Source organism: Pituophis catenifer, unplaced genomic scaffold, assembly GCF_029215685.1.
Source record: "Pituophis catenifer annectens isolate HBS135680 unplaced genomic scaffold, rPitCat1.0.hap2 SCAF_1, whole genome shotgun sequence".
NCBI lineage: Eukaryota > Metazoa > Chordata > Lepidosauria > Squamata > Colubridae > Pituophis > Pituophis catenifer.
In genome coordinates this window covers 168,541,659-168,830,016 of record NW_027256881.1, presented here as the reverse complement: position 1 = coordinate 168,830,016, position 288,358 = coordinate 168,541,659, and the positions used below count along the sequence as shown (strand labels likewise).

Genomic DNA, 288,358 nt, shown 5'->3' with positions numbered 1-288,358 from the left:
ATCCAAAGAAAAAGATGACTTCCAGGGCTGACAGTTAAAATTAAGATTTTGTCTTTAAGAGTTTCACATTAACAAACAACACAATAAATTATTGGAATATCCTAAAATTGGGAAACTACATTCCTCATTAGCACAACAAAAGAAAAGAGGCATGATTTTATATATTAAAGAAACAACAAAAGCAAGACATTTTTGCAGATGAAGAGGAGAGTATTGATGGTGGAGGTAACAATGAACTATAAATCAATACTTTTGGTAGCAATATATGCACCAAATTATAAACAAGAAAATTTTTATGAAAAATTGCATAAGAAAATTACTGCATTGAAATATGAAAATATCTGTGTGGTAGGAGATTTTAATGTGATTGTAGATGCAGAATTGGACTACAAAAGCAGTAAAATAAGTAAAGCTAGAAAAACACTTCCAAAAACATTTTTTAAAATGGCGGAAGAAATAGGTATTCAAGATGAATGGAGAGAAATAAATCCTAAAATAAATCAATACTCATTTTATTCAAATAGACATGTCCTGGTCAAGAATAGATATCCTATGGATGTCATCGGAATTAAAGTCAAATATGCAAGTAATAGAATTTGAAGCAAGCACTTGGGCAGATCATAATCCAATTGGAGTTAAGTGGAAAGGACAAAAGAGAAAATGGAGCTGGACATTGAATCAATCAATATTAAAAGACAAGGAATTTATACAAAGTATGGAAAAAGAAATGGACTTTTTTTTTCAAAGAGAACAGAAAAAAAGAAACTTCATTACAAAATGTATGGGACACTGCTAAGGCATACATTCGGGAACTAGCTTAACATACACGGGGGGGGGGGAAGAAAAAACAAAAACCAAAAGATGTTAGCAGAAGAACACAAGAGATTGGAATTAGAACTACAGAAAGAACCAAACAAGAAGAGTCTAAAAAAATCAAATGGAACTAATAAAACATAAAATAAATCTACTCAAGAAAAATTGGCACAAAAAATGAAAAATGGTAAACATAACTTTTTTGAAAACGCAAATAAATCAGGAATATGGTTGGCATATAAATTGAAAACTGAGAAAGAGAAGAAATTGATACATAGGCTGATAGATGAGAAAGGAACTTTATATTACCAAAATGAGGATAAAAAATAATAATTAAAGATTATTATGAAAAGTTGTATGAGCAAGAAAAAGTTTTAGAAGAGAAAATTAAAGAATATTTGGAAAAAGTGGAACTACCTAAAGTACCAGAAAAAGTAAACGCTATGTTAAATGAATCAGTGATGGAATTATCAGAAGTGATTAAGAAACAAAAGAGCAATAAAACACAAGGACCAGATGGACTGCCAGCAGAATTTTACAAATGTTTACAAGATACTCTACGCCAGTGTTGGTGAACCTTTTCGGCACTCCTGTTACTGAGTGCCGTAACGGGAGCACACACGCATGCTGAAGCCGGAAGAGCAGCTGACTGGTGCGCATGCGCATGCTGGGAAGGTGCTCTTCCGGTTTCCAGCACACGCATGTGCACCGACCACCTGATCTTCCAGTTTCTGCGGTGCATGCATGTGCAAAGACCAGCTGGCCAGTGCACATGCATGCATTGGAAACCGGAAGAGCAGCCACCTGGTGCGCATGATCTTCTGTTTTCTACTGCACGCATGCGCACCGGCCAGCTGGTCTTCGCACCAGAAACAGAAGACCAGGCACGCACATGCGCACTGGGCAGCTGCTCTTCTGGTTTCTGGTGCCCCCACGCACGTGAAGACCAGCTAGCCGGCACACCAGAACCTGGAAGAGCAACAGATGATGGCTTGCATGCCTGGAGAGATGGCTCTGCGTGCCACTTCCGGCACGCGTGGCATAGGTTCTCTATCACAGCTCTAGGCCCATCAATGTTGGAAGTATAGGATTCGATACTTACTTGAGTCAGGGATGGGTTTCAAAACCCGTTGCTACAGGTTCGCTCATGGGCACGCTCGTGCACGCAACACTTTTGCGCATGCACAGAACCATCCGGGTGGGTGGGTGGAGCCTCCTGCTGCTGCCGCCGCTACCAGTTCACCTGATCCGGGGCGAACTGGTAGCAACCCGCCACTGACTTGGGTGAATGAATGGATTGGCTTGAGGAATAAAAGACTATTGACCTTGGAGGGTTGTTCTTGATCTTGAACTAGGTTGACATGCTTTTTTTATGGTATGGAAAAAGCAAATACATAGCTATTTCCAAAGGCACTATATTAGGAATGCATTATTATTAGTATGGGAGAAAATTAAATAACAACACAATTTGAAAATACTGATGTGGCTTTCCACAATGGAGGTACTGATTTAGCCAAATGTTATTGATATAGAGAATGTTACCAGATATAAAGATATTTTAAATGAAAAGAGGGAATTTAAAACTAAACAGGAATTGAGATAACTTGGTAGTCATACGTGCAGATACAATCTAGATACGAGAAGGATGTTAAAGTGTATGGTTTAAATAAAAAATTAACAGAAGTAGATCAGATATTAATATGGACAGATGAAAAATTAATAAAGAAAATATATAGCTATTTGGTAAGTATTAAGATAGAAGATGAACAAGTAAAAGAGTAAATGATAGCATGGACTAAAATTTTTGGCTATTCGATTGAGTTAGATCAATGGCAGAAATTATGGGATAGAAATTATAAATTAACAATATCTACTGCATACAAAGAAAATCTTTATAAAATGTCTCAAGGTTAGCAAAGATGTTTAAGGATAAATCTGCAAAATGTTGGAAATGTCACCAAATACCTGGTTCATACGTGGTGGACATGTCAAAAAGCGAAAAAATATTGGACAAAAATACATACATGGCTTGAAAAAATGATAAAGCAACACATAGATTTGAAACCAGAGGCATTTTGTTGGGCACTTTACCAGACAAATATAACAAGGGGATTTTACATGTATTGACTGCAGTAGTATTTGCACAACAATGGAAAAGTGAAGAGATCCCAATAGATGGATGTGATTAGAAAAATATTACAATGTGTAGAAATGGATAAGCTAACACTTACAATTAAGGAAAAGAAAGAAACTGAATATTTTTTGACTTGGGACTTACTTTATCAATGGCTAGCTGACAAAAACAGGAGCTAGAAACCGGGAAATATATGAAAGGATTCACTAATACAAGGAAGAAACATTAACTTGGTTAAACAAATAGTATTACTATTACTGTTATTAATATTAATATCATTGATATTAATATAATGAATATTGTTGTAAATACTGTGATTATTATTTCCTAAAATGATTTGTACCTGACAACACAGTTTAACTGAAATTGGAATTTTTGTACACTATAAAATAAAAGAACTTATTACAAAAAAAATAAATAAAGAAAAAAAATATATTCTCACAAATTCACGTGTTCAGTCCTTCATTCAGTGCAGTAGCCACGAAGGGCAGATACCCAGAGAGAAAGGTGAACTACTTAATACCTTCTTTGCCTCTGTATAAATGCAAAGAGAAAAAATACTCTGACCTACCGAAAGCAGCACAGTGGAAAACAGAACAGGAATGTAGGTCAAAATAGACAGGAAAATGGTAAAAAAAAACACCTATCCACTCTACATGAGTTCAAATCACCAAGACCAGATGGTTTACATCCCAGGATTCCGAAGAACCTGGCAGATGTGATCTCAGAAGCACTGAGCAAAATCTTTCACAGCTCCTGGTGCACAGCTAGATGACTGAAAAAGCTGATGTGGTTCCTGTGTACAAAAAAGGGGATCAAGGAGTCTACAGACCAATTAGCTTGACATTAATACTTACAGAAATCCTGGAAAAGATGAGCAGGTTTGTGAACATCTAGAAATGAACAAAGAAATTAAAAGAAAGCAACATGGATTTGTTAAAACATACCATGCCAGATAAACCTTATTATACTATAGTATATCCATATCACTCCTTTGATAGACTAATTTAGTCACTTTATCAAAGGAGGCAATAACAGAATAATGGAAGGGACTTTGGAGATCTTCTAGTTCAACCCCCTGCTCAAGCAGGAGACCCTATACTATTTCAGACAAACGGCTGTTCAATCTCTTCTTAAAAACCTCCAGTTTTAATATTGTCTCCCCAGCTTTGCATCATCTGCAAATATGATGAGCATTCTTTTAAACCCTTCATCTAGGTCAGTGATGACTAACCTTTTTTCCATCGCATGCCAGGAGAGGGGGGGGCGGGGGAGGGTTGCGCGCGCACGTGCCCACACACATGCGTGCGCAACCTCCTCCCCCCCCGCTCCTGGCACATGATGGCCTGGTAGGCCCGTTTTTCTTTCTTACCTAGCTCCAGATCCTCTCTGTGTATCTAGGAAGGGCGAAAACAGCCTTTCCCACTCCCTTGGAGGCCCTACGGAGGCTGAAAGGGCCCATTTCCCCACTCCCGGTGGGACAGGAAGTGACGTTTTTTGCTGTCCCCAGCCTCCAGAACCTCTCTAGGAGTCTCTAGGAGCCTCTCTAGGAGTCTCTGGAGGCTGGGAACAGGAAAAAACGTCACTTCCTGTCCCACCGGCAGTGGGGAAATGGGCCCTTTCAGCCTCCGTAGGGCCTCTAAGGGAGTGGGAAAGGCTGTTTTCGCCTTTCCTAGATACACAGAGAGGATCTGGAGCCAGGTAAGAAAGAAAAACGGACCTTCCCCACCCCCCCAGGCCCTCCAGAGGCAGGAAACAGCCTGTTTCCCTACTTCTGGTGGGCCCAGAAGGCCCGAAAATCAGCTGGCCGGTGCGCGCATTCGCCCCACAGCTGAGCTGGTGTGCCCACTAATATGGCTCCGCATGCCACCTGTGGCACGCGTGCCATAGGTTCGCCATCACGGATCTAGGTTGTTTATGAAGATGTTCAAGAGCACTGGGCCCAAGGAGAACCTTAAGGTACCCACCTGCACCCTTCCCTCCATATAGTTGTAGTTCGATTGAGGGCCACACTCTAATTGTGATTGTTCAGCTAATTGCAGAGCTATTAGTAATGATACTGTCTATCTGGAATTGTTTTATCTTACTACACTGTGGTCTACTTTATCAAATACCTTACCAAAATTTATATTCACAGCATTTCCTTGATCCTAGTCTTTTTATCAAAGGACGCAATAAAGTTGGTTTTGCATGGTCTGTTCTTACAAACCCACACTTGCTTCTGTTAATCACCTTGATCATTTGTAGATGCTCACAAATCTGCTGCTTGATTACATTTTACAGAATTTTCCCAGGTATCTATGTCAAGCTGGCTGGTCTGTAGTTTCCTGGATCCACCACCATCCCCCCCCCTTTTTTTTAAGATTGGAAGCACATCACCTCTTTTCCAGTCCTCTGGCAGTTTCCCTGTGCTATGGGAGGTCTCAGAGATTTCATTCAGTAGTTCTGAGATCACAACTGCCATTTCTTCAGTATCTTGGGGTGTAAACCATCCAATCCTACATCCTACAACATCTTGAATCTCCAAAGACCTATGCAAGGGTCCACTTTGTAGACTTTAGTTCAGCATTCAGTACCATCATACTGGACATTCTACTAACTAAACTAAATCAGCTAGCGGTACCTGAACACACTTGTAAGTCGATCACAAGCTTCCTAACAGACAGAAAGCAGCAGGTGAAGCTAGGCAAAATTACATCAGATACCTGCACAATTAGCACAGGAACCCCCCAGAGCTGTGTGTTCTCTCCACTTCTCTCTATATACCAAAGACTGCATCTCAAACAATCCATCCGTTAAACTACTGAAGTTTGCAGATGATACAACAGTGGTTGGTCTCATTCGAGACAATGATGAATCCGCATTCAGAAGGGAGGTTGAACAACTAGCCTTGTGGTGCGACCAGAACAACGTTGAAGTGAACACACACAAAACCATAGAAATAGTGGTGGACTTTAGGAGAAACCCATACTACCCCCTCTTACAATACTAGACAACACAGTATCAACAGTAGAGACCTTCAAATTTCTAGGTTCTATCATATCGCAAGACCTAAAAGGGTCCCCCTCGTTGAAATGTGCCCACCTGGTTTTCGCGCATTTCATCAGCCAAGGTCATGGGAGGGGTGGCGGGGGTGGTGGTTGTCATTAAAGAAGGTCTTGGTCCGAGGGAGGCCACTGTTCCTTAGACAGCCGGATGTGATTCCCTCCTTGTGAAGTGGGGTCATGGGGTGCAGATGGGCTTGCTGGTTACGTACCTGGCTCCCTGCCACGTGGCGGCGGCCCTGCCCAAGCTGCTCAGCGTTATAGCCGCCGTGATGGTTGATACCCCCAGGTTTATGGTCATGGGGGATTTTAACCTGCCATCCATCAGTGAGGCATCTGAGGTGGCTCGGGAGTTCATGGCTTCCATGACGGCCATGGACCTGACCCAGTTAGTTCATGGCCCAACTCACACGGGAGGAAACACGCTGGACTTGGTTTTTGTCTCTGGTCAGTGGCTGAGTGATCTTGAGATAGGGGATATAGCGATCGAGCCCTTGTCATGGTCGGATCACTCCCTCCTTAGCTTTTTTTTTTTTTTTTTTTTTATTTATATGCCGCCCTTCTCCGGAGACTGAGGGTGGTTTACAATGTGTTAAGCAATAGCCTTCATACTTTTGTATATTTATACAAAGTCAGTTTATTGCCCCCATAATCTGGGTCCTCATTTTACCTACCTTAGAAAGGATGGAAGGCTGAGTCAACCTTGAGCCTAGTGAGATTTGAACTTGCAGTAATTGCAAGCAGCAGATGTAAGTGGATGTTAATAACAGTGCTTTAGTCTGCTGAGCCACCAGAGCTCCTCCTCCTTTGACCTTCAAACCGCCACACCCCACCGCAGGGAAGCAGAACCGATGAGGTGGTTCCGCCCCAGGCGCCTGATGGATCCAGATAGGTTCCAGATGGAGCTTGGGCCATTCCCTGAGGCTGTGGCTCATGGCTCGACTGAAGACCTACTGGCCACCTGGGATAGGGCGGCCGCTGGAGCTTTGGACCGGGTCGTGCCTTTGCGGCCTCCAACCCGGCACCAGTCTCACCTGGCTCCTTGGTTCACTGCTGAGGGAGATGAAGCGCCGGAAAAGACGCCTGGAGAGCAGTTGGAGGGCCAGCTGTTCTGAATCCGACCGAACACTGGTGTAGTCTCATATTAAGACCTACCTAGTGGTGATAAAAGCGGCAAAATGCAATTATTTTGCTGCTCTTATTGCGTCATCCGATAATCGCCCGGCCGCCCTGTTTAGGGTGACCTGCTCCCTGCTCCACCAGGGAGCGCGGGAGGACCCCTTGGAGGGTAGAGCCGAGGACTTTGTACAGTATCTGTATGACAAAATCGCTCAGATTCGGGAACACCTGGACTCTGACTGGGTAGATTCAGGAGGGATGATGGAGGCAGGTCTTGAGAATATTATCTGGGAAGGGTTTGATCCTGTGACTCCCGAAGATGTGGACAGGATACTGGACAGACTGAGCGCGGCCACATGTTTATTGGACCTGTGTCCCTCCTGGTTGGTGCTGGCCTCCCGGGAGGTTACATGAGGGGATTATTAATCCAGAGGATTATTAATGCTTCCTTGAGTGAGGGTGTCTTCCCTGCCACCTTGAAGAAGGCGGTGGTGAGGCCTCTCCTCAAGAAGCCTTCCCTGGACCCGGCAATGTTGGCTAATTATCGTCCAGTCTCCAACCTTCGCTTTGTTGCAAAGGTTGTTGAGAGTGTGGTAGCACAACAGCTTCCTCAGTACCTGGATGAATCAGCTTATCTAGATCCATTCCAGTCAGGCTTCAGGCCTGGATACAGCATGGAAATGGCATTGGTCGCATTGGTTGATACTCTTAAGAACTTAATGATCCAGAATGATAGAAAAGTAGATGGGATCTCTAGAAAGTGGTAGCGAAATCCCAATTCCCTACGATCTTTTGGCATAAGATAGCCGGTATATTAAAACAACATTCCCCATTTATGGACACTGATATATCAGCAGTAAAATGGGAGAAGCACTATCTTGCTTTATTTGATGGTAACAATACAACAAATGTCTTGCAATTGGATATCCTCCAGCAAGAATTAAGGAAATGTCCGGAATGGACACCAGTTACCCCTACCGAAGTTAAGCATATAATTCAATCCTTAAAGGCCGGGAAGGCCCCTGGAGAGGACTTGTTGCCTCCTGAACTCTTTAGGTCCAACATTGACTTTTGGGTACCGGTGCTGGTAGCACTGTTTACTTATATCGATAAAGTAGGGATAATCCCTGAAGGGTGGAGGTTAGCTATAGTTTTTCCAATTTTTAAGAAAGGTGACAGAGCTGCCCCATCCAACTACCGACCCATCAGTCTTCTTAATATAATTTCAAAGATGTATACGAAACATCTCCTAAATAAAATAGAGGACTGGTGCTTGGATAAGGAAATTCTGGCAAATGAGCAGGCAGGTTTTAGATCAGGTAGGTCTACCATAGACAATTGTTTTGTCCTTTCCCACTTAATTAATAAATACAAGACCCAGGGGAAAAAGCTGTATACCGCCTTTATTGACCTTACTGCTGCTTTTGATTCTATAGATAGGAACCACTTGTGGAGGAAACTACAAGTTATGGGGATGGACCCCAGACTTATTTTGTTGATCAGGATTCTCTATACTAATACGGCAATTAGAGTCAGATATGCAGCAAATGGGGCCTCAACAAACAGCATACCGACAACTAGAGGAGTGAGGCAGGGCTGCCTGCTGGGCCCTACTCTTTTTAACCTTTATATAAATGATATCCCAGCGCAGCTGGATGATCTTCTGATGCACAGCCCCCAAATAGGCTCTAGATTTATTAATGTATTAATGTATGCCGATGACTTAGTGTTGTTTTCTAGAACCCAAATAGGAATGAGGAGACTTCTTCACAAGCTCACACATTACTGTACTGCAAACCACTTGACTATAAATGTAGCTAAATCAAAAGTTTACAGAGGCCCCCATATTAGAGAGAACTCAAAATAATTTGTTAAGGAGGATGCTTGGGGTAAACAATTCCACTTCAGCTGCAGCCGTCAGAGCTGAATTGGGACATTTCTCACTGTGCACCTATACAATCACTAGGGCGATAGCCTACTGGCTAAAAATGACCCAGATGGATGCCAGCAGACTCCCTAAAATATGTCTAGAGGAACAGCAGATTTCAAATCCTCAAAGGTATTCCTGGCTAACCCGGCTGTCAGAAATATTGAACTGATATGGCGTAGGGTTCCCGTTGTGTGACACACTGAACCAAGTTAAACAACGGATTAAAGATATACATGGGCAAATGGACATGGCAACCCTTTCAACTAATCATTCCCTTAAACTGCTGACAGCAGTTAAAGCAACTTTCACTCTGGAAAAGTATTTACATTTAGAAATGCCATCAGTGGAGAGACAGTTATTTGTTAAGTTTAGATTCGAACTTCTAGATACTAACGTTAGATTCGGCCGCTATCGGAAAATCCCGTATGACAAAAGAATATGCATATGTGGGGTAAACGTCGTGGAGGACACGGCACATATAATATTCGAATGTAGTCTCTATCAAGAAGTAAGAAAACAATATCTGTCCCCAATTATAAATAAATTTCCCCACTGGAATATAAGCCAAAAATTAGCATTTCTGTTGAGGGCTGACTCTCCTCCCCTGGTAAGAGCGATCACTCGATACCTTAAAAGAATGACGGCAATACGAGCCAGTTATATCAAAAAACATTTTATCGATTGTAAGGAAGAGGAGCTCAGTTAGAGAGGAGCTATCCTATTTGGGTTATCTAGTCTTGGCAATTTAGCTATTGAAATTTGATACTGTAAAATTTTAATGTCATCTATCATATATTTTTAGATTGCTATTTTTGTAACTGTTTTATCTTTTTCCCTTTTTCTTTTCTGTTTTGTTTGAAAAGGCCTTCGGGCTATTCAATAAACTATACTATACTGTTAGAACTTTTTTTACATTGGTTGATGATCTCTGGAGGGCCCGGGACAGGGGTTGCTCCTCTGTCCTGGTCCTATTAGACCTCTCAGCGGCTTTTGATACCATCGACCATGTTATCATGCTGCACCAGTTGGAAGAATTAGGGGTGGGGGGCACCGTGTTGTGGTGGTTCTCCTCCTTTCTCTCCAACCGGTCGCAGTCTGTGTTGACAGGGGGGCAGAGGTCAACCCCGAGGCCCCTTGTATGTGGGGTGCCACAGAGGTCAGTCCTCTCGCCCCTTCTGTTCAACATTTATGTGAAGCCGCTGGGTGAGATAGTCCGTGGTTTCGGGGTAAAGTACCATCAGTACACTGATGACACTCAGATGTACATCTCCACCCCAGATCACCCCAATAATGCCCTTGAAGTGATGTCCCGGTGCCTGGAGGCTGTATGGATCTGGATGGGGAGAAACAGGCTCAGCCTCAACCCATCCAAGACTTCTTTGAGTGAGGGTGTCTTGCCGTCCGCCTTGAAAGAGGCGGTGGTGAGGCCCCTCCTCAAGAAGCCCTCTCTGGATCCAGTTGTTTTGGCTAACTATCGTCCGGTCTCCAATCTTCGCTTTGTGGCGAAGATTGTTGAGAGTGTGGTGGCACGACAGCTTCCTCGGTACCTGGAGGAAGCTGCCTATCTAGATCCGCTCCAGTCCGGCTTCAGGCCTGGGCACAGCACGGAAACATCATTGGTCGTGTTGGTGGATGATCTCTGGAGGGCTCGGGATAGGGGTTGTTCCTCTATCCTAGTCCTGTTAGATCTCTCAGCGGCTTTTGATACCATCGACCATGGTATCATGCGCCGGTTAGAGGGGTTGGGGTGGGGGGCACCGTCCTACGGTGGTTCTCCTCCTATCTCTCTGACCAGTCGCAGTCAGTGTTGGCAGGGGGGCAGAGGTCGACCCCGAGGAGCCTTGTATGTGGGGTGCCACAGGGCTCGGTTCTCTCACCCCTTCTGTTCAACTTTTATGTGAAGCTGCTGGGTGAGATCATCCGTGGTTTTGGGGTGGAGTTCCATCAGTACGCTGATGATACTCAGCTGTACATCTCCACCCCAGGCCATCCCAACGATGCCCTTGAAGTGATGTCCCGGTGTCTGGAGGCCGTGCGGGTCTCGATGGGGAGAAACAGGCTTCGACTCAACCCTTCCAAGACTGAGTGGCTGTGGCTTCCGGCGTCCCAATATGGCCAGATGGTGCCATCGCTGGCTATTGGGGGTGAGTTACTGGCCCCCTCGGAGAGGGCTCACAACTTGGGCATCCTCCTGGATGCACGGCTGTCTTTAGAAGAGCATATGACGGCCGTGGCCAGGGAGGCTTTTCATCAGGTTCGCCTGATTCGCCAGTTGCGTCCTTTTCTGGATCGGGACTCCTTACGCACAGTCACTCAGGCTCTCGTCACTTCCCGCCAGGACTACTGCAATGCTCTCTACATGGGGCTCCCCTTGAGGAGCACCCGGAGACTCCAACTGGTGCAGAATGCAGCCGTGCGGGGGATTATGGGAGCGATGGGCCACTCCCATGTGACACTCCTCCTGCGCGAGCTGCATTGGCTCCCGGTGGTCGTCCGGGTGCGCTTCAAGGTGTTGGTTACCACCTTTAAAGCGCTCCATGGCACAGGGCCTGGGTACTTACAGGACTGCCTTCTGCCACCGATAGCCTCCCACCGGCCAGTTCGCTCCCACAGAGAGGGACTCCTCAGGGTGCCGTCAGCCAGGCAATGTCAGCTGGCGACCCCCAGAGGGAGGGCCTTCTCTGTGGCAGCACCTGCCCTCTGGAATGACTTGCCCCCGGAGATACGTAGGATACCAGATCTCCGTGCTTTTCGCCGTGCCCTCAAAACTTTTCTATTTCACCAAGCCGGGCTGGTGTAACACCCCCCCCTTAGATATTTTAATTGTAACGGATTTTAGTTGGGATGTTTTAAATCTGGGCCAAAATTTGTTCAATTCTTAAATTTTGTATTGGATGTTTTTTATTCTTGGCTGTTCACCGCCCTGAGTCCAGCAGGAGAAGGGCGGTATAAGAATTTAATAAAATTAAAAATAAATAAATAAATAATGTTCTGTACTATTTCAGGATACTTGAACTCATTCAGATAAGCTAGGTGTTCTCTTACCAATTCCTCACCTATTTAGTTAGGATCAACACCCAGAAAGAGGTTGCATGGGAGCAATAAAAATAACAGATTTCTTTGCAATCTATTCTGGTATGCTTTGCAATCTCTGAGAGTATACTCAATATTTTACTCAATACTTTATTTTTAATTATTATTGTAAGGTGAAGAAATCGGTGAAGAGTGGTTTGACGCTACAGAGAACCCAACAACACTTGAGTCATCAGTTTTGTGTGCCAACCCTCTAGAGAGGTCTCCAACAGGTCAGTACTGATTTTGCATTAGTTTGAATAATGCAGATAATGCTGCAACTTTGGATTGCTTTTTTCCTGGAAGTATAGTCTTTGGGCAGTCCTGTGCGTAGATCTGTCCCTGTAATAAGTATTTCTAAAGATTTTATTCTAGAGTTAATGCCTATGTCTTCTCTCAAGGGAAAAAGTGTGTATTAATTTATACATTGAGAAATATTGTATTCTCCTATAAGAGGAACTAAAAAGGAAAGTAAAAGTAAGTACAAAATCTATCCATTCATTGTTTCTTTTTTATTTGTTAGCTTACTGCACCATTCTCGATTTATATTTCTTTAGGTGTAAAAACTGCCATCATACACTAAGCTTTGCATTTGCTATCCGCTAGTCAGCCATGGACATGGGAGGAGAGAGCTGAATGAGAGGGGGGGAAGTAACTACTCATTATGCCTTGCAGAAACACTGTCTCAAGGTCAAAGCTATGGGAATGGAATGCAATGGCTAACCATCCAGCCCACTGTTGAAGTAACAGTTACCAAAATAATCTATTCAAATATAATTGGACAATAAGGGACTATCAAGGGGCAGGATAGAGAACGTTAACTGAGAAAATTTGGCACACAAATCTTTAGTTCTGGCTTTGCTATGCTGTAATCCACGTGGCTTTTAGTAAAAGTATACCTTTCACTACAAATGGAATCGAGGATCTTTCTTTCTTAAGGGACCAGGTTGGGACAAGCCTGACATGAGGTTAATTTCTCATTTCATTATATAAATCATTTTTTTCATATAAATGTGCTCAAACAGTGTTCAAAACAAGAATAAAAAAATGTATAAAAGTTAACATTGTTTACTTTATTTGTAGTGTTAATTTTCCAAAATGTTCAGTTCTGTTGTGCTAATATTATTTTAAAACTTCATTTCACAACTGATGGTATGGGTTACCAATACAAACTGACAATTAGTATTATTAATTTGTAAAATAAATAGTTTCATGTTATCTTTGTCAATTAACCTTTCTCATTTGTTCTTATGTTTGGATATAACAATAGCACCTTAGACTTATGTACTGCTTTACAGTACTTTACAGCCTTCTCTAAACTGTTTACAGAGTCAGCATATTGCCCCCAAAATTTGGGTTCTCATTTTACCTACCTTGGAAGGATGGAAGGCTGAGTCAACCTTGAGCCTGGTGAGATTTGAACTGCCAAATTGCAGTCAGCCGGCAGTCAGCAAAAGTAGCCTGCAGTACTGCACTTTAACCACTGTGCCACCATGGCTCATCTATCATTATTGTTATAGGTATTTGCAATTTCAGAAGATTTGAAGAGTGGAATTGGGTCCTTAAACATTGAAAAATTGTATGTCCTAAATTCTGCCAAAGCCCTCCAAAATACAAAACACAATTTCTTTGGTCCTACCTAGAAGGATACAAACTATTCAAAAGAAACAGACCCTAACCCTAACAAAAGAGGAGGTGAAGTTGTATTATAGGTTTGAGACGGGTGAAATGCTACTGGTTCAAACCAGTTCGGGTGAACCGGTAATAATAAAAGCTATTGGTTCGGGAGAACTGGGAGTAAAACAAAGCTACCGGTTCGTCTGAATCCTGCTTTCTAGCGAATCTAAATCGCGTGGCACATCTGTTCCCTCCCTCGCTATTCTGCTTACCTTCAAAAAGCTTCTTTTTCCTCACGAAGCATGTTTTTGGTGCGCACTGCACATACGCCGCACGCACCATGTGTTTGGGTCGCCTTGAATTTTAAAAGCCTCTCTAGCAACTAAATGAATTGAGAGTTCAATTAATGATTAATTAAGGTTTAGTTATTGTTAAAAATATTTGAATATTGAGCACAAAAGCAGGAGGAATAGCCAAATGATTAAGTATGTATTATCTACTAGTGTTTGTTATTGGCTTTTTAAAAAAATTCTTAGGGCTAAAGGATTATATGTTATTTTGTGTTTAAAGGGAGGTTGATGAATAATCTGTAGAAGAGGAGTTAAGGGGTCTAGGGAGTTTTAATGTCTTGCATTAACTTAGCATATTTTAGCGTATGTTTGGTAAAATCTATACCCTGTTTTTCTTCTGGGAAATCGGGGGAGGGGGAGGGAAGGGGGGGTTGCACAAATGTTTAAATAGATAAGTGATTTGTTTGATTTGTTTGAATTTTAAAAAACAATAAAAAAATTTGTTCAAAAAAAAAAAAGCCTCTCTAGCTTTAAAGCTTTAAAGCTAATTAACTATTGGCAATGTGTTTTCTAAAGTATCCATCCACTCCTTAAGTGAGGGGATAGTGGGTCCTTCTGTGGGTAGTTCAGGCATGGTCTGAAATCCTGGCCTGTTATTACTCTAAACTGGGTAAAACCAGTACTTGAGTGTACAGAGTTATTAAATGCAACTTCAGCAAAAGGCAAAAGTTCAGTCCAGTTATCCTGTTGACAATTAATAAAACATCTTAAATATTGTTCTAGCACTGAGTTCATCCTCTCACAATTTCCATTAGTACACATGTGATGCGATGAGCTCAACCCCTGGGAGGTGCCAAGTAAGCTCAAAAATGCCCTCCAAAATTTGGAGGTGAATTGAACCCCTCTGTTGGAGATGATTCTTTTTGGAGCTCCATGAAACCGATAAATGTGTATTAGGAATAATTTGGCTAAACTTTTAGCAGTTGGGATCTTTTGGCAAGGTATAAAATGTGCCTATTTTGAAAACAGGTCTGTCACTGCCCAAATGACAGTATTCCCTGCACTTTCTGGCAGTTCTACAATAAAATCTCCAGGGCGCTGAAGGTTCGGCTACTTTCTGTAAGAGTCCTGGGGTTTTCCCCTGACGTCTTTTTGCTGCTGCACAAATGGGGCAGCTAGCTACATAGCTTTCTATGTCCTTTTTTAGTGATGGCCACCAAAATTGTCTTTTAATTAGGTGTAAAGTTTTCACAAAACCTAATGTGGTGTCATGACACCTTGCCATTAAATGCACTCTTTGGCTGGCTGGAACATACAAATTCCCTCCCACCCAAGCTAAATCATCTTTCATCAGACAGCTGGATTTGTGGTTCAAAAACTATTTATCGGTGGCCAATGTTTGTTTAAATGTTTGGGTGGTGTCACTGTCCCTCAATGTTTCTTGTTTTGCCTGGGATATGGTGATTACTTTAGCAGCCAGTTGATTGTTTTGTACTATGGGTATGATTACGTCTGATTTTGCACTATCGTATTGCAGTTTTCTGGATAGTGCATCTGCCAGAAATTTTTTTCCCGGGGAGGTATTTGAGAGTAAAATCAAATCATTTAAAGTACTGAGCCCATCATACTTGTTTTGGGGAGAGTTTCCTTGGGGACTTTAGGGCTTCTAAATTTTTGTGATCAATCCAGACTTCAAAAGGGATCTTACTCTCTTCTAGGAAATGCCTCTAGGTTAAAAGTGCCCAACGAACTGCATAAGTCTCTTTCTCTCAAATGGTCCACCTTTGCTCAGTCTCATTCAACTTTTTGAATGTGTAAGCACATGGTTGTAATTGGTCTTGCTCATTTTTCTGAAGCAGGATCGCTCCTATTGCCACATCGCTGGCATCTGCTTGTATGATGAATGTGTCCGGGTGTTTTAGAATTGGTTCTGCCGAGAACAGCCGTTTAAGTTTTTCAAATGCCGCTTGGCATTCCATAGTCCAGTTCAAAGGCTGCTTTGGTTTAGAGTTGCCCTCCCCCTTCGTTTTTAAGAGCTTGCTATTGGGGAGGGCAATCTGAGCAAAAGCGGGGATAAACCGGCGGTAAAATTTTGGAAAACCCAGGAAGCTTTGTAACTGTTTACGTGTGCGGGGTGGTTCCCAATCAAGTACAGCCTGCACTTTTTGAGGGTCCATTTCTATACCCTGGTGTGAAATACGGTACCCCAAATAGTCAATTTTTTTGTGGTGGAATTCACATTTAGAGAGTTTAGCATAAAGTTTGGCAGAACGGAATTTGTTTAAAATCACCCTGACTAGTTTTACATGTTCTGCTTTGGTCTCGATATATATTAAAATGTCGTCCAAGTAGACCAGAATTCCCTTATATTCCCTCATGTAGCACTTCATTTATTAATTGCATAAACACTGCAGGGGCCCCTTGTAACCCAAAGGGGAGCACTTTGAATTGGTAGCACCCAAGGGGGGGGGGGTATTAAATGCTGTTTTCCACTCGTCCCCCTCCTTAATTCTGACACGGTAGTAAGCCTCCCCTAAGTCCAGCTTTGAAAAAATTCTCCCTTTAATGAGGTGTGCTAGCTTATCTTTCATAAGGGGGAGGGGATACATGTTCTCCACACTGATTGTATTTAAATTTCTAAAATCCACACAGAGACGTTTTGAGCTATCTTTCTTTTCTCTAAATAACACTGAGGCTGCAATTTTTGGTCGGGTTGGCTCAATGAAACCCCTTACTAGGTTTTTCTCAATAAAAGCTCTCAGTTCTTCCAGTGTTGTGGCCCATCAGTGGCCTGTGCAGCTAGTAGCTGATTCCGACAGCGAGGAGGCTGGTGTGGTGCTGCGCGAGCAGCCTGTGCAGCTGGCACTCGAGTCAGACAATGTGGAGGCTGGAGAAGATGTGGTGCCAGAGGCAGGGATTCACCAGGGTCTTCAGAACCTCTAGAAGCTCCTATAAATGAAAAAGAAGAAGAGGAGGAGCCTCTTCTCGATGCACAGGTGCGCAGAGCTGCCAAAAGGCAGGAATGGTTCTTCAGGAGAAGGTCTCCTTGAGAGTAAGGCTTGGGGCTAATTGACCACTCCCTTAGCCTATTTAAGGAAGGACGACGACTGAGGCAATTTTCAGGGAACAACTTCGTTCACGTTCCTTCGTCTTGATTTTAGTTCTCTTATCATCTTCCTGCAAATTGCTTCTGGGCTTTCTGCCAACCATAGTAAGATTATGATTATTTATTCTATGGATTCTTGTAGGCTGTTAAGAAAGTTAATTAACAGCCTTTGTTTGAAAAAGACTGATTTAATTTAATAAACTAAGGTTTGTACAGACTTTGTGCTGCGTTCTTTGGGGTCCGTAGCTGGGGCAGAACATCCAGCTCCCTCAGGGATATGCTGTACATCTTGGATTTAGGGAATTTGGCGCTGTGTAAAATTTCTATTGCGCAGTGGGGGGGGAAACTCGTCTGAGTTTTTTTCGCTAAAAACTTAAGCCAAATCTTTGTATTCTATGGGTATGTCCTCAGTTGGCATGGTGTGACCAGGCATGGCTATTTCTCGGTGCTCTGCCCCTCAGTGTCTTTATGTGGATTCTCGGCAAAAGTCACATGCATCTGAAATTGTATGATGCCTTGCTTCCAATTTTGGGGTTCCATTTTTTCAGCCATGCAAGGCCCAAGACTAATGGCCATTCCATGCCAGGTGCCACTATAAATGTATTTCCTTGTGGCTCCCGATGCCTATTTGTAGAGGCTCGGTGGCAAAAGACTCTGGCCCCCCCTCTGCTATTGACTGATCTAGTTGGGAAAAAGCGATGGGTGTTTTCAGTTTTCTTAACATTAATCCTCAACTTCCCTGCTAGGGTTGGGTTGATCAAGCAGCAGGTGCACCCTGAGTCCACTAACGCAGAGATATTTGTCTCCCTGTCCTGGTTCGGGATAAATAGTCTTAAGGGGTGGGTAAGCGGTTTAATTGGTTTGCTTACCAGTGGTTCATCCTCTGGATTGCTTCCGAATGAGTGTGATTCCTCCTGCTGTGATGCCGGAGTTTCCTCTCCAAAGGGGAAGGAATGGAAACTATGATCTCCCTGCTCCTCAGGGCAGTCTCCTTCCCGCACTGACCAGGTTTCACAAGTTTCCCCCACGGCGTGCATTCTGGTTTCTGGGTGGGTGTTTGAGAACAACACTCTGCAGCTCAGTGTCCCTCCTTTCCACACTTGAAACAGGCTGAGGATTTCAGAGAAAATGCAGTTTGTGGTTTGAGGGGCTCTTGCTTTCATTGGGGGTGGGGATTTCTTCCACACTCACCCCGCTCGGTACTGTTTTTTTGCCATATCAATCTCGGCTTCTTCTGCGGTGAGATATCACTCATGTAGGTGATTCGGTGAGCTTCAGGCCACACAGACATTGTATAGATCATCACTCAGCCCATCCTTGAAACAGCTTACCAAAATGTCCTCTGGCCAGTTCACTGAACACACGAGGTCCAGGAATTCTTCAGTATACTCTGCCACTGGCCGTTGCCCCTGCTTCACCAACGTAATGTGGTCATGTGCTTTGCGATCTGCGAGGGGGTCCTCGAAATGTCATCGCAGGGCCATCATGAAACAGTCGAAGTCCCGCAGTTCTGGTGCGTTGGCATTATGCAGAGTCACCATGGGTTTGGAAATCATGCCCGTTCTCTTGCATGTAGGTGAGCACGTGTGCCGCAAAGAATCCTAATTGTTGTGGATCCCCATCAAACTTCACCCCAAGGGAGGGAGTTTTTCTTTCCAGTTGTGGGGCTCAGGGCTGGTTGGGAATGGGCGCCAGTGCGCATGCTGCTCAGGGGAGGGTTTGCTGGGTCCTCTGCTGCTGCACCATCTGCTTGATAGGCGGGCTCCAGAGGGGGGGTCCCCCCCAGTATCATCTGCGGCTGCTGCCCTTTCAGTGCTCCTTGGCTGTCGTTCTGGCTCCCCTCGGATGTTGAGATTTTCCAAAGTTTCCATCACCAATTGGTTATATGCCTCTTCAACCGATCCTCTCAGCAGTGCTTCAGTTAGTTCCCCCTGATCAGAGAGGGCTTCTAGCTCCAGTTTCCACCCCGGTTTTCGATTACCGCGTCTGAGGGTGACTCCTCTGGTTCTCCCATCCCAGCTGTCTTTCTTCCCAATGCCAATTGACCAGTGAGGCTTTTCAGGATCCTCCAGGGTTACCTCTTCCTCTCCGATGGGGTGCAAGAAGCAGGCATCGGGCTGGGTGATGGTTGATGTCTCCCCTCAACATTCGGCTTCTCCCTGATCCTGTTTTATTTGGACATGGTTTGCAGGGTCCCCTCATTAGAGCGAAGTTTGCTTCTCTGGGTTTATCGTTTTTCAGTCGTTGCTTTCTGTAAGAACTGCCTCTCCCTCTAGCTTAAGAAAGTGAAAACTCTTGAAACGGAGTATTTCAAAAGGAACCTTTTATTAAGCAGAAGTGACAGCAATGGATTCAAAGCAACATCAGGCAAAACAAGTAGGATTAAAGCAGTAGAGACCCCTCCCATTAGCCAGAATATGGATTTTAGCCAATATACAAGTGTGAAGATGTTTTCTTTACCAGCTGCCCTGAGAACCGGATAAGCATTCCTTCCCATTGCTATCCTCCATTATTCTTTAAAGTGAAACAACCCATGTGGCCATCATAAGCATTCCCCAAAGGTAAGGAATTCTCGGGGTGCTTCGGCACCAGGATATAGGTTGTAAAATATCTGTTGACACAGGCAATGCTAATAAATCAAATCCAGCCCTCCCCCCTCCTAATTGAATGGCAGTATCACTTTTAGGGATCTGACAGTACCTCTTGAATCAGTAAGAACTATCAGGGAAAAAAATCCACAGGAATTTGTTTTTCTGAATACTTTTCCCTGCATTGAAAACACTGTTTATCTATGTGACATTTGTTTTCATTTAAGAGTAAATAAATATCTGAATTATATGCTTTGTATATTTTTAGAAACACAGACAATAGAAGGGAGGAAAAAAGACTTGAAAAACAATTATTTTGTCCATGTTGATGGTCTGAATCCTTCAGTATCAGAAGTAAATTAAGATTACAATATAATGTTTGTTTCACTTGATGCTATTCTGAAAGTACCGGTACATTTATCTTCTTGATTATTTCAGGTTGACCTTTGGCTTCATTTCCAGAAGTATAATGTTTCTGAGATTTTGGTTTGTGAGTATTCTGAAAATTACAGGTATGTGTGTTGTACTGTCACGTCTGTGGCTGCTGCTATTGGGATGTCTGAACCAAGCATTTAGGGATATACATTATATACATTATGAATTAACATCTTTTAGAAGTGAGTTAGTAATTTATTGAAATAGTAAGTTCTGTCATAGTCCTTACTGTTACCGGTAGTACTATGTCTGTTGGTAGTTTATGGCAGTAACTATCCTTTAATCAATTCAGTAGAAATGTATATACTGTGTGCACAATTATTAGGAAAGTTGTATTTTGGATGATTAATTTTATTATTGAACAACTACAGTGTGCTTGGTCAATCCAAAATGTTTTTTTAATAGTCTTTATTCAACCTTTTTTAGTTTTAAAAACACATTTCCATTTTTACAGCTTTCAATTATCGGTATCAATTTAAATTTCATAATTCCAATTTATGGCCTATTATTCTATACATTATGTACACCTTTAAATACATAATATATTTTACTATACTCTACATTTGTTCTTCTTTAACATCAATTTAGTTATATATATATATACTTACATATTCCATTTACCCTTTAACATGTTTTATCGTATTCATAAATATATACAATTTTCTATTTAACATACTTTCTAGTTTCTAGCCAGTGATATCACATATACCAACTTTCGTAATGTTTCCTTTCTATCTTTTAACTCCATAGTTAATTTATCCATTTCTGCACAATCGAGCACCTTTTTTATTATCATTGCGTTTGATGGCATGTTTTCCTGTATCCAATTCTGGGCAAATGTAATTCTTGCTACTGTTATAATATGAAGTATAATATATTGAATCTTTTTACTTATATTTCCTTTTATAATACCCAATAAAAATAACTCTGGCTTCATCTCAATTTTTTGTTCTGTAATTTCTTCTAACCATTTTTTGATTTTCATCCAATAGTTCTGGGCTTTCGGGCAAGTCCACCACACGTGATAGAATGTCCCTTGCTCATGGTTCAACAATTTGGCAATCTATTGGGGTACATTTTGGCCAGCCTTGCCGGTGGTAAATGCCAACGATAAAACATTTTATAGATGTTTTTCTTATATGATGCAGACATCATTAATTTATAGTTTTTCTCCCGTATTTTTTCCCAATGTTCCAAATCAATATATCCGAAATTTTTGGCCCAGGTTATCATAGTCTCTTTTACTGTTTCCTGCTCCATTTTAAATTTTAAAAGACAATTGTAAGTTTTAGTTATCATTTTTTCCTCTGTCCCTAATAATATTTTGTCCAGTTCTTCTTGTTCTCTTAGGAAGCCATAGTTTTGTAAATCTTTTTTATACCTTGTTTGAATTTGTAAATATGGCCACCAATCTATTTCTAGTCCTTGGGATTTTAAGTCTTGATTAGATTTTAATATTCCTTGTCCATCCAATAGCTCATTATATGTCACCACCTTATTTCAATCTAAGACGTTGGGGTATATCATGGCTTCCATGGTTGATAGCCACCTTGGGATTTTTGTATAATGATTTCTCTTTATTTTCCCCCAGACGTCTAGTAAAGCATCTCTTACCTCATGTCTCTGAAAATACATATGGGATTTATTTTTCCCCTCCCAGATGAATGCATGCCAGCCAAGCTGTAGATTGTGGTCTTCTATCGTTAGTATCCTCTTATTTTTAAGAGTTATCCACTCCTTAAGCTATGTTACAACTGCTGCTTGATGATAGAGTTCCCAATCTGGGAGTCCAAAACCTCTCTTACTTCTACTATCTTGTAAGAGTTTCATTCGCGCTTTCTTCCCTAATCAAATCAATTTTAAGATTGTTTTATTTAATTCTACAAAAAAAAAAAATTCCCAGGTTTTATTGGTACTGTTTGAAATAAAAATAAGATTTTAGGTAAAATATTCATCTTTATTGTCGCAATTCTTCCAATTAATGATAACTGTAGTTTCGCCCAATTTTCCAAATCCTTTTGTATTTGTTGTAACAATTTTGTGTAATTGTCCTCTTTTATCGAAGAGCATTTCGCTGTCAACCAAATTCTAAGATATTTTGCTTTCTTTACTATTTGAATTCCCAATTTCCCTTCCAATTTCTAGTTTTGATTATCTGTAAGATTTTTAGTTAATATCTTTGTTTTCTCTTTGTTTATTCTTAGTCCTGCTACTTTACCAAAATCCTCTATTTCCTGCATTAATCCAGTTCCTGTTTTTAACAGTTCTTCTATGAAAAAGACCATGTCATCTGCAAACACCTGTGTTTTATATTCTTTTTAAATTTTTAGTCCTTTTATTTCCTGTTTCTGTCTACTTGTGTTAGCAACACTTCTAACGATAAGATAAAAAGTAGGGGGGATAGTGGACATCCTTGTCTAACCCCTTTATATTAATTTTCTCTGTTAGGTCCCCATTTACTATTATTTTAGCAGTTTGATCGGAATATATCGCCTTAATCATCCCTACACATTTTTCTCCAGAGTTCATACTAATTAATTGGGTAATGAGGATCTTCCAATTTAGATTATCAAAAGCTTTTTGTGCATCCACAAAAATTAACACTATCTGTTTTTCAGGATGAGCGTCATAATATTCTAATATGTTCATGACCATTCTTGTGTTATTTCTTAATTGTCTTTTTGGGAGGAACCCATTTTGGTCAGGATGGATAATTTCATTCAATATTTTTTAAAATCTTTCCACTATGATCATAGCAAATATTTTATTTATTTATTTGTTTCCATTTCTATACCGCCCTTCTCCAAATAGGACTCAGGGCGGTGAACAGCCAAAGTAAAAAGCAGAGCATACAAAATTTAAAAAACAGTATTAAACTAATTAAATATTTTGGCCATAAATTAAAACAACCCAATTTAAAATCAATTTAAAATTTAACTCAAGCCAGCCCAGCTAGTTGAAATAAATAAGTTTTCAGGGCCTGACGAAAAATCCGGAGGTCTGTTATTGTACGTAACTCTGGGGGGAGGTTGTTCCAGAGGGTGGGCGCCATCACAGAGAAGGCTCTCCCCCTGGGGGTCACCAGCCGACATTGTCTGGCGGACGGCACCCTGAGGAGGCCCACTCTGTGCGAGCGTACTGGCCGGTGGGAGGCTATTGGTGGCAGAAGGCGGTCTCGTAAGTACCCCGGCCCTAAGCCATGGAGCGCTTTAAAGGTGGTCACCAACACCTTGAAGCGCACCCGGAAGACCACCGGGAGCCAGTGCAGCTCGCGCAGGAGAGGTGTCACATGGGAGCGCCTCGTCACCCCCATAATCCCCCACGCGGCCGCGTTCTGGACCAGCTGGAGCCTCCGGGTGCACCCCAGGGGGAGCCCCTTGTAGAGAGCGTTGCAATAGTCCAGGCGGGAAGTGACTAGTGCCTGAGTGACTGTGAGTAGAGAGTCCCGATCTAGAAAGGGGCGCAACTGGCGTATCAGGCGAACCTGATAAAAAGCCTCCCTGGCCACGGCCATCAAATGATCTTCTAAAGACAGCCGGGCATCCAGGAGGACGCCCAAGTTACAAGCCCTCTCCGTGGGGGCGAGTGATTCGCCCCCAATAGCCAGCGATGGCGTCAGCTGGCTATATCGGGACGCTGGAAGCCACAGCCACTCGGTCTTGGAGGGGTTGAGTCGGAGCCTGTTTCTCCCCATCCAGGCCCGCACGGCCTCCAGGCACTGGGACATCACTTCAAGGGCATCGTTGGGGTGGCCTGGGGTGGAGATGTACAGCTGGGTGTCATCAGCGTACTGATGGAACTCCACCCCAAAGCCACTATTTTATAGTTGGCATTTAACAATGAAATTGGTCTATAATTTTTAATCTGTTTGGTATCAGTATCTTCTTTGGGTATTAGTGTTATAAATGCCTCAGTCCATGAATTTGGTAATTTAGATCGTTCTAACACTTCATTATACAATTCTAGCATTATTCCCTCCAATGACTCCTGAAATTTTTTGTATATCTCTGCCGGAATCCCATCTGGTCCTGGTGTTTTATTATTTTTTTGTTTCTTGATCGCCTCCTTCATCTTCATTAGAGTTATCTTACTGTTTAGCATTTTCCTAGTTTCCTCCGGTATTGTCAGTAGGTCCCTCATTTCTAAATATTGTCTAATGCTTTCTTCTGGAATATTCTCCTGACTATATAAATTATTAAAGAAATTTTGAATAATACTTTTTCCCCCTCTGATCGGTAATGGAGATTCCCGTCCTCATCCTGTAATTGTTGTATTAATTTTTTCGTTCTCTCTTTCTTAAATTTATTTGACAACCATCTCATTGTTTGCATATTCAAAAAAGTTTTGTTTTATTGTTTTAAGGTTGTATATCATTTCTTCTTGTAATGCTAAATTAAGTTTATGTTTCACTAAATCTCTTTCTTCTTTGATTTTATTATTCTGTGGTTCTTTTTCCAATGCACATTCCAATTCTTTTAACTTTTTCCTGAAGCATCTTTTGTTGTTTTTTCTTTTCCTTATTTCTTCTTGCCATATAGGCTATTGTTAAACCTTGAATATGCGCTTTTGTTGTGTCCCATAAATTTTGTAGTTTTGTTCTTTCCAGTTTTCTGTAAAGAAAAATCCAAGTTCTTTTTCCATCATTTGCATGAATGTTTTCTCTTTTAGTATCCTCTGATTTAACGTCCATCTCGCTTTTTTCCTTTGTCCCTTCCATTCTATTGTTAATGGATTGTGATCAGCCCATGTATTTGGTAGTATCTCTATGTCTTTAATATCACTAACCAATTCCGCATTTATCCATGCCATATCAATTCTCGACCAAGAGTTGTGTGGATTAGAGAAAAAAGTATATTGTTTCTTCCTTGGATTTAATTCTCTCCATATGTCTCGGAGGTTTAGCTCTTACATCATTTCTGAGAATGTGTTTGGTAATTGTCTTCTTTTCTTCTTGCTTGTTTTTTTGCTCATATAGTCTCTCTTATTGTCCACTACCACGTTGAAATCACCTATTACGGATAAATTATCCCATTCTAATTCTATTATTTTCTGATATAGTTTGTGATAAAATTTCTTCTGGTTTCTGTTTGGTGCGTATATTACCGTTAAGAGCATTCGTTTTTGAGTTGTTGTTATTTCTATTACTAAAATTCTTCCATCTTCATCCGCATAAATTTGTTTCGGGTTTAACCATTCTTTTATGTATTCTGCTATTCCTCTTTTCTTTTTTGATGCCAGTGCCAGATGAAGTTTTCCTAATTTAGGGGATCCTAGAATACTGCCGTGTTTTTTCTTAATATGGACCTCCTGCAAACAAATATCCATATTTTGTCTTTGAAATTTTGACATTGTTTATTTTTGTTTAGCCGGAGAATTCATGCCATTGATGTTAAGTGATAATATCTGAATTCCTTCTTCCATCTTACTGTTTGTCAGTAGATTTTGGTCCTTTCTTTGATCTTGTGTTCTTGTCCTGGCTCATAACACTCTGTTCCCTTTCATAACACTCTGTTTCCATCCTTTCTCTTATGTCTTGTTTGGTTATTTTCTCTTCTGATACCTGATCATCTTGACTTTTATTTTCTAATTCCTCTCTACTATCTTGTTCTTCTTCTCCAATTATATAGTGGTCATAGAACTCTTGTGCCTTGTCCAAGGTATCTATTTGGAGTTTCTTGTCTTGCCACATAATTAAAATACCCTCAAATATGAGCCATCTGAATACTACTTTGTATTTAACTAGTTGTGAAGATAGAAAGTGATAGTTCCTTCTTTGTTCCCTTACTCTTCTTGGTACTTGCTTCAAAGTTAGAATTTCTTTCCCCTTATAGATTAATGGTTCATCTCTTGTCTTATTGTAAACCTCATCTCTAATTGTTTTCCGTAAATCTTATATGGACTTCCGTAGGCAGTTTGTGGCGCTGTGCGTAATTGGTATGATTCCTGTATGCTTCATCTATATAGTTTTGAATTTCTTGCACACTTTTCTGCAATGGATCGGCTAGTAGTTCTGCCATCAGTTTTGGGAGATCTTCCTCTTTGCTTTCAACTATATTTTGAAATCTTAGGAAAAATGCTGATTTCTCCAATTCCAAGTATACTATTGCCTCCTCCAGATTTCTATTTACCACCATCAATTTAGCTTCTGTCTCCTCCAATTTCTTCTCCGTTTGTTCTGTTCTAGCTTCCACTGTCTTTATCTTCTGTTAATTTCATATATCGTCTCCTGCATTGTACCAATTTTGTCATCTAATTTGTGGATGTCTCCTTTCACGTCTCCCATTTCGTTCTTTATTCATGGTTTCTCGTGATTGTCTCTTGCGCTTTCATCATTGTTTCTTGAGTCATCAGCAATGTTGACTGCACACTTTGTAGATTCAATAAAGAACCTGATTTCTCACCGCCCAGCATGCTTTCCACTGAGTGCTGTCCCAATGGGGAGGCTGTCATCAAAGTTGTTTTTTTCCCTATTTTCGTGACCGTTATCATAGTCATCATTTTTAATGTTTTTAAAAATTGTTTTCCACAATACCATATTGTCAGGTATGCCTCCTTTCAGTACTCAAGAAAGAAAAACTCTGACTCCATTTTCATAAAGAAAGGTACTTTTACTGAGTATGAACTGAATGCAACCAAAGAAAAGCAAGGTCTGAGGCAATAGGCATGAAAATCACATATAGAAAGCATCCTAAAAACCCTCTCCCCAATGGTCCAGTCAGAATTATCCAATCCACATCCCCCCAAGGGGTCATGTGGGGTGCAGCTTCCGATGGCTCCATCCTCCTGGTATGCCACGATGGTTGACCTTGACTGATTATCAGCGCACCTCCCAGCTGCAGAGAAACGCTGAGGAAACCTTTCTCCAATTTACTCTACCAGCTCACTTCCCCCCCCTCCCAAATTTCCAGACAGCTCCCCCCTCCCCCCGTTACAATGGCAGCCGAGCAAGCAAGTAATATAAAGGCGGTGGCTGACATTCAGTCCGCCTGCAGAAGAGACGTTAATACTAGAAGAAGAACAGAATAAGGGAAAATAGAAAATTACATAAACAGGTAACATATGTACAGGTCCAGAACTAAGGTTTATCAGGATATTTGGAATAAAACAATTGCAGTTGCTTTGGAGCCCTAACATCTCATTCATTTACCCATTCAGACTGAGCTAAAGGGAAATGTTTCCAGGCCTCCAAGTACTGCACCTTACCATGATGTTTCCTCGAATCCAATATTTCTTTGACCTCAAAATGCTGTTCCCTTTCAATGAGTATGGGGACAGGAGGAGGTTCTTGGTCTGGACGCAAGGGGAACGTACGCTCAGGTTTCAGCAAACTAACATGAAACACCAGATGAATCCTCTGCAAGGTTTTAGGCAGCTCTAATTGCACCGTAACTGGGTTAACTATGCGTACAAAAGGGAAAGGACCCACGTATTTGGGCCCAAGTTTTTTCTACTTTTGGGTAGTTTGCAAGTACTTGGTGGAAAGGAAAACCCTATCTCCTACCTTATAATCCCTACCCTGAATTCTTTTCTTATCAGCTTGGGTTTTATAAGCTTGATGAGCCTCGTCCAGGGCCTTACGTTTTACAGACCAGGTACCACATAGCTGTTCAATCCAGTCAGCCAAAGAAGGTATCTGTGGGTTTTCCTGAAGCAATTCTGGGATGGACACAAAGTCTTCGCCGGAGGCTACCTTAAATGGGGTAAAACCAGTACTGCTGTGTATAGAGTTATTATAGGCGACTTCCGCAAACGGCAACAAGTCCACCCAGTTATCTTGCTGATAATTTATGTAACATCTAAGGTATTGTTCCAACACCGAGTTAGTTCTTTCACAAGCCCCATTGGTCTGAGGGTGGTGGGGGGAGCTTAACCCCTGTGCGGAGCCTAACAACCCCAGGAACTCCTTCCAAAAGTGGGAGGTGAACTGGACCCCTCTGTCCGAGATTATTCTCTCTGGATCCCCGTGTAATCTATACACATGTTGGACAAACAATTTAGCCAGAGTTTTAGCTGAAGGGATCTTGGAACATGGGACAAAATGCACTTGTTTAGAAAACAAATCAGTGACCACCCAAATGACTGTATTTCCTCCACTTTCGGGCAACTCAACAATAAAATCTATGGAGATCTTCCATGGGGCTCCCGTCTTGGCTACACTCAGAAGTAACCCAGGGGTTTTCCCAGGAGGCTTCTTTGCTGAAGCACATACGGGGCAGCTCGCCACGTAGGCTTCTATGTCTTCAGTGCCGACCACCAGAATTGTCGTTTAACTAAATGTAATGTCTTCACAAACCAAAATGCCCAGCGATTTTAGCATAATGGGCGTATTGTAATACTGCCCCCCTCAGGCTGGCGGGGACATACAGTTTCGCTCCCACCCAGGTGAGACCCTCCCAAAGCGTACACTCATTGGAGTGGGCTAAAAACCACTCATCAGTTTTTAGTGCTTCTTTTAACTGCTTACTCAAGTCGCCGGACAAGGTTAGGTCCCCTTTTACCTGGGCTCTGGTAATCACTGGTGCCGCCAGCTGTTTCGAGGAGATAACCGGACGAATCACTTCCTCATGAACACTATTGTATTGAGGCAGTCTCGAAAGGGCATCTGTTATAAAGTTCTTCCCTCCAGGAAGGTAGCGCAGAGAGAAATTAAATCGGTTAAAGTGTTGGGCCCAGCAGACTTGCTTAGGCGACAATTTTCGTGGCGTTTTTAAGGCCTCTTAAGTTTTTGTGATCAGTCCACACCTCAAAGGGGTGTTTCACCCCTTCCAGGATGTTAACAGCGCCCAACGAACAGCAAAAGCCTCCTTCTCCCAGATGGTCCATCTCCTCTTTGTCTCAGATAATTTTCGAGAGGTATTAGGCACAGAGTTGCAAATTCCCCTCAGCATTGGCTTGAAGTAACACCGCCCTGATGGCCACATCGCTGGCGTCGGCCTGAACAACAAACAAGGCCTCCATGTCAGGATGTTTATGGACCGGTTCGGCGGCAAACAGTCATTTCAGTTTCTCAAAAGCCGCCTGACATTCCCAAAAGCTGGAGACATTCCGGCTTGAGAGGCCGGGAGGGTTTTGGCCTTGCCTCTCCTTTTGTTTTCAGGTTAGTAATTGGTAAGGCAATTTTTGTGAACGAGGGGATCAACTGTTGATAGAAGTTAGCAAAACCCAGGAAGTTTTGTAGTTGTTTGCGGGTACGTGGGGGAGCCCATTCCAACACTGCCCGGACCTTTTCTGGATCCATTTCTATCCTCATGCAAAATGCGGTACCCCAGATAGTCAATTTTAGTCTGGTGGAATTCGCATTTTGACAGCATAGCATATAGCTCAGCAGCTCTAAGTTTTTTCAGGACGGCTCTCCCAGTTTTACGTGGTCGTCCATGGTCTCGGTGTAAATAAGAATGTCATCAAGGTAGACCAGAACCCCCTTGTAAAGGTGTTCATGCAGTACTTCATTGATCAGCTGCATGAACACTGCAGGTCCTCCTTGCAGTCCAAAAGGGAGCACCCTAAACTGGAAACATCCCAGCGGGCAGTTGAAAGCAGTTTTCCATTCATCACTTTCCTTAATTCGAACTCTATAATACGCCTCCCGCAAATCCAGCTTAGTAAAAATCTTTCCTTTGGCCAGGTGGGCTAGCATGTCCTTCATGAGGGCAGTGGGTAGATGTTTTCCACGCAAATAGCGTTCAAGTTCTTATAATCAATCACTAGGCGGTAAGGCCCATCCTTCTTCTCCCAAAATAGCACCAGGGTGGCTACACGCGGCCTAGCCGGTTGGATGAAGCCACATTTTAGGTTTTTATCAATAAAGTCTCGTAGTTCCCCTAACTCCTGGCGGGTCATGGGGTAGATGTTTGGTTTAGGGAGCTTTACCCCAGGAAGGATTTCTATACTACAGTCTGTAGGCCAGTGAGGGGGCAGCACATCTGACGCCTTCTCACTAAACACCTCCCGGAGGTCCCGGGACTCTTGGGATCTTTTCTTCCCCCACAATGTGTTCCGTTGCAGTTGCCGCCCCCTCGCTCGCCACTTTGGCCACGCAATAGGGGTTCTCCCCTTTCTTCCCTTGCTGGTTAGAGCAGATGCGCAACACATCCGTCTTCCAATTTATGTGCGGGTTCCATTTTCGGAGCCAGGGCAGCCCAAGTACGAGGGGTCGTTCCATGCCAGGGGCCACAATAAAGCTCAGAGTTTCTAGGTGATCCCCCATCCTCATCTCAATCGGTTCAATTACAAAATGGGCTAGCCCCCCCCCCAGCTCCCGACCTGTCTAGCTGACAGAATGCAATGGGCCTTTTCATTGTTTTTAGTCTTAGACCCATCTCTTCCACAATCTCAGGGCTGATGACACACCTGGTGCATCCCGAATCTAGAAGGGCTAACATCTTCCTGTGGGCCCTGGTGGATGGTACTTTTAGTTCTACTGGGATGGTCATAGATTCCCCATTCTGACTTACCAGGAGGTCCTCGTCGGAATCGGTTTCAGTTTCGCTGTCATTGGCGAGGGTCGGAGTTCCCAACTCACCCTGTTTCAGGGGAGCGAATTCAATGACTTCTACCCCTTTTAGGGTGGTTTTGCGGGGTTTTGCGGGCGTTTTGTCGGCTCTCTTCCCTCCACTAAGGTCACCTTGGGTCCAGGCTTAGAGAAACACTCAGCCTCTCAGTGCCCCTCCTTTCCACATCTGAAGCACGAGATGGACTTCGGCTTGGAGCCTGCAGGTCCCACTGCGGCCTTTGGAGCCCCCTTGTGGGATGAGAAGGGTGGTTGGCTCCAGGTACGCCCACCGTGGAACCGATCTCTGGCCAAGTTGATCTTCACATCAGCAGACAGCACATACCAACTTTGCAGATCCCTAGGGGCCCCTCAGGAGCAGCAATCCTTGTAGACATCCTCATTAAGGCCATCCTTATAGCTTTCCAGCAGGGCTTCTTCTGACCACCCTCTCATGTAGGGCACCAGCTCGCGGAAGTCCTGGGTGTACTCCGCTACCGTTCTCCACCCCTGATGTATGGACTTCATTCTGATTCTCACCCTTCGCTCAGCTAACGGGTCCTCAAAGTGCGTTCTGAGGGCTGCCATGAACGGGTCATAATTTCTCATCAGAGGGGAATCTTCATTATGGAGTCCCATCATCCACTCAGCTGCCACCCCCTTCAGGGCCCTGGTAACGCACCTCACACGTGCTGCATCTGAGGAGAAAATGGAACCAGCAGCTCCCATATCCTCCTGGTTGCTGTCTTGGTTAGACATTCTTTGCTCAGCCCCCACGGTAGTTTTCCAGGATGGCTGTTAATTGGAGACCTTGCTTAATGTCAGGTATGCCTCCTTTCAGTACTCAAGAAAGAAAAACCCCGACTCCATTTTCAGAGAGAAAGGTACTTTTACTGAGTATGAACTGAATGCAACCAAAGAAAAGCAAGATCTGAGGCAATAGGCGCGAAAATGACATATAGAAAACATCCTTAAAACCCTCCCCCCAATTATCCAATTATCCAATCCACATCCCCCCAAGGGGTCATGTGGAGTGCAGTTTCTGATGGCCATCCTCCTGGTATGCCAGGACGGTTGATCTTGACTGATTATCAGCATGCCTCCCAGCTGCAGAGAAACGCTGAGGAAACTTTCTCCAATTTACTCCACCAGCTCACTTCCCCCCTCCCAAATATCCAGACAGTTCCCCCCTCCCCCCGTTACAATTGCAATCGAGCAAGCAAGTAATATAAAGGCGGAGGTTGACACATATAGTAGTTTAATTTGTTTCCATTCCTTTTATCTCCATCACTAATCTACCTTCTCATTCTAAATCTATTTATTCTAATTTATTGTAAAGGAGTAAATAGCGATAATTTAAATATAGAGGTATTCTACAAACAAAGATATTTACTTTGAATCTTATAAATTATAGGATTTTAAATGACATAAAGAATCAAAACTTAGATATAACTGGAATTTATCTATAGTTCTATGACTGAGTTATTAGTCTCTAAACATTTAATTAATTAATAGTTTGTAACTAAATTCATATATTTCTACACAATCTGTTATGGATATTTATCAAATATATTTAGAATTTCCTTAAGTTGCTTCTCTATATTGCATATATAAAACTATAAATATATCAAGATCTTCATCTAATTCTATTTATACTATTGAATATACATAAATATAACAATACAATAGAGTAAAAATAGATCCAATAATATAACATTTGTATCAGTTAATATATGGATGGATATAAATATGTAGATATAAATATAAGCATAAATATCAAGTATATATAACCACTGTTCACTGATCTTCCTTCTAGGTTTACTGTTAATAAATATAGTCTGCTTTCAGTTTATGTCTTATTTGTAAGCAAGTTCTCTTCTAGAGTTCCTGGTGTGTACAGTCACCACTGAAAAAGTCCATCTTTGTTAATGCCAAATTTACTAACTGTCTCTTTAAATCCAAGATGTCTCCCTTCTATTTAGCCCAGTCACTGTTATTTCTCCAGCCAGCTTTCTCTTTCCAAACCTCGTATTTTATCTCAATCCTGGTCCAAGCTTGTTGTCTATTAAAACTCTTCAGAAGATGCTCCTTCAAAGCTTTTCCTTCACACCTTCCACGCAATCTGTCTTTTTCGATATTGTTCACCGCCTTGTCTTCGCTCCCACCACTAAATTGCCGCTTTTCCACCTTCTCAGAGACTCACTCAGCAGCTGATGTAATACATTTACTGAAAGTCACTGAGAGTCTTCCCAGTTTCAGTCTCTTTTTCGTCCCTCCTCACCGATATTTCAGGCTGCTTTATCTCTTTTTTCTTCCTACTCCATTCGAACAGTATTTTGGCTTCTCAGCTAAAAAGACTGAGTCTGTTAGGATATGGTTTGAGCCTAACTATGTTGTCCAGGCAATATAAGTGTACTGTAACTTTAATCTGTAAATGTATTATGTTACTTTAAAGGTATTCATTGTAATGCTGAGTCATGCTGTAATTAGGTAATGACTGGTTGTGAGAGTATTTAAGCAAGGTATTGTAACGTATTCAGTTTGATGATGAAGCTGCTATGATAAGCTACCATTGAGAGGAGTTGCTATCTGCTAATCATCGTTTGATGGATCTGCTACCATCGTGGTTTGTGAACCAGAGTGAGTTTGTTATTCTAACCAACTACTGTTTGTTTGGTAAGAAGATATCTGTAACTACTGGACTGATTTACTGGCAAAGACTTGGAATTTGTTTAAAGACTATGAGACTGTTTTTTCTACTATAAAGTAAACTTTTCATAAACCAGTTTGCATATCTCTTATTCATTGCTCTCAGCAACGTTTCCTTGTGTATTTACTCTGCTGGTTGGTAACACAACACCAATATCCTTAACATAGTCTATAGGGGGATTTCAAAAGAATTAAGAATTCATGATAAGGATATTCTCATTTGCTTAAATGTTCATTGTTTTAAGTTTTTCAAAACTTTAGGCTTTGACATTAATATCTTGGAAAATCCTAGAAAAGAATCAAGCAGAGGATTTATGAGCACCTAGAAATTAACAAGGTGATTACTAGAAGCCAGCATGAGTTTGTTAAAAACAGATCATGCCAAACAAACTTTACCCTCTTCTTTGATAAAGTGATTAAATTATTGGATCAAGAAAATCCTGCGGCTATAGCATACTTAGACAGTGAGGCATTTGACAAAGCAGACCTCAGTCTACTTCTTAGTAACAGAACAATGTGATAGATAGTACCATCACCAGATAGATTTGCAGTTGTCTGATCAACCTCATTCAGCAAACAGCCCTCATTGGAATTACATCTATAAGGAGAGAAGCATGTAGTAGAGTACTTCATGGTTCTGTCTTGATCCCAGTGCTCTTCCACATCTTCATAAATGATCTAGATGAGGGGATAGAAAGGGAGCTCATCAAATTTGTAGACAACACCATGCTAGGGGGAATTGTTAACACTTTGGAAGAGAAGTTTAAAATTCAGAAGGATCTTGACTGACTAAAGGAATTGGCCTTATCCAGTAAGATGTAGTACAGGGGTGGGAAAAGTATGGTCCTGCACTTAGGGAGGAACAATCAAATGCACAGATATAGAATAGGCAGCATGTGGATCAACAGTTATAACTGAGAGGGATCTAGGTGTCCTGGTGGACTATTGTTTAAGTATGAGTCAGCGATGTGCTGCAGCTACCAAAAAGCCAATGTCGTCCTAGGCTGCATTAACACTGATAGCATCAAGCTGATGAGAAGAGATAGTACTGCTCTATATTGCACTAGTGAGGCCAACTTGGAGTACTGCATACAGTTCTGGTCACTACAATACATAAAAGATGCTATGTAGTAAAGAGTGCAGAGAACAGCAAACAGCAACCAAGATGACAAGAGGTCTGGAGGCCAAACTATCATATTTTTCGGAGTATAAGATGCACTCCCCCCCCCACCAAAAGAGGCTGAAAATTTGGGTGCATCTTATACTCTGAATGTAGCTTTTTCGAAGCTTTTTTTCAGCCCTAATGAGGCGCTAGTGAGTGAAGTGATTTTTCGGACAATCTCTGACAATCAGCTGTGTAGAAGCTGTTTTTCAGCCCTAACAAGGCGATAGCGAGTGAAGCGATCTTATGTGTTTCACCTACTTTTCTCATTGCTTCTCTCTCCGACGATCAGCTATGCTTTAGAAGCTAGTTTTTATCCCCTACCATGCGTCTGTGAGTGTAGTGAGCTTGTGCACGCTCAAAACCAGCGAACTAATGTGCTGAAGCTGACCAGACTAAGGATGCTAGCCAGATGAATACCTTGTAGGCAGATTTTGTTCCCCTAATTTCCTCCCCAAAAACTAAGGTGCATCTTACACTCCGATGCGTATTATACTCTGAAAAATACGGTATATGATGAACAGTTAAGGGAACTAGATACAGTACATCTTGCTAACAAAGAGAAGTATTAGGGGTGACACAATAGCTATCTTCTAGTACTTGAGGAGCAGTCACAGAAAAGAGAGGGCTGCTTATTCTCCAAAGCACCTGAGGGCAGGACAAGAAGTGATGGGTGAAATCTCATTAAAGAGACATCCAACCTGGAACTAAGGGGGATTAGAATTAGAATTAGGGCAGGGGTTTGGATTAGTATATCTCCAAGGTCCCTTGCAGCCCTATGATTCTAAGCTTATTTTTAAAGTTTTTCTTCTTCCAAGGAAGAAAGAATTAATCTTTACTTGGCAGCATCCATCTTTATTGGCCAAAAAAAAATTTCTAAAAGGCCAAATAAATGTAATGAATATAACTCAATGTATTAGTCATCTCCTATATTTAATTAATGAAATGTACATAAAGTTTTTTTTAAATTCTGCATATATTTTACATTTTAGGTATGCATCTCTTACTTTTAAAACAGCCTGTGATGCAAAGCTGGCTGTACAAGAAATGAATGGGAGAGAAATAAAAGGAAAAGCAATGAAAGTTCATCTTAAAAGGACAATTAAGGAAAAAGGAATCCAAGAGAATCAAAACTCCATGAAACAAAAGTGTGAAAATCAAGGGCCACTTTCTAAAATGAGAAACAAATATCAGAAAAACTCTGAACTGATTTTGAGAGTTCCTGCTCTAATCTCAGCTACATTCATACTGCCTCCAGATGATCCTTTCACTTTAAAAATGTCTGATGTCTCCAAAGATGATTTGAAGTCACCGTTGCCTGCTTTGCCATTGGCAAATGTTTTCAGATCTGCCTCAGGTTCTTCAGAAGTGCTCCTTTGTGCTTCAGGCTCTTCCAAAGTGCCCAATTCTGACATATTTTCTAAATCTTCAAACCCATCCTTTGAAGTAGATCAAGAGGTAACTTTTATGGGATTACATATCAGAACATAAAGGTATATCTGTCTATCTATTTGTAAGGTTTAATACAGATAAGCTTGCTTAACTGATAAGTGCTGGTCTTCCGAGGTCATCATTTCTCTTAATGCATTAAACAATGATTGGCTTCAACATTAATTTTTATTAACACTTAAGTCATCTATATATGACTTAAACTCTTGAGTCTGTCTGCTGGTAACCTTCAATTGGACAGAACGGTGCATTGTAGGGCAATAATTTTTGAACCAAGGTATCTCAAATGGGTTAACTTACAGAATGTGTCAAAATCCATTAATCCTATGGATTTTAAATTTGGTAAAGTTGTGGCTACTTCAGCAATGCCCTGTTCAGTCTTGCTCACGTGATCATCATTTTCAACATTCCCTGGCAGCTTTCCACAAGTCAGTGGGGAAGCCAGCCGGAAGTCTAAACTTGATTGGGACTGCTATTGCTCTCTGCCATTTTCTCACAAGCAAATAGAAACTAGATAACCGAGCAAAGTCAGTGAGGAAGTCAGCAGGAAGTTGCAAGTACAAGGTCAACAGGCAGGTAAGTAGTTGCTGCCAGGTGGGAGAGGAAACAAAGGTGAGAGGTGCAGCAAGGGTTAGGGAGGATGTGGGATTATGAGAGCCACAGGGAGGGGATGTAAGAGTGCAGTGTGGATCAGGGAGGGTGTATAGGGTGTCAGGGTTCCGAGGAACACCCCCAACAAAATAAAGCTCTGAGGCCTGAGGTTCCTCAAAGTTCCAATTTATTAGAGATGTCATGTTGGCACATCTGGGAAAACCCAAATCTGAAACTTCCAGGTTTTCCCCACCCAGCGAAGAGTTCACAGCCCTGCCCCACACCCACAAGTTCATCACATTGTCCAATCAACTCTTCACACTCCACCGGATACAATCTTCAGTCAGTCTCCATCAGATGCAGGCAAAAGTCCTTGAGTATGGAATGTTGTTATGACTAACTTTCTCTCCCCTCCCAACTTCCCCAGCTTAAATATGTGGCAGTTTATAAGCAAAAAGAAAATTGTCTTCCAAAACTGACAGGCTTCCCCCCCTCAGGAAGGGAACGCATCCTGGGACAAGACTGAAGTCAGGGTTTTACACAATTAGCACATTAACCACCTCTCCTCCCCACCCCAGGAAAACCCTTAGGCTTATCAGGGAATTTATCATGAAATTGCCTAACTAAGGTGACTGCCTGAACATCCCAACTCTTCACCCACGTGGCTTCAGACAAGGGGTACCCCTTCCAATGAACCAAATATTGCAAACGCCCCTCTGCAATCTAGAGTCCAAAATCATCTTCACCTCATGAGTCTCACCCTGCACCACAATCGGCTTTGGGGGAGCAGCAGGTTGAGTCTCAATTTAGATCCCACAGCAGGCTTTAACAGGCTGCAATGGAAAACAGGATGAATTTTTCCCAGTATGTGGGGGAGATTTAACTGTACAGTCAACTGGGTTAATCACTTTCACTATGGGGAAGGGACCTAAATATTTCGGTCCTAACTTCTTACTCTTCAACCTCAAACGTAAGTATTTGGTGGAAAGATACATGTGATCTCCCACCCGAAAGGGGGTTTGGAGAGATCGGTGTTTGTCTGCTTGCTTTTTGTATGCTTCAGCTGCTTCATTCAGGGCTTTTTTGGTATTCTCCCAGCCTTTCTTTAATGACTCCATCCATCCATCCATTCATTCAGAGTCATGGAAGAAGGCTGTTCTCTCGGCAGTTCTGGCATAGGGACGAATTCCATGCCGCTTGTAATCTGAAAAGCATCAGTCCCATACTACTATGCACCGCATTATTGTAAGCCTCTTCTGCGAAAGGAAGCAAGTCAGCCCAATTATCTTGCTGGTAATCCACATAACATCTGATGTACTGTTCCACCATGGCATTAGTATGTTCCGCGGCTCCGTTCGTACTCAGATGGAAAGCCGAGCTAAGCCCCTGAGATGACCTAGTGGACCTCAGGAACTCCCTCCAGAACTTAGCAGTGAACTGAACTCCTCGATCAGAGATCACCCATCGCAGAACTCCATGCAGCCGGTAGATCTGTTTGACAAACATCTTGGCTAATCTCTTAGCTGAGGGAAGTCCAGAACAAGGAATAAAATGGGCCTGTTTGGAGAACAGGTCTATCACAATCCATATTACAGTATTTCCGCCACTTTCCAGGAGTTCTACTATAAAGTCCACAGCTATTTCTTCCCATGGGCAGCTGGACTCTGCTACCTGTTGAAGCAAACCGGGAGGCTTCCCCAGTCTTGTCTTATGGCTGGCACATGTGGCATAACTTTTTACATAGTCCTCCACATCAGCTTTCATCTTTGGCCACCAAAACTGCAGTCTAATCAGATGAAAGGTCTTTAGAAATCCAAAGTGACCAGCCAATTGAGAATCATGGCTACGTTGGAGCACCAGGAGTCTCATGCTGTTGGGGATGTAAATTTTCGAACCTTTCCAAGCTAGTCCATCACGGGTCGTCAAAGTGTCTCAATTGTCAGCTAGCCGTGGATCAGTAGATAGTGCTGCCTTCAAGTCAGCAGTTAGCTTCCCATTGATGGGATCAGTCCGCCTGCTGGCCTGACTCTGGGTAGTGACTTGTGCCGCACTCTGCATGTCTGGGATGATGGCATGGATGACGTCCTCCCTCTGGCTGTCATATTGGGGTTTCCTTGAGAGGGTGTCTGCAAGCAAGTTCTTCCCCCCTGGGATGTATTTCAGCTTGAAATCAAACCGTTTGAAATACTGTGCCCAGTGGACTGGTTTGGGGGGAAAGCCTTCATGGGGTCTTTAAGGCTTCGAGGTTTTTATGGTCTGACCATACCTCAAAGGGGTTCTTGGCTCCCTCTAGGAAGTGCTGCCATGATAGAAGAGCCCAACGAACAGCAAAGGCTTCCTTCTCCCATACTGCCCATCTCCATTCGGTGTCTGTGAATTTTTTGGACACATATGCACAAGGAAGCAGCCGTCCTTGGGGGGGTCTTCCTGGAGGAGCACTGTTGCCACTGCAACGTTGGCGTCAGCCTGGACAATGAACTGCCTATCTGGGTCCGGGTGCTGAAGGATGGGCTCCTCTGCAAATAGCCGTTTCAAGGTTTCAAACACTTTTTGACAGCTTAGCGTCCAGGCTAACAGCTGCATTGGCCGTGGCTTTGAAGGAGAGGGTCCTGTCTTTAGCAGTTCGGTAAGCGGCAGTGCCGCTTCCACGAAGGCTGGGATGAATTGCCGGTAGAAGTTAGCAAACACCAGGAAATTTTGCAGCTGTTTCCTGGTGTGAGGGGGCTGCCAGTCAAGTATGGCTCACACTTTCCCGGGATCTATCTCTATGCCTTCATTCGACACTCAGTAGCCCAGGTAGTCCAGAGAAGTTTTGTGAAACTCACATTTGGATAACTTTGCATAAAGTTTTGCAGCTAACAGTTTCTTTAGTACTTGTCTCACATGTTCTTCTAATGTCTCACTGAATATGAGAATGTCGTCCAAGTAGACTAGAAGCCCCTTGTATAAGTGTTCTTGCAGCACTTCATTAATCAATTCTATGAATACAGCAGGGGCTCCTTGGAGACCAAAGGGCATGACTTTGAAATGGGCAGTTGAAAACAATCTTCCATTCATCCCCTTCCTTTATGCGTACTCTGTAGTAGGCTTCTCTCAAGTCAAGTTTAGTAAGCACTTTGCCTTTTGAAAGATAGTTCAGTAGGTCTTTCATCAGGGGAAAGGGGTAGGTGTTTCCCACACATACCGCATTTATTCCACGAAAATCCAGGACAGTCTCATCCCCCCATCTTTCTTTTCCTTAAACAGCACCAGGGCAGCTACTCTGGATTTTGCAGGTTGGATGAACCCTCGGGCTAGATTAGTATTGATGTACTTCCTCAGCTCAGCCATCTCTTTTGGAGTCATTTTGTTTTTTGAAAAAAATTATTTTTTAAACAAAACATAAAACAAATCCATCATCCATTACAAATACAAACAGTGTGTCAGTCGGTTACAAATCTTTTGTGCATCATCTTCCTATTCAAAATTTACTAATTATCTAGTTTCTCATATTGTCAAACAAATCAACATCCTCATTTATCATTTATTTAATTATTGCATTGTTGCTTCAAAAAGTTTATTTTCAAATATTATATTTATAACATTCATGCTTCATATTTCATTTCCATGTTTTATTATCTAACCATTGATAAAATAAGTCCCATATCTTGTAATATTGTTTATCTTCTTGTTCTCTAATTTCAAATGTCAATTTACTCATTTCAGCACATTCCATGATTTTCTTAATAATTTCATCTTGCGTTGGTATTTTCTCATTTTTCCAGTTTTTAGCAAATACAATTCTAGCAGCTGTTAAAACATTCACAATCAAATATCTCGATTCTCTATTGTATGTTTCTGGCACAATCCCTAATAAAAATATCTCTGGCTTAAAGTCTATGTGTTTTTTTTGTCATTTTTTCCAACCATGTGTGGATTTTAGTCCAATACCTTTTCGCTTCCACACATATGTCCACCACATATGGTAGTATGAGCCTGGTATCTGATGACATTTCCAACACTTCTCAGATTTGTTCTTGAACATTCTCGCTATTCTTGTCGGGGGTAGATGCCACCTGTAAAACATCTTATACAAATTCTCCTTATATGCTGTTGACATTGTCATTTTATAATTTTGCATCCACAATTTTTGCCATTTCTCTAAATCAATACCATAACCAAAAAATTTTCCCTCATGCAATCATTGTTTCCTTAACTTGTTCTTCCAATTTTACCTCTAACAAGTAACCATACAATTTTTTAATTATATAGTCATCCGAACCTATTAAAATTTTATCTAAATTAGTCAAATTACTGTAAAAACTCTCTGTCTTAGAATCTTTATCATATCTAGAATGTATTTGTATATACAAAAACCAGTCCATTTTTATATCCTGTTCTAATTCTTGCTTCGATTTAAGTTCACCCTTTTCATTCAATAATTCACTATATCTAACAATTTGTTCCTTTCTAAATGTTATTGAATATGATAATGCTTCAATAATAGATAACCAGACTGGAATTTTTAAATAATGTTGTCTTTTAATCTTCTCCCAATTTAATATTAAAGACTCTCAAATAACTTCAAATATCTTCTAAAATACCCCTGTGTTTTTGTGCCCTTGTACCATAAGAAAGCCTGCCAGCCCAACAACAAGTCATGTCCTTCTAAAGTCAACAACCGAGTATTTCTTAAGGTTATCCATTCTTTAATCCACATCAAATTTGTTGCTTGATAATATAATTCCCAATCGGGGCTTCCGGTTCCGGTCGCTGTCGTCACCAGACGGTCTTTTATGACCGCCAGCCCCGCTGCCTGTAAAGAGCCGCCCTCACAGCTGAGAGGCAGCTCGAAAAAACTCCGCTTCTTTGAAGAAACGTGAGGAGAACCGGCAAGAGCAGGTAGAGCCCCTGTGAAGTCCCCAGAGTGTTTTTTTTTTTGCCTCTGGGGAGGAAGCAGGATGAGGCTCCCTATCCAGCTCGCCGAGGCTCCGGACGACGGGGGAACTCTGCTTATTGCAGAGCAAGACAGCGCAACCAACGTAATTAGTGAAAGTTAAAGGAAAATAAACAGCGTGAAATCCAGATTTGGAATCTAAAACTGCAAGTATATATATTACCCCTGTGATTGGATTTAAGATTGAAGAAAGAATGAAGGTTTAAAATGGCGTCCGGCTTTAGCCGCTTGAAAGGAAAAAAAAATAAAAAAGCTGAAAGCGAAAGTGGATTTGCCTGAATGCTTCAGTATGCTATAAAGTATCTAAAATAACAGTGCTGGTTAGAGGAGAAGGAAAAAGTTTTTTTTTTCCAAACTGTTTTTATGCTCTATCTCCCTTAGAGGCTTGATTAATTCTGAGAGGATTTTGTGCTGGTGAGAAGGGAGAGAAGATTTCCTCCTTAAAAAAGAGTCTGTCTGTGTGACAGAATGGCTTTAATGCCAGAAAACAAAGCTGTATGGGGGGGTTCCCCTACTTATAAGTTACAAGAGCAGTTTCTAAGCACTGATTTTAAAGACTTCAAGGAATTTATTATTGTGCTTATGGACCAGAAGTTTGAGAAATTTCAACAGGAAACTAAGAAACTGGTGCAAGAAAGGTATGATAAGATGAGGCGAGATTTTTTGACAGTTCTGACTGGCTTCTCAGAAATAATTCTTCAGATTGATAAAAGAATCGAAGAAACCAATTTAGAAGTAGAGTCTAAAATGAAGGAAGCTGATTATAAGATCTATAATGTGGATAATAAAATGCAAAGGATTGAAAATGAAGTTACAATGATGCAATTCAAATTTATGGAATTTGCTGTAAGACTGAGGGGGATAAAGGAAAATAACAGAGATTTGAGAAGGATCTGTGCTGATGCTTTGGCTGTGATGTTATAGGTCAGCTCTGAAGAGATTTTATCCAAAATTGATAAGATTCACAGAGTGAATTCTTGGGTAGCAAGACAAAGGCAATTGCCCAGAGATGTAGTGATATATTTTACAGATAAAAGAATAAGAAATGACATCTTGCAAAAGTCTTTTGTTTCTACCCTACAAGTGGATGGAAGGCAGATTGGGATTTACAAAGAGTTGCCGCCTAAGATGTTAAAAGACAGAAAAGATTTTGGATTTTTGATGATTGAACTAAAGAAACAACAGATTCCATACAGATGGGATGTCCCAGTTGGCATAAGATTGACGTATCAAGGAGAAAGATTAAACACTGTTGAAAAAGCGGAAGAATTTTATTGCAATGTTTTTAAAATTGGCCCAACATCTCCACGTATATTGTCAGTGCCAGGAATACAGGAGGGAGATAAAGAAAAGCAAATTGAACAAAAGACCAAAGTCCAGTAGAAGCAGATGGAGGTGGAGCCAATGGAAAAACAAGGAAATACAGGGGGCTCTTTGGATGACTCGCGCTTGGATTATCCTTTGAAGGTTCTAGCTGGACCACTTAAAAACATAAGAGAAGCGGCTATGGATCTTGATCTAATGTCCTGCACAGTTAAAGATCAGCATACAACTCAAACAGCATATAAACAAATTCCAGAAAAGCAACGACAGCAGAGCTTCAAGCCACCACAAGGCAAGAAAAAAAGCAGGTTCCACAAAACTAGAAAGTTTTAGACCAATATTTTTTTTGAATATGGATTATAAAATTTTTGTAAATCTATTATCCAACATATCAATGCCAGTTATCTAAGAACCGATTTACGTTTATGTAGGACTTATAGAAGGCAGATATATGAAAGATAATGTGAGGCAAATTATAGGCTTAGTGGACTATCTTGAGAAGAATAAACAGATCCCTGCAGTGCTGGTGTTTAAGCATGTGGAGAAGGCCTGTAATTGAGTGAATTGGAACTTTCTATCATAGATTTTAAGAACGATGGATTATGTGTACATTGAAGGGAATAATTATGAGGCAAGAGGACTACGGAATAAGGGCATTTGCAGTTGATCTGGTTGTTACCCTAACACGACTGATGGAATTAATAATCTAGATGGAAGACTTTGCGAAGATATTATATGGAATATAAATATAAAGTCACTCGGGGGGGGTTATACATAAAAGTATTTTTTAATGATGTGGGCAGATGGCAACTAAAGACACTAAATACTTTGTTGGAAGAAGGATCTGATGTGATTGTTTAGATTTTATAAATAATTATATATTGCGGACCTGCGGGAAAGTGGGTGAAACAAAACTGATAGGGTATATGGTGATAGATTAGGTTATATTGCAAAAGGGATGTTATTGAAGATTGGACTCTGAAGCTGGCTAGTTTTGTAGAAATGGTGAAGTTATTAACATATATAAAAGACCGGACACAAGAGATTTATGTAAGGGAGTGGAGGATAGGGATAGATTATGTATAGAATAAATACTAAACTAAGAAGTATTAGATAATTTTTAGATAAATGTTGTCTAGAAATGTATAGTTTACAGGGGATAGTATACTAGAATGTCAGGAAGAAATGTATAATTGGATTTCATTCTAGGGAAGCCATGGGGGGGGGGAGGGCAAGGGGGGGTTAGGGAGGGAAGGGGGGGGAAGGGGGAAAATTTGTATTTGTAAAACTTTTTCAATAAAAAAAAATATATATAATTCCCAATCCAGCAATCCAAAACCTCCTCTTATTCTAGCATCTTGCAACAATTTTAATTTTATCCTCGCCTTTTTACCCTGCCAAATATACTTTAACACTATTTTATTTAATTCTTCAAAATAATCTTTTCCCAACCTAATTGGAATTGTCTGGAACAGATATAAAATTCTAGGCAATATATTCATCTTAATAATTGATATCCTTCCTATCAATGATAATTGCAAATTCTCCCATTTAGCCAAATCTGTCACTATCTGTTGTTTAAGCTTGTAATTATTTTCCTTGAGTGTACTACATCTTGCTGTCAAATATATCCCCAAATACTTGACCTTGTTCGTGACCTGCATCTTTGATACTTCCGCCAGTTCTTCTTTTTGTTTTTATAATATATTTTTTGTCAAAATCTTCATTTTATTTTTATTTATTTTCAAACCTGCTACCTTTCCAAATTCTCCTATTTTGTTTATTTCAGTTAATTTATTGATTCAAATGGATCTTCCAGAATAAACACCAGGTCATCTGCGAATGCTTGCAATTTATATTCTTCATTTTGAATTTTCATTCCTTTTATTTCTTTTTTATCTCTAATATTTCTGTTTAATACTTCTAATGTTAGCACGAACAACAGTGGTGATAGTGGGCAGCCTTGTCTCATTCCTTTTTGTATTTTAATAGATTCTGTCAATTCTCCATTTATCATTACTTTTGCTGTTTGTTTATGATATATGGCTTCTATGGCTTGGATAAATTTCCTCCCAAAGCCCATCTGTTTCAGCTGTAATAACATAAATTGCCAATTCACATTGTCAAAGGCTTTCTGTGAATCTAAAAACATCAAAGCCACTTGCTTTTCAGGATGTGCCTGATAGTATTCCAAAATGTCCATAATTATCCTCAAATTGTCTCTGATCTGCCTTTTTGGCAGAAATCCATTTTGATCTGAATGTATAAAATTATTTAAATATCTTTTAAGTCTTTCTGCCAATATTATAGCGAAGATTTTATAATCTGAATTTAGCAGGGATATAGGCCTATAATTCTTGACTTGTTGTGGGTCAGCATCCTCCTTTGGGATAAGTGTAATATATGCTTCCAACCATGATTTGGGTATTTTCATCTTTAACATTACTTCATTCATAACTTCTAACAATGGAAGACTCAATGATTCCTGTAAAGTCTTATAATATTCCGCAGGCAATCCATCTGGGCCTGGCGCCTTCCCAATCTTTTGTTTTTTAAGTGCTTCAGTCAATTCCATCATTGTTATATTTCCTTCTAGCATCATCTCAGTATCTTTTGAAATCTGCAGTAGATTCGCCTTGTATAAATATTGTTTAACACTTTTCTCCTCTATATTTTCTTTTTCATATAATGTTTTGTAGTAATCTTGTATAATATTTTTTTTCTCTTCATTCCCAAATCTAATTTGTCCTTGTTCATCTACTAATTGTGTTATTTTCCTTCATTCTCTCTCTTTTTTCAATTTATATGCTAGCCATCTACCTGGTTTATTAGCATCTTCAAAATAGTTCTGTTTAGCAGTTCTAATTTTTTGTGCTAGATCTTCTTTTTCTATTAATCCTATTTTATGTTTAGTTGTATCCATTTTCATTTTAATATCATTTTTTGTGGGAATTTCTGTAGTTCTTTTTCAAGTTCATCCTCTAATTTATTTATTTATTTATTTTATTTTTAATTTGATTTATATGCTGCCCTTCTCTGGAGACTCAGGGCGGCTTACAGTGCGTTAAGCAATAGCCTTCATACTTTTGTATATTTTATACAAAGTCAGCTTATTGCCCCCACAAACTGGTCCTCAATTTACCTACCTTAGAAAGGATGGAAGGCTGAGTCAACCTTGAGCCTGGCAAGATTCGAACTTACTTTAATTGCAGACAGCTGGTGTTAAATTACAGTCCTTTAGTCTGCAGAGCTATCCAGGCTCCTGTTTTGTAAACTTGCCTTTTCCTTGTATAGTCAATTATCAGGCCTCTGGCATAAACTTTCATAGTATCCCACAGATTTTGCATTGATGTATCCTCTTTTCTATTTTCTTTGAAGAAAAAAGCCAATTCTTTCTCCATTTTCTGTACAAAATCCTTTTCTTTTAATACTGTAGTGTTTAAAGTCCATCTAGACCTTCTCCTTTGTCCTTTCCATCTCACTGTCATTGGATTATGGTCTGCCCAGGTATTAGCTTCTATATCAATTTCTTCTATATTAGAAGTCAATTCCATTGTCATCCATATCATATCTATTCTAGACCATGATAAATGTCTGTTAGAATAAAAAGTATATTGTCTATTTTTTATGTTTCTCCATACATCTTTTAAATTTATTTCCTCTATCATCTTAAAAAAAGATTTCGGCAAAATTCTTCTACTTTGTTTTGTTGCCTTCTGTGTGTTATAGTCCAGTTTCCCATCCACTATGCCATTAAAATCTCCCATCATACAAATATTTTCATAGTCCAGTTCAATTAGTTTCATATGTAATTTTCTATAGAAATCTTCTTGATTGTCATTTGGAGCATATATTGCTATTAATAGTATTTTCCTGTTATTATCTATCATTTCCACCATCAAAATTCTTCCCTCTTCATCTGCATAATTTTTTCCCGCTGATATTGTATCTCTAATATATAAAACCACTCCTCTTTTCTTACATTGCAGCAATGAAGCAAATAATTTCCCTAATTTTGGCTGTTCCAAAAGTTGTTCATTTTGTTTTTTAATATGCATTTCTTGTAGACAAATTATATCCAACTTTAATTTCTCTAATTTATGAAATACCTTTCTTATTCTAGTTGTCCATTAAGTCCATTTATGTTCATTTTAATCAATTTTTTCTCTTCCATATTCATACTTTATATGAAGGGTTTGTTGCGTTAGTAGATCTCAGTTCACATTATTCTTTATATTCTACAAAGCCCCCTACTGCACCTTCTTCCTTTTCAATCATTGCTAGATCTTCCTCTTGTAATTGGAATTGGAGTGATAACTCTTCTCTTCTTAACTCTACTTCCTTCTCTCTTTATCAATTGAATCTATTTTAAATCTTTGTAGTTGCCATGTAAACACCAAACCTTCTGGTATCAGCCATCTATAGTTCACATCTTTCTGGAGCAATATTTTCATCAGGAATTGATATTCTCTTCTCATCTCTCTCACTCTTCTCGGTATTTGCTTCAGAACCATAATTTCCTTGCCCTTGTATTTCAGTGTTTTCTCTTTTGTAATCTGCATTATTTGCGTTTTAATTGATTTCTTAGTAAATCTTATATGAATTTCTCTTAGTAATTTATTTCTCATTGCATATCTTGTATATACTTGAAATATCTCATCTATGCCATCCATCATATTTTCTTTAGTGATTTCTAATGCTTCTGCTAAAATTTCTATCATTTTTTCTGCCAAATTTTCTCCCTTTTCTTCTTCAATATTTTGAAATCTTAAATAAAATTCTGATTTTCCATCTCCCATCCTATTCCACTCTTATCACGTTCAACCTCATCTAATTTGCTATCCATATCTCTATTGTTTTCTCTCTTTGTTCTTCCTTTTCTTCAATTTTTTAAAGCCTGTCCTTGTATTTCTTCATCATTTATTGTATGTTCTCCATTTTTTCATCTGTTTTTCCTGTTCTTTGTTCAATCTTTTCTGCTCTCTGTTCAATGCTCACTATTTTTGATTGTATGTCTTGTATTCCTTGCAAAATCATCTGCATTGTGGCATCCTTTTCCTTCTCACGTTCCCTCTCTTTTTCTTTTTCCTGTTGCAACATCGCCTGTATTGATCGTTGTCCTCCTGATGGTGAAGAGGAGGGAGTCGATGCAGAAGAACTAATAGCTGCTGCCTTTTTACTCATGTCTATAGAATAGTTACAAACTATTCAAACAGTCAAAAAATCTTCAGGTTCTTCTATACCGTAATCCGTTTTTATACAAGACAGATATTATCCCAAATAACAATAAGCAAAAGGAAGATCCAAAGAAAACAAAATCTTCAGGCTCTTGTGTGCCCTAATCCAATTGAATAGAAAGATAAAAACCAAATTAGCCCTCTCCAATCAAAAAAAGAAAAGGTAAAATAAAAAAACAAAAAGTAATTTCTTCAGGCTCTTGTATGCCTTAATCCAATTAAATAAAAGGGTATTGAACACATTAATAATCTCCCATCAAAGAGGAAGAAAAATATATATCAAAAATTTAAAAATATTAAAGGTCTTCTAAAAGCAAAACACAATCCAATTAAAAATAATTAAAAGAGAGAGAAGTGGAATAATAAAAAAAATAATACCCAGAAAAGGGAAATTAAAAAAAAGATTTTCTATCTAGAAGAAGAATCCACAACTGTGTAGTATCCAAAAGCTCTTTTATAAGTCTCACCAAGTTTTGCAGCTCTCTTTCCAGAGTCACTGCAATCTTCTTTCAAGTCTCAGCCGCCTGTTAATAATGGTTTCCCAGAAGAGCACCTGAATAAACAATCCTGTAACCAGTCTTATGCTCTTCTAACTAACTTATCTATGAGCAGGCTCAAAGTCTTCGGAATGTAACACAGTTGCTACTTTCTTTTCAATAATAATAGTTTCAATCCACTAGATGGCAGTGTTTCTTGTTCCTTCCACTTCCCCTCTATGTCCAATAGACAATAAAACAAAAATAAAAATGTAGAGAAAAGAAAAAATAGCAAGACTTAAAAATAATATAGAACTAAAAAGGCACAAGAAATTTAATAATTAAGCAGATAAAAAAGAAATCACCAATCCAATCCAGTCCAGTCAAATTTAAAAATAAAATCCTCCATAGGCATCCACAAATAAAAATAAATTGCAATGTAGGAAAAGCTAACTTAAACTCAGGCTCAATTCCGCCACTTAACTTCTTCTTTCTTCAATTTTAATTATCTTTTCACCCCAGGGTGTTCTTAATTAATCTACTTTAAAAGTCTCTCACCAAGCCGACACACTTTCACTCATTCTCTTCTGTTCCGGAGCTGTCCCAACTTCAGCAGCTTAATGGCTGCCTCTTCACCGCCTAAAAAGAGGGCTGCTCCTGGATCAACCAGGGACTTTGCTGTGTCCCTGGGATCGGCAGGATGTGCCCTCCTCTATCACTGTCTCTACGGGACAGTGAGGTCCAGTTTGGACCATCCAGCGGCGGAGATATCGACGACAGTCTCGGAGTACCAAAAACTTCCGTCATCTCATTGTGACATCAGCTCCGCCCCCTCTTTTGGAGTCATTGAGTACATCTTTTGTTTAGGGAGTTTGGCTTCGGGCTCAATCTCAATCGCAGTCAGTGTGGCGATGGGGGGGGAAGAATGTTGCATTCCTCCTCACTGAATGCTTCAGCCAGGTCCCTGTATTCCTTGGGGACCTGGGGAGTCCCAGATAGGACTTCGATGGCCGTTGTGGCCGCCTCTTGTTGGTGGGACCCCTGAGGGCTTGTCTCAGTGAGTTCGGCTTCAGGAGGGATGGGCAGCAAGGGCCCCACCCCTATCATGACTTTTCTGTAGCCATCCTCCCATTTGATTGTAGGGGCCCATTTGTCTTGCCAGGCGAGTCCCAGGATGATTGACTCTGCCATTTTTGGGGCTACTACGAATTGAATGAGTTCTGCGTGGATCCCTAGTTCCAATCTGACAAGCTCAGTGACCTGTGTAGCAGGGGTGCCACCTATTAAGGTCCCGTCTACTTGCTGAAAGCATATGGGGTAGCTTAAGAGGTGTGTCTATGCCTAGTTGCTCAACAATGGAGAAGCTAATTAAGCAATGGGTGCAGCCTGTGTCTATTATTGCTGCTACCTCTCCATGCACCCCTGTCTCTGGCACTGTCAGCTTGACGTTGACCGCAAATGGGTGGATGGTCCCACTTACCATCGGGTCGTCTTCGCTGTTGCTACTGCTGGCCAGCCCGGGCAGCAGGTCTCTTTGGTCGAGGGGGAGGGGAAGCCTTGACTACCTGCCGGGCAATTCTGCTGGCATCCGGGTTCTTTCATGGGTCCCTTCTGCCTTGGGCTGACGTGGCGGGGCACAATTGTGGAACCAGCACAGGTGCCAGACACTCCGCAGCTCGATGACCCACTTGTCTGCAATAGTAGCATTTGATTACCGCTGTAGATTGAGCAGGAGGGGTTTCAGTAGGGTTTGTCGGAGGATGTCTAGCCAAAGTTCTCCCTGGGGGCCTCTCAGCTGAGGGGTTGTGGCATGGGTGAACTTCTCTATCAAGAGCTGTTGACATGGTATACCAGTCTTGCAGTCACTCTGGCACCCCCCGGATTCCACAGGCGGTTCTGACTTCTTGGTCAATGGCTTCTTTAAAATAATGTAGAAGTATTCTGTCCGGCCAATGTCCAAGGTTCCCCGCGACCTGTCTAAAGTCCCATACAAAGTCCTTTATGGGTCGATTTCCTTGACTCATCACCTTTATCTCGGCTTCACTCTCGTTGATTCGGTCTCAGTCTTCGAATCTGGCCCAGAGCAGCTCAACAAAACCTTCCGCATCATTTAATTCACCAACCCCCTCATTATGCAGCTGGGCAGCATCTCCCTCATTCATCCCCTCTGCAGATACCAAGTCACGATCTGTTTCGTATTGCTTTCCATACTGATCTATATGAGCCCATACTCGGCTGAGGAAATAGGCCAGTTTGGTAGGCTTACGGTCAAACGTTGCTCTAAACTGTGGTGGCAGGGCCCTTGCTGGTGGAATCGCCACAGCGACTGGCGGTGGGGTGAATGCCGGCGGCTGAATTGGAACCTGCAGCGGCAGCGCTGCTGGCTGCTGGATCTGACCCCACGGCAGTGCTGGGATTGTTGGGGCAAATTGGGCCCATGATGATCCCATAAGAGGGGGAACAGCAGGCGCTGGCATCCACTGGCACTGGACCCACCCCTGGCTGGGATAGAATCCCCAGCCTGGGGTGATAAATTCTGCAGGGGGTAGCATGAAGGCAGGTTGACGATACAGGACGACATCCAGGCAATCATTCTTTCTGTCCCATCTCTGGAGTTGGATCATGCTGGCAACTTTTTCCAGAATCCATCTCCCTGGACCGAGCTCCTAGGCTTTGCATCTGCATCTGCATCTTCAAGGGCTCATATCACGCCTTCAGAAGGAGAATACCGGGCCTCGATAAACCTTCCGGTATGTGCTCCCATGGCTCCCTCTGCAATCTTCTCTCTCCCTTCCATCTTCACTGAGTCTTTGCACCACCCAAGCTTTAGGTTGGTGCTGGGGCTCAGCACCCCATTCAGCCCCCTTTTGGGGTACTGCTTAGTTATTTAGGAGATTCGGGTTAATGTCAGGGTTCCAAGGAACACCCCCAACAAAATAAAGCTCTGAGGCCTGAGGTTCCTCAAAGTTCCAATTTATTAGAGATGTCATGTTGGCACATCTGGGAAAACCCAAATCTGAAGCTTCCAGGTTTTCCCCACCCAGCGAAGAGTTCACAGCCCTGCCCCATACCCACAAGTTCATCACATTGTCCAATCAACTCTTCACACTCCACTGGATACAATCTTCAGTCAGTCTCCATCAGACGCAGGCAAAAGTCCTTGAGTACGGAATGTTGTTATGACTAACTTTCTCCCCCCTCCCAACTTCCCCAGCTAAAATATGTGGCATGGGGGCATGATATGTCCTGGCAAGTGTTTTGTAGGTCAAAGAGGGTGTGTGCGGGTGTACAAGTGGTCAGTGCAAGCATAGAGGGATTAGAGAAGGAAACTTACTCAAGCAACTTGCAACCTTCCTTGCTGACTTCCCAATTGACTTCTTTTTTTTTTTTTTTTGCAATCTTCCTACAAGCAAAATCAGTAGAGAAGCCAGCAGGAAGTTGGAAATCGCTTCTATTCCAAGTGCTTTTTTGCTCACCCATGGTCATTCTGTGACACAACTGAAATGATGGCCCAATGGGTCTCGGTTATCTAGCTTCTGTTAAAGTTGGTAACAGAGGTCCAGTGATAAAACAATATTGTTAATTTTAACTGCAGGCAAGGACCTACCCCAGCTGGTCCCTCAGGAAAGCAAAAACTCTTTTGACTCCTTTAGGTTGAATCAAAAGAACTTTTACTGAGAGAAAGTTATTGCAAACCTCCTGACCAGTACACCAGCAGCCAATGTGATCCCCCAAGGTTGTTTTGGGAACACTGAGGTGCTAGGCAGATAACAGTTCACTCTTGGGGCACAACGGCCTTGGAATCAGGCTGGAACCAGCTGGGAGGGAGTCTGCTCCAGCTCCGAAAACAATCTGCCTCCCTAATTCCCAAGCAGTTACAGCAAAAGCAAAAGCATTCAAAAAATGCCAGCAAACTGTCCCCACCTCCAACAGAATGACAAGTCACAATAGTAGAGCTGACATGCTGCCCCTCCCTGAACAGAGAAGCTAGTCCTATAGAACAAAACAAATGGAGAGAAGAATTTGGGTTTGTCAGGATACTGATTATGGAAGTGTTTTAAAAGTTTAGGGGCCCTAACATGGTAATGGTCAACCCATTCATTCTGAGGTGATGGGAATTTTTTCCAGGCCACTAAGTACTGAAGGGTCCCCCATGCTTACAGGAATCTAGGATTTCTTGGATTTCAAAATGCTGCTCCCCTTCTATCATTAATGGCTCTGGTTGGTGGAAGTTTAGGTCAAAGGGAAGAAGCAGATAATAACAGATTAACAGAAGGGATTTTATAGGTCATCTAGTCCAATCCCCCGCTCAAGCAGGAGACCTTACACCATTTCTGACAAATGGCAGTCCAATCTTTTCTTGAAAGTCTCAAGTGATGAAGCTCCCACAACTTCCGAAGGCAAGCTGTTCTATCGATTGATTGTTCTCACTGTCAGACAGTTCCTCCTCATTTCTAAGTTGAATCTCCCCTTGGTCAGTTTCCATCCATTATTCCTTTATAGAGTGGTATTAGTACCTCACTTGATCTTGATTGTATCCTTCCAGTAATGCAATTTAGGGTTGGGTTGGCTTTTTTAGCTGCCGCTGCACACTGCTGGCTCATATTTAGCTAATTGTCCATTAAGACTCCAAGATCCCTCTCACAGTCACTGCTATTAAGCCTGGTTTCCCCCAGTTTATATGTTTTTCTTGCCTAAGTGTAAGACTTTACTTTTCTCTACATTGAATTTCATTTTGTTAGATAGGGCCCATTGTTCAAGTCTGTCAAGATCCCTCTGGACCTTGAGCCTATATTCTAGGGTGTTAGCTATTCCTTCCAGCTTATTATCATCTGCAAATTTGGTGAGTTCCCCTTCTACTCCCTCATCTAGGTCGTTTATGAAGATATTGAAGAGTACTGGGCCTAAGACGGAACCTTGTGGCACCCCACTGCTTACTTCTCTCCATATAGACTTAGACCCATTAAGGACTACTAGTTGAATATGGTTTGTCAGCCAGTTGTGAATCCATCTGGTGGTGAAGCTATCTATCCCACTTTTCTCTAGCTTACAAAGAAGTAGGTTGTGGTCTACTTTGTCAAATGCCTTGCTGAAGTCTAAGTATATTATGTCCACAGTATTTCACTGGTCTACTAATTTATTCACAGTTGAAGAATGAAATAAGATTGGTTTGGCATGATCTGTTTTTAACAAACCCATGCTGACTGCTAGTTATTACTTCACTCATTTCTAGGTGTTGACAGATCTGTTTTTTTATTATCTTTTCCAGTATCTTCCCAGGTATTGATGTTAGACTTATTGGTCTGTAGTTTCCTGGGTCTGTTTATTTTCCTTTTTTGAAGATGGGAAGTGACTTCAAATTTCAATAAGCTGCAGTGAAACACAGGATGAACCCGCCAAAGGGACTTGGGCAAGCTCTACAGTTACTGGGTTGATGATGTGTTTGATTGGGAAGGGCACCAGAAACTTGGGTCCTAGTTTCTTTGAAGGCTGTAGAGAGTGGAGAAATAAACTCAGTCACCAATCGTGAGTGGTTTGGGTTCCTCATACTTCTTGTCAGCTTGCTTATAAGCCTCATGTGCGTCCACCAGAGTCTTTCTTACCACCGCCCTCATATTTCACAGTTAGGCAATCTATTCTTTCAATGACAATATTGGAAGAACACTGAGGGGTTGTTCAGGAATTGGGTCCTGTAGCCTCTGTGCATAGCTTCTACTATGCACAGAATTATTATACGCTACTTTAGCAAAAGGCAACAAATCAGTCCAGTTATCTTGCTGATAATTGATATAACACCTGAGAGACCGTTCCAATATGGAGTTTGTACATTCACACACACCCCATTAGTTTGGGGGTGGTGACTTGAACTAAGTCCCTGATCAATCCCAAACAGATTAAGAAAAGGCCTCCAAAACGTAAAGGTGAATTACACCCCTCTGTCTGAAATAATACATTGGGGTGGTTCATGTAACCTGTACACATGGTGCAGAAATAGTTTGGCTAAACCTCGTGCTGAAGGAATCTTCTGATGGGACAAAATGCACTTGCTTGAAAATAAATCAGTTATCACCCATATAACTATTTCCTGAGCTTTCTGGAAGTTCCACAATAAAATCCATGAAGATTTCTCTCCAGGCTGCTGAAGGCTCTGCCACAGGTTGGAGGAGTCCTGGGGTTTTTCTTGCTGTCACTTGGCAGAAGCGCAGACAGGGCAACTTGCCACATAGCTTTCAATATGTTTTTTCAGAGACGGCTACCAAAACTGCCTTTTGATTAAATACAAAGTTTTACAAAACCAAAATGTCCAGCAGACTTGGAATCTTCCCCAAGACTATCAGCCTCTGGCTCTCTGGCACATATATCTTATCCCCCACACAGGCTAATTCATCTTGGAGTGAGCAAATATTGCCATGATTTTGAAACCATTTGTCAGCTTTCAGAGTGGCTTTTAAGTATGGCTGTCACCTCGTCAATTTGTCATTTCTCTTTCGCTTGAGCTCAGTGGTAACTTGGCCAGCCAGTTGACTGGATGGGAGCAGAAGTTTTACTACTTCTCCCTTAGGGTAATTTTAAGAAATTCTTACACCCCCCCCCCCGGAGGTAGCACAACATGAAGTTAAAGCGGTTAAAATATTACCCCTGCATTGCAGCTGCTTACGAGATAGCCTCCATAGAGTTTTTAATGTCTCTAGGTTCTTGTGGTCAGTCCACACTTGAAATGGCACTTTGTTCCCTTCAAGAAAATGCCTCCAGGTTAGAAGTGCCCAGCGCACCATGTAAGCTTCCTTCTCCCATATTGCCCATCTTTGCTCAGTCCCTGATAGTTTTCTAGAAGTGTAAGTGCAAGGCTGCTAATTCAGATGCACAGATTGCTGAAAAAAATGATGTTAAAATCTGTAGGGAGTTCTGCAGCTGAACCCAAAACACGTCCTCATCGGTGTTCCTTATATTTCTGGGAATTTTAAGATCCTCAATTATTACTGTTGCTTGAAGACCTTTTTGTTTTTTTAGTAAACTTTCAAAGGAGATCACCACTCCACTCTAACATGCTGTAAAGATTGCCTCTCCTTCCAACTTAAGAAAGTAAAAATTCTTGAAACGTGGTTTTTCAAAAGAGACCTTTTATTAAGCAGAAGTGATAGCCACCCAGTTAAAGCAAGATCTGAATATCCTTAGGCAAGACACGTAGGATTAAAGCAGTAGAGACCCCTCCCTTTAAGTCAGAATGCAGATTTTAACCAATACACAAGTGTGAAGATGCTTTCTTTACTAGTTTCCCTGAGAACACGAACAACCATGCATTCACACCATTATCCTTTAAAGTGAAACAACCCACATGGCTATCATAAAAATTCCTCCATGTAAAGAGGATCTCAGGGCTCTTTGGCGCTAGGATATAGGTTGTAAAATATCTGTTGACACAGGCAATGCTAGTAAATCGAATCCAAGTCTCCCCCTTCTTCCAATTGAATGGCAGTATCACTTTTAGGGATCTGACACAGAACCTACTACAGAACTTCAGTGTCACTATTTTATTCTGTGCATTTTTTTCTTCTTGCTTCTTGAAGACTGCGGTGACAACATGAATAGCTTTTACATATTTGATAACTTCTTTAGCTCTTCTATAAATCCTTTGAAAGGTGTCCAGTTTCATGAAGTCACTAAGTTAAATTTATGAGTTGCACATCCTATTGCAGTAATCTGTGGATACTTGTCCATTATGATTTCCCATGCAGCTTTCATAGTACTTACTTGTCAGTCAGCAAAGCAAATCCTTTAACCACTCTCAATTTTCTCTAAAACTGAACATATTTCACTGCTGATATTCTTGCAGTATGTCTGTTCTCCCTTCTGTTATAGAAGTTTCAATGCTTCTATAAAAGACTGAGGTTGAGGTGTTATCAGAAAGTTGATGATTCCTTCTCCAACTGCAAGTACTGCAAGACATAGTGCTTCATTGATTTTTCCTTGTACAGATTCCATCACAGGCTCATACTCTGACTCCAAAAGAGGCTTGCTCAAGGAATGTCTGCTTGGCAAATGGTATAATGATAGTAATAATTTAAAAGCTTCCTGCCAATATGCATTTTCAGTTATTGACAATGCTGATCCAGAAGCATATATTGCTCTTCCAAGAGAATGATCAATTTTCTCCTGATTTTCAGGTGTCGTTTTATCTATAAATGAAAGTATTGTGTATTTTTGTGAGGCAGTAGTTTGCAACACTTCCTTATTTGAAGATGCTGCTGGTTAAGAAACACTTTGAGATGATCCAGAAGCAGCAGAAAAAGTGTTTCTGGAATTAGAAGTAGTAGAAAGCTATTTGCACTTTCATTCTGCTCCTTATCATTTAATTCCGTAAAATATTTTTTAAAGTCTTTAGGGCACTTCTGGCATGCAAGAATGTGTTTTGTCATCCTTGTAGCATTTGGAAAAGAATTCTTACAATATTTGCAACTTGCAGCTTTGCTCTCAGCAGAAATTGTACTGTGGAAATGTTTCCAAACTCTAGATGTTGTCTCACCATTTTACTGAGAGGAGGAAAAGAAAAACCAAAACCAATTTACTGACCAGGCTATAGATAAACATTATGCTGTGATGATGGAGAACATTAATAGGAATCATTTAAGGCTTACAAAAGAGAAATTTGTCAGACAAATGTACCCTCTTACCTGTCAGTTAAGGCCTGAGAGGAAGACAGAAAGTATAATCTACTGTATACCAACAGTTACTCAACTGTAGGAGGTCCCAGGTACACAAGCAAACTAAACTGGAGCCTTTTCCCTGCAGTGCCCCCTAGTGGCATAAATCCATATCTCCTGTTTGAGAACTGCATTGAGCAAGTACAGTGTTATGTGAATTGTATTCCAGGATTTGTTTGTCTTCAGCTGAGAGAACTTGCAATAATTTAAGATTTTACCAAAAAAAAAATATCTCAGAAATCTTTCATTAAGGTCTTCATTTTACATAGTTTGAATATTATGTCATAAATATATTATTTATCATTGGAAAAGAACATATTCCACAGTCCTTCCCCCACTCCCAAAAACAAAACTTTTTTTCCCAATTTTTCAGGGGTTTTTTTTCTAGGCCTTCCTATTTCTAGTCTTCACGCAAAGAAGAAACTGTAGCCAACCTACCAAAAACCTAAATGTAAAAGACAGACAAGAAATAAAAATTAAAATAAGAAAATGTTAGATAACACCTATCTGATCTTGATGAATATAAATCACCGAGATCTGATGGTTTACATCCCAGAGTTCTGAAAGAGTTGGCAGATGTTATCTCAGAACCATTGTACCATATCTTTCAAAAATCCTGGAACACCGCAGAATTACTTGAGGATTAGAATTAAAGTTGAAATGGTTCCAATCTTCATAAAAGGAAAAAAAAAACAGACCCAGGAAACTACAATCAGCCTAACATCAATACCTGGGAAAATACTGGAAAAGATAATCAAAAAGCAGATCTGCGAACATCTAGAAACCAAGTTATAACTAAAAGCCAGCATGGTTTTGTTAAAAACATAATGCCAAACTAACCTTATTTCATTCTTTGACAAAATGACTAAATTAGTAGATCAGCGAAATGCCGTGGACATAGTATATGTAGACTTCAGCAAGGCATTTGACGAAGTAGACTACAACCTACTTCTAAGTTAGAAAACTGTGGGATAGATAGCATCAGTGGTGGGTTGCTCCCGGTTTTGTCCGGTTCTTCCGAACTGGTAGTAAAAGCGGCGGGAGGCTCTGCCCACCTGCCCCGGACATCATAATGGACGATCTGTGCATGCGCAGAAGCATCTGCACGTGCGCTCTCTCATTGCGAACCGGTAGTAAAGGTAAGTAGAACCCACCCCTGGATAGCATCACCACCAGATGGATTCGTAACTGTCTGACAAACCGTACTCAACAAGTAGTCCTTAATAGTACTACATCTGCATGGAAAGAAGTAAGCAGTGGGGTATCACAAGATTCCATCTTAGGACCAGTATTCTTCAATATCTTTATAAATGACTTGGATGAGGGAATAGAAGGGGAACTCATCAAATTTGCAGATGACACTAAGCTGGCAGGAATAGCCAACACCCCAGAAGACCAGCTCAGGATCCAAACAGATCTTGACAAACTTGAACAATAAGCTCTATACAACAACATGAAATTTAATGTGGAGAAAAGTAAAGTTTTACACCTAGGCAGGAAAAACAAAAGGTACAAGTACAGATTAGGCGAACCCTGGTTCAAAAACTAACTATAAGAGGGAGTCCTAGTGGACAATCACTTAAATATGAGCCAGCAGTGTGTGGCAGCAGGCAGAAAAGGTAATACAATGCCTGATTATATAAACAGGCATAGAAGCAAAACCATGTGAAGTATTAGTACCGCTTTATAAAAACTTAGTAGGCCATACCTGGAATCTAGTTGTGGTCACCACATTAGAAAAAATATGTAGATACTTTGGGAAAAAGTACAAAGAAGAGCAACTGATATGATTAAAGGCCTGGAAACTAAAACAAATGGTTGCAGGATTTGGGTTTGGCTAGTCTAGAAAAAAGAAGGACTGGGGTGACATGATAGCAGTATTCCAGTATTTCCAATGTTGTCAGAAAATGAAGAGGGTCAATTTATTTACCAAAGTAGGCAGGACAAGAAACAATAGCTGGAAACTAAAGCAACCTGGATATAATGAGAAACTTCTTAATATTGAGGACAATGAACCAGTGGAATGGCTTGCCTTCAGAAGTTGTAGGTGCTTCATCAATGGAGGTTTTTAAGAAGAGACTGGACAGTCACTTGTCTGAAATGGTATAAGGTCTCCTGCTTGAGAGGGTTGGACTAGAAGGTCCAAGGTCCTTTCCAACTCAGATTAGCTGATTCTACTGTAACAATTGTTATGGTTATGCTATTGAAGAAATTTCTAGATTGAATGGAATTTAATTGAAAGGGGACATTTTAGATAATTCAATTAACCTTTTAAAACTGCCATGTCTGTAAAGCACGTGAAAAACAATCAGTTTGGTTGTATTGAATACATAAGAGAAGGTCTTATTTCTGAAAACGTCAATTATGTTCTTTCTAATGCTACAGCATTGTTTAAATGTTAATTTCCATAATGAGAGCATTAATATTGTAATCTTGAGTAAAACTACAGTTTTTGTTTATTTTGTATCTAGGATATAGCAGACAGCTTCTTGCCATTTGGCTCAGTACAGTTTACTCCAAATCCATCATCTACTTTTATAACTCCAAATACATTAAACTTAAGGAGTTTTCGCAAAGTAGTAAAGAAACTTGAAGAGTTACATCCACAGATTACTAGGTAAGTGTGTTATTCAGAGGTGATATTTGTAAGAATATATTAAGCTGATCTTGGAAGTTCTCATTTATTTTATTTTAGAGAGAATATTTTGGCTGCTTTGGTAGAGATTAAAAAAAGCAAGAGTCGACTTAGCGGTTTGCCCTTAAGCACAATTGTTCAAATGACATCATCTCTCCTGAATAAAAAAATTGCATCTCAATCAGAAAAAAAGTAATCTGAGAAATAAACAAGTGAGTACCTTGAAAATGCATTGAAATGGATGTTTTAGAAATCTGAGTTGTAATGAATTTCTTCCCCTGCTGCATTTTACATTTATATCTTAATACTAAGCATTTTTGGAAATAAATGTCTAATTAATTCAAGTGTTTTTTATTACTTAGCATCAGGGCATAAAACTATAGTTTTTCTATATGCTGCTGTTTTTTTGGAATTTTTAATTAAAAGCCAAAGATCTTGAAATTCAAAGATGTGAAATTCATACTAAGTAGCCACCATGCTATGGGAAAATGAGAAGAAAAGAAATAGGAAAAATCAAGCGACAAAACTATTTCAGGCAACAGTAGATATGAAAAGATGTAGGTGTCTTGGTGGATCAAAAACTGAACATGACCCAACTGGGTGGTACAGCTGTGGAAAAAAACCAATCCTAGTCTGCATCAGGATCAAGAGAAGTCACCTAGACAATTACATCTAGTTCTGGAATATGTATTCTTTAATTAAAATAAATGGAGACAACTAATAAAATATTGTTATTAGTGTCTACTAGGATTAATAGGAAACTTTAATTAGTCACATTCCAGAGAGGCACTCAGCCAAGCATGGTCTTCCTAAGAGATGTTTCATTTTTAGTGCTGACAACTTTCTCCTTCGGATGATAGAGAAAGGTATCAGCAATTTATTTGCTATTACTGACAGTGAATATTAGTCACTTAAGTGACTTAAGAAACTGGGCAATGTATATCTTAAAAATAGCAGGGTAAGAGGAATATTGGGAAAAGTGACTATGTAATGTTGAAGAGCCTAATCAAGGAATCTAAAGCTAGGTAAAAAGCTCAGAAAAGTTTTAATACAATAAAGGAATATAGTGTAAGAAATGGAAAGATAAAGTAGTTCACCAAGGAAGACTATAGATCAGTGTTGGCGAACCTTTTTGTTGTTGTGTGCCAAAAGTATATATGTGTGCCCGCGACAGCATGTGCGTGTGCTGGCACCCATAATGAAATGTGCGCCTGCTTCCGCGCACGACCCTCCCATGCTCCCCTGTGCATGTGCGCATCCCTGTGCAAGTGCACATGCACAACCCCTTGCGCCCCGTTTTGGGCCTGGAAATCCTCCTGCACCAAACTTTGCCAGCACCGAGCCTCTGCCAGGGAGGGAGGGAGGGAAGCCTCAGCCCGCTGCTCCTGCTGCCACCAGGGAAGCAGCAGTGCGAGAATCGCTGGGGCGAGGGGGCACGCTTCCCTCCCTCCCCACCCAAGCAGGCTTCTTCTGTGGCCCCAAGCCTCTGCTGGGGAGGGAAGCCCTAGCCCGCTGCTCCTGCCGCTGCTGGGGAAGCAGCAGTGCGAGAATTGTCGGGGTGAGGGGGCATGTTTCCCTCCCTCCCTGCCCGAGCGGGCTTCTTGCGGAGCCATAAGCCTCTCCCAGGGAGGGAGGGAAGTCCCAGCCCGCATGTCCTTGCCACCCCCCTCGTCCCTGGTGGTGGCGGTTCTCTCACTGCCACTTCCCTGGCAGTGGCATGATCAGCCGGTGGGGCAGAGAGGGCAGCGGCGGGCTGTTTGCACTGGCTAAGAGGCAGCAGCGGCTTCTCCTCCTCCTGCCAGCCTTGCGCTCTGGCCCTGGCCTCCCCCTGTGGCAGCCCATGTGGATCCCAGGCAGCACAGCTTCGGGGCCTTTCCTCACAGTGGTGGTGGCGGTGATCAGGCAGGCGGGTGGGTGGGCACAGGGGAGTGACTGGTGGCAGCACTCCTGGCTGGCAAGGGGGTGGATGTCCCGGGGCTGCATGCGGGCATTGACAGCATGGCTGGTGTGCACGCGCCCTAAGAGGAGCTGCCCAGTGCATGCTGGGAAATGGATAATCAGCTGGCCAGCTGATCTTCCAGTTTCTGGCACTGTCGCACGCATGAAGGCCAGCTGATTGTCGCATGCGTATGCGCACCAGTAACCAAAAGACTATCTAGCCGGTGTGCATGTGTGCACCAGAAACCCGGAAGAGGAATGGGCAACGCCACGCGTGCCAGGCAACATGGCTCTGCTGCCACTTCCGGCACACATGCCATAGGTTCGCCATCATGGCTATAGATAGTCCTCCATTGACAATAGTTCATTTAGTGACTGTTCAAAGTTCAACGGCACTGAGAAAAGTGACTTATGACAGCTTTTCATATGTCCATTGTAGCATCCCCATGGTCATGTGATCAAAATTCAGATGTTTGGCAACTGACTCATATTTATGATGATTGCAGTATCCCAGTGTCATGTGATCACCTTTGCGACCTTGTGACAAGCAAAATCAATGGGGAAGCCAGATTCACTTAACAACTGTGTTACTAACTTAACAACTGCACTGATTCACTTAACAATTATCACTCTTACAACTACGATAATTAGTTTAGCAACCAAAATTTTGGGATCTATCTTTGTTGTAAGTCAAGGACTACTTGTATAGACTTGCTTCCTATGATCTGGATTTTGTGCACCACAAAATGATGATGTTGGCAATGATGATAATGCACCTCAAGAAAGCATTTGTAGTAGCTGTATGATACGGATAGTCCTCAACATACAACCATTTGTTCAGTGACCATTCAAAATTGTGACGGCATTTAATGAAAGGAATTATGGCCTGTGCCAAATTATGGTTGTTACAGTGCCCCATAGTCATGTGATCAAAATTCAGTTGCTTGGCAGCTGGTCCACCCTTAGGACTACAGGATGCTGCAACTTCCTCCATCCACCTATTTCCCACCACTCAGCTGGCCACCTGGCCTATCAATATCTGTAAATTGCATAGATTGGAGAAGGAAGCTTTTGAAGGATTATGAGAGCAGGCTCCATTCTCGCAGTACTTTGGAAGCTTTTTCAAATCATATTATTTGGATAAGGTGGCTTCGAAATGATCCTGAGAATGGAACCTACTTGGAAAATAATGCAAAACAATCTCCATTAAGAAAACTGGTTGCTCCTGTCCGCAGCTGGAGAAAACTGTAAAGGTAAATACGGTCTTTGTACGCATATGTGAATGAAAAAATAGTTAACAAGTTAAACAACAGCAAAGTTAAAATTCAAAGCACCCTGTTATTGTAATTTACTCATAGAAAATCTACATGGTTTCCTATTTACCACAAATCACCACAATCATGATCACTGAGTCCAGGATCAAATACCTTCATTTGGTTCTTAATAGTGAAATGTTTCCTTAGGGTTTTAATTGGGAACATAAGTCTCTGTTGTAAAAATCCATTGTTGAATAATTATCCTTGACAACACTGCATTCCTCTTATCAAGAAAGTCCAGTCCATACTTTGTCATATCCATTATCTTGGAATTTCTTTTATTCATATTCTTTCAACCTTTTCTGGCAAGCCAAACCCTTTCTTCACATCTGACTTCAACAGATCAAATTCCAATTCCTCAAATTGCAAATCAGGTCCAACTGTTATTTCCTCCCTTTGGATATCATCTTGGGTTTGCAGAACTGTTATTGAGCCAACATTTTTTTAAATTTATATTTTCAAATAAAACCTGTAAGATGGACAGCATTCTTTTTTTCAATTGTCTCCCCAAACAATTTATCTCTTTTCAAAGATATGAGAAACACTTTTTTTTCTCTTCAAGAAGAGAAGCAAATGAGTAAAAGCTTCCACAGGAAAAGGGGTTACCCCCCAAAAGGGTTAAAGAAAGGGGGATTTTTCCCATCAAAAATTAAGAGATAAATATCAAGGCTCTTTTTAAATAAGAAAAAAAAAGCTAGAAAGAGCAATATTTATAGTATATAAATGTAAGCCCAATCCTTATGGTTAAAAAAATAATAATTTTGTATTTAATGGTAAACAATGAAAGAGCAGAAAAAAAGAAGTTGTAAAAGTCCACCAAGGGGTTATAATATAATCAAAAGTCAACTAGTCATAAATCTTGATTGTAAAGCTTCAAAAATGCAATTAAAACCCAGGCATGCTTAAGAAAGATGGGTAGCTGAAGGGAAAAAATGTTGAGACCAGACCTTCCGATTGCTCCTTACTGAGAATTGCAGATGTCCAGCTCCTTTCTTCTCCATCTATGCACAGTCGTCCACCGGTCATCTTGGGTCCTTCCTAGTCTCCCCTTCAAAAACCAGGAAGCAAAGCCACCAAATAAGCAGTTCTATATAGTAATCATCTTAGAACTAGCTGAATCAGTTGTCATATGTCCATGGGTTGAAATATGTATCCTATTCAACTGGATTGATTCTAGATTACATTTATCTTCATGATCTCCTGTAAATTAGTGTTATTGTTAAGTCCCATAGATCCCTATTGTGACACTGCCATTCTGGTGGGAGGGGGCCCTGGATACTCTTTTACAACCCCTTTCCTGTTTCTGGCTTTCCTGTCACTTTGATGTACCTGCTTGGGAAAGGGAGGGGGGAGGGAATTACTTGGGGCCATCTGTTTTGTCTCGGCTCCGAGCCTGAAAACAATTAACACCTTTCTCTGCTCAAGTTCTCATAACAACTTTGCACCTGTGGATTGGCTCAGCTCAGATTGGACATATGGGAGGGTTTCCTTTTGAAATAATGTGTCAAGCCTGAATTTGATTGGGGTGTGGGATTGTTTATATCCTTGGTTACTCTTAACATGAATTCAGTTTGACACAGTTTGGAGCTGAAGGGGGGAGAGCTGAGGAGGATGGAGTCTTCAGCCAAAACAACATAGCTAGCCGATGAGTCGGGTACATTCCAACAGCTAGCTAGCCAGAGAAGGAGAGAAGTCACCAAGCAACCAGCTCTCATCCCGGTTGGACAATGTGACAGATTGTTTTGAAAAATTGAGAAACTCTTACTTATACTGAGGTGGAAAGCGTGGGTACTTTCAGTACTGGCTTTCTATCAGTTCATGCCAAGATGATGTATCTAAATAAATTTGTTCTTTGAGGAAATTAAATGCCTTGGAGTTCGATTTGTGATAGGTGCATTACTTGGAACCTGACATAATGCTTGTTTCAAGAGTTCTGCTTTCTTGAGGAGAGAGGAAAGGCAAGCCTTACAGTTACTCTTGACACTTGGCTGGATTCACATGAAGCAGAGAATTCTCTTGCATTGTAACCATGGAGTGAGATTGGATTTACTGGTCTATTTTTTTTACTAGTATTTCACATGACAGAATGTTGTGCTCCGTAAGTTCAGTGACCAACTAGGCTTTAGGTTAACTCCTAATTTGTTCTGGACAAGGTGTAATCTTTCTGTATTTGTGGTTCTACATTCACTGTTTAAATTTAGTAAAATGGATATAAAAATTATATTAGTGTTTTAGAAGTAAATGATGATATTTAAAATATTTCCCAGTAAACGATTATTCAATTTCTTGCAGACATTTGTGAATTTCTGATACATCTTCACAGTTTATAGTCATTTTACTTTATCTCTAAAGAAGCCACATTTGCAGAATTGAAACTATCACTTGAAGAGTATTGAAAACCATGAGCTTTCTGCAACATTTGAATTTAAATAAGAATAAAACCTAAAAAATTTTTTTTTCTTCCTAAAAAAAATTTAGGAAGACCATGAGTTGATAAAAATACTTCTGTTTTCACTGTTTATATTGTAGTTTATAAGAACTAGGAACTGTAAGAAATGACCTAATGTTTAATCCTTGCTTCAAACTCAAAATATTAACTCATTCTTTTTTATCATGTTATTAACTAAATATTCATAAATATGAATGTTTGATTAAAATGTTTAATTGCAATTTAAATAGTTCTATTGTATATGGTTTATTAATTGAATTAAAACATTTCTTACTGAAGTGATGAATTCCACTTTTTAAAAAATGTATTCATATGAAATAAACTGGTTATTTTCAACAAGTATATGATTTTTTTCCCTAACTCATTGGACAAAATCAGTCAAAATGTAGCATATTTAAATGTATTTCATAGAAGAAGTATTCAGTGTATTTTAGATTTTCAGTTCACAGGTTTAAAAGTTCATTTTGATAAGATCATTTCCAGCTGCTGCTTTTAAGGTAGATCTGTAATAGGGCCTTGTTCAGTTGGGAACTCTGTCAATGAGGGAGCCAAGATAGCATGTATCACTGAGATCTGGCTGGGTCCAAAAGGTAGGTATGCATGGTCATTTCAGAGATAAGCCCAGCTGGTTTCCAGGTATGCATTGCTAGAGATCACAGGACGGGATGATGGTGTAGCAGTTGCCATCTAGGAATCCCTTATGGATTTCAGGTGTGCTGTTCTACAGATCACTGGATGTAAGACCTTTTTCATTAAATTGGGCTTTAGGGAGCAGTTTGGATTGTTGATGTTGAATTCATTTTTCGGTTGATAGTAGAGTTCCCCAGACTTATGGTCTTGGGGGATCTCAAGCTATCTACTTTAGGAATGGAGCTGAGGAGAGTTTATGGCCACAGATCTATCGCAGATCATCCAGAGCCCAACATAGGACAGTGATCATACTCCTAATTGGGTGGCATTATCAAGCATTGGGTATGTGAGCCAATATTGGGGAAACTGAGTATCTCAGCATGGCCAGATCATGCCCTGATTACTATGGAATTCTGTAGCACTGCTGTCCACTGTGGGTATGTTGGACCAATTTGATTGGTCCACCATCCATTGATGGACCCAAATGGGTTTCAGAGGCAACTGGGGTCTGTTCCTGATGGTCTGCTGCATAGTCCATCTGAAGTCCTGGTTGTTGCTTGGAATAGGGTGGCAGTGGAAGCTTTCTCAACCACATCCTCGATTTTTGCTCCAGGGGAGCCAACATACCTCCCTAGTTTGTATGTCTGGTCTGCAGATGGCTGGTTCTGTTCCTTTGAGAATAGAATCTCCTATCACCAACACTCACCTGTCACCTTCCTTTTTTAGAGCGTGCAATCTGGGGTGCTTTTCTGTTTATCCCAGGTGAGTTTGTTGAAGTGACTTTTTTAGGGATATTGGATGATGTCTCTTTTCTAAGTGTTTGCATGTTTTCTTTGAGGGGGAGGTTGTGGGTATTTTCACCTGGGGGAGAAATGGTTGCTCAGTTTTAATGGGGCTGCTTCTGATTGGGTTAGATTGAGCAGCAGGGGTTTGTTAGATGTGTGCTGCTTCTTTCTTTGATTATTGTGTTTCCTTTTATGTGAGACATACCTTCATTTGTCTTCCTCCAAGAGTTTATCAGCAGGGTCAAATCCTCTGGGAGTTATTTGTTCATTATTTGGTTCAATTTGGGCATAGCTTTCTTGCGTAGCTTGGAGTTTGGCTAAGGCTGCCTCTAGATCCCTTGGTTTTTCCTCTAGTAGTTCACATAACTTACATTTAATACATGTGTAATTTGGATGTTCTTTGGGCATAAGCACATACATGGAACATATATTGCATACCACAATAGTATGAGTCACCTGTTCCATGAGTTTGTTTCTTTTTGCTGGTTCTTTTAAGGATATAAAGTTTTGTATCTTTTTTTTCTTTTTTCCTTTTTTCCTTTTTGTACTTGTTTTTATACCTTGTTATTTATTTTACTTGCTTACTATTATGTTATCTCTTTCTTCCCTATATTTTTTTTTAAAAAATTGAGCTCCAGTTCCCTCCTATCTTAATTATTTAAGATTTGCCTTATTTGATTGATCTTTATTAATCCTATTCTTCCTTTATTTCTAATTTTCCACTCTTGTCCTTATTATTTGCCTATTTATTTATCTTTCATTTTCTGTCCTGTATTTATTTTTATTCTCTACCGGGCTCTTCCCTCCCTGCCTATTGGAACGCATTGTAAGCCGCCCTGAGTCTCCGGAGAAGAGCGGCATATAAATCAAATTAAAAAAAAAAAAAAAACCTTCAGGCTTAATTTGTTGCCTTCACTTCCCTCCTTTGCTGGTCCGGCCTTTTGTTGTTTTCTCTGCCAGCTCCCTTCTGTCCTTCAGTGCTCTGGTCTTTTCAGCCTCGTCCCCTGTTCTGGTCAGCTCTCTCGGCCTACCATGCAGCTTTCCAGTCAGCTCAGCTCTGCTGTTTGGTCTGCTCCACTCAGCCCTCCACTCAGCTCCACCATCACTTTCCCAGTTGCTCTCTGCGGTACTCTCAGGCTCTAGCTCACACACTGCCCTGTGCTGCTGCTGGCACTCTCTCCTCCCTGGTGCTCTGCTGCTGCTTTTTGCTCTGGAGCCATGTGGCTCCTGTTTGCTGTCTGTCGTGCTGGGGATGCTACTTCCACCAGCAAACATGACTGCCTGGATGGTCCTCATCAAGTTTCGTCTCTCTTCCCTTCCCTTCCTCCCTGCTCTGTTCTCTCATTGATGATCCACAGCAAGTTCTCCTCTCCTCTTTTCTCCTCTTCCCTGCTTTGCTCTCTCACCAGCTCACCTTTTTGTTCATTGCCCTCTGTCGTCTGGCCTCTCCACCCCACAGCTGATTTTCCTTCCTGCTTCACAGCTGGTCCCACTTGCTCATTGGCTCACCTCTTTATTCTCGGTTGGCTTTGCTGCCTGCAGTCAGTTTGCCTCTCTGCTCACCTCATTTTGATGGGCCTCTGGTCTCTTGGGTTGGCCTTAGGTGCAGTTGGGCTTCTCTCAGGCCTCTCGGGTGCAGCTGGGCTGCTCTCTCTTTTAATTTTTCCAATCTTCCTCTCCTTTTCCTTTCCCCAGTCTTTTTTTCTTTTTCTATGACTTATCTTTCCATCTCCACCTCTCCTCCTACCATTTTATTTTATTTTAGTAGCAAGCAGGTATATACAAAAGTATGAAGGCTATTGCTTAATGCATTGTAAGCCGCCCTGAGTCTCCGGAGAAGGGTGGCATATAAATCAATCAATCAATCAAACAAACAAACAAACAAATAAATAAATTTTTCTGCCCTCAATTTTAGTCCAGTATCTAATCTCTTTCTGTGAAAGGTAGTTGAGAAGATGGCCATGCAGTAGCTTCTGAGAACCTTGGATGAAGTAGATTATCTAGATCCCTTTTAGTTGGATATGAGACAGAAACTTTCTCATCACACTTTTGGATGATCTCTGGCAAGGGCAGGATGAGGGTTGTGCATCCATCCTTGTCCTACTTGATCTACTGTGTCATCTCACCTCATTCCTTCCTAAGAAACTGCAACTTCACTGCAGACTGGCTTTCAATACCATCAGATCATGGCTTCCTTCTGGATTGCCTATAGGGATTGGGATTGAGTGGCACTGTATCGTGGGAGTTCATCTCCCAGGGTCAGTTTCAGTTGGTGATGATTGGGGAGGAGCTCCCTTACCCAGCCTCTACTATGTGAGGTGCCATGGAATTTGTTGCTCACTATGTTTCTATTCAACATCTATGTGAGGCTCCTGGGTAAGATCACCATGGGTACGATATTGTCTGCCTTCCTAGGTAGACCACAGGAAATGGACCAGATGAACTGATTCTACATTACCTTATTATAAAAGTATATTAGCAGAAACTTTAAAGTCTGAAAGTTCAGATCTCCTTTTACAGCCTAATAAACTAGGGCAGATCCTTTTTAAGTTTCTTTCTCTGTCTGTTAAGCAGTTGTGGGATCTCCATCCCTCAACAATTTTATCTGATTATTCCCTAGACAACATCTCTTCTCATGTCTCAAAGTCATTCCCACATATCATTCCAATTGTTCCTAATTATTCATTCCTAATTATACATTTCTGTCCAGGTTAATTAAGTGATGCTGTGGGCATCTTATCCCAGTGTCTGGAGTTTCTGAGCCAGGGGTGAAATGCTCCCGGCTCAGACCGGATCGCCCAATCCGGTAGCGATAGCGGCGGGTGGTTCAGAGAACCGGTAGCAAAAATCCCTGCACCCACCCCCCACCATGCCTAGCTGAGCCGCACGATCATCAGAGGCTTTTTTTTTTTACTTTTAAAAGCATTTTTTTCTACAACTTCTTCCGCAGAAAAAATGCTTTTAAATCCTTCCTTTTTTTTCCTGTTTGCATCTATATTTATTATTAAAATATATCTGTTAGGGTGTGTGTAAAAAGTATTTGTTGCTTGTGCAACGAGCAGAGCAGAAACACACAGGGAAGGAGATAAACGTGCAGCTCGTGTGAGAAAAATACTTTATATACAAGATAATAAGCAGTCTCGGTGTAAGTAAAACAGTCCACGGTCATAAACAGTAATATCAGTCCAGTAAGTATCTTCCCTTACCAAAGCAAACAGACTTTAGTAACTCTCGGTATACAGTACCATATAACAATCCAGTCTAACACCAATCAGCAGAAAGACGCAGGAAGCAACAGGAACAGGAACAATCAGGAAACAAAGAACGCTTCTCTGCGCTGCTTATTTATGCACTGTAGCCTAATTACAGGGTTCAGCAAACCCTGATTACGTAGCTCAGTTGTTTCTTAAAGAAACAGATATATTGCCTGACCAACAAGTTAGGAGTAAGCTACAAGCTGAACCTAACAATATCAGAATGCCTCTCATATATGCTTTGCTTCCATCCCAAACCATTTCCATAGATGTACTCTTATGCATATTTATAATAAAAAAATTCTTTCATAAATTTTTTACATTCTTTTACATTTTCCTCATATATAAACAGATTTTCATTTAACCTCCAAGACCTCTTAGATCCCCTTCCATACTCTAATTCCATCCAGACTGGACTATGATCTGTTAAAACTCTTGGACAAATCTTCGTCTTCTTCACTCTGGAAAAGAAATCATTTGTAATTAATATAAAATCAATCCTTGAGAAAGATTGATGTCTATCAGAAAAAAAGGTAAAGTCTTTTTCTTCGGGGTTTCTCTCTCGCCAGATATCTCTCAGTTCCATATCCTCCATCATTTCAAAAACCGATTTTGGCAATCTGGCACACGTTGAAATGTTCTGCAAGAGCCCCTTTTTATCTTTTTTAGTGTCCAAAACTCCATTCCAATCACCCAATAAAATACATGATTTATAGTCCCATTGTAATAACTTGGAATGTAAAAGCTTGTAAAATTTTTCCTGTTGTTGGTTCGCTGCGTAGACTCCAATTAAAAGTATTTTTTCTCCTTTTATTAAAAGTTCAATTGCTATAAATCTTCCTTGATCATCTGCTTCAATTAATTTGGCAATTAAGTCTTTTTTTAGGTATATAACTATACCATTCTCCTTCTCAGGAGCAGATGCAACAAAATATATACCTAACCTTGCATTTATTAAGTATTTTTGATCTTTACTTCTAATATGAGTCTCTTGTAAACAAATTACATCATTTTAAAACTGTTTCAAATAATGAAATATTTTTCTCCTCTTTTGTAGTGAATTTAGGCTGTTAACATTCCAGGTCAAAAATCTAGTTGCCATTCTTGGCCCTCTGAAGCACTTGGAGCATCTGCTGGAAATCTCCATGCATTTTACTTTTTGGCCTTGCTCCTCCCACTGCTTCTCTTTTTGTAGTGTCTTGAATCATTTGAAGTTGCTGCACTCTTAATTCTTCTTGACGCTTAGCTGCCGCTCGAGTCTGTCTTTGATCCTTAGGTTCTTCTATCTCCAGAGCTTGAACAGTAGTCGAAAATTGTATTAATTCTTTTTGAATAATCAAATCACCCTTTTGGGCCTGTGCCAACAATTCTTCTTTCTTCCCCTTTCTTGCCCCCTCTATTTCCGTCTTCCTTCTAGCTTCCTGGGGCTGAGGGCATCCAGCCTTTAATACATTGGTATAGAAATTTCTTGCCTTCCACACTGAATTGAGATGGTATCTTTCTCCTGAATAATTCACCACTAGACCAGCTGGAACTGGTCTAGTGGACCTGGACTATCTTCGAGCGGTGGTGCGCTCCGACCCTCCAAGTTCTATCCAACCTCCTGGGGGTTTGAGGGATTGGGCCCCTGGGCTTAGGCTGGTCTATTTTAATGCTAGGTCTGTGGTCAATAAAGCTCCCCTTATTCGTGATTTGATTGAGGAGGAAACCGCAGACCTGGCATGCATTACGGAAACCTGGTTGGGCTCAGAGGGGGGTGTCCCTCTGACTGAATTGTGCCCACCAGGTTTCCGGGTGCTGCACCAGCCAAGAGCCCAGGGTAGGGGAAGGGGGGTGGCGGTGGTTATTAGGGAGGTCCTTAGTCCGCGGGAGGTCACTGCTCCTAAGATTGATGGATGTGAGGCCCTCCTCATGAGGTGGGGCCAGTTGGGCTTGTTGATTGCGCACCTGTCTCCCAGCTGTGTATCAACAGCCCTGCCCGGGCTGCTTGACGCCCTCTCGGGGCTGGTGGTGGAGTTTATTTATTTATTTATTTATTCGAATTTCTATACCGCCCTTCTCCTTTCGGACTCAGGGCGGTGAACAGCCAGATAAAAAACATCTATACAAACATCACAGTTAAAAAATAAAGTTAAAATAATTTATAAATTTGGCCCATAATTTAAAACTTGTCAATTAAAATAAATATTAAAATTTTTAAAACTAACCCTAAAATCAGGACAGACCGGCTAGCTGAAAAAAATAAGTTTTTAGGGCCCGACGAAAAATCCGGAGGTCGGAGATCACTCGTATCTCTGGGGGTAGATTGTTCCATAGGGTAGGTGCCACCACAGAGAAGGCTCTCCTCCTGGGGGTCGTCAGCCGGCATTGTCTGGCCGACAGCACCCTGAGGAGGCCCTCTCTGTGGGAGCGAACCGGCCGGTGGGAGGCTATTGGTGGCAGAAGGCGGTCCCGTAAGTACCCTGGCCCTAAGCCATGGAGCGCTTTAAAGGTGATCACCAACACCTTGAAGCGCACCCGGAAGTCCACCGGAAGCCAATGCAGCTCGCGCAGGAGAGGAGTCACATGGGAGCGCCCCGTCGCTCCCATAATCCCCCGCGCAGCCGCATTCTGCACCAGTTGGAGCCTCCGGGTGTACCCCAAGGGGAGCCCCATGTAGAGAGCGTTACAATAGTCCAGACGAGAAGTGACGAGTGCTTGAGTGACCGTGCGTAGGGAGTCCCGGTCCAGAAAGGGGCGCAACTGGCGTATCAGACGAACCTGACAAAAAGCCCCCCTGGCCACGGCTGTCATATGCCCTTCTAAAGACAGCCGCGCATCCAGGAGGACACCCAAGTTGCGGGCCCTCTCCGTGGGGGCCAATGATTCGCCCCCAATAACCAGCGATGGCGTCAGCTGGCTATACCGGGACGCTGGCAGCCACAGCCACTCGGTCTTGGAAGGGTTGAGTCGAAGCCTGTTTCTCCCCATCCAGACCCGCACGGCCTCCAGGCACTGGGACATCACTTCCAAGGCATCATTGGGATGGTCTGGGGTGGAAATGTACAGCTGAGTATCATCAGCGTACTGATGGAACTCCACCCCAAAACCATGGATGATCTCACCCAGTGGCTTCACATAAATGTTGAACAGGAGGGGCGAGAGGACCGACCCTTGCGGCACCCCACAAACAAGGCGCCTTGGGGTCGACCGCTGCCCCCCTGTCAACACAGATTGCGACCGGTTGGAGAGATAGGAGGAGAACCACCGCAGAACGGTGCCCCCCACTCCCAGTCCCTCCAGCCGGCGCAACATGATACCATGGTCGATGGTATCAAAAGCCGCTGAGAGGTCTAATAGGACCAGGATAGAGGAATAACCCCTATCCCGGGCCCTCCAGAGATCATCCACCAACGCGACCAATGCCGTTTCCGTGCTGTACTCAAGTCTGAAGCCCGACTGGAGCGGATCCAGATAGACAGCTTCATCCAGGTACTGGGGAAGCTGTCGCGCCACCACACTCTCAACAACCTTCGCAATAAAGCGAAGGTTGGAGACTGGACGATAGTTAGCCAAAATAGCCGGATCCAGGGATGGCCTCTTGAGGAGAGGCCTCACCACCGCCTCTTTCAAGGCGGCCGGCAGGACACCCTCGCTCAAAGAAGCGTTAATAATCCCCTGGAGCCAGCCTCGTGTAACCTCCCGGAAAGCCAGCACCAACCAGGAGGGACACGGGTCCAATAAACATGTGGTTGCGTTCAGTCGTCCCAAGATCCTGTCCACGTCCTCGGGAGCCACAGGATCGAACTCCTCCCAGATAACACTCTCAAGGCCTGCCTCAGTCATCTCGTCTGAACTAACCCAGTTGGCAGCCAAGTCTTCCCGAATCTGAGTTATTTTATCATCCAGATACTGTACAAAATCCTCAGCACGGCCCTGCAAGGGGTCCTCCCGCGCTCCCAGATGGAGGAGGGAGCGGGTCACCCTAAACAGGGCGGCTGGGCGGTTATCTGATGACGCGATAAGAGCGGCAAAATAGCTAGATTTCGCCGCTTTTATCGCCACTAGGTAGGTCTTAATATGAGACCTTACCAGTGTCAAGTCAGACTCGGAACGACTGGTCCTCCAACCGCTCTCTAGGCGTCTTTTCCGGCGCTTCATCTCCCTCAGCTCCTCGGAAAACCAAGGGGCTAAGTGAGTTCGGCGCCGGGTCAGAGGCCGCAAAGGCACGACCCGGTCCAAAGCCCCGGCAGCCGCCCTATCCCAGGCGGCCACCAGGTCATCAGCCGAGTCATGAGCTAGAGTCTCAGGAAATGGCCCAAGCTCCATCTGGAACCTATCAGGGTCCATCAGGCGCCTGGGGCGGAACCACCTGGTCGGTTCCGCCTCCCTGCGATGGGGTACGGCGGTCAGAAAGTCAAGTCGAAGGAGCGAGTGGTCAGACCATGACAACGGTTCAATATCTACATCCCCTATATCAAGGCCACTCAACCACTGACCAGAGATAAAAACTAAGTCCAGAGTGTGTCCCCCCATATGAGTTTCCCAGACTTATTGTTCTGGGGGACTTCAATCTGCCGTCCCTAGGTGTGGCGTCGGGTGTGGCTCGGGAGTTCATGGCTTCCATGGCAGCTATGGACCTGACTCAGATTATCCAGGGCCCGACTCATGGGGGGGGCACACACCTGATCTGGTTTTTGTCTCGGAGCAGTGGCGAGATGAGTTCGGTGGGGGATCCCCTACTATTTATCCCTTGTCATGGACTGACCATTATCTCCTTCGGCTAGGCTTCCATTACACCGCCCCTCCTCGCTGGGAGGCGGAACCGACCATCTGGTTCTGTCCCAGGCGCCTGATGGACCCTGAGAGGTTCCAGAAGGAGCTTGGGATGATCCCTCTCTCTCTCTCTCCCACCCCCCGGTCACAACCCTGGTGGAGGCCTGGGAAGAGGCTGCTACTGGGGCTCTGGACCGGGTCGTTCCTTTGCGGCCTCTGACTCGTCGCAGATCCCGGCCAGCTCCCTGATTTACCACGGAGCTCCGGGAGATAAAGCAGCATAGACAAGGCCTAGAGAGCTGTTAGAGAGCAAGCCGTTCCGAATCCGACCGATTTCAATTAAGGTTGGCTACACGGGCCTACCTGGTGGAGTTGGTGGCGGCAAAGCACCGCTACTTCACCGATGTCATCGCGTCAGCAGAGAATCGCCCGGCTGCCCTGTTCAGGGTGTCCCGCTCCCTCTTAAATCAGAGGGTGAGGAAAGATCCTTTACAGGGATGAGCCAAGGAGTTTGGTCAGCACCTGTCGGACAAAATCGTTCGGATTCGGGACGGCTTGGACTCTGACTGGACAGAGTCAGACGGGGGTGAGACAGCGGGTCCTGTGTTTTGGGAAGAGTTCGATTGTTACCCCAGAGGAAGTGGACAGGATCATGGGGAAGCTGAGTGCGACCACCTGTGTGTTGGACCCGTGTCCCTCCTGGCTGGTTTATTCGGCCCGGGAGGTGACACGAGGCTGGATCCAGGCGGTGATAGCGGCTTCTTTGAGGGAGGGAAACTTCCCGACCGCCTTGAAGGAGGCGGTGGTGAGGCCCCTCCTCAAGAAGCCGGCCTTGGACCCAGCTGTATTAAATCATTTTCGTCCAGTCTCCAACCTTCGCTTTTTTGACCCGTACCAATCGGGTTTCAGGCCCGGGTACAGCATGGAGACAGCATTGGTCGCACTGGTGGATGATCTCTGGAGGGCCCGGGATAGAGGTCATTCCTCTGTTCTGGTCCTTCTGGATCTTTCGGCGGCATTTGATACTGTCGACCACGGTATTTTGCTGCGTCGCCTCGAGGGGTTGGGAGTGGGAGGCACTGTTTTACGGTGGTTCTCCTCCTACCTCTCGGGTCGAACGCAAGCGGTGTTGGCGGGGGGGCAGAGATCGACCTTGAGGCCCCTCACCTGTGGGGTGCCTCAGGGGTCGGTTCTCTCACCTCTCCTGTTCAACATCTATATGAAACCGCTAGGGGAGATCATCCGTGGTTTTGGGGTGAGGTATCATCAGTACGCTGATGATACTCAGCTTTATATTTCCACCCCGAACCAACCCAGTGATGCCCTTGATGTGATGGCCCGGTGCCTGGAAGCGGTACGGGTCTGGATGGGTAGAAACAAATTGCAACTCAACCCGGCCAAGACCGAGTGGCTGTGGGTACCGGCATCTCAGTTCAGGGGAGAGGTGCCATCGCTGACTATAGGGGGTGAAGTTTTGCCTCCTGTACACAGGGTGCACAACTTGGGTGTCCTTCTGGATTCACGGTTGAGCTTAGAAGACCAGATAACGACCATGACCAGGGGGGCATTCGCCCAGATACGTCTGGTGCGCCAGTTGCGTCCCTACTTGGACCGAGATGCCCTATGCACAGTTACGCATGCGCTGGTCACCTCACGGATTGACTAGTGCAATGCTCTCTACATGGGGCTGCCCTTGAGGACCACTCGGAGGCTTCAGCTGGTGCAGAATGCAGCCGCGTGGGTTGTGATGGGAGAATCCCGATACTCCCATGTTACACCCCTCCTGCGCGGTTTGAATTGGCTACCGGTTGCCCTCCGGGTGAGATTCAAGGTACTGGTGTTGACCTATAAAGCCCTACATGGCTTAGGACCAGGATATTTGGCGGACCACCTACAGCCAGCAACACCATCCCATCGCCCGGTTCGCGCCCATAGAGAGGGCCGACGGGCTAGACAGTGGCGGCTGGCGGCCCCCAGGGGTAGAGCCTTCTCGGTTGGGGCGCCCACCCTCTGGAATCAACTCCCCTTGGAGCTCCGACTAGCACCTGACCTTCGCACCTTCCGCCGGGAATTAAAAACTTGGCTTTTCAAATCCCTTGACCTGGTCTGATGATGGGGTTTTAAGGGTTTTAATGGGTTAATTTTAAATTTTTTAGATGTTAGTCTTTATTTTTATTGTGGCTTGTGTTTTATTGTTGTGAGCCGCCCTGAGTCCATTGTGAGATAGGGCGGCATATAAGCCGAATAAAATAAATAAATAAATAAATAACTTCCCATCTATACTGTATCTGATGGTATCTCAGTTCTTCCACCAGAAAGGCATAATCCTTTCTGTCTCTCAACATTTTGGGGGGAATTTCTTTCAGTGCCCCTGCACTTGAAGTTTATTTTTAAAAGTGACTTGTAGGATTTCATTGCGTAATCTCCTTGTTGTAAAATAAACTACAATGTCTCATGGTAGATGTTTCTGTCTGGCCACCCATGAATTGACATGATAAATTTTGTCAATCTGCCATTCAAAATTTGCTTTTTGATCTTCCATTATCTGTGCAAATGCTTCTGAAAAGATCTCTCTCAAATTCTCTTGCTTATTTTCCTTGTGGCCTTTTATTCTCAGAGCAAATTCCATGTCTCTATATGGTATCATTATCACATCCGCCTCTGCTCTTTCCATCTTGTCCTGGACTTCCCCCATTTTATTTTCCAAGTTCTCATTAGACAGCTTAATTTCTTCCACTTTATCATCTATTGCTTCAATGTGTCCTGCCAATCCTTGTACTGCCATAATAATATATTCTCTAATTTCTTGGTTTCGTTTTTGAATAGTCTCTTTGATCTGAGCTATTTCTTCAGCAACTTCTCGAGTTTGCTCCTGAAACATTGAAGCAATTTTTTTTTCTGTAACAGAGGCTTGTGTTTTGAGGGCTTCCTGCAATATTTCAAATGTTAATATTGTTGGTTCCGTTGGAACAGAGAGAGATTGCAATCTGGACGTTTGAGCTGGCGAAGTCCCAGCACTTTTGGGGACAATAGCCTTAATTTGTTTTGAAGCCATTTTTAGTTTCCAATTTAAATTTAATCAGCTGCCAGAACAATAGATCCACCAAATCCAGAAATCAGTCTTTAAATAATATCAATCCTTTTTTTAAAAATCTCTGCTGTAATGTTTGATCTTCTTTTTTTTTTTTTAAAACACAAATCTCTAATTTTGAACAGGGGTTGCCAACACTAAAAGAAACTTTCCTTTTTAACTTTCACTTTCACGCCCCATTAAAGCTCAATCGCCATCTTGGTTTCACTTTCTCCCCTTAATAAGTCAGAAGGAAGTAATACACATTTGGAGTTAAAGTTCAGTACTTGTAGATCTGATCTCTCCTGAGTTTGCTCAGCCTGCTTCCGAATGATGTTTATTCCAAGCGTTGTTTGGAGGGGTGGCATGGTGTCTTCTTCTGCTTGAAGCAGAAACGTCCCGGATCCGGAGCTCTGTTGGGCTTCCAGGGAGCTCTCACCCTTCGAGCCCCAGAATTGTTCCTGGGGCTCCTTGGGGAGCTCTACCTATGCCCGTCTGCTCTCTTCCTCCCCTTTTCCCGGGGAGAAAGTTTTCAAGCCACTAGATAGCTGATTTGCGCTGTTCTAGCGGCTTTACGAGATCGCGGGGCTGGCGCTCAGGAAAAGAGCGTCCTTGGCACCTGCGGTGCCACCGGAAGTTCGATTTAGAAGAGGAAATCAGAAAAAAAGAACAAGCTTTGATATTGAATCCAGCAGATAAGAAAATAAAAGAGGCAATTAATTTATTGCGAGGGCAATATAATATGTTAATGGCAGATCAGGACGCAACTAATTTGCAATATGCTAAACATAATACTTTTTGTAATGCTAATAAACCAGGGAGGTGGTTAGCATATTTGTTAAGGAAAAAACAAAAGTCACGGACCATAGAGAAAATAGAATATAAAGGTAAAGAGGTTTATCAGCAAAATATGATTAAAAAAGCATTTTTAGAATTTTATACGAGGTTGTATGCTGGTGATAAAATTCAAGGTACAGATATAGATAGATATCTACAGAAAGAGTATATTTCTACAATTACAAAAGAGCAAAGGGAGGGTTTAAATCAACCAATAACCACTGAGGAGATTATGTCTGCAATTAAGCAGTTGAAAGTGGGTAAAGCTCCTGGGACGGATGGCTTGACAGCTGCTTATTATAAACATTTGCAGTTAGAAATGGTGGGACCACTTAAAGAATTATTTACTAATATACAATCTGGAGGAGATGTACCCCCATCTTGGAGGACAGTTTATATTTCTCTGATTCCAAAGGAGGAGCAAGACCACACCCAGCCAAAAAATTATAGGCCCATATCACTCTTAAATACAGATTACAAGATTTTTGCTAAAATATTAGCAAATAGGTTAATGACAGTCATGCAACAAATGATTCATAATGATCAAACTGGTTTTATAAATGGTAGACAAATGAAGAGTAATGTAAGGCAAGTTGTTAACCTATTGGAGAATTTGGGGAAGAACAACCAAATCCCTGCGGTGCTGATATTTCTTGATGCAGAGAAAACATTTGATTGATTGAATTGGCAATTTTTATTGAAAATAATAGAAAAGATGCAGTTTGGGGAACATTTCACAAAATCTATTAAGGCAATATATCAGAAACAAACAGCACAAATAATAATTAATGGTAGTTTAACAGATACTTTTAATATAGAAAAAGGAACAAGACAAGGATGTCCTTTGTCTCCATTATTGTTTATTTTGATTTTGGAATTTTTGTTAAGTAAGATACGTGAGTTGGACAAAATAAGTGGAATTAAGATTAGGCAGTATGACTATAGATTACGAGCATTCACAGACGACTTGGTTGTTACTTTAACCCAACCATTACAGTCGGTTGTAGGTCTAATGGATATAATTAATCAATATGGACAAGTATCTGGATTTAAATTAAATGCAGGGAAAACGAAGATAATAACTAAAAATATGACTATAAATCAAAAAGAAGAATTAGAAAGACTAACAGGATTTGAAATTGTAAAAAAAGTTAAGTATTTAGGGGTCTATATTATGATATCAAATGCGAAATTATTTAAGTATAATTATGATCCGTTGTGGCAAAAAATACAGAGAGAGATGGAAAACTGGAAAAAATTACAATTATCCTTGCTAGGAAGAATAGCAGCAGTAAAAATGAATGTTTTGCCTAAGTTTTTGTTTCTTTTTCAAATGATACCAATACTTAAAAAAGATGAGAATTTGAAGATATGGCAGAAGGGTATTAATAATTTTGTTTGGGCAGGGAAGAGACCGAGAATAAAACAAAAAATAATGCAGGATACACGTGAAAGAGGAGGTCTCAAAATGCCTAACTTAAGACTTTATTATGAGGCAGCTGTTCTATCAGCAATGAGTGATTGGATGAATTTAACAGAAGAAAGAATATTGAATATTGAGGGATATGATTTGGTTTACGGGTGGCATGCTTATTTATTATATGATAAGAAAGTGGACAAGACTTTTAAAAGTCATATATTAAGGAATGCTCTATTGCGTGTCTGGAAAAAGTACAAGTATAAACTAAACGAGAAGTTACCATTGTGGGCAATACCCAGACACTCGATAGAGAATATAAGTGTGGAGCAAAGGCAGGATGTGATTACATAGCTTCTTAACAAGGAAAGAGGTATACTACAATTAAAATTTTTGAATCAACTAAGAGAAGAAAGGACAATTCGAACATGGTTTCAATATGTACAGTTGCAAGCTAAATGGAGAGAAGATCAGAAAATTGGTTTTCTCCAAAATAAGGAGACCTTGGTAAAACAGATTAGAGATCAAAGTCAAATGCATATAAAAAGGTTGTATAATGCGTTGCTAGAAATAAATTCAGAAACAGAGTTAGTTAAGGACTGTATGATAAAGTGGGCACAAAATATTGAAGAACCAATAATGATGGAAACGTGGGAAAAAATATGGGTTAGAAATGTGAAGTTCACGCAAGCCCAAAACTTAAGAGAGAATTTTTATAAAATGTTTTATAGATGGCATCTGGATCCTAAAAAGCTAGCCTGTATGTATCAAGTGTGCAACCTAAGTGTTGGAGATGTGAATGTGATGATGCCACGTATTATCATATATGGTGGACATGTAAAAAAATTAAGGCATTTTGGATAAAAATATGGTGGATTATTCAAAATATTCTCAAAAAGAAGATAAAATTTACTCCACAGTTCTTTTTGTTAGGCATAATTACAGATTGTACTGTTATAGAGACTAAGTTGATTTTAAATTTAATAACAGCAGCCAGACTCTTGGTGGCACAGTACTGGAAGAAGGAAGACTTGCCTACTATTGAAGAATGGACAGTAAAAGTAGTGAATTTAGCAGAGATGGCCAAAATTTCAGCGTATTTGAAGGACCATTCAAATGAAAGATATATATCGGAATGGAGAAGATGGATTGACTATATTCAAAACAAATATTGGACTAAAAAGTTTCAAATAGCTTATGAATGAAATCTATATTTCCTTTTTGAATATGTTTAGTTAGTTGAAAGGGGAGTTAAAGAGCAAGGGGGAGTTTGGAGACCACAGAAAGTTAGCTTATTTTAGCTTATGTTTGTTATGCTATACCCTGTTTTTGCTCTGGGAAGTCCGGGGTGGGGGGGTGGGGGGGGTGTCGGAGGGGGGGGGGATGGGAGGGGGGGAAATTGTTGTAATGATTGTTAAAACTTTTTAAATAAAAAAAAAGAAAAAATGCTTTTAAAAGTAAAAAAAAAGCCTCTGATGATCGCGCAGCTCAGCTGGCATCTCAGAGGCTTTTCAAAGCATTTTTTTCTGCAAACTCTTCCGGGGAAGAGGTGGTTTAAAAAATGCTTTGAAAAGACTCTGACCATCAGGCAACCCAGCTGGGATCATCAGAGAGACTTTTAAAGCGTTGTTTTCTGCAACCTCTTCAGCCAAAGAGGTGGTAAAAAAAATGCTTTGAAAAGGCTCTGATGATCCCAGCTGTGTTCCTGATCGGCAGAGGTTTTTCAAAGCATTTTTTTGCATTTGCAGAAAAAATGCTTTGAAAAGTTAAAATAAAAAAAAAAGTTGGCCACGACCACCCAGTCACATTAACCCCCCCCACCAAGCCACGCCCACAGAACCGGTAGTAACAAATTTTACCTTTCACCCCTGTTCTGAGCATTTCAATGGGAATAACAAATTTCAGGTGAACCCAGGTCCGGTAATGGAGAAGATGGCAAGGAAGTGATGGGCAGCAGAGAGAAGGCAGAGCTGCTTAATTCTTTCCTTGCATCTGTCTTCATACAAAAAAAGAAAAGAAAAAAAGCCCAACCTAACAAAAACATAGCTGTAAAACAGACTAGGAATTCAAATTAAAATAGGCAAGAAAATAGTAAGAGAACACCTATCCATTCTAGACTAGTTCAAATCACTAGGACCTGATCGATTACATCCCAGAGGCTGGAAAGCCATTTATTTAGAGATGCTCAAGTAGATATGCTTCTAGCATTAATCAGGACACTTAGAAATCTTGGATAGCGTATTTTCAAAGGTATACAATTTTGTCTGAATGGGTAGAATATATTTTTTTAACTGCACAATGTTGCGTGTTTTATTAAAGGGTTTTATTAAACCAAGAATAGTTTAAAAACCCTATTTGCCTTCAGAAAAATAAGAAACTGCTCTTTTCTCCATCGCGGGGGGCGGGGGAGTACTGTATCAGAGATAAAGACACAAAACTGTCAAGGTGGCTTTCCCGTTCCTCGCCGAGAAACGGCCCGTCATACTATTCCCGGTCATACAACACTGGCGGCTGGATAACATTAGAGTTTATTGTCTTTTGCTTTCGACTCTTGGCGACTCTCCGCACTCCCCTCTTTCAACTTTGATCTTTTGAATGAATAATAAAACACGGAAGTCGTGAGCCTTGGTTAATCCATCTTCAGGCAGTCTCAGAAGTAGAACCCACAGGACAAAAAAACTACGGTTCCTCCAGCACAACTCAGTTTATTTTAAATATTCCTGTTACGCATGTTGCTTACGCTCGCGACGGAGTCTGGTACAAGCTCCCCCTCGTAGCAACAGCACGGCACTGGAGGAAGAAGGAAAACAAACATTATTCCTTCGCTGTTCCTCTGCCCTCCCCGAAACGATCCAATCAGAGCTCCCTCCCTTTCCACGTGCCCTTCGTGACAGTTAGCGATCCTTCCTCGAAGAAGAGCGAAGGGACGGCTCGTGGGCTCGTTTGCTACAGTTCGTATCTTAGTGGAGACTTTTCACGAGGTTGAATTGATTGCATTTGGTCCTCCCCTTGACGTCTGCAGCGCCGTCTTTCTTTGGAATGATTTGTTCGTCAAAGATTCCTGTTGCTTAAAATAAAGTCCCTTGGCGTCGACAGTCTTCATTCCTCTACTGGAGCCGTGGCTTTGGGAATGGTCCCCCTACTGAAACGTTGCTTGTTGCTTGGCCTTGGTGAGTGCTGCTTCGTGCCACTTTAGAATATGGCTATTTAGAGGCGAGAACAGAGAGGTGGGCAGGCCAAACACGACCGAGGTCATCCACGCGTTGAGATGATATAGGCTAAAATCTGAATGGGAAATTTAGTACGTCTGTGTTTCCGTGTACATATTTTGTGTGTGTTGACACCCAGGTATACATATATTGTCCATATATTATTGTCAATCTGCCTTTTGATGATGATACTTATGATGGTAACTGGTGATGATGATCAATGGCAATACAAAACAATTTACCAAATTCCCACAAAATAACTTTTGCTTTGAATCAACAGACAAACCTAATTTTCTAACAATATCAACTTTCAGCTGCAGTGGAATTGTACAGTGCTTTCTGCATTTACAAATACAATTTGCACAAATTACTTTTGAGTTTGTATTCTGCTTCTGTTTTATCAACTTATGTTTTGCCAATCAGTGTATGAGATGCTTTGAGGTCAATAAGAACTCAATTCTACCTTCATTCTACAGATGTATTGCATTTCAAGTCTTGTCATCTTTGCTAACCATTTGGTAAACACCATGCAGGGCATTCACTGTCTTAGCCTTCAAGTTGATAGACTTAAAATCTGTCATATTCTAAATCAGGATAGGATGGAAATAGATATGATCCAGCTATAAGATTGAATTTCAAAGAAAGAAATGACAAAATCACGTGAGGTATTAATACCACTCTATAAATCCTTAGTAAGACCACAACTAGAATACTGCATCCAGGTTTGGTCACCACACTATAAAAAAGATGTTGAGACACTAGAGCAGGGGTGTCAAACTGACCACCCACAGGTCGGATGCAGGCCACACCCACTCCAGCCCTCCAGAGGCTGGAAACAGCCCGTTAGGCAACTTCCGGTGGGGCCTGTTTTTTTTTTGCTCTCCCCAGGCTCCAGAGCCTTTCTGGAGTTTAGCATTAGATCCCAGAATGGATTTTGGAGCCTAAAATGGATCCTACGTTGGCAGGAAAAGTAAGCAAGCATTCATAAAATCATAATCTTCTAATTAAGAAAATCAAAATTACCCAACTCAAGAAATAAAAACTCATGTAAAAAAGATAACGTCATATGTGAAAAACTAAGTATACTTTATCATTAAATAGCTTATAGAATCAGTTTAGCAGCATTAACATGAAGTAATCATTTTCTGTATGACTTCATCACTCTCACATCATTGTGGAGACTTTTGGCCCACTTTTGTTTACAACATTCAATTCATTGAGGTTTGTGGGCGTTTATACACACTTCTCTTGAGGTCCCGTCACAGCACATCATTCAATCTGGATGATGTCTGGATTTTGACTTTGCAACTCCTTGATTCTTTTTTCAACCATTCTGTTTCAGATTTGCTAGTATCATTGTCCTGTTGCAATGCATGATCCAATGTTGTCTAAGCTTTAGCTGTCAGACAGATGGCCTCACATTTGTCTCTAGAATACTTTGATATACAGAGGAGTTCATGGTTGACTCAACGACCACAAGATGCCCAGGTCCTGTGGCTGCAAAACAAGCCCAAATCATCACCCCCTCCATCATTGTGCTTGATCGTTGATGTGAGATGTTTCTGTTGATATGTTGTGTTTGGTTTTTGCCAAACGTAGCACTGTGCATTATGGCTAAACATCTCCAGTTTGGTCTCATCTGTCCAAAGGACAGTATTCCAGAAGTCTTGATTTGTTCAGCTGCAACTTTGCAAACCTGACCCATACTGCCATGTTCTTTTTACAGAGAAAAGGCTTTTTCCTGGCAACCCTTCCAAACAAACCATACTTGTTTAGTTTTTTTCTTTTTAAATATATATATATATATATATATATATATATATATATATATATATATATATATATATATGTATGTATGTATATATATATGTATATGTATGTATATATATGTATATGTATATGTATATATATATATATATATATATATGTATATATAATATATAATTATTATTTTTTAAATATACATCCATATTGTGTGTGGACAGAGTTGGTTCTGGGTATCATTCATATTAATCCAATTCGCAGTAACAATATTAATAATCTCTATCACATTCATCAAATTTAAGTAATCCTCATTATATTGTTTAAACATACATAAACAAAAAAATGCCTAATTCCGCATCTTTACCTCTACTTTCATCTATATGTTTCTTGTTCAATCTAAACACTTCTCTATTATGTATAGGCAAAGTTGTTTCTGTGTATCATTCATATTAATCCAATTCACACTAACAATGTTAGTAATCTCTATCACATTTATCAAATTTAAGTAATCCTTATATTATTTAAACCAGTGGTGAAATCTAAAATTTGTTACTACCAGTTATGTGGGCGTGGCTTGGTGGGGGTAATGTGACTGGGTGGGCATGGCCATTTTTTTTTTTTTTACTTTTAAAACCATTTTTTCTACAACCTCTTTAGCGAAGAGGTTGTAAAAAAATGTTTTCAAAAGGTTCTGACGATCCCAGCTGAGTTGCCTGATTGACAGAGACTTTTTTTCTTTTAAATGCTTCTGCCAATCAAGCAACTCAGCTTGGATCGTCAGAGGCATTTAAAAGAAAAAACCCCTTTTTTTCTTTTAAATGCCTTTGACGATCCAAGCTGAGTTGCCTGATCGTTAGAGGCATTTAAAAGAAAAAAAGTCTCTGCCGATCAAACAACTCCGCTTGGATCGTCAGAGGCATTTAAAAGAAAAAAAGGGTTTTTTTCTTTTAAAAGTCTTTGACGATCCCAGCTGAGCTGCGCGATCATCGGAGGCTTTTTTTTTTTTTTACTTTTAAAAGCATTTTTTCGGCCGAAGAGGTTGTGGAAAAAATACTTTTAAAAGTAAAAAAAAAGCCTCTGATGATTGTGCAGCTCAGCTGGGCATGGGGGAGGCAGGGATTTTTGCTACCGGTTCTCCGAACCATCCGCCTCCATCGCTACCGGATCGGGCGATCCGGTCCAAACCGGGAGCATTTCACCCCTGATTTAAACATACATTAAAAAATGCCTAAAGTGTAAATTTCTAATCTTTCTATTATTTTTATTCATTCTATAAAAATTTATATTCTAATATTTTCCCTATCTAATTTTATTTCTGCCTCTTTCAGCTTACAATCAGGCTACTTTAATATTTAAAGGACAATTCTTCGTATCCATCATCTCTTCTCCTCTTTAGTGCTTCAATTCTTATCCATTTTTTAATTCGCCACCCACACTCCTCATCTTCGTCTCTAGCTTCATCTATATCTTTCTTGTTTGATCTAAAACTTTCTCCCAGTACAACCTTATACTGCCAATTCTCCCAGATGTCTGCCCGTGTCCCAATCTCCTTATCAAAAAGGTATCTTCCTGTCCCTCCAGTTGTCTATTTGTCTGTTTTATTTTCTTCGGTCTTTCTCCCTTCATCAGCTGGTTTGTCAGACTTATTTTTTGCTTTAGTCCTTGATTTATTTGTTGATGTGACCAATCCATCTGTTCTCTTCACTCCTTTTGCTTGCCATTTATCTTCCTCTTTGTCAAGCTGTTGCTTCATTTGCTAGTTTTTCTGATCCATATTTTTTCCTGTTCCTGTTCAGTTTGCTGGCTTGAGTAATCCATTTCATCTAGACTTTCTGTTGCTTTCACCAGTTCATGGGCAGTTTGATCTTTGTTCGTTGTTCTTTGCAGAATGTTTTCCATTTTCTCACCTATACCATCAATTGAATCAGTGGTGAAATTCAATTTTTTTTACTACTGGTTCTGTGGGCGTGGCTTGGTGGGTGTGGCTTGATGGGCATGGCAGGGGAAGGATACTGCAAAATCTCCATTCCCTCCCCACTCCTGGGGGAAGGATATTGCAAAATCTCCACTCCCACCCTACTCTGGGACTGGCCAGAGGTGGTATTTGCCAGTTCTCTGAACTACTCAAAATTTCTACTACTGGTTCTCCAGAACCTGCTGGATTTCACCCCTGAATTGAATCCATAATATTTTGGAACAACGAAGTCATCTCATTAAAAAGTCCTCTCAGGACTTCTGATGGTGACGTCACTGTGGAGTGGAGCAAGGGAATGGGGCTCTGTTCCCATTGCCTAAATTTTTCTGTTGGGAGGCCCTAAAAAGGGCACAGTTAATCCCAGTGGGATCAACAGGACAGAGGGGAAACTTGGAGGATGTCGGAGAGAAGAGCGATCTTCCAAATGGACAGGAGAACCCCTTTGAGACTGACAGAAAAGAAATCAGCCATCTTGGCTGATTCAGAATTGTGACAGCTGCAGAGCAGGAAGAGAATATAGAAAGGCAACACAACGTAATTGATGAGAGAAGATATCTCTAAAGTGCAGTAAAAATTTATTGTCTAACAGTGTAGCTGTAGAATTGAGACTCTAAAGAGTCAGGCAGGATTTCCGCCCCAAAGACAGTGGCGACTAAGAGATCGGAGCAGCTGAATTTATCTAATAACCAGTGACAGTGCAGGGAGGAGAAGACAGACAGATGGGAAAAAAGAAAAAGAAACTCCGGATTTATACTTAAATGGACATTGACTGTGATATATGATATGTTTTGCGATGGATTGGATATGTGACTATACTAAACTGGTGATTATAAAAACCCTACAACTTTATAAACTTTACGAACTTTAAAAATGGAAAAAAACCTGTAAACTACAAGGAGAACAAGAGTGCCATATAGGGATTAGAGGAACTATAGAACAAATTCAAACGGTTTCATTAAGAAATTTAAAGAAAGTTGGAAAATATAAAGATATAGAAGATAATAGGCATCAGGTGATTGAGACTGAATGAATTACCAATGAGGACGATTTGGTATTCATTCTAGAAGAACCACTAGAAACAGGACCCAAATTAGTTCAAAAAATAGAAGAACTCGGCAAAGTAGTAGGACTTAAAATTAATAAGAACAAAACAAAGATAATAACAAAAAATCTTATTAAAAAATAGGAAAGAGAATTGGAAGAAAGAATGGGCATGCAAGTGACCAAGAAGGTAAAATATCTGGGAATTTGGTTATCAGCAAAATGTTTATCATTTAAAGAAGACAACTGTAGCAAAATAATATAACAAATAAAAAAGGATCTGGAAAACTGGAAAAAATTACAACTGTCACTTATCGGAAGGATAGCTTCCATTAAAATGAATATACTATCAAGAATACTGTTTCTATTTCAAGTAGTACCAATAAATATAGGGAAATTTTTTTTTGAAGACTTAAATAAATAAACAACAAAATACATTTGGCTGGGGAAACCACGGATTAAATTAAAATTATTACAAAAAGTATTTGTTTAGTCTGTATTTATAAATAAAAAAACTTTTGAAAAAAAAATAAAATTATTACAGGAGAAGCAGAGAGAAAGGAGACTTCAGGCTCCCAGATTGGGAGATGTATTACCAGGCAACACCGCTTACATGGATTAAGGATTAGATAGACAAAAACAAAAGGATTTTGACATTAGAAGAACACAATTTACTAATTGGCTCGCATGCATTCATATGGGATGGGAAAAACAAATCACACAGTTATTTTCAGAAACATTATTACAAATATGGCAAAAAACCAAAAAGAATCACTACAACAAAACATCAAATTGGTTATCAACAATGGAAGCGTTAATCTACCCAAATGCATTAGATATAGACAAAATAATACAATATAAAGACCTGTTAAATGACCAGGGGAAACTAAAAACAAAACAAGAACTAAAATATCAGGGTATAGACATTGATTGGTGGCCATTTATGCAGATTCAAATCAGATACAAGAAAGACTCAGAACTATACGGATTCTACAAAGAGCCACAAGAATTGGATAAGATTGCTCTCGAAAACTTCTAAATCCTAAAGGATTGAAGAAGAGAGATCGCAGGGCACAGGTTGAGCCCCTGTAACCCCCCAGGGAAGTTTCTGGGGAGAGAACAGGCGTGGCTCCCTTCCAGCCTGCTGAAACTCCGAGCGACGTGGGACGATTCTGCTTTTGCAGAACAAGCCGGCTGCAGGAAACTTAAAGTGAAAGAACCGGATTCAATAAACAGCGAAACTACCTGAATCCTGAAATTTGGAAACGCAAGTATCAGCACTTTATTGACTTTCAATTTGAGAAATGCGAGTGAGTGAAAGTGCTTTGAAAAAACATGGCGCCTAGCCTCAGAGTTAACGAGCCAGCGAATGTGGATTGGTGAAGTTATCTTGTTTTGTTATAAAGTTTCCAAGTTGCTACAAAGTTGCCTTGTTTGTTATAAGAGAAACAACAATTTCTCCCCTTTTAATACTGGACCTTGCTTTATTTTAACCCTTATTTGACTAAATCTGGGGGACTTTTTTAGAAGTCTTTGTGCAGGAGGGAAAGGAAAAGGAACTTCCCTCTTTAGAAAAACCAGATCACGAGCCAGGATGGCTTCAAAGAAGCAGGAAGGGAAGGCATCAGGGGGGGGATCCCCCACACACAAACATGAAACGCAACTTCCCCCTGCTCAACAGCTACAAACTCAGAAAAAAGAATTTGATGTGGGAGATTTAAAAGAATTTATTTCTAAAACTTTGGATGATAAATTTCAAAAATCTCAACAGGAGATAGATGATAAACTTCAAAAATCACATCAGGAATTTATGCAGGAAATTAATGAAGTCAAAGACATGGTGAATCAGAATCAAAAAAAGGTGACCAAAAAAATATCAGAAGTGGCGTCTGGCCTGGTAGGATTTATTGGGAAAGTTGATTTTAAAGTTGAAGAATTTAAATCAGAAGTTAATGTTAAGATGAAAGACAATGATTATAAAATTGATGAAGTTGACAATAAAATGCAGAGAATTGAAGATGAGATTGTTATGATACAATTCCGGGCGATGGAATTTGCCATACGGCTTCGGGGAATTCGAGAGGAGGAGAGACAGGATCTGAGACAAGTTTGCTCTGAAGCCTTGGCTAAGATTTTACAAGCTAATCCTGATTTGGTATTTCATAAAATAGATAAAATTTACAGAGTGAACTCTTGGGTGGCCAGACAAAGACAACTGCCCAGAGATGTGGTCATATATTTTACTGATAGAGAAATTAGAAATGATATCCTGCAAAAATCTTTTCATACTTCTGTACAAGTGGGGGGTTCACGACTTGAAATTTTTAAAGAATTACCTCCTAAAATGCTGAAAGCCAGAAAAGAATTTGGTTTTCTTGTTAAGGAATTGAAAAATTTACAGATACCCTTCCGGTGGGACGCACCAGCTGGGATAATTTTTAGATATAAGGGAGAAGGATATCGGCTGAATACCGTGGAGAAGGCACAACACTTTTATAGTACTATTCTTAAGGAAAGAACACCATCTCCACGTACATCTACGGTTTTGGAGATTAAGGAGAGTGAAGAGAGGCAACTGAAAGAACAGTCTAAGCAGGAATTAGAAACAGTGCAAGGTGCAGAAGGAGGTTTTCTGAGTGAGCCCTTGCTGGACTCTTCTCCAATTTTGGATTTGATTCAGTTGGCTGAAGTTAAAGATCAACGTATAACTAGAGCTCAATCCAAGCTACTTAAACAAAAGCAACAACAACAACAGGAAAGACAAGACAAGAAGGCAGTTAAGACTACCGTACAAGAGAGTGGCGTTATGGGAGGAGCGAGATCGAAGCTCTCGGATGAACTTCAAATATTTTGCTCTGCGCTCCAGAAAGAGGCTGATGACCTTTAAGTGTTTATCTTGGAATGTCAATGGGTTGAATTCAGCACAGAAAAGGAAGAAATTATTTACATATTTGAAACAATTTCATAATGATATAATATGTTTACAAGAAACGCATATCACAACTCAAGATCAAAAATATTTGATAAATTCAAAACTAGGAGCACATTTTATATCTTCAACTTCGCAGAAAAAGAATGGTGTGGTTATTTATGTAAATAAAAAATTAACAGCGAAAGTTATAGAAGTAGATCAAGATGGTAGGTTTGTAGCAATTGAATTGCTTACAGCAAATGGCCAAATTCTTCTGATTGGAATTTATGCTCCCAACCAACAACAGGACTATTTTTATAAGATGTTACATACTAAAATATTGCAATGGGACTATAGATCTATTTTAATTATGGGAGATTGGAATGGAGTAATTGATTCTAAACTAGACAAAAAGAGCTTGGCAAAGTCTAGAATTAGACTACCACAGACTTTTTTTGATATGAAAGAAGATATGGAACTAAAAGATGTTTGGAGAATACATAATTTAAATGAATTGGATTACACTTTTTTCTCTGATAGACATAGATCCTTTTCTAGGATTGATTTTATCCTGTTGTCAAATGATCTACTTGTCAAGACAAAAAGAACAAAGATTTTTCCAAGAACTTTGACTGACCATAGCCCTGTATGGATAGAAATTGAGATGGACAAGGTTGAGAGACGCTCTTGGAGATTAAATGAGAACTTGTTTAGATATGAAAAAAATATAATAGAACTTAAAAAGCATCTGAAAGAATTTTTTGAAATAAATTTGAATAAAGGTACTCCAATTGAAATTGTTTGGGACGCAAGTAAAGCTTATATGAGAGGGGTACTTATCTATATGAATTCTAAACATAGACTGTTCCGACAAAAGAAAAGACTTGAGTTGGAAATGGAGATAAAGAATAAAGAACAGTTACTTATTAAAAACCCAACAGATGAAAGAATTCGAAGTGCTATAAAACTTTTGAAAGACCAATTTCAAATGCTTATGGCGGAACAAGTTGCAACAAGTCTACAATATGCGAAGCATAATACATTTTGCAACGCTAACAAACCGGGCAGATGGTTGGCTTACACATTGAGGAAAAAACAAAGTATACGGACTATCGATAGTATTGATATTGGAGGGAAAGAAATTTTTCAACAAAAATTAATTAAAGAAGCTTTTGTGGACTATTATACTAAACTATATGCTAAAGAAGAGGTGCAGAATGGACTTATAGAAAAATATTTAAATGATAAGAGAGTTATAAAAATTACTGATCAACAAAAGGAAAGAATGAATTATCCTATAACAGAGGAGGAGATAACAGTAGCAATTAAACAGTTAAAAACAGCCAAAGCTCCTGGCACGGATGGTTTGACTGCAGTGTATTACAAAACTTTACAAGCTGAAATGGTGGGACAACTTCGAGACTTATTTTGTAATATTCAACAAGGGGGTAAAATACCCCCATCTTGGACAACTGCTTATATATCTTTGATACCAAAAGAACAAGTTGGTCCTAAAAAACCAGAGAATTATAGACCAATATCTCTTTTGAACACAGACTATAAAATTTATGCGAAGGTATTAGCCAACAGGTTGATGCCAGTAATCCAAAAGGTGATTCATGAGGACCAAGCGGGATTTATTGAAGGCAGATATATGAAGGACAATGTAAGGCAAGTAATAGATTTATTGGAATATCTTGATAAGAATAAACAGATTCCTGCAGTGCTGGCTTTTTTGGATGCAGAGAAGGCCTTTGATAGAGTGGATTGGAATTTTCTACTAAAGACTTTAAAAAAGATGGACTTTGGGGACCAATTTATACAGGCGATCTCAGCAATTTATCAAGAGCAAAAGGCACAGATTATTATTAATGGAAGTTTGACGACAGAGTTTAAAATTGAAAAAGGAACAAGACAGGGATGTCCGTTGTCCCCACTTTTATTTATTTTAACATTGGAAGTCTTGCTAAATACAATACGGGACTCTAAAATTTTGAAAGGCATAATGATAAGGCAAGAGGATTACAGAATAAAGGCATTTGCAGATGATCTGGTTGTTACCCTATCACAACCAATGGAATCAATAATCTTGATGAACGACATTATACAAGATTATGGTAGAGTTTCAGGCTTTAGACTGAATTCAAAAAAGACTAAAATGATAGTAAAAAATATGACACAAGATCGTAAACATGAGCTTGAAAGGAGGGCAGGTTTTGAAATTGTACCTAAGGTAAAATATCTTGGAGTTCAGGTTGCAGAATCAAATATGAAATTGTTTCAAAATAATTATGAGGTGTTGTGGCGAGAGGTCCAGAAAGATATGGAGACTTGGAAAAAGCTGCAACTGTCTTTACTTGGAAGAATAGCAGCAGTTAAGATGAACATTTTGCCAAGATTTCTGTTTTTGTTTCAAATGATTCCGGTACTTAAAAATGATAAACAACTGAAAGTTTGGCAGTCTGGTGTGAATAAGTTTGTCTGGAACGAGAAGAAGCCGAGAGTGAAACTGAAAATTATGCAAGATGTTCCAGAAAGAGGAGGCCTTAAACTTCCAAACCTACAGTTATATTATGATGCAGCAGCTTTAACTTTAACAAGTGATTGGTTTGGAAGTAAAAAGACTGGAATACTGAATGCAGAAAGTTTTGATCTTGAATTTGGATGGCATGCTTATTTATTTTATGACGACAAAGCAGATAAAGTATTTAAAAGTCATATACTTAGAGATTCTTTGATGAGAGTTTGGAAGAAGCACCGACTCAAATGGAATTATAAAATACCGTTATGGCTGGATCTTGGTCATACTATGTGGAATACAAATATAATGTCACTCGGGGGGTTTTTATATAAAGAGGTTCTTTTTACAGATGCGGGCAGATGGCAGCTGAAGACATTACAGACACTGTTGGATGAAGGAATTAACTTAACTTGGTTACAATATAATCAACTACAATTGAGATGGAAAGAGGACCAAAAAACTGGTATTATGTTGCATGAGGAAGAATTGGTTAGACATATAAGAGAGAAAGGTCCAATGCATATTAAAAGGTTTTATAATGTTTTGCTAGAAAGGGATTCAGAAACTGAATTAGTTAAAGATTGTATGATTAAGTGGGCACAAAATTTTGAAGAACCAGTGATGTTGGAAACATGGGAAAAAATTTGGGTTCAGAATGTTAAATTTACACAGTCGCAGAACCTGAGGGAAAATTTTTATAAAATGTTTTATAGATGGCATTTAGATCCCAAAAAGTTGTCATGTATGTACCCTAATGTTCAGCCAAAATGTTGGAGATGTGAATGTTTGGATGCTACGTATTATCATGTTTGGTGGACCTGTAGGAAAGTTAAGGCTTTTTGGATAAAAATTTGGTGGGTCATGCAGAATGTTTTGAAGAAAAAAATTCAATTTTCTCCACAATTGTTTTTATTGGGTATAGTTAAGGGTTTTACACGGGGTGAAATAAAACTAATATTGTATATGATAACAGCAGCAAGATTGTTGATAGGTAAATATTGGAAGAATGAAGCTTTGCCTACTATCGAGGAATGGACTTTGAAGATGGCTAGTTTTGCAGAGATGGCGAAGATTTCGGCGTATTTAAAAGATTGTTCACAAGAGACTTATGAATGGGAATGGAAAAGGTGGATAGAATATGTTCAGAACAAATACCAAACTAGAAAGTATCAAATAGCTTTTATTTGAAAATAATGTATTAGAAATATTTTAATGTAAAGAGACAAAGAGGAAAAATTATATAGGGGGAGGGATGGGTTCCGGTTTATATATTAGTGTTATGAGTATGTAATAGGGAAGTCTGGGGGGGGGAGGGTTAGGGAGGGCTAGGGAGGATGGGAAGTTTGGGGAGGGAGGTGGGGGGATGAAAAAAGGGGTGAAAATGTAATTGTAAAACTTTTGCAATAAAAAAAAAAAAAGAATTGGATAAGATTTTACAAGGCACAGAAGAAAAATTGATCATGAAAATATACAATTACTTATTGCAATATAGAATGGAGGAGGAGGTAGTCAAAGAAACTATGATAACCTGGCCAAAAATTTTGAATTAGAGAAATTCAAGAATTCAAGAATAGAATTAGAGAAATGGGAGAAATCCTGGGGAAAAAAATTACAAATTGACCATGTCAACAGCTTATAAGGAAAACCTGTATAAAATGTTTTACAGATGGCACCTTCCACCAGCGAGATTGACCAAAATGTCCCTGAACACAGCACCAGATTGCTGGAAATGCAGACAAACTCAGGGAACATATTACCATATGTGGTGGAAGTATGCCATAGCAAAAAAATATTGGATTAGAATAAGAAAGTGGCTCGAGGAGATAATTAAACAGCAAATAGAACTGAAACCGGAATTATTCCTATTAGGCATACTTACAGGAAATTATGATAAAAAAACACAATACTTAATATTACATGTAATAACCACAGCCAGAATTGTGTATGCACAAAACTGGAAAAATAATACTATACCATCAGGGGAAAGTGTGATAAGAAAAGTGCTGGAATGGATAGACTGACAAAAGAAATAAAAGATAAAGAAGAAACGGAATACTATTTGGTATGGAATGTATGGTACTAATGGTTAGAGGATAGATGTAAAAGTTAAGAAAATATCAAAGAAGATTTAGGAGTCAGAAAATAGTAATAAATCTTATAAATATATACGACATAAAATGTATGTTTATAAATCAGTAAATTTAATATGTATAAAGGACAATGGACCCATATGTACAAAAACAGAAACATAGCGGATGTATAACGATGTTGCAAAGAGGAAAATTGTTAAAAACTTTTTAAAACTGTTTAATAATTTTTTTTAAAAAAAGTCCTCTTATTTCCACAGCTGTTTGTTCAACTCCAGCCATAATAGCAATAAAGGTGAAATAAACAATAAAGCCACAATCTAATTCAGAAAGAGTCCACGTTTCAAATCATTAGTAAATGGGGCTCTTCTCTCAAATTTCCATGCTGCCTTTTTTCCAGCAGGTATTTATTTCACTCAAAATCCATTTCTTTCAAAACAAACTCAATTATTTAAATGAGCCAGTTCCAGCATTTACTCAATTCTCTGATAGTCCAACGTATTTTCCAAGTTCTTTAAGTCTGCTCTGTGGTTTTTGTCTTTTATTCTAGCTTCCCAGAGTCTCTTTTATAAAATGTCTTATTTTCACCTCTGATAAGCATAAGGCAATATTGTTTAGTTTTTTTCTAATTGCACTGTCATGACCTTTAACATTTAACTGAGGCCTGTAGAGTCTGAAATGTAACTCCTGGATTTTTTGCAATTTCTCTGAGCATTGCACAGTCTGACGTTGGGGTGAATTTGCTAGGACGTCCACTCCTGGGATGACTGGCAACTGTCTTGAATGTTTTCTACTTGTGAATAATCTTCCTCACTGTAGAATGATGGACTTCAAATTGTTTGGAAATGGCCTTATAAGCCTTCCCAGATTGATGGGCAGCAACAATTGCTTCTCTAAGATTATCGCTGATATCTTTCCTCTTTGACATTGTGTTAACACACACCTCAGTGCTGGAGACAATTAAATTCCTAAAACGTTAGTTTTTCTAAAAGTAGTCACATTTGCTGAGGATCAATTGATCAAGGGCACCTTACTAGCAGAACCTAGCTGCTACTTAGCTTCTTCATACCTATGGAAGTATTAAGGGTATACTTAGCTTTTCATACATGGTGTCAACTTCAAACTGAACCTGGCAGAAGCCATTTTGTTGGTTCTCAGTTGCCACACAATGAAACATATTTACCGATTGCATGGAATCCCAAAGAGAATCATATCAGATCAAGGAATTCAATTTACGGCCAAGTTCTGGAGGGAATTTATTAAGCTAATGAGTCTTCCCAGGGTTTAATTCAGTTTTGCATCCAAGTACAAATAGGGCAGAGGAACATGCAAATGCAATGGTAGAGCAGTACTTGAGGTGCTATGTCAATTACCAGCAAATTAACTGGCACAACCTACTGCCATTTGCTGAGGAGACGTACAGCAATGCTGTGCACAGCAGCACAGGGCTCACTCTATTTAAGGTAGCTACAGGGGTAGAATTTGTTCCCATGCCTGAATACCCACAGGAACCCACTTCATCAGTGAGTCTGACAGAATGGGTAGATTCACTGCAGTGTGTGTTGGGAAATGTGAAATGAGCATAAACTAAGGCCGCAGAAACACAAAAAGAGCAAGCAGACAAAAAACGAGCCCCCCAGAGACTGTTTTACATAGAAGAGAAAGTCTACCTCTCCCCCAAATACCTGAAACTGAAGTTACCTTGCAAAAAACTGGGACCTAAATTTATATGACTTTCCCCATCGTAAAAATCATCCACCCGGTCAAAGTAGTGCTGAAACTCCCATGTTTGCTAGGGAAAGTGCATCTGGTTTTTCACAGTTGCTTATTGAAGCCGGTAATAGGATCGGAGTTGAGTCTAGTAGCTCAGGTAGCCCCAGGTCCTATCATAGTGGAAAGGGAAAATCATTACAAAGTACAAAGCTACAATACCCAGTGCAGTGGAAGGCTTACCCTCTGTCAGAAGCTACATGAGTAAAGAGTAAGGACATAAAAGCAAATAAGTTAATCAAGAAGTTCCATGATTAAAAAAAAAGGAATAACCTGGTGATGGGAGGGGTGGCAAATGTCAATATATAAGAATTTATAAACTGGAATAGCCATAACAACAAGTCAGCCAATGGGAACTGTTTGGTGACTGAGAGCCATGTCAAGACAGCTTGGAGCCTGGGCATGGCTTAGCTTAACTGTTCTGTGTATATAAGCTTGCTTCTAGTTCTTGTCCTTGCTTTTACTTCTACTTCTACTTCTTGTCCTTGTACTTACTACCATGTTGCAAGAGCTGCATGGGTATTATATACATGTATCATGTTTTATATTATTGTATATAAAGAAGCTTCTTCTATAAATGAATCCTGCTGAATTATTTACTTGTGTGCTCGCTGGCTAGCTACAGACTCTAACAGCTAATAGGGACTTAATCTGTCTGTACTTGATGTTTTCCAGGTACTTCTAACTCACTAGGGGAGATCTGATTGTCAACTTCAAACCGAACCTGGCAAAAGCCATTTTGTTGGTTCTCAGTTGCCACACAGTATGGGAGGGGGGAAGGAGGTTGGAATGCACTTCCACAACACCCCTCTATCTTGTGAGAACCAAAGTCATATCAACAAGTGTCAGATGAGAATGGAGAGTAGTGCCTAGAGAGCCCACCAATGAACCTAATTGGACAATGTGACCTGTGACACTTGGAGAGGAGACTATTTACTATTATAACTATAATGAAATCACGGAAAATATTCAGAGTTGGTTTTACATTTAATCATGCTGATATGATGTGCCCAATAAAGAAGTTCTTTGAGAGAGATCTGAATCTCGGAGTTCTGATTTGCTTGGGCTCATTAGTTAGGAACCTTGACATATGTCTTCTCCATTTTGGCTTTCTTTCTCTAAAATAAATGATGATGGGGTGTAACGTGTTGTTGTTCATCTGAGGTTGTATTTACATACTTTTAAGAGCTCCTAAGTGTAAGGATCACCTCTCCTTCCAACTTAAGAAAGTACGAACTCTTGAAACGTAGTTGTTCAAAAGGATTCTTTTATTAAGCAGAAGTGAAAACCATCCAGCTAAAGCACAATCTGAATGCCCTTAGGCAAAGCAGTAGGATTAAAGTGGTAGAGACCCCTCCCTTTAAATCAGAATGCAGATTTCAGCCAATATACAAGTGTGAAGATGTTTTCTTTACTATTTCCTTTGAGAACCCGAACAAACATGCATTCCCACCACTACCCTTTAAAGTGAGACAACCCACATGGCTATCATAAAAATTCCTGCAGGTAAAGGGAATCTCAGGTTTCCTTGGCGCCAGGATATAGGTTGTAAAATATCTGATGACACAGGCCATGCTAGTAAATCGAATCCAAGTCCCCCCTTCCTCCACTTGAATGGCAGTATCACTTTTAGGGATCTGACATGCTACCCTCCTTAGAAAACAAAAGGGTCCACCTGTAAAAAAACAAACAAACCCAAATATACACAAGATTTCATGATAGTAGATCAACAAGGTTTGTTAGGGTATTGGGAGTGAAATTTTCTCAGTAAGATTGGAGCCCTAACGTGGTGTTTAGCGACCCATTCATTGTGTGCTAATGGTAAATGTTTCCAAGCAACTAACTATTGGACTTTCCCTCTGTGGATCCTAGAATCAAGGATTTCCTTGATTTCAAAGTGTTGTTCACCTTCAATCATGATGGGAACAGGTGGTGTAGATGCAGGTAGTCTGAGGGATGAGATTACTTCTTGTTTGAGTAAACTGATATGGAATACTGGGTGGATCTGCCTGAGTGTCTTTGGAAGAAGTAATTCAACTGCTACTGGATTGATGATTCTAGTGATGGGGAAAGGTCCAATGAACTTTGGCCCTAGTTTCTTTGATGGTTGTAATGATTTCAAGAATTTTGTAGATAAATATACTCAGTCTCCAATATGAAAAGGTTTGGGTTCCATCCTTTTCTTGTCAGCTTGAATCTTAAAAGCTTCTCTAGCTTCCTGTAAGGCTAATCTAACCACTGGCCACGTGTTTTGCAAATTATCCATCCACTCCTTAAGTGAGGGGATGGTGGGTTCTTCTGTGGGTAGTTCAGGCATGGGGCTGAAATCCTGGCCTGTTGCTATTCTAAAAGGGGTAAAACCAGTGCTTGAATGTACAGCATTATTAAACGCAACTTCAGCAAAAGGCAAAAGTTCCATCCAGTTATCCTGTTGAAAATTAATGAAACATCTTAAATATTGTTCTAGTACCGAGTTCAAAATTTCAGAATTACCATTAGTACAAGGATGAAAAGATGTGCTCAACCCCTGGCCAGTACCAAGTAAGCCCAAAAACGCCCTCCAAAAGTTGGAGGTGAATTGAGCCCCTCTGTTGGAGATGATCCTTTGTGGAGCACCATGAAGTCGATAAATGTGTATTAGGAATAATTTAGCTAAACTTTTAGCAGTTGGGATCTTTTGGCAGGGTATAAAATGTGCCTGTTTTGAAAATAGGTCTGTCACAACCCAAATAACAGTATTTCCCTCACTGTTTGGCAATTCCACGATGAAATCCATAGCGATCTCTCTCCAAGGTGCTGAAGGTTCAGCTACCTTCTGCAATAGACCTGGGGATTTCCCCGGCGTCTTTTTGCTGCTGCACAAATGGGGCAGCTAGCTACATAGCTTTCTATGTCCTTTTTTAGTGATGGCCACCAAAATTGTCTTTTAATCAGGTGTAAAGTTTTCACAAACCCAAAATGTCCAGCTAATTTGGAGTCATGGCACCGTACCATTAAGCATAGTCTTTGGCTTGCAGGGACATACAACTTCCCCCCACCCACCCACCCAAGCCAAGTCTTCTTTCATCAGACAGCTGGATTTGTTGTTCAAAAACCATTCATCAGTGGCCAATGCTTGTTTAAAATTTTGGGTGATGTCATTGTCCGTCACTGTTTCTTGTTTTTCCTGGGATCTGGTGACTACTTTAGCAGCTAGTTGATTGTTTGTACTATAGGTTTGATTACGTCTGACTTTGCACTAATGTATTGCGGTTTTCTGGATAGCGCATCGCCAGAAAGTCCCCCCCCCGGGAGGTATTTTAGAGTAAAATCAAACCGTTTAAAGTACTGAGCCCATTGTACTTGTTTTGGGGAGAGTTTCCTTGGGGTCTTTAGGGCTTCTAGATTTTTATGATCAGTCCAGACTTCAAAAGGGGTCTTACTGCCTTCTAGGAAGTGCCGCCAGGTTAACAATGCCCAACGAACTGCATACGCCTCTTTCTCCCAAATAACCCACTTTTGCTCAGTCTCATTCAGCTTTTTGGATGTGTAAGCACAGGGTTGTAGTTGGTCATGCTCATTCTTCTGAAGCAGGACCGCTCCTATTGCCACATCGCTGGCATCTGCTTGTATGACAAATGGTTTCTCCGTGTCCGGGTGTTGTAGAATTGGTTCTGCTGAGAACAGCAGTTTAAGTTTTTCAAATGCTGCCTGGTACTCCATAGTCCAGTTCAATGGTTGCTTTGGTTTAGGGTTGTCCTCCCCCTTCGTTTTTAAGAGCTTGGTGATGGGGAGGGCAATCTGAGCGAACGCAGGGATAAACTGGCGGTAAAAGTTGGCAAGCCCCAGGAAGCTCTGTAACTGTTTACGTGTGCGTGGAGGGCCCCAATCAAGTACAGCCTGCACTTTTAGAGGATCCATCTCAACCCCCCAGTGTGAAATGTGGTATCCCAAATAGTCAATCTTCTCTTGATGGAATTCACATTTGGAAAGTTTGGCATAAAGTTTGGCAGCGCGGAGTTTGTTTAAAACTGCTCTGACTAGTTTTACATGTTCTGCTTTGGTCTCGGTATAGATTAAAATGTCGTCCAAATAGACCAGAACCCCCTTATATAAATGCTGATGCAGTACTTCATTTATTAACTGCATAAACACTGGAGGAGCTCCTTGCAACCCAAAGGGGAGCACCTTGAATTGGTAGCAGCCAAGGGGGGTGTTAAATGCCGTTTTCCACTCATCCCCTTCCTTAATTCTGACATGGTAGTAAGCCTCCCTTAAGTCCAGCTTTGAAAAATTTTTCCCTTTAGCGAGGTGTGCTAACATATCTTTCATAAGGGGGAGAGGATACATGTTCTGCACACTGATAGTATTCAGGTTTCAAAAGTCAACACATAGGCGTTTTGAGCCATCTTTTTTTCTCTCTAAACAACACTGGAGCTGCAATTTTTGGTCAGGCTGGCTCAATGAAACCCCTTGCTAGGTTTTTCTCAATGAATGTTCTCAGCTCTTCCAACTCCCTCGGTGACATGCTGTACATCTTGGGTTTAGGGAGTTTCGCGCCGGGTAAGATTTCTATTGCACAGTCAGTGGCGCGGTGGGGGGGGAGCTCATCTGAGGCTTTTTCACTAAAAACCTCAGCTAAATCCTTGTATTCTATGGGTATGCCCTCAGTTGGTGTGGCGTGACCAGGCATGGCTGTTTCTCAATTCTCTGCCCCCTCAAGTCCTTTATGTGGATACTCAGCAAAAGTCACCTTCCTCTGAAATTTTATGATGCCTTGTTTCCAATTGATTCGTGGGTTCCATCTTTTTAGCCACGCAAGGCCCAGAACCAACTGCCATTCCATGCCAGGTGCCACTATAAATGTAAGCCTTTCCTCGTGGCTTCCGATGCCTATATGTAGAGGCTCTATAGCAAAAGAAGCTGGCTCCCCTCCTGCTATTGACCCATCTAGTTGGCAGAAAGCAATAGGGGTTTTCAGCTTTCTTACGTTAATCCCTAACTTCCCTACTAAGGTTGGGCTGATCAAACAACGGGTGCACCCTGAATCCACTAGGGTGGGGATACTTATCTCCCTGTCCTGGTTTGGGATAAATAGTCTTAAGGGGAGGGTAAGCAGTTTAATTGGTTTGCTTACCAGTGGCTCATCATCTGGATCGCTTCAGAACGAGTGTGATTCCTCCTGTTCAGATGCCAGGGTTTCTTCCCCAAAGAGGGGAGGGGATGGGACTTCTACGGTCTCCCTGCTCCTCAGAGCAGTCTCCTTCCCACGCCGACCCGGTTTTTCAGGACCCTCCCCCGGTGGGTGGTTCCGGGTGGGTGTTTGCGAACGACACTCTGCAGCTCGGTGCCCTTCTTTTCCACACTTGAAACAGGCTGAAGATCTCAGGGAGAATGCGGTTTGTGGTTTGTGGGGCTCCTGCTTCCATTGGGGTGAGGATTTCTTCCATGCTCGCCCCGCTCGATACTGGTTTCTGGCCATATTGATCTCAGCTTCTTTGGCGGTGACATACCATTCATGTAGGTCATTCGGTGCCCCTCAGGCCACACAGGCATTGTATAGGTCATCACTCAGTCCATCCTTGAAACAGCTCACCAAAATATCTTCCGGCCAGTGCACACGACACGCGAGGTCCCGGAATTCTTCAGTATACTCTGTACTGGCCGTCGTCCCTGCCTCACCACCTTAATGCGGTCGCGTGCTTTGCGATCTGCCAGTGGGTCCTCAAACTGATGTCGCAGGGCCATCATGAAATGGTCAAAATTCTGCAGTTCTGGTGCGTTGGCGTTATGTAGGGTCACCATCTATTTGGCTGCGGCACCCTCTAAGGCTAGGGTCACAACTTGCACTCGGGAGCCTTGGGTTTGGAAATCACGCCCATACTCTTGCATGTAGGTGAGCACATGTGCCACAAAGAATCCTAATTGTTGTGGATTCCCATCAAACTTCACCCCAAGGGGGGGAGTTTCTCTTTTCAGTTGAGGAGCCCGGGGTTGGTTGGCAATGGGCACCGGTGTTGGCAATGCTGCCTGGGGGGGAGGGTTTGCTGGGTCTTCTCCCACTGCTGCTGCACCATCTGCTTGATAGGCGGGCTCCAGGAGGGGGGTGCCTCTCCTGGCATCATCCACGACTGCTGCCCTTTCAGTGCTCTTTGGTTGTTGTCCTGGCTCCCTTCGGATGTTAAGATTTTCCGAAGTCTCCATCACCAATTGGGTTATATGCCTCTTCAGATAGTCCTCCCTCAGGGGTGCTTCGGTCAGTCCCCCCTGGTCAGTAAGAGCTTCTAGTTCCAGTTTCCACCCCGGTTTTCGGTTGCCACGGTTGAGGGTGACTCCTCTGGTTCTCTCATCTCAGCCATCTTTCTTCCCAATGCCAATCGACCAGCGGGGGTTTTCCAGATTCCCCAGGGTTACCTCATCCTCTCCGATGGGTTGCACGAGACAGGCATCCAACTGGTTGGCGGTTGCTGTCTCTCCCCAGCAATCGGTTTCTCCCAGCTCTCTGCTTTGTTCAGACATGGTTTGCAAGGTCCCCTCAGTAGAGCAAAGATTGCTTCTCTGGGTTGACCGTTTTGCAGATTGAGCTTTCTGTAAGGTTCGCCTCTCCTTCCAACTTAAGAAAGTACGAACTCTAGAGCTTCCGGTTGGTACCGCCGGCGTCACGGACGGTCTTCTTGGACCGCCAGCCCCGCGATTCCGTTGGAGCCGTTCTGACAGCGCTAATCAGCTGTCAGATGGCTTAAAAACCTCTCCTGCGGGAGAAGAAGGAGAGGAGAGCCAGTGGGCGAGGGTAGAGCTCCCCGGGAGCCCCTGGATTAATTCCAGGGGCTTGGAGGGTGAGAGCTCCCCGTTCAGCCCACTGAAGCTCTGGATCCGTGGCGACTCCGTTTAAACGGAGCCAGACCCCGGCGACCAACTCTGCTTTCAAGAAGAAGATTAATTGATTTCAAAAAGCAGACAGAACGGAAGCAGGAGAACAAGCTTTTGCAAGTATATGCTTAACTCCTGGGATACATTGTTTCTATTTGATTTTGCTGAGCTGGAGCTGGAAATGGTGTCTTCGTTGTGGGTGTGAAAGTGAAAGCAGGAAATGAAAGTGCTTGTTAATAGACTTGTGCTTAGAGACTGGATTTAAACTGTTGGATTTGAGAGCTGGATCTAGAAAAAACTATCTTGCTTGATAAACTACAAATAAATCTGAGAAAGCTGCTTGAGAGACTTTATGGCTGTGAAAAGAAAAATTCTTTTAAAATAATATGGCTTCCAAGGAAGGAGTTTCTGAAAGTGGAGGCTCTTTAATGGCGTTAGAAATGACACAGAGAACTGAAACACAGAGCCAGGAGGTTTTTTTTTAGAGACCTTGCAGAATTTATAAAGGAAGCCATGAATAACCAAATTGAAATTATTAATAACTTTACAGCAATCATGGAACAAAAATTTACAGAATTGGTGGAGGATAAAAAAGCAACTGAGGATGTTTTTGAAGGAAAGCATAATGACAATGTAGGAGACATTTTGATCAAGACAGAAAAGCTGGAACTGGCTGATCCTCAAGAATCTTCAAACCCTCTTCCTGTCCTTTTGGAATTAACTGACAGAACTTTTCAAAAATATAATTTGGAGCAGAAAGAAGAAGGAACTGATCAGCTCTACGAGGTTTCAGATAAAGATGATTTGGCAGAGGCTTTCGCACAATTAATTGAAATGCAGTAACTGGATTTTTTTTTGCAAACTGATCGAGTTAATTCTTTGTTCTATGAACTGACTGTCTATACAAGCAAGAAGAGTTGATATGGGGGCTCTAAATCAGAGGAAATGGTTCCGAGAAAGGGACAAGTCTTAAAGATACATCAACCCCCACTTAAAATTCAAAACCTCCTCAAAATAAAAGAAGGAGAGAGGAAGAAAGATTGGAAAAAATACAGAAAGAAAGGAAGAAGATTAATTTTTTCTGGTCTAACTATTGATGTATTAATGATTAACTACAATGATTAACTAAATGAATTGAGAGTTCAATTAATGATTAATTAAGGTTTAGTTATTGTTAAAAATATTTGAATATTGAGCACAAAAGCAGGAGGAATAGCCAAATGATTAAGTATGTATTATCTACTAGTGTTTGTTATTGGTTTTTAAAAAATTCTTAGGGCTAAAGGATTATATGTTATTTTGTGTTTAAAGGGAGGTTGATGAATAATCTGTAGAAGGGGAGTTAAGGGGTCTAGGGAGTTTTAATGTCTTGCATTAACTTAGCATATTTTAGCGTATGTTTGGTAAAATCTATACCCTGTTTTTCTTCTGGGAAGTCGGGGGAGGGGGAAGGGAAGGGGGGGTTGCACAAATGTTTAAATAGGTAAGTGATTTGTTTGATTTGTTTGAATTTTAAAAAACAATAAAAAAAATTTGTTGTAAAGAAAGTACGAACTCTTGAAACGTAGTTATTCAAAAGGATTCTTTTATTAAGCAGAAGTGAAAACCATCCAGCTAAAGCACAATCTGAATGCCCTTAGGCAAAGCAGTAGGATTAAAGTGGTAGAGACCCCTCCCTTTAAGTCAGAATGCAGATTTCAGCCAATACACAAGTGTGAAGATGTTTTCTTTACTATTTCCTTTGAGAACCCAAACAAACATGCATTCCCACCACTACCCTTTAAAGTGAGACAACCCACATGGCTATCATAAAAATTCCTGCAGGTAAAGGGAATCTCAGGCTTCCTTGGCACCAGGATATAGGTTGTAAAATATCTGATGACACAGGCCATGCTAGTAAATCGAATCCAAGTCCCCCCTTCCTCCACTTGAATGGCAGTATCACTTTTAGGGATCTGACATGCTACCCTCCTTAGAAAACAAAAGGGTCCACCTGTAAAAAAACAAACAAACCCAAATATACACAAGATTTCAAGATTCAAGTCCAACCCCCCCGCCCAAGCAGAAAACCGTACACCATTTCTGAGAGATGGCAGTCCAAACTCTTCTTGAAAGCCTCCAGTGATGAAGCTCCCACAACTTCTGAAGGCAAGCTGTTCCACTGGTTGATTGTTCTCACTGTCAGAAAATTCTCCTTATTTCTAAGTTGAATCTCTCCTTGGTCAGTTTCCATCCATTATTCCTTGTCTGCCCTTCAGGTGCTTTGGAAAACAACTTGACCACCCTCCTCTCTGTGGCAGCCCCTCAAGTATTGGAAGACGGCTATCATGTCTCCCCTGGTCCTTCTGTTCACTAGACTAGCCATGCCCAGTTCATGTAACGGTTCTTCGTATGTTTTAGCCTCCAGTCCCCTAATCATCCTGGTTGGCTCTCCTCTGCACTTTTTCTAGAGTCTCAACATCTTTTTTATAGTGTGGTGACCAAAACTGGCTGCAGTATTCTAGGTGTGGTCTTACTAAGGCTTTATAGAGTGATATTGAGGCTAAGTGAATGATACTAAGGCTCTTAATTGGGATTTTAAATTTTATAGACTTGGGGGTTTTAAATTGGGAAGCCAATGATTTAATTCTTTTTAATTATCTTAACTTTTGTATTGTATGTTTTTTAATTTTGGCTGTTCACCGCCGTAAGTCCCTTCTGGGAGAAGGGCGGTATACTAAATAAATAAATAAATAAATAAATAAATAAATAAATAAATAAATAAAAAATAATATTAGTACCTCCCTTGATATTGGTTGTATTCCTCTGTTAATGTAATTTTGAATTGCATTGGCTTTTTTAGCTCCTGCTGCACACTGCTGGCTAATATTTAATTGATTGCCCACTTAGACTCCAAGATCCCTCTCACAGTTACTGCTATTAAAGCCTGGTTTCACCCAGTCTATATGTGTACTTTTGGTTTTTCTTGCCTTAGTGTAAGACTTTACTTTTCTTTACATTGAATTTCACTTTGTTAGATAGGGCCCAGTGTCTGTCAAGATCCATCTGGATATTGAGTCTATCATCTAGGGTGTTAGCTATTCCTGCCAGCTTAGTATCATCTGCAAATTTGATAAATTCCCCTCCTATTCCCTCATCTAAGTCATTTATGAAGATATTTAAGAGTACTGGGCCTAAGACGGAACCTTGTGATACCCCATTGCTTACTTCCCTCCATGTAGATGTAGTGTCTGGTTCTAAACAGAAGAAAATAAAAGAAAAACCTGGATGGCTGCTACCTTAGTTTAATCACTTCTTGGCACTCACTGACAATCACAGATGAAAATCTTGTTAGGGCTACTGCCCTGTGCTTCCCACCACCATTTATCCATTAGTTATCACCATCCACCCAATCACGCACGCTGCTCCCTCCCATGCGACCCGGAAGTTGGCTTATGTTTCATTCTTGAATATTTACAACCAGCATCTAAACAGTTAATTTACTTGAGTATTTACAACCAGCATCTAAACAGTTAATCCATTTGTTATTTCTGGCTGGCCATGATGATGTCAGCCCCCAGCTATTCCCTCTCGTCAATCCTATCAATTCCTGGGAGGCTCGACAAAGCAGATGCTGGGCTGAAATGAGGTTTGTGCATTCCTCCCCCCAAGAATGGCAGGTCCATGCTGACAGCGCGCTGGAGCTGACATACGGCCCCTCTACCATGGAGACGGCTTCTGAAATGGAAATGCACATTAAGTAATATGTTGTGGATCCCCAGGTCCACCCGGCTTCCCTGGGTATTTCCTGTGAAACCTATCAATCAATCGGGGACCTTGTATATCGTGTTCAGGTACCCAGGAGGCCTCTGACAGAGGATATCCCTTCCATAAGAGAAGGTATTGGAGCTTACCCCTATGCCATCGGGTATCCAGCACCTTCTTTACTTCGTACTGCTGTTCCCTATCCACCATCAGTGGTGGAAGTGGTTGCAACAGAGTCTCCTTGAGTGTAGATCCCGCGTCAATTCAGTGATGCGGTGGATGTGATGTGCTGGTCCCTGGAGGCTGTGAGGGTCTGGATGGGAGTCAACAGGCTCAGACTTAACCCAGACAAGACCAAATGGCTGTGGGTATTGCCTCCTAAAGACTATATTGACTGTCCATCCTTGGTTCTTGGGGGGGGAAGAAATTGTCCCCCTCAGAACGGGCTTGCAATTTGGGTGTCCTCCTAGACTCACAGCTAAGATTAGAGCAACATCTGACAGCTGGGCTAGGGGGACCTTTGCACAGGTTTGCCTAGTGCACCAATTGCAATCCTACTTGGATCAGGAGGCTCTCCTCACGGTCACTTATGCCCTTGTCACCTCATGGTTAGATTATTGCAACGCGCGCTACATGGGGCTACCCTTGAAAAGCGTTCGGAGACTACATTTGGTCCAGAATGCAGCTGCGCGAGCTGTCGTGGGTGCACCTAGGTACACCCACATTACACCAATTCTCCGTGAGCTGCACTGGCTCCATATTGGTCTCCGGTCACAATTCAAGGTGTTGGTTATTACCTTTAAAGCCCTACATGGCTCAGGGCCAGGTTATCTTTGAGACCGCCTTCTACCGCATAACTCCCAGCGACCGGTAAGATCCCACAGAGTTGGTCTCCTCCGGGTCTCGTCAGCTAAACAATGCTGGCTGGCGGGCCCACGGGGGAGGGCCTTCTCTGTGGCTGCCCCAGCTCTCTGGAACCAGTTACCTCCTGAGGTCCAGACTATCCCCACCCTATTGGCCTTCCGAAAAGCAGTGAAAATCTGGCTTTTCTGGCAGGCCTGGGGCCGTTGATCTCACTCTTGCGATCCGGCGAGATCCCGCCATGAATGGTATGAATGAGTTTTAATGTTTTTAATTTTTAAATGTTTTTTATTAGGATTTTAAATGTATTGTGAGCCGCCCTGAGTCTTCGGAGAGGGGCGGCATATAAATTGAATTAAATTGAAAATTGAAAAAATAGATAAGTGGGCTGGGCACAGCAGACTGCAGTGGAGCACTGGGTGCGTTTTTCCCAACAGCCTGGGCAATTGGAGTTGTACAGTTACGGTGTTAATCACCCACACCACTAGGAAGGGCCCAATATATTTGGGACCTAACTTCCTATTCAGGAGGCGTAGGTTCAGATACTTTGTAGACAGGAATACTTGCTGGCCTACATGAAAGGGTGGCAATGGCCATCTGGCTTTATTGGCCTGATGTTTGTAATTATCCGACTCCTTCTGTAAGGCTTTTTTGGTGATTTGCCACACTTGTTCTACTTGGGCTAACCACTCTTGTACATCGGTATCCACTGTAGTATTTGATGGACATTCAGATATGGGCATAAACTCTCTGCCTGTAGCTATTTTGAATGGGGTGAAGCCTGTACTATTGTGTACTGTGTTGTTGTATGCAACCTCCGCGAATGGAAGGAGTTCAGTCCAATTAGTCTGCTGGTGATTCACGTAACAACGCAGATATCTTTCTATCATCGCATTTGCCCATTCAGCTGCCCCACTGGTAGTGGGATGAAATGCTGACCTCAATCCTTGCTTGCTACCCACCGTTTCTAGAAATTTCCGCCAAAACTTGGCAGTGAATTGTACGCCCCTGTCCAATATTATTTGCTGAGGAATGCCATGCAGCCTATATACATGTGTAATAAATAATTTCGCCAGTCTCCTAGCTGACGGTAGGCCGGGGAAGGTGATGAAATGTGTCTGCTTAGTGAAGAAGTCGATAACCATCCATATTACGGTGTTTCCCTGACTCTCCAGCAACTGGACTATGAAATCCATGGCTATTTGTTGCCAGGGTTGGGTTGGATTAGCCACTGGCTGTAACAGCCCCGGTAGTTTCCCTGGTCTGGCCTTCATAGTATTACACATGACGCAACTACGGACATATTCCTCGATATCCTTCCACATCTTCGGCCACCAGAACTGTCTATTCACTAAATGGAAGGTTTTTAGGAATCTGAAGTATCCAGCTGTCCGGACATCATGCACCGTTTTAATATGGTCAGGCATACTCTTTAGGGACATATATCTTGGACCCTTTCCAAGCCAATCCCTCTCGTTTCGTTAGCTACGATTGGTTATCCTTAAACCATGTATCCGTGTGTAGTGCTTCCCGTATGGTTTGCGATACGTCCCCTCCGGCACAACTCAGCACAGATGTGGTGGTTGGCTGGAGTGCTCATACCAGGAGTATCGCTTGTACTACTGCTTCCTTGTTGCTCTCGTACTGTGGCTTCCTAGATAACGCATCTGCCAAAAAATTATTTCCACCTGGAATGTACTTCAAGGTGAAATTAAACCTACGGAAATACAAGGGTCACCAAACTTGTTTGGGGGATAGTCTTTGTGGGGACTGTAGAGCCTCTAGATTTTTATGGTCCGTCCAGACCTCGAAAGGGATACTACGCCCTTCCAACAGGTGCCTCCACATTAAGAGAGCCCACCGAACCGTGAACGCCTCTTTTTCCCAAATGGGCCAATTGCATTTGGTGTCGTTCAACTTTCGAGATGTATATGCACACGGTTGGAGTGCCCCTTCCTCATTGGCCTGGAGGAGCACTGCCCCAACCGCCACATCGCTAGCATCTGCCTGGACCACAAAAGGTTTGGAAAGATTCGGATATTTTAGAACTGGCTCTCTTGCAAACAATGATTTTAAACGTTTGAAAGCCTCCTGACACTTGATCGTCCATATAAGCAGATAGTTTGGGTGTGGGGTTTTATTCAGATGTTTTGTCCGTAGTAAATCAGTAAGGGGGAGGGCTACCTGTGCAAACGAGGGTATAAATTGGCAATAGAAATTAGTAATCCCCAGAAAAAACTGCAACTGTTTTCTGGTTTTCGGGGCTTGCCAATCTAAGACCGCTTTGACCTTATTGGGGTCCATCTCTACTCCTTGTGATGATATCCTAAATCCCAGTTAGTCAAGGGTCGTCCGGTGAAAGTCACACTTGGAGAGCTTGACATATAAATGGGCGTTTAACAATTTCCTGAGCACTTGGCGAACTAACTTGACGTGTTCTTCCATTGTCTGAGTATATATAAGGATGTTGTCCAAATAGACAAGCACGCCCTTATACAAGTGTTCATGCAGCACCTCGTTTATGAGCTGCATGAACACTGCCAGTGCCCCTTGAAGCCCAAACGGCATTACACAGAACTGGTAACTGCCCAGGGGACAGTTGAATGCTGTTTTCCATTCATCCCCTGCTTTAATCCTGACCCTATAATAAACCTCGCAGAGGTCTAATTTCGTGAAGTAATGACTCTCCGAAAGCCTGGCCATCATGTCTTTTATCAGGGGGAGAGGATATAAATGCTCCACACAAACTGCGTTGATATCCCTGAAGTCAACACACAAGCGCAACCCACCATCCTCCTATATCCCTGAAGTCAACACACAAGCGCAACCCACCATCCTCCTTTTCCCAGAATAGGACAGGGGCTGCTATCTGGGACCTAGCAGGCTGAATAAATCCCCTCTTAAGGTTCTTTTCGATGTAGGATCTCATTTCTGCCAACTCCTTTGGGGTCATAGAGTACATTTTAGGTTTTGGTAAAGATGACCTCGGGATAATCTCAATACTACAATCAGTGGGGCGATGAGGTGGTAGAACATCACACTCCTTTTCACTGAAAATGTCTTTTAAGTCAGTGTACTCCAAAGGGAAAGCCAACCCCTCTCCCCCCTTACACGAGGTCCTATGCTCCTCACTACCACCTGGGCCCCCGGTGTGTGGGTGGTTTTCATGTGGGGGTGGATCAGGACCTAGCCCTATCTGTAGATGCCAACAACCACCTCCCCACCATATGGTGGGGCCCCACTTATCCAATCAAGCCAAACTGAGGACTATCTCCTCGGTGATTCTGGGTACTACAATGAAGCGTATTTCCTCCCTATGTTGACCTACAGTGGGGCAAAAAAGTATTTAGTCAGCCACCAATTGTGCAAGTTCTCCCACTTAAAAAGATGAGAGAGGCCTGTAATTGTCATCATAGGTAGACCTCAACTATGAGAGACAAAATGAGAAAACAGGAGCCTGGATAGCTCTGCAGACAAAGCACTGTAATTTAACACCAGCTGTCTGCAATTAAAGTAAGTTCGAATCTTGCCAGGCTCAAGGTTGACTCAGCCTTCCATCCTTTCTAAGGTAGGTAAATTGAGGACCCAGTTTGTGGGAGCAATAAGCTGACTTTGTATAAAATATACAAAAGTATGAAGGCTATTGCTTAACGCACTGTAAGCCGCCCTGAGTCTCTGGAGAAGGGCGGCATATAAATCAAATTAAAAAAAAAACAAACCCAAATCCAGACAATCACATTGTCTGATTTGGAAAGTATTTATTTGCAAATTATGGTGGAAAATAAGTATTTGGTCAATATCAAAAGTTCATCTCAATACTTTGTTATATATCCTTTGTTGGCAATGACAGAGGTCAAACGTTTTCTGTAAGTCTTCACAAGGTTGGCACACACTGTTGCTGGTATGTTGGCCCATTCCTCCATGCAGATCTCCTCTAGAGCAGTAATATTTTGGGGCTATCGCTGGGCAACACGGACTTTCAACTCCTTCCAAAGGTTTTCTATGGGGTTGAGATCTGGAGACTGGCTAGGCCACTCCAGGACCTTGAAATGCTTCTTACGAAGCCACTCCTTCGTTGCCCGGGCGGTGTGTTTGGGATCATTGTCATGCTGAAAGACCCAGCCACGTTTCATCTTCAATGCCCTTGCTGAGGGAAGGAGGTTTGCACTCAAAATCTCATGATACATGGCCCCATTCATTCTTTCCTGTACACGGATCAGTCGTCCTGGTCCCTTTGCAGAGAAACAGCCCCAAAGCATGATGTTGCCACCCCCATGCTTCACAGTAGGTATGGTGTTCTTTGGATGCAACGCAGCATTCTCTCTCCTCCAAACACGACGAGTTGTGTTTCTACCAAACAGTTCTACTTTGGTTTCATCTGACCATATGACATTCTCCCAATCCTCTTCTGGTTCATCCAAATGCTCTCTAGCAAACTTCAGACAGGCCCGGACATGTACTGGCTTAAGCAGGGGGACACGTCTGGCACTGCAGGATCTGAGTCCCTGGCGGCGTAGTGTGTTACTGATGGTAGCCTTTGTTACGTTGGTCCCAGCTCTCTGCAGGTCATTCACTAGGTCCCCCCGTGTGGTTCTGGGATTTTTGCTCACCATTCTCGTGATCATTTTGACCCCACGGGGTGAGATCTTGCGTGGAGCCCCAGATCGAGGGAGATTATCAGCGGTCTTGTATGTCTTCTATTTTCTAATTATTGCTCCCACAGTTGATTTCTTCACACCAAGCTGCTTGCCTATTGCAGATTCAGTCTTCCCAGCCTGGTGCAGGTCTACAATTTTGTTTCTGGTGTCCTTCGACAGCTCTTTGGTCTTCACCATAGTGGAGTTTGGAGTGTGACTGTTTGAGGTTGTGGACAGGTGTCTTATATACTGATAACAAGTTCAAACAGGTGCCATTAATACAGATAATGAGTGGAGGACAAAGGAGCCTCTTAAAGAAGAAGTTACAAGTGAGAGCCAGAAATCTTGCTTGTTTGTAGATGACCAAATACTTATTTTCCACCATAATTTGCAAATAAATTCTTTCCAAATCAGACAATGTGATTGTCTGGATTTGTTTTCTCATTTTGTCTCTCATAGTTGAGGTCTACCTATGATGACAATTACAGGCCTCTCTCATCTTTTTAAGTGGGAGAACTTGCACAATTGGTGGCTGACTAAATACTTTTTTGCCCCACTATATTTCCATTATCATTTTGCTGGTGACATGCGTTGCTGGTTGATCCCCCAACAAAGACCCATTCATCTGTTCAAAATGGATGGGCTGACCTAATCGATGTAATCTGACTCCTAGATCAGCAGCCACCCCCATGCTTATTAGACACAATGTGCAACCTGAGTCAATGAGGGCTGCACATCTTCTTTTTTTTTTTATTGAAAAAGTTTTAAAGCAAACACAATTTCCCCACAACCCTCCCACCCAACCCCCCCTCCCCCTCCCTGACTTCCCAGAGCAGAACACAAGGTATTTCTATTGACTTTTAACAATAAACTAAATTGCTTAACCAATTATTAAACTAATACCCCCTAAAAAAAATTCTTAACCCCCCATGTATAAAATCCTGCTTCTTTAATTTAATTTAATTTAATTTAATTTATTTAATTTAATTTAATTTAATTTAATTTAATTTAATTTAATTTAATTTAATTTAATTTAATTTAATTTAATTTAATTTAATTTAATTTAATTTAATTTAATAATTTAATTTAATTTAATTTAATTTAATTTAATTTCGAATTTATATACCGCCCTTCTCCCTGAGGACTCAGGGCGGTGTACAGCCAAGATAAGAAACATAGAATACAAATATTAAAACATTTAAAAATATATATAAAATTTGGCCCAAAAAATTAAAAATCGCAGACTAATTAAAAGGATTTAAAAATCTTAAAAATTTCTTCTTAAGCCAACCCGGCTTGCTGAAAAAGATAGGTTTTCAGGGAACGACGGAAGGCATTGAGGTCCTGGATTCTTCTTATCTCCGGGGGCAACTGATTCCAGAGGGTGGGAGCCCCCACAGAGAAAGCCCTCCCCCTGGGGGCCACCAGCCTACATTGTTTGGCTGATGGCACCCTGAGGAGGCCCTCTCTGTGGGAGCGCACGGGTCGATGGGAGGTCATCGGTAGCAGCAGGCGGTCTCGGAGATAGCTAGGCCCTATGCCATGGAGCGCTTTAAAGGTGATAACCAACACCTTGAAGCGCACCCGGAAGACCACCGGGAGCCAGTGCAGCTCGCGCAGGAGTGGTGTTACATGGGAGCGCCATGTTGCTCCCATCACTACCCGCGCTGCTGCATTCTGGACCAGCTGGAGCCTCCGGGTGCTCTTCAAGGGGAGCCCCATGTAGAGAGCGTTACAGTAGTCAAGGCGAGAGGTGACGAGGGCGTGAGTGACTGTGCACAGGGAATCCCGATCAAGATCAAGAAAGGGCCGCAACTGGCGAATCAGGCGAACCTGATAAAAGGTCCCCCTGGTAACAGCCGTCAGATGTTCCTCCAAAGACAGCTGCCTATCCAGGAGGACTCCCAGATTGCGAGCCCTTTCAGTGGGGGCCAAAGACTCGCCCCCAATAGTCAGTGATGGAGTCAACTGACTATATCGGGATGCCGGGAGCCACAGCCACTCAGTCTTGGAAGGGTTGAGCCTGAGCCTGTTCCTCCCCATCCAGATCCGCACAGCCTCCAGGCACTGGGACATCACTTCAAGGGCATCGTTGGGGTGGCCTGGGGTGGAGATGTACAGCTGGGTGTCATCAGCGTACTGGTGGTATCTCACCCCAAAGCCACGGATGATCTCACCCAGTGGCTTCACATAAATGTTGAACAGAAGGGGCGAGAGGACCGATCCCTGCGGCACTCCACAAATGAGAGGCCTCGAGGTCGACCTCTGCCCCCCTGCCAACACAAACTGCGACCGGTCGGAGAGAAAGGAGGAGAACCACCGTAACACGGTGCCTCCCACCCCCAACTCTTCCAGCTGGTGCAGCATGATACCATGGTCGATGGTATCAAAAGCCGCTGAGAGATCTAATAGGACCAGAACAGAGGAACAACCCCTGTCCCGAGCCCTCCAGAGATCATCAACCAGCGCGACCAATGCCGTTTCCGTGCTGTGCCCAGACCTGAAACCTGACTGGAACGGATCCAGATAGGATGTTTCCTCCAGGAATTGTGGAAACTGCTTCTTAGACATAAAACTTCTAATATCACTTATATAGTGCTTATACAGATAAAAGAAATCATTCATAAGCTATTTGATATTTTTTGGTCTGATATTTATTTTGTATATAATCAATCCATCTTCTCCAGTCCTGTATATACCTTTCTTGTGTGTGATCCTTCAAATATGCTGAAATTTTAGCCATTTCAGCTAAATTAGTTACTTTCAATATCCAGTCATCAATAGTAGGCAAAAAGTCCTTCTTCCAATGTTGTGCTACCAACAATCTTGCTGTTGTTATCAAGTTCAAAATCAGTTTAGTCTCTGCAACTGTACAGTCCGTAGTTATACCCAATAAGAACAACTGTGGAGTAAATTTCAGTCTCTTTTTAAGAATATTCTGCATCACCCACCAAATCTTTATCCAAAATGCTTTGATTTTTCTACAAGTCCACCATATATGATAATAAGTTGCATCATCACAGTCACATCTCCAACATTTAGCTTGCACATTAGGATACATACATGATAATTTTTTGGGATCTAAGTGCCATCTATAAAACATTTTATAAAAGTTTTCTCTTAAATTTTGTGCTTGTGTAAATTTCACATTTCTAATCCAAATCTTTTCCCAAGTCTCCATCATTACTGGCTCTTGAAAGTTTTGTGCCCATTTAATCATACAGTCTTTAACCAGTTCCGTCTCAGAGTCTATTTCCAATAAAGCATTATACAACCTTTTAATATGCATTTGTTTTTGATCTCTGATTTGTTTTACCAAATTCTCCTCATTTTGCACAAAGCCAGTTTTTTGATCTTCCTTCCATCTAGCTTGAAGTTGACCGTACTGAAACCATGTATAAATTATACCTTCTTCTCTCAATGTATCTAAAGATTTCAAATACATTACCCCCCTTTCCATAATAAGAAGCTCTTTATAGGTAATCACCTCCTGTTTTTGTTCTATACTTATATTTTCTATTGCATGTCTAGGATTTGCCCATACAGGTATCTTATAATTTAACTTATATTGATATTTTTTCTAAACCCTCAACAAAGCATTTCTAAGTATATGAGCCTTAAATACTTTATCCACTTTTTTGTCATATAACAAATAGGCATGCCATCCATATAACAAATCATAACCTTCTAGATTCAAAATTCTCTGCTCAGTTAAGTTAAACCAGTCACTAATTTGTGATAAGACCGCTGCTTCATAATATAGTCTTAAATTAGGCATTTTGAGACCCCCTCTTTCACGTGTATCTTGTATAATTTTCATTTTTATTCTGGGTTTTTTCCCAGCCCAAATAAAAGTATTAACACCTTTCTGCCATTCTCTTTCTTCTGCCATTTTCATCTTTCTTAAGCATAGGTATCATTTGGAACAAAAATAAAAATCTAGGTAACACATTCATTTTAATTGCTGCAATTCTTCCCAATAAAGACAACTGTAATTTTTTCCAATTCTCCATATCCTTCTGTACCTTCTGCCAAAGAACCTCATAGTTATTTTTGTATAATTTTGTATTTGTATACTCCTAGATATTTAACCTTTTTAACTATTTCAAAATCTGTTAATCTTTCTAGTTTATCTCTTTCAAGTATAGGCATATTTTTAACTATCATCTTTGTCTTATGTGAATTAACTTTAAATCCTGATACTTTCCCGTATTGATCAATTATATCCAATATATATGGAGCCGACTCTATAGGTTGGGATAAGGTAACAACCAAGTCATCTGCAAATGCTCTTAATCTATAATCTTGATGTCTAATTACAATACCCTTCAATTTTTCTGAGTCACGTATCTTATTCAATAGTACTTCCAAAGTCAAAATAAACAATAATGGGGACAGAGGACACCCCTGCCTTGTTCCTTTCTCAATTCTAAAAACCTCTGTTAAACCTCCATTGACTATAATTTGTGCTGTTTGCTGCTGGTATATCGCTCTAATTGATTGTGTAAAATATTCCCCAAAGTGCATTTTCTCTATTATTTTAAACAAAAATTGCCAGTTCAAACGATCAAATGCCTTCTCTGCATCCAAAAATATAAACGCTGCAGGGACTTGATTATTTTTTTCCAAATATTCCAGTAAGTTTACAATATGTCTAACATTATATCTCATTTGTCTCCCTTTTATAAACCCTGATTGGTCATTATGAATTATTTGTTGCATAACTGGCATTAATCTATTAGCTAGTATCTTAGCAAAAATCTTATAATCAGTATTCAGAAGTGAAATTGGCCTAAAATTCTCAGGTTTGATGGAATTTTGATCCTCCTTTGGAATTAGTGAGACAAAGGCTGTTTTCCAGGAAGGTGGTACTCTCCTCCTACTTGTATTTTATTAAATAAGATTTTAAGTGGTTCTAACATTTCAGATTGTAAATGTTTATAATAAACAGCTGTTAGTCCATCTGTTCCCGGAGCCTTACCTATTTTTAATTGTGTAATTGCCCCAACAATTTCCTCGGAAGTTATTGGCTGATTCAATCTCTCTCTCTGTTCCAGCGTTAATTCAGGAATCTCCATCTTTAAATATCTATCAATATCAACATCTTGAATTACATCTTTAGCATATAACTTTGTATAGAACTCCAAAAAAGCCTTTTTTATTAAATTCTGTTGATAAATCTCCTTACCTCTAAATTCTATCTTGTCTATAACACGTGATTTTTGTTTTTTTTCTCATCGTGTAGGCCAACCATCTCCCAGGTTTATTAGCATTACAAAATGTGTTATGTCTGGCATATTGTATGCTGGTTGCTACTTGCCCAGCCATTAACATATTAAATTGCTCTCTTAAGATATTAATCATATCTTTTGCCTTTTTATCTCCCGGGTTAATTATAAGCAATTGTTCTTTCTTTTTAATTTCCTCCTCTATCTCTTTCCGTCTGTTTTGTTGTTTTAGTCTATATTTATTGTTCAAGAAAATTAATGTTCCTCTTATATATGCCTTACTCGCATCCCATACCATCTCCATCGAGGTTCCTTTATTCATATTGTTAACAAAAAATTCTTTCATTTGTTTTTTAAGTTCACTCAGGTTATCTTCATATCTAAATAAATTCTCATTTAACCTCCAAGACCTCCTTTCCCCTCTTTCCTGCTCTAGTTCCACCCAAACCGGGCTATGATCAGTTAAAGTTCTTGGACATATCTTCGTATTCTTCACCCTAGAAAAAAGATCGTTTGTGGTTAATATAAAATCAATCCTAGAAAAAGATTGATGTCTATCTGAAAAAAAAGTAAAATCACTTTCCAATACGTTCCTTTCTCTCCAAATGTCTCTGAGCTCCATATCCTCCAAAATATCAAAAAAAGATTTAGGCAATTTAGCACGCATGGGTATCTTGGAAAGAGTTTTTTTATCTTTCTGGGTATTTATTACCCCATTCCAATCACCCATTAGAAGTAAAGATCTATAATCCCATTGTAGTATTTTAGTATGTAAAAGTTTATAAAATTTGTCTTGTTGTTGATTAGGTGCATATACTCCAATTACAAGCAGCTTCCCATTCTGTGTTGTTAATTCAATTGCAATATATCTACCTTGAGTGTCAGCCTCAATTAAATTGGCCAATAAGCCTCTTTTAACATATATAAATAGGCCATTTTTCTTCTCTGGGGCTGATGCCACAAAATGTGTACCTAATTTCGAATTTATCAAGTACTTTTGATCTGAGGATTTAATATACGTTTCTTGCAAACAAATAACATCATTCTGAAATTGCTTCAAGTAATGAAATATTTTCTTTCTTTTTTGTGGAGAATTTAAACCGTTGACATTCCAAGATAAGAATTTATTTGCCATCTCTGGGCCCTCCAAGCTTTGAGAGCATCATCTGAACCTCCTCCGCCATTTTAGACTTCGGCCTAGCTCCTCCCACTGCTTGTGTTTTTTGGACTTGTTGGGTTGAATCTTGAGGCTGTCGTGCCAGATGTTGTTTGTAAGTAGCTCTTGTCAATCGTTGATCTTTTGGCAGCTCTATCATCTTTAATGGCTCAAGGGTTGGTGGTGGACCCGCACTCAACAGTAAATCTTCTTCCAAATTATGCTTGAGCATAAGTTTGTGGTTGTGGTTGCCCTCCATCTTTCTCTTGTTGTATCATTTCCAATTGCTTTCTAGCACCCTCTGGTGAGGGTGGCCTTCCAGCCTTTAAAACATTGACGTAAAAATCTTTTGCCTTTCCAACTGTATTTAAGCGATGTCTTTGCCCAGCGTATGTCACTATTATCCCAAATGGGACATCCCATCTGTACTGGAGCTGCTGGTTTCTTAGTTCATTCACCAAAAAACCAAACTGCTTTCTGTCTCTTAACATTTTAGGAGGAAGCTCTTTCAGGACCACCAGCTCTTGTCCATCCACTTTAATCTTGTTTCTATAAGAAGCTTGCAGAATGTCATTTCTAATTCTCCTTGTTGTGAAATAAATCACCACATCTCTTGGTAGCTGCTTTTGTTTTGCCAGCCAGGAGTTAACCCTGTAGATTTTATCCATTTGAATTGCCACATCTTCTGGCCTTTCTGAAATCAGCTCTGCTAAAGCATTGGAACAAATATCTTTTAAATTTTCACCACTCTTTTCTTTCAAACCTCTCAGCCTCAGGGCAAATTCCATTGATCTGTATTGTAACATAACCATTTCGTCATCCACTTTCTCTGTTTGTATCATAACCTCTCCTAATTTAGTTGCAAGCTCCAAATTAGCATCATCAATTTCCCGTACTCTCTCCTCAATCTTTAACATATGATTAGCCAGTCCTGAAACTGCAAAAACAATGTCATCTCTTATTTCATCATGTTTTTCCTCCACCACACCTTTAATTTTCTTTAACTCCTCTGAAAATTCTTTCATCATTTCTGCCTGATTGTTCAGGGCACCCATTATAAATTCTTTAAGGTCTTGTGACTGTGTATCAGCCGGAAGTTGTTGTTTTTGAGTCACTACAGGGGAAACTCCTCCCCCTTTAGAAGTTGGTGGCTTTAGTTGTTTAGCAGCCATTTTATTTTAAAAAGAGTTTTTTTTCCTTTTGCAGCCACAAAGTCTTATAAACAGTCTTACAAAGTATATTTCAGAGTTTTTTCAAAATAAACAGTCCTCTCTTCAAACTATGCTCAATCCCCAGCAGTTTTCTCTTCAGGCAGAGGGCTCTTAACAAGCAGTTTCCCTTTAACTTTCACTTTCCCTTCCACCCATAACAAGGGCTTCCTCTCCAGCCTCCAGCTCAAGAGAACTCCGTTTGCAACAATGTATTCACGGAGTTAAGTTCTGTTTCTTTTAAAAAGCTTGCACTCTTGCTTCCGCTCTGTCTGCCTTGTTAGAAATCATTAAAACTCACTGTTTGCCGGCAGAATTGGACGCAGACGTCTTGCTCTGATTAACAGAGGCACCAGCGATCCGGAGCAATGGGAGGGGTGAACTGGGGAGCTCTCACCCTCCGAGTCCCTGGAATTAATCCAGGGACTTTCGGGGAGCTCTACCCACCCCCTCCGACTCTCCTCTCCTTCTTTGCCCGAAGGAGAGTTTTTTCAAACCGCCGGACAGCAGTTTAACGCTGTCAGGGCGGTTTTTACAGATCGGGTGGCTGGCGGTCTATGGAGACCGTCCTCGTCGTCCGCGGAGCCACTGGAAGTCCACAGGGCTGCACACCTTCTACGTCAGTGGTCCCCAACCTTTTTATCGCCGCGGACCAATCAGCCTTTGATAATTTTACCGTGGCCCGCTGAGCGCGCGCAGGAGCTTTTGCGCACGGCCCAGGAGCCTTTGCGCTGCAGCGTTCATGTCCCCCGGCCGCTGCGCGGCCCGGTGCCAGGTACTCCACGGCCCGGCACCGGTCCGCAGACCGGGGGTTGGGGACCACTGTTCTACGTCACTCAGCCTTTAAGATGACAGGCACCACAAATGGTTTTATGGCCATACGCACCATTGGATTGATGTCACCCTCACTATCACTAGTCTCCAAGTCCTCGGTGGGAGGGGACCTCTCCTCCAACAGGGTTACTGGGATCTTCAGTACCTGTTGTGTTCCTCGGGACCGTTATGGTGTGGGTTGGATGGTTTTCAGTTCATACTCAGTAAAAGTCCCTTTCTCTATGAAAATGGAATTGGAGGTTTTCTTTCTTGAGTACTGAAAGGAGGCATACCTGACAGTGAGAGGAATCTTGGAGTCCTAGTGGACAATCACTTAAATATGAGCCAGCAGATTGCTGTAGCTACCAAAAAAGCTAACGCGGTCCTAGGCTGCATTAATAGAAAGATAGAATCAGGATCACGTGAAGTGTTAATACCATTTTCTTATGCCTTGGTATGATCACACTTGGAATACTGCATCCAGTTTTGGTTGCCGCAATGTAAAAAAAAAGATGTTGAGACTCCAGAAAGCATGCAGAGAACAACAAAGTTGATTAGGTTACTGGAGGCTAAAACATAAAGAATGCTTGCTGGAATTGGGTGTATCTAGTTTAATGAAAAGAAGGACTAGGGGTGACATAATAGCAGTATTCCAATATCTAAGGGGTTGCCATAAAGAAGAGAGAGTCAACCTATTCTTCAAAGCACATGAAGGTAGGACAAGAAGCAATGGATGGAAACTGATCAAGGGGAGAAGCAACCTAGAACTAAGGAGAAATTTCCTGACTGAACTGACAAAATCAGTGGAACAACTTGCTTCCAGAAGTTGTGAATGCTGCAATACTGGAAGTTTTTAAGAAGAGATTGGAGAACCATTTGTCTGAAATGGCATAGGGCAGGGGTGTCAAACTCAAGGCCCATGGGCCGCATCTGGCCCGCAATGTCAGATCTGACCTGTGGGGCCATCCTGCAAAATGTAAGGGTCCAGCCTACATCGCTTCGGCCTGGTCTACCCATTGTGAAGAGGAAACATGCCATCAGATGGGGGAGTGGCATCAAGCTGGCCACACCCACCCAGCTGGCCATGCCCACCCAGTTGGCCACGCCTGCCCGGCGCCCCAAGGTCAACCACAGCCCTGATGTGGCCCTCAATGAAATTGAGTTTGACACCCCTGGTGTAGGGGGTTCCTGCCTGAGCAGGTTGTTGGACTAAAAGACCTCCAAGGTCCCTTCCAATTCTGTTATTCATAGCCCTGTCTCTATTTAGTGCCACGATTAAACTTACTGTTTCCATATGGGGTCCAATTTTCATCTCCATGGGTTCTGTTACAAATCTAGCAAGAGCCCCTCCCAACAAGGAGTTGTCTAACTGTATGAATGCCACTGGCACTTTTAGCCTATGGAGTTGCATTCCAAACCCCTCTGGGGCTTATAAGACAATGGGTACACCCAGAGTCTAGCAAGGCCTCTGCTTTCCGATCCAAAGAGGCTACTGTTAGTTGCACCCTCACTGGCATCAGTTTCTAGTCACCACTCACCAGTGGATTGTCGTCATTGCTGCTTTCTGCTTCTTGTTGATATCTCTTCCTCCTCGCTGGAAAGAAAGGAAAACTCTTTGACTTCTTGGGAAGTGGTCTTGGGTTGGGCAGTTGCTTTCTCTCATTTCAGTGGGGGGTGCTGGGTTCAATGGGGGGTGCTGGGTCCCCAGTTGTGGACTTGAGCAATCAGCTATCAGATGACCTCTGCCGCATCAGACAGACCCTTAGGGGCTGGTTGGGATTGGATTTTCCCTTGCCTGTGTTTGCAGAGCCCTTCCTCTCGGGTGCTCTAGCTGCTTGCAGTCCTCTCTCTGTGGTCTCATGAATGATGGCAAGGTCAATCTGCACTTCACCAGCCAGGACGTACCATTCCCGCAGGAAAAATGGGCCAAGAGTTCCACAAACATTTCATCAAGGAATTCAAGCCTCCGGTCAATGGTCACGTTGTGAGCCTCCTTCTGGCCTTGCCACAGATCATGCCGTTCCCCTGGGTGATGTCTGGTTCTGGATCCTCTGGTGATGGTTGTCCCTGATGCAGGCTCTTCTGTCTTCCAAGGCCAAGAGACCATTGAGGCCAATCCCTTGCATCCATCTCTCGGGGGACCAGGGCAGTAGTGTCTGCTTCCACACAGTTGTCTTAGGGCAGTGCTGTGTTCAGCCGCGATTCACTGAGTTCTCCAGGTCAGTAGAATCTCTGGCTCCTCTTCCAGGTTGGGGCTTTCACAGCTGCCTTCAAGCCATGCCTTGAATTTCTCCCTGCTTTCCAGCTCCATTTATTTTCTACCAGATCCAGCCATAGTTCTAACAGTTGCAAAATCCCCATGGCAGGTGGATTAAAAACTGCAATTCTGGCTGTCAGGCTGCCCACAACTTCTGAATAGAAACGATTCTTGCCTCCATTTGTTGAGAAAGGTATAGTTTTATTCAGTTGAATTACAGTATTGCATAGCAAGAACCAAGAACTGTGTGCCAAAATCCCTCAGTACTACTTCCCCCTCTCCCTTAACTTTTCCTCACTGCCCACCCACTGTAACCAATCAAATCCATGCAAGATGTTTTCATAATCCAAGCGCAGCTTGTTATGTGGCTCCCTTCTTCTAGATCAGGGGTGTCAAACTGAGGGCCACATCAGGATTGGGTTTGATCTTGGAGGGCCGGTTGGGGGTGGGGGTGGGCATGGTGGGTGTGGCCATGGTTGGTGTGACACAGAACCGCACCTCCACAGACATGGTTTTATAAACTTATAAAAATAGGGAGGCATACATTTCTATGATTTGGTTTTTTTAATACTTACTTGAACTACTTGATCACCTTATGAAAGAGAGACCAGATCAAGAAAATGACTCCATAGGAAAACTAGAGTTATAAATTATTGACATAGCTAGTAGCAGAATCCTGCAAGCCTGAAAGGTAAAATATTTTACTTTTCCCTCCCTCTCCGCCGTAGGCCTGGGGCTGTGCAAGAAGCCCGCTCGGGCGAGGAGACAGGGAAGCCCCGGCCTGCCTGTCCTTGCCGCTGCCACCCCTCACCCCCAGCAGTGGCGGTTCTTGCACTGCTGCTTCCCCGCTGGCGGCAGGAGCAGCGGGCCAGGGCTTCCCTCCCTCCCCACCAGAGTCCTGGGGCCGCACAAGAAGGCCGCTTGGATGGGGAGACAGGGAAGCCCTGGCCTGCTCGGCCTTGCCACAACCACCCCCTTGCCCCTGGCAGTGGTGGTTCTCACATTGCCGCTTCCCTGGCAGTGGCAGGAGCAGCCGGCGTGGCAGAGAAGGCTGTGGTAGGCTGCTGTGGCAGGCCGTTCACACTGGCTAAGAGGCAGCAGCGGCTCCTCCTCCTGTCAGCCTCATACTCCAGGCAGCATCCAGCCAGCCATGCCTGGCTTCCCCCTGCAGCAGCCCACATGGAGCACAGCTTTGTGGCCTTTCCTGGTGGCAGTGACCAGGCAGGCGAGCACATGGGAGCGACTGGCAGCGGTGCTCCTGGCTGGCAAGGTGGATGTCCCGGGGTTGCATGCAGGCGTCGACGGCATGGCCGGTGTGCATGCGTGCTAAGAGGAGCTGCCCAATGGGCATGCATGCACTGGAAAGTGAACTTCTGGTTTCCGGCACATGCATATTCACTAGCCAGTTAGTCTTCTGGTTACTGGCGTGCATGCTTGCGCAACGATCTGCTGGCCGGCTGATCTTCCGGTTTTTGACACTGCTGCACATGTGAAGGCCAGGTAATGTTGCATGTGCATGCACATCAGTAACCAGAAGACTAGCTGGCTATGTGCATGTGTGCATCAGAAGGTACTTAAGACTTGGTTCTGGTAGCTGGCCTATCTTTACAGCCATTTGCAACATTCCACAGTTACATTACTGTATTTTATGATTTTTTGCTGAAAAGCACCATTTACTTACAGTTTTCAGCAAAATCAGCCTTAAACACTTAAATATTCATTTAATTTGGCATTTGCTTAACTACCATCTCAAAAAAAGGCAATAAATTGCCCTCTATCCTGAGGGTGACCCATTTTATGACTCATGATTTATGATTGTAATGGGTATCATGGTCATAAGTCAAGGACTATATGTGTCAGGCTTCAAGTAATACACCCATTACAAATTGAACTCTGAGGCATTGCTTTTCCTCAAAGAACAAATTTAGCCAGTACTGAAGTTCTTGGGCTTTTCACCCCAATATGAGTTTCAGTTTCTCAAGTTCCCAAAACAAACTGTCACATTGTCCAACCAAGATGGGAGCTGATTGCTTGGCAACTTCTCTCCTCCTCTGGTCAAACAGCCGTTGGAATGTGGTTGACTCGTCGGCTAGGAATTATGTTTATCCTCCTTCAGCTCAAACTGTGTCAAACTGAATTCGTGTCGGAATACACAATGATACAAACAATCCAACCCGCCAATCAAATTCAGGCTTGACAATATGTAGGCAGTCTAGTATTTAGAGAGGCTAAACATACAGAATAGACCAAAACAAAAGAGAAAGTAAAAACAAAAAACAAATGGAAAAAGCAAAGGTGGCATCAGCAACTAAGTTGAAATTCTGCTCCTTCAGAGCAGAATTCAATCAGCTATTATCTGCTATTGAAAACACACTGTTTCTAGGGACATAAGTGAGTAAACATTACAGTTGACAGGCAATTCACACCAAGTCAGATCCAGCTCTAGGTATCAGACATTTGGAGAATAAATCACAGAAATGATGTCTGTTTAGTGATAAATAACTAGCCAAGATTCAGCCACAGTCTTTAAAAAATGAACATTGAAAAATGAACAACAGGGCTAGCCCTATCTACTTAGATGTTTGCATAGAGTATTATGGTGGGAATCAGTGTGGCAGACATTCTCAGAGGACAGCAAAAAGTTAGAGAAATCTCTTAGTTTTTCCCTACAATTTAGTGGCCATCTAGATTTTTGCAATCCGGATTTGATTGCATGACTGTTGTACTTCTGAGAGAATGCAATTTATCTTGATATTTTCACTGATGAGAAATTATTTTGACTTTGTTGCTAAAACATATGAACAATAAGTTTCTTGCTTTGTACATATTTATTCCTTTCTTTGATATGTACTAAACTATATGCAGCTAGTCCTCAACTTACAACCACAATTGAGCCCAAAGTTTATGTTGCTAAGTGAGACATTTGTTAAGTGAGTTTTGCCCCATTTTACAACTTTTCTTGCTACAGTTGTTAAGTGAATTATTGCAGTTATTAAGTTAGTAATCTGGTCGTTAAGTGAATCTGGCTTCTCCATTGACTTCGCTTGTCAAAAGGTCACCAAAACTGATCAAATGACCCTGGGACACTGTGATCATCCTAAATATGAAGCCGTTGCCAAGCATCTGAATTTTGATCAGATGAAATGAGGATGTTGCAATGGTCATAAGTGTGAAAAATAGTCATAAATCACTTTTTTCAGTGCTACTGTAACTTTGAATGGTCACTAAATGAACCGTTGTAAGTCGAGGACTACCTGTATACTAAACCTGAATTTGGTAGGAATTCAGTTCTTTATTTAGATACTGCTATTATTTTGTAAAATACCTCCCTTCAAAATTTGATACTTTTTTATTCTATTGAATATGGAAGAAAGTTTCTTTTTGACTAAAAGAAACTTATAAAGAAGCTATGTATTATATGTGAGGTTCTTTTAGGATTATATACCAGTTCTGTAAAATCTTAGATTAAGACCAAATAATTGAAGACAGTAGGAATATCTATCAAAACCTGTACATGTTAATATACTTTACATAAATGACCTTTGTGATTATATTAAAAGCAACTGTGTTCTCTTCGCTGATGATGTTTTTTTTTTTTTTTAATTTGATTTATATGCCGCCCTTCTCCGAAGACTCAGGGCGGCTTACAATGTGCTCAGCAATATGTTAAACTATTCAACACCACCGACAATGCAACTACCCTTCAAAAAGACCTTGACTATGTGTCAGATTGCTCTAACAAGTAGCAACTTCAAATCTCAACCAACAAATGCTCTGTCTTACACATTGGCAAAAAAAATCAAAACGTAAAATACAAATTAGATGGACATGACCTTGTAGATGACCCTCACTCTGTCAAGGACCTTGGAGTACTCATTTCTAAAGATCTAAGTGCCCGAGCCCACTGTAACAACATTGCCAAAAAGGCATTAAGAGTTGTTAACCTAATCTTGCGTAGCTTCTTCTCTGATAATGTTGTACTACTAACTAGAGCATACAAAACATTTGCTAGACCAATTCTTGAATACAGTTCATCTGTGTGGAACCCGCACTGCATATCGGACATAAATACAATCGAGAGAGTCCAGAGATATTTTACGAGAAGAGTCCTCCATTCCTCTAGCCGCAATAAAATACCTTATGCCACCAAACTCCAAATTTTGGGCTTAGACAACTTAGAACTACACCGACTTCAGTCTGACCTAAGCATAATATATAAAATTATCTGCCACAATGTCCTTCCTATCAATGACTACTTCAGCTTCAACCACAACAATACATGAGCAAATAATAGATACAAACTCAAGGTAAACCGTTCCAAACTCGATTGCAGAAAATATGACTTCAGTAACAGAATGGTCAATGCCTGGAATGCATTACCTGACTCTGTAGTTTCTTCCCCAAACCCCCAAAACGTTAACCTTAAACTGTCTACTGTTGACCTCACCCCATTCCTAAGAGGTCTATAAGGGGCGTGCATAAGTGCATTAGCGTGCCTACCGTCCCTGTCCTAATATTCCTTTTTACTTACTATTTTCATGTATTCAAATTATGATTATAGTTTTACCTGTTATCTTATATATGCTTGACAAATAAACTTATGATTATGATTATGAAAAAAAAATGTCTCCACATTTCCCCAATTATTTCCTTTGTCTCATCCAATTGCTTGCATAAATCTCCCTTCCAAATCTATTTAAAGCCTAGCCAGCTCTAGTTCCACAAGGATTATTACAGATATTACAGTATTATGTCAATATATTTTGATTGTAGAAAAAAATGAAGCATTAATTTCTCAAAATTGGGCATTTTACAGGTAAAACTTACTCATCTAGCTTGATTGCTGGTGACTTCATCAATCTGTCCGTGCTGTTTTCTTGGCAGCAGTATAAATGTGCCTTTTTATGGGAAAACCTCCTTTTTATGGGATGTTTTTCAATTTATCAGTGCAACCTACAGACTTGGTGTTTTCTGATTATCTTCCAGTCAGCTTATCTTAAAGTCAGCTAGGGCTACATACAAATTTAAAATAAAGTGATCTTCAGATATCAAATGTGGCTGTATAATGGCCCTGCAACCTGAATTAGTTTATCATAAAAAAGCAGATGCTGTCTCTAAAATTGTTATATTGCCTCTCTTCATAAAACACTGCTGTGAGTTTTCAGAGGCTTCCCAGGCAAAGACCCTGAAGAATTTGACCACAACAAATGGTAAAACATGGTAAATGCTCATTGCAATGTTAAAGGGCAAAGTCACTGTAATATTAAAATACAAATTTTAATTCAATTAAGAGATTTGCTATATGAAAACATTAGTTGCTTTTAGGAAGTATCCCCTGATTTAAAGTACTTTTTTACACAAAGCCCAGCAAACAACAAAACCTCACACCTTCCATTGACATACTGGAAGACTGGAGAAGAGCAAACCCATTTCCAATACAGTATTCAAAATGGGAACAGGCAGGAGCTAGGAAGCTGTACACCTATTGGTATCTGTACTTGAGTTTATTTCCTTATGTATATTTACATTTATACTTTATTGTATGCAATATTTATTGCATATTATATCTGTGAGCAATAATAAAAAAAATGCTATTGTTACCAAGAACCACCCTGTGTTTGTCAGGAACAAGTCATTTCAATTTAACTCATATATTTTTATGGCAGTTTAATAGAATAAGAAAATGTTGTGTAGTGTCCCTTACTTCAATAAAGTACTGGATATAACAAAATATTTCATGATACTTTGTAAACAAGTTGGATAAATATGGGCTAGAGAGCTAGTGAGCTAGTACTGTGTTGTGACCATACTGGTTAAACAAATGCATCTAAAAGGTGATTTTTAATGGTTTTGTATGTAACTGATTAATCCTTTCAACCCAGAAGTGCCTTAAAAGGGTGCCTCTGAATTGAACGGGAACCTGGGAGAAATTAATAAGTGGAATCCCAGAGATTCCATCTTCACCAGTTCTCTCTGTCTCATTTCTCTTTTTCCTCTCTTTCTCTCCCTCCATTTTCCCCTTTTCTCTCTCTCATCTCTCTATCTCTCTTCCCACCATCTCTCCCCCCCCCTCATGTGTGTGTGTGTGTGTGTGTTCCTCTTGAACCATTTCCAAAAACAGGCGAGAGTTGGGTTTTGTTTTGCTTTTTTGCTGATGTTCTTTCTTCTTCTTTGGGTGCTTTTTACCATATTATTTAAACCAGTCATTTCATTTCCCAGATAAATGAAGCTCTGTCGCCCCCCCTGCTGTGGCTCTTTGCCGGCTGGCTGGCCCAGCCCCTTGCCCTCCCCTCCCAGTCACTCCTTGCGTGGCCTGAGAAGGTAATGGTGACGGCGGGCATGGAGACTTGCTCCATATTCCAGAGTGGAAAGGCCCCTGTACTTGCCTCTCATCTTGTGGACACTTCTTCCAGCGCTTCTTGGTGCTGCACGCACCTTGGTCACTCAGGGAGCCATGCGACTTTCTCTCCACCCCGGGACACTGGCCCAGCCGATGCTTCGCATCGTAATGGGCTCCAGGAGGAGGAGGGAACGCCGTCTCCCCCATTGTGAAGCACGCTAAATTTAACTGTGCTGCACAAGGTGCTGCAAGAGCAGCGAGCAGGCCATGGAGGCGGTGAGAGCAGCGGCTCTCAACTTGCAACTTGCTCTTGCTGCCTCCATGGCCAGTGAAAATGGAGCTCCATTTTCAGTGGCAGAGGGCCGCAGGAAGCCGTCATGGCTGAAAACAGCCTGGGACAGCCGCACACAACCCTCCCAAGCTCCATTTTAACTGGCACAGCCACCGTGGGCCAGTCATTTGCTTCACTGTTTTGACAAGAATTCCTAAAACTTTTGGGGACTACTCAGAGGCTTAGCTCCTTGCATCACCCAGAAATGAATGGGGTGTGCGAATGTGCAAGTTGGATCCTGGAACAGGTGCTACATAAATGATTAATGAGATAATTGAGCAGACCTCCTTTTGCGGAAGTTGCATACAACAATTCAGTGCACAGTGCAAAGCCTCTTCTTTTAAAGTGGCCATCTGGCAGGCCTTTGTATCTATTCCTGAATTGCCTCAGGCCATCCCGTTGACCACCTTTCTAAAGGAGTTCCAACCACAAAATATTGTCCGGTAGTAAGAAAAACTTTGGAGGAGGCAAGAGAAGCATACAAGAAACAAGCTGACAAAAAGCGCACAAAGCCAAAATACTTCAAAGTTGAGGACAAGGTCTATTTGTCTACCACATACTTGCAGTCCAGATAACCCTCTCAAGAAATTGGGGCTGAAATACTTTGGCTTTTTCTCATAAAAAGAATTATTACCCAGTTGACTGTCGAACTCTAACTTCTAAAGACACTTAGATCAGAGGTGGGATTCAACTGGTTCTGTCCGGTTCAGGTGAACCGGTAGTGGCGACTGCGGGAGGCTCCACCCACCTGCCAGGACATAATGCGTGAGACTTTTATAAGATACCCTACTGTTGACTATATCCCCCTGGTTTATGAGATATGTACAGCATATTAGTAGAGATAGGAAACTTACAAATAATTTTTATTTTGTTTTGTTTTATGAAATTTAGAGGCTGCCCAACTGCAGAATACTAAAATTAGAAAATAAGCCACTTATACCATTTATTCCAGATTATATAATATTCCGTATCTTCCTTTTCTTTGAGCTCTTTTGTTAATTTGTCCATCTCAGCACGTTCTAGGATTTTTTTTATCAATTTTTCTTCTGTTGGTGTGTTTTCCCTTTTCCAATTTTGTGCGTATGATATGCGTGCAGCTGTTATAATATGTAAAATCAAATATTTTATTTCTTTGGTGTATTTTTCAGTAAATATTCCTAATAAGAATGTCTCTGGTTTTCCATCCATCGGTTGCTTTATTATTTTTTCTAACCATTTCTTAATCTTAGCCCAGAATTTTTTTGCAGCCGGACATGTCCACCAAAGATGGTAATATGTTCCGTAGCTCTTATTATATTTCCAACATACTGGAAATTTATTCAGAAACATCTTCGCAAGTCTAGCTGGAGTCTATGCCATCTATAAAACATCTTCAACTGGTTTTCCTTGTTTGCCACGGATATGATGAATTTATTTGCCACATTGTTTCCCATCTCTCCAAACCTATTGTATGATTAAAATTTTTTGCCCATTTGATCATTGTATTTTTAACCATTTCCTCTTCCATCTTAGTATCGCAGTAAAAAATTGTATATCCTACTAATTAATTTCTCCTCTGTCCCTTGTATAATTTTATCCAATTCATGTTGTTCGTTCTGTACTTCATATAATTTTGTATCTTCTTTATATTTCGACTGAATTTGCATGTATGTCCACCAATCAATTGCTTTATTTAGATCATGTTCCAATTCCTGTTTTGTTTTCAAATTTCCTTGTTCTTTTAGTATATCTCTATATCTTATTATCTTATCCCATTCAGTTAAATTTGGATGTTTTAATGCTTCTATAGGTGAGATCTAAATTGGTATTTTTGTGTAGTTCTGTTTTTTTATTTTTAACCAAATTAGTAGTAATGCATTCCTTAGTATATGTCTTCTAATATAGTTGTGTGTTTTATATTTTTCATCCCAAAGGAATGCATGCCATCCCGCTTGTAAATCATGTCCTTCAATTGCTAATGTTCTTTTATCCTTAACTCAATCCACTCTTTTAGCTAAGTCATGCAAGAGGCTTGATAATATATTTCCCATTCTGGGAGTGCTACTCCTCCTTTATCTTTTGTATCTTGTAGAAATTTAAGTCTAATTCTCGGTCTTTTTCCCTGCCATATAAATTTGGTAACTATTTTATTTAAGGCTTCAAAATAAATTTCTCTAATTTTACTGGTATAACTTGGAATAGAAATAGCATTTTGGGCTAAATATTCATTTTAATCATGACGATCCTCCCCATTAGTGAGATCTGTAAGTTTTTCCAATTTTCTAAATCTTTTTTGATTTGCTGTAGCAATTTATCATATTTATCATAGAAATAATGGATAATAAAAATAGGGGTGAATTTGAAAATGGAAAGAATGAATATGATAATGTATAGAATGCATAAAATCAATATGATTGTTAAGAAGTATAATGTAATTAAAAGAGAAAGGGACAAAAAGAAAATGAAATAGTATAAAGGGAATCAGGGGAGAATGTAAATATTAGAAGATGACCATCATGAAATAACTGTAAAAAAAGAGAATATATATATATATATATATATATATATATATATATATATATATATATATATATATATGTTTTTCTTCTAGCCAGGTTTTCCCTACGTAGCCAAGGTTTTTTTGTAGCTCCAGCTCAATATATATATTGTGTTTGGTGTTTGTCATATTGTGTTATAATAAAAATTAAGAAAAATTAAATAAAATAATATAATTAGAAAATAAGAATAAAGAAAAATCTATGCATTGAGACCAATTTACACTCTATAAAAGAAAATTCTACCCCAAGGCCTGAGAAAACAGCCTGGTTTTTAAAGATTTCCAGAAAATCAATGGGGTGGGAAAGAAACATATCTCTAGTACTAAAACTCAATAGCTACAAATCAGCATTTATTTCAATATAAACCAAAAGTTATCTAGATTTTAATCATGTGCATTACATGCAATCCTAACATTCTTTAGGAAGAAATCTCTGAAGTTGTTAATACTGATAAGGCATTATTGTTCTGTAGGGAGAGACAAAACTTCTAAGGAATTAACGTACACGTCTGTAATTAACTATGTCAGATTGGGTATGTGTCAAGAGTGATTTGGTCTTTCACTTAGTTACTTCTTCACTCTCAGCTTGACAACAATCGGGAGGGGGGTGGTTGGAATGTCTGGGATGCGAATGAAATGCCAAGACTCCATGTGCAGTGAGACCCTGCTGCCACCCCCAAGATCATGCTGCACACGTGTTTGAACGATCCGGGCCGTTCTCATAACAAAAGAAGCAGATGTAATTGAACAATGCAATGAATTGAGGGGGATGGCCAAAGGGAAAACAAGTTTAACTATGTGGGCATTTGCACAGGAAACCCAGAGCTGGTTTCCCTTCTTCTGTGCCAATGTAGTGTATTCAATAAAGCTTTACTTTTGGGAAGCACAATGTCCCCTGAGTTCTCTTTTTGGATTTGCTAACTGGACAGCTGACAGCTGTTTCTAGCCTTTCCAAAAATGCCCTTTATAGGAATGTTCCTTGTACTAGATTTTTGAACAATTCTAAGATTTGTTTACTGATTTATTACATTCTTTAGCCTCAGACTAACTACTATATTTCCATACAGTGGAAAAATTGTGATGATGTTTTCAGCTGCCACGTTATAACTTACATTTATTAAAACTGTTTGATGGCTGAAGAGGTCTACCTGTAATGTTTCGTTTCTCTGAAATGATTATTTACTCAAGAATAAACAACAATGTTTAGATGACAGAAAGAGATTTATTTGGGATTATTCTTCCACTGGTAATTTCTATACTGACATGAATCAAGCAATTTCATTCTAACTCTTTCTATTTTAGCCCATCATTTTATTATGGTCTCTGCATGCCATGAATCTTATGGAGAATTAATTGAGGATTTTTGTCTCAGCAAATTTAAATCTGACATGGAAACTCTCAGGAAGACGCTATGGTGTGATTGGGATAAGACTTTGGAGTAAGTATCAAATAATCAAAAGTATTTTTTTACTTATTTCTTCAAGGGAGGCCAGATGTAGTCAAGATAAGTAACTGGGGCCAGACAGGGCACAGAAGGATCTTCTTCACCTCACTGTGAAGAAACATTGCCAGCTGCTGACCTACTATTTTTTCCCCTGTCTACAACTCCACCTCGTTTTCCACCGATTTGCTCCATTGAGAAAGTGATCCTTCCCCAGATACCAGAATCCCAGGAAAGAATTATCGCAAAGGTCTGGGGGGGGGGGGGTGACTGGATGGGTGGGAGGGAAGGGAGAGGAGAAAAATGACCTAAGTCTTAAGGGGTACAAAATGGAAAATGAAAGAGAGTGGTATGAGAGTGTTGTGGGGGGGGGGACGACTTATAGTGTTCTGCCCCAGCTATAGACCCCAAAGAACACAGCACACCCAAAGTCTGTACAAAGCTTAGTTTACTAAAATAAAATCAGTTTTTTCTTCAAACAAAGGCTGTTAATTAACTTTCTTAAGAGCCTGCAAGAATCCAAAGAATAAATAATCTTACTCTTACTATGGTTGGCAGAAAGCCCAGAAGCAATTTGCAAAGAACTAAGATCAAGGCACGAAGGGATGTGAACTAAGTTATTCCCTGCAAATTGCTTGTTAGCTTTCTTCCTTAAATAGGCTAAGGGAGTGGCCAATTAGCCCCAAGCCTTACTCTCGAGGAGACCTCCTCCTGAGGAGCTACTCCTGCCTTTTGGCAGCTCTGCATGCCCGTGCATCGAGAAGAGGCTCCTCCTCTTTTTCCTCTTCACTTAAGAGAGCTTCTGGAGGTTCTGAAGACCCTGGCTGAATCCCTGCCTCTGGCACCACATCTTCTCCAGTCTCCTCATTGTCCGACTCGAGTGCCAGCTGCACAGGCTGCTGGCGCAGCACCACACCAGCCTCTTCGCTGTCTGAATCAGCTACTAGCTGCACAGGCCGCGTACGGGCCATAACATATAGGAAGACTTTTGGCCAGGAAGAGAAGTAGCTACAACCTGAACTCGGATCCCTCGCTCCCTCCGCTGAAGTGTCAAGAAATGGGAATGTAAGGCATAATTTCAAAGGTGCAAAGAAATGGGAGAAACAGGAAATCTGTGGAATCATTCCCTCCAAAAGCCCTTCCAGGACTTTAAGGCACACCGGAGGAATGCAGGCAGACCATTGACCTGCCTGTCTACTATTGGTTGGAGCCACTGATTGGCAGTGGACTTTTGGGCAGGAATTTTCTTTCCTCCTTCCCTCGTGCCGGCAGCTCCATTTCCCATTTTTCCATTGCAGCACAGCACCATGCTGTGGAGCTTGCCCCACCCACCATTGCCCAGATGCCCTCACTTCCGCCAAGCATTTCTTTATTAACCTAATTTCCAGCTCTGTCATGTTACTTCATTGCATTTCTTGCCGTCATGTGCAGGGAAAGTTTGTGGGACTAAAAAAAAAGTTCAATCAATCAATTCCAACCTTGTGACATTTTTTTATTGTGAGAAGTTGGAATTGATTGATTGAACTTTTTTTTTTAGTCCTACAAACTTTTGTTTTCCTGCACACGATGGCGAGAAACATGACAGAGAAATGTGACGGAGCTGGAAATCAGGTTAGCAAAGAAATGCTTGGCGGAAGCGAGGGCATCTGGCACCAGGCACTGAAATGGGCCCATCTCTCTCCAGCAGCTGCCCAGGCCCACTGGAGGGAAGGCCAGCATCTACCGGCACTTAAACATATCAGCATTCCAGCTCTGGCCGGGAAGGGGCAGCCGGCATAGGCACTTCAGGCAGGATGTTTATTTCAGCACCCTCCCCAACCAAAAGGTGCTCCTCCGGCACTTATGCACAGGCTTCCTGCCCCCGCTGCCTCCTGTAAAGTAAGACAGTTTTCGCCTGGGTGACATAATCAAATGTGCCGCATCTCCATTTGGTTTCCGTCGCTCGTCTCTTGGATTTTTGGGGAGGGTTTTTTTCTCCCTGCCTGGAAGTTGAACGAAAACCAGACATTTTCCAGAAAACATATTTATCATAACCGGTTCACCAAACTCAACAAAAAATTAGGTATTGGTTCTGCCGAACAGGTGCGAACCAGCTGAATCCCACCACTGCTTATGCCTAATTTCAAGAACTTTCTCCAGTAGATATTCTTTGAGCTCACTCGAAATTATTACTTTTCTTTTTGAGTTGTGGTCCTTGGAATGGGACATAGTATCTTAAGTAGGATTTGACCAAGACAAAATAAAGTAGAATAATTACTTCTCATGATCTAGACTCTATGTTCTGGTTAATGTGAGCCAAGAGAGTGTTTTTCTTTTTAGCATTTGCCTCTTTAAGTTGTATTCAAAAAGACTACTCAAATCCTTTTCACAAAGGAAGATCTCTAATATCTTACAGTTGTGTTCTTCATTTTACTACCCTGATGGAAAATTTTACACTTCTTCCTGTCAAATTCCAATTTGTTCAATATGTAGGCATTTTATTGAATCCTGCCTATATCTTTTTGCATCTTCTCTTTCATTTATAGTATAAATCACTCCTCCCAGTTCTGTTTTCTGTAGATGCCCTTGGTAGCATAAGGCCTACAATACAGCCTATGGCACTTCACATGATCTTTTTTTCATTTGTTGTTCTATGTTTAATGAGTCAGTGATAAATCATATAATGCTTAAGATTAAGTTTCAATTTTTATTTTTTTACATTTTAAAAATTAAATTAAATCAAATTAAATTTAAATGATATTACTTCAGCTACATATATTGAATATGGAATGTTCTCTAAAACATATGAAACACATATACAGTGCTGAGAGCAGGATAGAGAAAATCTGGAAATTATCAGTCTCTCAAACGAAACACTGAAAATAAAGTACAGTAATACCATACCCATAATAAGAGATTCTATGTAGATAATTTATGATGATTCCAATTAAATTAATTTTCAGGTTTTGAATTTTACCAAGATTTACACTCTGGAAATACTGATAGTGAGTAATGACCAAATGATTATTGTTTTTAAGTGAAATAAATCTAAAAATCTTGGTTGCATAGTTGAGAGGTTAAGCTGTATCCCTAACATAACAGCAAATTTATCATACTGTTAACATAATGAAATCTGGAAAGCCTTCAGGGCCAGATGAAGTAACTGTACATGATTAAAAAAAAAATTGAGATAGCAGCTTTATATTGTTGGAAATATATTAGGAGTCACATGACAAAAAGGCCCTTTCAGCCTCCCACAGGTAGTCCTCGACTTGCAAAAGTTCACTAAGTGCAGGTGTATCAAACTTGATTTCATTGAGGGCTTCATCAGGCTTATGGTTGACCTTGGGGTGGGGGGGCGTGGCCGTGTGTGTGTGTGGGCATGACCAGGGAGCATGACCAGCTCGACATTGCTCATGGCCAGGGGCACCTGTGATGGCCCTGGGGGGGGGGGGCTGTTGGGATCCATTGTCTACAGCAGAGGAAGGTGAGACCAGGGTGAACGCCAAACCCTTGTCCACCAGAGGAGCCTTGCCATCCCACTCAGGCCAAGCGCAGGACGCCCAGACAGCGGCACAGGCTACCTGAAGCCCTGGCCAGTGGAGGGCAAGTGCCCAGCCCTCTCCAGTCGCCTGGCTGAGCTTAACTCCTCCTCGAGGCTGCTGCTGTTGTGCTCACTGTCCTTGGCCAGGTTGCTCATGGTGTGCGGGGGGGGGGGGCAAAGTGTGTGGATCAGAGGGATACCCACTCCCTCTCCATGCGAGGAGACCCGGCTTTGTAACCAAAGTATCCTCAACAGTAAGATGGGAGACCACCAGCAGGACTGCTGATGGCCAAGTGCTAAGGAAGGACTTTCCTCAGACCCTCCCTCCCTCTCATAATTTCCTTCCCTTCTTCCTTGTTCCCTCCCTCCCTCCCTTCCTCCCTTTTCTTCTTTTTCCTTTCCTCTTCATTCTCCTTTCTTTCTTCTTCCTTTCCTCTTTCCTTCTTTTACCTTCCTTGCTTGCTTTTCCTCTTTCCTTCTTTTTTCTTTGTCTTTCCTCTTTCCCTTTCTCCTTTCCTGTCCCTTCTTGATGCTCAAATGCAAAAGGGGAAACATTTGTTGATGCCTCCTTGCTGTGATCAAATGCCACTTTTGCTAGTAGTTTGTGGCCATTTAAAAGACAAAGAACAAGGCAGGGTCAATTTATCCCATGCTTGCATTTAGTGGAGGTGTCTACAGACAACAGTACAGCAAAACTGTCAAAATGGTGGCTGTGATAGTTGATCAGAGCTCTTCTGTTTTTTATGTGCAACAGCTTTAGCATTTAGGAACAGAGCTAAGTTACCTGCTTTTCTATTAATAAATAATTCTTAAAATGACTCCTGTAGGGACCCTGCATTATTATATTATTATTATTATTATTATTATTATTATTATTATTATTATTATTATTATTATTATTATTATTATTATTCAGAGGTCAGAGAGAGAGAGAGAGAGAGCGCCTGGGAAAGAGGCACAGACAGAAGTGGTAAATTAAATAGTGGGTGAGTCATGCAAGAACTGAAATAAGTGTGGGATTCTGATTTAAGGATTGCCACCAGATGATCTTGCTCCAGAGGAAAATCAGAATAAACACACAGAGAAGACTTCACTAGAAAGGGCTTTCTTTTGCTCCAGGAAAAAATCAGAATAAAGGCATGGAAAAGCCTTCACAGGAAGAGGCTTTTTTGTTCTGCCTTGGAAGAAAATTAGAAGACACAGAGAAATCTTCACTGGAAGAGGCTCTCTGCTTTTGCTCCAGAGGAAACCCCCAATCAAAGACCAGGGGAAGCAGAAAGAGGCTGAATTATCACCACTTGCACTTTTTAATTACAGTGAATCCCTTCCAGATTAGACCTGTGACTTTCTGCTTCTAAGAAAGTGGGAAGGAAGGTGGGGGAGAAGAGATAATTCTAACTCACTCTTCCAGCAAAACAAACCAAAAATCCAGCATCTTGAGGAAGTTCAAAAGAGAGGGGGAGGGAGAGAAGGGAGAGGGAGAGACGGAGAGAAATAGAGAGACAGACTGACAGAGAAAGAGACAGACCAAACCAACTCGGTCAGCAGTCTTGGAAAAGGTGCAAACGAGAATTATTCCCTTGGAGAGACTGTTTAAGAGAGGAAAGGTAGTTTCTCCCTTCCCCCATTCCAAGCCTGATTGCAGCAGGCTTACAAACTTGGAAAGCTGCACGAAGAAAGGAGCTGCATGAAGAAAGGAGCATGGGACAACAGGGTCCCATTCCTCCCCTGGCACAGCAAGCTTGGGCAAGCTGGATGTGGGTGCGAGGGCTTCATTTAGTGGAAGGTTTGTTCCTGCCCTTAAACAGTAAGGGCGCACATGTGAAGCCCTCTTGCCCAGTGCAAAGGTCCTCCGGTGGCTGTGCTTGCAACACCTGAGTTCCATGTCCTTCCTCCTCTTGCTCCTTCTGCTATGCCTGCTTCTGCCTCCTCCTCCTCCTCCTCCTCTTCCTGGTACTGCTTCCTCTTCCTCCTGCAACCTCTTCTTCCTGGCACTACAATTGGGCTCGTGTTCCCTTCACGCACCTCTCTAAGTTTGCAAGACAAACATGCAGCAGCCAACCAGGAGCCTGCCTGGGTGCAAGTGGGGCGTCTGCATGCAGATGAGGTACTTTGAAAAGGAGTGATCTTTGAGGGCAATCCCGCTGCTGTGCCTCCACTTTCTTCAGCTCAGATAGAGCCAGGCACCCAAGCTGCTGGTGACAGAAACCATGAGCAGCCATGATACCCGCTTGACCTAGTCCCCTCCTGGCTAGCTGGCTGTTACAAACCATCACTGATCTTCTCCCCCGCTCAAGCGACAGTGGACTCCGTGGAACAATGGCTCTCATTCGTCCCCTGACATGGTGAACTCTGGTGGGCTGGATATGGGTGCGAGGGCTTCACTCAGTTGAAGGCTTTGTTCCTGCCCTCAAATGGTAAGGCCGGCGCACGCGGGCAAACAGCCCACCTGCGCCACAGATGGCATTGGTTTCTGCCCCTGGGCCTTAGCTCCAACCTGTGAGGCTGCCTGTGAGGCAACATGGTCCCTGGGGACGCCAGGCCCCTCTTGGGCATTCACACAAGGAGTGAGGCGAAGGTGGCCCCCTGCTGGCTCCAGGGCGGTGCCATGAATCTAAAGCTGGACGTGTATCGGCCTGGATGGTCACCACCACATTGCAGATTGGTGCCCGGTCGGCTTCTGCTGGGCTGAGGCGCCATAGGCCAGTCCTTCACTTTCCAGGGCAGCCTTGCAGGCCAGATCAAACCATTTTGTGGGCCAAATCTGGCCCGCGGGTCTTGAGTTTGACATTCCTGACTTAGTGACTGTTCAAAATTACAATGGCACTGAAAAAAGTGACTTATGACCATTTTTCACACTTATGACCATTGCAGCATCCCCATGGTCATGTGATCAAAATTCAGATGCTTGGCAACTGATTCATATTTATGACAGTTGCAGTAACCTGGGTTCATGTAATCACCTTTTATAACCTTTTGACAAGCAAAGTCAATGGGGAAACCAGATTCACTTAGCAACTGTGTTATTAACTTAGCAATTGCAATGATTCGCTTAACAAAAGAGCCTGAGTGGCGTAGGAGGCTAATGCCTCCTACTAAGGCAGCATTTAACATCCAGCTGCCTGCAATTACTGCGAGTTCAATTCTCACCAGGCTCAAGGTCGACTCAGCCTTCCATCCTTTCTAAGGTGGGTAAATTGAGGACCCAGTTTGTGGGGGCAATAAGCTGACTTTGTATAAATATACAAAAGTATGAAGGCTATTGCTTAACGCATTGTAAGCCGCTCTTGAGTCTCCGGAGAAGGGTGGCATATAAATCAAATTAAAAAAACAAAAACAAAAACAAATGTGGCAAGAAAAGTTGTAAAATGGGGCAAACTCATTGAACAAATTTCTCACTTAGCAACATAAATTTTGGGCTCAATTGTGGTCATAAGTTGAGGACTACCTGTATTCTGAAGCTTATGTAACTATAATTGAAAGTTGTTTAGGACCCAATAAATTATACAAGCTATTGTTTAATATTTTAGTAAATGCTGAAAGTAAGATTTTAACATTCACCTAAGATTACAGGAAGTGTGTGTGTGTATACATACACATACACATACACACACACACACACACACACACACACACACACACATACACACACACACACACACACACATATCTTGTGTTTCCCTGAAAATAAGACCCGGTCTTATTTTTTTAAAACCCCGAAATAAGCACTTGGGGCGTCTTTATTTTTTTCACGTACAGGAGGCAGCAAGCCCACCGGCCCCACCCTCTCTGTCCCACCATATGCTTGCCTGCAGCCACAATGGACCAAGCTCTCAGCGCGCACTGGCCTCCGCCTGCCCTGCTTGCTGGCCCTGCTCCTGCCAATGTAATTTTGATAACTGAATAGTTTGCTAATATAATTTCTCTTACACTGGTTTTCATTATTTTTCCTTTTTCTCTTTTTCCTTAATTTTATTTATTTCTTTTGAATGTTTCTTTTTTATCTTTTTTCTTAGCTTTTTCAATTAGCTTAATTTAGACTTTTTTCTTGTTTTTATGCTTTATTTAACTAATAGTTTTATGATTCTTCATAAATATTATTGAGATAGTTATTAAATATATAGTTATTAATTTGCTTTTAAAAGAAAATGAAAGTTTAAAATTTAAACAAATGAAAATGTATATTTTATTAATTTATAATTTTGAAAGTTTGCCCATGCAGATCACAAGATTTTGAAAAGGAGAATTCATCATGCACATAGTTGTCATCTTGAATTTAATACCAACTCTATGATATCCTTGAATTTCACTTTTAATAATAGGTTTATTTTTATTTTTTCTATTTTTAAAATGTCTAAACCAGCCATCAAGTTCGCAATAAAATTTCATAATATTGGTCTTGCATTGAGATCTCTGATTTTGTTACTAAATATATTTAAAAATAATTTCATTTATGACCACTTTTATATCCCACCCTTCTCCAAGATGTCAATATATATGAGGTTAAGAAGAATCACACAAATCCTTTTTCTGACTGCAGAATGAAGAAAATTTCAAAGGACTGGGCCACAATTTGGCTGATGAGGAGAAATGAGAAAGTAGATTCTGTAGTAGAAAGAGACAATAACCAGAATCAATTGTTGTTGAAGATACGCTACACTACTCCAAATCAAATTCATTTTCAGGCCCTTGTTCGCACTGAGCAAAGGAAGGAAAAAAGACATGGCGCAATAGCTTGAAGAGAACTCCAACTATCCATTGAATTAGAAAGGTGTGAGAAAATTCCCTACGGCACTCATCTCTTAAAGACTGGATTGCTGTTTATTGCTACCATGTTTCCCTGAAAATAAGATTCAACACGAAAATAAGACCTAGCCTGATTTTTTGGGGGTGGGCCCAATATAAGTCTTACACCAAAAATAAGCCCAAGGGGATGGGTTTGGCCAGCACAAGAGGCAAGGAGTGTGTGGGGGCCAACGGTGTCCAGCAGCTGTTGCAGGCCGCCAGTCCCTTGGCGCAGTGCAGATTGAGGGCAAAGAGGGGAGACAGGCAATCCAGACATGCTGCATGGCTGCCTGGTTCACGGGAGGCTTGCGTGGCGGCACCAGCAGCAGGAGGAGGCAGAAGCACAGGGAGGAGGTAGGAGATCCAATGCCCTGTGTGGGGGCCTGACTTGGCATGGCCGCAGGCAAACTGAGAGACGATAGGACAGAGCAGGTGGCGTATTGGGATTGGCTGTCTTCCCCCCTGTGCCTCTGCCTCTTCCTGGCTCCACCATGCACTTTTCACCCAGAGGGAGATGAAGCTTCATCTGCTTGCAAATGGGGCACTTTGAAACAGAGCTAATCGCTCCGTTTCAAAGCACCCTGTTTGCAAGTAAACATGTCATTTCTCCATCTGGGCAAAAAGCCTAGGAAGGCCTAGGAAGCTCTGTAAGCCATTGTGGCCACGGGCAAGCAGATGGTGGAAGGGAGCAGGCGGGCAACCACAAAATAAGACATCCCCCCAAAATAAGACTTAATGGGACTTTTGGTCCCAAAAAACCTATAAGACCCAGTATTATTTTCGGGGAAACACAGTATCTGCTGTGTAAATATGGCTTTATTTTTGTCGATAATATAGAAGCTAATGTAGCCATGTAGTATCGGTGAGCCTTCTGTCAAAAAGCCAGATCATGAATATGGGTGTAACGGCTTGGTGAGCTGAGATTTACTGCTGAGGGTCAGAATCCCTGATGGAGAAAAATAATACAATTGTGTGTCTACAACAATACAAGAAAAGCCATTGTCAGCACTGGAGGCTATCTTTTACTTTAGATCTTCAGGGCTGCCACACTTAGTGGGTGGATGGAGTTGGAGGGAGATATATAGCCATAACAACATCCTTTTCTCTGGGAGTCAAGGACACTCAGCCTGTACCTGGAGAGGCGTGACTAGGAGACATCTCCAGTTGGGACAGTGATTTGATCGGATGATGTGATAGACATGTAGGTGCAGGGGAAGGGGCTCTGACTTTCCTTTGGATGGGGAAAACCCAGGGGACTTCCAAATTTGGGTTTTCCCAGATGTGCCAATATGACATATCTAATAAAATGGAACTTTGAAGAAAATGCATGCCTCAGAGTTTTACTTCTATTGGGGATATACTTGGAACCCTGAGAGCCATGGGACTCAGGGATTCACTACTACTAGGAACTGAAATTATCTCTTCCTGCTGAAATGTGGGGACATGAAATGATGCTACAAATAATAGTTGGAACTGTCTACAGCCGTGATGGTGAACCTATGGCATGGGTGCCACAGGTGGCACATGGAGCCATTTTAGTGGGCACGCAAGTGTTGCCCTAGCTCAGCTCCAGTGCGCATGCACGCACCGGCCAACTGATTTTCAGGCCTTCCAGTCCCACTGGAGGTTGGGAAACTGGCTGTTTCCAGCCTCCGGAAGACCTCCGGGGGGATGGGGAAGTCTGCTTTTGCCCTCCCCAGGCTCCTAGAAAGCCTCTGGAGCCTGGGGAGGGGGAAAAAGGGGCCTACCGGGCCCACCGGGCCATCACGTGCCAAAAGCAGGGGGAAATGTGGGGGAGGTCACGTGTGCATCCGTGGGAGAGCGGGGCGCATTGAATTATGGATGTGGGCACACGCACCCGCGACTCCCCCTGCTTTTGGCACGCGACGGCAAAAAAGTTAGCCATCACTTGTCTACAGGCTTTGTAAATTGCAAAAGGAAGTTTAAAACCAAATTTTCTCATCCAATCTTCCAGAATCTATTTTCCATTTCCTTTATATGATCTTGTTTTCAGCTCTTTATCAAATGTTCTGTTTAGCCATATTAGCCGCTTCTGCTGTCCTCTTTAATTGTATGTTTGGGAGTGTCAGGGTTTTTTTTAAATGCCCTTTTTCAATTCTCATCCTTCTTGAGCTCTTTTCCAACCAACTTTTTCTGCTTATTGCTCTGAGTTTATTAACATTTGTTTTTTTGAAGAAAATCTATAAACTTTTTTTATTTCTATATTGGATGATTTATTGGCTTTTACTTCTTTTAATAAAGGTCAATGGGTAAAGGGATCCCTGCAAATTTTAGTCCACTAGTTATTGCTGACTATAGGAGGCAGTGCTCATCTTCATTTCAAGGCCATTGAAGTGAGGCAAGGCAAACAACAGGCACAAGTCAAAGCCGGGGGAGTTTAAGCCAAAACAATTGTTCCTGGCAAAGACTAATTTACCACAGCTTCTCCCCTCCAGGTGTTCTTTATGAGGAAGGGGTGACCTTTTCCCAAATAGCCCTGCAGCCCTTCTCTGGGCTTCCCTATGTTCCACTCTCCTGGCCCTTGGATTGAGTGGGATAGACAGCTGTTCCTCATCAGAGGAGATTGGCTGCCTATCACAGCAGGTCAGCAGCCGATCTTCCCCTGTGTCTGTGCAGACAGGCACCTCTCCATCTGGTTGACCACCTCCCCTAATGCCTGAGGGACTCAGGACAGCACCATCCTAAGCCACTGGCATGCCTTCCCTGTTGGACAGTCCCAATTCCAACTCCTCTTCCTCCTCTGAACCAGGCTCTGAGGGGGCCATTACAGAACTTTTTTATTCTATTATATCTTAATTTTTTTCTCTCTTAAGTTTGAGGGGAAATGCAAATGAGAAGATTATTTCTATTCACAGCTATTTAAAAGTTAATGGTCTATTGACCTTTGAGAGCTACACAGTGGCTCAGCAGTTAGGAAGCTGGCCTTGTCGGCTGGAAAACCAGCAGCCCAAGTTCAAGACCCAAGCACCACACTATGGGGCAAGTTATCTGTCCTCCCCTCAGCTCCTGCCAACGTAACAGTTTGAAAGCTGCAAATGCGAATAGATAAATAGGTACCACTTCGGTTTGAAGGTAACAGCGATTTGAGACATCATGCTGGCCACATGACCACAGAAATGCTTTTGGATAGCGTTGGCTCAATGGCCTTGAAATGAAGATGAGCACTGGCTCCCTATAGTCGGCAGTGACTAGTCGGCAATAACAAACATCTTTAGCAATATAATAATGGGTTGGGTGAATCGTTAAATTGGATCTTGTTGGAAATTTATAACGAGGCATTAAAAGAGGCAAGGCTACCAGACTCATGGAGGGAAGCATATATCTCCCTAATCCCGAAAGAAGGAGCAGATACAACACAGATAAAAAACTACAGACCGATTTCCTTACTAAATTCTGACTATAAAATCTTCATGAACATTATGGCAAATAGAGTTAAAAAAATACTGAACTGCAGAATACACTTAGACCAAAACTGATTCCTACCAACAAGAGAAATAAAAACAACATAAGAACTGTAATTAACGTAATTGAATATTATAAGGTGCATCTAGAGAAACAGGTAGCCCTGATATTTCTGGATGCAGAAAAAGCTTTCGATCGGGTTAATTGGCGATTTATGATATAACAAAAAATATGAAATTTGGGGAGAAATTTGAAAAAATGATAGCCTCAATATGCACAAAACAAAGAGCGAGCATATTAGTTAACGGGGATCTTACAAATTCCTTTGAAATAAATAGAGTACGGCAAGGATGTCCACTTTCACCACTACTTTTTATTTTAACACTGGAAAACTTATTCATAAGAATTAGATCAAATAAACACATAAAAGGATTAAAGGTAAAAGGAGAAGAATACAAGGTCCAAGCATTTGCGGACGACCTTGTATTCTTCATAGAAGGCCCATTAGAAACAGAATCAGTACTAATAAAGGAGATAGAGAAATTCAGCAAAGTAGCAGGTTTAAAAATTAACAAAGATAAGACTAAAATGCTAATCAAAAATTTAACAGATAAACAAATAGGAGAATTAGAAAATCAATCAGGACTACAGGCAGTTAAAAAGGTGAAATATTTAGGTATCGACAGTTAGAAATGTGGCTATAAAGGACAACAATTACGGAGTTTTAGTACAACAAGTTAAAAAAGACCTAGAAAAATGGGGGAAATTAAAATTATCACTGTTGGGAAGAATTGCGGCGATAAAGATGAACGTGCTGCCGAGACTCCTCTATTTGTTTCAAACCATTCCAGTAAAATTAGAGAAGGATTTTTTTACAAACTTGAATAAAATAATCTCAAAATTTGTATGGGAGGGGAAAAAGCCAAGGATAAAATTAAGTATTTTACAACGATAAAACCAGAGGAGGATTCGGATTACCAATGTGGGAAAAATATTACAAAGCGGCGAGCTTAACATGGTTCAGAGAATGAGTTAGGTTGGAAAACCAAAGATTATTAAAATTAGAAGGACACTATCTATTGAAGGGGTGGCACGCCTTCATATGGAAAGCAGGAAATATAACATATAAACATTTTAAAAATCATATAAGAGACTCACTAATTGGCACTTGGCAAGAAATCAAAAACAAACACTATATGAAAATTCCCAGTTGGATATCTACATTGGAGGCGACAGTGCATCCCAACACATTGACAGTACAGAAAATAATAAGATATAAGGAATTATTAGACCCCCAGGGTCTAATAAACGGATTATTAAAAACCCAACAAGAGCTTAGAGATCAAGGTATTGAAATGGACTGGTGGTCTTACTTGCAAATACAAACAAGGTATAAAAAAGACCAAGAAGATTAGATAAACTAAATTAATTTCAAAAATTTATAAATATCTATTAGAATTCGGTTTGGCAGAAGATATAGTAAAAGGGCAAATGATAGCCTGGGTGAGAAATATTGGAAATAATATACAATTAGAAGATTGGGAAAGGGTGTGGGAAACCAACCAGAGCATGACAAGGTCTGTAGTTTATAAAGAAAATCAGTACAAAATGTGGTACAGTTGGTATCTGGCCCCGTCGAGTTGGCGAAGATGTATCCCAACCTCAGCCCAATCTGCTGGAAATGTAAACAGGTACATGGGACTTTCTTCCACGTCTGGTGGCTTTGCCCAAAAACCAAAAAATAGTGGGGAAAAATTAAAATTTGGTTAATGGAAATAACAGCAGAAGAAATAGAACTTAAGACAGAAATTTTTTTATTGGGTATGATTAGAGAAAATATTAAGAAAGAATTAGAGCCTTGATAGTACAGTGGTCTAAGACACCCTGTTATTAAGCTGGTTATTAAGACCAGCTGCCTGCAATTACTGCAGGTTCGAATCTCGCCAAGGCTCAAGGTTGACTCAGCCTCCCATCCTTTCTAAGGTAGGTAAATTGAGGACCCATACTGTGGGGGAAATAAGCTGACTTTGTATAAATATACAAAAGGATGAAGGCTATTGCTGAGCACATTGTAAGCCGCCCTGAGTCTCCTGAGAAGGGCGGCATATAAATCAAATTAAAAAAAAAAAAATTAAAATATTTAATATTGCATATAATTACGGCAGCCAGGCTGGCATTCGCTCAGCTTTGGAAAACGGACCAAATTCCAACAGAACAATTAGTAATTCAAAAAATTTACAATTGCATTGAAATGGACAGGCTAACACTGGAATTAAAGGATAAGGTAGACTTGAAATATTATATGGTATGGAACAAATGGCATGAATGGATAAATCAAAAACAAAGTTCGTAAGATAACAAAATTAACAACTAGACACCATCAATAACATATACATACACACACACACACACACACACACACACACACACATATATATATATAGTTGTATTATTATATTGTGTGTATTTTCTATTTTTCTATTTTCTCTTTTTTGCTTTCTTTTGTGTGTGTCTCCCTTTTTTATGTCTTTCTTTTTCTTTTCTGTTCTTATTGTTCTTTTATCTTTCTTTATTTCATATTTTATAATATATGTAGTTAATGTGATATTTTATCTTTTTATACTTAATAAAGATTGTTTTTTAAAATATATATATATATAAATATATTGAAGGTCTGACATTCACAGCTGGCCTGTATACATACATTCCTTCTGGAGGCTACAGACATTCCCAGGAGACTTTATCTCAAGAGAAAAATGGCTCTTATAGAAACAATTGCCCCAGGCCTCCCAAAACCAGTTGTTTTAAAAACAATTCAGTAATTAATTTAGATTTATCCTTTTTTTTTAAAGTACAAACAAACATACAGACGACAATAAAACATACAAAACAAACATAAATCAAATCTTTACATCTTCTTTTTAGACTTATCGCATCAGTAGTCTGTATTTATATTTATACCTTTTTTCTATCTTTTTCTAATATAGCTTTTGTATCTATGTTCCTAATACATCGTCTCTTTGTGTTTTCTTAATCTACATATTTAATTTACTATGTTCCTTAATTGGTACTTAAGTTTTTATCTGTAATTTTTATCTTCTCATTTGTATCCCTATCCTTGTTTTCCTTTCTTCTTCTCCAACCAGTTATACCATTTCTGCCATACTATCCCATCCATTCCTGGATTTCCTTTGTAAGTTTGTCCATTTCTGCACATTCCATAATTTTACTAATTATTTTATCTTCTATTGATATATCCTCATTCTTCCAATTCGGGGCAAAAACTATTCGTGCTGCCGTTAATATATGAATAATTAGGTATTTTATTTCTTTTTTGTATTGTCCTGTAATTATTCCTAATAAAAAGGTTTCTGGCCTCATTTCTATTTTCTGGTGTATAATTTCCTCTATTTGTATCTTGATTGCTTGCCAAAATTGTTTTGCTTTCTGACAGGACCACCACATGTGGTAGTAGGTTCCTTTTTGAAGTTTGCGTTTCCAACATATTGGGGAGGTGTTCAGAAACATTCTTGCCAGTCGGGCGGGTGGGAGGTGCCACCTATAGAACATTTTGTACATATTCTCTTTGTAGGATACAGACATTGTTAGTTTATAATTTACATTCCATAATTTTTCCCATTTTTCCAATTCAATGTTATATCCGAAATTTTTCGCCCAAATTATCATATTTTCTTTGACCACTTCTTCTAATTTATATCTTAATAAATAATTATAAGTTTTGGTTATCAATTTATCATCTGTCCCTTGTAAAATTTTATCTAATTCATATGGCTCTTTTTGGAATCCAAATTGTACCGAATCTGTTTTATACCTACATTTTATTTGTAAGTATGGCCACCAATCAATCTGTACCCTGTTCTTTCAGTTCTTGTCTTGATCTTAATTCCCCTTGGCTGTTTAACAAATCTTTATAGGTTTTCATTTTATCAATATCCATAGCATTGGGGTAGATCTGTGCCTCCATGGTCGATACCCATTCTGGAATTTTTATTTATTTATTTTATTTTATTTCAAATTTATATACCGCACCTTCTCCCAAAGGACTCAGGGCCGTGTACAGCCAGATAAAAACATACAATACAAACATTAAGAACAATTAAAAGAATATATATTAATTTTATCATAATGTACTTTTTTTTATCTCCTGCCAGGTTTGCTTCTCTAATAATATGTTGTTGGAAATATCCGTGTTGTTTCTGTTTTCCCTCCCACAGAAATGCATGCCAGCCTCTTTGTAAATCAAAATCTTCTAATGTCAGTATTCTTTTATTTTTGAGTTCTATCCAGTCCTTAATCCAAATCAGGGATGCTGCTTTGTAGTACGTTTCCCAATCCGGTAATCCTAATCCTCCTCTCTCTCTTGTATCTTGTAAGTGTTTTATTTTGATCCTTGCTTTCTTCCCCTGCCAGATGTAATTTGCAATCATTTTGTTAAAATCTTTAAAGAAATCCTTCCCCGGTTTTATCGGAATTACTTGAAACAAATAAAGGATTCTGGGTAATAGGTTCATTTTAATCGAGGCGATCTTTCCCAGGAATGATAATTGTAACTTACTCCACATTTCTAAATCCTTTTTTATCTGTCTTGTCAATTTATTATAATTGTCCTCTCTAATTGATGAGCCTTTGTTAGTAAGCCAGATTCCTAAATATTTTATCTTTTTTGACATTTGTATTCCCAATTTATCTTCTAATTCTTTCTCTTGTTGGTTTGTAAGGTTTTTTGTTAATACCTTTGTTTTTTGTTTGTTAATTTTAAGTCCAGCTACTCTTCCATACTTTTCTATTCTTGCTAATAATTTAGTTCCTGTTGATATTGGCTGTTTTCCTGACTCGCTGCTCAGACATTCCTACGACTGGGGACAGCTTGTCTGTGATTTGCTTGACTGAGTGCCAATCAACCCCTCTGAAGCTGGTCTTGGCACTCCCTCTCGGTAGTCCCCAGTCTTTTCACTCAGTCTAAGGATTCAGACTCAAGTGCCTTTCTCTAGCGAAAAATTGTTGTTTTTTCTTTGTATTTGGATAGTTAGATTGCTGTTTGAGGGCTGTGCGACGAGGGATTCCCTTCCACCAGAGGCTTGGCGTGAGCGGGCTATCTGGGGCTCCGGACACCGCTCCGTTTAATTTTTTTGTGCTGCATTTGCTGCTGCCGCCATTTTGCCACCAATTGCCTTAATTAGATCGCAATTGTCATTGAGTTAACTTTAACTGCCACAGCCCTTTTCTATCGGCATTTTGAGTCCCTGCCAGCTGGCATACTCCTAATTTGGAAGCGCCTCGCTGAGGCTGAAATTCCCACCTCCGCTACCTGTAGCCGGCCGTTTGGACTATTGGAGGCTTGCCGATTTTCCTCACCGTCTGGATTACGGCGTTAGACTCCTTGCCGGCTAACAGACCTCCGGATTTTTCGTCGGGCCCTGAAAACCCATTTATTTCAACTAGCGGGGCTGGCCTGAGTTAATTTTAAATTGATTTTAAATTGGGTTATTTTAATTTACGGCCAATAATATTTAATTATTTTAAATTGTTTTTAAATTTTGTATGTATTGTTTTTTACTCTGGCTGTTCACCGCCCTGAGTCCTATTCTGGAGAAGGGCGGTATAGAAATTTAAATAAATAAATAAATAAAATAAATAAACAAACGCCGTGCATAGGGACGCGCCTTGCTGAGGCTGCGTTTTCCCTATTTAACGATTTCTTTCTATTTTGTCTGGCGAATTTGTGTCTTTCACCTCCTTTCAAGACATTTTACTACTGGGTGGCTTCTGTCAGTTGCGGAGGTCTCTGGCCGCCATTTTGCCGCATTTGTAAAACGCCCACCATTTGCTCTGCATTGGCATGGCATGTCAGGGGCGCCCTGGGCTTTGGGTTTTTTTTTTTTTTTTTAATTTGATTTATATGCCGCCCTTCTCCGGAGACTCAGGGCGGCTTACAGTGCGTTAAGCAATAGCCTTCATACTTTTGTATATTTATACAAAGTCAGCTTATTGTCCCCACAAACTGGGTCCTCATTTAACCTACCTTAGAAAGGATGGAAGGCTGAGTCAACCTTGAGCCTTGGAGAGATTCGAACCAGCAGTAAATTGCAGGCAGCTGTGTTAATAACAGGGTGCTTTAAACCACTGTAGTACCAAGGCTCTCAGCGGCGCTGAAGAGGCTGCAGGATTTGGACGCTGTCCATTCACTCCTGCTTCTGATTTATTCTGCTCATTGGTCTACTTACATCCAGACAGGAAAGTGTATCATTCCTTACCTTGATTGACAAGTTCATTGCTGTTATTTAAAAAAAAAAAGAAAGAAATTTAAAATTGTACACAATATAATTCAAGGGGTTCTCAAACATTGCTGTATATACGTTTCGTTCACCCCTCTTGTATATAGTTCCTGATCTTTCTACATTAAAAAAAAAAAAAAAAAGATAACCAGCAAGGCCAAATTCATCTGTTTTTTACCCAACTGTCAAGACTGTAATTATGTCTGATGTTGAGCTATCATCTGATCTGGAGCAGGTTCCCTCACCGTTGCCTGCGCCCCCACCCAAAATGCCCAAAGGAAAAAAGTCTAAGGCTTCTAGAGCCACCAAAACACTGTCAGCCTCTGATAAGGATGAGCAAAGGCGGCACAATGCTTTAGAGCGGCAGTTTTCCAAGGCGCAAAGTCAGGCGCAGCTGGCTATGTCTACTGAGGTTCTGGAGATGTCTCCTACTCCACAAATGCATCTCACCTCTGTTTCTTTAAATGTTGTTGACCAGGGTGCTGATTACCATGATGATTTGGTGGAGGTTCCCCAACAAACTGCTCCTGCTCACTTAGCAGCCCCAAGGCCTGGCTCCTCAGGTGCTGCCAGTCAAGTTTCTCAGAGGTCCCGCCCCGCTCCGGAGGCCGCTTTCATCCCCACGGTGGCCGGGCTCCGTCCCGAGGGATGTCATGGTTCTGGTCCGGCTCTGGACTTTAATTCCCTGGTGTCACAGGCTATTTCACGTATCTTTCAGGTGGGGTTGCAGCAAACTGGCTATATGTTCCCTCCTGATTATGGGACTCAGGCACCTTCTCAAATGCAGGCTGTTCCATTGCAGACTCCCCCATCGGCCTATGGGCATTTAGCTGAGCCAGTCCGTGAGGAGGAATTTCTGGAAGATTTCGAAATGTCGGGTGATGAGGATGACATACCGGAAAAACCAGCCTTTCTGGGATTGTTTAAGCCTTCTTTGTTCAAATCGCTTTTGCGGAAGGCAAAAGCTGCTACCAATATGGGGCAGGGGCCGGAACAGCCCTCTACGTCCCATTCTCAACCGAATCTAACTGACAATTTGTTTTTATTGCCTAAACCTGAGAGTGAATTTGTACCTTGCCCAGATCTATTCTCACAGGTCATACAGAAGCCTTGGGAGCATCCTGCTTCTCTCAGCGGTCCGAATTCCTTTGATAGACGCCTATATTGTTCTGCACCGGAATTTGATGCCCTGCTTCAGCTGCCTGTTGTAGATGAACCTGTGGCCGGTCTTACCTCATCTTCTATCCTGGTTGGAGAGGTTGGTGATAGTTTAAAATTTGAAGATAAGAGAGCGGAGATGGCCTTTTGAAAGACCCACCAGGCTGTGGCCTGGTCCATTCGAGCGGTGACCTCGGCCTCTTTTTTCAACAGGGCTTCCCTAGTCTGGCTCCGTCAGCTTCGTGACCGTCTACCCCCAGAGGACGCACGGTTGCAACAAGACGTGGCTAAGTTGGTGGCGGCGGCCGAATATTCGGCGGATGCTTCTTTGGATGCAGCTAAGTTGGCATCAAGAGCGTTGGCTTCCACGGTGTCCTCTCGTCGCCTCTTGTGGTTGCGCAACTGGAGGGCTGACGTTAAATCGAAATGGCGTCTTATTGCTGCTCCCTATAAGGGTACCTCTCTCTTTGGTGATTCCTGGGACTCGGTTCTAGTAGAGAACAGTCTACTAGAAGTCTACAGGGTAAGAAAAAAGTCCTGCCCTCGGACTTTCAACGTCCAGATAGATGGTACTCCCCGTACCCGAGGCAGTCCTTTCGTCATGACCAAGGAACCAGCGGTTCCTCTTATCATCGATCAATGTCTTCCATCTACCAGCCAGCCTCCGACCGGGCTTCCTTTCGGGACCGAGGCAGACGTCAATCCAATTTCCGCCGTCCGTTCAGGGCTTCCTCCGGCCGCTATTCCCATCGGGAAAAGTGACTCCTGGCTCCCGACTTCCATTGGGGGCAAGTTGCAGGCCTTTTACCATCAGTGGGAGACTACCACTTCGGATGCATGGATACTTCGCACAGTTACCAGCGGCCTGCTATTAGAGTTCACCTCCACCACCCCCCTGACCCACTTTGTCCAGTGCCCCTGGCCTTCCCAACTGGCCAAACACCGACTTTTGTCTCTAGAAATACAACATCTTCTTCAAATAGAGGCTATAGAGCCGGTCCCAACGCATCAGGAGCAGACGGGGTTTTATTCCACCTTATTCCTGGTCCTGAAGAGTTCCGGGAGTTAGAGAGGAATTCTAAACTTAAAGCGACACCCTGAATCTTGACAAGAGCCACCTTTGTCCCACCATGAGACTTTTACATGTGATCGACTCAGCTCAGGGCCTGGTCTACCTCTCGCCCGATCAACAGTCCAGCATTCGGGACCTGGTGGCATAGGTGTTGGCACACAAGAAATCGCCCCTGCTTCTGCTGTCTCAATTTCTGGGGAAGCTCATGTCGTGCATTGCTGTCGTTCCGTGGGCACGTTACCATTTACATCATCTTCAGTGGTTTCTACTCCCGTTCCAACGACAAGGGTGGGGGGAGTCTCTTTCCAAGGTCACTGTACCTGCACGAGTACGGCTTTCTCTCTGTTGATGGCTGTCTCCGGCCCTACTTCAGGGGTCTCTCTTCCTGGAACCGGAGCGTGTCGTCTTGACCACAGATGCCAGTCTGCACGGATGGGGTGCCCATCTACAATGTCAACTTGTGCAAGGCACCTGGTCTCCCGCGGAAAAACTCCACAGTATCAACTGGCTGGACCTACGGGCCGTGCGGCTAGCGCTGGCACACTTCCATCACCAAATGCTACACAAACACGTTCTGATACTCATCGACAACATGGCAACGAAGGCACACGTCAACCATCAAGGGGGCACGCGTTCTTTGTCGTTGATGGAGGAGATGGAGAGGTTGATGTTATGGGCAGAGCGTCATCTCCTTTCTCTGAAGGCGGAGCATATCTCTGGCAAACTCAACCAAGAGGCAGACTGGCTCAGTCGGGACCAGTTAGATCACTCGGAATGGAGACTGGATCCTCGACTGTTTCAGGATCTGTCTCGCCGGTTCGGGACTCCAGTTCTAGATCTATTTGCGACCCAGCACAACACACAGCTGCCAAGGTTCTTCTCACGCTTCCCAACACCGAGTGCAGAAGGACACGATGCTCTTCGATCTCCATGGCCTCACGGGCTTCTCTACGCCTTCCCCCCAATTCCGGTCATTCCCAAGGTGATCCAGAAAGTGATCAGGGAGTGGGCAGATCTACTTCTTGTGGCGCCACATTGGCCTCGTCGGGCGTGGTTCGCCAATATTCTGTCCCTGTCCGTCGGGGAACCGTGGCAAATTCCACCGGATCAGATTTCTCTCACTCAAGGCACCGTACACCATCCAGAACCAGAATGGCTTTGTTTGACCGTCTGGCGCTTGAAAGGATACGTCTGACTAAGAGTCATCTGTCAAGCGAAGTTATCTCGATCATCCAAACTGCCAGACGGCCGTCGACAGTCCACATATATAATGCGTCTTGGAAGGCCTTTGCCAGGTGTTGCGCTCTTCACCATGTAGATCCAACCTTGGCCACAGTTCCAGATGTCTTGCAATTCCTACATTCGGGCTTCGCAGACGGTCTAGCCCCTTCCACACTCAAGGTAGCTGCCTTGGCGACAGTTCTCATTGGAGACAACCAACAGTCCTTGTCTCATGATTCTCGAATCAAATCCTTTCTCCAAGGTGCGTCACATCTCCGTCCCCCGGCGATACACCGCTATCCGACATGGGACTTGATGCTGGTTCTGCAGGATTTGACATCAGCTCCATTTGAACCTATTTGTACGGCCAGTCTTCGATTTCTCACCTTGAAGATGGCTTTCTTGTTGGCTATAACATCTGCTCGACGAGTCTCTGAGATTGCTGCCTTTTCTATTAGAAGTGACCTTTGTGTATTTTATCAAGACCGTGTGGTTCTTCAATTAGACCCGGCGTTTATTCCTAAAATTAATACTCCTTTCCATCGAGTGCAGGATATTGTGCTTCCTAATTTCTGCCCGGACCCACGTCACCCTTCAGAAAAACGTTGGCACACGTTGGACGTGCGGAAGGCCTTGAAACGTTATATTAGTCGTACTGCTTCCTTCCGGAAGACTGAAGCATTGCTAGTGTCATTTCTGCCCTCCTCTCTAGGCTAGAAGGTTTCATCTGCAACGGTAGGCCGATGGCTTAAGGCCTGTATTTCTAAGGCTTATGAACTGCAAGGGGATCCTGTTCCAGCTCAGATCTTGCTTCATTCCACGCGCAGTGCCGCTACTTCAGTGGCCTGGGCCACCCAGCCGTCTATCGACGACATTTGTCGTGCGGCCGCTTGGTCCTCGATTTCCTCCTTTGTCAGGCATTACCGTTTAGATGTTTATGCTTTGGCTGATGCCGCCTTCGGCAGGAGGGTTTTACAATCAGTAATTTCTCCCCTCGGCCAGGAAGGAGCTTCGATCACTGCCCAACGGACTTAAACTTGGGTATATCCCAGACATAGGAATGTCTGAGCAGTGAGTCAGGAAAACGGACATTGCTTACCTGAACGTCCCTTTTATGCTCGCTGCGGAGACATTCCGGCCTGCCCGTGATCTCGCCTTCTCCTGGCCTTGGTGGGGTTCTTTCTTTGTTTCCCTCTGCAGCTGTGGACTCCCGAGATTCGATCTGTTGCTACCCACTCTTGTCTGTGCACGTTGTCTTTGCGAAAAGACTGGGGACTACCGAGAGGGAGTGCTGAGACCAGCTTCAGAGGGGTTGATTGGCACTCAGTCAAGCGAATCACAGACAAGCTGTCCCCAGACATAGGAATGTCTTCACAGCGAGCATAAAAAGGACGTTCAGGTAAGCAACGTCCATTCTATAATAAAAACGACGTCGTCAGCAAAGGCTTGGAGTTTATATTCCTCTTTTTTGTCTTTCAATCCTTTTATTTCTTTGTCTTTTCTAATTTCATTTACTAATGTTTCTAAAGATAATATGAACAGTAGTGGGGATAGGGGGCATCCCTGTCTCACTCCTTTTGATATTGTAAATTGTTCTGTCATGTCTCTGTTTATCATTATTTTTGCAGTTTGGGAGGAGTAAATCTTCTTAATCATATTTAAAAATTTGTCACCGAATTTCATGTTTTCCAATTGTAATATGAAGAATTTCCAATTTAAGTTGTCAAAAGCCTTCTGCGCGCCCAAAAACATTAATGCCAATTGTTTATCTGAGTTTTTTTCATAGTATTCCAAGACATCGATTATTAAACTCATATTGTTTTTTATTTGCCTTTTTGAAAGGAAGCTGTTCTGATCTGGGTGAATATGCTCATTAATTACTCTTTTTAGTCTCTCTGTGATAATCAGTGTAAATAATTTGTAATCTACGTTTAATAGCGATATCGGCCTGTAGTTTTTGATTTGTGTTTGATCTATTTCTTCTTTTGGAATAAGTGTAATGATAGTTTAGTCCAAGATTTGGGGATTGTGGCTTTCAAGAGTGCATCATTAAAGGTTTCAAGTAAGATTTCATCTATTGGGTGTTGACATGTTTTGTAAAATTCTGCCAGTATGCCATCTGGTCCTGGAGTTTTATTGTTTTTTTGTTTTTTCTTTGCCTCTATTAATTCCATCATGGTAATTGGTCTATTCAGTAACTCTCTATGTGTTTCTTCTAATCCTTGGGTGTTTGTTTTATTTAAATATTCTTTAATATCTTCTTCCAAGATCTCTTCTTGTTCATATAAATTTTGGAAAAAAGTTTTTGCTATTTTCTTTTTATCTTCGTTTCTATAGTATATCTCTCCTGTGTCGTCTTGCAGTTGGTGTATTGTTCCCTTCTCTTTTTCTTTTTTCAATTTGTACACCATCCAACGTCCTGTTTCGTTTGCGTGTTCAAAGTGGTTCTGTTTTGCTAATTTGATTTTCCTTGCTATTTCTGTTTGTGTGATCAGATTAATTTTATGTTTTGTCAAATTTATTTTTCCTTTAACTGTTTTATTTTGAGGTTCTTTCTGTAACTCAGATTCATATTTTTTAAGTTCTTTTAAAAAATTATCTCTTATTTGTTGTTTATCTTTATTTTTCTTCGCTGTGTATGCAATTGTCAAGCCTCTTATATAGGCCTTTGCCATATCCCATAAGTTTTGGAGTGAGATTTACTCTTTTGTATTTATCTTGAAGAATATATTCATTTCTTTTTCAATCATCTATGAATAATCTTTATCTTTTAATATTTCCTTGTTCATCATCCATCTTCTCTTTCTTTCCATATTACTTTTACTGGATTATGGTCTGCCCAAGTATTTGTCGATATTTCTACTTCCTCTAAGTCTTTTCTGAGTTCTGTCATCATCCAAACCATGTCTATTCTAGACCACGATTGGTGTGGGCTAGAATAGAATGTATACTGTTTTTTTTCTTTAATCACCTCCCTCCATACGTCTTGCAACTGTAGTTCCTGTGTCATGTCTTTGAAGGTATCTGGAAGTGTCTTTTTCTTAGTTTTATTTTTCTTATTACTCTGGTAATCTTTTTCCATGTCCATAATTGCATTAAAATCACCTATAATACAAATATTCTCATATTCCAATTCTTTTACTAGATCATGTATTTTTTTTTTAATAATTCATTTTGGTTTCCATTTGGTGCATAGATCGAGATCAGTAGTATTGTTTTTAACTCTATTTGTATCTCAATCATCAATACCCATCTATCTTCGTCTGTGTATATTTGTTTTGTTTTCAGGTGTTTTTTAATATAAACTGCGATTCCTTTCTTTTTTTGTTCGCTAATAAAGTGATTCATTGATTCTCTAATATTTTTGGTGTTGTTTCTTGATATGGACTTCCTGTAAATTTATAATATCCATCTCCAGTTATTGTAATTTTGTAAATGTCTGGGTTCTCGTGGCTGGTGCGTTTAATCCATTTTTATTGATTGAGATCATTTTTATTTCCTGTTTCATTTTTATTCTTATCTATTCGTTGTCCATAGTCTTCTTGTGTTTCTTGTTATTATTTGTGTTTTTTCCCTCGTTCCCTCTCTTTTCATTCTTTCTCTTTCCAATCTTCTCTTTTCCTCTTGTTCTCCTTCCATTTCTTCTGTGGATTGTTCCTCTTGGCTTTTATTCTCCGGTTCTTCTCTGCTTTCCTGGTCTTCTTCTAGCACAAAATGGTGGTCGAAGAACTCCTGGGCTTTTTCCAAACTGTCAATCCTAAATTTCTTCTCTTGCCAAGAGATTAAGATGCCTTCCGGTATCAGCCAACGGAACATCACTTTGTATTTATTTAATTGTGCTGTTAGGAAATCGTAATTTTTCCTCTGGTCCCTTACTCTTCTTGGAATTTGTTTGAGTGTTATTATCTCCTTCCCCTTGTCTCATCTCTCATCTTTTTGTAGATATCTTCTTTTATAGTTTTTTTAGTGAATCTGATGTGCACCTCTTTTGGCAATTTATGCCTGCGGGCATAATTTGTATGAGCTCTATAAACCTCATCGATGTCCCTTCGGATATCTTCCTTTTCTCTCTCTGTTGCTTCTGCTAGGATTCCTGCCATTGTCTCTCCTAGGTCTTTGTCTTTACTTTCCGCTACGTTCTGGAATTTATCCTTATTAATTTTGAGTCCCACTACCTCACCAAATTCGTCTATCTTTTGTATCAATTTAGAACCCGTTTCTAATGGATCTTCCAAAATAAATACCATGTCATCGGCAAATGCTTGAATCTTATATTCTTCCTTCCTAATTTTTAAGCCCCTTATTTCCTGGTCTTCTCTAATTTTTGTTAGAAGGGTTTCAAGTGATAGAATAAATAGAAGAGGAGAAAGAGGACACCCTTGCCTTACCCCTTTTGATATATCAATTTTTTCAGCCAGGATAGTTTCCATAACTACCCTGGCTGTTTGTCTGGAGTATATTTTTCCAATCATTCTTTCATATTTTCCCCCCAATTCCATATAATTTAATTGTGTTGGAATAAAGTTCCAATTCAAATTATCAAAAGCCTTTTGGGCATCAAGGAAAACCAGTGCTGCTTGCTTTTCCGGATGACTTTCATAATATTCAAGAACGCTCATTACTATCCTCATGTTATTTTTAATTTGCTGCCCAGTCAGAAAACCGTTTTGGTCTGAATGTATATAATTATTCAAAAAAAAATTATACTATACTTTAACAGCAATATTTTCCTATTTTCTATCCCTCACATATATGCTGTATTTTATAATATTCTTGTCACTTTTATAACTTTAATCGCAATACTTATAAATATACAATTTTCTAAATATCTATTATCACTCTTACAGTATTTAAATAAGTATATTTCTTTACAATACAATAATATTATTCTCCAATCAGTTCACTTATTCAGTTATATATCTATACCTTAATTCAATTCATTCAAACCATTCCATTTAAATCTATATCTATAATCAATTTTCTTCTTGTCACTTATTGTCCACTCATGTCTGTCTGCTGCAATCTTACATCAGCCTTCTCTCCAGATTTTCCTTGCCTTCAGCTCCACCAAATGGCACCTCTTCTTGTCTTCTTTCCAATATATTCAATGTCTCCACAATAATCAATCAACATCGTCCCCTTCTTTGTATCAGTAATTTATTAATTGTAGTTATCTTTTCCTTCCTCGAAATTCAGTTCAGTTGCTTGACGCTAAATTCTCCACTGTCCAATTATCCCTTCAAGTTTTTATAATCCTCCACATCAGTTTCTCAACATCCCTCAGTCACCATTTTTCATTCAGTCATTTTCCAATGCGCTGCTCCTCCAATCCATGGACGGGTAATATCTCCTAGTTGCTGGGCAGAAACTGAGTGCTAATCACTTCCCATTGCTAGGCCACGCCCACCTCAACCAATCAGGTTCAGTCTTTCTCACTCAGTTGCTGTGAGAACTTGGCAATATGAGTGCTCTCTAATTGGATTTAATCCTTCCCTTCTTATTACTTTATTATTTTATTTTATTATTTTTGCCATCTTTATTCTTCTGTTGAGGAGCTGCTACGTGGAAAATTTCTTTATTGATGTGTGCCTTGGGCGAGCTTGGGGCTCCAAGCTGTCTGGCCTATCTCCCCACCGATCGGGGCTACAGCACGCCGGATTCCAACCCGGCTGGGCGGATCCGTGCTTCTCTTGTTGCTGGCGACGCGCTAGCCTACCGGTGAGCCGGTATAGCTGCCGTCGCCTCAGCTCTGACCATCGAGCGGCTCCGGAGTGCCTGCCTTGTCCTCGGGTGGCCTCCGATGATTCCAAAGTCAGCTGTAAAGCGCTGAGAGTGTGCGGCGCTTAAGGAGGCAAGCGCTGACCGAGAGGCAGACTTCTGCGCCGTTTTCAGGCTGAGTCGAAGCGCCATCGACCGGATCGCTGTGGTGTGGCAACAGAGGTGCCGTTCCTTTGACGATCAAGCTCGGCGCCTCAGGAGGTACTCTGGCTGAGTGATGGCCGCCATTTTGTTTCGGGACTTTGACGGCGTGGCGGCCGCCATTTTGGAGGGACTATTTAAAAAAAAAAAAGGACAGTTTGCCTGCTAGCAGCGGAATGGCATTGGGCCCTATTAGCCACCCTTACTGGCTTGTGTCCCTGACTTTTGACCAGGGCGGATCATCCTTATCCCTTCCTGCCTGGTTGGGTTGGCTGCCTTGCATTGGGGTTTGAGCTCAGCAGCTTCTGAGCCTAATTTACCCCTACTCAGCTGAGTCTTCACTGTGGGCATTTTTCCTTGGGAGGAGCCTCGGTGCTGAACTTTGGTGGCCTTGGCCTGCTGCTTGCCCTGTACTCTCATTCAGCATGGCAGACATAGCCTTATCTTCGGACTCGGAGGGCCCTTGTAATTACCCTGCCACCCAACACAAGTCAGGCAGTAAGAAAGCGAAATCCAAGTCTCGCAAATCCAATTTGGCTTCTAAATCTTCCGCCACGAATAAGGCAGAGCAGAGGCGCCATGAAGCCTTAGAAAAACATTTTGAGAGGGCCCAACAACAACAACAGCAGGCGGCTTTGTCAAGGCAGTTTTCCGCTTCTGAGGACTGCGCAGATCCTTCTGGGAATTTGCAAGCCGGATCCTCCTCCGGATCATCAACCAGACTCACTGCTTCCAATTTACAACACTCCAAAGGAGTATCAATGTCATTGCCAGATATTTCAAGCCAGTCTGATGTTTCATTGGGCTGTAGGCATCTGCCAGAAGCTACCTTTACCCCTACTGCGGCGGGGCTCCGTCCAGAGGTGCCTGACAATCCTGTGAGTTTTCAATTTATGTTGTCAGATGCGCTGGCAAGGATCTTAGCGGCTGGCATACAGCAGGATGTGGCTCGGCCGGTTAATGCCTGTCAGCCTTCTCAGGCTCCGGCCCCTGTCAATGACGCAGTTCCTAGTACCAGTAGGCACCGTCCTGTCAAATCTTCTTCAGAGGAGTCTGAAGAGGGGGAAATTTGTCCGGAGGATGTCGAATTCTCAGAGGATGAGGATCTCCCCCCGAGAAGCCCGCTTTCACGAATTTGTTCGGGCCTTCTGTCTTCAAATCTTTACTACATAAAGCCAAGGTTGCTACTAAGTTTGGTTTCGCGGAAGGGACTGCTGAGAAATCTTCTGACTCTCAGCACCTGCACGATGCTCTATTCCAAGTATCTCAACAAGACCAGGACGTGATTCCTTGTCCTCCCTTGTTTTCCAATGTCATTAAATCTGCCTTTGGCCAACCGGGTTCCCTGACAGCTCCGAGTGGCCTCAACAAGCGTCTTTATTCTGCCGAGTCGCAGTTGGAGGAGCTTCTTGCCATACCTTCAGTTGAGACCCCGGTCGCTGCCTTATCAACTTCTTCGATGCTGACCTCAGACGTGGTGGATGGCGTCAAGGCGGAGGATCGCAAGATGGAAATGGGGTTCCACAAGGCGCACCAAGCTGTGGCTTGGGCTATCAAGGCAGCCACGGCCACGTCATTTTTCAATAGGGCTTCTCTGATCTGGCTCTGCCAGCTTCAGGAGAGGTTGCCCCCCACTGATACCAGGCTGCACCAGGACATTAATAAACTTGTGGAAGCAACAGAATATTCTGCGGATGCCTCTTTGACGGTGACAAAATTTGCTTCACGAGCTATGGCAGCAACCGTAACCAACAGGCGTCTCTTCTGGCTTTGCAATTGGCACGCGGACAACAAAGCTAAATGGAAATTGGCATCAGCGCCATTTACTGCCCCATCACTATTCGGTCCTTGTCTGGAGCCAATCTTGATAGAAGATAAAGACAAGCGCAAGGTGCTGCCATCCTCCTTCCGCCATTCTGAGCGGAGATATGCGCCTTATACACAGCGACAGTCCTTTCACTCCTCCTCGGGGTTGGGCGGCCCATACTACCAGCGCTCTTATTCCCAGGTGTCTGACCGGGCATCAGACAGACAGCCATTTCGAGATAGGACCAGGAACCAGTCCCAAGTGAAGCGTCCCTTCAGAGGTTCCTCCTACCGTCCTCCACGCAGAGGGAAGTGACTCGTTGCTCCCAGGTCCTATCGGAGGTCGACTCCAGCAATTCTCCCTCCGGTGGGGCCTCTCGACAACCGACGCTTGGATCCATGCGACCATTCAACAGGGACTACGCCTCGAGTTCCACACTCTACCGCCCACCAGTTTTCGTCGCTGCCCCATCCCTCGGTGCAGGGTTCAGAGGGAGCTCATGGAAGCAGAGATCTCACACCTCCTCTCCATCAACGCTGTGGAACCTGTGCCCAAGGGCCAGGAGAGAACTGGATTCTACGCTACCTTATTTCTGGTGCCCAAATCATCGGGGGGCCACAGGGGCATCTTGAACCTGAAACGTCTCAATCAGTATATACTGTATTGCAGGTTCAAGATGCACTCCGTCAGGTCAATTCTGGCATCCATCAGGCAAAGGGACTACCTTCAATCTGTAGATCTGCACGAAGCATACCTGCATGCTCCGATCCACCCATTGCATCGTCGCTATCTCCGCTTCGAATACAACAACATGCATTTTCAATATCGTGCGATGCCTTTCGGGCTGTCCTCGGCCCCCAGGACATTCACAAAACTGGTGACAGTGGTCACGGCTTCCATCCGGTCTCGCTCTATACGCCTCAGCTGTTACCTCGATGATTTGCTGGTGATGTCAACGTCACCGTCGCAGGCGCGGAAAGACATGGAGTTGGTCCTCCAGGAGTTCCAGAACCACGGTTTCTCCATCAACTGGCAAAAGAGCCATCTGACGCCCACGACGCGGCTCCAACACCTGGGTGCAGTGATTGATTCCCAGCGGGGTCAGGTGTTTCTCTCCCCAGATCGCATTCGCGACATCAGGACTATGGTGCGGCAAATTCAGTTCCAGAAGAAGGTGTCTCTGTTCCTGTTGAATCAATTGTTGGGGAAGTTAATATCCTGCATCCACATCGTTCCGTGGGCAGACATTCCCGCCCACTTCAGTGGCTGTTACTTCCCTTCCAGAGAGCGAAACGCAGCACATCAACTCATCAAATTGTCTTACCTCCACAAACTCGACTGTCACTCACGTGGTGGAGGTTCCCCGCTCTGTAAAGGGGATGTGTTTTCCTCGAACTGGACCGGGTGGTTCTGATTACCTACGCCAGCCTTTCGGGCTGGGGTGCCCATCTGCAGAACGCCGTGATTCAAGGTCAGTGGTCTCCGGCGGAGCGGACGAACAGCATCAATTGGCTGGAGTTGAGGGCTGTTCGTCTCGCCTTACACCATTTCGTTCACACCTTGGAGGGACAACATGTGTTAGTCCGGATGGACAACGTCACCACCAAGGCGCACATAAATCGGGAGGGAGGCACATGCTCCAGGTCCCTGATGATGGAGTCGGAGAGCTTGTTAGCTTAGGCGGAACGACACACTGCATCTCTAGTGGCGGACCACATCTCTGGGCAGGACAACTTCATGGCGGACTGGCTCAGCAGGGAGTACATAGACCCTGCAGAGTGGTCTCTCAAGCCTGCCCTCTTCGAACAGATAGTGAGCCGGTTTGGTCGTCCTCAGTCGGACTTCTTCGCCACGCCCCAGAACGCCCAGCTACCAAGGTTCTACACGCATTACCCGACCATCGGAGCAGAAGGTTACGATGCTCTGTGCTGTCAGTGGCCTCCCGGGCTTCTCTATGCCTTCCCTCCCTTGCCGTTGATTCCAAAACTGATTCGGAAAATGTTGTTGGAGGGAGCCGAGTTGCTTCTGATTGCACCTCAGTGGCCTCGCCACTGGACAATACCATTGGAAGAGAATATGCTCAGCCAGGGGGTCATCTTCCACCCCGATCCAGGGTGGCTCCAATTGACCGCCTGGCGCTTGAGCGGCTCCAGCTGCAGAAGGACAGATTGTCTTCTGACGTCATAAAGGTGATTCAAGTGGCCAGACGCCCTTCCACCACTAGAATTTATGAAGCTTCCTGGCGTTCATTTTCTTCCTGGTGTGTGGCCCATCACGTGGACCCAACCTCTGCAGATGTCCCAGACGTATTGGACTTCTTACATGATGGTTTAGCCAAAGGTCTTGCTCCAGCCACGCTTCGTCGCCAGGTGGCCGCCTTATCCACTGTCATCACGTGCGAGAAACACCGTATTCTTTCGCATAATCCTAGGATTAAGAGTTTCCTTCATGGGGCCTCCAACATCTCACCTCCGGTGATACATAGGTACCCATCCTGGGATCTTCCGTTAGTGCTTCAAGCGCTTACCACCTCGCCATTTGAACCCTTGGCTTCAGTGTCTCTAAAATTTCTGACGCTTAAGGTCACTTTTCTCCTGGCCATTACGTCAGCTAGACGTGTATCTGAACTCACTGCTCTATCCGTCCACAAGGACCTTTGTATTTTTCATAGTGACAGGGTGATCCTACGTTTGGACCCATCTTTCTTACCAAAGATAAACTCACAATTCCACCGCGCCCAAGAGTTAGTTCTGCCTAAATTTTGTCCGAATCCTCGTCATCAGACTGAATCCTTATGGCATACCTTGGACGTTAGGCGTGCCCTCCGGCGTCATATCAAACGTACTGAGTCTTTTCGACAGACTGAATCCTTGCTTGTGTCTTTCACCCCTTCCTCAATGGGGAAGAAGGTGTCGTCTACTACAATTGCCAGGTGGATTAAGGCTTGCATCACAAAGGCCTACGATGTACGAGCACGCCCTCGTCCGGCTAAGATTTACGCACATTCAACACGCAGTGCGGCTGCGTCGGCAGCTTGGTCTACGAATGCCTCAGTGTCTGAAATCTGTAGAGCAGCCTCTTGGGCTTCTGACACTTCCTTTATCCGACACTACAAAATTTATCAGTATGCCTCGTCTGATGCATCCTTTGGACGTAGAGTGTTTCAACAAGTGGCCACGCCTCAGAGTGCAGATTCCAGTCAGCCTCCCGCCCTGGGCACTTGAACTTGGGTACATCCTGTCCATGGATTGGAGGAGCAGCGCATTGGAAAACGAACATTGTGTCCCTGAACGTCCATTTTCGGGGCGCTGCGACTCCAATCCATACCCACCCATTCGGCTTCCTGTTCTGTTACTTGCCTTGGTTACTGTTTGTTGGGGTTTTCATAGTTGGCCTTGTTCCTGCGCCTTCGTGAGGAAAGACTGAAGCTGATTGGTTGAGGTGGGCGTGGCCTAGCAATGGGAAGTGATTAGCACTCAGTTTCTGCCCAGCAACTAGGAGATACCACCTGTCCATGGATTGGAGTCGCAGTGCCCCGAAAATGGACGTTCAGGGACACAACGTCCGTTCCATCCCCAGTGCCATCTTCCGTCTCCTTTCCTGTTCACAATCTCTTTAATCTGTTCTTAGTCTTTTCTATTTTATCAACTCCTCTATTTGGACTCTCCCCTTCTTCGCGTTTTTCTTAATCCAATCTATTTCTCAATTCTCGGCTTTACTCTCTTTTAGTCGCCGCCTTCTCGACACTTTGTGTCTTTCCTCATTTTCGCCTTACTAATTTCGCGCCGTCTCTCGCCAACACCTCCTCACCTCTTTCTGGGATTCCTCACATCTACGGAACGAAGCTGTCACTTTTAACTTTTCGCTTTCCACTCTCATGGCCGACAGCACTCCAGGCCGATCTTGAAGACCAGCTCTTTCTTCACTAGGTTTTAAGAATGCCGCTCCAGTCTATTCGGGGGTTTGCCTTCCACCCGATTTCTCTAGAGCTTCCTCTTTGATTTGCTGTTCTCTATGCGATCAGTAATGCCCAAAATGGGCTCTTAGTGAAGATATTTCGAGCTACAAGAACAGAGCCCCATCCCCTCGCCCGCTCCACGCTGTCATCACCGCCGGTATTAGAGGATAAAATAAAAATGAAGACAACTAAGAAAATAAAATATCTTGGAATTTGGCTCACAGCGAAATGTTCCTCAATCAAGGAAGACAACTACAATAAATTGATACATCAAATTTAAAAAGACTTAGGAAATTGGGAAAAGTTACAAATTTCATTTCTAGGGAGGACCGCAACAGTGAAAATGAATATACTGCCGAGAATTCTATTTCTGTTCCAAGTGATACTGTTAAAACTAGGGAAAACATTCTTTTAAGAATTAAATAAATTAATTTCTAAATGTATATGGCATGGGAAAAAGCCCAGGATTAAATTAAAACTTTTGCAAGACACAAAGGACAGAGGGGGATTGGCGTTACCAGAATGGGAAATTTATCACCAAGAGGCAAGTCTAGCCTGGTTAAAAGATTGGATGGAGTTGAAAAATAGCAGAGTGTTAACAATAGAAGGGCATGACTTGCAAGCAGGGTGGCATGCATTTCTGTGGGATGAGAAATATAAAACGCATAAATATTTTCAAGTACACTTGATTAGGAATGCAGTGCTACAGATTTGGAAAAGAATAAAACAAAAACACTACACTATTCCAATGTGGTTATACCCAAATTTACTGGAGAAAAATAGTGATATTAAACAGGGATATTAAACAGAACCTACAGTAAAGAAACCCGATATTTGATTTTGCATATAATTACAGCTGCAAGGATAGTCTTGCACAATCCTGGAAAAACAAAAATGTACCAACAGAGGAAGAAATAATTAAGAAAATTCTGGACTGTGCAGAGATGGATAAATTAACGAAAGAAATAAAAGGAAGATACAGAATATTATCAAGTATGGTACGATTGGCTCGAGACTAGGGAAAGTAAATGTGAATAAATGATGGAGAAAAGAATATGACAAAAGTGTAAAATATTGTAAATGAATAAAATTAGAAATAAAGGGACGACAAAGATAATGATAAAGGATGGGAAAATGGGGAATGTATAAAGTAGAAAGTAAGATGAATGAAACTGATATGTAAAAAGAAACATAATATTTGTGTTCTGTATGTTGTGTTGTGTTGTTTTTGTAAAATTAATAAAAAAAATTTTTAAAAAACAATTCAGGGAGTAATTTTGCTTCAAGGAAATAGAATGGGGCCGTGATCATTTGCTACCTTCAATCTTGATATTTCCAAGAAGCTAATGTAGCTCAGGAATAAATGATTCAGGGACTGCTGTTTCGCTAGAAATAACAAAAAATCTAGATAGAACATTGCATTAGGTCCATGTTGGCGAACCTATGGAATGCGTGGCCTCGCTGGCTTCTCTTCCGCATTCCTGTGCACACACACACGTGCTGGTCAGATGTCCGTTGCATGCGCGGGAGCAGCAAATCCAGAAGCGCATGCACAGGCCGGAACCTGAACTTCCAGGTTTATGTCGCGCACATGCATGATGGCCAGCTGTTTGTCAGGCACGCATCCATGCCGGAAACCGGAGGTTTGGGTGCCGGCTCACCAATGCACGATGGACTGGCACTCTTCACGGTATTGGCGTTCCCACATGCACGAAGGCCTGTGGGGCCGCACATTCCTTGCAGGATGGTTTCATGTGACATTTCTGGCACGCAGGCCAGCACATGGTGACATAAAAGGTTAGCCATCACTGCATTAGGTTCTCACTTTTTTCCCCCTATGTTTTTAATTTTCTGTATAAATTGTAAAATGGAGTGAGTAACAGCCACTTATCCATACATGTTATGTAGCAAGATATCAGGCATTGTTTAGAATTTTCTTGTAATATGCATTGCTAATTTGAAAAATTTAACAGTTCTTTTAAAAAAATAAGATTTCAGGGCAAAGAATGAGACATTTGTTCCAAACCAATGCCATATGATGGTGTGCTTGCAACATTGCATTTTCTTTTGCCCACTGTTTAAATTATCCTATTGCAATCAGAACAGTTTTGGAATAGAAATGTATTTTGTTTATCCCTGATGATATTGGACAGGGTGGAAGAAAAGAAATCTCTAGTTATTTGCCTCTATGCCAGCCCTACTAGATCCCACAATTTCTGCCATTTATCCAGTTCTATTGTATAGCCAAAATTTTTAGGCTATCATACCGTACTATCATTGTCTCCTTTACTTGCTCACTTTCCATTTTAATACTTAATAGATAACTATACGTTTTCTTTATTAATTGTTCATTTGTCCCTGTTAATATCTGGTCTAATTCTGTTAATTATTTATAAAAAACCATAGAGTTTGGCATCTTTCTCATAGCCGCCCTGAGTCTTCGGAGAGGGGCGGCATATAAATTTAATTAATTAAATTTAATTAATTAAATATCAAGATTCTTGCTTAGTTTTGAGTTCCCCCTTTTCGTTCAAAATATCTTTATATTTTGTAATTTTTTCCACGTTAATCACATTTGGATGTATCAGTGCCTCCATTGTGGAAAGCCAAACTGATATGTTCAAATAGTATTGTTCTTTAATTTTTACCCAAACTAATAATAGTGCGTTTCTAATATAATATCTTTGGAAGTAGCTATGTATTTTATTTTTCCCATACCATAAAAAGCATGCCAACCCAGTTGGAGATTATGTCCCTCCAAAGTTAATAATATTTTATGCCTCAAATTAATCAGGGGTGCTATTCAGCAGGTTCTGACAGGTTCTGGAGAACCGGTAGCAGAAATTTTGAGTAGTTCGGAGAATTGGCAAATATCACCTCTGGCTGGCCCCAGAGTGGGGTGGGAATGGAGATTTTGCAATATCCTTCCCCCAGGAGTGGGGAGGGAATGGGGATTTTTGCAGTATCCTTCCCCTGGAGTGGAGATATTGCAGTATCCTTCCCCAGCCATGCCCACCAAGCCACACCATGCCCACCAAGCCATGCCCACAGAACAGATAGTAGAAAAAATTGAATTCCACCACTGAAATTAATCCATTCTTTCACCCATGTACCGTATTTTTCGGAGTATAAAACGCACTGGATTATAAAACGCACCTACCTTTTTTGTTTTGTTTTTTTTTATAAAAAGTTTTTTTTATTTTTTAGACAAACACATACAAACATACAATGTATTTTCTTTGAACAGAGTATTTGGCCGGTTCACAAATTTAAACAGTGTTTAGTCATTTCAATTACATTTAGAATTTCTATATTTCCTTTTTGCCATATTTATTTATTTATTTATTTATTTATTTATTTATTTATTTATTTATTTATTTATTTATTTATTTGTTCAATTTATATGCCGCCCTCCTCCGAAGACTCAGGGCGGCTTACAATGCACTTATAGCAATAGCCTTCATTCTTTTGTATATACTTGCTTATTAGGGCTTTTGGCCCCCCATAAGCGGTGTTTCTACAAAGTCAGTTTATTGCCCTCACAATCCGGGTCCTCAATTTACCTACCTCAGAAGGATGGAAGGCTGAGTCAACCTTGAGCCTGGTGAGATTTGAACTCGCACTAATTGCAGGCAGCTGGCAGCTAAGTGCTACATAACAGCACTTAGTACACTGCACCACCAATTCGTCATCTATTTTTTTAAAATAATCCTCATCTCTAATCTTAATCAAATTCAATTTTTCCCTTCTATTCTATATTATACCCCTTCCCATTGTCATCTATTTTTATATCCATCCTCACATTGGTTAATTATGTAATATTACAATTGTTTAATACAAATTCAACATTTTAATATAAATCAATTAGTTATATAACTATCTTTTTTTGTATATTAATCAATATGAACATGAATATTCCAATTATTTCCATGCAATCCAATTTCTTACAAATCAATTAATTATATTTACCAATAATAATAAACCAAATAATTTTCCCCATATATTCCTCCAAACCACAACTTAACCATTTCTACTTTCAACACACTATTCAATTAATAGTATCTCAATTATTACAATTCCCTAGTTAAATAGAGCTTTCCCCTTATGTTACTCATTTTCACATCTTAAACTCTCCCAATAATCCAAATAGTTATTTGCCTCTATGCCAGCCCTGCTAGATCCCACAATTTCTGTCATTTATCCAGCTCTATTGTATAGCCAAAATTTTTAGGCTATCATACCGTACTATCATTGCTCCAAATCACAATAATTTCTACTTTCATCACAATATATAATTAAAAATATTTCAATTGTTACAATTTCCCTAATTAAATTTAAAAATGTTCTAGCTGTTATCCAAGCTACAACTTAATCCTTTTTACTTTCACCACCATATACCATTAAAGGTATTTCAATTGTTACAGTTTATACTTATTCATATTTCTAAAAAAAATAAAAAAACTTTAAAAATAAAAAAACTTATCTAGACATTGTCTAGATTTCAAAAATACAAAGACAAATATTCCAATTATTCATTTCATTTTTACAATCATGATTTCCCATTTATTTCTTACTACTATTCATATTTCAATTCTAAATATGTATAAAATCTTTCTCTTTTATTTCTTTTTCTTTTTCTCCCTTCCCATTTTTATTTTTGCCTTTTTCTTTCTCCTTTTTTTCTTTTGTGTTTTAAAATCTTGAACTCTCCTCTTTTGCCCTAAGTTTCCCATTGTTTGCACCTACCTTTTTTGGTGAGGAAAAAGAAGAAAAAGAAATCTCCCTCTGCCTCTGCCTGATTTTGCGACATTGCAGCAAACAGCCTGCTTTACTTTCATTTTCATTTTCAGCATAGCTTGATTAGCACAAGGAAAAAAAATCTGCTCCAGCAATTTACCTCTTTGCAGCAAGCAGCAGAGCCCTGCACAAAAAAATCAGCTGAGAGTTGGGAGGCCGATCTAATCAACTTGTGCTAATTAGGTTGTGCTGAAGCTGAAAGGAACTGTTTTTTCTTGCTGTTTGCTTGCAAGGAGGTAACTGCTGCAAGGCACAGGCCAAAGGGTGGGGACCAGTGGGTGGGCAGGGCTATATTCGGTGTATAAGACGCACCTAAATTTTCACCCTCTTTTAGGGGGGAAAAAGGTGCGTCTTATACTCCGAAAAATACAATAAGTACTGAGGCTTGATAGCACAACTCCCAGTCTGGCAACCCAAAAACGCCTCTCTTTTTAGAATCTTGCAACATTTTTAAACTTATTCTTGTTTTTTTCCCTTGCCAAATATATCTTAGTATTATGTTGTTATGAAATAAACTTTATTAAATATTTACAATAAAATTAACACACAATAATGATTGAAAAGCAATATAGGAAGCGAAATATAGAAACACATAAACACAGGGCTAAAACGAAACAACAAACATGACTAACCGAGAGTTAAGCTCACTCTCCAATTAATATTAACTAATATCATCCTAGCCAAACATTTCAATGCAATCAAGTTCTTTTTACTAACTACAAAACAATTGGTCTGTTTTTATCAAAATTATAAAGAGTTATAAAGCCTAGTAAATATCTAGTTAATCTAATTAGGCGATCTTATCACCCTTCTCCTAAGTTTAACCTTCTTTTGAGCCAAACAAAGCATCTGTCCCAACTTCTATTATATACTGAATCTTTCTTGTCTTTTAAGATATACATTAGCCTGTCCATCTCAGCACATTGAAGAATCTTGTTTATTATCAGATGGTCAGGAGGCGTGTCTGCATCTTTCCACAGTTGAGCAAATGCCATTCTCGCCGCTGTTGAGACATGGACAAATATATACCAATCCTTCTTATCGATGTAGTCCAGTCTTACTCCGAGTAAGTAGAGGTCCGGGTGAAGGGGAAAGCTCACATCTGTTATTTCCAGCAGCCACTGCTGTATTTTCCCCCAATAGTGTCTAGCTGATGGACAAATCCACCACTGATGGAAGAAAGTACCCTTGGCCAACCCACATTTCCAATATCTATCGGAAGATCCTGGGAATATCTTAGCGATTCTGGCAGGGGGAAGATACCAACAGTAGATCATTTTATAAAAGTTTTATTTGAACGGGGAAGAAAGGGTCAGTTTCATAGTTTTGTTCCATACATTTTGCCATGCATCAAGCTGAATTGTTGTTCCAATATTTCTCCTCCAGGCAATCATTGTGTCCTTTACAATCTCCTCCGCCATAAAATTGGACAGAAGAAGATTGTAAGCGTTGGAAATAAATTTCCTTCGGCCACCTAGGAGAAGCTTGTCAAACGTTTGTAAATGAAGGGAAATACCATGTTCCTGTTTATCCCAATTCTAGTTTGAATTTTCACATAAGACCACCAGTCTATGTCTAATCCTCTAGTTTGGAGATCGGCTCTAAGTCTAAGTCTCCCGACTTCATCCAACAAGTCACCATAAGCCCAGTTCCTCTTTATATTGTGCACAGTCGGAAGGGTCACTGCCTCTAACGGAGACACCCACTTAGGAATCTGTGTTTAAACTTGCTTCTTCACCATTTCCCAAACCCTTAATTTATTTATTTATTTATTTGTTTATTTGTTTAAATTTCTATACCGCCCTTCTCCAATGTAGGACTCAGGGCGGTGAACAGCCAAAGTAAAAACAAGACATACATACAAAGCATACAAAATCTAAAACTGTTTAAAATAATTAAATAATTTTGGCCGTAATTAAAACATTCCAATTTAAAATCCGTTTAAAATTTGACTCAAGCCAGCCCAGCTAGTTGAAATAAATGGGTTTTCAGGGCCCGACGAAAAATCCGGAGGTCTGTTATTGTACGTAGCTCTGGGGGGAGGTTGTTCCAGAGGGCGGGCGCCGCCACAGAGAAGGCTCTCCCCCTGGGGGTCGCCAGCCGACATTGTCTGGCGGACGGCACCCTGAGGAGGCCCACTCTGTGGGAGCGTACTGGCCGGTGGGAGGCTATTGGTGGCAGAAGGCGGTCTCGTAAGTACCCCGGCCCTAAGCCATGGAGCGCTTTAAAGGTGGTCACCAACACCTTGAAGCGCACCCGGAAGACCACCGGGAGCCAGTGCAGCTCGCGCAGGAGAGGTGTCACGTGGGAGCGCCTCGTCGCCCCCAAAATCCCCCGCGCGGCCGCGTTCTGGACCAGCTGGAGCCTCCGGGTGCACCCCAGGGGGAGCCCCATGTAGAGAGCATTGCAGTAGTCCAGGCGGGAAGTGACGAGTGCCTGAGTGACTGTGCGTAGGGTTTCCCGATCTAGAAAGGGGCGCAACTGGCGTATCAGGCGGACCTGATAAAAAGCCCCCCTGGCCACGGCCGCCAAATGATCTTCTAACGACAGCCGTGCGTCCAGGAGGACGCCCAAGTTACGAGCCCTCTCCGTGGGGGCGAGTGATTCGCCCCCAATAGCCAGCGATGGCGTCAGCTGGCTATATCGGGACGCCGGAAGCCACAGCCACTCGGTCTTGGAGGGGTTGAGTTGGAGCCTGTTTCTCCCCATCCAGGCCCGCACGGCCTCCAGACACTGGGACATCACTTTAAGGGCATCATTGGGGTGGCTTGGGGTGGAGATGTACAGCTGGGTGTCATCAGCGTACTGATGGAACTCCACCCCGAAGCCACGGATGATCTCACCCAGCGGCTTTACATAAATGTTGAACAGAAGGGGCGAGAGGACCGACCCTTGTGGCACCCCACAAGCAAGGTGCCTCGGGGTCGACCGCTGCCCCCCTGTCAACACAGATTGCGACCGGTCAGAGAGGTAGGAGGAGAACCACCGCAAAACGGTGCCTCCCACCCCCAACCCCGCCAACCGGTGCAACATGATACCATGGTCGATGGTATCAAAAGCCGCTGAGAGGTCTAACAAGACCAGGATAGAGGAGCAACCCCTATCCCGGGCCCTCCAGAGATCATCCACCAATGCGACCAATGCCGTTTCCGTGCTGTGCCCAGGCCGGAAGCCGGACTGGAGCGGGTCTAGATAGACAGCTTCATCCAGGTACCGGGGAAGCTGTTGCGCCACCACACTCTCAACAACCTTCGCAATGAAGCGAAGGTTGGAGACTGGACGATAGTTAGCCAAAACAGCCGGATCCAGAGAAGGCTTCTTGAGGAGGGGCCTCACCACCGCTTCTTTCAAAGCGGCCGGCAGGACCCCCTCACCCAAAGAAGCGTTAACAATCTTCTGGAGCCAGCCTCGTGTCACCTCCCGGGAAGCCAGTACCAACCAGGAGGGACACGGGTCCAATAAACATGTGGTCGCGTTCAGCCGTCCCAGGACCCTGTCCATGTCCTCGGGAGCCACAGGATCGAACTCCCCCCAGATAACACTCTCAAGACCTGTCTCAGTCATCCCGTCTGGACATACCCAGTCAGAGGCCAGCCCTTCCCGAATCTGAGCGATTTTGTCATACAGATACTGCACAAAATCCTCAGCTCGACCCTGCAAGGGGTCATCCCGCACTTCCAGATGGAGGAGGGAGCGGGTCACCCTAAACAGGGCGGCTGGGCAATTATCTGATGACGCGATAAGAGCGGCAAAATAGCTAGTTTTCGCCGCTTTTATCGCCACTAGGTAGGTCTTAATATGAGACCTCACCAGTGTTCGGTCAGGTTCGGAGCGGCTGGTCCTCCAACTACTCTCCAGGCGTCTTTTCCGGCGCTTCATCTCCCTAAGCTCCTCGGAAAACCAAGGAGCTAGGTGAGTTCGGTGCCGGGTCAGAGGCCGCAAAGGCACGACTCGGTCCAAGGCCCCGGCAGCCGCACTATCCCAGGCGGCCACCAGGTCTTCAGCCGAGTCATGAGCCAGAATCTCAGGAAATGGCCCAAGCTCCATCTGGAACCTATCAGGGTCCATCAGGCGCCTGGGGCGGAACCACCTGGTCGGTCCCGCCTCCCTGCGGCAGGGTGCAGCGGTTAGAAAGTCCAGTCGAAGGAGCGAGTGGTCAGACCATGACAAGGGTTCGATGGCTATATCCCCTATATCAAGGCCACTCAACCACTGACCAGAGACAAAAACTAAGTCCAGAGTGTGTCCTCCTGTGTGAGTGGGGTCATGAATTAACTGAGTAAGGTCCATGGCCGTCATGGAAGCCATGAACTCTCGAGCCACCTCAGACGTTTCACCGATAGATGGCAGGTTGAAATCCCCCATGATGGCAAGTCTGGGGGTGTCCACCGCCACCTCGGCTATAACGTTAAGGAGCTCGGGCAGGGCCGTTGCCACGTGGCAGGGAGCCAGGTACGTGACCAACAGGCCCATCTGTACTCCACGACCCCACTTCACAAAGAGGGACTCACATCCGGCTATCTGTGGAACAGTGGTCTCCCTTGGATCCAGACCTTCCTTTATAATAACCGCCACCCCCCCCGCCCCTGCCCTGAGCCCTCGGCTGATGAAATGCACGGAAGCCTGGTGGGCATATATCCACGAGGGGGACTCCCCCCTCTTGGCCCAACCAGGTCTCCGTAATGCCCGCCAGGTCCGCCTCCCCCTCCTGAATAAGATCGTGAATGAGGGGGGCTTTATTAACAACGGACCTGGCGTTGCACAACATCAGCCGTAGGCTCTGGCCCTGAGAATCTGGACAACCTGGGGAACAAGAAAAGCATTGGGGACCGGAATGCGCAATCGCTCTAAGATAGCGAGTGCGCATTCCCCGCACATGATATGGTCCCCAGCTTCTGCCATATCTGCCCCTCCCACTCACTATGCTGATGGAACAGCCCTCTTCAAATCGAACTCCAACCCCCTCCCCGACCTCCGGTTCTACGTCCCTAATGTCGCAGCCCTTCGCTAAGGCTGGTCTTGAACCCGGTGGATTTCCCCCAGAACCCACCCTAATCCCCCCCGAACCCCTTAAAATTTTTGTTAAAAACTCACTAAAAAACCCACTTAAAAAACCCCTCAAACTCTTCTTAGCCGCATTAATAAAATTCCTCTAATATAATGATTAGTAAAATGTTTGGATTGTTTGTCTTTCTGAGACCACAAGAAGGAATGCCATCCCCGCTGCAAATTGTATCCTTCAATTGCCAAAATGCGCTTTCTTGAGAGGATCACCCAATCTTTTATCCAAACCAGAAATGAAGCTTGGTAATAAAGTTCCCACATAGGGAGTCCCAAGCCACCCCTTGTTTTGTGCTCTTACAGCATTTTTCTTTTTATACAGGTTTTTTTACTCTGCCAAATAAATTTACTTAGAATTTGGTCTAATTTCCTAAAAAAGTTTTTATCCAATCTTGCAGGAGCCGTTTGGAATAAAAAGATCCATTTTGGTAAAACATGGGCTTTTATCGCGGCAATTCTACCCAAAAATGAGATCTGAATATGCCGCGATCTCTCCACTTCATTCGCTGTGTCTATTAATAATTTGGAATAATTGAGCTCTTTGATAGAAGAACATCTATTTGTAAGCCAAATACCTAAGTATTTAAGTTTTTTGACACAATTAATCCCTATAATACTTTGGATCTGTTCCTTTTGGGCACCTGACAAATTTTTTGTTAACATTTTGGTTTTATCCTTATTGATTTTTAATCCCGCTACCTCCCCGTATTCATCTAATTTAGTAAGTAATTTTGGTCCCGTAATAAGGGGATCTTCTAATATGAAAACCAAATTGTCGGCGAATGCTTGGAGTTTGTATTCTTCCCCTTTAACTTTTAAGCCCTTAATTTCCGAATCCTGCCTGATCGTCTTAAGAAGTGGTTCAAGTGTTAAAATAAAAAGCAGTGGTGAAAGAGGGCATCCTTGTCTGGTACCTTTGTATCTCATCTGATAGTGATCCATTAAACAGTAACCTTGCCGACTGTTTAGAATAGATGGCTTGAACTGCCCTTGTAAATTGAGACCCAAAACCCATCACTTCCAATTGTTGTATTATAAAATTCCAGTTGACTGTCAAAAGCCTTTTGGGCATCCAGAAAAATCATTACCATTGATTTATCAGGGTGTGTCTCATAGTATTCTAAGTCGTTCAATACTACCCTTACATTATCTCTTAGGTGCCTATGAGGCAGGAAACCATTCTGATCTTGGTGGATAAATCGGGACAGGAACACCCGGAGTCTCTCAACTAGTATTGTCGCAAAAATCTTGTAATCCACATTCAGGAGCAAGATTGGTCTATAGTTCTGGATCAGAGTTTTATCTGTATCGGGTTTCAGGATTAGGGAAATATAGGCTTCCGTCCAGGACCGGGGTATCCTAAAGTGTAATAAAACCTCATTAAATAGATCTTTGATGTACAAACTAAGTGAGTCAAAGACTCCTTTATAAAATTCACTAGGAATCCCATCCGGTCCCGGAGTCTTGCCATTGGCTTGTTTCTTGATAGCTGCTATTTCCCCAACTGTAATTTCTGCATTTAAAATTTCTTTACAGTAATCCGGAATCATCTCCAATTGTAGATTCTGGAGATAACTCTTGAGTTTATCTTCCTGATGAATTTCTTGGCTATATAAGGAGGTATAAAAATCTTTGCTTTTTGCTCTAGTACCTACCAAATTTCCCATAGAGTCCTGTAAAAATTCAATCTTTCTAGATTCTGCCTCTTTTCTTATTCTATATGACAACCACCGGCCTGGCTTATTAGCATGTTCAAATTGGTTTTGTCGACATTTCCGAATTTTATTCGCCAAATCGTTTTGATCTAGGATAGATAACTCATGCCTAATCAAGTCAATTTTCTCCTTAATAAAATTATTATGCGGATCTAAACACAGCTCTCCTTCAGCTTTCTCCAATTCAGCCATTAACTCAATCCGTTTGGCCTTCTCCTTTCTCCATTTGGTAGCTGTATATTTTATTACCAATCCCCTAACTACTGCTTTGACAGTATCCCAAATATTTTGAAGGGAAGTATCTTCTCTCTTGTTTTCGGTAAAAAAATGATCTAATTCTTTTTTAATCATATTTATAAATTCCTCATTTTTCATGATCTCAGTCCTCATAGACCATCTCGCTCTTCTAGTGGACCCCTTCCATTTTATTACCAGGGGATGGTGGTCTGCCCATATATTCGTCCCTATTTCAACCGAATTTATGCCTTCTTTCAAATCTGATGTTGACCAGACCATATCTATCCTAGACCACTGTTAAGGATATTGGTGTTGTGTTACCAACCAGCAGAGTAAATGCACAAGGAAATGTTGCTGAGAGCAATGAATAAGAGATATGCAAACTGGTTTATCAAAAGTTTACTTTATAGTAGAAAAACAGTCTCATAGTCTTTAAACAAATTCCAAGTCTTTGCCATTTAAATCAGTCCAGTAGTTACAGAATCTTCTTACCCAACAAACAGTAGTTGGTTAGAATAACAAACTCATCTGATTCACAAACCACGATGGTAGCAGATAGCAACTCCTCTCAATGGCAGCATATCATACTCTGGTAGCATATCACATCAGCTTCATACACAATGGCAGCATATCATAGCAGCAACTGAACACATTACAATACCTTGCTTAAATACTCTCACAACCAGTGATTACTTAATTACAGCATGACTCAGCATTATAATGATTCAGCAGTAAAGCCTTAAAGTCACACAATACATATTCATATTAAAGTTACAGTACACATATATTGCCTGCACAACTTGTTAAGCTCAAACCATATCCTAACAACCACGATCTATGCCTGGGGGAGAAATATGTAAAGTGCTTTTGCATAGGATGGAAGTCTCGCCAGATGTCTCTTAACCCTATTTCTGTTCTTAGGTTATCCCATGTTTTGGAGAGTACCTTCCTATGCCCTTTTTTGTATTTAGGAGAACCGCTTCCTGGATCATAATCAATTGAAGTATCAGCAATCGCGTTGAAGTCACCTACTATGCATACATGCTCGTAATTTAATTCATTAATTTTCTTATGCAAATCTTTAAAGAAACCCATTTGGTTAACGTTAGGGGTGTATATATTTACTAACAATACTATTTTTTGGCCAATGCTAATCTCTAACATCAGTATCCTACCCTGTGTATCTGCATATACTTGACTTTTCAACAGGCCTCTCCGATTGTAAACAACTCCCCTTTTCTTCTGGTCGGCCAAGGATACATACAACTTCCCCAGTTTGGGATAAATTAAAATCTTAGAATGGTCTTTCCTTATATGGGCCTCCTGTAAACATATAATATCATAATTATCTTTTTGAAGTTTAGCCCAGACCTTTTTCCTCTTAGTGGGAGAGTTCAGGCCATTGATGTTAACGGAAAACAGGTGGAGCACCTCATGCCTCTACTTACCTGCGTTCTTGAGTTTCTGGGATCTGGTCTTGATTTGGAAATTAGTTCCTCTTTCTTCTCCAGATTGGGCTGTGTCTTTGTCATGTCCAATATGCTCTGTGGCTGTTGTTTCCTGGGTTACTTCTTCTTGGCTCTTACCTAGGTTACCACCTTCACTCTCTTGGTCACTAAAATTAATATAGGCCTCCGCGAAGTCCTGCGCTTCCTGTACGGTTTCCAGTCGTAACCTCTGCTCTTGCCAGATAAACGTCAGGCCTTCCGGTAGAAGCCAACGATAACGTATCCCTTGTTTCCTCAGCCATGTTGTCAAAAAATCATATTTCCTCCGAATGTCTCGTACTTGTCTCGGGAACTGGGGCAATACTGTTAGTCGGTTACCTTTGTAGGTAAAAGCTTGGTCCCTCGTTTTCCGAAACATTTCATCCCTTAGTGCTGTTCTGGTAAATCGAACATGGATCTCTTTAGGGAGTTTGTTGCGCTGAGCATAACTTGTATATACTCGGAGCACTTCGTCAATATCTCTTGAAACTTCTGCAAAATCTCTTCCAGTAATTCCTGCAACGATCTCTCCCATTAGTACATCCAAGCGCTCACCTTTCTCTTCAGGGACATTCTGAAATCGTAGGAAGTAGCCAGATCTATCTATTTCAAGGAAGATAATCTCTTCCTTGATTTTTTTATTAGCCAAGGCTTGCCGGAGTTCGAGACGCTCCATCCTACAGGTCACCTTTTCGGTCTTTATCTCGGAAGCTTGAATCCATTCCTCATGATTAGTCAAAGTATTTTGGACCTCCTCAAACTTTGCATGAAACAACCTTGTCTCAGTAGTTAACGTTTCGACGTTCCTCTTCAGCTCTTCCAAGGTCTTTGATGTTGAATCTTGATTTTTAATCAACGTCTCCTGTATAGACTGGAGAATATCTTGCGTCGATGCTTTTCCCGGAATAGCCACGTCTTCAAATGATCTTCGTAGCATCACAGAGGTGATGGCTGGAGATGAGGCTGAAGAGGTCGTGATTGCCTTCTTCTTCAAGGTAATAGTCATGGTAGCCATTTTGGATATTCCTAAAAAGTCTTTCCAGGCAATCATACAACACCAAATGGTTTCACCGCCTAGTATCAAAATTCACTCTTGCTTCGCTATGTCCAAACCACACTAGGAGTAAATTTACTCACTAATTCCTACTGGCTATCTAATTCCTACTGGCTATCTAAAAGGAAATAGGAAAAGGAAGGGGAAAAAAAGGGGGGGGAAGGTCCAACTATAATGAATCTAGGTGCAGTTAGCAATTTTGGTCACTAGATGGCAGCAAACACCAATTTCTCCAGTTCTCCAGATCTTCTTGCAGTGGAAGCAAATTCAAAAATGACGACTCATGCAAATGGCATTCTTCAAAACAGAAAATGTTAATGCTAAGTCAAAGATAGGAAAATCAAAGGAAGCATAGCACTCTTTCATTCAAGGTCCGTGGAGAATCGCATTCCCAAACAGTAAGTCAAAATTCAAAATTCACCAGTTGTAAAAACAGGATGAAATCAGATCGCAATAATCAGTTATAATCCAAGGTTTATAATTTTCTCAAACTGCCAAAAACTTCACTGCCACCTCACTCAGTTTAGGCTCTGGGAGTAGGAAAGATTTTAAACTCCACTACTTTGGGGCTTCCAATCGAATCACAGTCTCAAATTACCGAATCAGTCTTTTAGTTTGGCTGGGATGAATAGACTTCCTCAAGCAGTATAGCCACAGCCTCGGGGCGCCATAGCAGGCATCCTCTCACTGTGCTGACATCAGGAAGGTACTTCAGTCTCTTCGTGCAGCCTGCACTTTCCACACAGAGCTGGCAAGCTCCCCTCTTTCCCACCAAGCTTTTCCGCTCAGTAGTGGCTTCAAAGAAGCTTCAATGAAGCCGCCGGGTACAGCGAACGGAGAATCGGCTCGGGAGAAGAGTCCCTTGCCTCCTCCGGCTGCTGTGACGTCACAGGAAGTCTATCTTAGTATTATTTTGCTTAATTCTTCAAAATATTTTTTCCCAGCTTTATCGGGATTGTTTGAAATAAATATAATAATCTCAGCAAAATGTTCATTTTTATAGTAGCTATTCTTCCTGTGAACAACAGTTGCAGGCTTTTCCATTTCTCCAGATGGTATTTAATTTTTTGCATCAGCAAATAATTGTCCTTTTTAATAGTTGCACATCTTGCTGTTAGTTGAATTCCTAAGTATTTTACTTTCTCAACTATCTGTATATATGTTCTCTTCGTTAACTCTTTTTTCTGTGTATCTGTAAGATTTTTAACTAATACTTTAGTTTTTTTTAAAATTTATTTTCAGTCCTGCAACTGAAAGAATATTCTTCTATTTTTTTAATTAGTTTGGGTCCAGTTTCTTGTGAATCTTCTAAGATAAAAAACAAATCATCTGCAAACGTCTGTAACTTGTATTTTTCCTTTTTTATTTCCATACCTTTATTTCTATATCTTGTCTAATGTTTCTATTTAACACCTCCAGTGTCAATATAAATAGTAAAGGGGATAACGGACATTGTGCTTTTTTATATATTAAAGTTCTCTGTCATATCCCCATTTACCATCACCTTTTCTGTTTGTTTATAATATATCGCCTTGATCATATTAATAAATCTCTCACCAAAGTCCATCAATTTTAGTTGTATTAACATAAATTGCCAATTTACATTATCAAATGTTTTCTGTGCGTCTAAGAAAATCAACACTGTTTGTTTTCCGGGATGTGCTTCATAGTACTCCAGCGTGTTTAAAATCATTCTCATATTGTTTTTAATCTGTCTCAGGTAAAAATCCATTCTGGTCTGAATGTATAAATTCATTCAAAACCCTTTTTAGTCTCTCTGCTATTATTGAAGCATATACTTTATAATCAGCATTCTATAAAGATATTGGCCTATAGTTTTTTATTTGCATTAAATCTGAATCTTCTTTCGATGTAAGAGTAATGTTTGCTTCCATCCACAAATTTGGTACCTTCGCTTCTGACAGAACTTCATTTTAAACTTCCAACATTGCTGAACCTAAAGTATCTTTTAAATCAGAGGTGGTATTCAGTCGGTTCGCACTGGTTCGAGTGAACCGGTAGCAACAATTTGGCCTGGGTCGCCAAATCAATAGCAACTTCTGGCTGGCCATGCCTGTCGCCCAGTCGCCACTCGCCCCACCCCTTCCAGCCGCTTGCCACTCACCCCACCTACCCCGCCCTATATATGTTGCCTTTGCCATGCGGCCCAGCTAATCACCTTGCCAGTCACCTTGCCGATGCCCGCTCAACTCAGCTCACCAAAGGTAAGCAATGTATGCCACCCGCTCACCCTTTGCTTTGGATCGGGGGCTGGGGCCCCAGGGGTGAGCGGCCTGGAGCCACCACCCGCGTCAGCAGGGTCAGAGAATGCACGATTCCCTGGCTCCGGCCTTGCCCTGGAGCTGCTGCCCGCTTGTCACCCACCTCGGCCGGGTCTGGGAATGCATGATTCTTTGGCTCCGGCCTTGCCCTGGAGCTGGCGCCCGCTCACCTCCCGCTCTCCCTTAAGCGCGGCGCATCACTCCATTTCCCCTCCTTCAGAGGCCCCAGCCCTTAATCTCCCCACTTCCTCCCCCATGACCTCTTTTGTCATCACGTGGCCGCGACCTTACCTTCCTCTCACAGCTGGCTGCCAGGGAAGGACTCCAGCTGCACCGAAAAAAAGACATGGTGGCTGCAGGCTTCTTGCCCGGGCAAGTCCGACCAGAGCAGCGCAGCAGGCAATGGGGTGGACTTGCGCAGCTGGCGCATAGAACAAGGTGGCAGCAGCGGTGACACATTGGAGAAGCGGAGCCGGAGGTTGGTAATTTTCACTGCAAGAAGCCTGCAGCTGCAGTGTCTTTTTTTCAGTGCAGCTGCAGGCATCTCGCAACAAGGGCTGACTGGAGGCTTCTTGTGCAGAAAACTACCGGAGGTCTCGAAGTGCCGAAAAAGCCACTGCCGTCACCACCCTGTTGTTCGACAGGATGGCAAAGCCACTGCAGTGGCTTTTTCGGCACATTTGAGACCTCTGGTAGTTTTCGGCAGCCTCCAGCCAGCCGCCACAGCCACTTAGCTGCTCTCAAATTTTTTTCTACTGGGTTCTATGGGCGTGGCTTGGTGGGAGGGGGGTCATGTGACTGAGTGGGTATGGCCATGAGTGATGTCAAGTTGGCCACGCCCACTCAGTCACATGACATCGACCACCACCAGACCACATCCACAAGAACTGGTAGTGGAAAAATTTGAATCCTACCACTGTTGTAAATGCTTATAAAGTTCTGCCGGTAGCCTATCTGGTCCTGGCATTTTGTTATTCATTTCTCTCTTAATCGTTTCTGTTAATTCCATCATAATTATTTGTTTGTTTAACGTGGCTTTCACTGTTTCAGGTACTTTAGGAAGTTCAGCTTTTTCCAAATATTGTTTTATTCTATCTTCTGGAATTTTCTCCTGATCATACAACTTTTCATAGTAATCTTGAATTATTATTTTTTATCATCATTTTGATAATAAAGAATTTCTTTCTCATCTACTAGTCAATGTATCAGTTTCTTTTCTTTCTCCTTTTTCAATTTATATGCCATCTTCCTGGTTTATTCACATTTTCAAAGAAATTCTGTTTAGCACTTTTGATTTTTTTTCTGCCAGTTCTTCTTTTTCTAGTAAATTCATATGTATTCTGAATATTTCATCCATCCCAGCAAGCATTTCCAGTTTATTCACCTCCAGAGCATCCACCAGCAACTCTGCCATTTTCTCAGGAAGATCTTCCTCTTTTACTTCCTCAATGTTTTGGAATCTCAGAAAATAATCTGCTTTAGCCATCTCCAACATAATTACAGTTCTCTCTAGATCTTTGTCTGCCTATGTCCATCTTTTCCACTTTTTTTTCTGTTTGTTCTGATTTCTCTTCTATTTTCTGAATTCGTTGTTCATTGTTAGTTCTTATTTGCTGGATGTTCTCCATTTTATCATCCATCTTTTGCATTCTTTCCTTCATGTCGTCATGGTTCTTTGCTATAGCTTCTTGTAGCAATTGGAACATTGATTTCATTTCTGTTTGAAGAGTGTTCATTTTTTTCTTGTTGTAACATGCTATCTAGTGATTGTTGACTTGCTGGACTGGATGCTTCTGCTGATGTTGCTGATGTTGCTGATGATGGTGTGGATGTATTTTTTCTCCCTATTTTGCTTAAATTTGTATTACTTATCATTTTGGGTTATCTTAGAGAATTTAAAGTACTTAAGAGAAATAATCATCAGCCAATCAAATAATACACCACAATCTTCAATCAGCTCACCCCCCCCTTTTAAAGAATAAACAAAAGCAATCCACCACAAAATCCCCTTTTCTCCCCCCCCCCCAATGTTATCTGGTTGTTTTGATTTAAAAATGCTTTAGCCCCTTTGACTAGACAACAATTCCTACATATCACTATCATCCTTTTACTCTCTACATTCTATGTCTACATGGTGTATTTAAAGAGAAGCTTTCCTATTGTGCTATTGAAATTATTTTGCTCTTTTACTTTTAAGTTGCCAGAAAGGCAGTACAGAGCCTTGCCTTTCATACACCCATATTATTAGGTGAGAGTAGCAGGTTATGTACCCTGTGGAAGATAACTGATGACAGCAGGAACTACCAAGCCATTACCTCAAAACAGTAAGTGAGATCAGAAGACCCAGAACACTTCTGGGAGACAGTGTTTGAGTCTTTCAGCTTCCCATCTTATGATTCCACTTTTCAATAACCATTATTATAAACCAAAGATGTTTCTAGATTCCTTCCTATAGAATAGACATAGTACAGGCTCTGTGGAGAAGCAGAAGGGGGAAAAAATCCAGCCAAGCTCTCTTCAGAACTAACAACAACAAGAAAATTTATCTGGGATAGGAATAGGATAAAGCAATGGTGAAGGAAATGTGAATGGCTGTATTCTCCCCTTGAATCTTCAACAAAGAAAAATGGTTGGGGGAGAGACAGGACAGTGATGGAGAGCTATAATAGAGATGTGAGGAAAAAAGTTCTTTATTTTGGACACCAAATAACATCTGCAGGAGGTAATAGAGGTATAATATAGAGAAGTATGGAGATCACTTTGAAGAAAATATGTATCAGCTTTTAGGAAAACATGAAGTTTGCTTGGGAAAACAAAAAAATATGAGAAGGACACTCAAAACTGTTTCACTTGATCTCTCTTGTTTATAAAGAGGGAAGGTGAAATACTGTCAAGATTTGCTATTATAACCTAAATTAACTCTAAACCTTCAGTATTTCTTATAATGATTGTTTCCTTACCTGGCGAACTTCGAAGATGAGCAAATTGATAGCAGGAATTCCCTTCTAACACACATGTTACAATCCCAAATACCTTAAATAATTTAATAAGTCAATTTGTACATATTAACTTTTTATGTTAATATTTTTTGACAATCCAGTTCTAATTAATTTATATCATTAGCAGATTAAAACTGCTTTATTGCTTTGAAAGAAAACTGTTTTGCCATCAAGGCTCTGTTGGTTCATAACTTCAAGGAACATTTACAGTATCCTTCTGTAAAAGAGGTTGCATATATGCTGTCTTTCTCTCCCCATATATATATGCCCTGCCCAAGAACCAACACATACATATAGCCATGAAAGCATACATTCTGTTTACAACTTATTCTGGAACACATATCACACACTGTCATTGCCTATCTCAATAGCCTATCTCAACTTTCTGCTTTCTATTTCTGTATGCTCAGTGGAAATATAAATGCATCAAAAAGTTTAATGAAAAATTATTTCATATTGCATGTATTAGTCCTGTGCACATATATAGCAGTAAGGCTGAGTGTTTCTCCTGATAAGTTTTTCACTTCAGTATTGTAATTTTAATAACCATTCTTATTATTGATATGTTATATTTTATTACATTTTATTTGTTTCAGTTACTATTAAATCAACTCCCAGGATTTTCTTCAACTAATTCCTATGTACTGGATGGAGAAGCCAATGCATTTCCCTTGTTTTTCTGTTACTATAAATTCTTTACATGATAAAAGAGCAAAGGTTCTGCTCAGGGATGGGTTCTACTTACCTTTACTACCGGTTCGCAACAGGGTCGCATGTGCAGAAGCGTTTTGATGACGTTGGGGTTGGTGGGCAGAGCCTCCTGCCAGTTTTACTACCGGTTCTATAGAACCGGTGCGAACTGGGGACAACCCACCACTGGTTCTGCTGGATGCAGAGCTGCCAACCCTCAATTATTTACTAGGCAAAAATCCTTGAGTATGAAGCTGTTTTGAAAAGCACTCCCATCCCATTTTTAATGAGAAGAAATTAACAAATTCAAGAACTCAACAAGCAGTGTGAGAGCCAGGCTTAAATCTTCTGGCTACTAGAACTGCTGCCTCAGATTTTTAAGCAATTGTCCACATCAGTGGTGAAATGTAAAATTTGTTACTACCAGTTCTGTGGGTATGGCTTGGTGGGGGGTAATGTGACTGGGTGGGTGTGGCCAACTTTTTTTTTTAAAGCATTTTTTCTACAACCTCTTCAGCCGAAGAGGTTGTAGAAAAAAATGCTTTTAAAAGGCTCTGATGATCCCAGCTGAGCTGCGCGATCATCAGAGGCTTTTTTTTACTTTTAAAAGCATTTACAGAAAAAATGCTTTTAAAAGTTTTTTAAAAAGCCTCTAATGATCGCGCTGCTCAGCTGGGCATGGGGAGGGGGCAGAGATTTCTGCTACCAGTTCTCTGAACCACCCACCGCCATCGCTACCAGATCAGGCGATCCGGTCCGAACCAGGAGCATTTCACCCCTGGTCGACATGCCTAGCAGTAAGGCTGAGTCCATGAAGTGAAAGATTGAGATCTAAAACATCATCTCCCAGAAGACTTGTGTCCTAGAAGATCTTTAGCTCTACATCCTACCTTGGTTCAGTAGTTCCTGCTGCCATCACCCATCTTCCAATGGGAACTTCACATGGTATCTTCCCTCTAAAGTTCTGAGGGCTGTCATGACCTTGTTGCTTTTCTGGCCAATGAAAAAGGAAAAATGTGGAGAAAATGCCTATAGTAGCAGCCTCTGGCCCTGTGGTGCTCTTGTGTGTGACTAGCTGAATTTCTCCCTGTTCCTTGTGGGGAGAAAGATCAATTTTATTCCAATTCAAAAAAAGCAAAAGAATATAAAAATCTCATTGACAAAAACTCTCAGTAGCAAAGGAGATTAAAAAACATGTTTTTAATCAAAAACAGGATCTTAAAAAAACTCTAATGGAAAAATATATAATTCTGGTAACCCATAAGATGATGCTGGTCTGTTCCATTCATAAAGACTAGACTGCAGTAAAGATCCAAAACACAGCTACATATTAAGTTTGTATAAAGACAAAGAATACTAGAGACAAAATATTAGACTTAAGCATGCAAAAACAAAATAAAAATGTCTTTAGTATTCTTACTTCCTCTAGAATATATTGTCCTTTAATCAAATTCTTTTTTTGGATTCAGTTGTTACCAGAAATCACTTCCTACACACACACACACACACACACACACACACACACACACACACACACACCAAAAAAAACCCACCATCCTTAAATCAGAAGCTGGAAGAGAATGCTCTCCTTTCCTTATTTTATCTATTTATTTATTTGATTTATAAGGCTATCAACTCTGGACAGTGTACAACAGCAGTCCTCAACCTTTTTGGCACTAGGGACTGGTTTTGTGGAAGACAATTTTTCCATGGACGGGGGGCATGGGTGCACCACTCACTCATCTCCAACTGTGCAGCCCAGTTCCTAATAGGCCACCAGTCTGTGGCCTGAGGTTGGGGACCCCTGGTGTACAACATAAACATATATAGATAAAAGTACATACTCAACATAAAAAAAGAAAACCATATACTGTAACACCTTACCCCTAACACACAGCTTCTTGCTCCATAGTCCACAGAAGTTGGTGTGCAGTCCCCAAAGAACAAAGGTTTCCCAGAATGGGAAGGGCTGGGGAAAAATCTCCTTTTGGCTTACATGCCAAGTCCCTGGTGGAGAGAAACTTGTGGTTTGCATATGCCTTTGCCCATACAGTATGCAGGCTGGGAAAGGGCTACTATTACAATCTGTTAAATAAACATAAAGATGGAACAGTTTGGGCCATTAGGTCCAACACAGATCCATCCCCAGCATATGAATCCAAATTAGCACATCCCAGACAAAGTGATACATGGCCTTCACTTGAGCAGATTCTTACTATTAGCATAATTTCAAAGCAGTAGTATTTGACCTCATTCTTTTCCTTGCTCTTTATTCTTGAATCATTCTTCAAATGCAGAAAACTGAATTATTACTTCCTAACTCATTCCATTTTGGGAGTAATAAAAGATACAAATAATAAGTATCCTTCTATTGTTGCATCTGTAATGGCATGTGCCTTTTTAGCAGTCAGTGTAACGTTGGATGAATCCCAGTGCCAAGACTCTTTTCATGCATGATTTTTCTTTCCTAAATGAAGAATTTTTCACTTGCTCTACTAAATTTGATTTGTTTTCTTAAATGTGCATAAGTGTATGTATGTGATTTTTCTGATGTACAGATACTAAGGATCAAGTGCAGGGGTGGATTCCAAAACCTTTTACTACTGGTTCTGTGGGCGTGGCTTGCTTGGTGGGCGTGGCTTGGTGGTCATGTGACTGGGTGGGCCTGGCTTGGTGGTCATGTGACTGGGTGGGCCTGGCTTGGTGGTCATGTGACTGGGTGGGCGTGGCCAACTCAATGTCACTCATGTCAAGGAGTGCCTCGCCTGGCCCCTCCCCTCCCAGCCATTCTTTGTCACACTCAGCCTCAACGTATCTATAGTTCTGTAAAAATGTTGTTCACCTTTTTTCAAGTTTATTATCTACATACTATAGATGCACTATCATGGACCACTGAAAAGAAAATGGCTTTGTAGTATGCAGCTACTACGAAGCTTACCAGGCTGCTCCCATCCCATCCCATCTCCACCGCTGCTGCAAAAGGGGCAGCTTCAGGAGCCACTGGCCAGCAAAAAGGGGGCTGCCCAGGCCGGCAAGCTTTGTAGCATGCAGCTGCTGCAAAGCTTACTGGGCTGCCCCCTTCCCATCCCACCTCCACTGCTGCTGCAAAAGGGGCAGCTTTGGGAGTCTCTGGTCGGCGTGAAAGGGGTTGCCTGGCCCAGCAAGCTTTGTAGCCACATGATGTCCCACGAGGCCGAGCACGCCAGGCCCAAAAGGCAAGTGAGCCTCACTGTGTGTCCCCCCCCCAAAGGCAGCTCTTCGGCTGAGCACAGTGGGTCTCCCTCCCCCCGCTGCCAGCATCGACTTTACCTTCTAGATCTTCCACATGCCTCTGGAGGAAAAGTGCAGGCCTTGGCAGGAGAGGACAGTGGTGACAGGGAGGGTGAAGTCGACAGTCCAGCAAGCTGAAACCCCCCCATCCCCACCGCAGCTGCAATGGCAGTGGATTTGGGAGCTGCTGGCAGGCGGGGAGGGGGCCACCCAGCCCAGCAAGCTTTGTAGCTATGGAAAAAGCTGCTGTCATTGCCACCATGTTCTTCGCACATGCGCATCCCATTGGACTTGAAAGGCAATGGGATGCGCATGTGTGAAGAACATGGCAGCAATGAACATGGTGGCCGGGGTGAGTGAGCAGCAACCGGGGGACCGGTTCAGGGGCGTGGCCAGCCAGCCATTACTACCGATTCTGCGACCAATGAAAATTTTTTACTACCAGTTCTCCTGAACCGGTGCGAACCGGGAGCAACCCACCACTGATCAAGTGTTTATTTTTTGTTCGGATATTGTGGTTAACAGTTGGCAGAACAAAGAAGAGAGAGAGAACATGTTTCTGCTATAGTCATGATTTAATCCATTTCCATTTTCAGAAATATTTCTGCCCTTGATTTTTGTCTTTAAAATGTGCGTTTCGGATCCTAATTCTTAGTCCTAGATTACAACCTAAAACATTCGGCCTCCATTCTAAAACATTCCACCCAGTTCAGTAAGTACCTTTGTAGCTATATCTTGCAATTGTCACTTTTGAGAGATCCTAATGGTAAAGTAGTATTATTTATTATTTATTTTCATCAAGCATGTATTAGATAACAGATATAAGTATAAACATAACTATGAATAAATGAAATGGATACGAATAAGAGGGAACATTAGGGCAGGGACGGTAGGCACACTGGTGCGCTTATGCATACCCCTTAAAAACCTCTTAGGAATGGGGTGAGGTTGACAGTAGATAGTCTAAGGGTAAAGTTTTGGGGGTTTGGGGAAGAAACTACAGAGTCAGCTTGTGCATTCCAGGCATTAACAACTCTGTTACTGAAGTCATATTTTCTGCAATTAAGTTTGGCATGCTTTACCAGAAGTTTATATCTATTATGTGCTCGTGTATTGTTGTGATTGAAGCTGAAGCATTCATTGATAGGTAGGACATTGTAGCAGATAATTTTATGTACTACGCTTAGGTCAGACCGAAGACAGCAAAGTTCTAAGTTGTCTATCCCCTAAATTTCAAGTCTGGTGGCATAAGGTATTCTGTTACAAGCAGAGGAATAGAGGACTCTTCTCGTGAAGTATCTCTGGACTCATTCAATTAATGTCCGATATGCAGTGCGGGTTCCAGACAGATGAGCTGTATACAAGAATTGGTCTAGCAAAAATTTTGTATGCCTAGTTTGCAGTTCAATATTACCGGAGAAGAAGCTACGCAAGATTAGGTTAACAACTTTTAATGCTTTTTTGGCAATGCTGTTACAGTGAGCTCTGGCACTTAGATCGTTTGAGATGAGTACTCCAAGGTCCTTGACAGAGTGAGGGTCATCTACAAGGTTGTATCTGCCCAGCTTGTATTTTGTGTTTTGGGTTTTTTTTGCCAATATGTAAGACAGAACATTTGTTGGTTGAGATTTGGAGTTGCCAATTGTTTGACCATTCTGACAGATAGTCAAGGTCTTTTTGTAGGGTAGCAGCATTGTTGGTGGTGTTGAATAGTTTTACATCATCAGTGAAGAGAACGCAGTTGCTTATAATATGATTTCAAAGGTTGTTTATGTAAAGTATAAAGAGTGTGCATCCTAAAATGCTTCCTTGGGGGACACCGCTGTTAACTGGTGCAGGGTTTGATAGGGCATTTCCTATTTTGACTAAGTTGCCTGTTTCATTGGAATGCAGCTATCCACTTATGCAGGGATATGGAAATGCCATAAGATTTTAGTTTTAGAATTAGTTTGTCGTGTACTACTGAATCAAAGGCTTTACAGAAGTCTATATAAATTGCATCTATTGCTTTACCCTAGTTGAGTTGTGAAGTCCATATGTTTTTGCAGTGTAAGAGTTGCATATTGCAGGACAATTTTTTTCTGAAGCCAAACTGCTTGTTAGAGAGTAGGTTGTTTGTCTCTAAGTAGAGGGTAATGGATTGGTTTATGATTGATTCCATGACTTTGCATGTGACGCAATATAATGAGATTGGTCTGTAATTATCAACTGGGGTCACTCTTTTTGAAGATGGGGATGACCGTGGCTAGTGACCATAAGTTAGGTAAGGAGCTGGTTCTGAAAGGTATTTCGTAGATTATGCTAAGTGGTTCTGCTATGGTGGTTGAGAGCTTCTTTAGGAAGTAGGCACATAATCCATCAGGGCCAATCGATAGAGATGGTTTTAGGTTGCGTAGTGCCTTTTCAACAGCATTTTCTGTGAAATTGACATGTAGTAGATTGTTGTGATTAATTGTGGTACGATTGGGAAATGTGGGGTATGATCTGTTGCTGTTTACAAAGATTGAACCGAAGAATGTGTTGAAGAGGTTGGCCTTAACAGTTTCATCATTAAAGTCTTTCCCATTTGGCCCTTTTAGTGGTGGGATGGATCTTGAGTCTTTAACTTCGTTGTTTACAACATTATAGAAGACCCGGGTGGATTTTGTGCATAGTAGGTTTTCCTCTTGTTTGCTGTGATAATTGATGCATTCTGCCTATCTGTCGGAATAAGGATTTGTTAGTTAGTTAGAATTTAGGACTTAGTTGAAATACTCAGTATTATATTTTAACTCAATCTCCCCAGTAGAAATGATACCCAAAGAGAAAAAGAGGGAGAGAGGAGACAAGGACTAGAAGTTTATTCTATTGAGCTGCCATCTCCTCTCCCTTGTGGTCAGTGTCCACTGGTTTTCTGGTGGGAAGGATTCTAGAAATATACAATTGTTTGTACTGCTTGTAAGGCACTTTGTGAGAATTGTTACCTATTCTTCACTTTAGAAAAATACCTATGATATTTTGACCCTAAAACAATAACTGCTGGTAATTTAGGCTTTGCCTCTGTGTAATATATGTAATGTCCTTTAATGATTGAGTGACATTTTTAACAAATCTCCTTGTCTCTTTTGCAGCTGTTACAAGGAGCTTACCAATTGCACTATCCTGATAGCTGAGAAACTGGATTGTTACTGGCCAAACCAACTGGTGGATCAGTTCTTCATAACAATTCATAGTCACTACTTCAAAACCTGCCCTGTTTCAGGAAGAGCTGTAGGAGACCCCCCTAACATCATTTTATGTCCATTCATTGTTGTACCAATTTTTATCACCCTACTCATGATGGCATTGGTAGTGTGGCAAAGCAAATACAGTGAAGGCATTATTTAAACCCAAAGGTCCAAGATAAGATTGGTGAAGATGAACCCCAAAGTTTTCAACCTCCAAGCTGTACTGAAGTCTGTTTTGCTGTTTCTTTGGTAGAGTTCTGGATACCAGAACAAAGTATTTTTAGAGACGGTGTATAATAGAAAATTTTCTGCTACCTAGAGAAAAAAAACTGTATGCATCTTCTTGAATTAACAAATATTTTGCTTAAATCAAGAGAATGCATTGAGAAATTGTTCTCACTGTCTGAACTGGTATTTATAATATTACAGACCTGTTTGCAGTATTGCTGCTTCAATCTTCAAATATAAGCTTCTCTTTCCTGGTTCTTTCAATATATTTTTATTGTCCTTGGTAATTACACCCTTCTCTTTGGCTTATGCACCATTTTTTTAGATAAGGTACTGTATTTTTTGGAGTATAAGACGCACCTTAGTTTTTAGGGAGGAAAATAGGGGGGAAAAATTCTGCCTACCAGGTATTCATCTGGCTAGCGTCCTTAGCCTGGTCAGTTTCAGCACATTAATTCACTCGCTGGTTTTGAGGTTGGGGCTGGTTCAGGTTGGGATCGTCAGAGGGAGCAGCAATTAGAAAAGCAGGCAAAGCACAGAAGATCGCTTCGCTCGCGTTGGGGCTGAAAAACAGCTTCAAAAGCACAGCTGATTGTCAGAGGGAGCTCCAGTGACTAAAGCAGGCAAAGTGCGGAAGGGGTAAGAAAAGGCAGCAGCTGTTCCATGTAGCCATTTTGGGCACCGTACATCATGTTTTCAGCCTCCTAACACGTCATATTTTCGGGCAGCGATCGGCAGCAATGTGCTTTGGCGATCGCCACAGCCTTCAAGGGCTCTCAAACGGAGTGTCTGGAGGCTGAAAACACGACATGCAGAGCCCAAAAACACAAGCCGTTGTCGGTGGCAATCTCTGCAGCCAGGAAGAGGACACACAGAGGCCGAAGGGTGTGGGCCAGCGGGTGGGTGGGGTTACATTCAGAGTATAAGATGCACCCAAATTTTCAGCTTCTTTTAGGAGGGAAAAAAGTGTGTCTTGTACTCCAAAAAATATGGTAATTTGGGGAAAAAAATGTTGGTGATGCATCAGCACCTGTGTACCATAGAAACAATGTTGATGATGAGATAATAAACTATTTCAATGTATTTTGTTGGTTAAAATCATTGAAAACTAATATAGTTCGTTGCATTAATTTTTCTGGCTGAAAAATTAACATAGCAACAATATTTTTAGCAAATCCTAATTCATTCAAATATAATTATTTCTTAGGCATGTTAATGTTTTATCATACCTTTTGTATGAACAAATGTTCACTATAAATATTTTTATATGGACATTAATTAGTGTAGACATTTATTCACAGGACAAATCTTCAGCAGATTATTGGCAAAATATTAAAGTTTGCAATATACCATTCTGAAGAAATGCTTTCTAATAAAAATTGTAATAAAATAAAATAAATAGTATAAATATTAAAACAAAAAATCTAGGTTTCTAATAAAACCTATGGCACTAAGAAATTTAATAGTAAAGTAGTAAATTTATTAATAAAGAAATGCTTGGATTTGCGATACAACTTTGGTGGCAAAAGCTAATTTCTGATTACGTTTAGTGAAATTCCCTACTCTTAGGACAAGAACATCTACATATTGGCTCACAGCTGTTGGCTATTCCATGTGTGCATGTGAGAGACTATGAGATAGAGACTGAAAATATGTCGTAGGCTACAATTATAAATAATGTTGTTTTGAACAATTAAACCCAATGAAAACATGTAAGCTTTGGATTGGTCTGGACTTGGTTTGGATATGATTTATTTTTCATGTTTTACTCTTTCAAATCCTCCTCCCTAAGCATTGCACTTTCATAGGAAATGCAGTGTATAAATGAGAGAGTAACAGTTATAATCAGCAGAAATTGTTTGTTTTCAGGAATCCGGTCTCTCAGAAAAATGTATATTCAGATGAGAAAAAGAAGTCAGGCTGATGAGGAGGGGAAGGAAGAAGCAAATACTGACTGGCTCCATACCTGTGGTTTATTCAATCAACAGTTACTCAGCAAACTATGAGTTAGTTAAAAGAATGAACTACCTACTTTTCCCCATCAAATCCTGTTGTATTGTTTAAAATTCTACGACTTTAAATATAATTATGCAATTTAGTGATGTTGTTGTTCTGCCTGGTATCGACTGCTGGTGGCAGCCTGTGAAGTCTCTGCAGTTTTCTTGGCAAGGTTTTTCAGAAGTGGTTTGCCCTTGCCTGCTGAGAAAGAGTGACTGGCCAAAGATGGCTTTGTCCCTCAGGTGGGACTAAAACTCACAGTCTCCTGGTTTCTAGTCTGTTGCCGCAGCCACAACTCTTGTGTTTCCCAACATTTCCGGCTTTATGGACCAGCGGGGGGGGGATCGTTCTGCATGAGCAGCCAGTGCGCATGCACACAGCTCTGTTTGCGTAAGCAGCCAGCAAGTGCACATGTGTGCAGCTCCATTTGTGCATCCAATCTCCCATTAGATGTTATGGCAATTCAAAGCATAATAACAAATGGAGCATTGTTATGGAACATCCAGCCTATAAGAGAAATAAAAGGAAAGGAAAATATAATTATACTACTTTGGACACATTATGTGAAGACCTTGATCTATGGAGAAGGCTCTAATGTTGAAAAGATGGAGGGAAAGAGAAGAAGATGGCTAGCAACAAAGTGGATAGATCCAGTTAAGCGGCAGTTGCTGTACTTTTGGAAGACCTAAAGAACCTAATTAAGGAAAGAGTCTTCCTGAGAGGTTTGCAGTGTCCCAGAGTCATGTGATCACCTTTTGTGATCTTCTGACAAGCAAAGTCAATGAGGAAGCCAGATTCACTTAACAACTACTGCAAGAAAGATTGTAAAATGGGACAAAACTGACTTAACAACTTTTGCTTAGCCACAGAAATTTTGGGTGCAATTATGATCATAAATTGACGTGGACAGGATTATGGGTTGGCTGGGGTCCTCCACGTGTTTATTGGACCCTTGTCCCTCCTGGCTTGTGTCTGCAGCCAGAGAGGTGACTGGAGACTGGATCTAGGCTGTTGCCAATGCTTCGTTAAGGGAAGGGGTCTTCCCCGCTGCACTCAAAGAGGCGGTGGTTCAGCCCCTCCTTAAGAAGTCTAGCCTGGACCCTGACATTCTTAACAACTACCGTCCAGTCTCCAACCTTCGCTTTTTAGCGAAGGTTGTTGAGTCCGTGATGGCACATCAATTCCCTCAATCCCTGGAGACTACCTCGATCCTTACCAATCTGGTTTCAGGTGTGGTCACAGCACGGAAATGGTATTGGTCGCTCTAGTAAATGATCTCTGGCGGGCCAGGGATGGGGGTTGCTCCTCTATCCTGGTCCTTCTTGACCTCTCAGCGGCTTTCGATACCATCAACCATGGTATCCTGCTGCAGCGGCTCAGGGAGATAGGGATAGGAGGCACTGTTTTGCGATGGTTCTCCTCCTACCTCTCTGGTCGCTTGCAGTCTGTTTGGGCAGGGGGTCAGGGATCCTCCCAGAGGCCCCTCACTTGTGGGGTGCCTCAGGGATCGGTTCTCTCTCCCCTGCTCTTTAACATCTATATGAAACCGCTGGGTGAGATCATTCGTGGTTTTGGGGTGAGGTATCATCAATATGCTGATGATACCCAGCTTTACATCTCCACCCCTGACCACCCTAGTGATGTCCTTTCCATGATGTCCCATTGCTTGGAAGCAGTGCGGGTTTGGATGGGGAGGAACAGACTCAGACTCAACCCTTCCAAGACTGTGTGGCTGTGGATGCCGGCATCTTGGGATCTGGAGGTTCCAACTTTAATGATTGGGGGGGAGACTCTTACCCCCTCCAATAGGGTTCACAATCTGGGCATCCTCCTGGATTCTCGGCTGTCCTTGGATGACCATCTGACGGCCGTAACCAGGGGGGCCTTTGCACAGGTGCATCTTGTGCACCAGTTGTGCCCTTTTCTAGACCGGGATGCCCTCGTCACGGTCACTCATGGCCTCGTTACCTCTAGGTTGGACTACTGTAACACCCTCTACATGGGGCTGCCCTTGGGATGCATCCGGAAGCTCCAGCTAGTCCAGAATGCGGCCACGCGGGTAATTATGGGGGCCTCTCGATACTCCCGTGTAACACCTCTCCTGCGCAAGCTGCACTGACTGCCGGTGGCTTTCCGGATTCGTTTCAAGGTGCTGGTGCTTACCTATAAAGCCCTTCATGGCTTAGGCCTGGGATACTTGCAGGACCACCTCCAGCCGCTCTCCCACCGTCCCGTGCGCTCTCACAGAGTGGGCCTCCTCAGGGTGCCTTCAGCCAAACAATGTCGGCTGACGGCTCCCAGGAGGAGAGCGTTCTCTGTGGGAGCCCCGACCCTCTGGAATGATTTGCCCGCCGAGCTCAGGACAGTCCCTGACCTCCTTTCCTTCTGTCGTGAGTTGAAGACGTGGCTCTTTCGTCAACTTAGCTGATCCGCCATGGATCATTGCTATAATTTTAAACTGTTTTAATTGGGTTGTTGATTTTAATTTCATTGTGATTTGTATTGGATATTGTTTTTGTAAGCCGCCCTGAGTCCCTCAGGAGAATGGCGGCATATAAATCGCAATAATAAATAAATAAATAAATAAATAATAAACAAGCAAACAAACAATAGAGAATCTGTACCTTAGACAGCAGTTTCTACAAATTCAAAAGATTGGTAAGTATGGGGAAATGTTCCTAAAGAAGAAAATACCAAAAGCACAATTGCTAACAATTCCAAGAAAAGAGGATAAATGGAAGACAGCAGAAAAGTTAATGTTCTTAAGGACTGAGAAGAGAAAGAGTACTTATTCTCTATTAGATTTATATGTAACATAACTATCAGCCTTCCAGGGTAGACTTGAACTTGGAAGCCAAAGATACACAAGCTAATACTTTTATTATAGAGTTATACTAACAGAAACTAGCAAATCTGAATGCACTTCTCCCCTCCCTTTATCTTCATGAGAACTAAGGAGGGTCTTGTCTGAGATGCTTTTTCAAATTATATTTTGCCCTGGATTCAGATTTCTTATATCCTACCATTTTCTTGATTGTGGTTCTTCCTCCTGTTCCTCAAAGTTATTCCTTCTTCCCATTACAATAGAATATTATTTCTTTCAAAATATCAGGAAAAATGATTTACTGGTTCTTTTGAGGGGTGATACTAACAGAAACATGGCAATAGGAGCCAGGGAGCTCTTGGATAGAACTTCTCAATATCACTGAATACAGAAATGGTGCAAATTTTTCTCTAAGGAGGAAGAGTTGCAAAAATGGCATTGCACAAAATTTTCAGATTTTTTCCAAGTATTCCTTCAACAACTTTTCTGGTTTCAAGGTTATGTTTCTGGTTCTGCATGGTCACAAAAAGATGGAGAATTCAGATCCAAAATACAAAAATGCCGTACATTATAACTATGAGGAATGCCAGCAAAATAATAATTACATCACTGAACTAACAAATTATTACATAAAAATATGTAATAATTGTAAATTATAATATGTAAATCACAGAGGTGACTGTGATTTTTGACAGGTTGTAAAAATCATGAGATTCCATAAATATCCATAGTCTTGTGCACTGGTTCATGATGCTAAATTTATAATTTTGCAGATGTGTAATAAAGTATTCCAAATTTAATTAATTTTTTTTATGTCAATGTGTTCTTTCATATTGAAGGTTTTCATTTTTTCATTGTCTCTGTTTTAGCATCTTGCTTGAGACATAAAGCTATCACATTATATTTACCACATAATATCCCCATTAGTGCCAGGCTTCTTCTAACAAATTGTCAGTGCAGAGTGTATGTGTGTGTATTTATGTGTGTATGTGTGTGTGTTAAATCTAGATTAGATCCACACACCCCAGTATGAAGAATACTGCTTTTCTTAACCCTCTGCTTTTGAAGGCAGGTTTCCAATTAGTATTTTAAAATATTTTTAATTAAAAATAAATGTGCAGTAAAATGGGTCATATAGACTCGGAGTACTAGAAAGATTGCATTTTCTTTCTAATCTTTACTGGTGTAGTCAAAAGATATATTCTATCTTTCTGTAAAGTATCTAATACACAATGCAGATCTCTTCAAAGAATAAAGGCATCCTTTCATTTATTTCTAGAATGGGAATGTGGTCTTCATCTCTTTTCTCTCACAATGGTTCCAATCAAGCTATGACCCATTGCAATAATAATCTTTGTTGTGAAGTGGGAGCTTTTTCTCAATACTTGTACAGGGCCATGATACAGATCTTGGATTTCAATTCTTTGTCTTGGTTTATTTACATTGAAATATGTCAAAAACAGATCATGGCAGACAAATATCATTTCATTCTTTGACAAAGTGACTAAATTAGTACACCAGCAAAATGTTTGGACAATACATTTGGACATCAGTAAGGCATTTGACAAAATAAACCACAACCTACTTGGCAAGATATAAAAATGTAGGTTAGACAGCATCACCACCAGTTGAATTCATAACTGGCTGACCAACCACTTTCAACATGTAGCCCTTAATGGAACTATATCGAGGGAAGCATACAGTGGGGTACTCCAAAGTTCTACCTTAGCCCCAGTAGTCTTTAGCATCTTCATAAATGATTTAAATGAGGGGATAGGAAAACTCATCAAATTTTCAGATGACACCAAGCTTGGGGGAATAACCAACACTTCAAAGATAGGTTTGAAACCCAGAACAATCTTGACAGACTTGAACATTGGGCCCCTATTTAACAAAATGCAATTCAGGGATGAGAAAAATAAGATGCATGTAAAACCAAACATATACGTACAGAATAGTGGTATTTCGCTCAATAATAGTAACTGCGTGGGATCTAGGACTCCTAGTAGAAAATCACTTAAATATGAGCCAGCAATGTGCTGCAGATGTCAAAAAATCCAACACAGTCTTAGACTGCATCAACAGAGGGATAATATCAAGACTACATGAAGTACTGCTTTATATTATCTTTGGTAAGACAACACATGGAATAATATGTCCAGTTTTGATCACTAAGATACAAAAAAGATGTTGAGACTCTAGAAAGTGCAGAGAAGAGCAACAAAGATGTTTAGGATATTGGACGATAAAACATGAACGATTGCAGGAACTGGGTATGTCTAGTGTAATGAGAAGAATTAGGGGTGACACCCAATATTTAAAGGGCTGTTACAAAGAAGAGGGAATCAATTATTCTCCAAAGCAGTAATGGATGGAAACTAAACTAATCAAAGGGATGATCCAACCTAGAACTAAGAAGAAAATCCCTGACAGTGGAAAAGATTGCTTCCAGAAATTGTGGTGCTCCATCAATGATGGTTTTTAAGAAGAGATTGGATAACCATTTGTCCAGAGTGATATAGAGTCTCCTGCTTCAATAGAGGGTTGGATTAGAAGGGTCCTTCCAACTCTGTTATTTTGTTATAGATTTTTCTGCTGGTAGTTTGTGAAAAAAACAAACAGAAAAACAATGTTAGCCTGGAGTCATCCCTCACTCTATTCCATTGCCTGCTGAAATTTGCCTGCAGGGCCTGAATGTCTGGCATGGGGATTGGAAGAGAGGCAAGTTTATAAATATTCCAATATGCACCATTTTTCCTTTACTCATAATCCATGAGACTTGTCACTTGAAACATTATTTGAAGAGAGATTGGTTCAATCCTTTTTTAAAAGGATTCTGCTACTCTTAAGTAGGAATGGAAATTTAGGCTATTGAATGCAGTAATCCAAATGGCAGTCTTAGATTAAATTCCATCTCTCTAGGTAAAACTCCTTTTTACCATTATTAATTTTTTTCCCCCAACATTCATTCAACCTCTGCCTTCTTGTGATACAAACCTCTTATTTGCTTTCTTGCACTTTGAGTCAACAGAGAACATATTCCACCTTCATCTTGAGTTACTTGACCTATTGTTAGCTTCATTTGTTGTTATCCCTGATGTCAATTACTATTTATTCCCTTGCCCTCTGTTGCAGCAGTCATCACTGGCGGCATAGCAGGCTCTGTCAGCCACATACCATTCAAGTTCCACTGCATCTGGACTTCTTGATAGCTTTCTTTATGTGTGAGTGTGTGCATATATTTTAAAACAATTTGAATAATATTTGTAAACCATAAGGGATATTATTTCTACTTCACAATGTTATTTCTTTTTAGGAGAAGAAAAAAAAACATTCACTATTCAACCTTCACCCCCACTAATTTACTTGCATAGGACTGCTTCCATCAAAGGTTTTACAGCGCTGCGATCTATAAATAGGGTTGGACAAAAAGTCTCAGATTTCAGCTGGACTGTATATTTGCTATAGATATGCATGTGGCTTCTTTAGAGAGGATGTGCAGCTTACACAGCTATGTTGGCTTCTCCAGTTCCTTAAGAAAGGAACAGCTGCTAGTGTTGAAGTCTTACTTGTGCAGTGAGCGTTGCTATGGGCACTGTTGTCAGGGTGCATAAAATTTTGAATAAAAAGAGGTTGTTCCCAAACCTCTTAAAGTTACTTCTTATACTATGTATTTTGTTTCAAATAACATCTTGTCATGAAAGAGTCAGTGCTATTTCTATTTCAAACATTGTTAACAGGTGCATATTTAAAAGATGTTTAGTAAATAGAAGGGAAATACTGCTAAACATTTTGTTTAACTTAAGAATTATTTCTGTTATCATTAAAACAACTTCTGTTGCGCTGCCTTATAAGTTTTCCTAAGATTTGATCAACCATTCAAAGAGATATACATGTTTTAATGCCTGGAGGCTGGTTGACTTCTTGCCAAAATAAAAATTAAAAAATTAAAATTAAACTTATTTTTTTTTAATAAAAAGAAGGATTAGGGGCTGCCGCAAAGAAGGGGAGTCAGCCTATTCTCCAAAGCACCTGAAGGCAGAACAAGAAGCAATGGATGGAAACTAATCAAGGAGAGAAATAACCTAGAACTAAGTGAAAGTTTCCTGACAATTAAAGCAATTAATCAGTGGAAGGACCTGCCTTCAGAAGTTGCTGGTGTTACACAGTGGTGAAATCCAAATTTTTTTACTACCAGTTCTGTGGGCGTGGCTTGGTGGGCGTGGTGTGGCTTGGTGGGTATGGCAGGGGAAGGATACTGTAAAATCTCCGTTCCCACCCCACTCCAGGGGAATAATACTGCAAAATCCCCATTCCCACCCCACTCTTGAGGCCAGCCAGAGGTGGTATTTGCCGGTTCTCAGAACTATTCAAAATTTCCGCTACCGGTTCTCTAGAACCTGTCAGAACCTGCTGGATTTCACTCGTGGTGTTACAACACTGGAGGTTTTAAAGAAGAGATTGGACAAAATTTGTCTGAAATGATATAATGTTTTCTGCTTAGGGAAGGGGTTGGACCAGAAATCCTCCAAGGTGTCTTCCAACTCTGTTATTCTGTTCTGTTATTTTGTTAAGAGTTAAATAAAACCAGAGCTAAGCTAAAGACATTTAGCAGATGATATTGAAACTTTGGCATATTTCGAGTATCATAGTGCAGTGATGACTAACCTTTTCTGGACCGAGTGCCCAAAGAGCAAGCATGCGCACGCATACGCACGTGTGCATGCAATGCATGCGCAGCCCTCCCCCATGTGCCCCACTCCCCCGCACATGCGTGTGCACCCCCGGATGCCCCCGTGCATGCGCACTTTGGGCCCCTGCATGCACTCCCCCACGCATGCGTGGCAGAGACCCGATGACCGGTTGGTCAGTGGGAGGTGGGTATGCATGTGCGGCAGAGCTGAACTGGGGTGACAGCTCGCATGCCCACAGAGAGGGTGCTGTATGCCACCTGTGGCAAGTGTGCCATAGGTTTTCCATCAAGTCATAGTGTATTAATGACTTAAGCTGGTAAACAGGCATTGTGTTCTAAATGCATATTGTCCTGTGAGCAAGTCTCCATCCAAAGAAGCATTTCAGTTATGAGAAGATTTTAAACACTTAATTCCTAGTAAATTCCTAGTAAAGAAAAGATGAAAGGAAAATGGAAGCAGGAAGGCGTTGATTACAATATCCTGGTCAACTACATGTTGCAAATGCAATGTAATATGTAGTTTTGTCTTGTGTAAACAAACATTTACTTTTCAGAATGATTTCTCTTAACTTATTTTCCATTTCCTATTAAATAAATTATAAGTCACCAAATCATTATATTGTTCACTAATTGCTTAGCCTTCTTTCAGGAAATCTGAGAACTGATGGGTTGGAAACCATACAACTATTTGGGGACTTTGACATTCTCTGATTGCTTTAATTCAATTGTCACTTGTGCCATTAAACTTCCACTGTTTCTTTCTTCCATGGTAAAAGGTTTACGACAGGAAAAAGGAGGCTGCAAACTGCTTTAACCGAATTGTTAAAGGAGACTGTCCTTTAATGATTCGGTTGCACTTTTTCCTATTTCTCTTTGTTTATCATATTCCTTATGTTTCCAGCCTGTATATTATACCGTTTCCAGTGAAAATGCAAAAATATTCATAGCAGCAACTAAATCAAAACATACCACAATATAAATACAAGCAACGAACACAAAGTATGAATATTTTTTTTTAATCCCACTTCAAATAATTTTTGAAGAAATGAGAACACTCACCATCACATTTTTTCAACGAATTTTGCACAGGTTTAGTATCTATATTGTTTAACATGTATAAACTGAGTTGGACTGGTCCATTGAGTCCAACTCTCCACTTTGTGTTTCCTTCTTGATCTATTTCATTTTTATGTTGCATTGTCTTGTTTGTTGAATAAAAAAACATGAACTCATAGCATTCTAAACCACATAGATTTCAGCTCTACATTTTGTCTGAATCTCTAGTGAGATGCTTTTTAATTTGAACTCGTGTCAGAAATCTGATATTCTTCAGGCTTCCTTACTTCTTCACTTTTTAACAGATGTATTTCATTTTATATTTTATTAATATAAAAATAATTGCAGCAGTAATTGAAAATCCCACTCTAAATTTCAAGACTGTGCTGCTAAAGAAAATAGAGGTGAAAATTCCAAGTTCCAAGATGGCTGCAAAGGAGGAAGCATTGTTACATCACGGGGAGAACAGTTGTAATTAAACCAAGAGAAAACCATAGGAGGAGAGGTGGAAAGGTAAGTCATAGAAAAATAAAAAAGACTAGAGAAAGGAAAAGGAGAGGAAGATTGGAGAAATTAAGAGAGAGAGAGAAGCCCAGCTGCACCTGAGAGGCCTGAGAGAAGCTCAACTGCGGACAAGAGGCTACTCAAGAGACCGGAGGCCCATTGAAGTGAGGTGAGCAGAGAGACAAATTGACTGTGGGCAGCAAAACCAACCGGTGGAGAATAAAGAGGCGAGCCAGTGAGCGAGGGGCCAGCTGCAGAGCAGGGAGGAAAATCAGCTGTGCAGCGGAGAGGCCAGCAGACCAAGGGCAACGCAATGACTGGCAGAGAACAAAGTGGCGATCCAGTGAGAGTAGAACAGGGAGGAGGAGAAGAAAAGAGAGGCGAAGTTGCTGTGGACCATTGAGCTGGTGAGAGAGCAGAGCAGGGAGGAAGAGAAGAGAGGAGAGATAAGCTTGCTGGGGACCATCCAGGGGGTGGTTTGCTGGTGGAAGCAGCTTCCCAGTCAGGGGTGGATTCCAATTTTTTTTACTACTGGTTCTGTGGGCGTGGCTTGTTTGGTGGGTGTGGCTTGGTGGTCATGTGACTGCGAGCCTGGCTTGGTGGTCATGTGACTCGGTGGGCATGGCTTGGTGGTCATGTGACTTGGTGGGCGTGGCTAACTTGACGTCACTCACATCAAGGGTTAGGGTGCCTGGCCTCTCCTCACCTCAAAGGCCTCAACAAGATACAATTTCACTGTCTATTTACTACTACTGAACATCCAAAATATACTATTTAATCCTATGTATATATGCGATATGTGTACATACATATTACATAGTATAGAGTGTGTATAGGCACAAAAAAAGATACATTATCTACTGTATGTGTGTGTACACACACACACACACACACAGCTCTTCTAAAACTATACACATTCAACCTCACTTACTACATTTGGAAAAACACACCCAGAATCCACTTTCTGCCAGACATTTAACTATAACTTCTGTACATTTAGAACATTACACACACCTTCAGATGTTCTTCTCTAGCTTGTACATGACTGTTAGAGCCAGGAGAGATCATGGATTGAGTAAAATGTGGTGAAACTCACTTAACAACGCTTAGCAACCAACCTTGGGCTCAATTGAGGCCATAAATAAAGGACTATCTCTGCCTTCCACTGCATCGCAGCCTTGTCCTAGTAAACTCCTCCTTTCTAGCAATTTTCCTCTCTGTTCAAGGCACCAAAATAATCCAGACAATATAAAGTTTCCTGCTGGAGCAGGGGGTTGGACTAGATGGCCTCCAAGGTCTCTTCCAGCCCTAGATTGCTGTCCTGTTTCAATGCATCTTCTGAAGCCACTTCTGGTGACAGGGTTTGTGGTCCTTCCTTTCTTCCTCTTTCTCTCTCTCTCTCTCTCTCTTAAGATTTGGCAAGAAGTCAACCAGCCTCTCTTCCTTCCTCTTTCTTTCTTTCTTTCTTTCTTTCTTTCTTTCTTTCTTTCTTTCTTTCTTTCTTTCTTTCTTTCTTTCTTGTCTCTCCCTTCTTTCTTTCTTTCTCTTTTTCTTTCTTTGTCTTTTTCTCTTTCTTTCTTTTCTCTCTCCCTTCCTCTATAGCCTTATTAAATACTTTGTTCGTTACATACAGTAGTTTTGTGTTCCCTTTAGTTGTTTGAGCAGTGTATAAACTACTGTATGTAAAGAACAAAGTATTTAATAAGGCTATTCCATTCATTCAGATCTCGGATGTCTTCTGCTTGTGTTCCCTTTATTTTTTTGAGCAGTATATGTTCCATGTATGTTCCCAAAGAATACCCAAATTATACATGTATTAAATGTAAATTATGTGAACTACTAGAGCAGGGGTGTCAAACTCAGGGCAGCCTGTGCAGTGCTTAGATCTGGCCCGCAGGGCTGCCCTGGAAATAGTGAAGGACTGGCCCATGGTGCCTCTGCCAGCAAAAACGGAGCTCAGGAGGGCTGCACACAGCCCTCCCAGACTCATTTTTGGCCGCAGTGGTCTCCTGCAGACCTCTGGCAATGAAAACGGAGTTTTATTTTTGTTTTGTTTTGTTTTGTTGTTTTGTTTTTAGTTTGTTTTGCTAACCATCTGCCAGAGAAAACAGACCTCGGGGGGGCTTCGTGTAAAAGGAGCAGGCAGACAAAAGGCTATCTCCCCAGAAGCCGATTCACATACCTCTCCACCATTCCTTATTTCACGCATAATATTATATCTATATATTATTTTACAAACATCCGTTTTGTGACATTTTCCCATTCGTTCTTATGTACTATTTCTTTTTTTTTGCAAAAAGTTTTTTCCCCCCCCAACACACAAATTACATCTTTTCGGAACAGAGCCCTGATCCAGTCATCAATTTATAGTTTTTTTTCCCCATCTTTAACAAAATTTTGTATATTCTATTTTGCTATAACACTTATTTCTTAATCTTAACTCACCTATCTCAACTAATACCATCTTTTTAAAAAATTAAATCAAATTTACTTAATCAAAACAATTAAGCCTGGTGAGATTCGAACTTACAGTAATTGCAGACAGCTGGTGTTAATCACAATGCTTTTTTAGTCTGCTGAGCCACCAGGCCCTTTTCCTTGCCCTTGTATATTATCGGTTCTTCTCTGGTTTTTTTTATATATTTCGTCCCTTATTGTACCTTTAGTAAACGTATGTGAACTTCTCTTGCCAATCTATGCCTTCGTGCATAATTCATATGCACTTGGTAAATTTCATCTATATCTCTTCTTATTTCTTGTTTATCCTTTTGCAACATCTCAGCAAGTATCTCCGCCACTTTTTCACCCAAATCCTCTTCTTTTTCCTCCGTAATATTTTGAAATCATAAACAACAAGACGCTTTTTCCATCTCAAGGAAGTCTATTGATTTGGCCAATTCTCTGTGCACTTGCATAGGTTTGCATCATTTCCATCTTACAGTCAACCTGGTCCATTTTTGTTTTGACTTTTTTAATTCTCTGCTCGTTTTCTATCATAGCTTGCTGAATAATCCCTATTTTGTCATTCATGTTTTTACTATCACCTTTCATTTCTCCGATTTCATTCTTGATTGCTTTATGATGTGTTTTCATTTCCTCATGGTTGTCTGCTATTGCCTCTTGCATCTTCATCATTGTTTCTTGAATCATTTGCAGGGTGACCTGCATAATCTGAACATTCAATGCCGACTCTGACTTTTTCTTTTCACGACATGGTCTCTATTGTTCTTTGACTTGAAGGTGATGCTGTCATAGGTATGGGGTTTGTAGCTGTTTTTTTCCCTACCTTAGATATGGTCATTGTGCTCATCATTTTAATCACCTGGCTGATATTTCTCCACAGTAACATATAATGATTAATAACAAATTATTTTTATAGTTTGAGTTAATTTTCAATCAATACACTACACTTATTATATGTATGTATGTATGTATGTATGTATGTATGTATGTATTTCTCTTTAGCCAGGTTCTTCCTACGTAAACCAAGATTTTTCTGCAGCCCTAGTTCAGTGAAATCCCAATCCACTAGTTTCTAGGCTTTTTTTCTCCAGCAGCCAGCAAGCTCCCTGCTGCCCATTGGGAGACTAAGGAGACTAAGATAGATCTTAGTATAGATATAGATATAGATTAGATTTAGATATAGATATAGATATAGATATAGATATAGATAATTATCCAGCAATGTATAAACCTATAACCCTAATATTATATTATATAGTTAATAATACACTTAGTATATTTAATATAAAATACTATAGCTCTAGCCATAATGCATATAAATAGATTATTCTAGAATCCCAGTATTTTATCACCACTCTAGATCTCAGACAATATCAGTCCTATATACGTTTATAAGTAAATTTAAATAATAAACTTTATCTATATTTCATTACTATATTACAATTATTGTCTTAATTAAATTACTTACTATTGTAATTATTCAGTTGCATTAATTCATTTCTTTCTATCTCTCCAGTATTTGTATTTATAAAAGCTCTTGTTTTATTCTCACACCTTTTCTTCTTATCGTTCAATTTCTGCTTATGTCCATATGCTGCAATATTGCATCAGTCTTACTTTCTGTTTTCACACACAGTTTATTGATCAAATCCACAAGATGGCACCACTTCTTTTTTTCTTTGCCTCTGCATATCCAATATTCCAGTAATCTCAATTATAATAGTTTATAGTTATATATCCATAATAGTTATATTAATGTTCTCTCTCCCAAAGAAAGTTTCAATACCAGGTATTAACTTTCTCCATTTTTCTAAAGTCCCTTTTTAGTCCTATATAGTCAATTTTTCCAAGTCTCTTAATCACCGCTTATCTCTTCCAATTGTCTATCTTCGTGTTCTCCACTCTCCAATTCTTATAGTCTTTTTACTCCTTTATAATCCTGTCACAATTAATTTTGATCTTTCACGTTTTGTACAATCCATTGTTTGGGCTCTTCACTTCTTCACTCTCATTCCACTCTGTCACTCTGCTCTCTGCTCTACTTCATTTTAGTCACCACTGTTTCCGGAAACACTCTGCCCGTCTCCTTAGAGCCTAAGTCTTTCCATGCCTTCAATCCACAAAACAGTCCTCACCTCCTTTCTGGGGTTTTCTCATTGACCGAATGAAGCTGTCGTTTTCCACTTTTTGTTTCCTGCTCATGCAGCTGTCATCGCTCCAGGTCTGTCTTGAAGGCCAATTCCTGTAAGAGGGTTGCCCCTATCCTCACAGAGGATCGCTTTTCACTCGGCATCTTCAGAGTTTCCTCTTTATTTTACCGATCTCTCCAGGATCAGTAAAGCCTTAAAGGGCTCCTGGCATAGAATTTTCAGGTTTTGGGTATGGAACTCTGTTCCCTCACCCGCTCCACAATGACATCACCACCAGAAGTCCGGTTAGAAAATATTTTAACCTGTCTGCGTAATTTCCAGATACTTCTCACTAACTAGGGGGGAGAGCTGACTGTCAACTTCGAACTGAACCTGGCTGTAGCCATCTTTCTGTTTATCAGTTGCCACACAGAGGGGGAAGAGGGGAAGGAGGTTGGAATGCATTAATAGACACAACAAAGAGCTTTCTCATCAGAACCAAGGTCATCTCTAGTGCAACTGCTAAGGTTGGGGAAGGAGTGCCTGAAGAGCTCTCCCATTAACCCAATTGGCCAACTTGACTTGTGACACTTGGGGATAGGGTTATTTCCTATTTTAATATACTGTAACTGGGAAAGATCTAGATTTGGTTTTTCTTTGAAGCTATGATGTACAATATGATGTACTCATTAAAGAAGAACTTTGAGAAGGAGCCAAATCCCAGAGTTTTTACTTGCTTGGATTCATTAGTCAGAGCCATGACACTTACCTTGATCCATACATCTTACATTCCAAGTTTCTTTGCAGTATTGTTCTTTACAGCATTGGACTTTCACCACCAGACACATCCAAAGCTGAGTGTCCTTTTGGCTTTGGCTCAGCCACTTCACTCTTTTTGGAGTGACTTGTAATTGCACTCCACTCTTCCCCAGTAGCATATTGGATACTTTCTGACCTGAGGGGCTCATCTTCTGGCATCTTTTAGCCTTTTGGTACTGTACACAAAGTTTTCTTGATAAGGATACTGCAGTGTGTTGCCATTTCCTTCTCCAGTAGATCACGTTTTGTCTGAACTCTCCATTATGACCTATGCATCTTTGGTGGTCCTACAGAACATAGCTCATAGCTTTTTTGAGTTATGCAAGCCCTTTTGCCATGACCAGGCAGTGATCCATGAAGGGATATTGTTATGACCCAGGTGGTCATGGTTAGACAGGTCTCCAGAGAGTTCTCTATTTCTCTTGATTAAACAAATGGCCCTCCACCAACCAGTAAGGCTCCATACTCAATCCCTCAAACAACAGCCCATAAATTACCCAGCAAGTCCACAAGCCAAAAGTCCAGGCATAAGACAAGAGCAGTCTGTCAACTTGCAAAGCTTTCAAGTTGCCATGAGTAGGAGGGAGGGAGAACTGAAGTGAATTCCATACATTCTTTCTCACCGCAATCAGAAGGAGGGTGTTAGGTTTCACAGCCAGCCAAAGTGGTTAATTGGAGAATGTGATTTATGACATGGCCAGAGAGGAGGGGAGAGACAGGGTCATAGGGGAACGTAAATCTACGTAGGATCAGTCCTAACTGCATCCGAGTATTGCCGGAATGGTGCTCCCAATAAATGAATATATTTCCTTTGAAGTTTGGATCATGGCTCATGAATTAATTAGGGCATCTTTCGGAAACTTGACACAGTTCTCAGTGCACACAAGGCAAAAGTCCAAGCATAAGACAAAGGCAGTTTCAAAGGCAAAGTCTTCAGGGTAGGGCAAGACAACAGCAGGCCATAATACAAGGGGGTGTCCAACGCAAAAGCAGTTCCAAAGGCAGTTTTCAAGGCTAGGACAAGAGGATTTCCAGTTGATGTCATGGTGAGAACGGCTTGGAAAATAGCAGGCTCCACTGAGCCCTGTGAAATCCAGCCGGTAACCGCTGTTGGGAGACCCTATGGGGTCAAAGACACCTTGTAGGGGCAGCAAAGAAAAGATAAGTGCTTTGTGGACCACGAGGAACTCGCAATTTCCTCGTTAGGTCAGAAGCAAGCTCTCCCGAAAGGCAGCAGGGACAACAGCCATTTTTGGCAGTCACAAGCTGGGAAAACTCAGACCATAAGATTTCTGCTGGAGTGGTCCATGGACAGAGCATTGAAACATGGTGAGATAACTTCCAGCTCTTACTCCAAAGATCTAATTTAAGTACAAGAATTTTAAAAGATAATCTCCAAGCGTTAAGGAAGTGGCAATTAAATACACGGAGAAGATTAAAGTCTGAAAATTAAGAGGCAAAAGAAATGCCCAAGGGAAGCTTTAAAATAGAAAGCCTGGAAAAAAGCTTAAACAATTTGCAAGGTGATTTTTGGGAGAAACTGTCTTGCTTATTTGTATTTTTAAACCCCCTGGACTTATTGGATAACCAGCTGTTTTTGATATACCATTTAATGTTGGACTTGGGAGCAGGAGAGCCATCTACTGGAAGAAGAGAAGCACTACAGTACTACAGCATCAGTACTCTTAGTGAATGTGAGGTCCAATACACATAAAGTCTAATACACAAAATAGAAGAAAGTAAATAACACCTGGAAGGCAGTCTGACCTTGACTCTATTCTAGAAGACGATTTGGATATTTTTAAAATAGCTAATGAGTTTCTTTTTCCACTTGAAGATTTCTAAGATGAATTAAATTGCAAATAACGAAATTTTATTGAAACTGGCTATTGGATTATGGATTTGAAAGACTGGAGGAACCTAGTGGATTAATTTGGATTTGGATTATTAAGGCTATTTGACGGAACATTCTACAAGGCAAAAGAAGAAAGGTGATAGAAGAAAAGAGAAAAGAAGAAAAGTTAAATAAGACTTTAAAATTTGGACAATTGGGAACATATGTAATTGGAAAAACACATGGCTGTAAAATACTAAAGAATTTTAAAGATTATAAATTTAGGGGATTTGGAGGTATAACTAGGGGATTGATTGAATTTTATTAAGTTGGAGTTTTTAAATATTGAGACATTGGAACCAAAGAGGTATATTGAGTAATCTTTATTAAATTGTTACAAAGTGGATGTCAGCTTTGGAAGCCATTGGAGGCCGGAAGCTCCAATTCTGCCACCTTCTCATGTGTGGGAAAGTAGGAAAGGGGGTTAGTAGACATAATAGCATTCTTCCTGTTGGTCAAGGTCAGGGCGATCCCACATCTGGAGAAGGAGTGGTCAGGGGGCTGGATCGGGATGGAACAGACGTTGATTGGAGCATGTGACTGGGTGGAAAAGGGGATGGTTTTGGGAGCTTTGACTTACTGAAGGAAAACCCAGGCTTTTCAGATTTGGGTTTCCCCAGATGTGCCAGTTTGCCTATTCTAGTAAAAAGGACTTTGGAAAATGCTTGCTTCCGCATCTTTACTTGGAGTGGGGTTTTTTCTGGAATGCTGACATTAACCCGAATCTCTCTAAAACCTAACAGCACCCCGTAAGGGGTACTGAGCCCCAGCATCTACCTAAACTCCGGGTGATGCGAAGACTCAGTGAAGATGGAGGAGAAAGGAGAAATCGGAGGGAGGCCCACCAGGGCCCTGGATGCTCAAGGAATTGATCCCTTACTTTCTTTTTTTGAAGAAATGGGACAAGCCATGGAGGCTGCAGAGGAAGCTGTCAGACTTCGATGCTATCTCAAAATAAATGAATTTCCAAACTGCCAATCTTTAAGGAAATCTTTTCTTTAATTGAGCACAGCCACCGGATCATGACTCGATGCGGACAAGACTGACCTTTTGCCCCCCAATCCCTCCCTTTCCGATCCCCAAATCTCTGCTTCTCATTGGCTATCTTCCAAGTCATTCTCCAGACTTCTTGTCTCGTCATTTCCCAGGAATGTCTCCCCCTCCTCGTTTCCACAACAACCCGACTTCAAAGGGATTTAGCAGGCAAAAGTTCAGAGCTTATCTCTCTCTCCTCTGCTCTCTATGCCAGCGTTGAAACGCTGATAGAAGCCCTTTGGCTTGGGGCTTGGCCCGAGGTGTCAGATTCCTGGAAGAGTTGCCAGTCCGACCCAGCTCCAAGAGGGGAAATGAAGTCGCCTCCTGAGCCAGACTGGAGGATGGGGGCTGCTGTGGAATCCAGGAACTCCCGGGACTGGGACCAGCTGCACCCAATGCAGAGCCAGTCCTTAACTGGGCTCCCTGAGAGTTTTGAGCGGATGGAAGTGGGGAGCTTTGCCCCCCCCCTTCCCAACCCCTGGAGGTGAGCCGCAGGCTAGCGAAACCAATATTCACCCTTCCTGATCTGGGACATGGAGGGGGGATTAGTAGGACACAGACCTCCCCTTACCCACCCAGAGGCCAAACAACAGGATTAGCACAGCATTCCAATCCTGCAGCAGTGGGGCATCAGGCTCAGCCAGCATATGGAATGCAAAACCCCCCTTTCAGGGCTCCTCCCCAGCCTGCCTTCGTGCTACCTCCTGCTGAGAATATACAGCCCGGATGGGGTTTCTGTCCCGGCCAGGGATAGATCCAGTGCCAGTGGTATCCTGCGCAGTCTGTTCCAAGTTTCCAGGGTTCCCTCTGGCCCCTCTCCTATGGCCAAATGATCCTGGCACCGCAGGGGGGACTAATCCAGCAGCCGGCTAGAGTAACCCCCCTCCAACACAGCAAACAGCTCAGCAGCCAGGCCCCCTCCCTCAGCAGCCGAAAACGTTGCCCCCCTCCTTTCCAGCCCAGCAACTCTCACAGCAGCCTGTTGGAATGCAGCAACCAAGAGCAGCCCCATGGCAAGTTCTATCTCAGCCAGCCGCGGCCGCAGACCCTCCACCCACGAGGCCAATGCCCCCCCCCCATTTCAGAGCAACCTTTGACGGGATGCCAGGCAAGTTAGCTTATTTCCTCAGCAGGGTCTGGGCTCACGTGGATCAGTATGGGGACCAATATGAATCAGAATGGGACTAAGTGTCGGCAATCTCAGATGGGATGAATGAGGGGGAGATTTCTGAATGGATAGCCCAGCTGCACAATGAGGGCGATGCAGAACTGGATGATGCCAATGGGTTTATCACACTGCTCCGGTCCCGATTTGAGGACCCTGACCACATAAATAAAAGTGAAGCCACGCTAAAAGTCATGAAGCAAGGTAGGTCTTTTATAGGTCGATTGACCTATAAAAGACTTTGTATGGGACTTTAGACGAGTCGCAGGAAATCTAGGCCATTGGCCTGACTGCATACTCCTACACTACTTTAAAGAAGCTATTGACCCAGAAGTCAGAAAAGCCTGTGGGATCCGGGGGGTGCCTGAACGTCTCCACGATTGGTATACCATGTTCATTGCTCTAGACAGAGAAGTCCACCCCGACGACCCAAACCCCAGCAGAGCAGCCACCTCAAAGAGTGTTATCTAGAAGGCCCATTTCAAAGGCTACAAATTTCACCCCCCTCAACGGGGGGGCTATTAATTGCTATCGGTGTGGACAAACAGGACATCGAGCTGAGTGCCTGGCCCCTGCCCCACAACAACGCCCCGCCCCAGCTACATGAGGCAGGAGGGCTCTAAGGAAAGCCCCAGACACCAGCTGATTTGCCAGACAACCCATGGAAATTCCCCTCCCCACTGAAGAGAGGGATGACCCTCCAGTTAAAGAAGTCCCTCTCGGCTTGGCTAACAGGGACAAAGACCCGATGATGAGTGCACCCATCTCCCCCTTCTCAATTAAAGTAAAACTGGTGCTGCCAGACACAGGGAAACAAGCAGAACTGCCAGCAATAATAGATACTGGTTGCACCAGATGTTTAATCGGTTAATTTATACAATTTACAATTTATAGTAACCCCAAAAATGTCAGAATCTATCATACTGGGCCTGGCTTGGCTGGACAAATGGGGCCCCACAATCACATGGGACAATGGATACCGGAAAATCAGAATAGCAGTTGGCCCATCACCCCCTACCCCTCCTCCCAAACAGCAACCTACCCATAATGGCCAGCGGCCAGAGACAGCAGCAGCTTGTTCAGATGGGCCTCCAGGAGAACACCAGATCCCTAAAGTGTATGCAGACTTAGCTGAAGCTTTCAGTGAGGAAGAATGTAACCTCCTCCCCCCTCATCGGCCCACAGACTGAGCCATCGAATTACAACTTGCCAAAACCTAGAATGTACTCTATGACACCTGCTGAGATGAGCGACTTGAGGAAGTACATTGGCACCAACATAGCCAGAGGGTTCATCGAGCCTGCAAAATCCAGTATGGCTGCCCCAGTACTGTTTAAAGAAAAAAAAAAGATGGTATTTTGAGATTATGCATAGATTTTAGGTCCATGAATGCCATTTGCATACAAAATACCTCCCCCTACCCACTGATGAAGGACTTGCTGAACCACCTATCGAAAGGAAAAAATTTCACCAAGCTAGATCTAAGAGAAGCCTACTACCGAGTTTGCATAAAGGAGAGAGACGAATGGAAGACTGCTTTTAACTGCCCCTTGGGCAGCTTCCAATTCCGGGTCATGCCTTTTGGACTCCAGGGGGCCCCCGCGGTCTTCATGCAACTGATCAATGAAATTTTGCATGAGCATTTATATCAGGAGGTTCTTGTTTATCTCGATGACATTCTTATATTCAGCGAAAATATAGAAGACCACGTCAAATTGGTCAGACAAGTGCTGAAAAAGCTCCTAGCAGCCAAACTTTATGCAAAGTTGTCCAAATGTGAGTTCCATAAGGAGGCCTTGGACTACCTGGGATACAGGGTGTCGAGTCAGGGGATCGAAATGGACCCAGGGAAGGTGAGGGAAGTGCTGGACTGGCAGCCCTCATGCACCCGTAAGCAACTTCAGAGCTTCCTGGGGTTTGCAAACTTTTACAGACAATTCATCCCTTCCTTCACTGAGGTCGCATTCCCTTTGACAGAATTGCTAAAAACCGGCCCGTCTCCCACCAAGCCAAAACCTAGCCAGCCCTTAGCTTGGACAATGGACTGCCAAAAATCCTTTGAACGGTTAAAACGCCTATTTGCGGTGGAGCCAATCCTACAGCATCCTGACCCAAATAAGCCTTCGTGGTTCAGGCGGACGCAAATGATTAAATTGAATTGAATTGAATTTATTAAACTTCTATACCGCCCTTCTCCCAAACGACTCAGGGCGGTGTACAGCCATATTAAAACACATATAAACTCACAAAATTTAAAAACAATTTAAAACGAATATATAAAATTTGGCCCACAAAGTTAAAAGCTAACAAACACCCGATTTAAAATTCATATTAAGCCAGCCCGGCCTGTTGGAACAAAAGAGTCTTAAGGGCGTGGCGGAAGGTACGCAGGTCAGGGATCATACGAACCTCTAGGGGCAGCTCATTCCAGAGGGCAGGTGCCCCCACAGAGAAGGCTCTCCCCCTGGGTGTCGCCAGTCGCCATTGTTTGGCTGACGGCACCCTGAGAAGCCCCTCTCTGTGAGAGCGTATTGGCCGGTGGGAGGCTACTGTGGCTGCTGTTCTACTGCAAAGGGATTCCCAAAACAATCCCAAAACAATCTAATGAAACAATCTAATGCCGTGTGCTTATGTATCAAGGAAGTTAACAGACACTGAGCGCAGATGGGTGTTATGGGAGAAAGAGGCATTTGCGGTGCTATGGGCTCTCCTATCCTGGAGACACTTCCTGGAGGGGGTGGATGAGCCTTTTGAGGTTTGGACTGACCACAAGAATCTCGAGGCGCTGAAGACCCCGAGGAAACTTTCTCCCAAGCAGGTTTGTTGTGCTCAATATTTCAAACGCTTTAACTTTAACCTGAAATACATCCTGGGGGGTAAAAACCTTCTGGCTGACGCTCTCTCCTGTAAGTCCCAGTTTGACAGCTGATGGGAAGAAATAGTTCACGCCATGATCTCTGAGACTCAGCCAGCCACCCAAGCCTGCAGCAGAGTGCAAACACGCCATCGTTCCAACCTCCCCAAAGACAAGTTGACAACAGAGCTAAAAGCGGGGCTCTCCACTGATTCCTGGTTCAAAGAAAACCAGGCGGACCTAACCCTAAGGGACGGGTTGGCATGGAAGCGGAGTAAACTTTACATGCCCCGCAGCCTGCGGCTAAAGAGAAGTCATGATTCTCGACTAGGGTGCCTCTTTGGGTTTTTAAAAACCTTCCATTTGACTAGGAGACAATTCTGGTGGCCAAAGATGAAAGCTGATGTGGAAGACTATGTGAGGAGCTGCACCACCTGTGCCACCATGAAATTCTGACCAGGGAAGCCCCTGGACTTCTCCAGGCTGTGGCCGAACCCACCAAGCCCTGGGAGGAAATTGTGATGGACTTCATAGTTGAACTCCCTGACAGTGGGGGTAACCGGGTTATTTGGACTGTCATTGATTTATTCTCCAAGCAAGCACACTTCATGGCCTGCAGCGGACTACCCTTAGCCAAGAAACTGGCAAAGCCGTTTGTGAAACACATCTACAGGCTACATGGAGTCCCAAGGAGAATAATATTGGATTGCAGGGTCCAGTTTACCACTAAGTTCTGGAGGGAGTTTCTGCGATCCATTGGGTCATCCCAGGGACTTAGCTCAGCTTTTCACCCATCGACTAATGGATCGGCTGAAAAATTGAACTCAATGGTGGAGCAATACATTAGGTGTTATGTAAATTATCAACAGGAGAACTGGGCAGACTTGCTACTGTTCGCAGAAGTGGCTTATAATAATGCAGTACACACCAGTACTGGGTTGACTCCTTTTCAGATAACTACAGGCATGGATTTTGTGCCGATGCCTGAGTTGCCTAGAGAGCCGCCTACTTCTATGTCCCTAACAGAGTGGATGACCTCATTGAAAAAGGGTTGGGAGAACACAAAAAAAGCTTTAGCGGAGTCAGCAGAACGATATAAGGCCCAGGCCAACAAACACCGGTCCATCCAACCACCGTTCTGAATAGGTGATAAAGTGTATTTGTCAACCAAGTACCTAAGATTGAGGGTACCCAGCAAGACGTTTGAACCTAAATTCATAGGTCCCTTCCCTATAGTGAAAGTTATTAACCCAGTGACTGTCCAACTTAGATTCCCTCGCATATTAGGAAAAGTACACCCTGTTTTCCACAGTTGCTTATTGGGACCTGTCAGAGAATCTAACCTAAGACCCTTGCTCCACCCCCTCCTTTGCTAGTGCAAGGGGAGACTCATTATGAGGTGAAGAAAATCCTGGACTCTAGACTCTACAGAGGTCGCTTACAATATTTGGTGCATTGGAAAGGCTACCCTTTGGCTGAAGCTACTTGGGTTAAGAGTTTATTTATTTATTTATTTATTTATTTATTTATTTATTTATTTATTTGTTTGTTCGATTTATATATGCGCCCTTCTCCAGAGACTCAGGGCGGCTTACAATGCATTAAGCAATAGCCTTCATACTTTTGTATATACCTGCTTAGTAGGGCTTTTTGGCCCCCCCAAGCCGTGTTCTATTTTATACAAAGTCAGCTTATTGTCCCCACAAACCAGGTCCTCATTTTACCTACCTCGAAAGGATGGAAGGCTGAGTCAACCTTGAGCCTGGTGAGAATTGAACTTGCAGTAATTGCAGGCAGCTGACAGCTAAGTACTACTTTAACAGCAGTAGTTTAGTCCACTGCACCACCAAGGCTCTTGGGTTGAGTTGGGATGTAAATGCTGATGCGCTCGTGAAACAGTTTCACGACAAATTTCCTGACAAACTGAAAGGTCCTCTGGGGGGGGGGAGGAAGTGGGGGTTAAAGGGAATTGTGCTAGGCATTAACATCTTCTTTTATGTTTTGTCTGGAGGAGGTGGTTCTTTTTGCAGGGGGGGGGATGCCTGTCAGCTTTGGAAGCCATATTAGGCCGGAAGCTCCAATGCTGCCACCTTCTCATGTGTGGGAAAGTAGGAGAGGGGGTTAATAGACATAATAGCATTCTTCCTGTCGGTCAAGGTCAGAGTGATCCCGCATCTGGAGAAGGAGTGGTCACGGGGCTGGATCGGGATGAAACGGACGTTGATTGGAGCATGTGACCGACTGGGTGGAAAAGGGGATGGTTTTGGGAGCTTTGACTTACTGAAGGAAAACCCGGGCTTTTCAGATTTGGGTTTCCCCAGATGTGCCAGTTTGCCTATTCTAGTAAAGAAGATTTTGGAAAATGCTTGCTTCTGCGTCTTTACTTGGAGTGGGGGTTTTTCTGGAATGCTAACATTGGATCTACAGGGGATAATAGAGGCAAATGAAGAAATAATTTTGATGCTCAAAAACATGCATGAAACTATTAAGTACAATAAGGAGACAAGGGGATTGTCTAAAGATGAAAAAATGAGTGTAGAAGCCATTCAACAATTGTGGGCAAAAGATGAACATGATATTCAGGAAATAGATGAGAAATTAGAAGAAGCAGTGGAAGGAAAAAATCAAAACAAGATGCGAGAAGAGAAAGTTAACGAAGAGAAAGGATTAATAAGTAGGAATCAATCAGATAATTCCTTAAACGCTTATAATAGAACAGAGGGAAAAAAATATATATTTTAAAAAAAGAAAATATTATTGATGGGTGTTCAAATAATATAGCAGAAAGAGACAAAGGGCAACCCGAAGGGAATATTCGGTAGGTATAAAAATATCAAAATGAGTTATAAGACTCCAAGAAAGAGAAATAAAAGGGTGATTAAAAAAATCAATAAATGATGGAACTCCAAAAAGGTTAAGAGATGATGGATGATGATAAAATATATTAATAAAAAGAAAAAATAGAAAATACTAATAGGGAAAATAATAGCATACATATTAACAGATAATAGACTCTATTATAATTAAAAATAAGCTAAGCTTAGTAGGTGGAAATTGTCTCTTAACAAGATGTAGAGTCTTGACAAACGCAAAATGTCCTGTGGCCTTGGCATCATGAGCATATTTCAATACAGTTGTTCTTAATGTGGTCGGAACATACAATTTCGATCCAACCCAAGCTAGTCCGTCACGAAGTGTGCATTCATTCAAGTGGTTCTTAAATCACTAGTCAGTTTTTAGCGCTTCTCGCAATTTTTCGAGTAAATCCCCCGAGAGTTCTGGTTCGGGTTTTCCCTGTGCTCTGGTAGTGACAGGTGTTGCCAATTGTGTCGAGGGGATCATCGGTTGAAACACCTCCTTCTTGATGCTGTTGTACTGCGGCAATCTGGAAAGTGCATCCGCCATGAAGTTTTTTCCACCAGGAAGGTAACGTAGGGTGAAATTGAAACGATTGAAATGTTGGGCCCAACGAGCCTGTTTTGGTGATAGTTTGCGTGGTGTTTTTAATGCTTCTAAATTCTTGTGATCAGTCCACACTTCGAAAGGGTGTTTTGCTCCTTCTAAAAATTGTCTCCATGTTAACAGCGCCCATCTAACTGCAAACGCCTCTTTCTCCCATATGGCCCATCTCCTTTCCGTTTCTGATAGTTTACGGGACGTGTAAGCACAGGGTTGTAATATCCCGTTTTCATTCTTTTGCAAGAGTATTGCTCCTACAGCTACGTCACTGGCGTCAGCTTGTACTACAAAAGGTTGTTCTATGTCGGGGTGTTTGAGCACTGGTTCAGCCGCAAACAGCCGTTTCAATTTTTCGAAAGCGGCTTGACAGTCCATAGTCCATTCTAGTGGTTTCGAGGGTTTGGGCTTTACTTCCCCTTTCATTTTTAGCAAGTCTGTAATTGGTAGTGCGATTTTCGTGAAAGGGGATAAATTGTCTATAAAAGTTAGCAAACCCTAAGAAGCTCTGTAACTGTTTACGGGTGCGTGGTGCGGCCCATTCCAGCACTGCCCGGACCTTTTCAGGGTCCATCTCTATTCCCGCATGCGATATACGATATCCAAGATAGTCCATTTTGTCTTGGTGAAATTCACATTTAGAAAGTTTGGCATAGAGTTCAGCCACTCTGAGTTTTTTCAAGACCGTCCGTACCAACTTTACATGGTCGGCCATGTTGTCAGAATAGATCAGAATGTCATCCAAATAGACTAACACTCCCTTATACAGGTGCTCATGCAATACTTCATTGATCAACTGCATGAATACAGCAGGGGCTCCCTGTAGTCCAAAAGGGAGTACTCTAAACTGGAAACATCCCAGTGGGCAATTAAATGCTGTCTTCCATTCATCCCCCTCTTTTATTCTCACTCGGTAGTATGCCTCTCTTAAATCAAGTTTGGTGAAAATTTTTCCCTTCCCTAAATGGGCTAACATGTCCTTCATGAGTGGGAGGGGGTAGACATTTTCTACGAAAATCGCGTTTATATTTCTATAATCGACCACTAAACGAAAGGATCCATCTTTCTTTTCACGGAACATTACTGGCGCCACCACCTTGGGTTTGGCTCGTTCGATGAATCCCCGTTCTAGGTTTTTGTCAATAAAATTTTGCAATTCCCCCAATTCTCGAGATGTCATGGGGTAAATTTTTGGTTTGGGAAGCTTCACCCCAAGGAGTATTTCAATGGTGCAGTCGGTGGCCCTGTGTCGAGGCAGAGCATCCGATGCCTTTTCGCTAAAGACTTCCTTGAGATCCCAATATTCCTTTGGAATCTTCTCTTCTCCCTCAATATAGTCAATGGCTACTGCCGCCCTTTCTGGTTTTATGTCGTCCCTCGGGGGGGGCCTTCCTTTTCCGGAGTCGGTTCTGCCGTGCGGATGCTCAGGACCCCCGTCTTCCAATTTACCCGTGGGTTCCATTTTCGAAGCCAGGGCAGTCCTAGAATGAGGGGTCTCTCCATACCAGGGGCTACAATAAATCTGAGATTCTCTACATGATTCCCCAACTGCAATTCAAGGGGTTCGGTCATAAAGCTAGCTGGGCCCCCTCCTGCAATCGACCCGTCTAATTGACAGAATGCAATGGGTCTTTTTAAAGTTTTTAGTCTCAGTCCCATTTCCTCCACTACCTTGGAGCTAATTATGCACCTAGTGCACCCCGAGTCCAATAGGGCTAACATTTGTGCGTGAGCCCCTGTGGAGGGCACCCTTACTTCTACGGGGATGAGTAAGGGTTCTTCCATGTGACTCACCTGATCGTCAGTGTCGGAGTCGGAGTCCGTCTTGCTGTCGTCATCGTTGGTCGGAGTTCCCAACTCACCCTGGTTTCAGGGAGCGAACTCAATGACTTCTCCTTTCAGGGCGGTGCCGCGGGTTTTGGCGGGTATTTTGTCGCCTTTCTTCGGGCCGGCCCTGGCAGCTTTTGGCAGTGGCTTGGAGAAGCATTCGGCAGCCCGGTGACCTTCTTTCCCACATTTGAAGCAGGTGAAGGGCTTTGACTTGGGTTTGAATTCGGTCTTCCCCCCAGCCATCTTTGGTGTCCCTTTACGGTGGAAGGAAGATGACTGGTCCCCCATATGCCTTCCTCGGAGTTCGCTCCATCTCAGCTCGATCTCCACATCCTCAGCTACTATGTACCATCTCTGCAAATCTTCTGGGACCCCCATGCTTCTACAGTCTCGATATATCTCTTCATTCAACCCATCTTTGAAGCTCTCCAAAAGAGCCATTTCTGACCAGCCTGTCATATAGGGTGCCAGTTCACGAAACTCTTGGATATACTCTGCCACTGGCCTCCGGCCCTGCTGAATGCTCTTCATTCTGAGTCTCGCCTTTCGTTCAGCTAAATGGTCTTCAAAACGCCTCCTAAGGGCCCCCATGAACTAGTTGTAATTTCTCAGCAAGAGGGAGTTGTTATTGTGGAGAACCACTATCCACTCAGCTGCTACTCCCTCTAAGGCGTTCGTGACACTTCTCACTTTAGCAGCCTCTGATACGTAGTCCTCCCCCCCAATCCTGCATGTCGTTCCACACTTGGGTCAGGAAAAATCCCAAGGTTTTAGGATTTTCATCATACTTCCCAGGAAGGGGGGGGATTTTTGGCTTTTTACGTCTGCGAGGGGGGGCCTGCAAGGCTGGGGTTCTCTGGCCAGCTGCATCTCTCCCTTGAGCTGCCGAAGCCTGGGATGTTTCTTCCTCAAACTCTTCCTCTCCCCCACAGGCTGTCTCTTCTGGCTCCCCCCTGGGGCCTTCTCCCCCCTTCTCCACAGGAATTCCAAAAGACTCACGGTTTTTTCTGCTCTCTTCCACATCACGGATAAGCTGCAAGGCTTGTTCCATCATGAGACGTTCCTTTTGCTTTTGCATCCACACTGCCTCTTTTTTACGGGGTCTGGAAGTCATCACTCCCCGGGGGTCCTCCCCCCAGTCCGGTAGCCTCCCCACTCCTTTCGACCATCTGGCTTCCTCCAGCTCTAAACGGAGTCTTTCCAACCATTCTGCATTCTCTTTCTCCGCTTGGAGGGCGGCTGCAGTCGAACTCGCTGCCCCCATTTGCTCTCCTCCATCACTCTCTCGATCTGACATAATTTGGATTTACAGCGGTTGTCTTACGTTCCACCAGCAAGGATAGACTTTTAGAAATAGTCTTAACAAACAGAGGTAAAATACATGGGAGAAAAATACACCCTGCAGCTATTAATCCCACCAGGCCAAAAATGGCCTGCAGGCCAGGTAACTTTGGCCACCATCCTGAAAACATATCCTGTAAATTAAGGCCTTTCCAAGTCTGGACTGGCACACGAGCTATTTTAACCATTTTGTCTGTTATTTCCTTAATATCCTTTCCGCTTTCATCAACTTCTACGCAGCAGTTAGTCAAATTAAACTTTCCACATACCCCTCCTTCCTTGGCTAACAAATAGTCTAAGGCTAATCTATTCTGCATAATATATGTCCTTGATTTGACACTCTCCCTAGCTAATTGAGTAAGACCTTTTACAGTTTCGTTGGTGATGATTTCAACCACAGCTTGCAGACGAATTAAACGGTTCAGAATGTATATAGGGGTCCGATAGCCATACATGCCATCTTCTGCCCATGTAGCTGGTCCATAAACCTCAATAATTCACTCTGCAGGCCACTCTTCACTTCCCCAACTATGTTGGTTACCTCCGACCCTAACTTTTCCTATTGCAGATGTGTCTACATGTCTTCTTTGTCTTAAGTTTCCCACCTCATCATATACCGGGACACCTAAAACCTGTCGGGTTTTAAGGGGAAGCAAAAAGAATCCGGGCCTAATTAGTACACAGGCTCCGCACCAGGATTTAGGTAGAACCCCATATGCCATCTTACCACATATCCAGTATAGCCCATCAGGAGCCAGCCATTCAAGGGTCTGATTATCTGGATCCTTTAAAAAAAATAACCCGTTTACCTTAAACAGGGCCATTTCATCAGTTCCCTCTGTGGCATTACCTCCTGACCACCATACCTTACTTTCCCATTTTCCTGTACATATGAGGTTTCCTACCTGATGACAGCCTGCCACAATTTTTCTCTGGAAATAGACATTCCCTACCAGACTAGTAGTCAAAGTCCAGTCTCCATCCTTACCCTTATTATATGACAGGTTACCCTTATGGTCCATTTCTAAGACTTTGGAATAATTTAGTTACTGGGCTTCCCATGGCCATTTTTCTCCCATGTTAGTCCCTCCACAAACAAAACAATTCGATACATTCAGGGTATGGGCTATGTCTTCGGCCAATTTGACAAAGGTATTTGTTACATGACTAGGAATTTCGGGTACATTCAACTTCTCCATCTCCAAATAATATGACCAGAACAACCCTTTCGTATCCTGCGTTGCTCTGGTAACTTTAGTGACATACCATCGAAGGGTTACAAGAGGATCCTTTCCCTTCGCATAGATTCCTAATCCATAGTCCTCCTTCCATAATTTTGTCGGGGTACATGTAATCTTTATAGGATTACATTGGTTCCGTTGACAGTTACTACTAGCTACCCCATTTTCCAGCTTGCATCTTTGGGAACCCCCTGGCTGATCTCCTGTCCACATAACTGCACAAGCCCAGTATGGACAATAACTATATGTGTCCCGATCACTGCATTCTCCCTGCTTTCGGCACATATACTTTTTGTCCAACATATAACTTCTTTCCCATTCTAATGTCCCACATGTTGACTTCCACACATCACAGTTACGATTAATAGCTAAACAGGCATCAAATGTTATCTCTACTGGATTTCCTAATTTTCTAAACTCTGTCTTATTCATCAAAAACCATCAGGTTTTTGAGTGTGATAAATCAAAGTATTGGAAACCCGAGTTCCCTGCAATGTTGTGCGTATGCATGGGTCACAGTTCTCCTTACTTACTGCTTCTGTCATGGGAATGTCTAGCTCACTTCGTAGTCTCACTACCCATCCGCTCATCCATAATCCCAGTCCAATGATCACCATATTCTGCATCCTCCCAGTCCTTCTTGTTCCGATCCCTCAATGCTGTCTCAACGGTGGGGCTAGTCTTAAGTGTATAATAAGATGTCTCTAACCCTATCACCAAATAGTGCTCTAGCACGTCTTCTATGATCTTTATGTCACACTCAATCAAACACCCTGTACATAAGACACAGTCTATACAATGAGTGCAACAACAGCACTCACATCCACAATTACAGAACCAACACATTGGAAAGGAAAAAAATCTTAATACATTCAGGAATCGCCTTTCACCTATTACAATCAATATTTCTTTGGTAAACAAACAATTTATACTATGTGGGTGTTCAGGAGAAGATCCGGGCAGTTAGGAATTGGAGTAGCTGGTGCCGTGATGCTCCTCGGTTGTCCACAAAACCACTGTTTATACCTGTAAAACACAATAATCGACAGAACCAATACCCCCAATCCCCAACATGCCCACATCCAACTCTCCTCCCACATGGATCCTTTGTCTTCAGTCACCTGTCTTTAATTAGCTTCCAAAATAATGCGACAACCCGGGTATGCGGTCCACTCTTATGATCTGTTACGGGTCCCCACAATCAATCACACCTCCAAGTATCCTATATATAAAATAGAAAAAGCTATTTTTGAGCACGCTTGAATGTTAGCTTAGTGGGATTTTGTTTATCCATGATCACTTTCCAGCCTGTTTCTGCTGCCGCCTTGACTCGTGTCCAGTGAATCCACGACTTTGATTCTGCAATCTTAATAGCAAGGGGAGAAGTCATAATAACGGTAAAAGGTCCTTTCCACCGTCCTTCCAGTAGCTCCTTCTTCCAATGTTTGACCCATACTTGATCCCCTGGTTTGAATGGGTGACAATGGGTTATTAACTGGGGGGGAGCACTTGTTCCATCACATATTGCTGGAGCCTCTCAACTTGCTTATTAAGTTCTTGTACCATTTCCATATTCCAAACTCCCCCCTTATGCCTCAGATCCGGCCACCCTGCCAAGTTCCTTCTTAACAACCCTGGCGGTTGTCCATACATTAACTCATATGGCAATAATTTGTGTTGGCCCCTTGGTGAGCTTCTAATTGCATACAAGGCTAGTGGTAGAGCATCTGGCCACTTTAAGTGACTATCTGTACAAATCTTAGTAATTCTTTCCTTAAGAGTCCTGTTCATTCTTTCTGCACATCTACCTGATTCTGGCTGAAATGCACTGTGAAACCGCCACTTTATTCCTACCGCCATTGCAACTGCCTGATTAATATGATGAACAAACTCAGGACCATTGTCCGATGAGATATAACTGGGAATTCCAAATCTGGGAATTATCTCTTTTAGTAATAGTCTTGCCACCTCCCGTGCCTGCTTGGTCTTCGTTGGAAAAGCCTCAGGCCACCCTGTATACATATCCGCCATAACTAACAGAGCTTTAAACAATCCACATTTAGGCATATCAGTAAAGTCTATCATAATATAATCCATGGGGATGTATGACCGGGGTATGGCACCAGGGGGCAGTAAGGGCCCTTGCCTTGGGTTAACCTTAGCACATGTAACACACTTTGCAACCGTTCCGGCAGCAACTCCGGCCAGCCCATTGATATAATAATCTTTTCCTAATGCTAGTTCTAAAGCCATTTTACCCATGTGTGTTGTTTCATGGGCTAGGCACGCTAGTGTCCATGCCATCGAGGCTGGTACAAAAATCCTCCTGTCTGGTAATACATACCACCCATCGTCAACCTGAGCTTTCAAGTCTGTCACTGCTTTCACACTTTCCTGTTGCGTATATGTTGGTTTGATTTCAGGGGGTATAACCCCTAAATCCATTGCTACACAAACAGACAAGTAGGGCAGCGGCCCCTCTTGCTTTGCAGCTTCCCTTGCTTCTACATCAGCTGCTCTATTCCCTATAGCTACCTTATCATCTCCTCTTTGATGTCCTTTACAATGCATCACTGCTACTTTCTTTGGTTTATTTACAGCTTCAATCAGGCGGCTAATAAGATGTCCATGCAAAATATTTTCCCTGCTGAATCTCTAAACCCTCGTTCCTTATAAACAGCCCCATGTGCATGTAAAGTAAGGAATGCATATTTACTATCTGTCCACACATTCAATGTTTCTCCCTTGGCCCTTTCTAAGGCACATATCAGTGCCCACAACTCAGCCACCTGTGCACTATGTCCACTTCCTAGAGGTCCGCTTTCCACCACTCCTTCATCATCTACAATGGCATATCCAGACACCCGATACCCATCTACAATGTAACTGGATCCATCCGTGTACCAATTGAGCTGTGCGTTGGGTAACGGGATGTCCGTTAAATCAGGGTGGGTGGAATAAACTTTGTCTAATACTTGTAAGCAATCGTGCTGTGTATCCACTTCCGTTGGCAATAACGTAGCCGGATTCAACCTATTAGACATCACCAAACATACCTGAGGGTTCTCAATCATGATTGCCTGATATTTTGCCAATCTCTGCCCACTAATTCATAAATGTCCTTTAGCATCCAAAATGGACTGCACCGCATGGGGGGAGTGCACAATTATAGGACAGGAAAAAGTAAGTTTATTGCAATCTTGAATTAATTCTGCAATTGCAGCCAACACTTTTAAACAATGCGGCCAGCCTCGTGCTACTCCATCCAGGTGTTTTGACAGATACACTACCGGTTGTTGCCAACTTCCCAGCGGTTGGGTAAGCACCCCCACTGCAATATTTCTACTTGTATCTACATATAAATTAAAAGGCTTCTGCAAATTCGGTAGGGCTAACGCCGGCGCCTGGGTTAGCGCAAGTTTTATATCTTTAAAGGCTTTTTTCTGTTCTCCCCCCCATTCAAGGGGTTCCGTATTGGCGCCCCTGGTGGCTACATACAAGGGTGCTGCCATCAAAGCAAAGTTAGGGATCCAAATACGACAAAAGCCAGCCAACCCTAAAAAGCTTCTCAGTTGTCTCTTTGTTCTAGGTTCAGCCAGCATCAAAACTGCCTGTTTCCGCTCTGGTCCTAAAGCTCTGTGTCCTTTCTCAATATCATAACCCAAATACCTCACCCTCTCTTTCACTAGTTGAGCTTTCTTCCTTGATACCCGATACCACACTCGAGTAACAAGTCTAACAACATTTTAGTATTGTCCCAGCATAGATCCTCTGTCTGTCCTGTCACTAAAACATCATCAACATATTGTAAAATTGTATCTCCCGGTTGCTGAGGCATGTAATACTGCAGGCCCCTAGCCAGTGCTGTTCCAAACAATGTCGGGGAATTTTTAAACCCCTGTGGCAACCTAGTCCATGTGTATTGCATTTTTGTGCCCGTATGAGGGTTCTCCCACTCAAAGGCAAACAGCGGCTGGCTTGATGGATGAATAGGAATTGTAAAGAAGGCGTTCTTCAAATCAACTACAGAAAACCACCCCGCCTGGGGTGGGATTAAATTTAACAAAGTGTATGGATTGGACACAGCTGGGTGTAAGGTAACTGTTAGGCGGTTAACAAATCTCAAATCCTGAGCGGGGCGATAAGACCCATCTGCCTTCTTAATTGGAATAATTGGGGTATTCCATGGGGATTGAGTAGGCACCAAAACACCCGCTTCCAAATATTTCTGTATACTCTCATAGATAGCATATATCGCTTCCCATGAAACGGGACGTTGCCTTATTCTTACTGGCATTGCTCCCGGCTTTAGCTCAACCACCACTGGAGGGTGGTGTGCTGCAAAACCTGGTGGATTATCCTCTGCCCACAAACCTGGCACATCAAACATCCTCGACTTTTCCTCCTTTTCTTTCTCACCGACCTGTCTCCCTATCATCAACCTTCAAATCTCCTCCGGGGAATGCCTTATGGTCATTTTCTGACTGCCTTCATCAAAAGAAATTGTTGCCCCTAATTTGCTCAGCTGATCCCTGCCTAGCAACGGAATAGGGCACTCAGGGATGTACAAAAATTCATGCTGGATTTCAGCTCCTTTGAAATCACACATCACAGGCTTTAGGACCTACCGTCCCATAATCTGTCCTGATACCCCCTGAACCTGGATTTTACAGGGGGTATCAGGGGCTGCAATTTGCTTATTTACAACTGATCTACCTGCTCCTGTATCCACTAAAAATGTTGTCTGCTGGCCCCCTATCCTCATTGTAACCAACGGCTCAGGAGGGGGTTCTTCCAAGCCTGGTCCCTGTCAATCCGACCACACCATGTCTGCCAATCCAATACTCTCCGCTTCTCTTGGTCCGGCACCCCCTCTAGCTCCTCTACCAAAACCTCGTCCCAAATCCTCTATTCAAGCCCCCTCTCATTCCTCGTCCCCCCTTCTCCCTGCAAACTGCCCCCGCATCCCTGATCCAAACTCCGGTCTTCTCATCATCCCTCTACCTCTCATCATCCGTCTGGGGCATTCTCTTTGCCAATGGCCCTCTCCTTTACAATAGGCACATTGGTTAGGGCCCAGGGGAGTCCCAGGGTTGGGGTCCAAACTCATTCCTCCCTGTAGTGCTACTGCCAATAATTCAGCCTTCTTTTGCATTCTAGCATCTCTCTCCTTCTTTTTCACCTTATCCCTATTTACATACACCTTCCGTGCCAATTCCAGCAATTCCATCGTGTTCTTCCCAAGGGCTCCTTCTACTCTCTGCAATTTTCGCCGTATATCTTCATAACTTTGAGCTATAAATCTTTCATTCAACATCCGCACATTATCCCCCTGCCTTGGATCCACCTGTGTATATAACTCATACGCTTCAATCAATCTCTGCAGGAAACTCTCCGGACTTTCATCCGCACCCTGCATCACTAAAGATGGCTTAGACATATTCACTGGGGGCTTCCCTGCTCTTCTAAGGCTTTGCACTACCAAATTCTGATATTCCCTCAAACGTGTCCGGTCCTGTTCCTCCTTAGGGTCCCAGCCCGGATCTATTTCGGGCGCCCGGACCAACACCTCCGGCTGCACATCCGCATCATTTGGCAACATCTCTTTCACACACTGCCTAACTGTGGCTTTCCACTTCTCTTGTTCTTCCGGAGTTAACAGAGTGCGTAACAACTGTTGTACATCCTGCCACATTGGATTATGTGTTAACATGATAGTTTGAAACAGGTCCGCCATCTCAGTGGGCTTAGTGGTCAGCGGCCCATAGTGTTGCTTCCAGTTTAAAAGTTCAGTAGTAGTAAACGGCACGTATTGAAAAAGGGGCTGACGTTCCACCTGCCCCTCCTGGTTTACTATTATCTGATCCACCTGGCGCAAAGATGCTGTAACTTCTTGCTTGCTAGTCTTCAATTTAGCTGTCACTGCGCGAGTTTGCACCCCCACCTGCTCTTCTCCTGTTGCTTCCTTTAACCCTCGTCATCATCCCGATCTTCTCCTTCACTCCGACTGCCTTCTTCCACTGGGGGACTTTTCCTGACTTTCGGTCTAGCCCCAGGATCGCTCATGCGTCTCTGATTTCCACCTCCCTCTCCTCCTACAGCTCCCTGCAACTGCTGCTGTTGGTCTAGGGGCTGCGGTGGGGGCAGCTGCTGCGCTGGGGGTGGCTGCTGCACTGGGGACTGCTGCTGCGCTGGGGGCTGCTGCTGCGCTGGGGGCTGCTGCTGCACTGGGGGCTGCTGCTGCACTGGGGGCTGCCACAATGGAGCATACGGGGGGGGTCTAACTACCTCCTCCACATCCTCTGTCAATACTTTTCTCCTTCTTGGATATTCCTCTCCTCTTTCTGCCTGAGTTTTTCCTTGCTCACTTCTCCCCCCTTTAATCTTTCTGCCAGATCTGGATACACATAGCCTGACCATTTCAGCCTGACACTGCAGCAAATCTTCAGCTTTTTCTGTTAGGGCTCTCGCCCATTGATCAATGTATTGAAATTGATCAAGATATTTATCCTGATTCACTACAATCACACCCCACAACTTATCCACCGTTTCCTCCCTTAGTGATCCCTGAGGGGGCCACTCTGTCCCCAATAATGGCCACACATGCTTACATAAAAATTTTAATCGCTCCTTTGATCCTTTCGGATAGGAAGGGTTGCTAAAATACTTGTCAAAACTTTTTAACATGCATGCCAACGGAGTATTTGGCACGCTCTGAGCCCCTCCCATTCTATCACACTGCCGTCAACTCGTAGCCCCGGAAACTCACGGCCACTAGCGAGAAATGCGACGGCTTGACACGGACTTCGTTATGGTAACCACCCTGAGTCCAAGGGAGTGATCAGATCCCTTCTTCTGCCTTCAAATGAGGCAGGTACAATTCTTTTACAATATACTCACTTAAAACGGTCCCACTCCATAGATTCCTAGCCAGGAATTTGTTCAGACCACCTTTCCTGCACCGCAGGGTTCTTGGACTCGATCAGAGCTCCGTCGGTCCCATAGGGCTATCACTGCTGTCTCCCGGAGACGTATCTCCGCGGCGCCTGGAGAATGTTCAGGAGTGACCTCCCGATGGTCCCGAGGGGTCGAAACGGCCCTCAGCGAAATATCGCCTTACACCTAGTCCTGCCGCGGTCGCCAGCTGTTATAGGAGAAATGACGGAACTAGGCCAAGCTCTTCAATGCAGGAAAGAGTTTATTGCGCAAGGTTTAAACAGTCCAAAGACAGCGAAGGGTCTGAACAAAGATGGCTGATTTTGACCAGATATTTATACAGTATAAAGGCAAAGTTATTACGAAGAGTGCGACATTTCACACGTAGAAGTTACCCTTTAATCTACCTCTAGGAAAGACATAACAGCCCTTTTCCCACAGGCTCAGGTTCTCAGCTCCGGAGCTCAAGACATAATAAAAGGAGATAAGGGGCTCAAAGGCGCCTCACGAGCAGTAAAGAGGACAGTAAGGGAAGCAGTATTTCTTCTCTAGAATCTACATGACATTTGGGGTGTAATAAACATTAAACAGCAGGCTGTATCTGTTTAGGGTCAGTTTGCCCTTTTACAATTCTGTACCTACGTCAAATACCGTTTGTCATCTCAGCACCTTGGCACGGAAGAGGCACTTCTGTCTTGACCAAAGATTTGGATTTCTAATATTTGAGTTTTATCCCAATATCGAATCTTAGCCTGGCTCAGACCTGTGATGGCGAACCTATGGCATGCGTGCCACAGGTGGCACACAGAGCCATATCTGTGGGCACACAAGCATTGCCCTAGCTCAGCTCCAGCATGCATGTGCGCACTGGCCAGCTGATTTTCGGGCCTTCTGGGCCCACCGGAAGTCGGGAAGCGGGCCGTTTCCGGCCTCTGGAGGGTCTCCGAGGGGGTGGGAAGGCCGTTTTTGCCCTCCCCAGGCTCCAAGAAAGCCTCTGGAGCCTGAGGAGGGTGAAAAACAGGCCTACCAGGCCCACTGGTAACCTTTGTGCCGTCGTGTGCCAAAAGTGAGGGGAGCATGGAGGGGGTCGCGCGTGCATTTGGGGGGGCAGGGCACAGGGAGGCATTGAATCATGGTTGTGGGCACACATGCGCATGACCCCCCCGTGCTCCCCCCGTTTATGGCACACGACGGCAAAAAGGTTAGCCATCACTGTCCTAGACATTTGGGATATTGAAATTACAGTGGAATAATGAGTAATTTTCCAAATATTAAATATTAGTAACTTAGTAGGGGATAACAAATACATCCCACAAAGAAATGTTATTGATGTTTAAATGAATTAATGGGAAAAATGATAAAGAATTATAAAGAGAGAATGGTACTTTTGAAGTTGGAAGATCAGGTTTATGCATACTTATTTTTTACTTTTTTATTATTATTACTGTTAGCATTGTTTTAAAAAGATTTGACCCAGTCAATACATTGCCCACAAAATATGTATGGTGTGTATTATATTAAAAAATAAAAAAGCATATATATATATTTTAAAAAAGGCTAGGGCAAGACAAGAATATCCTCAAACCAAGGTAAAGCAGTCCTCGAAGCAAGGCAAAAGGTCTGAGCCAAAGCCGTGGGAGTGTAATCTGAAAACAAACAATTTTTCCTGGCAAAAGCCCCTCCTCACAGTGTCTCCTTAAATTCTACTCTCTAGGTGAACCTCTTGAGGAGGGGCAGGGCACGCTCCTCCCAAGTAGTTGGTTCACCCTGCACTGATTCTGCCTCCTCTCCATTTTCTGCACTCGGGGATTGAGAGGGAGAAGCATTTGCTCATCTCTGGAGCTCCGCCAGTCTCTGCTTCACTGTCTGGCCTTTCCATCTGCTCCCCCTTCCTTGGTCAGCCTGCATCCTCCCTTCCTCCCTGCCTATTCTTCAAGGCCCGAGGGACCCAGGTCTGCCTCGTCCTTGTCCCCAGGTTGTTCTCATGGGCCATAGGAACTGTGCCATCCCCCTCCATTGGCCCAGGTTCCCACTCCTCCTCTGCCTTGGACCCTGGCTCCAATGGGGCCATGACAGGTATGTATCAGCCAGTCTGATAATACAGGACATAAGTAGTCCTCCAAGTAACAAGGTGCTATGCCATGTGGGGCTTTATAAGTCATAATAAGCATCCTTGAATCATATCTGGGAGGAAACCAGCAACCAGTCCTGTTTAGTACAGTTCATAAAACATATCACATGGATGATTAATGCATGCCCATCACTACGTGTGCTAATTTTACATGATCTACAGTAATTTCTGCATGATCACTTCAGCATATAGATTGGAAAAAAAGGTGACAAAAGACATCTCTGTCTAACTCCTTTATTGATCCTGAATTACCATAAAGAGTTCTCACTGTTGCCTCCTGATCAGTGTAGAGCAGGGGTGTCAAACTCACAGCATCACACTGTCATCACATGACGTATTGCAACTTCCCCCCCTTCGCTAAAGTGGGAGTGGGCGTGGCCAAAATGTGACGCATTGGCTCACGGGCCACAAGTTTGACACCCCTGGTTTAGAGTGACCTGATGAGTCTGATCAGGTGACTTGAGATACCAAGAACATGCAAAGCTGCCCATAGCTTATTGTGTTCTACACAGTCACAAGTTTTTCTCTAATCAATAAAATACATATAAAGATCCTTTTGGTATTCACATGCCTTTTCCACAATCCAACTAAATGTCAGGGTTCCAAGTAACACCCCCCAACGAAATCAAACTCAGAGGCTTGAAGTTTCTCAAAGCTAACTTTTATTAGAGATATTGGCACATCTGGGAAAACCTGAATCTGAGAGCTTCCGGGTTTTCCACACACAAAAGAAAGTTCAAGACCTTGCCCTTCTCCCACATGTCCACCACACATCCAATCAGGTACCGTCCAGAACAGAAGATACTTCCTCATTCTTTTCAACACAGTTGCAGGGCACCATGGCCTTGACTTCCCATAAAGAATTTTATTTTGACTACATATCTTCTTCCCTCTATGCAATCCCCCCTCCCAATTTTCCACAGTAGGATTTGTGGCAGGCCTGAAGGCACAAAGGTAGAAAGATGGCAATGTACAATGTACATTCTGTCAATGTACTTCCTGTCAATGACTACTTCAGCTTCAACCAAAACAATACACGAGCAAATAATAGATACAAACTCAAGGTAAACTGTTCCAAACTTGACTGCAGAAAATATGACTTCAGTAACAGAGTGGTCAATGCCTGGAATGCACTACCTGACTCTGTAGTTTCTTCCCCAAACCCCCAAAACTTTATTTACAATTTCCTCCTTACAATGTGCTATTGCTTAGCACATTGTAAGCCGCCCTGAGTCTCCGGAGAAGGGTGGCATATAAATCAAATTTAAAAAAAAACAAACTTTAACCTTAAATTGTCTACTGTTGACCTCACCCCATTCCTAAGAGGTCTGTAAGGGGCGTGCACCAGCGTGCCTACCGTCCCTGTCCTAATATTCCTTTTTACTTACTCTTTTTATGTATTCAAATTATGTTTATACTTTTACCTGTTATCTTATGTATGCTTGACAAATAAACTTATGATTATGATGATGATTATGATTCCAGGTCTGACAGGCTGCCCCCCCCTCAGAAAAGACATGTGTCCTGGAAAAGAATAATACAGGGGGGTTAATCATATCACTAACCACCCCTCCCCCCCAGGGGGACCCTTTGGCTTGTCAAGGTACTTGTCATGGAATTGTTTGACTACCCTGTCCCAACACTTGACCCAGGTAGCTTCAGACAAAGGGTACCCTTTCCAGTATACTAAGTATTGCAATTGACCCCTATGTAGCCTAGAAGAGACAGAGCGTATTCATGATAATTTTAACTTACATAAAAAAGTGAAAGAACCAGCAGGTGTCTACAAAAAGAAAATCAACAACTTAGTTCACAAGGAGGGGAAAATCATCTTGGATGAGGATGAAAAACTAAAAAGATGGAAGGAATATATTGAAGAACTTTTTGAGGACACTAGGGATGATATTGATATGGGAAGTATAACAATTGGACCAAGCATCACTATGGAGGAGGTTGAACACACAATAAAAAATAGCAAAAATAAGAAAAGCCACAGGACCTGATGATATCCCAATAGAAATTTTAAAATTGCTGGAAGACAATGGGAATAAATTTTTACTGCAGCTCTTCAATCGGATATATGAAATAGGAAAGATACCAAATGATTAGCTAAAGTCAATCTTTGTGACAATCCCCCCAAAAATAAATGCAAAGAAGTGTACGAAATACAGAACAATAAGCTTAATGAGTCATGTCCTGAAAATATTAATGAGAATAATTCACACAAGAATATACAACAAAATTGAGGAGTGTCTAAGTAACACACAATTTGGTTTCAGAAACAATCTTGGTACACGAGATGCACTATTCAGCATTCAAGTTCTTGTACAGCACTGTAGAGATTTCAGTCACAGTGTTTACATGTGCTTCATTGATTTTGAAAAAGTATTTGATAAAATAAGACACAGCAAACTATTACAAATCCTGAAACAAGTGAGACTAGATGACAAAGACATCCGAATCATAAAGAATTTATATTGGCATCAGGTAGCAAATGTGAGACTAGGCCAAAAATACTCAGATGATGCAGAAATACGAAGAGGGGTCAGACAGGGCTGTATTCTGTCTCCGCTGTTATGTAACTGTTATGTAAACTGTCTCCGCTGTTATGTAAAATTGACTCTGAGTCAATTTTCAACGAAGTACTGGAAAACATTGATGCTGACCTCAAAGTAGATGGTGTTCAGATCGACAATTTAAGATATGCTGATGATACAGTTCTGCTTGCCAATAAGCATGAAGATCTTCAGCTCCTCATCAACAGAGTCTCAGAAATATCTGAAAAATATGGCTTGAAGCTTAACATCTCAAAAACCAAGATCATGGTCATCAGCAAACAACCCATTGATAAATTCGGAAGGAATGCCATTAGAAAAAGTTGAAAGGATCATGTACCTCAGTTTTAATTTACATGAAAACTGGGACATGATCAGTGATGTAAAGACAAGGATAAAGCTCGAACAGCATTCTTCAAAATGAAAAAGGCCTTCTGCAGTCACGACATAAGCCTAAAACTGAAAATCAGGCTTGTCAGATGTTACATCTCTTCTATACTGCTCTACAGAGTAGAGAGTTGGTCTCTGACAGAAAACCACTTGAAGAAACTAGAAGCATTTGAAATGTGGATTTACAGACGACTGTTACATATAAAATGGATTAACAAAATCACAAATAAGGACGTGACAAGCCGCCTGGGAAAGCAAAGGGAAATAATCAAAGCCATTAAAAAGCGAAAGTTAGAATATTTTGGACATGTGATGCAACACCCAGAAAAATATGGCATCCTTCACTTAATCCTCCAGGGAAAGATTGAAGGCAAACGAGGTCCAGGCAGAATAAGAACATCATGGCTTCAAAACCTAAGGGACTGGTTTGGACAAAACTCAGCAGCACTTTTTCATATGGCTGTTGACAAAAATAGGATTGCCAACATGATCACCAATATCTGATGATGGATATGGCACAAGAAGAAGAAGAAGAAGTAGCCTAGAATCTAATATTCTTTAGGGCCTCGAGGTTTTTGTGATCAGTCCAGACCTCAAAAGGCACCTTACTCCCCCCTAGGAAAAGTCTCCAAGGGAGTAAAGCCCACCAAACTGCGTAAGCTTCTTTTTCCCAGATGAGCCATTGCCTCTCTGTGTCATTGAGCTTTTTGGACGCGTAGGCACAGAGCAGCAATTGTCCTCTGGTGTTCCTTTGTAGGAGTACTGCAGCCACTGCTACATTGCTGGCGTCGGCTTGTATGATGAATTGCTGCTCTGGATCTGGATGCTGCAGGATCAGTTCTTGGTCAAACAGTCTCTTTAGGTTCTCAAAGGCTCTTTGGCAATCCATTGTCCAAGTGATTGGCTGGGTCGGCTGTTGCTTCGTTGGCGGGGACCTTGTTTTTAAAAGTTTGGTTAGGGGTAGAGCCACCTCCACGAAAGCCGGGATGAATTGCCTATAGAAGTTAGCAAACCCCAGGAAGCTCTGAAGTTGCCTGCGAGTGCGTGGGGGTTGCCAATCAAGAACTGCTTTCACTTTCCCTGGGTCCATCTCTATGCCTCCGCTGGAAATTTGCCCAAGTAGTCTAGGGAGGTTTTGCGAAACTTGTACTTCGACAGCTTCGCGTAAAGTTTGGTGGCAAGGAGTTTTTTCAGCACTTGCCAGACCAGTTTCATGTGCTCATCAAGGTTCTCACTGAATATGAGAATGTCATCTATGCAAACGAGGACCCCCTTATAAAGGTGCTCATGTAGCACTTTGTTAATGAATTGCATGTACACCGCAGGGGCTCCTTGCAGTCTGAATGGCATTACTTTAAATTGGAAACTGCCAAGTGGGCAGTTGAAAGCTGTGGGAGATTTTCCATTCATCCCCCTCCCTGATCCTTATGTGAAAGTAGGCTTCCCTTAAGTTCAGTTTGGTAAATACCATGCCCTTTGACATGTGGTTAAGCATGTCTTTCATGAGGGGGAGGGGGTAGGTGTTTTCCACACACACAGTGTTGATTCCATGAAAATCAATGCAGAGCCTCATCTCCCCATCTTTTTTCTCTTTGAAGAGCACTGGGGCCGCTATTTTAGATTTTGTGGCTGGATGAATCCTCACTTCAGATTGGTTTCTATGTATTCCCTCAATTCCTCCATCTCTTTTGGAGTCATGGAGTACATTTTCGGCTTGGGTAATTTAGCCTCTGGCACAAACTCTATTGCACAGTTGGTTGAGCGATGAGGAGGGAGGAAATTGCAGTCCTCTTCACTAAAACCCCCTCATAAGTCTTGACACTCCTTGGGCACTTGTTGTCTGCCAGGTAGGGCGTCTCAGGTTGGGGCTGCAGGTTCCGGTGCAGTGGTCTCCTTTGGGGTGGTGACTTCTAGGGGATGGTCTTGCCTTGCAGGTGGCAATGGGCCAATGCCAATGACTGGCCTCCTATAGCTGCCATCCCAGGAGATTGTGGGATCTCACTTATCGAGCCGTACGAGTCCCAGTATGACTGAGTTGGTCATCTTTGGGCTGACCACAAACCGGAGGAGTTCCTGATGGTGCCTATCTCTAGTCTGACGAGCTCAGTGACCAAGGTGGCAGGGGCCCCACCAATTAGCATTGTGTCGACTTGCTCAAAGCTGGTGGGGTGCACCTGGGGCCTCATGTGTATGCTCAACTGTTCAACTATGGGGAGACTGATTAGGCATCACATGCACCCAGTGTCTATGACAGCTTCTACTTCCCCTTGGATCCCTGTCTCTAGGACTGCTAATATATTTATTTTATTTATTTAAATTTTTATACCGCCCTTCTCCCGAGGGACTCAGGGCGGTGCACAGCCAACAATAAAACACATATATCCATAAAATTTAAAAAAACAATTTAAAAACATATTAAATAATTTGGCCCCAAAATTATTTGGCCCCAAAACTAAACAAACCATTAAAATTCATGTGTAAGACAGCCCAGCTTGTTGAAACAATAATGTCTTGAGGGCACAGCGAAAGGTACGTAGGTCAGGGATCATACGTATTTCCGGGGGCAGTTCATTCCAGAGGGCAGGTGCCCCCACAGAGAAGGCTCTCCCCCTGGGGGTCACCAGTCGACATTGTTTGACCGACCCTGAGGAATCCCTCTCTGTGGGAGCGTATTGGCCGGTGGGAGGCTATCGGTGGCAGAAGGCGATCTCGTAAGTACCCAGGTCCTAAGCCATGGAGCGCTTTAAAGGTGGTAACCAGCACCTTGAATCGCACCCGGAAGACCACCAGGAGCCAGTGAAGCTCGTGCAGGAGAGATGTTACATGGGTGCGCTGTGTCGCTCCCATAATCACCCGTGCGGCAGCAACCTCCGAGTGCTCTTCAAGGGGAGCCCCATGTAGAGAGCATTACAGTAGTCCAGACGGGAAGTGATGAGGGCATGAGTGACCATGCGCAAGGAGTCCCAGTCCAGAAAGGGATGCAACTGATGAATCAGGCCCCCCCTGGCCACAGCCGTCACATGATCTTCTAGAGACAGCCGTGCATCCAGGATGACACCCAAGTTGCGAGCCCTCTCTGAGGGGGCCAAAATCTCACCCCCAATAGTCAGCGATGGAACCAGCTGGCTATAATGGGACGCCGGAAACCACAGCCACTCGGTCTTGGAGGGGTTGAGTCTGAGCTTGTTTCTCCCCATCCAGATCCACATGGCCTCCAGGCACCGGGACATCATGTCAAGGGCATCATTGGGGTGGTCCGGGGTGGAGATGTACAGCTGAGTATCATCAGCGTACTGATGGAACTTCACCCCAAAACCACGGATGATCTCACCCAGTGGCTTCACATAAATATTGAACAGGAGGGGCGAGAGGACCGACCCTTGCGGCACCTCACAAACAAGGTGCCTTGAGGTTGACCTCTGTCCCCCTGCCAACACAGACTGCATACGGTCAGAGAAGAAGGAGGAGAACCACCGCAACACGGTGCCCCCCACTCCTAACCACTCCAACTGGTGCAGCATGATACCATGGTCGATGGTATCAAAAACCACTGAGAGATCTAATAGGACCAGGACAGAGGAACAACCCGTGTCCCGAGCCCTCCAGAGATCATCAACCAATGCAACCGATGCCGTTTCTGTGCTGTGACCCGGCCTGAAGCCCGATTGGTACGGATCTAGATAGACAGCTTCATCCAGGTACTGGGGAAGTTGTCACACCACCACACTCTCAACAACCTTCGCCACAAAGCGAAAGTTGGAGACTGGACGATAGTTCGCTAATACAGCCGAGTCCAGGGCAGGCTTCTTGAGGAGGGGCCTCACCACCGCCTCTTTCAAGGCAGAGGGTGTCACGAGTGTTTTCAGGATTGCTGTGGCTACTTGATCAGTCACAAACAGTATGGTTTCAATCAAGCCATCTCCTGTATGCAATTACCTGCAAGCCTTCCCCGCCCTAGTTAACTGCAGGTTAACTCCCCATATAAGCAAGGACCTTTTCGCTTGCTACTCGGGCCTAAATGCTGTTTAGGCCTAGATGCAGAGCTCCTGCTGGAAGCCGGATGCAGAGCTCAGTGCAACGTTACAGAAGGGAGGAGAACACAGATAAGGACTCCAGACGCTGTTGCAGAGATACTCCTACGGATGCTTGCCTTTTGCTGTTTTGAAGCATGCAAGCCATCGTCAGAACTGCTGCTGCTGGACATTCTTCCTCCCACAAACTTCAAGCTACGTTTGCTGATTGAAATTGTTTTTTCTTCAGGTGACTTTTTAGCTGTGAAGTTTATGCTGCCCCCTTCTACTACCTCGATGATGTATCGACACCGAAGCTGCTTATTGTTATGTTAGCTTTTTTTTTTCTCTTGTGAACTGTTTCGGTATTGTGGAGAGGAATCTAGGGAGATAGCCTGGCTTCACATAACCAAGATAAGACTTTGTTATTAATGTGCTTTTTTAAAGACATAGTGCCTTTTAAATGTTTTAAAGTAAATTATATTTTTACACAAGACGCCTCTGTCAGGTTTATTTCAGTCCTAGTGTGTTTGCTCATGAGCTGGTTCATGGTCCGGGGTACCCCTCAACCCCACTTCATAACAGAGGGGAAGAAACCCTCACTCAAAGAAGTGTTAATAATCATCTGGAGCCAGCCTCGTGTGACCGCCCAAGAGGCCAGCACCAACCAGGAGGGACACGGGTCCAATAAACATGTGGCAGCGCTAAGTCTACCCAGAATCCTGTCCACGTCCTCGGGAGTCACATGGTCAAACTCCTCCCAGATAACACGCTTAAGACCCACCTCCATCACCCCATCTGAACCTACCCAATTGGAGTCCAAGCCTTCCCGAATCTGAGCGATTTTATCATGCAGGTATTGCACAAAATCCTCAGCCCTACCCTGCAAGGGGTCTTCCCACGCTCCCAGATGAAGTAGGGAGTGGATCACCCTAAACAGGGCGGCTGGGCATCTGCAGATGCAACAAGAATGGAAAAATAATTAGATTTTGCTGCTCTTATTGCCACTAGGTGGGTCTTAATATGAGACCTCACCAGTGTTCGGTCAGATTCGGAACGGCTGGCCCTCCAATCGCTCTCCAGGTGTCTTTTCCGGCGCGTTTTTCCGGAAAACCAAGGAGCCAATTGGGATCGGCACTGGGTCAGAGGCCGCAAAGGCACAACGCGGTTTAAAGCTCCAGCGCCACCCTATCCCAGGCGGCCACTAGTTCTTCAGTCGAGTCATGAGCCAGAGCCTCAGGGAATGGCCCAAGCTCCATTAGGAACCTATCAGGTACCTGGGACGGAACCACTTAGTTGGTTCTGTCTCCCTGTGGCAGAGGGTAGCGGCTCGAAAGTCTAGTCGAAGGAGTGAATGATCTGACCATGAGAAGGGCTTGATGGCTATATCCCCTGTTTCAGGGGATTCAGCCACTGACCAGAGACAAAAATCAAGTCCAGAGTGTGTCCCCCCCATGTGAGTAGGGCCTTGAACTAACTGGGTCAGGTCCATTGCCGTCATGGAAGCCATGAACTCCCGAGCTGCCTCTGACGTTTCACCGACAGATGGCAGGTTGAAATCCCCCATGACCATAACTCTGGGGGTATCCACCGCCACCCTGGCTATTACATTGAGCAGCTCGGGCAGGGCTGCCACTATGTGGCAGGGAGCCAGGTATGTAATCAGCAAGCCCATCTGCACCCCACGACCCCACCTCACAAGGAGGGACTCACATCCGGCAATTTGAGGTACAGTGGCCTCCCTCGGACAAAGACTTTCCTTTATAATAGCCGCCACCCCCCCCTGCCCCTACCCTGAGCCCTCGGCTGATGGAATGCGCGGGAGCCTGGTGGGCACATTTCAATGAGGGGAACCCCTCCCGGCCCAACCAGGTCTCCGTAATACCCGCCAGGTCAACTCCCCCCTCTTGAACAAGGTCATAAATGAGGGGGGCTTTGTTTATCACGGACCTGGCGTTGCATCAGCCGAAGGCCCAGGCCCTGAGGATCTGCAATATAATTTTGAGGGCAAAGGAGTGGATGGCTCCACTTACCATCAGGTCATTGTTGCCACTGCTGTCCCCTGGGGAGACTGGAGGAGATCTGCTGGCCAGAATTCCCTCTGCTTCAATGGGCAGGAGTGGGACTTCTGCAGCCAGTTTGATGCTCTGTCCCTTGTCTGGCAATTTCCATGGGGTTTTCCTTGCTCCATCTCGAGCAGGCAACCTGTTTGAGGGATGCCTCATCAGCATCTTCTAGCTCAAGAGCCTCCTCATCGTCAAGCTCAGCTCTCCAGTCTGCCGCCTCTCCTTCATTCATGCCATCCATGATGGCGGAAATCAATTCCCGGTCAGATGGATATTGAGTTCCATATTGGTTGATGTGGGCCCAGAGGCGGTTGAGGAAGTATGCCAACTTCCCAGGGGTCCCATCAAAAGTCACCCGAAAAGGTGGGGAGGAGTGGCTGGTGGGACCAGTGGCTGGGCTTGCACAGGTGGCTGGCCAAGTGCTTGCTGCTGGACTGGGACCTGCTGCGGAGCTGCTGGCACCTGTTGTTGAGCCCGGACCTGTTGAGGGATCGTGGCTTGAGGTTGCAGGTGTTGTTGCGGCTGGACTGGTGCTGGCTGTGGCACAACATGACAGACCTGCTTGCGCTGCGAGATGCCCCCCTCTCGCGGCGATGGCCTTCCACGTTATCAAAGGCCTACCTTAAGGACGGGCTTTGGAGCCCTGAGAGGTGGCATGTTTCAAAGCGGGGATTAAGGGTTTTTTTAATTAGGGTTTTTAATAATTTTTTAAGGGGAACCGGGAGGACGACCAAAGGGGATAGGGGGGTAATCCACCAAGGTCAGAGCCAAGCCCGGCACGGGGTAACGGTTTGGAGGACATTGGACGAGGGAATGGGGAGGGGGCGGAGGGAAATACCATCTGCACGGTGTTTGGGAGGGGCAGATATGGCGGGAGCAGGGGGCCACATCATGTGTTGGGGACGCGCACTCGCTGTCTGAGAGCAATTGCGCACCCCGGCCCCCAAGGCTCCCCTCGGATACTAGGTGGCTTAGATACTCAGGACCTGGGCCTGCGGTTGATGCTGTGCAACGCTAGGTCTGTGGTAAATAAGGCCCCCCTCATTCACGATCTTATCCAGGAGGGGGGAGCGGACCTGGCAGGTATTATGGAGACCTGGTTGGGACCGGAGGGAGGTGTCCCTCTGGTCGAGATGTGCCCACCAGGTTTCAGAGCATACCATCAACCGAGAGCCCAGGGGAGGGGCTGGGGGTGGCAGTTATTATTAAAGAAGGTCTTGGTTCGAGGGAGACCACTGTGCCTCAGATTGCCAGATGTGAGTCCCTCTTCGTGAGATGGGGTCATGGGGTTCAGATGTGCTTGCTGCTTGCGTACCTGGCTCCCTGCCGCGTGGCAGCAGCCCTGCCTGAGCTACTCGACGTGATAGCCACGGTGGCAGTTGATACACCTAGGCTTATGGTCATGGGTGATTTCAACTTGCCATCCGTTGGTGAAACGTCTGGGATGGCTCGGGAGTTCATGGCTTCCATGACGGCCATGGACCTGACCCAGTTAGTTCATGGCCCCACTCACGGGGGGGGGGGACACACTCTAGACTTGATTTTTGTCTCTGGCCAGTGGTTGAGTGATCTTGTTATAGGGGATATAGATATGGAACCCTTGTCATGGTCAGATCACTCACTCCTTCGTCTGGACCTTCGTACCGCTACACCCCGCCGCAGGGAGACGGACTCAATTAGATGGGTCCGCCCCAGGCGCCTGATGGATCCTGATAGGTTCCAGACAGAGCTTGGGCCAATTCCTGATGATCTGGCACACGACTCGGCCGAGGACCTAGTAGCTGCCTGGGACCGGGCGGCTGGTGGGGCCTTGGATCGAGTCGTGCCTTTGCGGCCTCTGACCCGGTGTCGATCCCTTGCGGCTCCTTGGTTCACCGAGGAGCTGAGGGAGATGAAACGCCGGAAAAGACACCTAGAGAGCGGTTGGAGGGCCAGTCGCGCTGAATCTGACCAAACACTGGTAAGGTCGCATATTAAGACCTACCTAGTGGCGATAAAGACGGCAAAGTTTAATTACTTTTCTGCCTCTATTGCATCATCAGGGAATCGTCCGGCTGCCCTGTTCAGGGTAACCCGCTCCCTGCTCCACCTGGGAGCGCGGGAGGATCCCTTGGAAGGCAGGGCGGAGGATTTCGGACAATACCTGCATGACAAAATCGCTCAGATCCGGGGGGACTTGGACTCTGACTGGGTAGATCAGGGCAGGGTGACGAGGAATAGTCTTGAGAATGTTACCTGAGAGGAGTTTGATGCTGTGACTCCCGATGATGTGGACAGGATTTTGGGGACACTTAGTGTGGCCACATGTTTACTGGACCCGTGTCCCTCCTGGTTGGTACTGGCCTCCCGGGAGGTTACACGAGGCTGGCTCCAGGGTGTTATCAACGCTTCGTTGAGTGAGGGTTACTTCCCCGCTGCCTTGAAAGAGGCGGTGGTGAGGCCTCTCCTCAAGAAGCCGTCCCTGGATCCGGCAATATTGGCCAACTACCGTCCTGTCTCCAACCTTCGCTTTCTGGTGAAGGTTGTTGAGAGTGTGGTCGCGTGACAGTTCCCGCAATTCCTGGAGGAAACATCCTATCTGGATCTGTTCCAGTCTGGTTTCAGGCCTGGGCACAGCACGGAAACGGCATTGGTCGCGTTGGTTGATGATCTCTGGAGGGCTCGGGACAGGGGTTGCTCCTCTGTTCTGGTCCTGTTAGACCTCTCAGCGGCTTTTGATACCATCGACCATGGTATCATGCTGCACCGGTTGGAAGAGTTGGGGATGGGGGGCACCGTGTTACGGTGGTTCTCCTCCTTTCTCTCTGACCGGTCGCAGTTCGTGTTGGCAGGGGGGCAGAGGTCGACCTTGAGGCCTCTTATATGTGGAGTGCCTCAGGGGTCGGTCCTCTCGCCCCTCCTGTTCAACATTTATGTGAAGCCGCTGGGCGAGATCATCCGTGGCTTTGGGGTGAGATACCATCAGTACGCTGATGATACTCAGCTGTACATCTCCACCCCAGGCCACCCCAACGATGACCTTGAAGTGATGTCCCAGTGCCTGGAGGCTGTACGGATCTGGATGGGGAGGAACAGGCTCAAGCTCAATCCTTCCAAGACTGAGTGACTGTGGTTCCCGGCATCCCGATATAGTCAGTTGACTCCATCACTGACTATTGGGGGCGAGTCTTTGGCCCCCACAGAGAGGGCTCGCAATCTGGGAGTCCTCCTGGATACGCAGCTGTCCTTGGAGGAACATCTGACGGCTGTAACCAGGGGGACCTTTTATCAGGTTCGCCTGATCCGCCAGTTGCGGCCCTTTCTTGATCGGGATTCCTTGTGCACAGTCACTCATGCCCTCGTAACCTCTCGCCTTGATTACTGCAATGCTCTCTACATGGGGCTCCCCTTGAAGAGCACCTGGAGGCTCCAACTGGTCCAGAACGCAGCAGCGCGGGTAGTGACGGGAGCAGCGTGGCGCTCCCATGTAATACCGCTCCTGCGTGAACTGCACTGGCTCCCGGTGGTCTTCCGGGTGCGCTTCAAGGTGTTGGTTATCACCTTTAAAGCGCTCCATGGCATAGGGCCTAGCTATCTTCGAGACCGCCTACTGCCACCGACGACCTCCCACCGACCCGTGCGCTCCCACAGAGAGGGCCTCCTCGGGGTGCCATCAGCCAAACAATGCAGGCTGGTGACCCCCAGGAGGAGGGCCTTCTCTGTGGGGGCACCCACCCTCTGGAATCAGTTGCCCCCTGAGATAAGGAGAATCCATGACCTCAGTGCCTTCCGCCGTGCCCTTAAAACTTTCTTTTTTCAACAAGCCGGGCTGGCTTAATTTCTTTTTAAGGGTTTTTTAATTGTTTTGTTTTGTTTATCGTTTTAATTAATGGGGCCAAATCTATATATATATTTTAACTGTGTTTTAATATTTGCATCTGATGTTTTTATTTGGCTGTTCACCGCCCTGAGTCCTCAGGGAGAAGGGCGGTATACAAATTCAAAAATAAAATAAAATAAAAACAGCTGGCTGCTGAAAGGGACCAGGCTGTTGTAATGGCATCGGCTGCTGGATCGGGACCGGTGTTCACTGGCATTGCACCCATCCTTGCCCCAGGTAGAAAGCCCACCCGGGAGGGATTTGGCTTGCTGGTGGCAACCCGAACCCAAGTTGGTGCTGTGGGGCAGGCAGACTCCAGAATCCCTGTGGTGGGCCCTGCATTCCGTGGCTGGGCTGGCTCAGCAGGGTCGGCTGCTGGGTTGCTTGTGCTCCTGGGTGGAGGGAGCCCACCACCGGGCTGGGCTGGAGTGTAAGGCTGGGAGTCAAGCCACTTGGGGTTGAATGGAAAGAGGCTGATGCTCCAGTCTATTGTGCTGCAACTCCCTGGCTCAGAAAGGTGAATGTTGGCTGTGCCAATGTACACCTAAGCTGCATGGTGCTGGGGGGCTGGGTCGTTGCGCTCATGCTTAGTTGGCTCATCTGTTTTGGAAGACTGCCCAGTGACTAGCTATGTGACAGTGGCTGGAAGCCCCATTCTCCGGAGTGCCCGCGGCGTGGCTACTGTTGCACTCCCTGGACGAGGATCGAGGCTTGTCCTGCACCCACTTGTGGTTCCAACAGCAATTCCTGGATCAGAGCAACTCCTGCAGCTTTGCTCTGCAGAGTCAGGTCTGACTGCAATCTCCGTTCTGGCATCAGCGCCTTTCGTCGGGTGCCCAGCTGGTATTTGGCTTCTGCAGTTTAAATGGCTTCCTCCATAGCCGGGGAAGGAGAGTAGAGGGTCTCAGAAGAAGTTGCTGAGCCCATGCCAGCTGCTCCCTCCATGGACTTCTTTCCCTCCTCCATCTTCCCTGAGTATTCGCGCTGCCCGGTATCGGGTCAACGCTTGGGGCTCAGGACTCCGGACAGCACCCCGTAGCTCGGGGGAGCTGCCTTAGATTGAAAGGGGTTTGGGGTTAATGTCAAGGTTCCAAGTAACACCCCCAATGAATTCAAACTCTGAGGCTTGAAGTTCCTCAAAGCTAACTTTTATTAGAGATGTCATATTGGCACATCTGGGAAAACCCGAATCTGAGAGCTTCCGGGTTTTCCACACACAAAAGAAAGTTCAAGACCTTGCCCCTCTCCCACATGTCCACCACACATCCAATCAGGCACCGTCCGGAACAGAAGATACTTCCTCATTCTTCTCAACACAGCTGCAGGGCACCATGGCCTTGACTTCGCATTAATAATTTTATTTTGACTACATATCTTCCTCCCTCTATGCAATCCTCCCTCCCAATTTCCCACAGTAAGATTTGTGGCAGGCCTAAAGTCTGAAGGCACAAAGGTAGAAAGATGGCTTCCAGGTCTGACATTAATATTGGCAATGTAATCTTGAGCTCTATGCCCCTTTCTAAAGCCAGCTTGTAGATTGGGTAACTTCTGATCAATGATATTATAATTTCAGAATAAAGGGATACAATAAACCACATTGAATGCTGCATTGGGTTAGCTAAGGAGTGTTTAACAGTGGTGGGTTGCTACTGGTTCACCCTGGATTGGGCAAACTGGTAGCAGTGGCGGCGGGAGGCAGAAGCGTTGCACATGCGTGCAAGCGCACATGCACCCATGAGCAAACCGGTAGCAACGGGTTTTGAAACCCGCCTCTGGTGTTTAAGTAGATGAAGCCTTGGCCTAGGAAGTTAAAGAAGCTGTGTCATTGATGGCTGCATGGGTGCCTGTGGCAGGATAAAAACAGTTAAAATGGTGATTACAAGTGCAAAATTGAATCCCCAGTTCTTTTGTGCATGCATTAACATAACATACAATACAACGGAGCAGGAATTTGGTTGCAACTACCATCTTAACTTTTTTGATCCTAATTCAGAGTCTGCTAGAAAAGGCTGTGTGTAAATGAGAGTTTGGCGGATGGCTTGTGACTATGGCTCCAAACTATATTTTTATGGAAAGCATTGTTTTTTTCTATTAATCAAATAGAGGGTGCTAGTCAGGTATAAGTATTTATGCTACTTACTTTATTTAAACTTCTAGAACAATTAGTGCCGGTCTACAAGGATTAAAGGTAAAAGGCATGTCAAAGTAATCAAATCATAATAGACGATCACAGGCATGCTTAATGAATCAATAATATTAATAACCCAATATATTATACTCATTTCAGACCCTTTTTATTTACAAATTTAGGCACTATGATGGCTTTTATACACTAATGGATAATTTTTATCAACACAAATAGGAACATGTAGTGTGTGCTTTTTCTTCAGTTAGGTTTGAGAAAATCTGACCCTGACTGTAACATATAACCGATGAATATTGCTGGTGTTTATGTCAGCTTTGGAAGCCATATTAGCACCAGATACTTCCCCACTGCCAACTTCGTGTGCTTGGGAAAGTGGGAGGGGGGATTTAGAGGAGTGATTGTAGTTAGACATAATAACATTCTTCCCTTCAGTCAAGGTCATGGGGTTTATGCATCTAGAGGAGAAGTGGTTGCAGGAATGGCTCTAGTTGGGACAGATGGTGATTGGGCCATGTGACAGACCGATGACTGCAGGGGCTGGATTGGGGGTTTTGATTTACTGAGTGAAAACTGGAACTCAGATTTGGATTTTCCCAGATGTGCCAGTTTACCTTCTCTAATAAATGGAAGGCATTTCTCAAATCCCTGCCTCAGAGTTTTTACTTGGAGTTGGGGACTTTCTGGAACTCTGATATTAACTCGAATCCCTAAAATGAGTAACAGCACCCTGAAAGGGGGCTGTCTGGGATGCTGAGCCCTAGCATCAACCTAAACCTTGGGTAGTGTGAAGACCTATCGAAGATGGAGTCGATCGCAGAGGGAGCCATGAGGACTGATACCAGAGGATTTATCAAGACCCAGTATTCTCCTTCTGAAGAAATGGTGTGAGTCATTGAAGCTGCAGAGATGACACGAAGGCTAGGCCCAAGGAGTCAGATTCCTGGAAAAATTGCCAGTCTGATCCAACTTCAGAAAGGGGACAGGAGGAGAGACTGCCTGAATATCGTGCTACGTCCTGCTCAATGAAGTCGCCCCACAAAGTGACAACTTTGGGATCAGGGGTTTCCCAAGACTGGAACCTGTTGCCTCTGTCATGAAGCCAATAATTAACTGGACTGCTGGAATGTTTTGAACGAATGGAAGTGGGAAGTTATGCCCCCCCCCCCTACATAACCTCCTCAAGTGAGATGGAGCTTAATGCAACCCACTTTCACTTTTCCTGATCGAGGACTGGGCGGAGGAATTAGCAGCCAGCAGACATATTGCTAGCCAGCCGGAGATGACAGGAGGAGCAGCTCCACACAGCCGGGCAAAGCAACATTTGGGAGACAGCAGACACAGCAGACATGGGGACCACCACCACCCCTGCTGTCCGCCCCCCAGCCTGCTTTTGCGCTACCCCCTGCAGAATATATCCTCCCAGACTGGGGATTTTATCCCGGCCAGGGGTGGGTCCAGTGCCAGTGGTTGCTGGCACCTTCTGCTCCAATTTTCCAGGGAACCCCGGGGGCCCAATTTAGCCCTTAAAACTTTCTTATTTCATCAAGCCGGGCTGGCTTAAACCCCCCCTTAGATATTTTTAATTGTAAATGGATTTTAGTTGGGGTGTTTTAAACTTATTGGGCCAAAATTTTGTTTAATTCTTTTTAAAATTTTAAATTTTGTATGTGATGTTTTTATTCTTGGCTGTTCACCGCCCTGAGTCCTGTGGGATAAGGGTGGTATAAAAATTTAATAAAATAAATAATAAATAAATAAAATAAAATATCCCAATGATCCCGATACATCAGTGGGGGATAATCTAGCAGCTGACTGGAGTTCCTCCCCTCTCTGCAGCCCAACAAACAGCGCAGTGGCCGGCCCTTGTCCTGCCTGCAGCCGCAATCCAACAACCAGTTGGAGCTCTGCCGCAGATTCCAGCTAATCCGCCCCACTTTCCACTGGGGTGCACCAGCAGCTCCCAGCCCTACTGCCTGTCACCGGGGCCAATTCACCTGCAAGACCACATTTACCCCATTTTAGGGCCACCTTCAGCTGCTTTGGGCCTGATTCGATGACCCTGACCGGATCCATGAGAACAAAGCCACAATAAAGGAGATGAAGCAAGGTAACTGACCCATAAAAGACTTTGTATGGAACTTTAGACGGGTTGCAGGGAGCCTTGTCCATTGGCCGGACTGCATACTATTTTAAAGAAGCGATTGACCAAGAAGTCAAGAAAGCATGTGGCATCCAAGGGGTGCCAGAGTGACTGCAGGACTGGTATACCATGTCCATAGCTCTGGATAGAGAAATTCACCCCCTCCGCAAAGCTCCAGCAGAAGAGCCGCCTCAGAGAACTCTGGCTAGACGTCCACTTTCAAAGCCTGCTGAAGTCCCTCCCACTCAGCCTGCAGGGGTGATTAAATGCTATTGTTGTGGACAAATGGGTCATCCAGCTTCTGAGTGCCTGACCCCTGCACCAGTTCCACAACAACGCCTGGCCATGACCACCTGAGGCAGAAGGGCTCCAAGAAAGCCCCCAGATACCAGCTGATTTGCCAGACAAACTGTAGAGGTTCCCCTCCCCATTGAAGACAGTGAGGAACCTCTGGCCAAGGAAGGCCCTCCCGACGAGGCTAGCAGAATAGACGATCCGATGGTGAGTTCACCCATCCCCTCTTTTTCAATTAAAGTGAAACTGGTGGTGCCAGAGACTGGGGAGCAAAGAAAACGTATCAGCAATAATAGATATAGGCTGTACCAGATGTTTAATTGGACTTCCAATTTTGAACAATTGGGAATAAAAACAAAAGCCTTAAAGCACCCAATTAAATTTAAACAGGTGGATGGGACATTAATTGGGGGAGTCCCAGCCACCCAAATCACCGAACTGGTTAGATTGGAATTTGGGAGACATCGTGAGCTTATACGATTTATAGTAGCACCAAAGATGTCAGGATCTGTCATATTGGACCTTGCTTGGCTTGACACCATCAAATGGGAGGATGGATACCGGAAAATCATAATTAGCGTCAGCCCACTGCCCCCCATCCCTCCTCCCAAGAGACTGCCAAACTATGGAAACCAATTGCCAGAAGCCGCAACAGCTGCTTCAGACTGCCCTCCAGGCGAGCCCCAGATTCCCAAGGAATATAAAGACCTGGTTGAGGCATTTAGTGATGAGGAATGTAACATCTTTCCCCCTCATCGAACCACTGACTGTGCCATCGAATTAGAACCTGGGGCCAAGTTAGCAAAACCCAAGTTACTCCATGACGCCTGCGGAAATGACCGAGTTGAGGAAGTACATCGTGTTGTGACCCAGGCCCAAGTAGGTAGTATTAGAGGCAAACAGTTCCAAAACAAACATACTTTATTAGAACAGCTGAGAATTAACTCATTCTCAGTGTAGTCCAAACTAAATTAAAACAAATTCTTCATAACACAAATTCTTCAGTCTAACTGCCAAAGGCTTCTCTTGGCAAAAGTTCAGAAGCAGAAGACGCCAATAAGTGCAGCAAGACAAGAACAAGTGTTAACGTTGTTTTTATTAACGTTGTTTTCCAACAAAGAGCCCAAGAGCTGTTGCTGGTCTTTTAAGCCTTATGGGAGGGGCCAATCATCTCTTGGCCCTACTCCCGAGTTGTCCTCTTTGCTGTAGCTGCTCTTGCCTTCTGGCAGCTCTTTTCACACGTGCACTAGGAACAGGCTCCTCCTGTTCCTCTGCCTATCTACTGTCAGCCTCTGGAGGCTCCGGAGGCCGCACATCACTTCCTAATGGACCTGGCCCCATCTCTGCCTTCGACGCAGAGCTCTCATCTGGGCCTCCCTCAGTCTCCAGGACTGGCCCATGTTCCTCAGCCTCATCATTGTCCGACTCTGCTGCCAGCTCCACAGGCTGCTGGTGGACCACAACACAACCTTGCCAGAGGATTCATTGAGACTGCAAAATTTAAAGTGGCAGCCCCCATCTTGTTTAAAGAGAAGAAAGATGGGGGACTGAGATTATGTGTTGATTTTTGCAATGTCAATGCAATTTGCATACAAAACACCTATGCCTTACCCCTAATGAAAGACTTGTTGAACCACTTATCTAAAGGCAAAATCTTCAGCAAGCTAGATCTAAGGGAAGCCTACTCCTGAGTCCACATAAAGGAGGGGGACAAATGGAAAACGACATTTAACTGCCTGCTGGGCAGCTTCCAATTCTGAGTCATGCCTTTTGCACTTCAAGGGGCCCTTGCAGTGTTCATGCAGCTGATCAATGAGGTTCTGCATGAGCACCTATATAAGGGGATCCTAGTTTACCTTAATGACATTCTTATATTCAGTGAGAACATGGAAGAACACATCAAACTAGTCAGACAGGTGCTGAAAAAACTCCTAGCAGTCAAACTTTATGCGAAGCTGTCAAAATGTGAGTTCCATAAGGAATTCTTGGACTACTTGGGTTACTGGGTTCAAGGAATCGAAATGGACCTGGGAAAGGTGAAGGCTGTGCTAGACTGGCAACCCCCACGAACATGTAAGCAACTTCAGAGCTTCCTGGGGTTTGCAAATTTTTACAGACAGTTCATCCTTTCCTTTGCTGAGGTTCATTCCTTTGACGGTCCATCTCCGACCAAGCCGAGACCTAGCTAGCCCCTAGCTTCAACAATGAACTGTCAGAAATCCTTTAACAGCTAAAAGGTCAGTTTGTGGTGGAGCCAATCCTCCAACACCCTGACCCAGACAAACCCTTCATAGTCCAAGCCGGTACCAGTGACGTAGAGGTCACAGCCATCCTACTGCATATGCCTAAACAATGCCTTGTGCATATGTGTCCAAAAAATTAACAGACACGGAACGCATGTGGGTGGTGTGGGAGAAGGAAGCTTTTGCAGTGCGAAGGGCTCTCCTATCCTGGAGACACTTCCTTGAGGGGGGTAAGGAGCCTTTTGAAGCATGGACTGATCATAAAAACCTCGAGGCACTAAAGACCCCTCGGAAACTTTCCCCCAAACAAATTTGCTGGGCTCAGTATTTTAAATGCTTCAACTTCAAGCTAAAATACATCCCAGGGTGGAGAAACCTACTGGCCGATCCGCTGTCCAAGAAACCCCAATTTGACAGCTGATGAGAAGAGGTAGTACATGCCATGATCTCCAAAGCTCAGCCAGCTGCACAAGCACACACTAGGACACAAACCAGACTCCACTCCGACCTCCCTGAAGACAAGTTGATGGCGGAGTTAAAAGCTGCGCTATCCAATGATGCCTGGTTCAAAGAAAACCAACCGGACTTAACGTTGCGGGAGGGACTGGCTTGGAAAGGAAGTAGGATTTATGTGTCCCGCTCCATGAGACTGCATGTGCTGAAACGTAGCCACAACTCCCAACTAGGGCCCACTTTGGGTTCTTAAAAACCCTCCATTTGGTTAGAAGGCAATTCTGGTGGCCATGGATGAAAACCGATGTAGAGGACTATGTTAGAAGCTGCGCTACTTGTGCCACCATAAAATCCCAACTGGGGAAACCACCTGGTCTTCTCCAGCAAGTGGTGAAACCTACGCAAACATGGGAGGAGATTGCCATGGATTTCATTGTCAAACTGCCGGAGAGCGGAGGAAACAACGTGATTTGGACTGTCATTGATTTATTCTCCAAACAAGCATACTTCACTGCCTGTAATGGGCTACCTTCTGACAAAAACTGATAAAACTTTTCATGAAGCACATCTTCAGGCTACATGGGTTCCCTCGGAGAATATAATATCAGATCGAGGGGTCCAATTTACTGCTAAGTTCTGGAAGGAGTTACTAAAGTCCATTGGGTCATCACAGGGGCTTAGCTCAGCATTCCATCCTTCTACTAACGGATCCGCTGAAAAAGCGAACGCCATGGTGGAACAATACATTAGATGTTCTGTAAATTAAGAACAAGAAAAGTGGGCAGATTTATTACCATTCGCAGAAGTGGCTTACAATAATGCAGTACACAGTAGCACAGGGTTGACTCCTTTTCGAATAACTACTGGCATGGATTTTGTGCCTATGCCTAAATTGCCTAGACCCACTTCCATGTCCCTAACAGAATGGATGACCTCCTTGAAAAAGGGTTGTGAGGATACTAGCAGAAGCAGCTGAGAAATATAAAACCCAGGCAGACAAACACAGGTCTCTTCAGCTGCCTTTTCGAATAGGAGATAAAGTGTGTTTGTCAACTAAGTACCTAAGATTGAGGTTACCTAGCAAGAAATTCGGACCAAAATTCATCGGTTCCTTCCCTATAGTGAAGGTGAAGGTATAACAGTCCAGGTTAACCTTCCTCGAATCCTTGGAAAAATCCATCCCATATTTCACAGCAGCCTTTTAAAACCAGCAGTGGGCTCTACCTTGAGACCCTTACCAGCTGCCCCCCCCTCCCCCGCCTTTGATAGTACAAGGTGAAACCGATTACAAAGTCAAGAAGATTCTTGACTCTAGGTTGCAACGAGGTCGGTTACAATATTTAGAACACTGGAAAATGTTAGATAGAGCAAATGAGGAGCCAGGAGCCAGGTCAAAATGAACAACAACTCTTTAATATACAGTGAGAATCCAGCAACTTTTCAGTCCAACAGCTCTCCTTATATAGCTACTTGTCAAGTGTGTTAGCCGATGATCCTCGAGCTTTTTCCCACTCTAATTTTCTTTCCAAAATTAGAAACATAACACTCCTCCCCTCCCAGAAGGCATTTTACCAACTATTTACATACGTAATCGCGCAAATGACTAGGGCGTTCCCTGATTCTAGTTGACCTGTGCAATTCAGTTTGAGGTGGAGATTTGGGCTGGTCAGAGGGACCCTTTGTCTCTCCCAGCCCAACCAATGGAACCTCCTGGAATTTCTCATGGGCGGTACACATTTCGGATGGGCCTGGCTTCTTGTGGAGGTGGCACTGGACACCGAAGTCATCAGGTAAGGCTTCTGGCCCTTTCAGCTTTGAGTTAGCTGTTGGAGTAATGATTGGTGAGTCAGGGACTGGATTGTATTTATTGTACCCTGGTTTGTCGAGCTCTGCCTGGGCAATACGCTTCCTTAACTGATCAATATGCCTCTGCCATACCTTCCCATTGCTAATTTCCACAATATATGACCGGGGGGGCGGTAATTTCGTGAATATGCTCAGCTACCCAGAGGGGACCCTTCGCATAATTCCTTGCGAATACAGAGGACCCTATGGGGAAACTCCTGGTCCTATTTTCGGCCTCCATATACCCCTCAGGGGAGTAATTGGGATGGAGCCTATCTAGAGTGCAGTGGAGTCGTCAACCCATTAGGAGCTCCGCTGGGCTTCTTCCCGTTGTCATGCATGGGGTTACATGTTGTGCCGCTAGAAAAGTGTCAATCCTGGCCTCCCAATCCCCTGGACCAAGTCTGGCCAAAGCCTCTTTGGCTGATCTGACCATCCTTTCAGCTTGACCATTACTGGCCAGATGAAAAGGAGCCGTGAGGGCGTGTTGGACCCCAATTTTGGCCAGATACCCCTCAAATTGTGTGGCCATGAGTTGAGGCCCATTGTCTGAGACCAGGGTATCCAGTAGGCCCTGCATGGCGAATAACCTTCAGAGTGCCTTAACTACAGCCTCTGCAGTGATGGAGTGCATCAGGATGACCTCCAGCCACTTAGAATAAGCATCCACTATGATCAGAAATGTTTGGCCGTGGAATGGTCCCGCAAAGTCGATGTGAATGCATGATCAGGGTGCTTGGGGCCTTTCCGACTCTTTGGTCTGGGCTACCGTGGGAGCTGGGCAAGACTCTTGACAGGGGGTATACTTAGCCACCCCCTGTGTCCATATTAGGCCACCATACATAGCTTCTTGCTAATCCCTTCATTCTAACAATACCCAGATGACCGATATGTAATGTAGCCAATACTGTTTCCCTTAGGCAAGGCAGGATTACAACCCGGTCCCCCCATAGCAAACAGCCCCCTTGCATAGACAGTTCATGTTGTTTACAGACAAACGGTTTGAATTCCCCGCCAAAAGAGCCGTTTGGCTATCCGCTGTGCACCCAGCTAATAACAGTTCGCAACACAGAGTCTTTACCAGAGGCCCTTGCAACTTCAGCAGAAGTGATAGGGCCAGAGTCCATAGAGCCAATAAGCAGAACAGGGATGCCTGGAGTTGAGTCCTCCAGCAGTGGGCACCTGCTGAGGGCATCGGCATGCCCAAGGCTCCGACCCAGTCGATGGACGAGTCGGTATGAGTAGGCAGCCAGAAAAATAGCCCACCTAGTCAGACGGGGGGACATGGTTGCCGGGGTGGGGCAATCCCCAGCCAAAAGTCCGAGCAGGGGTTGGTGATCAGTAACAAGTTCAAAAATCCTTCCAAATAGATACTCATGAAACTTTTTAACTCCGGCGACAGCCGCCAGGGCCTCCTTGTCCAGCTGCTGTAATTTCTCTCAGCGCTGGACAGGGTGTGGGAGAAATAGGCAATGGGGGCTTCTCGTCCATTCAGCAATCTGTGACTCAAAACAGCCCCAACGCCAAAAGGGGAGGCGTTGCTGACAAGGACAAGGGGAAGGAGTTCATTGTGTTGGATTAGGAGGCTGTCGGCTGAGAGGAGTCTTTTGACAGCTGCAAACGCTGCGGCTTCCACCCTACCCCAAACCCACAAAGACTTTTTTGCCAATAGTTTGTGTTGTTTCAATGAAGAAAGATGCGTAGGCAGGATGATGGTTCACGGGAAGGCCCCTCGGTGGGAGGGCACCTTGATCAAGGTACCTCAGTGTGAAAGTACCTTGGGGAAGGCACCCCGACTCCATCCAGAAGGCTTCCTTTTATTGTCATTTTACAACTATCATGGCAAAACATTAAACAACGTTTACGGATGCTGATTGGCTAAAGAAAGCTCGTGAAGTCCACATGGATCCCTCGTGTTACCCTCATGTTGTTTCCTGTGACAAACAATGCTACGTGCTGAGTTGCATATCTTGATATAGGGTCTCTTGCCAGATATCCTGTCTTTACATTTTTTTTTTTAATTTGATTTATATGCCGCCCTTCTCCGGAGACTCAGGGCAGCTTACAATGCGTTAAGCAATAGCCTTCATACTTTTGTATATTTTTATACAAAGTCAACTTATTTTCCCCACAAACTGGGTCCTCATTTCACCTACCTTAGAAAGGATGGAAGGCTGAGTCAACCTTGAGCCTTGGAGAAATTCGAACCAGCAGTAATTGCAGGCAGCTTGTAAAGACATTTCTGTCTTTACATCTCTGATAAGATTAGGACTATGTGCTGACGTTGTTTACTCAGTGCGGTTTGCCGACAACTGAGGTCATACCATCCCCACATATCTTCCTTTTTTATTTTATTTTTTATTTTTTAATATTTTGCAAGCATACATAATTTCAGATTTGGAGGGCCGAATTCTTGGATGAAATATAGCTAATAACCCAGGTAAACATTGTATGCAACAGCAACAACAAATTAAAGTAATGATGACTATTATAACGATGGATACTATTTGTCGCACCCATCCAAAATCTGGGAGCCAAGACCATAACCATTCCCATGGGGATTGTGGAATAGTGGAGCCAATTGGATTATCTGCAATCATGTTTTCCATGTGCTCAATTGTAGCTGAAATATTTGCTTTATAATCAGTAATATACATACAACAATGAGAATGAATCAAAGCACATACACCACCCTTGACTGCTAGAATAATATCTAAAGCATAACTAAATAGGATAATTAACATTTTCATTTTGTAGCATTCCAGGGATCCAAGGATGTTGATTCCATCCGGTTTCATGAAAAGGAATAGCATGTATTAAAAGTCCTCCTCTGGCATGTGTGGAAACGTGCATGCAAATCCAACTATCTGTCCTGTTTACTAATCAAGAGACATTTTGCACATCCCATATATAGGAATTTTGATCCCAAAGTCCTTGCTCTGGAATTCCATGTTGCAAAGTCATTGTAGCCACACAAGAAGGGAAAATACACATAAAAAGAATACACATTATAATGGTTACAGAATTAGCATTTAAACAAGCAAAAGCTGCTACTAAAAGGTTCTCTGATGTTTGCGATATGTCCTTTTTCTGTAGCAGTTTTGTAGATTGAGCAGAGAGAGCTTTAATCTGTCCCCAGGTCACTTGATGAGCCTGGAGAGGTGTTCGATCCCGATCCTGCTGAAGGTTCTGCAGGCTGGGTGAGAAGTTTGGGATCGGGTTCTTCAGTCCTTGGTTCCACGCCATCCTTCCACGGTTTCACACACCGAACAGGGATCCACACCGGACCTGTAGGCGTAAGCACAGCAGCATATCCCCTTCCCTATGTCAATAAGGGAACAGGTCCATGCCATTCAGGGTTAGGCAATAACCTATACATTACCTGTGGCTGGGGATGACTTATTCTACTTCCAAAATTATCATCTACTGGAGTTGATAAATTTGTGATATTAAGATGATTCAGAGTAAACAGAACTTTATTTAAACATTCCTGTTTACCAGGGAGACCTATAGGAATTCCCCCTGTTTGTTTATGTTTCATCCAAAGCAGACTTTAATGTAAAATTCGCGCGTTCCATTTGTGGCTTGTCCTGTAGAGTTAAAAAATATGCCAAAAAGATGTTTAATTTGCCATGTGCCACAAAATTCATCAAAGGAGCGACTACAATATGCAAGACCATTGTCTGTTTCTAATGTAGAAGGTAGGCCTATGACAGCAAATGTTCAAATACAATGATTAATAACATGTTTAGTAGCTTCCCCTTTCTGAGGAGTAGCCCATATAAAATAAGAAAAAAAAATAGCCAAAGTTGTTTGCTTTAAGCCGTCTTGGATTCACCTCAATAGAAGGAGATGGGGTAATTTGAGAACATTGAGGACATTGTTGTATGATGGCTCTAGCATGATCTAGAGCAGTGATGGCTAACCTTTTTGCCATTGCATGCCAAAAATGGGGGGAGCGTGGTGGGGTCACATGCAAGCGTGCCCACATCCATAATTCTATGCACCCTGCCCCCCTGTGCTCCCCCCGCTTTTGGCACGTGATGGCACGGTGGGCCTGGTAGGCCCGTTTTTTGATCTCCCCAGGTTCCAGAGCCTTTCTAGGAGCCTGGGAAGGGCAAAAACGACCTTCCCCACCCCCCCAGAGGCCCTCCGGAGGCCGGAAACAGTGTGTTTCCTGACTTCTGGTGGGCCCAGAAGGCCCGAAAATCAGCTGGCTGGTGCACACATGTGTGCTGGAGCTGAGCTCGCGTGCCCACCGATATGGCTCCACGTGCCACCTGTGGCACCTGTGCTATAGGTTCGCCATCACAGATCTAGAGGAATGTGAAATTGTTTTGCTAAGGCCTTGGCATTTCGATGAAACATAGAATTACTTTCCCATGGAGTAACAGATAAAACATGCTGCTTCATTGTCTGCAACAGCATTTCCTTCTGATAACATACCTGGGAAAGACTGATGACTCCTAATATGTGCAATATAAATTTAATTCTTTCTAATTTGTAAAACTTGCTGTAATGTCAAAAACAGAGACAGAAGATCATCATCCAAAGATAGTGTAACATATGCACTAGGGAAATTAAAAATCAGTTGACACACATACTAATAGTCAGAGATTAGAATAAAAAGCTGTTAAGAAAAAATGTGGAAAGCTAAAATAACAACAGACAATTTTGAATGTTGAGAGGAAACTTTCCAGATGTCCTCATGAGGATCTTTTTAAGCAATCATTCCTCTCGTTCCTCCCCCATCAGAAAAACAAAGAGCTTACGATAGTGGAGAAAGAAAACAATAAATGAATCATTAAGCAAATAAACCTAGGATCTGTAGACAGATGATATGAAATACATCCTACATAGTCAATTAAAACACACTGAATAAATAAATTCTGAAAATAAAATTTAAAGTCAGATTTTAAGATAGAAAGAACAATATTTATTAAGTCAGTTCCATTTCTTCGACAGGCTCAAGTACGCCCCAAGGTTATAATTTCAGCAGTAGCTTAGATAAAAGATGTTGAAATGAAAAAGAAGCCTTTCCCTTTAAGGATTGCTGAGAGGCAGAGCTTTCCCTTCTTGAATTTAAAACTCCTGGCTGAGAGATTGCTTCAAAATGATTGGAGGTCAGCTGCTTGAGACTGCAACATCAAATCTCTCCCCCACAGATTTAAATGAATGGGGAGAATAACAGGCTTTAATTGGGCTGTGCGTTTGCCATCAAGAGCTGTTACCGTAAGCCATTTGGTGCTGGGTCGAGCTGCTTGAGAGTAGAATCAATCCATTGTTTATAGGAAGGCAGACAAGAAATAAATCAAGCACAGCGTTTTGAGGCTAGCCTGTTTAAACTGTAAGAGTAACCCTTTTTTATATCCTAAAATGTCTTTCGATTTTCTATGTGACCCTTTAAAGTCTTTTGAAATTCTTAATAAATAATTGTTTTATAGTCTACTCTCTGTTTTTCCTAGCCCTTTGTAGTTGTTCGTTCCCTATAATTATTCAGCTTGCTATTTCTGTGTTTTTCTCCTTTCCTCATGTGTTAAAAATTCTAGTTACTTTAACTTGATTACTTTCCTTCTTTGGTGCTTGCTTTTCTTTCCTGTGTCCCATATCTGCTTTAATGTTGCTGGCCCCTGTAATTTCGTCCTTCCTTTGTTGTGTAAAATAAGGTGGCTTCAGCTTCTTAATGACCTATTGATAAAAGTTGGGGCTGAAACTCTGCCTAAGTTTCTGCTTTCCTCATATCTTTCAACAAGGGTAAAACATTTTTTAATGGTAATGAGGCAAATAAAGCCATTCAATACAATATACTTTTTGCTGTTTTAAAACTCCCAACATTTTTATGTAGTTTACTAGTAGAAAATATTAAGAGATAACTGACAATCTCTATGAGAGATTTAATCCACAAATTAAATACTCAAGATGTTATTAATTTTCTCAACTGTAGCACATACTACAGATGAAACTATAATTAAATCTCCTGGCTTTTTTCTTTAGTCAATAATTCAAATAATGGATTAAGTAAATGCATAGGTAACAAAAAATATAAGCAGACCCAATTAATAGTACCGAGCAATTGTTACAAATTTACTAAAGAAATTAACTTTTGGTAACTTTAAATGAGGAAAAGCCGGAGTAGAAAAAGAACTGCAACAGTTTATGTCCTTAAGTACAAATAAGGAACGTGCAGCTGTATTTATTCTGGGCAATTTACAATCCATATATTTCAGAAAGCCAATTAAGTTATATTTTTTAAACTCCAATTAAAATATCATCCATACGATGATATACCAAATAAAATTTAGCAATAGATCAAGGTAAGATAAGACCCACTAAACCAGAGCCTCCAAAGTAAATTTAAATTCCACATACTCCTGAGTGATTAAATCAAGCCCAGCATTATCTGCTTTGACTCTGGAACTGCAGATAAAAGACTGGAGGCGGAGACATGACTATAGGAAAAACACTCTTTTTAGCTCTGTCCCAAACAACATATTGCATTGAAGTCAAAATCATTAGAAAAACTTGCTTCCAATCTTCAGGAAACAAAATATATTCATGGTTTATTCCTTCCACCATCCCAGTATTATAGGTGAAACACAAACCTGTCTCTGTGATTCCTTTCCTTAGCTCTCTCAAAACTTTATATGGCAAAGGATTCCACTGATATTGATCTTGTCCCTGGGGATTAACCTTCTGTATGACAAGAAAAGCTTGGAGACTCTCTGCTATTTCTACCCCAGTGAGAGTTCCTTTTTGTTGCTCTTCCTGAAACCCTGCTCTGACAGCTGAAAAAATCTCCTGTAAAGAAGAAACCTCCTGTAAAGGAGAAATCGTTAAGGGAGCTGTCGGGGAACTAATTTCTACTGGCTGTGGAGCCAGCAAAGTTAGCTGAAAATAAGAAGGGGGAGCAGACCCCTGATCAGAAGACAGAGAGAGAGATGGAGACGGTGTCTTGAGTTTATGAGTCCCCATAACCTCTACTTCTTCCTTACATTTTTGCCACAGCAATAAATGCTTTATTTCTGCTCGTGGCAGTGAGTCTAACTCACTTAACTTAATTCCTGCCATTCCATTATCTCTAAGTATTGTCTGCAGCTTTTTTGCATGAAGCCTCTGCTGAGCTGAGAGTTCCCCCTCCATACTCATGAATTTTTGGGAGCGAAGTTCGCTGAGGTGCACCTGGGCTCATCCGGCCGAGTAAGCATAGGAGGAATCACGTCGGGGTCACCAGATGTTGTTTCGATGAAGAAAGACGCGTAGGCAGGATGATGGTTCACGGGAAGGCCCCTTGGTGGGAGGGCACCTTGATCAAGGTACCTCAGTGTGAAAGTACCTTGGGGAAGGCACCCCGACTCCATCCAGAAGGCTTCCTTTTATTGTCATTTTACAACTATCATGGCAAAACATTAATCAACGTTTATGGATGCTGATTGGCTAAAGAAAGCTCGTGAAGTCCACATGGATCCCTCGTGTTACCCTCATGTTGTTTCCTGTGACAAACAATGCTACATGCTGAGTTGCATATCTTGATATAGGGTCTCTTGCCAGACATCCTGTCTTTACATTTCTGTTTTTACATCTCTGATAAGATTAGGACTATGTGCTGATGTTGTTTACTCAGTGCGGTTTGCCGACAACTGAGGTCACACCATCCCCACAAGTTTGTGGTGTGGTTTGGCCACTGTGGCCTTGTCTTTTAAAAAGATAGAATAAAAGTTTAAAAATCCCAGGAACGCCTGCAGTTCCACCCGGTTCGTTGGGGTAGATGTGTTGTGAGTAGCCCGGACTTTGCTCTCTGTGGGGTGGATACCAGTCCTGTCAGTTTTGTACCCTAGAAACTCAACTGTGGGTACAGCAATCTGGCATTTGTCCCTTTTAACTTCTAGCCCTGTGTTCCTAAATATAGTTAGCACTCCCCTCAATTGATCCTGCAGCTGTTGCAAATCTGCTGCGTTGACTGCTGTGTTGACATCATTGAAATAGGGTACAACCCCCGGCAGTCCTTGCAACAGGCGTTCCATAACACTTTGAAACAGTCCAGGGGTATAGATGAGATATTTCGAGTCTATACAAGATATGCAATGAGGAATAAGTTACCAAGAGAAGTCCATATAAGATTCACTAAGAAATCGATTAAAATGCAAATACTGCAGATTACTAGAGAGAAAACATTGAAATATAAGGGAAAGGAGATTGTGGTTCTGAAGCAAATACCGAGAAGAGTGAGGGAGATGAGAAGAGAATATCATTTTTTGACCAAAATACAACTTCAGAAAGGTGTGAACTACAGATGGTTGATACCAGAAGGCTTGGTGTTTACTTGGCAACAACAAAAATACAGTATAGATTAAATTGATAAAGCAAAAGCCTTTTACGTAGAATACTTTAGAGAAAAAGAAGGGGAGATAAGAAGAGAAAAATCATTGACTGAATTACAAGAGGAATGCCTAGCAACGATAGAAAAAGAAGAAGGTGTAGTGGGTGGCAAAGTGGAATACAAAGAGCAACGTGAACCTAGATCTACTAGAGCAATAAACCCTTCTTATAAAATATAAACATGGAAGAGAAAAAATTGATTACAATAAATATAAATGGACTCAATTTAGCTACCAAAAGAAGAAAGATATTTCATAAACTAGCAAAATTAAAGTTTGATATAATTTGTTTACAAGAAGTGCATATTAAAAAGCAACATGAACAAATATTGGTGCAGCCAAAATTAGGGAAAATATTTACCTCATTGCCACAATGTAAGAAAAGAGGAGTTGTTTTATACATTAAAGACACAATCCCAGCGGAGCAAATTTATACAGATGAAGATGGAAGAATTTTGATGGTGGAAATAATAGACAATAATATGAAAATACTTTTAATAGCAATATATGCACCTAATGATAAGCAAGAAGATTTATATAGAAAATTACATATGAAAATAATTGAATTGGACTATGATAACATTTGCTTGATGGGAGACTTCAATGGAATAGTAGATGAGAAATTAGACTACAACACACAGAAGATGATAAAGCAAAGTAGAAAGACACTTCCGAAATCTTTTTTTTAAATGATAGAGGAAATAAATTTAAAGGATATATGGAGAGAAAGAAATGTAAAAAATAGACAATACACTTTTTATTCAAATAGACATTCATCATGGTCCAGAATAGATATGATATGGATGACAAGGGAATTGACTTTTAATATAGAAGAAATTGACATAGAAGCAAATACTTGGGCAGACCATAATCCAATGACAATGAAATGGAAAGGACAAAGGAGAAGATCCAGATGGACTTTAAATAATACAATATTAAAAGAAAAGGATTTTGTACTGAAAATGGAGAAAGACTTAGCCTTTTTCTGTAAAGAAAATAGAAAAGAAGACACATCAATGCAAAACCTTTGGGATACAATGAAAGCCTATGCTAGAGGCCTGATTATAGACTTACAAGGAAAAGAAATATTAAGAAGAGACAAACTTACAAAACATTAGAGGATGAATACAAGAAACGTGAAAAAGAATTCCAGAAATTTCCACAAAAAAATGATATTAAAATGAAAATGGATACAACTAAACACAAAATGGGATTAATAGAAAAAGAGGATTTAGACCAAAAAATTAGAAGTGCCAAACAGAACTATTTTGAAGATGCAAATAAAGCAGTTAGATGTTAGCGTATAAACTGAAAAAAGAGAGAGAATCAAGAAAAATAATACAACTAATGGATGACCAAGGACAGATTAGATATGGAAATAAAGAGAAGAAAAAAATTATACAAGACTATTATAGAAAACTGTATGAGCAAGAGAACATAGAAGAGGAAAGTGTTATACAATACTTGCAAAAGGTGCAACTACCCCAGATTTCTAAAGACACTGAAGCGATGTTAGAAGGAAATATAACGATGATGGAATTGACTGAAGCACTTAAAAAACAAAAGAATGGGAAGGTACTGGGCCCAGATGGGTTACCAGCAGAATACTACAAGACATTACAGGAATCGCTGAATCTCCCATTGTTAGAAGTTATGAATGAAGTCATGTCCAAGAAGAAATTACCCAAATCATGGTCAGAAGCATATATTACACTTGTTCCAAAGGAGGATACTGACCCACAACAAATTAAGAATTATAGGCCTATTTCCCTGCTAAATTTAGACTATAAAATCTTCGCTTCAATATTGGCAGAAAGACTTAAAAGATATTTAAATAATTTCATACATTCTGACCAAAATGGGTTTCTGCCAAAAAGACAGATTAAAGACAATATGAGAATAATTCTGGATACATTGGAATATTATGAGGCACATCTTGAGAAGCAAATGGCTTTGATATTTTTAGATGCTCAGAAAGCCTTTGATAATGTGAACTGGCAATTTATGTTATCACAGCTGGAACAGATGGGCTTTGGTAGAAAATTTATTCAAGCCATAGAAGCCATATACTATAAGCAAACAGCAAAAGTAATAATAAATGGAGAATTCACAGAGTCTATTGAAATAAAAAAAGGTATGGGACAAGGTTGTCCACTGTCACTTTTATTGTTTGTATTAACATTAGAAGTGCTAAATAGAAATATTAGAGAAGATAAAGATATAAAGGGAATGAAGATTCAAAAGGAAGAATACAAATTGCAAGCATTTGCTGATGACTTGGTTTTTATTCTTGAAGATCCACTAGAATCAATAACCGCATTGATAGATAAAATAGGGGAATATGGAAAAGTTGCTGGTTTGAAAGTAAATAAAGACAAAACAAAGATCTTGACAAAAAATATGTTAATAAAACAAAAAGAAGAATTGGCAGAAACATCGAAGATGCAGGTCACAAATAAAGTCAAATTTATTGACTTTACATGGGGCTCCCCTTGAGGAGCACCCGGAGGCTCCAGCTGGTCCAGAATGCGGCCGCGCGGGTGGTTATGGGAGCGACGTGGCGCTCCCATGTGACCCCCCTCCTGCGCGAGCTGCACTGGCTCCCGGTGGTCTTCCAGGTGCACTTCAAGGTTTTGGTTACCACCTTTAGAGCGTGCCATGGCCTAGGACCGAGGTATCTACGAGACCGCCTTCTGCCACCAGTAGCCTCTCACCAACCAGTATGCTCCCATAGAGAGAGGCTTCTTAGGGTGCCATCGGTCAAACAGTGTCGACTGCTGGCCCCCAGGGGAAGAGCCTTCTCTGTGGGAGCACCTACCATCTGGAAGGAACTCCCCCCGGAGATACGGAGGATTACAGACCTGCGCGCTTTCCGCTGTGCCCTCAAAACATTCCTATTTTAGCAGGCCGGCCTGGCCTAACCTCTTTTTTAAACTGTTTTTAATTTTTTTAAATTTTAAATTTGTTCTTATAAATTTGGGGTATTTTAAATTTGGTTTTCTGGGCCAAATTATTTAATTATATTTTAATGGTTTTTTAACATTTGTATTATATGTATTTTATCTTTTGGCTGTTCACCACCCTGAGTCCTTCAGGAGTAGGGCGGTATACAAATTTAATAAATAAAATAAAAATAATAAAATAAAATAAATACTTGGGGATACGTCTGACAGCAAGATGCAGTGCACTCAAAGAGAATAACTATAATAAACTTAAGCAACAGATAGATATTGACTTGGCAAAGTGGGGAAATCTACAACTATCACTGATAGGGGAAATATCAACGATTAAGATGAATATTCTGACTAGAATTCTATACTTGTTCCAGACAATTCCAATCAGATTGGGGAAAGATTATGTTGAAGATTTGAATAAAATAGTCCCCAGGTCATGGATGGAAGCTTATATTACATTGCTTCCCAAACCTGATTCTGATCGAACACAGATTAAAAATTATAGACCTATCTCCCTCCTTAATTCAGACTACAAAATATTCACATCAATATTAGCGGAAAGGTTGAAGATTTTTTTAAACGAATACATCCATCAAGATCAAAATGGCTTTTTGCCATATAGATACTTACGAGACAATGTTAGAAAAATCATGGATACATTGGAATATTATGAAACACATACAGACAAAGAAATGGCTCTAATGTTCCTCGATGTGCAAAAGGTGTTTGATAGGGTTAATTGGGACTTTATTTTATTACAAATTGAGGAGATGGATTTCGGATTTAGTTTTACGCAAGCGATCCGGGCACTTTATACAGCGCAATATGCAAAAGTATTAATTGAAGGTGAAACAACAGAGGAGATACAAATATGTAGGAGAACTAGGCAGGGATGCCCACTATCCCCGCTGTTATTTATTTTGACTCTGGAACCTTTACTAAATCAAATCAGACAAAACAAAGAAATAAAAGGACTTAATGTCAGGAAGGAGGAGTTTAAAATACAAGCCTTTGCAGACGATCTTGTTTTTATATTAGAGGAGCCAATGACTTTGGGGCCAAATTTGTTGAGAAGTATTGAGGAATTTGGCACAATAGCGGGTCTACAAATTAACAGGGACAAAACCAAATTACTTGTTAAAAATCTTAAGGGGACACGGAAATTGGAGATAGAGAATGTAATGGGAATACAAATAGCTAAAAAGGTAAAATATTTGGGCATATGGCTGACCCCAAAATGCTCCTTGATAAAAAAGAACAACTATGATAAACTCATCATGCAAATGGAACAGGATTTAGATTGGTGGAGGAAAGTACAGCTATCCCTGCTAGGAAGAGTGGCAGTGATAAAGGCACACATGCTACTAAAATGGATATATCTTTTCCAAAGGGCTCCTGCAAGATTAGAGAAAAGCTTTTTTAGAAAAATGGATCAGATAATCGGAAAATTCATATGGCAAGGGAAAAAGCCACGTATTAAAAGGAAAATGATGCAGGAGCATAAAACAAGGGGAGGCTTGGGGCTCCCCAACTGGAAGTGGTATTATCAAGCCTCTTGCCTGGTTTGGGTAAAAGATTGGATAATATTGAAGAGGAAGCGTATATTAAAAATTGAAGGGTATAATTTACAGCAGGGGTGGCATTATTTTCTTAGGCCAACCAACGCAGGACAGCATAAATACTTTACAAATCACTAAGTAAGGGGATGTCTGATTAAGGTATGGAATAAGATCAAAGGAATGATGTGTAGTAAGGTTCCATATTGGTTTGTGACCCTTGAAGCGACTACATATCCACCTCTATACAACTTGAATAAACTTGTGATGTACAAGGAATTGTTGGATGGTGGGGGTAACCTTAGATCTAAAGTGGACCTACAAATACAGGGAATCAATTTGGACTGGTGGGCATACGCACAAATCCAAGCAAGATATCAAAAAGATAAAGCCAATGGGAGGATTTTTACTTCACCACAAGAGTTCGATAAGGCCCTCCTGGAAGGTGATAAAAAATGTATCACCAAGGTATATAACCTCCTCCTGTCCCGATCTGTAGCTGATGAAATAGTTAAAGACTTGATGATAGCCTGGGGGAGGAACTTCGGATATTCATTAGATTTGGAAAAATGGCAACAAATATGGAACAGAAATGCAAAAATGACAATGGCACTGTCCTTCAAAGAAAATATATTTAAAATGTTATATAGATGGCATATACCACCAGCAAGAATTGCAAAGATGGGCTTCCGGTCTGGCTTCCGCCGCCGCCAGATGGTCCTTTGAGACCGCCAGCCCCGATGCCTGTAAAGAGCCGCCTTTACATCTGAAGGAAATGTGAGTCAGAGCAGGCAAGGGCAGGTAGAGCCCTCTGCGAAGTCCCCAGAGTTTTTTTTTTACTCTTGGGGACGAGCAGGTTGTGGCTCCCTATTCCCACTCGCCGCTGCTCCGGGCTTCGGGAGAACTCTGCCTTTTTGCAGAGCTAGGCGCTGGAACCGGACCAATCAACGAATCTAACAGATGGATTAATTAAAAAATATGAGATTTGGATTTGGGACCCTAAATCGCAAGTATTCTTAATGATTTTACAAGCATTTTAGAGTGAAGGAAAAAAAACTTTAAAATGGCGACTGCTGAGGCTTGAGAAGAAGAAGAAAGCCGAAAGTGAAAATCCTTCCGTAACAAGCTACAAAGTAGCGGAATAAACAGTGCTGGCTAGAATCTGGAAGAAAAATATTTATTTTAAGTTTATTTTTTCTTGGAGATTTGTACTTGATCTTGTTTGGGGAAAAGTTTTCTTTCTTTAAAAAGAGTTTGTTTGTGTGGCAGGATGGCGTTAAAACTAATAAAGCCTGATAAACAAGCAGCGGGGGGGGGGGTGTTCCCCCATTTGCAATTATGTGAACAAGCTCTGAGTTTACAGACTCAGCAGAATGGCTTTAATTTAAAAGAATTTCTCCAGGAGGAAATGGCAAGATATCACGAGACTGTGAACCAGAAACTTGAAAAATTTAGGCAAGAAATTAAAGAAATGATACAACTAAAGTATGATAATTTGCAACGAAAGATTGTAACAGTGACTAACGCTTTTTCAGAAATTGTTATAAAGATGGATACAAATATCACGTTATTAGAGTCTAAAATGGATAAAGTTGATAATAAGATTTATACTTTGGACAATAAAATACAAAGAATAGAAAATGATTTGATAAATATTCAAGACAATAGTTTAGAAGTAAAGTCTAAAAAGGAAGCTGGTCACGAGACTTACAATGCAGAAGATATAAAGCAAGGGATTGAAAAAGAAATTACAATGATGCAATACAGGCTCACGGAATTTGCGGTCAGAATGAGAGGGTTACAGGAAAATAATAGAGATGATTTAAGAAAAATATCTGCTCAAGTTCTGGCCGGGATTTTAAAGGTTCATCCTGAGGAGGTATCTTGAAAGATTGACAAGGCTTATAGAGTAAATTCTTGGATTGCAAAGCAAAGGCCTAGAGATGTGGTGATTTATTTCACAGATAAAGAAATAAGAAATGATATTGTGCAAAAATCTTTTAATTCTACTCTACAACTGTATGGAAGAAAGATCTGGATATATAAAGAGTTGCCGCCTAAGAGTCTAAAAGATAGAAAGAAATTTGGATTTTTGGTGACTGAGCTAAAGAAACAAAATATCTCATTCAGGTGGGACGTTCCAGTTGGTATAATATTGAGATATCAAGGAGAAAGATATCAGCTAAACACTGTTGAAAAAGCGGAAGAATTTTACTACAAGGTTCTCCAATAGCAAAACCAACAAGAGATAGAAACTCAAGATAAGCAAAAGGAGGTGGAAGTAATGGAAAAACAACAAGTTACAGAGGTTTTTGTAGATGAGCCGCTTCTGGATTCTCCTTCAGAGGTCTCAGCTGTACCATTTATAAATACAAGAGAGGCGGCTCTGGATTCTAAAGTGATGACTTACCAAGTTACAGACCAGCACGGAAATCAATCAGTTGATTTAAAATCACAGAACCAAAATGGAGATTTAAGCCACAAAAGCAAAACCAACAAGATCAAGTTATAGATCAGCATGAAAACCAAACAGTTGATATACAATTTATAGAAAGGAAATTAGGATGGAGATCTAACCCACAAAAAGTCAAGAAAAGAAGAAGCAGGTCACACAAAAACAAAATTTTTTAAACTAAACAACAGTGTAATGCCAGTTATTTAAGAGATGATTGAATACATGAAAAGATAGCTGAGGCAAAGTATTGGTTTATATTATCCTGAGGAGAGTGACAGACTTCTGCAGTGCTGTACTTTTGGGATGTGAAAAGGGCCTTAAACTGAAATGATTGGAACTATCTTTCTTTTTTTTTCTTTTTGGATAAATATACTACGTTTCTGCTGAGCTACAAGGCGAGAGAGTTATGGAATTGGGGCACACAGATGATCTGGCTATTACGGTGGTTGGAATTAATTATTTGGATAAAAGACACCTCTATAGACACTATATGGAATACAAATATAAAGTCACTCGGGTGTTTTTTTTTTTTTTTTTTTTGAAGATATTTGCTATTGATGGGGGCAGATGGTAATTGAAGATACCGAATATACTATTGGAATTAGGATGTGATGTTACCCTAACACGGGTAATGGAGTTAACAATCCATCTGAAAGACATTACAGAAGATATCTTATGGATTACAAGCTTAAAGTCTTTCTTAGGATTTTATTTACATAAGGGAATATTTTTTAGTGGTGTGGGCAGAAGAATAAAGATATTATGAATTATTAAGTATGGTAGTCTTGTAGGAAAGTGGGTGGAGACAGGTTAGTTTATTGATTGTTTAGTTTAAGAAAAGGGATATTACGTTTAGATATTAATATATGTAAAAGATTTGAGTTAAGAGATATATTGATGGGGTGAAGGAAATGGGTAGACTGTGAATTGAATAAATGTTAAATTAGGATTTATTATATAGTTTGATAGCGGAAGGTTGCTTTGAAATGTTATATTAATATACATAAAAGATTTGATTTAAGAGATATATGTATGGGGGGGTAGAAAAAGGGTAGATTATGAGTAGAAATCGCTAAACTGGGAGATATAATAATATTATTATGCTAAATTAGGAGTTATTATATAATATTATAGTAGAATGTCATTTTGAAATGTATAGTATAAGGGGGATATAATAATATTATTAGAAAGAAAGGGTCAGTATATGGGGATGGAGTAAGGGGATGGTAAAGTATTATATAATCTGTTATGAATTTGGGTTTTATTATGAAGAAGCCACAGGGGGGAGGGGAGGGGGAGGGGGGGGTTAGGGAGGAGGGGGGGAAAAGGGGGAAAATTTGTATTTGAAAAACTTTTTCAATAAAAAAAAAAAGAATTGCAAAGATGTTCCCTGGAACTTCAGCAGAATGTTGGAAATGTGGGTCAGCCAGGGGTACATTTTACCACCAATGGTGGACATGTCTACAAGCCCAAAACTATTGGAGCAAGATAAAAGATTGGCTCATGGAGATTACAGGAGTCAGCTTTCAATTGAGACCAGAGGTCTACTTATTAGGAATAAATCCTGGGGGCATAAGGAAAATAGACTGCTACCTTTTCATACATATTACCACTGTGGCTAGAATTGCATATGCGCAATTTTGGAAAGGGAAAGAAGTACCATCGGATCAGATGATTATTAACAAAATTTTGTGGTGTGCAGAATGTGATAGATTAACATATATTCTTAAAGATAGACAAGAATCAACTTTCAACCAAAGCTGGCATAAATGGTACCAATGGCTAGAAGTAAAAATGTCATGAGATAGATGTTAGGAAAGCATGTGGCATAGATATGTAAATAGCAAACTAAATATAAATAAGGTAATATTAGATATAAGAAGATATAAGAAGATTAACAAGTGCAAGATGCAATATCATAAACCTAATTGAATCTGTAGTATGATGATATGTAATATTTAGAAACTGTATATATATGGGGGTTGACTCAACCTCAGTTGTATGTATGTGATTTTGTCTTGTTATAGTCTTTTTTCTGTTTTCTGTTTTTAATTTATAATAAAAATTATTAAAATAAAAAAAAAGAAAATTTGAATAAAATAGTGCTGAAATATATTTGGCAGGGTAAGAAATCGAGGATAAAACTAAAGTTGTTGCAAGTTGCCAGAATACGAGGAGGTTTTGGCTTGCCTAATTGGGAACTATATTATCAAGTGACAAGTTTGATGTGGGTTAAGGAATGGATAAAGCTAAGAAGTGCCAGATTATTGACTTTAGAAGGGCATGATTTGTTACTGGGTTGGCATGCCTTTTTATAGTACAAGGAAACAAAAACACAGGGGTATTTTAGAAGATATTTCATATGAGAGGCTTTGCTATTAAACTGGGAGAAGGTAAAAAAACAACATTATTTAAAGATTCCGGTCTGGTTATCAACTATTGAAGCATTCTCACATTCAATAACATTTAGAAAGGAACAAATTGTTAGATATAGTGAATTACTGAATGAAAAGGGTGAACTTAAATCTTTGCAAAAATTAGAAGTACAAAGTATACAGATGAATTGGTTTTCTTATTTGCAAACACAGTCTAGACATCATAAAGACTATAAGACAGAAGGTTTTTATAATAATTTGACTAGATAAAATCTTAACAGGTACTGATGAAAACATAATAAAAAAATTGTATGGATACCTATTAGAGGTTAAATTGGAGGATGAACAAGTTAAAGAAACAATGATTGCTTGGGGGAAAAATTTTGGACATGGAATTGATTTAGAGAAATGGCAAAAATTGTGGTCACAAAATTATAAAATGACAATGTCAGCTGCATATAAAGAAAATTTGTATGAGATGTTTTACAGGTGGCACTTACCCCGGACGAAAATTGCTAGAATGTTCAAGAATAAATTGGAAAAATGTTGGAAATGTCATCAGATACCGGGCTCATATTACCATATGTGGTGGACGTGTGCAGACACTAAAAGATACTGGACTAAAATCCACACATCGGTGGAAAAAGTGACACAAAAACACAGACTTTAAACCAGAGATTTTTTTATTGGGGATTGTACCTGAAACATATAATAGAGAATTGAGATATTTGATTGTGAATGTATTAACAGCGGCTAGAAGCAGGGGTGAAATGCTGCCGGTTCGGAATGGATCGCCCAATCCAGTAACGATGGCGGCAGGTGGTTCGGCGGGTGGTTCGGCAGGTGGTTTTGGTAGCAAAAATCCCTGCCCCCCCCCACCATGCCCAGCTGAGCCACACGATCATCAGAGGCTTTTTTTTTTTTTTTTTTTTACTTTTAAAAGCATTTTTTCTACAACTTCTTCCATGGAAAAAATGCAACCTCCCCGGAAGAGGTTGCAGAAAAAAATGCTTTAAAAATCTCTCTGACTATCCCAACTGAGTTGCCTGATCGTCAGAGAGACTTTTCAAAGTATTTTTTAAAATGATCAGGCAATTCAGCTGGGATCATCAGAGAGACTTTTAAAGCATTTTTTTCTGCAACCTCTTCAGCGGAAGAGGTGGTTTAAAAAATGCTTTGAAAAGGCTCTGACGATCCCAGCTGTGTTCCTGATCGGCAGAGGCTTTTCAAAGCATTTTTTTGCATTTGCAGAAAAAATGCTTTGAAAAGTTAAAATAAAAAAAAAGTTGGCCATGCCCACCCAGTCACATTACCCCACCACCACCAAGCCATGCCCACAGAACCGGTAGTAACAAATTTTACACTTCACCCTTGGCTAGAAGTGTGTTTGCCAAAAATTGGAAAAATTAGAAAATACCAACACAAGACAAAGTTATTAAGAAAATAATGGAATGTGCAGAAATGAGTAAATTGACATTTGAAATTAGAGAACAAGAAGATAAACAATATTACAAAATATGGGATTTATTTTACCAGTTAGATAAAAAGACATGGAAATAAAATATGATTGAGATTTTTTTAATGTAAGAAATGTAGAATCATATAAAATACAATATAAACATGTACTATTATTGGAATTAAATCACCATAAATGTATAGTGTAATATAAATTAATTCAAATCCTAGACTGTATGAAATGAGGGAAGAAATAGCCATAGTTAAATATATGATTAATGAAGATAATAATATAAGGATATATATTATACACTGTTTGTATTTGCATTGAAGATTTTTTTAATTTGGTTTTTATATTTATTTAAAAAATATTTTTTTTGTCAAAAAAAAAGAAACAGTCCAGGGGCAACGCTAATCCCAAATTGTAGTCTGGTGCACTTGAAGGCACCTCTATGCGTTACTATAGTCTGTGTTTCCGTGGTAGCGTCATCTACTGGTAGTTGTTGGTACTCCTGCACAAGGTCTAATTTAGCGAAAACCTTGCCGGGACCCAGGGAATGGAGTAGGTGTTGCACAATAGGGACAGGATAGGCGCTCTGCTGGAGGGCTTTATTGAGGGTGCACTTATAGACCATTTTGCATGGTCAACCGGCAGTAGTATATTCTGGCTTATGAGCTTGTCCAGCTCCTGGTTTAAGGAGCTCTATTTTAGGTTTAAGCGCAAATGGCACCCTTCTCACTTTCAGTCTAATGGGGGCTATCTGGGGATCTAGATTAAAAGAAATAAGAGTCCCCACATACTTGCCTAGGCGGTTGTTGAAAACGTCCTGGAATTCGCGGAGCAGGTCGTCCATCAGGCTGTTGGTGATGGAATGGATACCGGTCACTTCCATGCCCAGGGCCTTGAACCAATCGAGTCCGAGGAGACTTGACAGGCATCCGCTGACCACGGTGATTGGCAACAGCTCATTGAACTTGCCGAATTTCACCTGGAATGTCCCATAGCCTTCCACAGGGATGCGATTACCCTGGTAATTGTTCCGTCTTAGAGGCTGACATTTCAGCTGGTGTTTCTGCAGTTTCAGAATTGGCCACCTTTAATTCGACCCAGGACATGATGGTGATAGGCGAGCCAGTGTCTATCTCCATTTGGCATGGCAATCCCTCAATTTCGACTGTCACATGCAGCTTCTGCTCCGGGGATGTGGTAGCCTGGCCGATGTGAGTCTGGAATGTCTCAGGGGTTTTAGCATAGGCTCTTCTCCTTTGGAGGTTGTCCCCATCCCTCTTGGGGGGTCACGGTTGGCCAGCCTGGCTGGTAGACATTCGCTGCCTGCGGTTGGACAGTTGAGTCACCCTGCAGACTCACGTCAAATGCCCTTTCTTATTACAGCGCCTGCAAATGGCATGTCTGTCTCTGGTGAAAACCCCCACAGCTAGCATAGCTCTGCTTCCAGTCATCATTATCGTTCTGCCTCTTGCTCTCTGTTTTGAAAACTTCTTCCTCGCTTTCTTCAGCACTGTCGGGTTGAGCTGATTCATTATGGATGGGGGGGTAGATTTTTGTGCTGCCTGGGCTTGCTGCTGCAGCGACTCTACCGCTTTATTTGACGATTCATGTGCCTGGCTTTGTCTAGGGCAGTGATGGCTAACCTTTTTGCCATTGCATGCCAAAAATGGGGGGAGCGTAGTGGGGTCACATGCAAGCGTGCCCACATCCATAATTCTATGCACCCTGCCCCCCTGTGCTCCCCCCGCTTTTGGCACGTGATGGCACGGTGGGCTCGGTAGGCCCATTTTTTGCTCTCCCCAGGTTCCAGACCCTTTCTAGGAGCCTGGGAAGGGCAAAAACGACCTTCCCCACCCCCCCAGAGGCCCTCCGGAGGCCGGAAACAGTGTGTTTCCTGACTTCTGGTGGGCCCAGAAGGCCCGAAAATCAGGTGGCTGGCGCACACATGTGTGCCAGAGCTGAGCTCGTGTGCCCACCGATATGGCTCCACATGCCACCTGTGGCACCTGTGCCATAGGTTTGCCATCACGGGTCTAGGCAATGTGGAGAATGAGGGTCATCTTGGCCAGCAGTCGCCTCTGGAGGCGAATGTCCTTGACCCCACAGATTAGTTGCTCTAGGAGCACATCATCTAGATCACAGTACTCACAATGCGTGGTGGCCTTGCGTAGCGCTGCCATGTATGTATTTATTGACTCGCCGTCCCTCTGGAATCTTTGCTGGAACTCGTAGCGCTGAACTAATTTGGACGGCACAGGGGCATAGTGTGTCCTCAACGTGATCTGCAGGACCTGCCATGGTACGGACTGCACCGGTGTTGGCTCTGACAGCGATTCAGCTGTGTCAAACACTTCGGGGCCGCAGTGGCTCAAGAAGAGGGCTCACTTCCAATTGTCGGACAGCCCTTGGAGGTCATTTGTTTCGAGGAAGCATTCAAACCGCGTCATGAACTATCCCCATTTCTCTTTTGTGGGATCGAACGGCATTGGCGGTGCGAAGGCGGATATTTCTCTTCTGTGTTCGGCTTGTGCAGATTTTCTCGCCTAGCTGGATTCAGTTGTCAGCTCTTATTTGCGCAACCTGTCTACCTCAATTCCACCTTTGTCACCAGTGTTAGATAGGGCGAATGAGGAGACAGGAGCAGGTTGAAGTGAACAACAACTCTTTATTTTTATTTTTTTAAAATTTGATTTTTATTATAACATATAGTGATTCATTCAATACATTTTCGGTTCATTGGTGCAAATATATACATATCTACATCTACGTGCATTATTACTTGTCTTTTATTTGATATTGTTTCTTAAAGCTAGATTTAATTTTAAGACATTTAAAGATAATAATGCTCAAATCTCTAAAACTAAATATAATACTGTTCATTTCATTTCATTGTTGATTAATTAATACTTAATCTCTATACTCTATTTCCTTCTTTATTTCTTTTCCCCATCCATTCGTACCACATGTCCCACACACTATAAAATTCCGAATCTTCTCTGTCATTAATTTCTGAAGTCAATTTGTTCATTTTGGCGCACTCCAGTATTTTCCCTATAACATGTTCTTGAAGTGGTATTTGTTTTTCTTTCCAATACTGGGCAAAGGAAATTCTAGCGGCTGTCAGAATATGTATAATTAAGTACTTTTTCTTTTTTGCATATTCAATTTTCAAAATTCCCAGGAGAAAGGCTTTTGGTTCGAAATCAAAAATTTATTTTATTATTTCTCTAATCCACATCCATATCATCCTCCAGAATTTTTGTGCCTGATTACAAGTCCACCAGCAGTGATAGAAAGTACCCTGCTGATGGTCACATTTCCAACATTTAGGGCTCGAATTGGGGTAGATCTTCGCTATCCTAGCTGGGGCCATATGCCATCTATAAAACAACTTGTATTGGTTTTCCTTGTAAGCCGTCGCCTTTGTCATTTTAAGATTATTATTCCATATTGAATCCCATTCATTCAGATTTATATTCTGTCCGATATTTTTGGCCCATGCTAACATCGGTTCTTTAACTACTTCCTCTGCCATATCGTACTCCAATAAGTAATTATATAATTTAGCTAGAATTTTGTCATCCGTGCCCATCCATATCTTGTCAAATCCATTTATGCTTGTCTCTATGCCAAATTCCTCCTTATCTTTTTTATATCTGGATTTAATTTGGTTATATGGCCACCAGTCTATAAAGGTACCTTGTTCCATCAATTCTTCCCTTGTTTTAAGATTCCCTCCCCCATCTAATAACTCATTGTATCTGACCGTTTTACCCATTTCTAATACATTTGGATATATTATAGCCTCCATGGTGGAAAGCCATCTCGGAATTTTCCTATAGTGCTTCTGTCTCATCTCTCCCCATATTTGTATCAAGATCTCCCTTATTTTATGCCTATGGAAATAAGTTTTCATCTTCTTCCCAGCATCCCAAAGATATGCATGCCAGCCCTTCTGGAGATCATGCTCTTCTAAAGTTAACAGTCTTTTATTTCTCAGGGTTGCCCAATCTTTCTTTTCTTTTTCTTTTTTTTTTATTGCAAAAGTTTTACAATTACATTTTCACCCCACTTTTTCCCCCCCACCCACCCCTCACTCCCCACCCTAACCCCCCCAAACCCCCCCTAACCCTCCCCCTCTGACTTCCACAGAATATAATCCCATCAAAATCCCCTTTTTTATATAAAACTTGAACCCCTCAAACCCCCTTATAATTTTTTTCTCTTCACAATTCATACATTTCTATTTTTATATAATACTTTCAGTGAAAAGCTATTTGATACTTCCTAACTTGGTATTTATTCTGCACATAATCTATCCATTTTTTCCATTCCCATTCATAAGTCTCTTGTGAGCGATCTTTTAAATATGCTGAAATCTTCGCCGTCTCCGCAAAACTGGCCATCTTCAAAGTCCATTCTTCAATAGTGGGTAAAGCTTCATTTTTTCCAATATTTACCTATCAATAATCTCGCTGCTGTTATCATGTACAATATCAACTTAGTTTCATCCAATGTAAAACCCTTTACTATACCCAATAAAAACAATTGTGGAGAAAATTGAATTTTTTTCTTCAAAACATTCTGCATAACCCACCATATTTTTATCCAAAAAGCCTTAACTTTCTTGCAGTTCCACCAAACATGGTAATATGTAGCATCTAAACAATCACATCTCCAACATTTTGGCTGAACATTAGGATACATACAGGATAATTTCTTGGGATCTAAATGCCATCTGTAAAACATTTTATAGAAATTTTCCCTCAAATTCTGCGATTGTGTAAATTTAACATTCTGAACCCATATTTTCTCCCATGTTTCCAACATTACTGGTTCTGCCAAATTCTGTGCCCATTTAATCATACAATCTTTAACCAATTCAGTTTCTGAATCCCTTTCTAACAAAACATTGTAAAGCCTTTTAATATGCATTGGACCTTTCTCTTTTATATGTCTAACCAATTCTTCCTCATGCAACATAATACCAGTTTTTTGGTCCTCTTTCCATCTCAGTTGAAGTTGATTGTACTGTAACCAAGTTAAGTTAATCCCTTCATCCAACAGTGTCTCTAATGTCTTTAGTTGCCATCTGCCCGCATCTGTAAAAAGAACTTCTTTATATAAAACCGCCCCGAGTGACATTATATTTGTATTCCACATAATATGACCAAGATCCAGCCATAGCGGTATTTTGTAATCCCATTTGAGTCGGTGCTTCTTCCAAACTCTCATCAAAGAATCTCTAAGTATATGGCTTTTAAATACTTTATCCACTTTATTTTCATAAAATAAGTAAGCGTGCCAACCAAGTTCAAGATCAAAGCTTTCTATATTCAATATTCCAACCTTTCTCCTTCCAAACCAATCGCTTGCTTGAGTCAAAGCTGCTGCCTCATAATATAACTGTAGGTTTGGAAGTTTAAGGCCTCCCCTTTCTGGAACATCTTGCATAATTTTCACTTTCACTCTCGGTTTTTTCTCGTTCCAAACAAACTTATTCACTCCACTTTGCCATTCTTTCAATTGTTTATCACTTTTAAGCACCGGAATCATTTGAAACAAAAAAAGGAATCTTGGCAAAATGTTCATCTTAACTGCTGCTATTCTTCCAAGTAACGAAAGCTGCAGTTTTTTCCAAGTCTCCATATCTTTTCGTACATCTCGCCATAACACCTCATAATTGTTTTGAAATAGTTTCATATTTGATTCTGCAACCTGAACTCCTAGATATTTAACCTTTGGTACAATCTCAAAGCCTGCCCTCCTTTCAAGTTCATGTTTTCGATCTTGTGTCATATTTTTAACTATCATCTTAGTTTTTTTCTGGTTCAGTCTAAATCCTGATACTGTACCATAATATTTTATAATGTCTTTCATCTGGATTATTGATTCCATCGGCTGTGTAAGGGTAACAACCAGATCATCTGCAAATGCCCTTATTCTGTAATCCTCTTGCCTTATCACTATACCTTTCAAGCTGGTCGAATCCCGTATTGTATTCAACAAGACTTCTAGTGTTAAAATAAATAACAAAGGGGATAACGGACAACCTTGTCTTGTTCCTTTTTCAATATTAAAATCTGTTGTCAAATTTCCATTAATAATAATCTGTGCCTTTTGCTCTTGATAAATTGCTGAAACCGCCTGTATGAATTGATCCCCAAAGTCCATCTTTTTTAAAGTCTTTAATAGAAAATTCCAATCCACTCTATCAAAGGCTTTCTCCGCATCCAAGAAAGCCAGCACTGCAGGGATCTGTTTATTCTTCTCAAGATATTCCAGTAAATCTATAACTTGCCTTACATTGTCCTTCATATATCTACCCTCTATAAATCCTGCTTGATCATCATGAATCACCACTTGAATTACTGGCATCAACCTGTTGGCTAGTACTTTTGCATAAATTTTATAATCATTATTCAGAAGAGATATTGGTCTATAGTTCTCCGGTTTTTTAGGACCTGCTTGCTCTTTTGGTATCAAAGAAATATAAGCTGTTTTCCATGATGGGGGTATTTTACCCCCTTGTTGTATGTTACAAAATAAGTCTCTAAGTTGTTCCACCATTTCTGCTTGCAAAGTTTTATAATACACTGCAGTCAAGCCATCTGTTCCCGGAGCTTTGGCAGTTTTCAGTTGTTTAATTGCTGCAATTATCTCCTCATCTGTTATAGGGTAATTCATTCTTTCCTTTTGTTGGTTAGTAACTTTTGTAACTCTTTTATTTTCTAAATATTTTTCTATAAGTCCATTCTGTATGTCATCTTTAGCATATAGTTTAGTATAATAATCTACAAAAGCTTCTTTAATTAATTTTTGTTGATAAATTTCTTTCCCTCCAATATCAATACAGTCGATAGTCCGCATACTCTGTTTCTTCCTTAATGTATAAGCCAGCCATCTGCCCGGTTTATTGGCATTACAGAATGTATTATGCTTTGCATATTGTAAATTTGTTGCAACTTGATCCGCCATAAGCATTTGGAATTGGTCTTTCAAAAGTTTTATAGCACCACGTATTCTTTCATCTGTTGGATTTTTGATAAGTAACTGTTCTTTTTTCTTTATTTCTGCTTCAATTTCGAATCTTTTCTTTTGTCTGTTCAGTTTATGTTTAGAATTCATATGAATGAGTACCCCTCTCATATACGCTTTACTCGCATCCCAAACAATTTCAATAGGGGTACCCTTGTTCAAATTAATTTCAAAAAATTCTTTCATCTGCTTCTTAAGTTCTATTATATTTTTTTCATATCTAAACAAATTTTCATTTAATCTCCATGATCTTCTCTCAATTTTTCCAGTCTCAATTTCTATCCATACTGGACTGTGATCAGATAAAGTTCTTGGAAAAATTTTAGTTCTTTTTGTTTTAACAAGTAAATCATTTGATAATAAAATAAAATCAATCCTTGAAAAGGATCTATGTCTATCAGAAAAAAAGGTATAGTCCAAATCTTTTGAATTATATATTCTCCAAACATCTTTTAATTCCAAATCTTCTTTCATATCAAAAAAAGTTTGTGGTAGTCTAATCCTTGACTTCGCCAGACTTTTTTTATCTAGTTTAGAATCAATTATTCCATTCCAGTCTCCCATAATCAAAATAGATCTATAATCCCATTGCAATATTTTAGTATGCAAAATTTTGTAAAAGTGATCCTGTTGTTGGTTAGGAGCATAAATTCCAATCACAAGAATTTGACCATGTACAGTATACAGTTCAATTGCAACAAACCTACCACCTTCATCCGCTTCTATAATTTTAGCTGATAGTCTTTTATTTATATAAATAACCACGCCATTCTTTTTTTCCAAGCTTGAAGCTATAAAGTGTGTTCCTAATTTTGAGTTTATCAAGTATTTTTGATCTTGCATTCTAATATGAGTTTCTTGTAGACAAATTATATCATTATTAAATTGTTGCAAATATGTAAATATGTTCTTTCTTTTCTGTGGTGAATTCAGTCCATTCACATTCCAAGACAAAAACTTAACCATCATGTATACCTTTTTGAAGCGACGAGCAGAATTGCCGGATGTCTTCCGAGGCCACCGACTTTGCTCTCCCCATGGCTTCACTATATTCTGTAATACTCTTAGCTCCTTTTTTATATTGTTGTGCCTTAGCTCTTTCTTGCAGTTGTTTTTCTTTGAGTTGTTTTGAAACTGCATGAGTTATTCGCTTCAGCCATACGAGCTAGGTCCGAAGCCACATCTCTTGTAGTCAAAATTGGAGAGGATTCTAACAGGGGCTCCTCCAGAAAACCTCCTACAGCACCCTGCGCTTCTGTTGGATCTAATTCAACCTGCTTAAGCTGCACTTCCAACTCTTGCTGGGGTTGCTTCTCCTTATCACTCTCCTTTATCTCCAATACTGTAGATGAGCGTGGAGATGGTGATCTCTCCTTAAATCTTTCAACCATACTAGGTTTGCAGCTTTTTGATATAACTCCCATTTAGGTAATCCGAAACCCCCTCATTCCTTCTTGTCCTGTAAATTCCTAATTGCTATTCTTGGTTTCTTTCCCTCCCAAATAAATTTTCTGATGATGATATTGAGCTCCAAAAATTTTTTTTAATCTAATTTAACAGGGACTGTTTGGAATAAATACAATAATTTGGGTAATATGCTCATTTTTATTGCCGCAATTCTACCTAATAATGATTCCCCACTTTTCTAGATCCTGTTTAATATTTCTAATCAATGGTAAATAATTATCCTCTCTGAGGGCCGAGCACCTTGATGAAATCCACACCCCCAGGTATTTTACCTTCTTGGCGGTTTGGATCGCCATTGATTCTTCCAGTGCTTTTTTTCTTACCTCCGTCATATTTTTTGTTAATAATTTAGTTTTGGATTTATTTAATTTAAGGCCTGCTACCTCTCCGCAATTGCCCAATTCTTCCAAAATTTTAGTGCCTGATTCTAATGGTTCTTCCATAATTAATACCACATCATCTGCAAATGCCTGTGTCTTATATATCTCTTTTCTGATTGTTAAACCCTTTATTTCATTGTTATTCCTAATCTTTCTCAAAAGTACTTCTAGTGCTAAAATAAATAAAAGTGGGGATAGAGGGCACCCTTGTCGGACCCCTTTTCTAATTTGAAAAGCCTTAGTTACTTCTCCATTCAGTAATATGTTAGCCTTTTGTTTTTGATAGATTGTGGATATCGTATTGACAAAATTTGATCCAAATTCCATTTGGATAATTTGTTGTTTCATAAATTGCCAATTAAGATTGTCGAATGCCTTTTGGGTGTCGACAAAGACCAATGCCGTTTCTTTGTTCGGGTGTTCCTCATAGTATTCCAATATGTCTATTATCATCCTTGTATTATTCCTGATTTGCCTCCCAGGGAGGAATCCATTTTGATCACTGTGTATTAATTTATTCAGAATTATTTTTAGCCTTCCTGTTAAGATGCCCATATAAATTTTGTAGTCCGTATTCAGGAGGGAGATCAGTCTATAATTTTTAATTAATTTTGGATCCTCTCCTTCTTTTTGGAGGAGAGTAATATACGCCTCTCTCCATGATTCTGGAATTTTGGATTCTGTTAGGGCCTCATTATAAATTTCTAACAGCTTTGGTAATAAAATTTCCTCCAAATCCGAATTTTTATAGAATTCCCCTGGGAGTCCATCTGGGCCTGGGGATTTGTTCTTTTTAAGTTTAGATATTACCGTCCTTAATTCTGTCATCGTTATTTCTTTATTAAGTATTTCTTTATCCTCTTCCCCGATCTTTGGGAGATTTTCTTTTGACAAGTATTGGACCACCTTTTCATTGGGAATTTGTTCTTCCGCATACAGAGCCGCATAATATTCTCAGGCAATCTCCAATTTATCTTCCTGTTTATTGTTAAGATGGCCTTCTGGGTCTTCCAATTGATGAATTATGCCTTTCTCTTTTTCTTTTTTTAACCTGTAGAACAGCCACCTGCCCGGTTTGTTTGCATTTTCAAAATAATATTGTTTGGTTTGTTTCATTTTGTACGCCAATTCCTCCTGGTCGATAATATTTAATTTGTGCCGTATAACCATCCAATTTTCTTTAATAACCTTATTATCTGTTTTTTGTTGTAGTTCCCTCTCAGCTTTCCCTAATTCTTCTATCAGTGCCTTCTGCCTCTCTCTTCTTTCCTTATTCCTATGTGCACTATACGATATTGCTAGTCCTCTTATGTACGCTTTCATTGTATCCCATATGATACCTCAAGATGTTACTTCCTTTTCATTTACTTCAAAAAATAGATTTAATTCTTTTTTTACTTTCTCAACATTTTGCTTGTCCTTTAGAAATTGATTATTTAATCTCCATCTTGTATTTCTTCTCTTGTGTGTAGATTCCCATTTAACCTCTAATGGATTATGGTCTGCCCAAATGTTGGGCATAATTTCTGTTGACTTAATAACTAACCCTATATCTCTGCTTACCCACATCATATCAATCCTGGACCAAGATTTTTTAGGGTTAGAGTAATATGTATACTGCCTCTTATGTGGGTGCAGAACCCGCCAAATATCCACTAGATTAAGTTCTTCTACCATATCAAAGAATGGTTTTGGTAGATTTTTCCTCTTTTTCTTTTTACCTTTGGTCCCCTTACAGTCTCTATTCGAATCTATTACCCCATTAAAATCCCCAATTATGCAAATCTTGCTCTTATCCATCATGCTTAATCTCTCTCCTAATTTTTTATAAAAGTCTCCTAAGTTTTCATTTGGAGCATAAATTGCTGTTAATAAAATTGGATAATTTTAACTTCCACCATTAATATCCTTCCCTTCGGGTCTGCATATTTTAGTTCGGCTTTTATTTCCTTCTGGATGTACAATGCTACTCCCCTCTTCTTTTTGTCAGCTAAAGAGGCATAAAGATTCCCCAATTTCTTATATTCCAAATATTTTTGATTTTCCTTTTTAATATGAACCTCTTGAAGACACACTATATCCATATTTTGTTTAGCTAATTTTGTAAAAAAAAATTTTTATCTTTTTGTTATCATTCAGGCCATTTACATTGATCGATATCAATTTCCAATCATCCATCTCTTAATTCTTGTATACTATCCTAATACTTGTTGGCGCGTGTAACTCTTTGTGGTCTTCGGTCTTTCTTTGTCTCTTTACTATCCTTATCTTCCTCCTCCTTCTCCTTCGATGTCTCTTCTTTCTCTCTTTTCTGCTGGGTTGCTTCTTCTTCAGATGTTATCACCTCTAACTCCTCTTTACTGCTTTGGTCCTCTTCAGAGGCTCGTAATTGATCCAAGAACTCTTGAGCTGCTACTAAACTATCTATCTTAACTTTATTCCCTTGTCATGTGATCCACATGCTTTCCGGTAAAATCCACCTGAAGAGGATATTCCTTTTGTTTAGTTGAGTAGCCAAAAACCTATAATCTCTCCTTATTTCCCTTACCCTCCTTGGAATTTGTTTCAATATAATCACCTCCTTTCCCTTGTACATGACTGGTTCGTCTCTTGCCATACTATAGAAGATATCCTTTACCTTCTTCCTTGCGAATCTTATATGCACCTCCTTTGGCAATTTATTTCTTCGTGCATAATTTGTCTGAACCCTATATACCTCATCTATTTCCTTTATAATATCTAATTTAT

At 42.1% G+C, this 288,358-nt stretch overlaps 1 protein-coding gene across 1 annotated transcript; it reads left to right on the top strand.

Annotated features, from left to right (window-relative positions):
- The first annotated feature begins 83,227 nt into the window (after positions 1 to 83,227).
- On the top strand, positions 83,228 to 196,484 carry RAMP1 (receptor activity modifying protein 1). The gene is made up of 3 exons (XM_070933165.1): positions 83,228 to 83,478; positions 134,849 to 134,984; positions 194,852 to 196,484. Exons 1-3 carry the CDS (start codon positions 83,439 to 83,441, stop codon positions 195,105 to 195,107), a joined length of 432 nt encoding a protein of 143 aa, XP_070789266.1. The 5' UTR covers positions 83,228 to 83,438; the 3' UTR covers positions 195,108 to 196,484.
- The last annotated feature ends 91,874 nt before the right edge of the window (positions 196,485 to 288,358 follow it).

Excerpts from the sequence above, each read along its gene's own strand:
- RAMP1 (XM_070933165.1), top strand. The coding sequence starts at position 83,439 with ATGGTCCCCCTACTGAAACGTTGCTTGTTGCTTGGCCTTG. Across the intron at positions 83,479-134,848 it reads TTGCTTGTTGCTTGGCCTTG|CCCATCATTTTATTATGGTC; the intron begins GTGAGTGCTGCT and ends TTTCTATTTTAG. Across the intron at positions 134,985-194,851 it reads GATTGGGATAAGACTTTGGA|CTGTTACAAGGAGCTTACCA; the intron begins GTAAGTATCAAA and ends TCTCTTTTGCAG.